We start from the raw sequence: 220053 nt of genomic DNA on the forward strand, positions 1-220053 counted from the left end.
CTTCAGGGCTCTAGGCTCCTTAGCCTGGGTGCTGGCAGCTCCCTCAGGAGAGGACCCAGGCTCCCTTCATTATGGCTGCTGAAGAATAGGGCCCAAGGCACCTGGCCCCCCACTTCAGTGGCTGGAACAGGCCTGCCAGGAGAGGAAGGGCTGAGCCCCTCCTCTGCCAGAGCAGCTTTTCCCTACGAGGGGAGCAGGGGGAAGGGGTGCAGACAGCTGTCTCCGCTCCCCCAGGGGCTGGATTTGGCAGAGAACGCTGAGGCTGGGGCTGAGGGGAGGAAGCAGGGGGTATAAATACTGCAAATGGGGCCCCCATCACTGTGGGCCCCGGCTCTGGCAGCGGGAACCGCGCACACTGGGGCTCCCCCGACCTGCAGGGCCCTCCTGGAGTGTTAGGCCAGGTGGGAGGGCTGCGCTGTGGTGGGGGGAACACAGGCCTCCCAGGGACCCAAGCCCCGCTGCTACCGCCCTGGCCACGGGGCGTGCTGGGAGGCCTGCTTGGCTCGCTGCCGCCGCAGCCGCACAAACACCTGGGCCTCGCGGTCCCCCTTCCGGCTCTCTAACAGCTGCAGGATCGGATCCCCTGCAAAGAGAGGCATTTGGGGGGTCAGACTCAGGGAGTGGCAGGGGCTGCAGCACTGCCCCATTCTCCAGAAATTAGCCATGGTCCCACACCAGCCAAGCTCGCAAGACAGCCTGACAGATGAGGCAGGAAACGCGTTTGCCACGCCTGGGCAGCGGGGCGCACCTGCGGCGCGAGAGGCTGACGTGCCTGTTACTTTTCATACAAGAACCTTGGGCCAGTCCACCCATTCGTGCCTCAGTTTACTCATTCGGAGTAGCGATAACACCTGACTCACCGAGCGGTTGTAAGGACTGAGGGTTAACATACGTCCAGTGCTTAGAAATGACCCGTCGTGAGCGCTCAAACACGAGACCTACCCCTCTTATCAAGCTTGGGGACTGCTCTGCAAGGACGTGCCCCCTGGGCACAGAAATGGCCCCTCTCCCCAGGCAAGCTTGTTGGTGACCTTATCCCACCAGAGAGAGTCGCACACACTTGGCCTAAATTAACCTTCACTGGTCCTTGACCAGGCGCGAGATCTCAGCAACACGAGCCACCAGGCTGGTTCCACAGGCTTCCGCCTCCAAGGATGCTTTCCTCTGACCCCAACTCGGCCTCTGGGGGCCCCTGAGCCTTTCACGGCTGCCCCTCCCCTGTATTCCCAGTGCTGGGCCAGGGCCCACACTCACAGGGCTCAGGCCTACCGTTGGGTGCAGGGTAGGTGAGGGGCAGGCGGGTCTGAGGCACGTCGCCGGGCTCCACAGTCCCCGTCAGGCCCGGCACCGAGCACAGCGGCAGGAAGGCCTCCCCTTCAAGGTCATCAGCCCCCAGCGTGTCGTGATCCAGCACCGTGAGCAGAAGGCACGCCCCATCCTTCTGGCACGGCTCAGCAGGCACCAGGCTGGGCGGGGGTCAGAGCCGGGCTCAGCTGCCTGCCCCACGTGCTGCCGCGGCCACACAGCCCCCGACGCGGGCTCGCCCGGACGCGTGGGATTAGGGTTGAGAGTTCGGCCTGGTGTACCTTGGGCCACACGCCATGATGCCTGCTCTGACTGTGGGCCGATGCTTTAAACCAGGGGCCCCTGTGTACCCAGGCCCGCCTGACTAGTGGAACAGAGGACCTCAGGGGCAGCACCCTTCCCTGAAAGCAAGCCTCTGAGTCCAACACTGGACTCAGACTGGGAGGAGTCTCCCCAGCAGCCTCACTCCACCTGCGGGAGAGCAGGTTTGAGGCCTGTGCCAGCAAACACTTGTCCCAAGTGCTCCCTCCCTGGGACTCAAACCCAGTCCTCTGAGGGGAGCCCCTCGGCCCGCCTCAGCTGGGAGGAGCAGGCCTGAGGCGGGTCCAGGGCTAGTGGGACCACTCACAATTCAAAGGTCTCATCGAACAGTGGGTGAAGGTCCTTCTTGTGCTTTTGGGTCTCTCGGGGGGCCAGCTCAGGGAACTCGTGCCTGGGCTCCAAGGTCAGCTGGACAAAGGGGTCGCTGGAGCCTGGCAAGTGGCCGGGGAGGGGACGTTGGCCGAGGATATCCCAGCCCCGCCTCCGGTGCCCACGCCCGCAGCTGTGCCCCGCTCAGCAGCACTGCCCCCTCCTGGTAATCCAGCAGAAATGCACCCAGTGCTCAGGCCGGACGAGCAGAGCCCCCGGGGACTCGGGGGACCAGAGTGGGGACACGGAGAGTGGCTGGGGCAGCCTCCACTCACCATTGGAGTCCAGGGGCAGCAGGCTGGAGGCGCTGAGCAGCTCCACGTGCAGCTTCTGCTCGGAGGCGCGGTAGGAGGCCTTGACTGTGACGGCCCCGAGCTCCTCGTCGGTGGTCTCTGCCTGGGGGCGGGGCGCAGGGGCAGCGTCAGCGGGGGCTGAGCGGGCGAGGCGGGGCTCCAGGCGCGCAGCGAGCGCGGCGGAGGAGGGGGACTCACCTGCTGCTGGATGCGGCTGCAAAAGTACTTCTGGATGAGTTCCCGGCTGGAGGCCGCCTGCAGCTCCAGGTCCCTCTGCAGAGCCTGGGGATGGGGCACAGCTGAGGAGTCACTTGAACTGTCACACAGTCGCAGCCCAGTGCTGCCCTTCAGAAGCTTGCAGCCAACGGGAGACGACAACGTGAAGTGGAAAGCACTGGGCGCTGGGGGACCACAGGCAGGGTGCCCTGGCAACAGCCAGAGGCACCGACAGGGTGGGCTCCACAGGTGTGTCTCAAAGCCGCCCCCGCCCCAACCGTGTTTAGAAGAGCTTCACACGTGGAGGGGTTTTTTGTTGGTTCGGTGGGGGGGCGTTTGTTTGTTTTTGGTTTTTGCTGTGCCACGAAGCATGTAGGATCTTAGTTAACGGACCAGGGATGGAACCTGCTCCCCCTGCATTGGAAGCGCGGAGTCTTAACCACTGGACCGCCAGGGAGGTGCCCTCAATTATGGTTTGTTTTTTTTTTTTCTTTTTACGGTACGCGGGCCTCTCCCGTTGCGGAGCACAGGCTCCGGACGCGCAGGCTCAGCAGCCATGGCTCACGGGCCCAGCCGCTCCGCGGCATGTGGGATCTTCCCAGACCGGGGCACAAACCCGTGTCCCCTGCATCAGCAGGCGGACGCCCAACCACTGCGCCACCAGGAAAGCCCCTCAATTATGGTTTTTTTTTTTTTTTTTTTTTTTTTTTTGCGGTACGCGGGCCTCTCACTGTTGTGGCCTCTCCCTTTGCGGAGCACAGGCTCCGGACGCGCAGGCTCAGCAGCCATGGCTCACGGGCCCAGCCGCTCCGCGGCATGTGGGATCTTCCCGGACCGGGGCACGAACCCGCGTCCCCTGCATCGGCAGGCGGACTCTCAACCACTGCGCCACCAGGGAAGCCCAATTATGGTTTTTTAAAGGGGCCCACATTTTCATTTTGTGCTGAGCCCTGTAAATCACGTAGCTGGTCCTGGACACAGGTGAGCACGGGAAGGCAGGCTCCCCACACCACCAGCTAACCAAAAGGCCCCTACCTGGAAGGTGGCCGTGCGCAGGGCCTCGGGCGGCAGGCCACAGCCCTCTGCGTAGAAGCAGATCTCCAGGTTCTAGGGGGCGAGACATCAGAGGTGACCCCCAGGCACTCTCCCACCAGGGATTTTATTGTCACTGGTGTTATTACCTGTAGTGCGATCTTCAGCCTGCTAGAAGCCAGAGGGCAGCTCCGCTGGGAAGCGGCCACCTCCGCCAGCACCGTGAGCGTGTGGGTCCACAGCAAGGTCAGAAGGCTGGGGTGCCGTGCAGAGGGATGCCGGACACAGGACAGAAGGACAGAGGAGGAGGAAGCGGAGATGCTCTTGAGAAAGAAGAGGCCTCGTGGGACCCAGGCCCACCCCCGTTCGCCAGTGCCTCCCCACCCCCACCCTCCACCTGCCTCACTGGTGGGACTGGGGCCCAGGCTGCAGGCAGGGGAGGGAGGGAGGGCTGGTCTGCTGAGGGAAGGAGGGCAGGGGGCGGGGCAGACAGGCCTAGTCCTATCCAACATGTCTCGGAAGCTAGTGAAGGATCCTTCTCACTAGGATTAACAAACCCCAACAAAAAAAGGAGCAGGAGGGTGGTCCCCCAATGACAGAATCCTGAGTCACGATGGGAGTGACCAAAATGAACAGGATCTCAACACACAGCATGGGTAAGCGCGTACTACCTGCGGCGAGAAAAAAACAGCAACCAAGCCGCAGTCCATCCTAATAACCTGAAATAACTGAAATTTCACTTGTCAAAGTAGAGTCAGGCAGATAAGCACAAAAAATGTGTAATTAAGAACGGGGGTGGGGCGCTTCCACGGTGGCACAGTGGTTAAGAATCCGCCTGCCAATGCAGGACACGGGTTCAAGCCCTGGTCCGGGAAGATACCACATGCCACGGAGCAACTAAGCCCGTGCGCCACAACTACTGAGCCTGTGCTCTAGAGCCCACGAGCCACAATTACTGAGCCCTTGTGCTGCAACTACTGAAGCCCGTGCACCTAGAGCCTGTGCTCTGCAACAAGAGAAGCCACCGCAATGAGAAGCCCTCGCACCACAACGAAGAGCAGCCCCCGCTCACCGCCACTAGAGAAAGCCCGCGTGCAGCAACGAATACCCAACACAACCATAAATAAATAAATTAAAAAAAAAAAAAAAAAGAATGGGGGTGCAGGAGACTTCCCTGGTGGTGCAGTGGTTAAGAATCCGCCTGCCAATGCAGGGGACACGTGTTCAATCCCTGGTCCGGGAAGATCCCACATGCCACGGAGCAACTAAGCCCGTGCATCACAACTACCAGGCCCACACGCCGCAACTACTGAAGCCCGCATGCCGAGAGCCCGTGCTCTGCAACAAAGAAACCACTGCAATGAAAAACCCGCACACTGCAATGAAGAGTAGCCCCCGCTCGCCGCAACTAGAGGAAGCCTGTGTGCAGCAACGGAGACCCAACTCAGCCAAAGATAAAAAAAGAAAAAAAATGAATGGGGGAGGTCTAAAAATTTTTTAAAGTTTAGAAAAAAATTGGGTGGTCCATACTAAAAGTAGTTAATTTGGAGACTTGCCCCCTGGTGACGCAGTGCTTAAGAATCTGCCTGCCAATGCAGGGGACATGGGTTCGAGCCCTGGTCTGGGAAGGTCCCACATGCCACAGAGCAACTAAGCCCTCGTGCCACAACGACTGAAGCCCGGCGCCTAGAGCCCGTGCTCCGCGACAAGAGGAGCCACCGCAGTGAGAAGCCCGCGCACCGCAACAAAGGGTAGCCCCCGCTCGCCGCAACTAGAGAAAGCCTACTCACAGCAACGAAGATCCAATGCAGCCAAAAATAAATAAAATAAATTAATAAAAAAAAATAAAAGTAGTTAATTTAGTCCCCATACTTAAGTGTTCATTACGCACAGACTCTGTTTTAAATGTTCTGAGGCAGTGAGTGGTACGTTAAGCTCCTGTCTTAGTAGAGATTAAACTCTATTTTGTGTGAAGATTAGAGCTGAACTAATGGCATTCTCTGGCCTAGGAAATAAAGAAGGTGGGTTCCTGAGGCCCCGCTGCCCCACCAGGAGCAGAACTATGGGGGCCAGCAGCCCCACGTGGAGGACCTGTCATCATCACCGTCACCGTCGTCACAGCAGCTCAGTCATCAACCACTTCCTTTGTTGCAGGCACTGCTCTCAGCACTTCACATGACTCATTTAGTCCTCAGTAGAGGCCAGAACTATGACCATCTGCACAGAAAACTTGAGTAATCTGCTCAAGGCCACCCACCAAGCAGCAGTGAAACTGCAGTATGAATCCAGGTCGTCCAGAGCCCATGCCCTTGACCTCTACCCACTGCTGCCCAGTGTGCTCGGCCCTGTTTTGAGAGAGACCCTAACGAGAAGTTCCCCTGGAACACCAGCTGCCTGTAACGTTAGGGAGGGCAGAGCTGCAGCCTCCCGCAGACGCAGCCCAGGGCTAAGGGAGAGAGGACAGACAGGTTTCAGCTCAGCCTAAGGTGAAATGGATAGCACTGTGCGGCCATGAGCGCCCTGACCCTTGGAGCAAGCATTTAAGAGAGTCTGGTTGCATCCTCCCCTGAGGATGGATGCTGAGGCCGGGAAGGAGGGGCGGGTGGGAGGAGAGGTGGAGGTGAGGGGGCGCCGCAGGGCAGGCGGCGGCTGCTGACCTGCTGAAGTTCTCCTGAACCAAGTTGGTGTTCATGTAGCAGAGCTTCACCTCCAGGAACTTCATCAGGGGCAGAACGGCCTGGGGAGGGGAGGCAGCACATCTGGTTCTGGCCCATTCTGGTCCCACCCCCATGCCTTTGCCCTGGCCCGGAGAGGAAACGGGGCTAGGAGCGTTCCTGCGCACCTGTGGAATGTGTGCAGAGCCAGCCCCGGACCACAGTCGGCTCCAGCCACACTGGAGACAGTAGAGCCTTTTCTATAGCCCTGAACCTGCCAGACCTGGTCCTGCCTCAGGGCCTTTGCCCATGCTGTTCTCTCCCATAGAAATCCTCATGGCTCCTTCTCTTCCTTCCTTTAGGTCTTCACTCAGCTGTCACCCTCCAAGTAAGGCCTCCTCTGGCCACTATCTTAAAATACAGTCCTCTGACCCTTTCCATTCCCTTGTGTGCTTTATTTTTCTCTTGAGGGGTTATCATTAACTAACATATGATATGTGTGTGTATACATATATATATGTTTACACACACACACACATATGTATAGTTCTAATAATAGCTATAGCTATAGTTATCCACTTAGCTCTTTTTTCACCTCCTCTACTAGAATGAAAACTCTAGGAAGGCAGGGATTTTTGTCACACTGTTTATTGATATATATCCCCAGTGCCTAAATCAATACCTGGGACAAAGTGGGTGCTTAAATAGTTGATGAATTAATGAGTAGCACTCTCCCAAGCCATCACACGTGTAATTATTATCCCCGCTGACAGATGGCGAGCCTGAGGTCAGCTGACCTATATAAATAGAACAGCTCCGCTAGTAGGCAGCTAAGGAGGAGTCATGCTCAGGGCTGTTTGGCTGCAAAGTCTAAAGCCTCCCCCACTGCAGCTCCCACATTGACTGTCAGTGCTGGGAGAGCCCGTGGAATGACCCAACCCCACCCTCTTAGCATCTAAGGGGGAAACCGAGGCCAGGAGGGAGCATTCCTTGCCCAAGTCTGGGGGACTTATCTCTGACACCCCATGGCCTTCAGCCCCTTGCCCACCCTAAGCCCCTTTGCAATCCCTGACCCACATTGCTGGCAAAGGTCAGCAAGCAGGGAGGGCCACTCACATCCTCAGGCAGGACGGATTCCTTGATGCCCACGAGTTTCCAGATGTGCTTGGCAATGCCCACCTCCAGCTGGAGACACAAAACGGTAGGAGGGAGGCCAGGGTGTGAGTCGGGGGTCAGGAGAGGTTGCTTGGGGCCCGAGTTTAGGTTCAGGAAGGGAAGGGGGCTGGACATTGGCCCAAGTCCTATTGGAGGGTACTTCAGGCTGAGGATGGGTGGGGTGGGGTCACTGCGGGTCAAACAAATTACCTGCTCGGCCAAGGTGCGGACGCCAGTGCGGATCTCATGGCCCAGCCCAGCCAGGGCGCCCTGCAGCTGGGCATGCAGCGTGTTCTGCAGCTGCCCCTGCTCCAGCACGGCCCCTACCCGCTGCTCCAGCGCCTCCCATGCCAGCTGGGTGGGCAGCTTGCCGATCACCAGCCGCAGCTGCTCCATGTCATTCACCACCACGCACAGCTGCAGGCAGGCGTGGGCACAGGGATGCCAAGCTTCCTGAATAGTGCCAGGACTGGCAGGCTCCACCCCCACCCCGGCCCAGCCTCAGCCTCAGCCTCCAGCTCTGGCCCTTACCATGTTGGCTGCCTGGCCCTGGTCCTTCTGGCCGGCAGAGAGCTCACGGGCCCGGGCCTTTATAAGGCTGCAGTACACGAGGGCCAGCCGACAGGTGTCCTGGGGTGAGGAGGGCGTGATCAATGGGGGTGGGGAGTGCCGAGGAGAGGCAGATGCGGGGGGAGGCAAAGGAATTTCAGTGACTTGGGGGATTTAGGACATAGGCTTTTGGAGGCTGCTAGGATGAGAACTTGGGAGAAATCGTGGGGTGGGAATGAGGCCGCACCTCCACAAACTTGACGGTGATCATGAAGGCCTCCTCTGGGTCAGGCCAGTCCAGCTGCTGGGCGGTGTGGCTGATCTGGGCAAAGCAGGTGGACAGGTCCACAGCCGATGTGCTGTGCTTGGTCAGTTCACCCAGGGGCACCAGCTAGGAGACGGGGGAGTGCGTAGAAAGGAGGGCTCAAGGCTGGCCAAATCCATGCTCTCCCTCCCCGCTTGCACTTGCAAGCATCCAGGGCTCACAGAGCCACAGCAAGCACAGAGCTGGGCCGGGGGCTGCAAGGTGAACAAGCAGGGCTCTGCCCAGACCCCCCAGGCTGCGGGGATCAGCATGTAAACCAAGTCCCCCCCACCCAATATAACAGGAGGCAGGATTTTGCACTCAGCTGGCCTCGAGAGCAACGCTCAAAGCTGGTTAACCGCTTCCGCACGCGCCACACGGTTGGCAGAGCTGCGAGCCACACCCCGAAATGTGGGACTCTGCCCCTAGTCCAGGCCCCCCAACCCCACCTCGTCCATCTGCACAGAGCGCTGCACCCGCTCCAGGGCCACGCTGTACGTCTTCTGCAGCCAGGAGGGGATGGCCGGCTGGAACCAGTGGTGGAAGCCGTCCAGCGCCAGGACGCCATCCCTGGGGAGAGCCAGGGTCAGCCTGGGGAAAGCCGGGGCCATTGCGGGCTTCGGGCCCTCCTCTCCCTGCAGCCAGTCTGCTGCCCACCTCTCCGAGAGGACCGGGCCCAGCTGGTAGAGCTCCTTGAGGCTGACGTAGAGCTGGAACAGATTTTCGCCCATCTCCGGGGTCATGGTACCGCTCACCACAGCAATGTGGTCCTGCACCCTCTTGGCCACCTGCGAAGGGAAGGCGTGGTGGGCGGAGCTCCAGAGCCAGGGCAGAGGGCTGTGGCCTTGGGACGCGGTGAGTGGATGGGGCGGGGGGTTGGTGGGGCTCACCAGCCATTGCAGCTCCAGGAAAGCCATGGAGAAGAGGTCGATCTTGAGGACACTGGAGGAAAGGCAGCAGGTGTGACCTGGTGGCACACAGCGGGGTCCCTCTGGTCCCCATTCTGAGCCCCTGCTGCACTGCCTCCTGGCCCGGCCGCCTGCTCACTTATGGAAGATCTTGCTCCAGGTGCGCTGGCACTGGTGCAGGTCGCCAATGATGTCTTGTACCAGGTTCAGTAAGGCCTTGCCCGCCTCCAGCATGCCCTGGCAGGGGCAGAGGTGAGCCAAGCAGGGCTCTGAGGGGCAAGCAGCCTGTCCCACCACCCACCTCCTCACCCGAGCCCCCTCACCTGCACCATGGGCTGATACTGCTGCTGCTTCAGGTGGAACCATTCAGTGGTGCCAGTCTGTGGGCAGAGAGACAGTGAGCAGGGAGGGCTGCTGGGCCCAGGCCCCGTACCTACAGGGTGGGCACCATACCTGCAGTGCCTCGGTCACCAGGAGGGGCAGGGGGCCTCTTTCGGGGCACAGTTCTCCAAAGGCTTTCATCTTGCACATCTGTACCAGGACCCTGTGGGGGGAGAGAGCCGTGTGCAAGATGCCCGTTGCCCCGTAGCCCCCACTCATTCCGCCGGCAGGCTTCCCCACCCCAGAGGTGCCCCAGCTGTTCCCCGTCCCCGACTCCACTGAAGCGGGGGGTAACCACTGACCTGAGGAGAGACTGCAGCCGGGCTGGGGAGTCGGAGACGGAGAGGGGGAAGACAGAGCGGAACCTTCGGATGAGGGAGAGGCCATAGGCCAGCAGGGAGCTGAATGAGGCGGCCAGCTCCTCCAGCTGCAGGGCCAGGACGGTGCTGTGAGGCGGGGGCTGCTTTATGGGGCCCGGGGAGCCGCTCCCTGAGCCCTGCCTGCCTAACACCCCTCGCCCCGCCCCAGCCCACCTGCTCTGCCTTGAGCCGGCCCTGGATCCACTGGTACTCGATGCTGGTGATGGGGTACAGGAGGCAGCTGCTGGGGAACTCCAGGCTCTGGTAGAGACGGCTGTAGGCCAGCCACTGCCTGTGGCAGACAGGAAGCCCTCAGCCTGGCCAAGTGGGGCATGTTCCTTCTCACAGCTCACCTGGCCTGGCCTGGAGGGGGTGGGGGTGGGGTAGGGGCTGGTGGTGCGGCGTTATCCCCACCCCAACCCCACCCCAAAGCCGCCTGGGGATCCCCATCGACCCGCAGAGGCTGAAAACCAGTGGCTGAAGGTAACCCACAGGATTGTTTTTGTTCCCATTAGTGCTTTTCAAACATGTAAATGAATTGTCCATCTCTTAAATTAGAATATTTGTGATTTTAAAATTCAGGACTTCTTGCTTCTTTTGAGAAATCAGATTTGGAGACTCGAGCCTTCAAGTACATGTAGAACTTCAGCTAGAGCATCCCTTCAGAGAGTCGAGGGGAGACTTCACAGAGGTGACCGAACTGAGACAAGAGGGAAGGCGAAGGAGGCTGGGGCAGAAGAGCGGCCCAGGGACAGGCCTCCGCCAGGCGGGGATACAGCGCCGCACTCCCTGCTGAGGCCCTGCAGGCAAGTGAGGCCCTCACCCTCGGTGCCTGCTCCAGTCTCCAGCCTCACCTGCATTCCCCACAGCCGTCCAGGAATACCCACCTGCCCCTGGTCCTAGAAGCTGCCCTTCTCCGCCAGCCTCCTTCTGATCCCCTACTGAATGCCAAGTGTCAGCTCCCACTCTCAGTCCTCCTCCTGGCAGCACCCGGGCTGTGCCCCTACTCCTCTCGTGCATGGAAAAATCTACAGACTCCTGTGTGTCCTTCCTGGCATTCCCGTAATCTAACAAGGCTCAGGGGAGGTGACAGGCCCTCAACACGGATCCAGGAGCATCAGCGCACAGATCTGTTCAATGGCCCTGGGGTCTGGGCCCAGGGTGGCAAACTCAACTGTCCAGAAGGACTCAGGTGGTGTCAGGGGACGAAGCGCCCAGATGGCAACTGTGATGGATGGGGGAGGACACGCTACTCTGCTCTGACCACATGCAGCCCAGCAAAGCGACAGCCCTGCGATTCCCGCACGAAGCTTTCACGGGAAACTGGTGATGTGAATCCGCACAGCAAATCTCCAGAGTTTTAAAAGTCGGCAACTGACTCAAAACTTAAAATACAATTTGGGCCCCAAACAGAAATCTCCTGAGGGTTAGACTTCGGGCCGTCAGCCTGCAGGAGGGCACGCAGGGAGGGAGAGGGTGGTGCGGCGCAGACGGCCCTCGGGCACTCGGGCTCGGAAGGGCACTCACGCCATGGACTGGTGGAAGTCGGACAGGTCCTTCTGCGTGGAGTGGAGGAAGAGGACGGTGGCAGCCTGGGGGCTCAGCAACCCGTTCCAGGAGGTGCTGCCCGCCTGAGGGGACAGGTGGAGGGCGTCAGGACCTGACAGGCAGACCCTGGCCCTGCCCAGCCCCGGGGGGGCAGTACCTGGTGCTGGGTGACCTCGTGGGACACGAGCTGCTGCAGCAGGCGGAGGTGCACTGTGTAGCTGGGCTGCGAGCGGCTGGCCGCGGTGGCTCTCTGCAGGGGGGCCGGCGCGGCCGTGAGCAGAGGACCCCACGCCCAGTGCAGCCCCTCCTCCCCACCCAGCCGGGCCACCTACCCGCTTGTGAATGAACTGGAACTGGAGGTGACACTGACCACGATCCGGGTAGGTCTCCGTGCAAGGCTCTAGCGGGTACCACTGATCCTCCCGGCAGTGCAGGTCCTGGCAGGCAGGGGATGCCCATACCTGTGAGCCGCAGGAGCCTCACCCGGTCGGGGGCAGGGGAGGCGACGGGAGGCCGACCCCAAGCTCCGCTTGGTGCAGGCCTGGAACCCCTCCCTTGAGCCCCTCGTCACCCCCTCTCTGCCTCTCTCCCGGGAACCTTTCCCCACTCCACTCACCTGTAGTCTCAGGACCACGTTCCCCAGAAAGTCATCCTGGCCTTTGTCCTTCCGGACCTCCTTAAAGATCCTGTTCCAGGCAGGGTGCCGTGAGGGAGAGGGGCCAGGAGCCTGACCGGGTCAGGCTGGAATCTGCTCCCTACCTGCAGCCACCTGGGCCCAGGTGAGAGCCTGCAGCCCAACAACCAGTATGCATGTGGAGGCAGGGCAGAAGGAGCCCCGACTCCTTCCCCGGGAAACCCACGGCCCTCACCTTCGCAGCCCGTGCAGATCTGTGAGCTCCCCGAGCTTCTGTCTGACGGACTCCACGGTGTCCATGTCCCTGGTGGGGTGAGGTTTGAGCGGGAGGCGGAGAGGGTGTCCTGGGAGCCCCCAACCCCTTTCTGCCACCCTCACCTCCAGGCCCCCTTCTCTTCCCAACCCCTACATGGGTGGGGGGGGGGGACATGCTCCTCACCACATGTCCAGACGAAAGCTGGCATTGCTTATGTCCTCAAACTCCCTGCAGTGAGAAAAGAGCATGGCTGAGGGTCTTGGAGGGATAGACCCCTGACCAGGCCACAGGCTACCTCAGCCCCGAGCCTGCCCCCCAAAACTGCCATCCAGTATCACCCACTGCCAAGTCTTAGTCCCTCCCTGCAAATTCTCCTCCCCTCCCAACTGCATCTCTCTCTCCTTTAAAGTAAGGCTTCAGGCTACCCCCCAGATCAATCCAGATGTGCCTGACCCTCCGCCGCCCACCGGCACGTGGCATTTAAGCCGTTGCTGTGTCCTGCTCGGCCTCCTGTCAGTCTTGCCTGCCTCGGGAGCAGGCTCCTCCTCCAGTCAAACCAAGCTCCCGCCCCCGAGCCAGGAAGTGCTGCTGGCCTAGAGCGGGTAGGAACTGGGGCAGGGCCACGTACAGGATGAAGGTCTCGTCCCAGACGGGGTTGAGTGTCTGGGTGATGACCTGGGTGCGGTGGATCTGCTCCTCTGGGATGGTGTGCTTCACCACGGCCTTCTGCCGCGGCTGGAGTCCAGGGCTGTCCCCCGGCACACCCACCCCCTGCTCGATGCCCAGCAGGCAATAGGGGTCACTGAACCCTGGGGAGGAAGGGGAGGGGTGTTGGCTAGGCTCCCAGGGAGAGTCCTTAACACCCCCTACCCCTCTCCATCCCAGGCTCCAAGGACCAGGGGCCAGCAACACCAAAGTGAGCCCCAGGGGATGTTTGGGAGATGGGAATTTGCACCACAAGCTCTGGGACAGGCTGTGACGGGGAGAGGAAGGAGCCAGAAAGAAGGTCCTCAGGGCCCCCCGTCGCCTACTCACCACTGACATCCTTGCCCAGAATGCCCTTGGCTTGTTTCACCGTGGCCTTCAGACAGAATATTGGTTTCTGGAGCGACAGGAGGTGGGGCCTGAGTCCCAGAGGGTGCTGGGCTTCCCAGCCCCTGTGTTTGCTCAGGACGGCCCTGGCAGCCTTACCTCGAGCTCCTGGACCTGCCGCAGCATCTGCTCGTGCTCCCTGGGCTCCATACGGAAGGCCTGGTGGTGCAGGAGTGTGGGAAGCTTGGGGCACGGGGTGGGAGTGGGGGGACACGGCCAGGCTGCAGGGAGGCAGGGGGAGTGGGGGCTGGCCTCACCTCCTGCAGGTATCGCAGCAGCTCAGAGGACTCCCCGACATGGGTGGGCTCGGGCTGACCCAGGCGGTACAGGACCGTGTAGAGAGCTTCCTCGTAGAGCAGGGCCCGCTGAGACACAGCAGGGTCACCTTGGGAACCCCCGTCCACCCACCCCAAGGTCTGAGCCCCACCGGCCACCCCTGGCACTCACGGCACATGCCCAAGGTGGGGACCAGGCGTCCACACGTGCAGCGGAAGGGAGGCGGGGGGTGTTTGGGAGGATGCAGGGCTGCTTCCCAGCACCCCTCTGCGCCCCGGAAACACTCCGATTCTTACCTCCTCAGGGGACAGGTGGTGGGATGTTGGCTCGATCTGGGGAGCGAGGTGGAAAGACAAGGTGTCCCAGAGGCCTGGACCAGGGCTCGGACGCGGGAATGGCTCCTCACAGAGCAGGCCCAGCCCCGAGAGCTGAGGGGGCCCCAGCACCTGGCCTCCAGCCCCACCAGTGCCGCGCACCTGTTCCCACAGCAGGGCTCCCGGGGGTCCGGCACCCGGGCCACCTTCCTCATCCCCTGGCCCGCCGTGGCTCGGGTCCATTGGCGCTCAGCTGTACCAGCTCAGCCGCGCCAGCAGGCGCCCGTGGCCTCAACCTCCCCCAACCTCCCTTCCTTCCCCAGAGGAAACAGCACTGCTTATCGGGCGGCTCCGCTCCGCACCCCGGCGGCGGAAGTGAGGCCCAGCGGCAGAGGTGGGAGACTGGGGGCTCATGCCAAGCAGGCCTGGGGGCTGCTCAGCTGGTCCCCGAAGGCCCAGCCCCCAGCGGACACTCCCTGCCTAGTGGAGTGGGTGTCTTTGGGACTGGAGGAGCAGAGGATGGCTGGGGTTGGGGCGCGAGAGGGAGGGGCCTCCGAAAGGCTCAGATCCCAGACCTGAGGCCCAGGCTGGCCCAGAGAACACATGGCAGACCCTCTTCTGCAGACCCCAAAGGCTCTGCCAGAGGCTAGGGTGGGCAGGAGAGGGGCACACATCCTCAGCCGCTGCCCACAAGAGGTGGGACCCCGCATCCAGAGAGGGCAGAGCCCCACCCAGGCCTGCTCTTCTCCCCACTGAGGTCCCTCCTACCTCCTGAGCCCTATGGGGCAGGGCCTCCTGCAGATCTCTGACTCTATGGCGTCTTATCTTGATGGCCTGGCGCAAAAGGGGAGGGCGCCGCTGGGTCTGGGAGAAGAGCGTCGCCATGGTGGCCAGCCCTGCCCTTCCCCTCCGCGGTGCCGCTGCCTTGGGTGAAGATAGGGAAGCCACAGGGTTATGCAAAGAGCCCAGGGCTGCCACCCGGTGCCAAGGGAAGGGGAAGGAAGGGCGGGTCACGAAAGGGTCAGGTCGGGGTTTCACCACCTTGGGGTTGGGGGGCCAGGGCTCCCAGGCCCCTGCACCTTCCTTCCTCCCTCCCGCTGTCTGGGATCCTGGGAGGAAGTCAGCTGGGCTGGAGGCAGAGGTAGACCAGGTGGGCGGGTCCGCCCCACCCCACCTTCCCACAGGGGCCCTGGCCCTGGGAAGGGTCCAGCGCCGTGGGCAGCGGGCATGAGGGCAGGGGGACAGCGGGCCTGCCGCATCCAGGTGACTGGGGGACGCTCCCCTGGCCGGTGGGGTTCTCAACCTCAGGTCTCCCTGAACCGGCCGCAGACCCGGAGTAGGGGTGGGCAGGGCACAGGGTGGAGGCTCCGGAGAGGCGTCTCCCCAGCCGTCAGCCAACCGCTCAACCTGCTCTGCTCCCCAGGTGACATTCCACCGAGGTGCCAGGGCCAGGCTGCGTGGGGCAGGGATGGCCCCACGGCCCCGGCCCCCATAAGGATGGTCGGATGGCTGCTCCCTTCAAACGCCCTTGTAGGGGGCTCAGCCAACCCGAGGAGCTGCTGGGCGGGGCTGCAGAAGGAACAGTCTGGGGAGGCTACCGCCTAGCCTCTCCTGACAGGGCGACTTGGCCCAGAAGGGACAGGAAAATGGACGCTTCGGTGCTGGGCTGAGCTCCACCACAGGGTTCCAGGGCCGCCCTTCAGGCCAGGGTCCAGGGAGTGCAGGCCTGGGCACGGACAGTGGCCGTTTCCCACCCGCCCCGGCCCCAGGGTTCACAAGGAGGGTGGCACCAGAGCCCGCACTGCAGGGGCCAGTCTTGAATGCCTGGCCTTCACTGACGTACCCTCTAACTCCCACGAGGCAAGGCGGTGAGCACAGCAGCCAGGGACGCAGGAACTCCGGTCCAGCCTGGGCCCTCCTGCCAACTCCTCCCACCCAGAGTAGCTGCTGGGCTGTGCCAGGCCCCAGGGGACTCAGCGGGTGGGCACAGTTGCTGAGCAACTGCCACAGAATGGACACAGGAGAGGCCTTAGCATCCTGGCCCCAAATAGGCCAAGAGAACAAGGGACTCTCACACGGGAGGGAACACTGCCTCCCCCGGCCCCGAGCAGCCAGATGGCTCTCCTTCCCAAGAGCCTCATCACCACACGCAGAGCCAGGCAGGGTCCAGTCACTCATTTTTACAAGTTCACATTTTCAGCAGACAAATCAAGGTGCAAACAGGGTTTATTTCACATTAATATATTAACTGAATTTTTCTGTCAAATAAATAGGGAATTCTCTTTAAATAACCATCTCCTCTCTTCACAGCCAGTCCAGGAGCAAATGGGAGCAAATTTTAGTGCATCCAGGGGGCATATCACCAACCAGGCAAGAAGCTTAAAGGGAAGAGGGCAGGCTAAGGGGCTGGCGAGAGGTCATGGTCGGCACCCAGGCCAGGCCCCAGGGGCTGGCGAGAGGTCATGGTCGGCACCCAGGCCAGGCCCCAGGGGCTGGCGAGAGGTCATGGTCAGCGCCCAGGCCAGGCCCCAGGGGTCTGTTCCCAGCCCTCTGGGCAGCCCCCAAGTGGACATGCATTCTGCAGTTCCAGTCCAAGAAGCCCCTCCTTCTAGAGGGAAAAGAGAGAAGGCAAAGGGAAACAAATTCCAGAAAAACTAGCAGGGAAGCAGAGGGGCTCCCTGCCCAGCTGCAGCAGCCTGGCCCTCACGCCACCCACCCCCTGGTGGCTCGTGGGAAAGCTCCAAAAGTCAAAAGCAGTGGCAACAGGATGACCAAGGACAGGGAAGGGAAGGCGTGCGTGACGGGGGCTGAGGCTGGCTGGGAATGGAACGTAGGCTGACAGTCCGGCAGACAGGTGGCCTTCCACAGCCAGGTACAGACCAGAGTGGATGGAATGTGAGTAGGGCCTGGCAGGGGTCCCTGGGGAGGGCAAAGCTCGTGAGGATAAAGTGGCAACAAAACGAGAGAGCTGGACTGCGGCGGAAGAGGTGGCCAGAGAGTCCCTCCGTGGGTAGAAGCTATGAGAGCAGGACAGGAACGAGGGGGATGCCCCCCAGGGATGCTGAGAGGGAAGCGCTGTGGGCTCTGGGCTCACGTGGGAAGCTGGGAGGCACCGCTCCCCGCACCCCTCAAGGCTACGTCCTGGCGCCTGCTTTATATTCAACCAAGTCAAGGGGCCCTCCCCCTGCCAGGCTAGTTTCTGGTGACTGTTTTATAATCAGACCTGGAGAAAGGACGAGGCCTGCCCCCCACCCCAGACTGAGCCCCAAGGGGAGGGGAGGAGAGAGCAAAGAGAGGCGGGAGGAGGGGGGTGTGAGCGGTCTACTGGGTCTTCTTATCTTCTGGGGGATAGTAAGGAGGCGGCGGAGGCTGGCTCTGAGGAAGAAAGGAAAGATCACGTTGGAAGGGTCGGAATAAGCCGAGGTCTCTCCTGCCCCTAAATTCCAGCAAACTGGGGCTGCGGGGGTCCCGCCAGTGCCACGGCGCCCCCGCTCACCAGCCCTGCTCACCGTGGGCATGTAGACATTGTGTGGGTTGCCTGGGTTGTAATAGGCGCTGGCGGCTGCTTCGGCGGCCTTGGCTTCAGCTGTGAGAACACACAAACTGGGGAAGAGCCCCGGGGACAAGCCCTCCCCGCCTCCTCCGCTGCCCCCACAGCCCCGGCCCCCTGGTGCTCGGGGTGGCTGGTGCTGAGGACGCAGTTCCATCACTAAAACAGTGGAGAACCCTTCCTGAGCACTTAGCGCGTGCCACACCGTCCCATCTGGTCCCTCTACACCTCCTGCCCCCCCATCTTCACCACAAGCCCCCCAGGTGGTGCCGTTGGCACGTTTTGTGGATGAGAAGACTGCGGTGCAGAGGGGGACCTTCCTGGGCCCAGGGCACGTGGCCAGCTAAAGGACAGAGTGGGGGCTGGACTCTACCCCTTCGCCACCAGGCCACCGCGCTGCCGGTCCCCTGGGATCGTCCCTAGGCCAGTGGTCATTCATTATCTGGGGCTTCCGTGCAACCACGGGGAGCAGCCAGGGCCCTCACCTGCAGGAGTGGAGGGGACATCGGGGCCGCTGACCGGAGGCTCCATGGGCCCAGGGTAGGGCGGCGGCGGGGGCTGCATGTACCCCATGGCCCCGTCCATCATGGGAGGTCCCGGATAGAACTCTGCTCGGCAAGAGAGTAACGGGGACCCAGTGAGCAGCCCAGCCCCAGCTCCTGTAGCCGGCACCCTCCCAGGCCCCTCCAGCTGCTCTGTCAGTCCTGAAGCAGGCCAAAGAACAAGTCTCCCCTCTACAATCCCCTGGCCTGGGTGAGGGTGGTCAGTGCGGGGGGAGGCGTGGGCAGCAAAGGACACACTCACCAGCTGGGGGCAGTGGACAGGGGTAGCCAGGAGGGCAGGGGTACATTCCATTGGCGACTGGTGGGGGGAAGACATAGGCGCCGCTGGGCATGTAAGAGTAACCATAGGCTCCGTTGGGGGCTTCACCTCGGGAGGCTATAGCACAAGGGGAGAGAGAAATGAGTGTCGCGGGCCTTGGGTACTGGGGAGAGGGCGCTCCCACCGCCTGCCGAGGGGAGCTGCAGGGTCCCAGGAATGTGCACAGCAGACACGCCTCACCCCTCCCCACTGGAGTCCGTCTCGGTCAGGAATGAGGCGAGGGGTCTGGATGGGGAGGGAGGTCAGAGCTGGGGTGGAGGAGGTCCAGGACAGGGGTGGAGGGATGGATGGAGGGAAGAAGGAGGCTAGAGGTGGGGTAGAGAATGGAGCTGGGTGAGGCTGGGGACGAGGTGAGGGGGTCGGCTGAACACAGCCCTTGGGGACTTAAAATGGTTGCCTGATGGTAGCTTAATGGTTGAGTTTTTGTCTGTTTCTATGAGGCCACAGTAAAATGTCCTTGAGTCCAAACAGCTTTGTTAAAATGTCCTATACCTGCTCCAGGCAGGGGAAACCCAGCCTTTGAGGTACAGAACGGTGATTTTATTACAGGCTTCCTTCCCAACTCCCAGCCCTGGGCAGCCTGGGGCCCAGAAACTCATCTCCTGACTGCTTAAAAAACAAAACAAAAAGTAAACAAACCCAAATGAGCAAATAGCACACACATTCAATGCATCCTTGGCCCCTGATTTTTAGAGCCTTGATACCTTGAGATGCCACCTGTAGCATCCGCTGTCCAAATTCGATGGCGCCCCCTGCCGCAAAGGTAAACTTGTACGACGCAGAGCCTTCCCAGCCACCTGAGAAGGGAACAGTGCATCAACAGCTCCGGAAAAGAACTTAAGTTACGTCTGAAGAGATGGCTCTTCGTCGTCTCCAGGCCCCATCCAATGGCCAGGAGGCTCACCACCCACATCGCATGCCAGCGCCGACCGGCCACCTCCTGCCCACTTACTGCGCAGCCCTGTAAGCACATCTGCACTCAGGCCTCCCACCCCCAGTAAAGCAGCTTCTCAGCAACAAGCACGCCCAGCAACAACTGACATTCAAGTTCAGAGCAGATCTCTCATCCCGAGGGGGCCTGAGGACGAACCCCAGGCCCCTCCAGCCTGGCTTCTGTCCAAAGGGGAACTGTGAGATCAACAGCAAGGCTCGGGCCAGGCTGAACGTGAGCGGGAAGGCGAGTTCGACGCAGGGGTCTCTGGGGTCTGCAAAGAGCCTGCCACCAAGCAGGGCCTCTCCGGGTGTTACAGAGGGGCAGCGGGTTCTGCCTGGCTCTAGAGGAAAGACCCTTCCCAAGAACCTGATACAGCTCCCTCCCACACCTAACATCTGAACACACTCCCCAGCTCACAATAAGCATTTTCACTTGGTTTACAGTCATTCTGCTGACTTCCCTCTCTGAAAAGGTGACCTGAGCTGTCATCTTTAACGTTAGCACTTTCCAGCTCTTGGCAACCTCCCCCAGCTGAACAGCTGGCAGCCCAAGTGTTGGTCTTGGAAGCTAATCCAGAGCCAGGAAGAAGACACAGCTAGGGTGATGGGGTCCAAAGAGGACATCTCCAGGGCAGCAGTCAGAGATGCCCCAGAGCACCTCTCTGGAAGCCCCGTCAGTGTCCCCAAGCTCCCTTGTCACCTACCTCCTGCTTCAGCGTTCACTGTTCCCTTGATGTAGTTTGCTCCAAACACAGGCTGCTTGATCTCACAGTCCTTCATCAGATAAAACGGCATCATGAAGGACTGCATGGCATCCTTCCCCTTGGACAGAAAGATGACCTGCAGGGAGAGAGGACAAGGGCCATCCCCACCCGAACCATGGCCTGCCCGGCCATCACCTCCTTTGTGTGGGAGGCCATCAACTCCCAGGGCCGGGGCGGGTGGCCCGAGCCAGCACCCGGCAGCCCCAGGGCGCTCTCTGCACCAGCCAGCCCCAGAGAGCGCTTTTTAGAGTAAAAGGCCTCAGATGCAGCCGGGCTGGAGAGGCCAGACATGTGAATTCACAAGAAAAATGTGTGGCTCAGACAGCACGTGTGAGCAGGACAAACTGCTCTGCCACTGAGACGTGGTGGTGAGGAGCCGGCGGATGTGGAGCCTAAGTGGAGCCTGCAAGGCCAGGGCAGAGAGGCAGGGCCGAAGCAGGGAAGGGCTCCTGAAGGGAGAGTTCAGCCTGAGCTTCACAGAACTGAGAAGAGGGAACGGCAGCGGGTGGCAGATCCCAGGAGAAGGGATGATCCTAACCTTTCTGCAGACTCTGCCCAACAGCCAGCGTCTCCCACCCTGCACGTGGAGAACATTCTGCTTTACCCCCATGACTTCAATCTGTGACTGAAGATGCCAGCTTGAACCCCCAGAGATAGGGTTTTGAGATGCCCCCCCACCCCGGTCTCCGCTAAAGCCTGTGCTCCTCTTCCTCTAACGATCCTTAAGTCTAACTCTGGGATAGCTGCAGGCAGCGATCCTTTCCCAAGAATATCCATCTGTGTTTCTCTGGAAGTCTCTGAGAGTCTGCCTGGGGAACTCTCGGGCAAGGCCCATTCTGCAGTCTGGCATTTCTCGCTTTGCAGGGTTTTGCTGGTCTCTCTGCCTACTCCCGAGGCTGTGGCCAGGCTACTGCATCCTGTTGACCACATTTATCACTCTGGATGTGCACAAAGGCCTCACGGGCTACTCCTACAGAAATCAAAGTAACAACAGCCTCTCCCCTCCAGGCCCAGGTCAGCCCAGCAGCTGCATCCAACTACAGAGAGATTTTGCAGCAGCAGCTCTGGAACTTACACGGATTCACTGCCCAGCCATCAGTTCTGCTGTGCGAAGAGGCTGGTGGTTCTAGAACCAGGAGCACGTGACAGAAACACGCTAACATTCACCAGGGTTCAGCGGCCACCAGACTCACGAGGCTGCGGCTGACCCAAGACTCACGAGGCTGAGGCTGACCGAAGACTCACATCAGCCTCCAGGAGGTGATGTGAGTTGGTCTCCAAACCAACCGTCTCGCTGTACAACGTACCCGGTACGGGGTAAGGTAGACGGTGCCTTTCTTGGTCCCTTTGAAGGCCTCCGGCACATTCCTCATGTCACTGAACGTAAGTTCTACATGGTCATAGGACATCAGGATGCTGTGATAAGAAAAGAGGAAATGCCCTGATGAGACAGTTGGAGTCACAATCTGTCACCCCCAGGGACTGGCCCCTCCTGGGTAGCAGTTGCCAGCAAGTCATCCGCTTCAACACTGACGTGAGAAAACTACTAACACAGTCATGGAAGAGATAAGCAAGCTGGGGGTCCATAGAATTTCCCCCAAACCCCACACACACAGCCCCTAAGTGACCAGTGCAGGGACTTCCCTGGCAGTCCAGTGGTTAGGACTCCGCGCTCTCACTGCCGAGGGCCAGAGTTCAATCCCTGGTCAGGGAACAAAAATCCCACAAGCCAAGAGGCACAGCCAAAAAAAAAAAAAAAAAAAAAAAAGTGACCAGTGCCATAGAAGAGCCACAGGGCTCTGGAGACACCATAATCCCTCAAATCAGGTTAGATTATCCGGGTTAACTCTTCTATTCTCTTCTAGGTCCTTATGACAGGTGTTCTGTTTTTGTTGGCTTACTTTTTTAAGTCTGATATACGAACATTTTAATACATGACTCTACACATTACCAAAGGGCTCACTTCAGGGTTCCTTTAAACCTGGGGTTCTGAAGCTGGGTCTGCAGGGGTATCAGTCCACTAGCCCTTGAGATGATCACGTATGTGCTTTTTCCTGGGAGAGACCACAGTTTTCATCATTCTCAAAGGGATTCATGACTTGAAGAGTAAGGTTCGCTATTTTACATATCAAGTTTTAAATGCTGAATGTGGACTTCAATTACTGTTTACACAATTTTTTCAGAAATGAGGCTGAAGCAGTTTCTGAAACAAGGCACATCATTATTTAGCAGCAATGAGTCCTAAACCGGGTAGGAGCCCCAGCAGGATAGATACATTCTTGGCCCAGAAAAGTCTCACTGAGAGAGAAAGAAATAGTCCCAGGAGATGTTACCAAATGGCATCAAAAGGGTTTGTCCGGGTCCAGGACTGGCTTGCACACAGAGCAGCTACACACTAAGGGCAATGTGAAGTTTCTCTGATTACAAGACAACAAGGTCCAAGCTCACATGGTTCCATTTGTCTCCTTTCGCCTCCCAGATATCACAACTTCCTTCACTGGGGAGGGGTAAGTGGGAAAGAGGACCAGTACCAGAAAAGAAAAATACAGCTCAGAGAAAAGAGGTCATTACCAGGAACAGGCTGGGACGGCCAGTCGCTGAGCAGGTAAGATGGAGGAAGAGTCAATATTCTGAGGTCTGGGCTCCCTGGGTGCTCTCCTCTGACTCATCAAGCATTCCCGGATGACAGCCCTGGGCTGGGTGCTGGCCTTAATCAGCTACCAGACTTTGATCCCACCAAGTCTCCTGTGGGGACTCAGATTCCTCCTATGCTCCTTCAAAAAATGCTTTCAGGTCAGCATAGCTCAACCAGGGCTGGCTGGTCTGATTCTCAGCGCCCAAGGAGCAAGAGAAGAGAAGTCATCCAAGAAGCCCAGAGGTGGAGGAGAGACAGAATTGACAGGGGGTGGGTAGGAAGAACCTTGAAGCTGGGAGACCTCTGCTCTGGGAAGTGATCCAAGCCAACAGGAATTCAAGGGAAAGAGGCAAAGACAGACCTTTACAGAAAACGTGTCAAACATGTGACAAACGTTAGCTATGTAATTTCACCTCTGGGCCTCAGTTTTTCATCTGGAAACAGCAGTTCTGGAATATACTGGAAGGCTACATACTGGGAATTAAGGCTACTGACTTTGGAATCCGGACTCCTTTCCTGTTACAGCTCTGTGATCTCATGCAAGTTACTTAAGCTCTGTGCCTCAGTTTCCCTACGTGTAAAATGTGGATAGTAATAGTATCTACCGCACAGGATTTACATATTGAAAAAAGCAAAAGAGGTGTAGTCCCTAACACATAGTAAACGCCCAATAAACGGCAATTATTTTTGTCTAAAGCTCTTCCCAATTCTTAAAAGTCACCTACTCTGGGACAGGGGCTCAAGAACTACCCACAGGTTCCGCCTGTCTCTCCAAACCCCCACCCGTCTCTCCAAACCCCTACCCTATCCAGCCGCCCCACCCCCATCCCACAGCTGCAACATCCCGGCCCTTCCCTCACGCCTCACCCACCTTCCTTCAGCCCCGCCCCCAGCCGTTACCCCACCCCCACCCCCCCATCAGTTTCCCCTCTTCACGGGTTTATTCTCCACCGCCCACTCACCCACCACCCACTATCCACACCCTCGACGCCCGCCCTTCAGTCCTCCAGGATCCTTCCGTAGTGTTTTCACCTCTCGGTATTGTTGACGATCACTCCGCCGGCCTCCGAGTGATTCTTGTTGAGCGCCATAGTCTCTCGGAAAAGGGTCCCGAGACTGGGAACGCAGTGCGCTTGCGCCCTTCCTCGGCCCACCCCTAGTGGCGTCGTTCGTATTAGAGTCAGCCAATCAGCTCTTGCGCGGAGGCTGGCCCTACCACCTGATCCCTGGCGTCACGTGCTAATAGTTTACTCCCTCTCCCCCTCCCCCCTAGTTTCGCTCGCAACACAAACAAACTCAAGACTGTAATTCCCAGAAGGCAATGCTCCCTCAACCTCGACCTCTCACTACGCTAACGGAAGGCTGCATTCTGGAACTTGTAGTCTCCAAGACCATAGGCCCGGATTGACTCCGCTTGTTGCATAACTAATCCCCACCTTCCTCCATCCGGTCCTCCGAGGGACCGGCGCAAATAGTTGGGCGCGTTACAGGGAAGTTTGTCGTAAAGGCCCTGGACACAAAAGTTCATACGCACGGAATGGGGACTATAACCTACACCTGCTGTGGGAGCGTTGTACACTTACTGGGGCATCTTCATTCAGTCCGCAAACGTATGGGGAGCACTTCCTATATGACTTTGCTCCCCCGCCACACACTTGGGTAGTCACTGAGCTAGAGAGATGAGTCCAAGAATCAGTCTCTGTTCTGGGAGAGAAGAGTCAAGAAAAACTGCCATCCCTCCCTTGAAATCAAACCCACACCCTCCGAAGTGGGCGGTGAGAATCTCCGTGCGGGGAGGAGAACCTTGGCCCACCGCCGGCACCTGACCGCCGCCTCCACCACAGCTGGCCTCACGGTGGCGCTGCTCGCTCTAGAACGCTCTGGCTCTGCAGTCCCGCCCTCCCAGCGTTTAACAGGCTGGAAGATTTAAACCGGACGTGGAGGAGCTGAATGGAACTGGGCACAATTGTGACACCCGGAGCTTGCAGAATGGGGATGACTCATTGAGACCCAGCACTTGGGCGGCCTCCACTCGGCCGCGGTAGTTTTGTAAACTCCCGCACCTCCGAGGTGGAGCTTTACCCGCAATTGTGGGGGTGCGGGGGACGGGTCTCACTCCCCACGGGGCGGCGCAGGTGCAACATTAATCTTAAGGGATCGGAGTTTGATTTTTAAGCAAACAGCTGATTTCCTGACACGTGGTGGCCAACTTTGGGATCCACCTGCTTGACTTGACTTTTGAGTGAGATTTCCTAGGTGAAGGATCAAAAACTAGAAAATATTATGAAACAGGTAACAGCCTTCTGTGAGGTCTTGCGCAAAACCACCTGGAAGTTGCAGGACAAGTGCAGTGAAGTAGTGCGTCATGGACGGGATGAAGTTGGCCCTAATGGGTTAGGGTAAATTCCACACATACAGTCTATGTAGCGGTTGAAAAGAATGGAGTCATATTCTCTGTGCTGATGTGGAAAGATTGCTAAGGTTTGTCTGTACAACTGGTGTATAAATATACTTCTCTTTGTATAAAAAATAGGATAGGATCTAGATCTAGATATTTTCTTGAATGATCCACCAGACACTGTTTTGGGCATTATCCCTTTGAAGCTCAGCTCTGGGAACTGGGGTTGGCAGGTGACTTACTGTGCATTGCATGCTCTTTTGTACTGTTTGTTTACTGTGTGCGTTTTAAATATTAATAATGCATTTCAAAAAGAAAGACAAAACCCACCCAGTAATGGGTGTGCAAGAATGGCTGCTACAAGGACCCTAAGAGGGAAGGTGGGACAACAGCGCAGTCCTGCCCTGACCCCTTTGCGACCCCGGTTGGTGGCAGAGGCAGAGGCGGGTTTTGTGGGGCCTGAAGCCTCTCCAACGTTGGAGGCCCTGTTTTAGAACTAAGATACACGATTATGAACACAGTGCTGTGGCCACACTGAGGCCTCCTAGCAGGAGGGGAAACGTGATGAAGAGGAAGTCTGAGTGAAGCGAGATAGCAGGCTTAACCGATTCTGGCTTAAGTGTCCAAATTTTGCAAATTTTATAAAACCATGTGATCATGTGAATGCCTTGTGAGGACTGCTCCCAGGCGGTGGAGAGGTCAGGTGCTTTCTAGGACCCACACTGAGGGGCTCAAGGGCAGTTCATTGCTGAACCAAGTCGGTGGCAAAAGGCCCTGTTTGGGCCCAGGTCTCAGAACTCAGATCACTCCTGCCTTCTAGTGCACACAGGCTCTGGCTGTTTCCAGAAATGATCGCTTTTTGCTGAGCTGTAATTGCTCCTGTTCTGCAGACTGGAGCTCCTTGAGTGCTTTGGGCTTGCCTGGGATATTGTGCCCATCACCACAGAACAGCCAGGCAGGGTCCAGGGTGACTCTGTTCCAGTCACCTCTTAAGCTCCAAGAAGCTTCATTTATTTGCCCCAGTGAATTGGACAAGTATCATTTGTGCTAAACAAATAATCATTTTCTATGTGTGTCCTGATGTTGAAAAGACTAGGGAGCAGTTTATCAGATGGTGGCTTTCCTTTTTTTTTTTTAATGTTGACCCACAGTAAGAAGTACATTTTATATCAAGACCCAATAAGGGAATTCCCTGGCAGTCCAGTGGTCAGGACCCTGCGCTTTCACTGCCGAGGGCACGGGTTCAATCCCTGGTTGGGGAACTAAGATCCTGAAAGCCACACGGTGACTCAAAAAAAAAAAAAAAAAAAGACCCAATAAGCCCAGAAATAAACCCACACACCTACAGTCACTTAATCTTTGACAAAGAAGGCAAGAATATACAATGGAAAAAATACAGTCTCTTCAGCAAGTGGTGTTGGGAAAGCTGTACAGCCATATATGTAAATCAATGAAGTTAGAACACACCCTCACACCATATACAAAAATAACATGGCTTAAAGACTTAACTATAAGACATGACACCATAAAACTCCTAGTAGAGAACATATACAAAACGTTCTCTGACATAAATCGTACCAATATTTTCTTAGGTCAGTCTCCCAAGGCAATAGAAATAAAAGCAAAAATAAACAAATGGTGGGACCTAGTCAACTTACAAGCTTCTGTACAGCAAAGGAAACCATAAACAAAACGAAAAGACAACCTACAGACTCGGAGAAAATATTTGCAAATAATGTGGCTGACAAGGGCTTAATTTTGGAAATATACAAACAGCTCATACAACATCAAAAAATCAAACAACCCAATTGAAAAATGGGCAGAAGACCTAAATAGACATTTCTCCAAAGAAGACATACAGATGGCCAACAGGCACATGAAAAGATGCTCAACATCACTAATTATTAGAGAAATGCAAATCAAAACTACAATGAGGTAGCACCTCACACAAGTCAGAATGGCCATGATTAAAAGGCTACAAATGACAAATGCTGGAAAGGGTGTGCAGAATAGGGAACCCTCCTATACTGTTGGTGGGAATGTAAGTTGGTGTAGCCACTATTGAAATCAGTATGGAGGTTCCTCAAAAAAGTAAAAATAGAGTTACCGTCTGATCCAGCAATCCCACTCCTGGGCATATATCTGGAGAAATCTGTTAATTCAAAAGGATACATGCACCTATATGTTTATAGCAGCACTATTCACAATAGCCGAGACGTGGAAACAACCTAAATGTCCATCGACAGCTGAATGGATAAAGAAGATGTGGTATATATATACAATGGAGTACTACACAGCCATAAAGAAGAATGAAATAATGCCATTTGCAGCAACATGGATGGACCTAGAGATTGACATACCTAAGCGAAGTAAGTCAGAAAGACAAAGACAAATACCATATGGTATCACTCATATGTGGAATCTAAAATACAACACAAATGAACTTACCTATAAAACAGAAACAGACTCACAGAGACACGGACAAAGCCTGCAGCAGAGCCAGCAGGAAACCTGATTTCTCCCAGAGTCAGCAGCAGTCATAAGAGGGAACGACACCCCTCTCTCTCAGCAACTGCTGCTTTCCTACCAGTGATACCCCTAGACAAGCTTTGCAATTCGCAACTATTGGCGGGGGTGCCTCAATACTAAACCATTCACCTCGTGATGGCCCCCAGTCCCTAGTTAATCCCCAGTGCTTCTAATCCCCACTCAGAAACAGCACCCACTCCAGAACTGGTCCTTGCTTCCCATAGACTCTCCTCAGAATCTTTTAGAAGATAAACCTGAGCTTTGTCTTCTAAAGAGCTTCCCTCTTCCCGCTCATGGATGGCTGGGCATCTTGGGGCAACCCTGGAGGCTGTGCCCCCTGGTGGCTGGCTGCAGAGGCTTTACCAAGACAACTTTCCTGAAACGATATCTACCCTACTACATGTTGCTGAAGAACACTATTAGTTATGAGTTAGTTATGAGTGCATAGAAAAACTCTTATTGCAACATTGCACGCAAAGGAAAAGCTCCCTTGAGGGTCAATTCAGAGGTGCCCTCTTAGAAGGGACAATTTATAGGAGTATGGTCAGAGAGCCACTGCTTGGCCAGAGGTCACTGGGTTTCTGATTGAAGACAACCAGGTAGGTGGGAGAGGTAACTAAGTTCCCAGAGCAAATTCTTTTTTTTTTTTTTTAATGATTTATTTATTATTTATTTATTTTATTTTTGGCTGCGTTGGGTCTTAGTTGTGGCATGTGGGATCTTCATTGTGGTGCACGGGCAGCTCTCTAGTTGTGGCATGCAGGCTCCAGGGCGCGTGGACTCTGTAGTTGTGGCGCGCGGGTTCCAGAGCACGTGGGCTCTGTAGTTTGCTGCATGTGGGCTCTAGTTGAGGCGCTCAAGCTCAGTAGTTGTGGCATGTGGGCTTAGTTGCCCCACGGCATGTGGGATCTTAGTTCCCTGACCAGAGATCGAGCCCGCGTCCCCTGCATTGCAAGGTGGATTCTTTACCACTGGACCACCAGGGAAGTCCCCCAGAATAAATCTTAATGCCATTAAAATTTATCTAAAAATTGCTTAATGGCGGGGAGGGAGATAAATTAGGAGTTTGGGATTAACATATACTATATATACTACTATATATAAAATAGGTAGACAACAAGGACCTACTGTATAGCACAGGGAACTATATGCAATATTTTGTAATAACCTATAATGGAAAAGAATCTGAAAAAGAAAAAAATATATATATATGTAGGTGTAACTGAATCACTTTGCTGTACACTTGAAACTAACACAACATTATAAATTAACTAGGGATTTCCCTGGTGGCACAGTGGTTAAGAATCGCCTGCCGGGCTTCCCTGGTGGCGCAGTGGTTGAGAGTCCGCCTGCCGACGCAGGGGACACGGGTTCGTGCCCCGGTCTGGGAAGATCCCACATGCTGCGGAGCGGCTGGGCCCGTGAGCCATGGCCGCTGAGTCTGCGCTCCGCAACGGGACGAGGCAAAAAAGAATTAACACAGGTATAAAGCTAGCCATGTGGCTTAGGTCGCTAGGTAACTGAAAAGGTGAAAAAAAATAATTCTAAGGTGCCGCAGAGGTGCCTGAACCTAGGACTGGGGCACCAAAAGGCAAAGTCGGAATAATTAAAACACAGACGCTTGAAGGGAAAGCCCCTGGGAACTAAAACCCAACTCTCCGAAGGGGGCACATTCTTGCTGGTGCTGGTGTCTCTGAAGGGGGCTCCAGGCAGCTGGTTCTGCAAGGGTCGGAAAAACTACAAAGTGCATTTAGTTGCCGCTAAGGAACTGCAGCTGCCCCAGTGAAGAAGCCTTCCAGTGATGATGGAACCGCCAGCAGCTGGGAAGCCGCCAGCCCCTTCTCGTTCAGCCCTGCAAGCCCTCTAGCGCCCCCTGATGGCAGAGCCCGGCAGGGAGAAGCAGGTAGTGGAGAAATGCAGAGTCCCAGCCCCTGTATCACGGAGCCCAGCTTAGAGGGTGGATATTATGGGTTGAATTTTGTCCCCCGTCTAAATTCGTGTGTCAAAATCCTAACCCCTAGTTCCTCAAATTGTGACCTTATTTGGAAGCAGGGCTGTGGCAGATATAATTAAAGATGAGGTCATTAGTGTGCGCCCTAATCCAATATGATTGGTGTCCTTTTAAAAAGGGGAAATTTGGATACAGATACACACACAGGGAGAACGCCACGTGAAGACAACAGCAGAGCGCTAGAAGGATTTTGCCAGATATTGTCAGCAAATCACCAGAAGCTAGGGGAGGGGCCTGGAACAGATGCTGCCTCGAAGTCGCAGAGGGACCAACCCTGCCAACGCCTTGATCTCTGACTCTGGCCTCCCTAGAGCTGGAAGACAATGCATTTTTGTTGTTTAGACCACCTAGTTTGTGATACTTTGTTAGGAGAGCCCTAGCAGACTAACACAAAGGGGCTGGAGCAGAAAGACAACAGCTGGTCACAATCTCTAAACCTTGCTTGGCTCAAGGGAGAGGAAGCTCACCATACAAGGACCACCTGGGCTCAGACACCGGGCAATCTCAGCAGCTGCCCCAGTGGACAGAAGACCCCAACCCCCCAAAACATGCCTGAGGTTGAATTCCTTTCCCTCTTGGCAAAGGACAGCTCATAATCAAATTTTATGATTTAGGAAAAATACCAAATTTGACGTTTTTTGTACCTGAGTGTGTGGACCCAGTTCATGCTTGATGCACCGTATTGTTTTTAATCACTCAGCCAGTCATCATCTTCCAATAAGCCAGCAAGAGAAAGAAAACCCTTGGTAACCCTCAACTTTGTGCCATTTGGTGTTGTTTGTTTGGGCTTCGAAGACAGAGTGGGAGATGCCACATGGGGCGCTGCGGATGGGAAAGTGAGCTATTTCAGGGTGTGTCGTTTTGGCCACGGGTATTTCGGTAACACAAGTTCCTTGCTCCTCCATCAGTAAGCCCAGCCAGGGCTTGTCTGGGGCTGTTTCTGGTTGCTATGGAGATGAGCCCCACCCAGTGGCTCCCAGTCCAGACCTCCCCGCTCTGTGGAGTTCAATATTCCCTGGCACAGCTGCAAGGCCTGTTCTGAGTGATTCCTGCTGTAGGAGTGTTTACACAACGCCCCTGCTGTCCATTTCCCCTCCGTGCCTCCAAAATCCCAGAAAGCCAGAAAGACACAGGCATCACCTTCGAAGCAGGGAGGAGCCACGCCTGGAGGGACCCTTCTGCAGGAGGGAGCTCAGGGAGGGGCTAGGAGGGGCTCTAATGGGTCTGGGCCCTTCCCTGCTATTTCTGGGTCCTCCTTCCAACAGTCTGGTGTGGGGGGGGTGGGGGGGGAACATCTCCATCTCCCTGGAAACATGCAAGGTCTCTCTCATCCTCTTTTATCCCTCCTTAAACCCATTTCTCACTTAAATTACAGATTTTTTTTTTTTTTTTTTTTTGCCGCACTGTGTGTGGCATGCGGGATCTTAGTTCCCCAACCAAGGATCGAACCCTCGCCCCCTGCAGTGGACACGTGGAGCCCTAACCACTGGACCACCAGAGAAGTCCCTATAGAGTGATTTTAAACTTTCAAATCTGATTGTATTGTTTACCCATGCGAAACCCTGCCTTGGCTTCCCATTCCTCCTAAGTAAAGTCCAGAATCCTTACGAGGCTCTGCACTGCCACCTCATGTCACTTGCCTTCCTTAAAACACTTTGGTCCCCTGGAGTGCTTGGCCCCTTCCGGAGCGCACACCCATCCTCTTTGTCTTGCTAACTCCTTGTCCTCCAGGCCTCAGCTGTCCCTTCAGGGAGGTCCTCCCTGGAAATGAGCCTCCCCCATGCCTAATAGGGCCCCTTCTCGTGACCACTGTCTTTTTCCTTCTTTCTTTTTTTTTTTTTTTAAATTTCTGTCCCTGGGAAATTTGTGTTTTGTTTTGTTTTGTAATATAGCAGAGGCAAAACTTTTCCTCCCCTCAGTAGTCAAATACACTGGATACATCACATAAAATTTACCACTGTAAGTGTACAGTTCCGTGGCACTAGGTACAATCACATCGTGAGACCATTACCACGATCCACCTCTAGAACTTTTTCATCATCTCAAACTGAAATTCTGACCCCATTAAACACGAGCTCCTCAATCCCCACTCCCCCAGCCGCTGGGAACCCCCCTCCTACTTTCTGTCTCTATGAATTTGTCTATTCTAGGTGCCTCATAGAAGTGGAAACATACACAATTTGTCCTTTTGCCTTTGGCTTATTTCACTTAGCATAATGTCTTCAAAGTTTATTCATGTGATAGCATGTGTCAGAATTTCATTCCTTTTTAAGGCCATTGTATATCCAGAGCACATTTTGTTTATCCGTCCGTCCACTGATGGACACTTGGGTTGCTTCCACCCTTTGGCTGTTGTGAATAGTTGCTGGGAACGTGGGTGTACAAGCATGTTTGAGTGCCTGCTTTCAGTTCTTTGGGGTGTATCCGCAGGGGTGGAGTTGCTGCCCTTTTCTTGTACGGTACTTACTTACAGCTGCAATTATCACACGGCCGGTTGTGTGGCACAGGCATCTCTGTTTGGGTCACACACCACTGTATCCGCAGCCCCGGAGAACAGTACACCACACTGAATAAACATTGTTGAATGAGCGAGTGAAAGTGTCCAGTCTTAGTGGGTGGGGCAAAATGTAAGTATCCTGACGAATTGAGGTCTGGGTTAATCTTAGCCCCCAAAGAACAAATCCATGGATCCCCCAAGGATTGACAAAACTTCCAAGAATATCAATTTTACTCATCGTTCAAGAGAACGAAGAATACCAATAACACTTGTTGAAAGCTCACTCTGTGCCAGACTTGTGACAAGCACTTTGCCTAAATTACCTCATTTAATCCTCAAAATAACACAGACTTCCCTGGTGGCGCAATGGTTAAGAATCCACCTGCCAATGCAGGGGCCACGGTTTCGAGCCCTGGTCCGGGAATATCCCACATGCTGCGGAGCAACTAAGCCCGTGCGCCACAACTACTGAGCCCGCAGGCCTAGAGCCTGTGCTCCGCAACAAGAGAAGCCACCGCAATGAGAAGCCCACGCACTGCAACGAAGAGTAGCCCCCGCTCACCACAATGAGAGAAAGCCCACGTGCAGCAACAAAGACCCAACGCAGCCAAAAATAAATAAATAAAATAAAAAACCTATATTCCATAATTTTATTTCATTAAAAAAAATAAAAAATAACGCTAGGCGGTTTACTCTGTATCTCCCTCACGCGTTTCTTGCCTCCCCCAACCCACTCCCCTCCGGCAGCCACCTGTTTGTTCTCTGTCTCTGTGTTTGCAGTTCTATTATTATTCCCATTTTACAAGTGAGGGAACCGAGGCATGGAGGGGGCTAAGCACCCTGCCCAAAGGCATGCAGCTGGGAAATGGCCAAAGTGGAACTTTTAGCCGAGACTTTCTGATTCCAGAACTCACACACAAAAACCATTCTCCACTGTTGAACAGAGAAGTGTTGCTCTTCACATTAAAGCAAAATCAGAGATATTACCGAGTAAAATTCAAAAACTGAATGTCATTTAAAGACAAAGTACACAAGGCATCAAAGAATGTGTCCTACCTGCCTCAGTGCTCGGGGCGTGAACTCCCTCCCTGGCCCCTTCTCTGAGGACGCTGGGAAGGAGGAGGTCGAGGCTTCTATCCAGGTGGAGACCCATGAGGACCACCCACGGCCTCCTGCAGTTCTCAGGCATCTTCTGGAGGATGTGATGGTGCAGAAAGGGAGTGACCTCATGTTCCACATTTTGAACGTTGGCATCAAATGGGAATGTGTGTGTCGGGTGTGGGGCTGACTGGGTCACAGACCCTGCAGCTAAATGCTATTTTCTTCCCAGGGGAGAAAACCCAGCACCAGTAGAGCCGTCTGCCAACCTCTGCCCCTCCCAGTTCAGCCCCATCTTCCTGGCCAGGCCCTCCTTTTTAGCCACAGTCTCAGTCCAGCCTCACCCTGTGCCTGGGAGGAGGGGAGGTGAAGAAAGGCACTTCTGTGAGTTCCCTGAGTGGGTCGGAGGAGGAGAGGAAAGGGAAAGGATGCGTCCGTCCCTTTCCTCCCGGAGTTAGGGGTTGGGGGTGGGGGATGGTGGGAGGGGTGAGGGGTACGGGACCCAGCTGTCCTTAGTTGCCAAGAGGGGAGAGATGCTCAAGTCCGTTGGTCAGTCTGTCGTTTGGAATTCCGGAGCTCATTTTCCCACAGAAACAAAGCTCAAGTGGCGGTTGGCTCCCCGCCTGGCCCAAAGGAGCCAGACTCAGCTAATAGCAACACAGCCTCAGAAGACCCTTCACCTTCTTCACACACTGCCACTGTCTGTGACTGGTGGGGCTCACAGATCCTCAGGCAGCTCTGGAGGAAGGGCTCTGGTGGCCGTGGAAACTGGGCCGAGGGCAGCTCCTACACAGGCTTAGCTTTGGGAAGCAGCGCGGGCGCATGTGTGCATGTGTGTTTGGACATTTTTAAGCACACGCCTCGATTTCTTCATCTGGAAACGGTAGTGGTAAAAGAAGATTTGGACTAGATCGATGGTTTTCTAAACTTTTGTCTTTTTAACAGCTTCTCCTTTCGCAAGTCATCTTGGGTAAAATCTGCTCTGATTAAAGTGTTGTTAGGGGCAGTGAGGGGCTCGACCCCTGGTTTCCCCTCCCACCCCTCCAGCCTCATTATACCTCTTCAGAACTCCAGGTGTCCTCAGAGCATGTTTGAAAAGTCACTGGGCTGGATCCACACACACAAATACACAGACATACACTCAGGCAGACATGAAGACCTATACACGAATGCACACACAACATACAAGCACAGACACACACAGAGGCAGAGACACATAACAGATACACACAGACACACAAACACACACATAGGCAAAGAGATACACCCGAAAACACATAGACTCTCACATACACCCCATCTCTCCGGCTCTAGTATTTTCCTAGAGTCACAGAGGAAGTGCAGGGTTGCAGCTAACACTCCATTCTGGGGATAACACTGAAACCTGGGGGCGGGCTCAGCCAGCTCCTTGGAGCTGTGCAGCCCTGGGTGAGCCAGTCCCCTGCTCTGAGCTGTAAATCTGTTAACACTGGGAAGTGAGACTAGGATGCACAAGGTTCGGGACTTCCCTGGTGGCGCAGTGGTTAAGGATCTGCCCGCCAATGCAGGGGACACAGGTTCGAGCCCTGGTCCGGGAAGATCCCACATGCCTCGGAGCAACTAAGCCCGTGTACCATTACTGAGCCTGAGTTCTAGAGCCTGTGAGCCACAACTACTGCAGCCCACGTGCCTAGAGCCCGTGCTCCGCAACAAGAGAAGCCACCACAATGAGAAGCCCGCACACTGCAAGGAAGAGTAGCCCCCGCTCGCCGCAACTAGAGAAAGCCCGTGTGATGCAACGAAGGCCCAACGCAGCCAAAAAAAAAAAAAAGATGCACAAGGTTCCATGAGTCTTTGGAAGCTGGCAGTCACTCTGCAAGTGGCAGGGCCTTTGTGGCTGCAGACTTGACTAGTCAGGCCCGAATTCCAACCAGGAAGCGCCAGTCCTGTGCAGGGGCCATGTCCATCTAACTCATGTTCCGTGACATGCCAGGACCCTGCAGGATCAGGGACCCGAGGGTTCTCTGTAAGGGGAGTGTGTGGGGTGGGGCGTGCCAAGGTGGGGGGTGGGGGTGGGGGTGGGGGTGGGAGGGGCTCTGGGAAAGGTGGGAGGCTCCCATTGGTCCACGTTGTGACAGCGACAGGAGCAGCCTCCCCCATCCGCCCCAGGCCCGGGGAGTTGGGGCCCTTGGCTGTCAAGGAAACCGTGTTGAGAACACAGAGCCCCAGGAGCCAGCAGGCCCCGCCCGGAAAAACAACATCCTGGCTTCTGGGGCACCAGCAGGCTCTGTGGGAGGGGTTATTTTTAGCTGGTGAGGCAGCCAGGGCAGGACTTGTATGGCCTTGCCGTCTGGCTGCATAACTCACCCATTGTCCCACCCGACCTTGGGCTCTCTGCCTGCCTCTGCTCTCCAGGCATGGCCCTCCCTGGGGTGCACCTGAGTCACAGACAACCCCAGGAGGAGGGGGCTGGCCTGGGAACACACTCACCTCGTAGCCTCAGGGAGCAAGCCTTCGCCTTGAAAGCAGAACGCGGGCATCCCAAGCTAGGATGGGGGTTCTAGAGCAGCAGGGGCACTGGGCCTTCTTGGGAGAGAGATGGAGGTTCTGGGGGGCCCAGGGCCCAGGGTCTCCCCCGCATGGAGGCAAAGCACCGTTCCAGCCGCACAGCTGGTGTGATGGGAGGCAGCTTCCAAAGGAGGACACAGGTCATTTTAGCGTAGACGTTCTCCGCTCCAGCCGCACCCGGGGGTCAGTTCAACCACATCTCTCATGGGCTGAGAAGGTATGTGTATGAAAGAAGCTCTAGGTCTCAAACTTTCTTGCCCATGCCCAGGAGTTATGCCCTGCTCTTGGGGGATGTGATGTCTGTATTTAAGCCTGGGCACAAACACCATTAGGCAGGTCCAGAACTAGGCTGTGGCATCAAGGATGAAAATAGTGGATGGGAGGGCAGCCAGAATGACTGTGCGGCTGGACCCCTCCGGGAGAAGCCACCTCTACCTCTCCCTGTCCAGAACCAGGAAGCAGGTGTGCCCCAAAGGGTAGGCACCCCGTTTCAGCCTCCTCTTCCTGGGCCAGGGTTCTCCCTCCCAATAGGAATCTGGGACTAGGGGCTTGTTCCCTTGTCCTGCCTTTCAAGACCTGCTCTTGAAAGATGAGAAGTATTGGGAATCCTTGGTGGGTGGAGAGAAGGGTAGAAAAGGGAGTCATTCGTTCGACAAATGTTTATTGAGCACCTACTATGTGCCAGGCACTGTCCCAAGAACCTGGGAGAGGAGGGGTCGGGGTAACCCTTCTCCCAGAAACAAGGCCTGCAGGGGGACAGGGTCTGGGGAGCCTCCTCCCTGAGAGGTGGAAGGCCTTGTATGTGGAAGGTGGAGGCCTCTAGAAATAAGAAGCCTGGGGAATGTTTGGGACTCCAAGGCTGGTGTCTTCCCTGGGGCAAAGCAGGGGTGCAGAGAAGCAAGCTTCCCAGGAGCTGGGACAGCAGCGGGAGGAGGCCCCGTGCCCCCTGCATCACCTCCTCTTCAGCACGGATATGCAGGACTTCTTGAGGGGCCCGATCTGCAGATGGGCATCCACGCTCTCCAGGAAGAAGGCGGGCTTGAGCCTGTGTGTGAAGAGCCCCGCAAAGTGGCTGTCCAGGCGGCTCTGGAAGGGGTCAACCGGGGAGGCTGGGGTGCCACTCCGGCGGGCCCGGGAGGTCTTCAGTCTCCGCAGAAGGCTCATCTTGCCATCCCGCACGGCATAGAAGGCCAGGGTTCGGTCAGCATATTCCAGGCAGATCCCGATGGTGGGCGAGAAGGGGTGGGGCAGGAGCAACTCCAGCCCGTGGAACCAGACGGAGAAGCTGCGTCCGTTCCACTGCAGGCAGCAGGAGTGAGCATTGCGTCCAAGCCGGCCCCGGTCGTAGGGCTCTTGCGGGGAGAAGTCTTCAGCCATGACTCCCACGCTGACCCAGCCCTCAATGATCTCCACCTCCCAGTAGTAGGTGCCCCGGTCCAGGGCGCCCTCGCCCAACACCTGCTCGCAGTGGGTGAAGCGGGTGGGCGACTCTGGGTAGTTGATGGGACACAGCACCCTCTTCACACCCTTGGTTCCAAACAGCTGCAGGAACTTGTCTGCCGTGTCGCTGTCCAGGTCCACGATGTACGCAACTGCTCCCACAGAACAGAGAGAGATGCAGGGCTCAGGTCCAAGGTCAGGTGGGACAGTCCCTCCCCTAGGGGCCCACCTCCCCAAACACAGCCTCTCCCCTCCTCTGCAACTGGCCCTCTGCAAGCAGGCCACCCTGGGGAGCACCCCACGAGCTAACCTAGTTCACTGCATGAATGAGGGACAGGAATCGAAGACCTCATGCGCCAGGGCCCAGCCCAGAAGCCTTGGGAGGGCCCCTTATGAGCAGTGGGGAGAGCCCAGGTGTCGACTTACACTTGAGGAAGTAATCCCTGGGAGCCTCACTCTCCAGGCTGTTGGTGCTTTCAGGGTCTTGGGACTCAGCATCCGCTGCAGAAGAAGAGACAGTGCAGAGGGGGTCTCCCCAGCTGCCCGTGGCTGGGCCGCTGTGCAAGGTGACCGCCCCCCACCGAACCTATGACTGAACTTCTCCTCCTCCCCCTTCCTCCCAGCACCTCAGGCCACCTGGGGACAGGCACACCCCCAAATATGGTACACTGTGTTCACACACATGCCTGGTCCTCAGGCTCTGCCCCCGCTCCACTTCCTCCCTGGGCCTCAGCCCTTCTGAAGCTAGAGGGTGGTCTAGGAGAGGCCTGATCTGCCCCCTGGGCTGTGGCCAAAGGGGCTGACTTGTGCTTACAGGGTGGTGGCTCCAGCCATTGGCAGGATTTTGGGTCCCACCCTGAGCCTGGCAGTTTCCATCCTCCACTCCTGAATGGGCACCAGGCCTGGGGGCCCGTGCGGGGAGTCTGGGGAAGGATGAGTCACTTGCGGGGGGCACCCACCTTCCGTGCCTGGCTTCTGCAGCTCATCCTCGTCGCTGCCCAGCCCCTGCAGCTGCTCCCACTGGCTGGTGCAGGCTGAAGCCAGGCCATCTCGTACCACCTGCACGGCCTGGGATGACTTGGTGAAGCTGAGCTCCCTTGGGGGCCCAGGCCCAGGGCCGCACCCCTCCTCCAGGGCCAGCCTGAGCTCCAGGAGCTCCTGTACCAGACAAACGCCCATTAAGGCCCTGCTGGCCACAGCTCCTCCTGGCTGGGGTGACACGGCGCCGCCAGGGGGCTGGCACAGCCCTGAAGCCCAGGCACCCGCTGCCTTCTCCCTCCGCCTCCCACCTACCCCCTTCCATATCCTCTCTGGCCTGCAGAGCTGCCCTCACCTGCAGGAAGCTGACCGAGTCGGCTTCAGGGACCTGACCGAGGTTGCGGCGGGCCCGGCTGAGCCGGCTGCGCTGTCCCTCCTGCCGCTGCAGGTCGCCCTGGGAGCGGCCCAGCATTGTCGCCTCCCCCTCGTCGATGAAGGACAGCACCTCTGCCTGAAACCCCTGCAGGACGGCTGCAGCCTCGGCAAACAGCCGGCTCACCCTTTCCCGCTCTGCCACGGCTGCACTCTGCACAGGAGGACAGAGGTGGCGGTGATGAAGGCAAAGAACATCACTTCCCATACCCCACTTTCCCCCCTGTCCTCTTGGGGGGACAGAAGCACCAGCCCCAGCCCTGGATCTATGTCAGGTCAGGGGAGACACTTGTGCTCACTGGAGCCGGGCAATGCCTTGAGCGTGGGCTTCTTTAGAGTGGACGGTACCATGCTGAAAGCTCACACTGCCAGGAGGATACAGCAGGAGTGAACGGGGGCGGGGGTTAGGATGGGATCGGACCTTGATGAGGGCCACCGTGCGCCGGGACTGTGCGATGCCCGCGCCCAGCTCATCCATGCGGTCCTCCACAGCGCTCAGGACTTTGGGCTGCTCGGCCTGTGAATAACACCCTTGAGTATGGGGTCTGGCAGAGGTCACAACCCTGCACTGGGGTCCCAGGTCTCACCAAGCGGGGAGGAGAGGGGTGACCTGGGCGGGAGTGGTATCTGGGTATAGGTGGGACTGGGAGTGGCCATGATATGCCAGAGGTGCCTCAAGCCCAGGCTGGTGCCATTCCCGAATGCCCAGGGAGAGGGCAGGCTGGCCAGCTGTGGGTTGTCTGCCTCCCCCCTTTGACTGGTGTGCAAGTAGAGGGCCATCTATGGTCCTCAGTGTTGCTCACATTCATTTGAGAACTTCCTTCAGTGGGGAAGAGGCAGAGAAAGAGAGTGAGGAGGGGGCCCTGCACAAGATGGCATTCAGCTGTCCCGGGCATCATTGTCCCCAAAGAGTCTGTGCCCCCAGCCCAGGCCTGAAAAATAGGGATTCCGGGCAAATCCCCTGGGTCTTATGAGTCACCACTCCAGACAGGAGAGACGGAAAATCCCAAAGCAGAGGCGCCAAGACCGGGCTGGGGGCCAAAGGAAACTGGGGGCGGAGGTAACCGGCCAGGCAGCGTGCACATGCTCCCGCCACGGCCCCCGGAACAGCTGGACAGAGCGGTCTGTGTGCTCGGACCACCCTCTGCAGCGCTCCTTTCGCCTGCCACACCCATCCAAACCCTCAGCCCAGGCAAACGGGGATCTACAGGAGCTCGGCCCGCGCAGCAGCTGCGCGGCGTAAATCAGCCGCCTGGGACCACGTGGGCCTAACCCGGCTCCCGGCTGTTTAAACCCCCAAGGGCCCCGCTCTAGCCTCAGGCCCCCAGCCCGCCCATCTTTTTCGAGTTCTCACTGGGTCCCTCCAACCCCCATTCTCGTCCCGAGCGCAATGTCCCAGAGCGAGAGGAGACCGTCAGGACTGGAAGGGACCGCAAAAATCCTCAGGTTAGAGGAGGGAATTAAGGATGGGGGTGAGGGGTCCCCGGCCCTCGGCCGCCACGCGAGGCCCGTCGCCCGCCCGCCCTCCGCGCCCGCGCCCCACCTCCTGGAGCGCGCGCTCCTGCTCCAGCGACACGAGTTCGTGGCCCCGGTGCTCCTGGGCGGCACAGGCCTCACACAGGCACACTCGCTCCGCGCGGCAGTAGCGCTCGAGCGGCCGCAGGTGGCGCGGGCACAGGCTCTCCTCCAGCCGGCGCAGCGGCGGCACCAGGCGGTGTCCGCGCAGCGCGGGGCTGCGCTCGTGCGGGCCTAGGTGCGCGGGGCAGAAGGAGGCGAAGCAGGAGAGGCAGGAGAGCGCGGCGGGTAGGGCGGCGCCCTCGGGGCACGCGTCGCAGCGCACCGGCTCTTCGCCCGCCGGCCACGGCTCCGGCGCGCAGGGAGCCGACGGCTCCGGGGCGCTGGGCGGCGCGCTGGGCGGCGCACTGGGCGCCACCGGCTCGGGGGCCCGGGCCGGGCCGGGGCCGGGCCCCGGGCCGGAGCCCTGGCGGAGCTGCAGCAGCTCAGACAGCGTGTGGTTCTTGCGGAGCTGCAGGCCGTCGGGGAAGGGCTCCTGGCACAGCGGGCAGCGGGCCGTGCCTCCCGGCCCGCCGGCGCCACCCGCGCCGCGGTGCGGCCAAAGCGCGCCCAGGCAGGCGAGGCAGAAGTTGTGGCCGCAGGGCAGCGTCACTGGCTCCCGGAGCGACTCCAGGCAGATGGGGCAGCTGAAGGGGCCGCTGCCGTCCATGGTTCCTCGGTCGCGGGGCACCGCCTGCGCTGCTCCCGTCTGGGAGGGACCCGGACTGTTCGCGATGCGGCGCCGCCCCTGGGACCGAGACCAAGGATCCGGCCCCCGCCCGCCGCCCGGCTCGGACCGCCCCCCAGCGCCACAGGCCCGCCCGCCGGCCCTGACACCCAGCCCCAGCCCGGACAGCGCGGAGTGGCCTCTGGGCCCCGTCTGACCCCTAGGGGCTCCTGGACGAAAGGGCTGTGAGAGAGAGAGGGCAGAGAGCTGGGAAGGCAGCGGGGGACACGCTGAAAGCAGGGAAGGAGTTCACTCCTCCATGACCCCCCATAAACTCCCCCACCCCGTGGCCAGCCAGGGGCTCCGGAGGGGCTGGGTGACCCCACTGTGTTCCGCAGGCACCTTTGCACTCCAGACCCCTCCGCAGCACCTTTAAGCAAAGTTGCTGAGCTGCTGAAGGCGGGGGTGGGGGTGGGGGGGTGGGGTGGGGGGAAAGTGCTGATATGCGCATGTTTTTGCCCCTATTTAACCCGGGTCGGAAACTTGGGCTTCTCTAAACTTGAAATGGGAAGTTGATATCCTCCAGGTCCATCGTCCTGGGAATTCAGTTACGGTCCACGGTCCACCGACACTCAGGTGGTGTGCCTGGGGCTAGGGATGTGGGTTCCCCAAGTGGAGGCGTTTGCTGAGACTCCTTCAACTATGCACTCAAAATGGTGCATTTTATTATACGTAAACTATACCTCGACAATGTTAAATTTAAAAAATAGAATGGCAACAAAATAACAAAAGTAGCATTGGGTTGTAACCCAAAGTATAAAATAAACATCCATGAGTTCATGCTGGTGTAAATAAATGACTGGATAAATAAATAAATGAGGGAGAATAGACAAATTACCCATTCAGAGGAATTCCAAACAGTTTTGGTAAATACTCCAAGGTGGAGAATGGCTTCCCACTCCTTAAGTATAGACGGTGCATAGTGACTTTCTTCCAAAGGGAGCAGAAGAGTAACTTTACAATGGAGAAACCTGATGAAAACCACATCAGGGTCAACGTCAACAGTGATAAGTCATGTCGGCAGTAAGTACCCTTGATATGATGTGGTCTTCCTACCCAGAAGTCCATAATCCCACTCTAATTATGATTAAAACTTTAGACAAATCCCAATAAGACACAGACTACACAGCACCTGACCAGAACCCCTTGAAACTGTCAAGGTCATCAAACAAAAGCAGGGAAAGTCTGAAAAATTGTCACAGCCAAGAGAAGCCCAAGGAGACATGATAACTAAATGTAATGTGTATTCTGGACGTGTTCCTCAGAGAGAAAAAGGATGTTAGGGGGAAACTAAGGCAATTTGAATAAATTATGGAATATAGCTAATTGGGGCAATGCTTCCTACCCCCAGGCCTGCAGACTTCCTGCTGATGAGAGGCCAAAGTGGAAGGAATAAAGTGGTGGAGAGGATTGATCCACCTAGAGGTGGGGATTAGCCTTTCTTGCTCTGCCGGGGGGCCCTCTTGAAGCCTGGTGTAGTCTCAGAAGCCTTTCCAGAATAATGCTTTTAAATGCACAAAATAAAATGCAGCAGATTCCATGGCAACCAATTACATTGAAATACAGGTTCAAAATATAACGAAATAAATTTGTGATAAAGTAATATATGTGTTTCTTTAACACAAGAACAAATAACAAGATCTGATGGAGGCCTAAGAATTACTGTATTTTTGAAATAGTGATGAATGTAAACATATTTCAGGTTCTCTGTCACCTCTGTAATGTGCAATGAAAAATCTGTAACTTCTTTTTTTTTCTCTCACTGTTGTGGCCTCTCCCGTTGCGGAGCACAGGCTCCGGACACGCAGGCCCAGCGGCCATGGCTCACAGGTCCAGCCGCTCCGCGGCATGTGGGATCTTCCCGGACCGGGGCACGAACCTGCGTCCCCTGCATCGGCAGGCGGACTCTCAACCACTGCGCCACCAGGGAAGCCCAACTTCTTTTTTTTAATTTTATTTTATTTAGTTTTTATGCAGAAGGTTCTTAGTAGTTATCTATTTTACACATATTAGTGTATACACGTCAATCCAATCTCCCAATTCATCCCCACCCCTGCCACTTCTCCCCTTGGTGTCCATACGTTTGTTCTCTACATCTGTGTCTCAATTTCCGCCCCGAAAACCGGTTCATCTGTACCATCTTCCTAGGTTCCATACACGTGGCGTTAATATACGATATTTTTCTCTTTCTGACTTACTTCACTCTGTATGACAGTCTCTAGATCCATCCACGTCTCAACAAATGACTCAATTTCGTTCCTTTTTATGGCTGAGTAATATTCCATTGTACATATGTACCACATCTTCTTTATCCATTCTTCTGTCGATGGGCATTTAGGTTGCTTCCATGACCTGGCTATTGTAAATAGTGCTGCAATGAACATTGGGATGCATGTGTCTTTTTGAATTATGGTTTTCTCTGGGTATATATGCCCAGTAGTGGGATTGCTGGATTATATGGTAATTCTATTTTTAGTTTTATAAGGAACCTCCATAGTGGCTGTATCAATTTACATTCCCACCAACAGTGCAAGAGGGTTCCCTTTTCTCCACACCCTCTCCAGCATTTGTTGTTTGTAGATTTTCTGATGATGCCCATTCTAACTGGTGTGAGGTGATACCTCATTGTAGTTTTGATTTGCATTTCTCTAATAATTAGTGATGTTGAGCAGCTTTTCATGCGCTTCTTGGCCATCTGTATGTCTTCTTTGGAGAAATATCTATTTAGGTCTTCTGCCCATTTTTGGATTGGGTTGTTTGTTTCTTTAATATTGAGCTGCATGAGCTGTTTATATATTTTGGAGATTAATCCTTTGTTGATTCATTTGCAAATATTTTCTCCCATTCTGAGGGTTGTCTTTTCGTCTTGTTTATGGCTTCCTTCGCTGTGCAAAAGCTTTGAAGTTTTCATTAGGTCCCATTTGTTTATTTTTGTTTTTATTTCCATTACTCTAGGAGGTGGATCAAAAAAGATCTTGCTGTGATTTGTCAAAAAATGTTCTTCCTATGTTTCCCTCTAAGAGTTTTATAGTGTCTGGTCTTACATTTAGGTCTCGAATCCATTTTGAGTTTATTTTTGTGTATGGTGTTAGGGAGTGTTCTAATTTCATTCTTTTACATGTAGCTGTCCAGTTTTCCCAGCACCATGTATTGAAGAGACTGTCTTTTCTCCATTGTAAATCCTTGCCTCCTTTGTCATAGATTAGTTGACCGTAGGTGTGTGGGTTTATCTCTGGGCTTTCTATCCTGTTCCATTGATCTATATTTCTGTTTTTGTGCCAGTACCATATTGTCTTGATTACTGTAGCTTTGTAGTATAGTCTGAAGTCAGGGAGTCTGATTCCTCCACCTCCGTTTTTTTCCCTCAAGACTGCTTTGGCTATTCGGGGTCTTTTGTGTCTCCATACAAATTCTAAGATTTTGTGTTCTAGTTCCATAAAATATGCCATTTGTAATTTGATAAGGATTGCATTGAATCTGTAGATTGCTTTGGGTAGTATAGTCATTTTCACAATATTGGTTCTTCCAATCCAAGAGCATGGTATATCTCTCCATCTGTTGGTATCATCTTTAATTTCTTTCATCAGTGTCTTATAGTTTTCTGCATACAGGTCTTTTGTCTCCCTAGGTAGGTTTATTCCTAGGTATTTTATTCTTTTTGTTGCAGTGGTAAATGGGAGTGTTTCCTTAATTTCTCTTTCAGATTTTTCATCATTAGTGTATAGGAATGCAAGAGATTTCTGTACATTAATTTTGTATACTGCCACTTTACCAAATTCATTGATTAGCTCTAGTAGTTTTCTGGTAGCATCTTTAGGATTCTCTATGTATAGTATGTCATCTGCAAACAGTGACTGTTTTACTTCTTCTTTTCCAATTTGTATTCCTTTTATTTCTTTTTCTTCTCTGATTGCTGTGGCTAGGACTTCCAAAACTATATTGAATAATAGTGGTGAGAGTGGACATCCTTGTCTTGTTCCTGATCTGAGAGGAAATGCTTTCAGTTTTTCACCATTGAGAATGATGTTTGCTGTGGGTTTGTCGTATATGGCCTTTATTATGTTGAGGTAGTTTCCCTCTATGCCCACTTTCTGGAGAGTTTTTATCATAAATCAGTGTTGAATTTTGTCAAAAGCTTTTTCTGCATCTATTGAGATGATCATATAGTTTTTCTTCTTCAATTTGTTAATATGGTGTATCACATTGATTGATTTGCATATATTGAAGAATCTTTGCATCCCTGGGATAAATCCCACTTTATCATGGTGTATGATCCTTTTAATGTGTTGTTGGATTCCGTTTGCTAGTATTTTGTTGAGGATTTTTGCATCTATATTCATCAATGATATTGGTCTGTAATTTTCTTTTTTTTTTTTTTTTTTTGCGGTACGCAGGCCTCTCACTGTTGTGGCCTCTCCTGTTGCGGAGCACAGGCTCTGGACGCACAGGCTCAGCGGCCATGGCTCACGGACCTAGCCACTCCGCGGCATGTGGGATCTTCCCAGACCGGGGCACGAACCCATGTCCCCTGCATTGGCAGGCAGACTCTCAACCACTGCGCCACCAGGGAAGCCCATAATTTTCTTTTTTTGTAGTATCTTTGGTTTTGGTATCAGGGTGATGGTGGCCTCATAGAATGAGTTTGGGAGTGTTCCTTCCTCTGCAGTTTTTTGGAAGAGTTTGAGAAGGATAGCTGTTAACTCTTCTCTAAATGTTTGATAGAATTCACCTGTGAAGCCATCTGGTTCTGGACTTTTTGTTTGTTGGAAGATTTTTAATCACAGTTTCAATTTAATTACTTGTGATCGGTCTGTTCATATTTTCTATTTCTTCCTGTTCAGTCTTGGAAGGTTATACCTTTCTAAGAATTTGTCCATTTCTTCCAGGTTGTCCATTTTATTGGCATAGAGTTGCTTGTAGTAGTCTCTTATGATGCTTTGTATTTCTGCAGTGTCTGTTGTAACTTCTCCTTTTTCATTTCTAATTTTATTTATTTGAGTCCCCTCCCTCTTTTTCTTGATGAGTCGGCTAATGGTTTTTCAATTTTGTTTATCTTCTCAAAGAACGAGCTTTTAGGTTTATTGATCTCTGCTATTGTTTTCTTTGTTTCTATTTCATTTATTTCTGCTCTGATCTTTATGATTTCTTTCCTTCTGCTAATTTTGGGTTTTGTTTGTTCTTATTTCTCTAGTTCCTTTAGGTGTAAGTTTAGATTGTTTATTTGAGATTTTTCTTGTTACTTGAGGTAGGCTTGTATTGCTATAAAGTTCCCTCCTAGAACTGCTTTTGTTGCATCCCATAGGTTTTGGATCATCGTATTTTCATTGCAATTTGTCTCTAGGTATTTTTTTGAAAAAAAATCTGTAATTTCTGTTGGTGACAAGTCACAGCTGTTGCTAATATCACTGCAGTGTGTTTTCTCCATTTGTAATAGAAATGCTAAGTATCTGTTAGAGGACAGTGAAAATAAAGAGGATTTCCTCCCTAAGACCCCGGGTTAAAAATGTCTAATTTAGAAAGATGCTATGCAGAGCCTCCTGGAAAGAGAGAAGAAAACTAAGATCTATTACGTATTAAGAAAGGTGGGATCCACTCCTGGGGGATTTGTGGGAAGTGCGGGGAGGGCAGGAAACCATGAAGGCCTGCATGGAGGAAGCAGCATTTGAGTTGGGCTTTCACAGACTGCTAGGGCTCAGGCATGCAGAAACTAGGGTGGGAAAAGATCTTCTGGGCAGAGCAGCAGAGGGAACCAGGCTGGGTGTGCCTAGTTTGGCAGGAAGGCGGGTAATGAGTTCCGTAAGTTGGTTTCCACAAGGAGCACTTGATCTGGACGGTCCCTTGTTTGCCAAGACCCAGCAACGGTTCAGAGGCTCAGGCATCAGCGCCCCCCTGCTCGGCAGCTTGGCAGCGAGGATGCCTGGGCTTGCTGAGACCACAGACCCGCCTGGTTCTGGAGGGGAAAGAAGGGTGCCACTCAGGTCTGGGGGTGCTCAGGGATAAGCCCCAGCCAGCCCTCTGCTCCCCACCCCACAGCCTGTTCAGGAAGATGTGCTCCCTCAGGAAAGCTTGGAAATGTGATTTGCCAGGGTGGCTGCATTTTGACACTTCATTTCCATTACGGTAGCTTTAAGTTGCCCAATATATTCATTATTCTTGAAATGACTTGGCTCTTAAGGGGAAAGGGCAACTGACACTCTGCTCATGCCTGCTTCTCACTCTGCCCTTGCCAGGACTGTCACGAAGGAGGGGAAATAGAATTCCAATAGGTTACATATCTTGCCAGAGGTCACATAACTAGTCCTGCGGAGGAGGTGGAATTTAAACCCAGAAGGTGCAACCTGAAAGTAATCCTAAACCTCATATCATAAATGACCTTGTCTGGCTGCAGTACTGCTTACCAAAAAAAACGAACAAAAAAGTCAAACAGAAACAAAAACAAACAAGCAAAAGCAGTTGAGCAAATGATAGTACTTAGCAAGCCACGCCTAGCTTTGCTTGCATCTCTGAAAAAAAATGGAAATGCGATCCAAGCCATGTCCCACAGTAGCACTTCTTCTTTATGCTATTGACGTGCTTTGAAACACTTATTTCAAAGTACTATATTTAGGAGTATCTAAAAACTAAACAATTTAATGAGGCTTATAACAAAAACTGGCAGTCCCATGTCCTACCTCCGCCAGATTCTTGCTCCCGTGGACAACCAGGTTCAACTCTTAACTGTCTCTTCCAGCACTTACCTCCCCGTCTCTAAAGCACGTGCTTATAAGCCTTGAATATGTGAATGTCTGTGCTCGTATTTCTGGAAATTTTGATTCTTTATCGCTTCTCCTTTGTGTTGAGCTCCCCGTTGCTTGGATCCCAGGTCTCCCTTTCCCTTCATTGATTTCTTTCATTTTTGAAAAGTGGGTGCTCTGGGGGCTTCCTGGGAACGGATGCGGAAGTGTCTGCAAATGTCTTGGTTCAGGCTTTGCCCATGATTGACAGTTTGGCTGGGTGTGGAATTCTACTATTTATTTATTTATTTATGGCTGCGTCGGGTCTTTCTTGTGGCATGCGGGATCTCTGGTTGTGGCACGCGGGCTCCAGAGCATGTGGGCTCAGCAGTTGTGGTGCACGGGCTTAGTTGCCCCGTGGCATGTGGGATCTTAGTTCCCCGACGAGGGATTGAACCCGTGTCCCCTGCATTGGAAGGCAGATTCTCAACCACTGGACCACCAGGGAAGTCCCGTGTATGGAATTCTAAATGGAAATCTTTCCCCCTCAGAGTCTCAATGGCCTGGTTCCATTGTCTTCTAGCTTCCAGCCCCTTGTTACTTGAAGCCACATTTCCTACTGTCACCACGCTGCTCCCTTCCATCCCTTACTGCCTGGGCAACAGCAGCCTCTTATTCTCTTTACCACTCCCCTCTCTGGCCTCCAGTCCAACTCCCTCCAACTCCACTGGCCCAGAGGCCCCTGTCTTTTAAAATCTCTCCTGCCCTTCCCTGCTCTTTTTCTGTCCCTGTGCCCACCCTGCTGATTCTGCCTCACAGACACCCAGAAACCGTGAGGAGTGGGGCAGAGATGCTGGAAACACCCCTAGGCTCATCAAATGTGTCCTCTTTATAAAAGTTACACCCCAAAGCCCATGCTTCTTTCTCCCTCTACACCAAGGCATCTTTCCTGGAGAGGAGGCAGAGTCCTGTTAGAATCAGGAGGACCCAGCGAATTTAATCTGAAGTAGCTGTCCAGGAGATTTGTCAATGCTTGCCTCCAGACCTACTTGGGAAGCATTTCTCCATAGCACTCTATAAAAATAGGGACTTCCCTGATGGTCCAGTGGTTAGGACTCAGCGCTTGCACTGCGGGGGCCCAGGTTCGATCCCCAGTTGGGGAACTAAGATCCCACAAGCATCACAGCAAAAAAAAAAAAAAAAAAGAAAAAAGAAAAATGGCAGTAGTGTTATATGTAAACAAAGGTTAATGATCACAATATAGAACCTTCCTACAGGACAACATGGAAAGGACTAACAACCCAATAAAAAAGTAAATCCACAGAATAAATGACCCAAGGCACTTCCCACCATGGAAGCAGAAAGGGGGCTGTTCTTCCTTTCTCTGCCCCTTTCAGAACATGGGCTCGGCTGGCTGGACACTTGTGTCGGGTGCTGGGGCTCTGGGATCAAGAGGGACAGTTAGAATCTGTGCGCCGGGACAGCCAGTGATGATGGCTACCTGGCCAGCTCAGTCCTGCATCCTGCCCTGCCCGGCCTTGCAGCTCCTGCTATTAACCCAGCTGTCACACTGTTGGGCTGCCCAGTGTCACAACCTCCTTCCCGTGTTTGGGGACCTCCCCACCTTAGGAATCTTACTGGAAGCTCCTTGCCCAGGCTGCACCAATCAGAGGCCTGGCCCTGCCCCTGAACAGAGAGCCACACGGCGGAGGAGTGAGGCCACAAGATGGAGTCTGCGACTGTGGCAGCGGCCGAGGCCAGGTTACCATGTGGGGAGGGAGGTACACTTTGTATAAAAATATTTTGTAACTTTTGGAGTATGTGTTGTCCTTTAATAAAACTTTTATTGTCAGATACTTACACGTGAGTATATAAAACGTGTGTGTGCAGTGGGAAAAGTTATAAAGCAAACACCCTTGGAACCACCACCCAGATCAAGAAGTGGAACATTTCAAGTACAAAACTACTGCTCCCCTATGACCCAGCACCCTCACTTCCAGAAACACAAGCAAAAACATGTACAAGGATCTTCGCGGAAACATGTTCCGAAGAGCAAAAACCAAAATAAAAGGAGTTGGCAGTGTGCTGGCACCTACACGAATGACTGTGCTTAATCCCCACACCCCCGCTGGGGATAAGGTGGGGAAGATGGCAGCTGAGCTTCTGCCACAACAACTTGCCTGGTGGGGTGGAGGGGGCAGCGGCACTAGCTGGCCTGACTCAAGGTTTCTTTATTTTGGTCCTTTGTATAAAAATAAAAAATCTTCAAGTGTTCATTGTTTCTCTGTTGAGCAATCCTCTTTAGGAAATGTAGCCTACGTACGTAACAATAAATATGGCCAAAGTTTCCTGTTCAAAAACAGTCATCATGGGCTTCCCTGGTGGTGCAGTGGTTGAAAATCCGCCTGCCTATGCAAGGGACACGGGTTCGTGCCCCGGTCCAGGAAGATCCCACATGCTGCGGAGCCGCTGGGCCCGTGAGCCATGGCCTGTGAGCCTGCACATCCGGAGCCTGTGCTCCGCAACGGGAGAGGCCACAACAGTGAGAGGCCTGTGTACCGCAAAAAAAAAAAAAAAAACAGTCATCACGGCCATATTTTTAGAGCCCTCAAATAAAACGTTTTGAATGTCCCGTAACGGGTAAACAAATTCTGATTAGAATTTGTTTTTGTCATTAGAATGACTGTCTATACTGTAGTCATTCAGAGAAAAGTTTGTAACAATGTGAAAAATGCTTGTTAAGTAAAACACGCAGAAAACACAATTGTTTACAGAATACGATCACAAGGATGTACAAAGTGAAAGAAAAAAAGACCAAACTATACAAAATGTTAAGGAAAATAACGAAAAGAAAAGAGATAAAGATGAGGAGGGAAAAGGTAAATATCAATTTCCCCAAGATTTCCTCTAGGAATTGTTTGTTCCTCTGGGGCTGTTGCATATATGATTTTGTCTGTCCCACCCTGTGGTGTGTCCCACACCACACTCGCTCTCCTGAAGGACCAGGAGCCCTGGGCACTGCACTAGCCTCTGAGGTCCAGGCAGTGCCTAGAACTGGGCTCCCATTTTACTTCCTTTAGCCCCTGTCCCCTTCAGAGAGGCTGGAAAAGTAAACTCCGGTTTGGAGGCTCCACCCACCTCTCTCTCCAAGTGGCCCAGCCTGGTCCTGACTTGGTCTTCTGGCCACCAACTGATCCCGTTAGAGCTGTGGCCTCAGGCCCCTAGGCCAGGGGCTGGGGCAGTTCTTGGGCCCACAGGCCTGGTGGCACCTGGTCCTGACCCCGAGCTCCATCCCGTGCCTTCCTCAGCTGAGCCCTGAGGCCTCTTCCTGGAGCCCTGGAGGGAGCTTGGCCTCGGGCCGATGGCACAGGGTCAGGGTCCTACCCTCGAGGAGCCAGAAAACGGGGTAGAGGGGCCGGGAGAAAATGGCATGGAAGGTATACAAGTGTTGGGTCTCGGGCTCCAGGCTGTAGAAGGTGAGGCAGCCAGAGGTCAGGTCCAAATCCATGCCCAGGAGCCGCCCTGATACCCCCGGGAGGCGCTGGGCCTCCCCGTTGTGCCAGGCCTGCGTGCTGTCCTCCTGAATGCAGAGCCCCCAGGAGCTGGGCCCACGGCCGATGTTGTCTGTGTGGGGCCCCAGCTTGCGCCTCGTTAGTTCTGAGTAGGCAACGCCCAGTGTCACCGAGTGGTTGGACACACGTACCTCCCAGTAGTGCTGCCCGGCCTGGAAGCTCTGGGCACACTGCACTTGCCAGAGCTCGAAGCTGCCCGGCCCATCTGGGCCCCGGGGCTTGCGACAGTGCTTTACCCGCCGGTCCTGCTGAGACAGGTAGAAGTGACGGTTGGCGCTGATGGGGTCGAAGGTCAGGTTGCGATAATCTGTTGGGCAGAGATGGACGGAAGGTGAGTGGGCAAGGGTGCCTGTGCCTGACCACCATTCTGTCCCCAGAGGGGAGAGACAGCAACTGAAGGTCCACGGGCGGATCGCCAGATATCTGCCGGGGCGACTGCAAGCTGAGCTAACGTGGACATCATCTCAGCATCCGACCCTCCATACAACCCCTGAGGTGGAACCTTCCATCAGCCTCGTTTCACAGATGAGAAAACGAAGGTTCAGAAAGGTCACGTAACTTCGTAGTAAGTTGAAGAACTGTGATCAATCCCAGATTTGTGTGCCCAGTATCTCCTTAAACACTACAATGGCTGCACGTGTAAGATGTGTGCATCCTGCAACAGGTGTGCAGAGGGGCGAGGCTAGCCCCAGAGAGGGGAGTGAAACAGACTTCCTGTACATAACAGTCACAGCACGTGCCCTGCACACACACGTGCGCACAGTGCACACGCACAGACCCACGTGTACACACAACGCACTCACACGCACACGCTCACACAGGTGCACATACACATTCGATGGGCCTTCTTACTCTGCCAGAGTTTCCTCCTCAGTGGACAAACGAGGCTCGCGACTGGTGCCAGGGGACCTGGGGCCTCTAGGGGGCAAAGCAGTGTTTTAGGGGAGTGATCTGGAGGGGAGGTCATGGGGGGCTGGGCCCTGACTCCATTACCACCCCAGTGGGAAGAACAGCTGGGCCTAGAGGGGTGGAGAGAGATCTGGGGTCAGCCTTACCCATGGAGCCAAAGTCAGCAGCCTCGGCTGGTGCTCTGGGGCGGCCCCCCTCTTCCAGGAGGAGGGCACACAGCTGGCTCAGGGACTCCTTCAGGCCGCCCAGCTGCTGATCTTCGTCCCAGTGTGGGAGAGTCAGTGGCCCAAGAGGGCCTGGGGGCGCCAGGAGCTGTGATTCCTGAGCCCCGGGGACAGCTGCAGTAAGCCGGAGCACGAGGGGCAGGCACGCCGGTCCCCCACCCTGCCGCCCCAAGGCCTGGTACCTGGAGGAAGGTCCGGTCGTCCAATTGCTCCAGGAGGTTGCGAATCCTGTGGTCACAGCAAGACAAGGCCTCCAGGTGGCCCTGCAGTCGCTGTTTCTCGTCCCGGGCCTGTTCCAGCGCCTGTGTCTTGGCCACCTCGATGTCCCTCAGGGCCAAGTTCCGCTGCATCTCCAGGGCCTGCAGCAGGCGGTTGAACTTGCCAGAGATCACGGAGGTCAGGGTGCAGGCTGAGCTCTGGGTGGGCACAGGAGAAGTCGAGGGCAGCCAAGTCCCTGGGCTGCCCGCTGGCCTGAGGGGTGGGAATGTGGGGAGCCATGGTCCCTGGAATCTCTCCCCCTGTTCAGCCCTTCCTTTCCTGCTGCCAGGAGGCATTTTCAAGGCAGCTTACACCTACTGCCCGGTGTCCCAGGGACAGGCCAGTGGCTGCTCGAAGGACACGGCATGAGGACGTGGGGGGCGTGGAGCAGACAGGCCTCATACCTGGATCTGGCTGCTTCGCTGCTGCAGCTCCTGTAGCTGGCTCTCAGCCTGGGTGGCCTGCTGCTGGGTGACCTCCAGTGTGGCTCTCAGCTGGGCCTGTGGTGCCCACCGGGGGACAAGTGACAAGAGGGGGCCAGGATCGGCTGTGAAGTTCCCCCCTCAGCCAGTCAAAACACCTGCAGATGCTGGGCATCCCCTCCTCACGCCACCCCAGGTGAGGCCAGCACGCAGAGCATCAGCCTTGGTGTGAGCCCCGGGAGAATTGGGTCAGAGTCCCAGGGAGGCCTGGACAAGGCCCCTTCCCCACCGGGAGCAGGGTGGTGCAGAGGCCTTGGGCTGAAGATGAACAACCTGGGGTGGAGCAGCCCCCCACTACCCCCAGTCAATAGATGGGAGCTTACGCGGCCTTGAGGGGAAGGGGTGACGACCCAAAGCACCAAAGTTTTTTGACAGGTGGGCAGTGCACCGCAGGTATAAGTTGGGTTCTTCCAAATACCTGGCCAGTCCTCAGGCCCAGTTTTGGACATGAGGGGGAAGGGGGCACCCTTATTTGGTTGTGACCTGTCTGGTCTCCTCGAGGATCAAAATGCTATATTCTCGTAGTTCAGGACTGCACATCTGCTAGGATTTGGTTCCCTGTACCAGGTCAAGAACCTGTCTTGATTCTTCTTGTCCCAGCAACACTTTGATGGAAGGACTGATATTACCCCCGATTCACAGGTCAGAGAAGTTGACAACTTGGCCAAAGTAATCAGGTCTTCCTAAGGGCAACACTTGTGCCTCTGTTCTGGCCTCACCGCCTCCGGCACGGTAAAACATACTGAACGTAGAGGGGGCAGGGCAGACTTTTCTGGTTCACCCTGACTCTCCCGCAAGGTCACACATCCAGCCCCTCACACCCCAGCGTCACTTCCCCTCTCCCTAGCCAAATTCTAGCTCCCGCAGTGCATCTGCCGCGGGCTGTACCACCTGTTCCTCCCTCTCTCCCTGTTGCCGCCCTCCACTGCAAACTTCGATGCTTAGTGCAAGGTCTTTGGCCCCACAAGCAGTAACACCCTGTCCTTACTCTGTGCCTTCAGCAGCCACAGGGATTATCCTCCACATTCTGGCTCTGGGCTCCTTGACCTCCTCATTCCATCTCAGCCACTCACCCCTGTAACTTCACCCTGGACCCGTCACCAGCTCTAACATCTCTATTCCAAGCATCTGTTTTCTGACCACCACCTCCTTTCAAACCGGAATAAAAACAGGGCCAAGCGAAGCTGCTGAAGCTGCCAGCCCCGCCCGGGCGCAGAGAGCAGGGCGGGGTCCCCCGAGGCTCACCTCGCGCTCTCGGCGCTCGGCGTCCAGCAGCGTCCGCTCGTGGAGGCGACACTCGCGCACGGTGCACACGCTGCACACGCAGAGGCCCTCGGTGCGGCAGAAAAGCTCGAGAGGCCTCCCGTGCCGGGGGCAGCACGCGCCGAGGCCGGGGTCGGACGCCGGCCGGACGCGCAGCTCCTCCAGCACGCCGCTCAGAGCCACGTTGCGGCGCAGCTCGGCGCTGTCGGGGAAGGGCTCCCGGCACTCGGGGCACACCTTCTCGCTGCGGCCCAACCAGTCCTGGATACAGGCCCTGCAGAAGTTGTGGCCGCAGAACAGCGTCACCGGGTCCTGGTAGAGCGCCAGGCAGATGGCACAGGTCAGCCTGTCCTCCAGCCACTGCGCGGCCATGTTGGCGGCGGGCGGCTCCAGACGCGCGGGCGGAAGGCCGGGGCCTCTTAAAGGGACCGCCGGCACCCGGGTGTGGGTGCGGCAGGCGGAGCCAGGACCCGCCTGGGAAAACGAACTTGACAGCCCTTCTTCCGCCCCGATCAGCCGCCACGCCCAGTGCGCTCGCTCCACCCTGCGCCGACGGCTGCGGGATTGGCTTCCCATTCCGGTGCTCGGCCCCTGTCAACTCCGAGCCACCCCTGCCTGCCTTTTACCACCCCAGACTGGGAGTTGGGGTCCAGCTCTCTCTGGGACCTCCATCCTGCTTCCCTAGATCCTCAGTCCAGCAGCTCCCGTGCAGGGAATCTGGACACAAGAGGCTTGGGAAACCCGTCGGGCCTCCTGGCTGAGGGCCACCACCAGAACCTCTTCTGAGCCCCTAATCTGAAATCTCATGCAAATACTACTACTAACAACAAGGGCTGTTGTTATCTACCTCCCAGGGGTTTTGGCGATTAAATGGAACAGGCCGCACATGGGAGTGCCTGGCAGTGAGCATGGGGCACACAGCAGTGCTCATTAAATGCTCTCTCCTGACCCGAGGGGCCCTGCTGCACTTTTTCCTTGAGCTGAATTTCAGGCACTTGCCGGATTAGGGTGTCTCCCTTCTCTAGGTTATGCCTAATTTCGGTTCTTTTGAAGCAAACAGCAAGGTGGAAATTTCTGGTTACCAAGAGACAGAGACCAAACAACAGTGGTTCCTTCCTACCCGCTTTAATGGAAACTAAAGCAAGCTTAACCTGCACTTGGAATCCCCTCTTGGTGTCAGCCCTCTGCTGGTGAAGAGTTCCTTGTTTGCAGGTCCCAACTGTTCTGGAACCTCCCTTTTTAGAGAGGTGGTTCCCCTGCAGCTGAGCACAGAAGGATCCTGACTGCTAACCCACCTGCCCTGGGGGCAGTGTGTGCTGGGCCAGCGTGAGTCGGAGGAGGGTTAACTCTTTCTTTCCAAAGGAGCTGGCCTAATTTTGAGGCGGGGCGTCCTCTCCCTTTGATGCAGCAAGCGTATTGTCTTCTGGGTGACAGTATGTGAAGTTTCTCTTGCTGGAAAAGGTGCATTGATCTCTTAACTGGCTACTAGGCAGTCTCTGCCTTTAGAGAGGAGAAATACCCTAACCATCCAGCAAGCACTCGGGAGCTTTCTGGGTCCTGAGCAGGGGGCGTGCCCAGAGATCTCTGAGACCTGCCTTTGCCCCACCTGACAAGGCTTCTTATTCAAAGCATCTGGAGGCCAGGAGCCTGTGAAGAGCCGGCAAGAGGCCAATGCCCAGGGCTGGCAAATTTCTTTCAAGAGGCCTGTGGGAGCAGCCAGGGCCCACTGCCTGCTTTTCTTCTGCACCCGTCTTCCGCCAGTGGATCGCAGGGCCTCTGACACCCTCAGGAAGCAGAGGTGAGGGGTCACCTCCTGGAGTGGGAGGCAGCCTTCTTCCCACCCATAAAGAATCCCAGCAGGGGGCATTCTGGCTGCTCCCAGAACACAGACCCAGACCAGCTACAGCAAAAATCAATATATTCATACCCCCAACTCCCCAGCCTTCTTCACTCCCAAGCCCTGGGCCTGCTGGGAGGGCAGTAGAGGGGCTGCCTCAGGCAGGCCGGAGAACCCCAATGCTTGCCCCCCTTGGCACTGTGTCTCTATTGCTCCTGCCTGCGGAGCCTGACAGGGTGGCCTGAGAGGCCCAGTCCACTCTCTGAGGGGGGTGGCACTCCAGCCACTCAGTAGATGCCATAGGTGGGTTCGTGACTGTCTCTGTACCGGTCCAGGTAGCGCAGGGGCTGCCGGTGGGGGAAGCGCTTCTGCTTAGGGTGATAAGGGGGCGGCCGCATAAACTCAAACACAGGCTCTCGCATGTCTGCAAGAAGAGTGAAGGGGCGTGTGTGTGGACTGCTGCTGGCCTGAGCCCCTCTCACGTCTGCCAGGTGGGACTGCCCAGGCTGGCACCACCCAGCCAGCCCACCCCAGAAGTGGCACGCCTGCTGGTGGCCCTCTCCTGACAGGCGCTCCTCCTGGCAAGTCAGGAGACGTCTGTGAGCTCAGGCCAGCCGCCCCCTCCTCCAGCCCACTCTGCCCTTACCCAGGAGCTGGTGGAAGATGTGGGTGACCGAGTCATCCCAGCGGCACTGGAAGAAGGCCAGGCCAGCTGGAGTCATGGCATCTTGGTGTTTCTTGTAGAAATCAAAAGTGTGGAAGGTCCGCTGGGCAAGCTGGTAGCTGGAGGAAGAGCGGAGCATCAGAGAGTGGGGAAGGGGGCACCAGAGCCCCACAGGCAATGCTGAGAAGCCCCTTAGGGTCTGCCTAGCACAGCTCAAGTTATGAGAGAGGAGAACTGAGAAAGACTGACCACTGCTGGGAAGCTGGCCTGAGGCTGGGGGTAGCTGTGTGTGGGAGAGGGGCACAGATTACCAGGGTGAGGGCCGGGTGTCCCCAGAGAAGTCGATTGGCTTGTCCTGCTTGAAGAGCAGAAAGGCAAAGCGGTGGAAGCCGGAGCCTCGGGCAGGGAAGGGGGGCAGGTAGGGACACGTCTCCTGTCCTTCAGCGACCCTGTTGCCCGGGATGTTGGTTCTGGTGGGAGAAAAAGCATCTGTTAATTACCGCTCGTGGGAGGTGGCAGCGGGAACATCCCCACCCGTGTGCTCCCTAGAGACTGATATACTTCCCCAGGAAGAGAGACCCTAAAATGATCTCTGTTGTACAATCAAGTAGGAAGTAGGGCTCTGTAAACCCCCGGATGGACTGCAAACTTGTGGAGGGAACAGTAGGGGCTCAGAGGCCAACAAGGGCCCCAGGAACTGTCAAGATGAGAGCTAGGTCAAGCAGCCCATTTACTGGCCCTGGGGAGCTGTGGGGATGCCACAGCCGTGCACGCGGGAGAGCCACGCGACCTTGGGCTGTTTCTCTCCCCGTTTCCCAAAGCCTCTAGGTTTGTCAGGGAGTGTTTGCCCAGCCTGGCACTGGGATGGCCGCTGTACCTGCCCCAAGTACAACTCCCCAGAGGGTCCTGTTACACAGGCTGGTAACTGCAGTTGAATAAAAATGCCTGACCTCCTCCCCTTGGCCTGGTGCTCAGAACCAAAGGCCACTGAGAAAACAAGAGGCAGCCCACAGGTACCAGAGGCCTCTCATGGACTCCTTTCCCATTTGATTGTCACAGAGCTCCTCAGGGTGGCTAAGGCATGTGGTGGCATCATCCTAGTTTTACAGGTAAGGAAATGAGTTCAGGGAGACCAGAAGACCTGTGGGAGAGGCCAAGGCCCACTGCTGCCTGCTTTCCTTCTGCACCTGTCTTCAGCCACTGGATCACAGGGCCCCTGACACCCTCAGGAAGCAGAGGTGACGAACCACCTCCAGGGATGGGAGATGGTGGTTAATCCATGGTGGAGCCACGACTGAAATTCAGGTGCAGCTCTTTCCAGGGTGCCAGGGCCTCCTGGAATGCTTCTGACCCATTCCCCTACCCCAGGTACTCACACCAGCCAGTGCAAATACTCAGCATCCGGTTCCAGCAGGTGTCCATCTGCACATAAACACACCCCACTGACTGTGGGAACTGCCGCCCCTTCCCAGCTCCTCCCTTGGAAGGAGCTGGGGCTGGAGCTTTCCATCTGGCCCCTCCCCCAGCTCCCCAGGGCCCTGGCTCACAGGAGGTGAAGGAGGCAGGAGTCCCAGTGAGCCCCAGACACCTACCCAAGTTGGTGAGCAGCAGTGTCCACATGGAGCCCTCGTCTGCCTTATAGGTCACCTCCGGGGCCTGGGCAGCCTGGTGGGGAAAGAACGATGGAGCTGTCACCCCCATCAGGGATGGACAAGCTGTTCTAAACAGACCTTCGTTGTGGAGGTCAGGAGCCTGAGAAACCTTGGAGAAAGAAGAGTCCATTCTGAACCAAATGCCCATGACAGCCCCTTGAGAGGCAGGTGGGCAAACAGAGGCTTATAGACTTATAGAACTCTACAGAGTTGACTGTCCCGAGATCTGAACCACAAGAAGGCCAAGGACCAGGGGCCAGGAGGGCACTCTGAAGACAGAGGGTCCGTCACAGCACTACGCCAAGATGGAGCTTCTTTTCCTTTCATTTACATTCTCTTCTTTGTAATTACTATATCATGGTGTTGTTTATCAGGAAATCAAAAAGCGGAGACAGAGAACAAGCAGACCTCAGATCAGCCTACACAGATGCCATGCTTGTGTCCTTAACCACCATAAAAACCGCCTCTATAAATGCTTTCAAAAAGGAGTTGTTGTCTGTGGCCCCATGGTGGGATATGTCTGTGTACACAGGGCGGGGAGGGGCACAGGCCAGCAGTTACCTCAGTTGGAGTGACCTCATTGCCGTAGTACACAGGCACCAAGTCGTCCTCGCCTACAGCGTAGGCCACATGCAGGGGGACTCGGGGCACGAAGGTGGCCCCGTGGAACAGGTCTCGATAGAGGCCGTAGTGTTCAGCCAGACGCTGCTTGTGGTAGGGGCCACAGGTCCTCTCCCACTCAGCCCTCACTGCCTCCAGTGGGATGCGTGCTGGGAAGGAATGATGCCAGCTGGGATGCAGGGTCAGGGCAGGGACACACCCAGGACCCTCTCCCCTGGGAAGGCTTACCTGTGCGGAGGCGAGCGGCCCGTTCCTCCTCCACATTGGCCCGCAGCGCCTGGAGGACCCGCTTCCGCTCCAACAGCTGTTGGGTCCGGCAGACCTTAGGTGCAGGCAACCCAATGTCAATCTTGTCTTTGGGATCTGGGGAGGGAAGGTGTGTTAGAGAAAGTGGGATCAGGTCTTGGTTAAGCTGCCTGTCCATACCTTTCCTTTCACTGGGCGAGCTCTGCTGCTAAAGCTTACCCTTTAATTCACAAAACTAAAATATACTGTGTAGTCAGCTTCACAGACATGAACAGGGTCCAGTTGCTAAGCAAATTGGATACAACTTGAGACTGATCCCTAAACCAGGTTACATCACCTGGCTCGGTCATGGGAAATCGAGGCGGATGGCCATCCCAATTATAGTTGGGATCACCTTCAAGCCTGTTCACAGCTGGCCATGGACTCGCACCTGTGTACCTGGCAGAATTCAGAGCTGAAGCTAGAAGGAAAGAAGCACTTCTCACACTTAATGCACAAAACCACACAAGTCACCTGGGAAACTTGTTTAAATTCAGATTCTGAATCAGCAAGTTAGCGTGGGGCCTGAGACTCTGCATTCCTAACAAGCTCCTAGGTAATGCCCATGCTGCTGTTCCCAGAACACACTCTGAGGAGCAAGACCCTAGAAAACTTTCAATCCAACACCCTCTCCCATTTACGTTAGACTATGACCATAAGAAACAGACACTGAGCCCACATCAAGAGTAACATTAGTCTAAGAATTCCGATTAACTGTAACCTTTAATCCTCACAACGATCTTGTGACACAGACACAATCTTTTTATTTTATAGTTGAGGAAACTGAACCTCAGGGAAGTCACTCCCAAGAGATTGACTTGGGTTTAAGTAAGATTCCACATGTGAGCCCTTAACCATCATTAAAATGCCTTCATAAACGCTTTCCAAAGAACAAACTGCTTGGGCTTCCCTGGTGGCGCAGTGGTTGAGAATCCGCCTGCCAATGCAGGGGACACGGGTTCGAGCCCTGGTCCGGGAAGATCCCACATACCACGGAGCAACTAGGCCCGTGAGCCACAACTACTGAGCCTGCGCGTCTGGAGCCTGTGCTCCGCAACAAGAGAGGCCGCGATAGTGAGAGGCCCGCGCGCCGCGATGAAGAGTGGCCCCCGCTCGCCGCAACTAGAGAAAGCCCTCGCACAGAAACGAAGACCCAACACAGCCATACATAAATTAATTAATTAATTTAAAAAAAAAAACAACTCCCTTTATAAAAAAAAAAAAAAAAGAACAAACTGCTTAAATGTAGTCAGTCTCTCAGGAGCAGGGTCCCTGAGTCACCTTGCCAGGGCTTTCAATTTAATTCAGCAAAGTATTGCATAGCTACGTGCCAAGCACTGTGCGGGTGCAAGGATCCAATGGAGGTCAAGACAGGCAAGATCCCCACCCTTAGGGAGCTCATAAACTGGGAGGGAGGCAGCGAAAAGAGTCAGGATACGGTGTGGCCAAGGCTACATGAACAGTATAGTAGGAGCAGAGAGGGGCCTTCTAACCCGGAACTGGGCCGTGGGGAGCTGGTCAGGAAAGGGCTTTAGGTGTAGAAATATCCAAGGTGGAACTCTAATGAGAGAAGGGAATGTCCCAGAGCAGGGGGACCGAAAGGTGTGAAAAATCCTGGTGGGACTAAATCGCCACCGGTGCGCACGGAAACGCTGGCAGGCCCCCTCCCCCAAGCTCGGGGAAGACGCCGGCGGGGCCCCCCCCCGAGTCCCAAGGCAGCGGGGTCACCGCCCAGCTCCGGTCGCCCCGCACCTGACCCCTCTCCGAAATGCTCCCGGTAGGTCCGCCACCAGTGCGGGTCCCGCGCCTCCTGCTCCGCCCGGCGCCGGTAGCGGTCGAAGCTGCGGTACTTCTTCAGCCGCTCCAGGTTGCTCACGTCGATGACCTCGTTGGGCATCGGCCCCAGAGGAGCGGTCCGGCGGCTCAGGGCGGCTGCGGGCAGAGAGCGGGACATCAGGCCGGCCCCGGCCCGGCCCACGGAGGTCGGGGGCGGGAGCTGGCTAGACCTCCAGGGTTCGGCTATACGGAGACCTCCAAGAGCCCTCACCTGAGGTGCTGAAGCCCCGCCACCTCCGACTCCCATACAGCGAGACTCGCCACCAGGTCGCCGCCATCTTCCCCCAGGCCGCCGTCGCCGCCGCGGCTCCTAAGACCCGAAAGAGGCGGCCGCAGCAGCGCCTGAGCGCACGGCGGAAACCCCGCCCTCAGGCCCCGCCCCAGCATCATAGGAGCCACGCCCCCTCCTTGGCCCAGGAGTCTTACTTCCTGGGATCCCCGAGCTCCTCCCTCCGGGAGGTGGCTGAGGACCTCGGGCGCCCCGGCTCCGGAAGTGACCGGTGAACGGCAAGGCGGAGCTGCGAGCGGTCCGGACCCCTTCCCGCGTCCAGACACCAGGGGGCAGCACAGACTGGGGACGGTCGGCCGGGCCCGCAGCCACCTCGGCTCAACGAGGTAGGCGCTTTGCGGGGCTCTGGGTGCTGCTCTCTCTCAAGGGTCACCCAGTCCCTGAAGGCGGCATGCTGAGCACCCCCGGCAGCACGGGCAGGGGAAGGGGTTGCGAGCAGGGATTCAGGAGTCCTTCTACTTGGGTTCAGATTCCATATTGTGACCTTACTGTCGCCCTTGCGGTTTCCTCATTTGGAAAAAAAAAAACCACGTAGTAATAGTGCTTACCTCATAGGATTGTTAGAAGGATTAAATGTGAATTAACATATATAAAGCGCTTAACTGTGGGATATGTGTTAGCTTTTGATCACCTCCAAGTGTTTGCCTTTGCCTAAACCTTTTCAGGGTTGTGTTGTTCTTGGGATTCAGTTCTAACAAGATGAAACTTGGTACCCCTGGTGATCTGGACCCGCTTCTGCTCTGGTCCCTCTGTCCTGGAATTCAAGCTTCCGTGACACCAACCTTTTGTAACCCAGCAAAGGGCTCTTGTGCCTGTGATGCAGAAAGCCAGACTCTTGACACTGGATCTGCAGAGTAGATTTATTGCAGGGCACCAAGCAAGGGAGTGGGAGACAAACCTCAGATCCACCCCAACTTGGTCTTTGAGTTTTGTTTTGTGGGGGTTTTTTCAGGGGAGGAAAAAGGAAGCTGGGGTTAATCATCATTTTTTGACATTTTTTTTTAATATGGACCACTTTTAAAGTCTTTATTGGAATTTGTTACAATATTGCTTCTGTTTTATGTTTTGGTTTTTGACTGCAAGGCATTTGGGATCTTAGCTCCCTGACCAGGGATGGAACCTGCACCTCCTGCATTGGAAGGCGAAGTCTTAACCACTGGACCACCAGGGAAGTCCGTACATTTCTTAATCAAAGTTTTGGGAATCAGGATGTTTCTGGTTTACGACTCTCTGGCCAGGTAGTCCATGGCTTGGGGGTCTGTGAGCTCATCTTGCCCTGGAGAAACGGCCTGAGTTTGCACATGAATGGAGATATCTATAATAATAGCAATTTTAGTACATTAACGATGTTATCAACAGCAGCAGTTTTAGTCATCTGACTCTGGTTGATTACTGTTCAGTTAGCACAGGATTGAGATCAGAGGGGATAAGAAAGGGAATAAAGTTTTAGATAGAGAGATTAATCATAAACTCGGTAAGGGAACATGGTTTTACAGGGACTCGGTTTCACATTTTTCACTTACTTAGCACTTTTCTCCCCCTGGCACCGGACCTTTGCACATGCTGTTACTTCTGCCTTGCACTCCTTACCTTTCCCCCTGTTGCTTGGCTACCTCCTAGACCCCGTGAAGTGGTCCCTCCAGGAAGCCTTCCCTGATGTCTCAACCACGGCTGCTGACCCATTCAGTTGCTCTGGTACTAGCAGAAGCTTGACCCTCACATTCACACTGAAATGGCATGAGTGGGGGGGGGGGCTCTCTTAATTCAGCAGGAAGTGGCCACACCTTGAATTTGGTTTTCATAAACAGCAGCCAAACAGCTAAATTCACTGTCACTGCCAATTCACCCATCAATGCACAGCTACTGTATGTTAAGGCCCGTAAGACCCAGTCATTGCTTATTTTTAATATTTTCATTTTTATTCAGATGTTACTTATTTTATTTTTTTGGCCGTGCCGCGTGGCATGTGGGATCTTAGTTCCCCAACCGACCGGGGATCTAACTCGTACCCCCTGCAGTGGAAGCGCGGAGTCTTAACCACTGGACCCCCAGGGAAGTTCCTGGAGGCACTGCTTATTAATTTGTGAAATTCTGCTGATGGAAGAACAGAGCTGAAGGTTGTGAGCAGACCAGGACTGTGCCTCAGGCCGGGAGGAGCACAGGGGTTCCTATATTCTTGATGTCCTGCGTGTGTTTGAATCTGGCCTCCTTTGCTATTTTATCTTCTCCTTTTGTTTCCGAATCCTCTTCTTCATGCCTCTAAACCCACCCCCACCCCAGCCTGCTCCTCTAGAGATGAAGACTCATGGGACCTCCGGGGCGGAGGCACAGGGCTTGCTAGTCAACCAGATGGCTGTTATTTGTCCATTATTCCTTACTTTTGAAAAACACTCCTGTTCTCTCTCTGTCCTAGAACCCTCTAAGAATGGGGCTTGCTGGGATTTTAACTGTTTGAAAGGCCTAGCAGGGATTCCCACTGGTATCAACTTGAGGCAAATAATAAACATGAATAACTCTTGAAACTGGAAGTATTAGCCCAGCCAGTGTCTTTGATCATCATTACTTTCCACCAATATTTCTCTTTCTACAGGGAACATCTGGGTTTATGCCCTCGAGGAGTTGTTGATAATTTTGAAGGGAAAAAGAAAGATCAGCAGATACGTTAACACTCACTCCTGTGTGCAGCCGTCTCCCACCTGTGGCGTGGGAGAACGTTAATGGAAAGGGGGTGTGTAAGCCACCTGCCACACCTAAACGCCAGTGACAGGGATCCAGAGCAGTTACAGGCACTGGGTAACGTGTCACTGTAACTAAGTGCCCGTGGAACGTGTCTACTTGGCTGTTCCATGGGCACCCAGTTGCCCAAGACAGCAACCTGTGGTCGTCCTCGACACATCTTCCTTCCTGACCCTGCCTGCATGTCAGGCACCAGGTCCCTCAGTGCCACGCCCGGTGCTGTGCTGTCCCGTCTCCCTATACCACGGCAGACAGCCTTCTGCCCGCTTCCCTGCCCCCACTCTTGCCCCACTCCTGTTGGTCTGTTCTCCACCCAAAAACACAGTACTTTTTCTAAAACACAAAGATGGTTCCACCCTGTTTAAAACCCTTCAATGGGGCTTTCTTGGTGGCGCAGTGGTTGAGAGTCCGCCTGCCGATGCAGGGGATGCGGGTTTGTGCCCCGGTCCGGGAGGATCCCACATGCCGCGGAGCGGCTGGGCCCGTGAGCCATGGCCGCTCAGCCTGCACGTCCGGAGCCTGTGCTCCGCAACGGGAGAGGCCACAGCAGTGAGAGGCCCACGTACTGCGAAAACAAACAAAAAAGACAACAAACCCTTCAATGAATACCCATTGCCCTGAAGATAAAAATTCAACCTTTAACAAGGTAAAGAGAGCCTCGTCGACCTGCCCCCTAATTCTAAACTCATTCCTGTTGGGTCCCCCTGCACCCTCCCCCAATACGTGCCTGTGATTGCCCACATATCTGTCAGGTGACTGCTTAAACGCCAGCTGCTCCCCGGCTGTGGCCAACCTTAGACCTACCTCTGGCCCTTCACACAGGTGGGAATTCGTTAAGTGTGTGTTGAGAGGATTGAATTCCAAGCTTCGACAAGGCTTCTAATGGGACACGAATGCTTCCCTCCTCTGTGTGGGCACCACCCCAAGCAGCGGCTTGGGGATCTTCTACTTCCCAGAAGCACCGTGTGCAGCGTGCTTTTCTAGAAGGAGCCGGCAGTGATGTGGCTGAGCGCCTGGGGCTTTGGAATCTGTCCAAGCAGAACTCAAATCCAGGTTCTGCTGTTTGCTGCGTCACCTTCGGCAGATTATTGAACCTCTGAGTCTCAGTCCCTTCATCTGCGAAGTAGGGGTGATAATCACACCCTTCTCCTGCTTGTGGTCCAGCCAGGGGAGTATGGGGCTGGAGAGTTATTACAGCAAATGACAGCCCTACAGAGCCAACATTTCCAAGAAATAGGTTCAAACTCTGATGAGCCATGGCAGATTCTAAGAATCCAATCATTAGGAATACTGCAATTTAGGGAATTCCCTGGCGGTCCAGTGGTTAGGACTCTGAGCTTTCACTGCTGAGGGCCCGGGTTCAATCCCTGGTTGGGGAACTAAGATCCCACAAGCCTCACGGCCAAAAAAAAAAAAAAAAGAAGAACATAGCAATTTAGTGGGTCCAAGAGGCTGTATATAAATGAGCTCCCTCTGCAAGCTGCTCTAAGAGAGCAGAGATGCACCTGTGCCCGCGCACACCCCACTCGGCACTACCCTCTCCTCCACCACCTTCCTGCTCCCCAGACGGTCCCCTCTGATGGGAGGTGAGAGAAGCCGCTACAGAGGTTAATTGTGATTTTATTAGTTGAGTCCTTGGGTCTGCAGGAGACAACTACCAATCCTCCCACCCCTCTCCTGGCACCCCTCTGGCCGGCCTTGGCCCTCTGCCCACACGTGGAGAAGGGCGGAGCCCCCCACCCGGGACAGCAGCTGGGGTGCGGCCCCTCATGGTCCTCGGCGCTCTGTATCCTCCAAGGCAGGGGCTCTTGCTCTGTCATCTTTGTTCCCACTGGCCGGGGTTTTGTGGCAAGTGAACAGCATGGAGAAAAGCCTTCTGTCCCTCCCCACACCCCACGGTCACCCGCAGCCCCCTCTTTGCCTCTGCGGAGCGCATTAGAAGAAGCCGATGAGGCCAGCGTCTGTGCTGGTGAGTCTGCTGCCCCGGCAGCTGGGAACGAGGCGGGGGCTTTGTGCGCCAGCTTGGGAGCAGGAAGGGCTGGCTGAGTCCCAAGGGCAGGTCAGTCTGTGAGGTAAAAGCCGCTGGGCACAGCGCCCTTCCTGCCCCTGCAGCACCTCCCACCCCCTCGGCCAGGAGGCTAGAAGGCTCTTGAAAATTTGCGGCCTGACTCTACGTCCCCATCAGGGAGGAGACCCGGCGCTCCCTCTGCTGGCCTCTCAGGCAGGGAGGGCAGCAGACTCCTTGTGGCAAGGGAGTCGAGAAGACCCCCCACCTCAGAAGAGGCCCAGGCGAAAAGATCCCCAGACCATCGATGGGCTGAGGGGCCGAGGGGCCCACAGAGCCCAGTCAGACGCTGGGCCCTGAGCCGGACGTCTGCGGGGCTGGAGCACCGACGCCGTCGCTGACGGTGTCGTGGGGCTGAGATGTCCTCAGCCTCGCGTGTCCCCAGAGGCTGCTGCCTCCTGAGGAGTCTGAGAGGCACGGGGGCGCCTGCCTGCTTCCGCACGGGCCGGAGTGTCGGAAAGAACGCGCTGGCACCCTGTCCACAGGAAGAGCTGTAATAAGGCCCTGGGCGTTGCAGGGCTCTCCCTGGCCCCCCTGCTCGGCACTGGAGGCCAGTGGGCAGTGGGACGGTTCTAGAGTCAGGCCTCTGCTGAGGAGGCAGTGGGGCCTTCAGGCTGAATGCGACGTCATGTTGTAGGAGGCTTTCTTCAGGGTCTCCAGGAAGAACTGTTCGTTCTCCAGGAAGTCACGGTCCTGAAAGGCAGGGCTGAGTGAGCAGCCACCCTCTGGTTCCCTCCTGCCCTGTTTCTGTGCACAGGGACGCTGGGTTGCTGGACTGAGAGTGAGCTGGACCCTGGGTGCCAGCCGAGCAGCCCTCCCTCGGGGCCCCTCTCACTCGCATCCTAGCTCAGCCTGGCTCTGGGAGTCAGTGGGGGTGGGGCAGGGAACGAGCACATGCACTGGAGTGAGACACCAGCGCTCACGCCCAGTGGGGCCACGTGTTCGCACGTGACTTCATCCCTCTAAGCCTGTCTGTAAACTGGAGACAATAACATGACCTGCCTGGTAGGGCTGTGGGAGGGTACAAGCTTACCAGGCACGGCACAGAGCCTGGCATGTAGGAAATGCTCCATCAGTGACGCGGTGAGCGTCTCTGAGATGTGTCCTTAAGCAGTCCGCGCTGCTGCTCTCCTCCAGGGGGTGGGCTCAGCCCTCCCCGGGGCCAGGCTGTGCTCCCTCCTGCCTCTGCCTGAGCTGCTTGTCCCCAGCGTGAACACGAGGAGCCCTAAGTCCAGGGGGAGTGGGTGGGCCTGGGCCGGGGTGGCATCTGCTCTGGGAAGCTCACCTGCTCAGCTGTGTGTTTCAGCAGCACCAGCTTGGCGTAGAGGTGCGAGGGGCCCAGGCCGGCTGGCAGCTGGCTGCACCGAGGAGCCGGGGGGACAGGAGCCACGATGGCTGTAAAGGCCAAGGAGGACGGAGTCAGGGACTGCAGCGCTCGAGAGCCCCTGAGCCACAACTACCGAAGCCCCCGCGCCTAGAGCCCGTGCTCCGCAACAAGAGAAGCCACCGCAATGAGAAGCCCGCGCACCGCGACGAAGAGTAGCCCCCGCTCGCCGCAACTAGAGAAAGCCCGAAGACCCAACGCAGCCAGAAATAAACAAACAAACAAAAAACCCAAGATGACTTTAAAACCCAGCTGCCCCCTAACCTGAGCACACAGGAGGCGGGGGCGGGGTGTTGCTGGCCCTGCCCTGCCCGGTGGGCTGGCCGAGCCGACGTCCCACCCTCCTGCAGCCACTTACCACTCAGGCCAGAGGCTGCCGAGCCCTGGGCCCTGGAGAGCAGCCCCACGGGCCCGGAGGGCAGGTCCTGTCGGATACGATCCAGCTGCAGCCGCTGCTGGGCCAGACTCAGATTCTCCTGTCCCCGTCCCCCCAGAGAGGACACAGCTGTGAGGGCAGAAGTCTGGGGGCAGGGGTGGGGGTAGGGATGCCCTGGGAGCGGGAGGCAGGAAGAGCCTTGCCTGGTGCACGTGCCGCTCCTGCTGCCGCAGCTGCTCCTGCTGCCGCTGCACCAGCTGCAGCCGGGCCTGCTGCTCCGCCTGCACCTGCCGGGCCTCGCGCAGGGCCCGCTCCCCCTCCTCGTACTTCTGCGAGGCCGCCTGTGGGGAGGCCGCCTGGGTCAGCTGGGCTGGCGGGGTGGGTGCACTGCCCACGCCCAGGGGCTGAGCCGCTGGGCACCTGGCTCATGCTCTCCACCTCCTCAGCGCGCAGCCTGATGCGCTGGGCGGCGGCGCCGACCCTCTCCTTCTCCAGCCGCAGCTCCCGGCGCTCCTGTTCCAGAGCCTCCCTCTCGGCCGCCAGCTGGTCCTCTTTGGCCCGGAGCTCACCTGCCCTGAGCTTCAGCTCTGCCTGTTCCTGGAGACAGCAAAGCCTCTCTGCAGCCTCCTCCCCGGAGCTGAACTGGGCTCTGCTCAGGGTTCCGAGGACCTGCTGGCCGCCCTGCCTCATGGCTGTGGCTTGGCTCCGCCCTGACTCTGGGAGGAGGTGGTGGGAGACCTGGGGCCAAGCCCCGCTGCAGCCCCTTGCCCCCGCGCTCAACTTCTCGGGAATCCGATTTCTAGAATATCTAAGTCACAGGAACGTGATGAGTTAATGAGCAAATGTGTAGAAAGTACCTGCGATGATACGATAAAAGGAAGTAGTTATTACGGTGACTGTTGTTTTAATTCCTATACTCCTGTTACCGCTGCGCTCTTTGCCAAGCTGACACGTCCTGACGGAGGGGCTGTGAGGCCCCGGGGTGGGGAGAGGGGCAGGGCTGCCTGGGCTTCCCGCTGTCTGGGGAGGCTCTGGGTCTTACCTTGGCCAGGCTGACGAGGGTGCCCTCCCGCTGGGTGTCCACCTGCAGCGCCCGCTCCACCGCACGCTCGGCCCGCTCCTTACTCAGCTTTTGCTGTGCACAGAACTCAGCCCACTCGGCCGCCAGGCGCCGCCGCTCCTCCCCACATTTGTGCATGACGGACTTCTGCTCCTCCAGCAGGGCACTCTGGGGCGAGGGCGTGAGGGCACAGGTGAGCGTCCCCGGGCGCAGGCACTCTGGGGCGAGGGCGTGAGGGCACAGGTGAGCGTCCCCGGGCGCAGGCACTCTGGGGCGAGGGCGTGAGGGCACAGGTGAGCGTCCCCGGGCGCAGGCACTCTGGGGCGAGGGCGTGAGGGCACAGGTGAGCGTCCCTGGGTGCAGTGGCAGGGACGGAGCTGAACGCGCTATGGCCGGGCTCACCCTGGCCCTCTCCATCTCCTCCCGCTCCACGGCCATCTGCTGGGCCACCACCTTCCTCTGCTCCTCCAGAGCGCGCTGCGCGGACTCGGCCTTGGACTGCTCGGCGTTCACCCGCCAGCGTTCCTGCGGGGCGGGCAGGGTCAGGGCTGAGGGCTCGCGCCCCCCTGGATGCTCCGCCTGCCCCCATTCAGGCCAGAACGTGCCCTGGGGAGCCGTGCAAACCGCCCTCCTCTGGCTTCTCCCACAAACACATCCTTTCCTGAGCGGTGAAAATGGGAAGGAGCCTGAGGCCTGCCAGGGCCCAGCTGCTGGGATTAACTGTGCTGAGGCTGATGGCTCGGGAACAGCTGCTGAGAGAGGCACCTTGTGGCTCCAAAGGGCCAAAGAACAGCAACATCCCTGCTCCCTGAATCGCCAACTACAGCACTGCCCGCCTGTCTCTTGTTATCCAACAGGGAAAGAGCACCAGGGTGGGCATGACACCATATGCCAGGGGACTCGGGGCACATACAAGCCTGGCCCGAGGCAGGCGCTGAATACAGCACCGAATGAAGGGCTGAATAAATGTGGTTCACGATGTAAAAACATCTGTGTCTACGTACTGATATGTCTACAGGATATATGTGATGTCGTCAATGGCTATCTCTGGCTAGTGGGTAATTTTTATTTTCTTTATTGTTGCCTGTTATTTTAATTTTTTCAATGAGATGTATCCCCTTATAACCTTGTACAGAAAAGGAAAAGGTATTATTATTATTTCTGAATTCATCAAATATTTATTGGATCAATTCCATCAGGGATTGCTTTTTTGTTTGGCATAAGGTAGGGGTCAATTTGAGTTTTTTCATAAGTACAGCCAATTGTTTTATTTTAATTTTTTTTTTTTTTGCTGTGCTGCCCAGCTTGTGGGATCTTAGTTTTCTGACCAGGGATTGAACCCGGGCCCCCTGCAGTGAAAGCATGGAGTCCTAACCCCTGGACCGCCAGGGAAGTCCCCATAAGTACAGCCAACTGTTTAAGCACGCTTATTAAAACATGGAACACCTCACGAATTTGCGTCATCCTTGCGCAGGGCCATGTTAATCTTCTCTGTGTTGTGCCAGTTTTAGTACATGTGCTGCTGAAGCGAGCACGAAAAGCCATGATTTTCTAAAGAACGAAGCTTGCTTTTATACCTGGAAGATACGTAGGGAGTTTAAATACGTTATCTGTTACAGCTCAGAAGGCAAGAGCACTTCTCCGAAAGTCCCAGGCATCCCTGATGAGCAGGTAGGAGCTGAATGGGGTAGGCCTGGGGCGCTTCTGGAGGTGGGGAGGTGGGAGCCCCTGCAGAGGCAGGAAAGGGCAGGAGAGACATTCCAGAGGAGAGTCCTGAGGCCCAGGAGGTGAGGTCAGAGTACAGCTGCCATCCCCTGGGTGCCCGGGGGAGACAGGCCCTGCGGCAGGAGGACGCGCCCCACCTGCTCCAGCAGCCGGCTCTGCTCGCCCAGGCGTGCCTCCATCTTCCCGATGACCTCCTGCAGCCGGCTCCGCTCCTCCTCCATGTCCCGCTGCTGCCGGCTCAGCCTCTCCTGCAGCGCTGGGGGCGGCCACAGGGCACTCACTGCCCGCCCACCTTCCCACCACGGGGGACAGGAGAGAGGCACGTGTGGCCTGCGGTACCTCGGAGCTGCTCGTCTCGCTGCCGGATCCCCAGCTCCCGCTCCTGGGCAGTGCTGAGGTGCGAGGCCTCCACGCGGGAGGACAGCTCGTGCAGGCTGCTGGAGAACTTCTCCATCTGCTCGATGATGCCATTCAGGGACCTGCGGGGGGCTCAGGTCACGGCGGCCTGTGGAGCCCAGCAGGGCCGCGCCAGGCGGGCAGGGCCTGGATGGCGCGCCTACCGCGTATGGGAGGTGGCGCTGGTGACGGCATCGATCTCCCGGTCCTTCAGCAGCTTCAGCCGCTGCAGCTGCTCCTCGTGGTCCTTGCGCATCTCCAGGATGGAGGCCCTGGGGGACAGCGGGGAGGGCGGCTCTGCATGGGAGGGGCCTGCCTCCGGGTGCTCCATGCTCCGTGGGCCTCTCCTCCCCATCTCCGGGCACTGCCTCACTTTCCCCGGCTCCTCTGCCTTATCTGTCTTGCTGCCTCCGTGCCACGTCCACTCTCTGGGGGCAGATTCCTTGTTATGCAGCAAAGGACACTCGACAGGTATGCCGACAACCCTTTCGTGTCTGGCCAGTCTGAGCCGTGTGAAAAGGCCGGCTCTGCCCCCGTCGGCCAACTCCCTCACATGCTTTTTCTTAGTTTTGCTCTCATCTAGAAAGGTAACCAGATCAACGCGCCAGGCACGACCTTTTCCAGGGCCAACTAGTTACTAGGTTCGAGAAGCGGGGCCGGTGAGTGGGTTCACCGGTGCTGAGTTAGCCCTTGGGCTGCTTGCTGCTGCCAGGCCCTGCCCAAACAGCTAGTGACCTTGGGCCCTGCCGGTATGCCCTCCCCGCTCTGTAGGAGTGATGGGTCCCCACTGGTGGGGTGATGCGGCAGTGAGCTCGGCTTAGGTCCTTTCCCAGAATGGAAGGGGTCGAGCCTCGGTCCAGAGGCCGCTGAGCCCATGGCTTGGGGTCTCACAGCAATTGGCTTCCCCTGGCCACCCTTGCAGGCAGCCCCCCGCCCCCGGGCCTCCCCCTCACCGCTGCAGCTCCCGGAGCCGCTCCATCTCCTGGTCCTTCTCCTGCACGGTGGCCGCCAAGCGCCGCTGGTGCTGGGCTGTGAGCTCGGCGCGGGCCTGCTCAGCCTCCTGGCAGCGCGACAGGTACTGGGCACACAGCTCCTCGTTCTCTCTCCGCAGCCGCTCTTCCCGTTGCTGGTACGATGTTTCTAGAACCTTGACTCGGCTCCTGCCCACAGCACACCCAATCGTGGGGCTCAGGAGGTGCCGGCGGCCACCCGAAGGGCCTCTCAGAGCACGGGAGCTGGGGCCGGCCATGAGCCACTGGAAGTCCGGGCCGGAGGAGCGGGGGGTACCTGTGGGCGCTGTCGATGAGCTCCAGGTCTGCCTGGTGCCTCTGCTGCAAACTTTCCAGCAGCAGCAGGTGCTGCGTCCGCTCCAGCTCGAGCTTCCGCACCTGGGAGACGGCGGGAGGGACGGGGTGTGTGTGTTGTGGGGGGCAGGGTCCCTCAGACCGCCTGGGGAAGCCGTCTAGCCGTCACGTGGCCCGTTCCCACTTCAGCCCTGCCCCCGGAGCCGGCTGCCCCTCTGCCCCGCACCTGGGCCTCGAGCTCCGCCAGCCGGGCCTGGCTTTGCAGGAGGTGGGCCTGGAGCTCGGCAGTGCCCCTCTGAAGCTGAGCCGGTGCCGCCAGGAGCTGCTGCTGGTACTCGGAGCCGGGCAGCAGGCTCCAGGCCAGGAACTCTGGGAGCAGGGACTGGAGGAGAAGGGGAGGGATGTTCCCTGTCAGGTAGGGGACAGGGACTCAGCTGAGCTCACCCACCTCTGGCCCTCACTCACTGGACCTCCCAGGCCCTGTGTCTGATCTGTGGCTGTAGACGGGGACAAGGTCATGACACCGAGAGGCCAAGGATGAGGCCCGGGAGAGTCAAGTGGTCACTGCCCCTCCCCTCGCAGGTCTCGTTGGGGAAGATGAGTCTCCCTTCCGCCCTCAGAACAGCATCCTCCCAGAAAGCATTCCAGATCCCTGGATAAACAGCTGAGTCCCAGCAGAGCCTTGGCTACAACAAAAGGTTATGACCCTGGCCCTTTCTGTCAGGCCTGAAGCCCCAACGCAGACAGCCGTTCTGGTTCCCGAAGGCTGCCCACCACCCACCATCTCAAAGGCACTTCCGGGTTACCCGGGAGGTGCCCCCGTGGGGCTAGGCCTCCTCAGGCCCGGGGGTCACCGGCGGCGCTGCACCTGGGAAACAGAGGCGGTGCAGTGGGAGGATGGCAAGGATGGAGGAGGCTTTCTAGACAGAGCATCAGGACACCTGCGGCTTTCTGATTAGAGCATTCCCAGCTGCCCCCACCTGGGTGCCACCTCACTTCCCTACTGATGCTGGCAAATCCGCACCCAAACCTGCCCGGGAGTGGCTCGGAAAGTGCTTGGCGGGGAGCGCCGGGGGAGCTAGCTGATAGCACGATGCATGACTCCCAGCGGCTTGTCAGGTTTGGCAGGTGTTGCCTCTGAGCACGTGAGAATTGTTCCATGGGCCCGAAACCTACACCTGTTGGTTCACCCTCCCTACCTGGACAGGCACAGAGAGCCCTGGGGCTTCCTGGGAGCTTGGGAAACCAATTGCAGGCTCTGAAAAATCAACAGCAGAGAAATGAGCAGGGGGCGCAGGGAGGCCCCGCGGGCTGGGTGTGTGCTCGGGAGAGCCCAGCTTCATTCTTCTGCCACGGCCCCCGAAGGAAGCTCTCAGTGTCTCTCCTCTACCCAGAGTTACACCCCTCGAACAAAGCAGAACACAAACCAGTGCCGGAGCAATCTCCAGGGGCTGTTCCCCTATTTGGGTCACCTGCATGGAGGGCCAAGGCAGCGGGGTTCCAAGTCACGGGGGACCTGAGGACACAGGAATGGGGGTGGCAAGCTGAAGAGCCTTCTGTGTAGGACGCCGGGAGCAGGGGAGGGTTGGCCCAGCAGGAAAGGAAAATGTCAGGTTCAAGTCACTGACTGCAAAGGCCTGGAGGCTGGTAGTTTACTAAGAGTGAGGTCTCAGCTGGGAAAAGGGGACGGGGACCCAGCTTCCGGCCCCTTACTCCGTGGGCCTGCTACGTGGTCTGGGATACCACACGCCACGCTGACCACGTGGAGCCCAGCACAGCTGTCTGCCGCTCTAGGGAAGGGGGCTCGGGCCACCCCACCGCACCTCCCCTACCCACAGCCCTGCCATGAATGTACCCTGAGGCGGCAGGCCGGGCAGGCGGCCTCTGCGCTGCCGTGCCTGGGGTCCCCCCGGCGGCTGCTGGCTCGAGCCCTTGGGTGCCGGCAGCAGGCTGGCTGAGGAAGTAAATGTTAAAGTGAAGGAGGCAGAAGGTCCGGGTTAGGCTGGACCAAGACGGGCTGGGACAAAGCCCACGAGTGAAGCTGTGTGGCCGCCCCTCTTCCCGCCTCCCCTCAGCCTTCCTCCTGTTCCTAACCATCCCATCTTGGTGATTCTCCTCCCAAGTCTGAGCGCCTGGCCTCGGTGCTCACTGGGACCACCTGATGGTGTCCCAGGAGCGACCACGTGATGGTGTCCCGTGATGGTGTCACGGGCAGCCAGGCCGTGTGCCGGTCCGCGCGGCTCGCTCAGCTTCGGCGGAGGGCCTGCTCGCTCACCCTCCCGCCGGCTCCAGCACCCTTTGGGCTCCTCGCTTCTCCTGTCTGGTGCTCCCCCTTGCTTCTCGGCTCTCGGGGTCACCTCGGTTTCAGGTCCAGGTCCAAACCGCCCTCCTCATTCAGCCCAACCCCAGGGCTGGGTGACATCCCTGGCCTGTCACGCAAGCGCCCCGCCTCGCCTCCCCTTCGCTCCAGCCGCAGAGCACCCTGCTGCTTCCTCTGGACAGTCCTGGCCTCGCCAGCCCCTCAGGGCCGTCCACATTCCACGGCCTCCCCTTCTCGAACACTCCCCAGGAGCGCGAGTGGGTCCAACCCGCGCACGCGTTGCCTGCCTTAGCTCGGTCAGCAGGGCAGTTGGACACCGGGTGTCCCGCCAGCCCGAGGGCGCTGTGGACAGAGCCCCTGCTCAGAGGCACCGGGATGGCTGTGTGTTTGCCATAAGGGCGCCCTCGGTCTCCTGCCCGATCAGGTCAGCACCTGTCCCCACAGCAGTCAGGGAGTGAGCGCCGGCAGCCCCTCAGCTCCCTTGTGCTTTCATCTGAGCAAAGGCAGGGAGCCAGGCACTCTCCCCATCACCTATAGAAGGGGAGAAGCACGGCCGAGAGGCGGTGCTCTGCTCTGAGGCACGCTACGGGCACTCCCAACTGAGGCACCGAGACAGCAGGGTCCTCCTTCCACTAGAGACAGCGGCCCTGGGACTTCGTCGGTGGCACAGTGGCTAAGACTCCGCGCTCCCAATGCAGCGGGGAGTGGGTTTGATTCCTGGTCAGAGAACTAGATCCGACTTGCCGCAACTAAGAGTCCGCGTGCTGCAACTAAAAAAGATCCCACACGCCTCAACGAAGATTCCGAACGTGGCAACAAAGATCCCACGTGCTGCAGCTAATACCCAGCACAGCCAAATAAATATTAAAAAAAAGAAAATTAAAGGGACAGCAGCCCAAGCCCCTACCTGTCGGAAGGCAGCGCCCCTACCGAGTGCTGGCCCTTACAGGCTGCGTCGTGCTCCTCTCCGGACAGACCTTGGGACTTCTTCCGAGACAGGGCATGGCTCAGCCAGTCCTCCTCCTTCTTCCCAGACGCTCCTGGCTGGGAAGGCTGGCTGCCTTTGGCAGGAGAACCGGTACCCTCGGTTGGTGGCTGTGCCCCCAAGGAGGGCGGCCCGGCCGGGGCAGAGTGGTGGCTGGGAGCAGAATGCTGGCTGGCAGGAGGGGGGCCCCTCCGAGCCCCCCTGGTCGGGGAGGAAGGGAGCAGGTCCAGGTCTTCGTCCTTGAGGCCCAGCCAGTCAGCACCTCCCCTCCTGGGCTGGGTAGGGCTGGATGCTGCTGGGGTGCTCTGTCTGGAGCCTGGTTCTCCCTTGGGGTCTGTGCCGCCTTCAAAGAACCTACTTCAAGACAGAGAAGTGGGGGGGTCTAAGGCAGGGCAAGCAGTCTGTCCCAAGAGCCCCCTGACGGGCCTTTCCCTCCACTGCTGGGGGTGACTATGGGGTCCATGCTAAGAAGTCGTGATGCCCGGGGCCCTGCACAGCCAGAGCCGCGGCAAGCTGAGTGATGTCCGTAGAACACCATGAACACCCACGAAAGACATCTTGGATTCCGCCCATTTTCCCAGCGGGCAACCTGCCTCCAAGGCCAAGCTCCTTGCAGGCCCCGCTTACCTGACGGACTGCCGGCGGGACTGCCGGCCCTCGGAGGAGCCCACGGTGGGCTGATAGGCCCCAAAGGTGAAGTCCTCGTCACCCCCGGGGTCTTCTTTGTCTGTGAACGAAGGAACCTGTGATCTAGAGCAGGGGGACTCAAACTCTTCTTCTGTAGCTGCAGAATTCTTTGTTTAAGAAAAGCTGAACTGGCAGCCTGATGGGTAAGACGAGTGATAGGGAAGCTGCTGTGGAGAAAGCAGGGTGAGGGGCTGGGCGTCTGTCAACACTCAGGCTCCAGCCTACAAAACATCACCCAGGAGCTGTTAAGAGTGTGCCAGTGGGCCCTGCCGCAGACCCCCTGCAGGTGAGGCGTGGTGAGCCGTGCGTGTCACGAGCATGATTCTCGACAGATGGCCCGTGGGCCGATATTCTGAACGGAGGAACACTGGTCCAGGGCAGTGTTTTTCAAACTGTGAGCTGCTGCCTATTAGCAGGTGGAAATACTAACTGAATGAGTCGCAACCAATGTATTTACTAGTCAAACAGCACATAAATAAGTATTGAATGTGGTGATTATTATTTCCAGACATTTTTTGTCTCAGTAATAAATGGGAATAATTAAATGTGTGTCATGATGTAAAGCTTATTTCTTATTATGGCTTGTGGTAAAATCCTGTTCTGGGGGTCCACTCCCCACCGCCCCTGCCCCACAAGCTCCTCACCCTGTGGCCGCTGATACTTCTTGTCCAGCTTGAATTCCCGGTGCTCCCTGGTGCCCGGACGGGCCAGGAGTTTGGCGGCAGTGCCCCGACCCAGCAGCTCATCCAGCTTGGAGCGGGCAGGGAGGGGCCCTTCCCTGCAGGATAGGACATAGGGCTGGTACATGAGAACACAAGGGGCTCCTGGGGGGCCCCCACTGTACCCTCCCTCTCGCTTTTCCCTGGCCAGGGAGGGACTCTCCGCTCACAGGGACACTTACTGGTCTCCCGTGTGCCTCCTCTCTGCTTTGGGGCTGTCTCCAAACCCCAGGGTGGCCATGATGTCGTCCCCATCGTCAAAGAGCAACTCTTCTTTCTTTCGGACTGGAGTGTTCCCAGGAGTTAGAGGGATAGAGGGCGCTAAGGGACAGAACACAGGGCACAATGCCCACAGCCTTCTGGACGCAACGTGGGGGGCGTTTCCCTGCAATCCTGGCCTTTGGGTGGAAGAGCAGCCATGGCAGTGTCTGGTCTGCCCACAGCACCCAGCTTCCCCAGCCCCACTCCCACAGCCCCACCCCCGGGCTCATGCATCCCCCCTCCCCGTTCCCAGAGACTGATAACCTCTTGGTCCAGGATCTGAGACCTGTGGTCCCTGCCTGGTGGGGTGTCTGGCTCTGCACCGGAAAGTTCAGTTAGCCAACTGCACCTGCCCCGGGAATGGGTAACACGCCCACCCCACCTTGATCTCTGGCCGGGGCTGGGCTCTTTACAGAAGCTGTTTTACTCTCCGTCCCCGGCAGCTTCTTGGCGATTCCTTCCTCATCATCAGAGAGAAGTCCTGCCAACGGGTCTTCCAAGTCTCACGGCCAGAAGGGGAAGCAAAGGGAAGACTGCACACTTCGTTCAGGAAAACAAGTGCTGTGCTGTGCCAGGGGAGTTATTGCTCTACTGGAGAATTCTAGCCGCTCTGATACCTATACAAGCCGCTCGGCATCTGGGGGCCTGGGTTAGCGGGGCTCGGACACAGACCAGGCTGGGCCAGGGGAGAGGAAGCAGGGAGAGTAGCCCGGGCTTCAGGGCCTACACTGAGGCATGAGAAGAGAAGTAAAACTTCCACGCATTCATGAAGGAAAAGGAACTTTTCCCCACACTTTATAAAGTCTTCAGTTTGACACCTGGCTTCAAAGTCCTTGCAAATAAGTGCCCCAGACATGCCAGCCAGTAGAACATAATTAGTCCCTCCCTGAATTCATAAGGAACAAAACCAGCGGCACGAGCTCTCTGCTCCTCTTCTGACATACACAGTGGCCCGGCCTCGGGCAAGCCAGTAAGCATCGCCCAGCCTACTGCACTCTCAAAACTGAAGCACCCCAGGTGTGACTGCAGGGCCTGTGGTACCTTCGAAGGAGAACTTCTTGTACTGATGCCCAAGGCTGGTGGGAGAGGGAGATGGCTTCTTGGTGGGAATGGCATCTCCTGCAGGGAACAAAGAGAAGGCAAGGTCACAGGCCTGGATCTCTCCTGGCCTACATTCTGCCAGACCAAGACTGGGACCACTGGGCTGGCGCACACTTCTACCTGGAGGCTGAGGGCTTGTGGCCGTGGACACAGCCATGGGATGGGTCTACACCTCTCCGGTTCTCAAACAGGCTTCTGGCCGGGAAATGTGGTCTGGAAGCTACCTCTGGCCCCCTATTCACAAGTTGCTCCAACAGGGACATAGGGACATAGGGACATAAATTCTCCAATTTAACTCAAATGGCTTCTCCAGGAGCTGCCATGTTGGACTTAGAGGGACTGGAAGAGCCGTAGGAAGGAGGAAAGCTCAACTTGTCTCCCTCCCCCACTATAAATACTCTAACACACACGCACACAATGAGCTCCTGGCCTCTCCATCCCAGGCAGAGAAAACCCACAGGGCTGAGAGCTACCCTCTAAGCACCTCCCACATCCCCAAAATGTCCCTTGATTCGCGGACCTACGTCTCACTCACGTTTCTCACTGGCTGTTAACACACCAGCAGGTTTAAGAGGACTAGGCTGCTCTTCTTTCCCAGAACCCTTTGCAGACCTTTTGCTTGAGGCTAGATTAGACTTCTTCAGACCCAAGAGATCAGCATCCATTTCATCCAGATCCTGGAAAAGCAGGGAGGAGGGAGGAATCCCCACAGGTGCTCAGCCAGCAGGTACTAAACACCCTCATGCTCTGAGCAGCCTGGTGAGGGTGTTGCCTCCAACTTCCATATGGAACAAATGAGGACTTGGGGTGGGGGACTGAACAAGGACAGAGGCAGGGCCAAAGCCCAAAGACTCAACATAGTCGATCTCAGATAAGCTGAAAGGTCTCAGGTTGGTACTCATATCAGCCCCACCGGCAGCTCCTGCCTTGATGCTAGAATGAGAGGGTGCCTAAAACCTGCTTTCGGCAGCTTCTCACAAAGGCTTAGCAAATGTCAAAGCTATTTGCAGTAGAAACGAAACAGCAGGATCCTGGGGTTTAAGGCTCCCCGAGGGACTACCACTGGGCAGTGACAAGGGACCTGAGGCAAGAAGATAACCCTCTGTCCAAAGTCAAGAAAAATTTGATCTCAGGAATTCCCTGGTGGTCCGGTGGTTAGGACTCCGCGCCTCCACTGCAGGGGGCCCGGGTTCAATCGCTCCCTGGTCAGAGAACCAAGATACCGCAAGCCGAGCAGCTCGGCCGGGGAAAAAAAAAAAAAAGAGGCATGAAGAAGCCTGCAAAATACAAAGCCTTTAAAAAAATGTCTTTTTGATCTGGATTCCTTAGGCTGCCTGGGTCAGGGGAAGCAAACTGACAACAGAGGCAGAGGTATGAGAAGGATGCTATTCTGGGTCAATGAATGGTCTACAGTAAGGGCATTAAAAACCACCATAAGCAAGCTGGGAGAGGAAGACGGTCGGGGACTCCCTGGTCGCCACAAGCCCTTGGTACAGACTGGGAGCATGACGATTTTGATAAGTGCGGTTGGCGCTCCAAGGGCGGTTGGCAGAAATGTGAGGAAATAAAAGAATGAGAAAACTATTCAGAAGAAAGGTGAGTTGGGAAAGATAACGGAACCAAAGGTAAGCAGAGTGGGTGGAGGGTTCAGCTCGTGGTTCCGGAATGAGAGACTCAGAGCCACCACTATCGACTAGTCAGAGGACTCGAGGGTCACGTCCAGGGGGCCCAGCTGCCTGGTCTTGGGGAGGAGCAAGTTCAAACTGAGGTTAAAGAAGCTGATTCTGGAGCCAAGAAGGAAACAGACTCCAACCCTTCAGGGCCCCACAGGGCTGAAAGCAAGCGCTCAGCCCTGGCCTGTGGCAGCATGGGTTAACCAGAAGGGACATGAAGCGGAGGTCAGGCGGGAGGATGCTGCTGGACAGAAGGGGAGGGAGAAAACAGGACCACTCAACGTTTTAGACCCCAGCCAGGCCACCCGAGCCCCATGAGATGGTGCTTATGAATTTATGTCTTAAAATTCCATTGCAAAGATCAGCTTGGGGCTTGATCTGACAAGAGGACAGCTGTACTAAAGGGGATTTGGCAGGGGATGTGAGGAGAAATCTGGAGAAAGATTAAGAACAAGATTTAGGAGGGAATTCCCTGGTGGCCCAGTGGTTAAGATTCTGGGCTTTCACTGCCATGGCCCGAGTTCAATCCCTGGTGAGGGCAGTGTGGCCAAAAAAAAAAAAGAACAAGATTTAGGGGAAACGGTCTCCCCCTTTCCTCACGGGGGGAGGCAGCCCCATTTCCCCAGAGGCCTGTGACGTGACTGTGTCTCTGGGTGGGTGAATTTCCATAAACCAGGAAAACTGATTTATACCCAGAGGGGCAGGGAGGGCAAGAGCTCATGAATGCCATTCTTGCATGAGGTGGGGCTCAGAAATACAAATTGTAAAAGAAGAAATGAGAGGGAGAATGAAGGCTTGGCACAAAATAGTATCCCACCCCGTGTCCCTGGCTCCCCGAATTGTGCAAGCTGGTTCCTTACCTTCATGGCCTGGAGCAGAGCCTGCGGGTCTGCATCAGAGATGTCTGAAACCTACAAGATGGGAGGTAACGAGGCGTGTTAGTCAAGGCCCAACAAAGCTCAGGGCCCTTGTTGCCTTGCTTCTGTTAGGGCAGGAGCAGAGCTGGGTCAGGGGGCATAAACTGGAGGGTCCTGCCCTCACTTGGGGCTCAGGTATTGTAGGAAGTCAAGCCTGCCCAGTTGTGGACACCCAGAAAGCACTGCCACTTTCCGGTCCTCCCAGCAGTAAGTGCACAGCCATCATAGGACTCAAATTAGGCTACTTTCTATCCACGTGATTGGACAGCGTGGAGTTTATTATGGGAAGCACAGTTAGAAGTGGCAACATCGAGCCTAAAGCAGTTGCTCGGAGCTCTACTTTCTAGCTCATCTCACTGGTAGGAAGGAAAACGATGCTGCCTTGGGTCCACTCAGCAGCCATTCATTCATTCATTCATTCACTCATTTATTTATGGCTGTGTTGGGTCTTCGTTGCTGTGCACAGGCTTTCTCTAGTTGCAGCAAGCGGGGGCTACTCTTCGTTGCAGTACGCAGTCTTCTCGTTGTGGTGGCTTCTCTTGCTGCAGAGCACGGGCTCTAGGCACGCGGGCTTCAGTAGTTGTGGCCCATGGGCTCAGTAGTTGTGGCACGAGGGCTCAGTAGTTGTGGCTCGCAGGCTCTAGGGCACAGGCTCAGTAGCTGTGGCTCGCGGGCTGAGTTGCTCCGCGGCATGTGGGATCTTCCCGGACCAGGGCCCGAACCCGTGTCCCCTGCATTGGCGGGCGGATTCTTAACCACTGCGCCACCAGGGAAGCCCCAGCAGCCCTTTGAAGAACAAACTGGCTTCGCAGGGACTTCTAAACCTCCGTGGGCAGCCCCTTGGCACAACACTCATCTCACCGTCTCTGGGGATAAGTAGGGTCAGTGAGGAGCGGGGAAGGCGCCAGGCTCACCTCAGCATCAGCTCCTGCCAGGCCTGCCCTGCTGCTGAAGGCATCATCTTCCACGAGGGACCTGCAAAGAGGCAGAGTCAGCACCCACCCACGAATGGTCCCTAGGGCACTAGATGATTCTAAGGAAGGAGAAGTGGCTTAAAGAGTCCAAGTGAACCTGAATAGACTCTTCTCTGGAAGAACAGAGTTGCTGAAAGGAATTTCACAGGTCACCTGATGCAGTGATTTTTAAACTTTTTTAAAGCAGTAGAGCCCTTTAAAAACAACAGGTAAGAGAGAAAAACAGAACTGCTTGGGCTAAAATGAAGGTGGAGGGCAGAGAGCTCACAAAGTGTCTCCCTATCTCGCAACTCTCAGGAGGACAGACACAATCTGGGAGGCACCTATCTAGGCCTATCCTCTTATTCTGACGGTAAGAAAATTGAGGCTCAGAGAGGTTCAGGAATTGCACAAGTTGACACAGTAAATAACCGATGTAGGACTAGAAGCCAGAACCTCCGACCCCCAGTTCAGTTCTCTTCGCACTCCTCCAGGCTCCTTCACTGCCCAGGAGCTGACGGGAGGACCGGGAGGTGGTGACACTACAAGCGGGGCCCACAGTGAGTGGAAAGTGGTGGGTGGGTGGGGGCGGGGAGGAGCATTGGGCCTGAAACGGGGCTTGGATGCCCAGCCCAGCCCCGTGCGCTCACTTTGCTCTAGCCCTTGAGGCAGGGAGCACCTGAGTTGCACCTGTGGCGTCTCTGGCACGTGAAGCTAGTTTAACAGGCTTCTCAGGCTGTGTCGCTGGGAAAAAAGAAAACAAAAGATGTGATTCGGTCACAGAGAACTGGAGTCAAGGGGAAAAGGATTGCAAGTTCCCCACCAAGCTGTCTCCCACACCTTCCTACTGAAAGAGGGGCCTTTTTGGAGGAAGGAAACTGGCCCTGTAGGCAGGTCCCTTAAAAACCAGAACGGGGGAGGGAGCGGTATGTTTCCAAGCAGGAAGTCAACCCAACTGGTGCCAAATGAAGAGGCTACTCCCATGCCACCGCAGCCCCATGGAAATGCAGGAACAAGGCACTGCCATCGTCCACGGGCTTGTGCTTTGTGGGTTCTTATGGGCCAGGTGCGGGGAACCTCGGCCTTGTTGTCCCTGGTGAGCTGTGCATGACCCCGAAGCCCTGCTTCTCCATGCAGCAGACATGGACACAGGGTAAGGGACTAAAGTCCAGAATATAGAAGGAACTCGTACAACTCAACAATAAAAAGATAAATAACCCAATTTAAAAACTGGGCAGGGCTTCCCTGGTAGCGCAGTGGTTAAGAATCCGCCTGCCAATGCAGGGGACGCGGGTTCGAGCCCTGGTCCAGGAAGATCCCACATGCTGTGGAGCAACTAAGCCCGCGTGCCGCAACTACTGAAGCCCCTGCGCCTAGAGCCCGTGCTCCACAACAAAGAGAAGCCACCGCAATGGGAAGCCCGCGCACCGCAATGAAGCGTAGCCCCCGCTCACTGCAATCAGAGAAAAGCCTGCGCCCAGCAACGAGGACCCAACGCAGCCAAAAATAAATAAAATAAATTTATAAAAATTAGAAAAAAAGAAAACTGGGCAAAGATCTGAATAGACCTTTCTCCAAAGATATAAATGGCCAGAAAACACATGAAAACATGTTCAGCAACATTAGTCATTAGGGAAATGCCCATGGAAATCACGAGATGCAACTTTTCACCCACTAAGACGGCTATAATCAAAATGAAAATAACAAGTATTGGCAAGGATGTGGAGAAACTGGAAACCTCTTACACTGCTGGTGGGAATGTAAAATGATACAGGCGCTGTGGAAAATAATTTGGCGGGTCCTCAAAAAGTTAAACATAGCGTTACCATATACCCCAGTAATTCAACTCCTGAATTCACACCCAAAAGAACTGAACACATACGCCCACACAAAAACTTGTACCTGGAGGTTCATAACAGCATTATTCATAATAGCCTAGCCAAAATGTGGAAGCCACCCAAATGTCTATCAACTGACGAATGACCAAACAGAACGAGGAGATATATCATACAATGGAATAGTACCGTCCAGCCGTGGAAAGGAATGAAGAGGGGAATGCTACAATGTGGACAGACCTCGAAAACATTATGGAAAGTGAAAGAAGCCAAATGCAAAAGCCTCACACTGTATGATTCCATTTCATGTAAAATGTCCAGACTAGGCAAATCCATAGAGAAAGAAAGTTGAATAAGTGGTTGCCTAGGGGTGGGGGAGGGGAGAATGAGGAGTGACACTAATGGGGTGGAGTTTCTTCATGGGGTGATGAAAAAGTTCTGGAATTCGACTGTGGTGATGGTTGCACAACTCTGTGAATATACTAAATGTCACTGAATTGTACGCTTTAAAAGAGTGAACTTTGGGCTTCCCTGGTGGCGCGGTGGTTAAGAATCCGCCTGCCAATGCAGGGGACTAGGGTTCGAGCCCTGCTCCGGGAAGACCCCACATGCCACGGAGCAACAAAGCCTGTGCGCTACAACTACTGAGCCTGTGCTCTAGAGCCTGCGAGCCACAACTACTGAGCCCATGTGCCACAACGACTGAAGCCCGCACACCTAGAGCCCGTGCTCTGTTAGCGAAGACAAGCCACGGCAATGAGAAGCACGTGCGCTGCAACGAAGACCAAACGCAGCCAAAAACAAATTAATTTAAAAAAAAAAGTGAACTTTATGTGGATTTTATCTCAATTCAAAAAAAAAAAGGGCAAGCCTAAATCAGGGGATTCCAGCAAAGGCGCACTTACTCTCATCTCCCAGGAGGTCACCAAGGACATCATCGATGGAACCTGGAACAGAAAAGGGGCCACTGTGACTTCAGGAGGAAAGAATGGTCCTTAGGGCCTCATGTCTTGAGACCTCATCCGGGACCTCAGAGCCCTCAGAGGTTGGGACTTAGGCTTGGCTCTCTCTTCACTGGCCATGAGATGTTTTCTAACTCCTGGCAACAAGTCACAATGCTTTGTTGAAAGACCCCAGGGTGGAATTTGAAAATAACTTTCTCAAAGGATGATGGTGAAGATTTTTCAGTAGAACCTACATGCTACGTGACACACTGGCCAACAAGCCAGTCTTCCAGACTCTGAACAAAGCCCAGATGCTTCTTTGGGAAAAGTGTTCAGGATTTCTAGGCACATATACAAGCTTCTTTCATACCAACAGTCTCCTTGTCCCCTTCCAGCTGAGCGCCCGCCCCTGCCAAGCTGGTTTGAAGACACACCACCTTGGCCACTTTCCGATGCAGCATATAGGGGAAACCCAGGTGTGAATACCGAATTAGTTCTCAGCTCAAGCTTAAGTGCCTTTACCACCCTTAACCCCAACGGTATACTTCTAGATACAAATACTTCAACAAGAAGGATTTTTTTCCCCCAAGTTCCATCTGTTGCTTATTTCTGAATTACTCCAAGGGCCAATGAGGCAGCACAAGGAATTCCCTAGGAAAACCAGAGCTGCCTATGGGATTATGGGGAAATCAGCAAGACTCACACTGAGAACATTCAGACAGACACGTCTAAGTTATGTGTGGACCCAAAGTGGGGGAATTATTTTTGGCGTAAGGGTGGTGTTCCAGCTCCACTCACCTTTCAATCCCTTCTTGGTTTTTGGTGCCTAAAATGGGAAAAACAAATCACATTAACAAGATGAGACAGTGAACGTGTACTGAAACCAACAATGCAGAATGAACTGTTTTGCCTTTTGCCAAGTCACCAGAGGAAAAGGTGCACCAATGGCATTTATAGACAGAGGCCCTTTATGGTTTTCTGAGTTTTGAGAATAGACTCATTCAGAGCATGAAAAGGGCCCCCACTAACCAGCAGTGGACACCACTGTGGGTGCCATCCGGTGGGCAGAAGTCTCTCCTTTTCCCTCAGATTTCCAGACGCCACACGCAAACCCTCCCAGCCAGCCAGGATGTAAAGTTTTCCTCTATTCCATGTCCCTGACTCTTCAGGATCAGTGACAGACATGTAAGGATGCTTTCAGATGAACATTCAGAGGCTCAAAAAAGATGCTCGCTTACTGTTTAATAAGAAGTTTTTTTTTTTTTTTCCGGCCGTGTCACATGACACGTAGGATCTTACTTCCCTGGACCAGGGATCAAACCCACGCCCCCTGCGTTGGAAGCGTGGAGTCTTAACCACCGGACCGCCAGGGAAGTCCCATTAATAAGTTTGATATCAATGCCCCTAACCATCACTCTTCTTTGGGGCCACCCAGCCCCCAAAGTACTTCATGCAGCTAAGATCTTAGAGGTGGGAGTAGGGGTGAGGGCAGGCTCCCATTTCCACACACCTACTCTGCATTCTGCCTACCATCTCAAGGCTCTGGGGGCTGCCTGCAGCTCCTTCACAGCGCTGTCCAGCTCATTTGAACTCTGCCCATCAGGCTCATCCTCCCTAATGAAGAAAATTAAAGTGGCTGCTTAAAAATTATTTGGATTTAACAGTGGTTGAGTCCAAGGTTGATCAAGCCTTCTCTCACTTTACCCATTCAAGAGATCAAAACATTTCCATCAATGAAAAATGCCTTGTAGGGCTTCCCTGGTGGCGCAGTGGTTAAGAATCCACCTGCCAATGCAGGGGACACGGGTTCGAGCCCTGGTCCGGGAAAAATCCCACATGCCGTGGGGCAACTAAGCCTGTGAGCCACAACTACTGAGCCTGCGCTCTGGAACCTCCGAGCCACAACTACTGAGCCCGCGTGCCACAACTACTGAAGCCCATGCACCTAGAGCCCGTGCTCCACAAGAAAAGCCACCGCAATGAGAAGCCCGCTCGCCGCAACTAGAGAAAGCCCGCATGCAGCAACGAAGACCCAAGGCAGCCAAAAATAAATTTAAAAATTCCTTGTAGGGTGAGCAATTCAGATGAGAAGCGAAGTGTTCTGGGTAACTCTTCTCTTTTCTTCTCTTCAATATTTATTTATTTATCTGGCTGCACCGGGTCTTAGTTGCAGCATGTGGGAACTCTTAGTTGCGGTATGTGGGATCTAGTTCCCTGACCAGGGATCGAACCCAGGCCCCCTGCATCGGAAGCGCAGAGCCTTAGCCTCTGGACCACCAGGGAAGTCCCCCTGGTAACTTTTCGAGGCCTGGAGATTATTCGAAAAAAGTGCAGTGGTCCTCATCCCTTACTCTGAAAGAGAATGCAGAAAATGGCAGGTACCCATCTCAGAAAGGAGGTGGGTGCCTAGCACTAAGGCCAATACACCTTCCTAGGCAACACCCTGACTACTTTCCTGGCAGCGTTCAGAGCAAAGAGCAGCTGCAAATGCTGGTTACTCTTTGATAGCATTTTCACTGTCGGTGGAAAAATTTCCCTTCACACTAACTGTAAATCCGACTCACTCCATTAATAGAGAACTGTTTTCCCCAGAATTATCATTCTCTCCCACCTCCTCCTCAACGTTGCCGAAACTGACCTTTGGCACAGCTTGGAAGAAAGGAGTGGGAGGTGGGCCTCTCTAGTTCTCTGGTGTCGGCCTGTCCTGTTATTAGAATGCAAAGTTTATGAGAGGTTACTGTATAGGGGCCACTCTGAATGGTTGTGTTTCTCTTTCTCTGTAATGCAATGTTCACGGCCTACAAGGCTCAACACGTTTTGTCTCTTATCACATCCAGGGGCGTCTGCCATCTCCTAGCGATCCTCTCCCAGCCTCCCAGACCGTGGGAATTTCTAAGGGAGCATTGCAAAGGCCTCGGGGCCACAAAGACCATCGCGTCATTGCATCTGCTCAGCCATCTTCGTGCCAGGCGTTTTAAGATCCCGAGGCCGCCCCTTAGTTAGCGCCCTCCCGGAATCACCCCCTCGGTCTCGAGACTCCCCGCCCCTCCATGCGCCACCCCCTCCGCGCGCCCAGCCCGTCTCGATCCCGAGCGCAACCTACGATCCTTCCAGCCCCTGAAATCCCCCCCGTTACGCGCCATTCCCCTTGGAGGCGCAGCCGCTTGGACGTGTCCCAGACATATCCGCTGCTCCAGGCTCCACTCGAGCCCAGCTCAATCAGGCCTCCCGCTTCGGAGCCTCTAGATCGCCAATCTCTCAGTCGCCCGGCCTCCGGAAGCAAGGCAAGGCGCGAAGCACTCTGGGGGTTGTAGTCCTAGGCCCGCTCACCTGCCGGAGCCAAGGGAACCTGGGGCACCGAGATGAACTACATTTCCCAGGGTGGCTCGCCGCGGCAGTTAGTTGGCGCCCGGCCTCTTGTTTGCGGCTTGACGCGTTGCTAGGAGCTGCCTGAACGCTCCTTTGCGAAGCGGTCGCAACCGGGATCCAAGGCCGGTGAGCTTCTTCCTCCCGGTTTCCCTGGGGAACTGCCGGGGGCCTGGGCTCCACGACCGAACACTTCCAGGGACTTCCCTGGGGGTCCAGTGGTTAGGACTCTGCGCTTCCACTGCAGGGCGCATGGGTTCGATCCCTGGTCGGGGAACTAGCATCCCCCTTGCGCACGGAAATCAATTTTTTCCAGCTCTCTTCTGAGCGCTGACTTGCGGAGAGGTGGAGGGCGTGAGAAATGTGTCAAGAGTGGAAGACGGACGTGGTGAAACTATAAATATGCATTTATTCCACACCCCAAAGCTTAGGAAAGTAGCTGTGACCTTCCTGTTCAATTGTGAAAATCAAAGCTGGGAAGCCAGAATGAAACCCAACACCATCACCTAATAAAGACACTTTTTGTGTTGATTACAGATTTTATTAAGGGTTTTTCAGTTTTACAAAAGAAGGAGAGGTTAGTGGTTTGCCTTATTCGCAGGCCCAGCAAAGCTGGTGGGTCACTGCTGTCCAACCATGATTCTCACGCTTTGGACCCCCCGCGCCTCCTTGGTACCCCCACCCTCACTGACACGTCCTGCCAGGGATGGGTAACAATACATGCTAAATGCATCTCGTCAGCTAGGAACCAAACTCAAACCACAACAGTTAAAGGGGAAAAAGGTAGCAAAGTAATTACACATTCCAAAAGATACAAGTCATTTCCTCGAATCCAAAGCAATTGGAAATAAAATGGTGTTTACAAAGTAGCAATCATCAGTTGGAATATTATGCGTAAGATCACATATTTGTTACCTAATCTGTGAAACAGTTGACAGTAATGTGGCAAAACTATTTATTTTGGTTCAGAATTCTTTTTATAAATTAAAAAATTTATTATTATTTTTCAGTTATTTTTGGCTGTATTGGGTCTTTGTTGCTGTGCGCCGTCGTTCTCTAGTTGCGGCAAGCGGGGGCTACTCTTCGTTGCGGTGCGTGGGCTTCTCATTGTGGTGGCTTCTGTTGTTGCGGAGCATGGGCTCTAGGTGTGCGGGCTCTAGAGCGCAGGCTCAGTAGTGGGGGTGCACGGGCTTAGTTGCTCCGCGGCAACTGTGCCACCAGGGAAGTCCCTGGTTTGGAATTCTTAAAATCCCTCCCAATTTTCCGTGATCTTCCAGAGATAATCAGTGGCTCACTTAAATTTAAGGCAAAATCAAAATCAAACAAAAATCCCTTCAAATCTAGGAATTTGCAGGTCTGCAACAGCTAACATCCAGTAACTCTAAAATTTCCTTATGTTTCTAAGCTTACTATCATGGACCACAAAAACAGGTACTGAAAGTTTTAGTTTGGACAACTATAAGCAAAACTCCACCAATATTTTAAAATGAAAATACATTTTCGTCATTTACAATGACTTGGTCTAATCCTCCAGGAATGGATCAGTAAATATTCAATTAGCTGAGATGATCTCTTTGTTATTCCATGAAAATGATCAAAACCTTTATCTGAGGAGACTCAAAAAAACTCTTCTCTCAAGCAGAATCATCATTCTCCTGGCACTGGTCCTCTCTCCAGCTGCAGCAGAGTTACTGCTTGAAGAAAAGCTATAATTCCTTCCACATGTACAAAAAGATTAGTGGGTGTTATAGGCCATCTGCATCTAATCCTCTCCCTTTCTACTAGGATGGATGGAAAAAACTCAGAAAGGGGTAGGAGGAACTTTGACCAACAGTCAATCATCTACGGAAGTTTTGTTCCCCAGAGGACTCGAGGATGGTGAATCTGCATATATTTCCCCGACCATGCCCTGCACTGACGAGAATCCAAGAATTAAGATCTAACATTGGTAACTTTAGGAACTGTTAAACACCCCTAGGTATATGGCATCTGAAATTACAAGCAGTGAGTTCTCAGAAAGTACCTGAATGTGGTTAATGTTGCAATTAAGTGAATGTTCTGAAGATAAGCTGCTACTTAGCAGTACTATGTTCTGAAGACAGGAACGTGAAGGCCCCCAGAGGCTTTGGGGCCAACTGTGCTTTGAGGTCACTAATATCCAAACACTTAAGTACACCTCGGTATCTACTGAGTAGAGCATGAAGTAGAACTCCAAATACGTGAGGAAGTATCAACCTTCATCCATTACAAATAGCAGAAACCTCTATGAAACTTCAAAGGCTTATATAAGTATCGTCTAACAGAAAAGTCTCATTAATTCTACTGAGATTTATCATCATTTTGGAGATCAGGTTGAAATTTATCTGTACTCTTTGTGAAAACGGCTCATAAAAGAACCCAACAGAACCAAACTTAGCTGTGGCAAAGTCTGGCTTCTAAGGGACAGCAGGCTGGGTCTGCTGCTTCCTTACGAGCAGCCAAGAAACCTGTATTTCTGCATGGACAGAGCACTCAGATACTGTGCAATGACAGCATCACGGCCCATTCAGCCTTATCTGCTTAGGCAGTTCTCACTCCTTCCTTTTTTTGTCTAGTGTTACCTACACCTGCATCTTAAAATTCTTCATAATTTAAACTTATGTTTAGTTATGTGGCACGTTCTTTCCATCTTGATAGTAACAAATTAGTGAGGTTTTACGATATCTTTGTTCTTTAATTACAGAGGACAAAGTTCAAGACAAAACATTCCAATGTTAATAAAAATAGTGTCAATCTCAGATTGTTTTTAAATGAAACTCAAGGTGCTGGACTGAAAAGGTGGCTCTGCAGAGTCCACCACCTGTTCCAACCTGCTTAGATCCCAGATCTATGCAGCTGGATTGGGTGGGTGTCATTTCAAACACCCTTAGATCCTGACTATGGATATCCCCCTGTGAATAAGATTTTTAACCCCTATTTGGAAACTATTCTACATTTAACAGGTCAATATTAAGGAATTTGAATTTACTCTCTGTTATTTCCCAGAATCTGATCTAGTCAAAGATCCACCCAAGTGAGATTGACACAATGCTCTTTCACTTCAGTCTTAACACAATGACCAATCAGTGCTCCTGGTGGAAAGATTACGGCTTGTGTCAACTGACAGTATTTCTTCTGCTGGACCTTATCTCCTATTACCCGTTCCATTGGGATAGATTTTATGGCAGGTCCCAAGATAGGAACTACATTTCCACTGAATTACATACTACATTCTCAAGACTGATGTTAGAACAACTGGTTTCATGAGGCAGATGTCACAAAGAGTTTAACAAAAACAAAAAATCAAGTGACTTGTTTTACACTGATTTTAAGAAAAAATTCATTAAGAGATACATGTTTAGCCTTTAAATATAGAATGATTGTATAAATTAGATTTCAGCTGAAAGGACAATTTAGCAAGTCAGAAAAAGCTCCCAGAAACATACTGAAAATAATGCCAGATATACAATAAGAAACGGATTTTCTACGGAACTTCCATTTATCCTTTAGCCACAGTTTCAATGATTATATTTTCTGATCCAAAAATCAGAACACGTGGTTTGTCAAAGGATCTTTCTGTGCGACTCCTGGGTGTAAGAGGCGGCGAGTGGTGCTTTTATTTTTGTGAGGCCAGACACTGTAACCACCGAGCATTTTAACAGCTTGCACCAAAGTGACAGAATAGAGGGAATCTGGATTGTTCCAGAAAAGTTAGTTAATATGGTCACCAAAGTTACAGTAACCATAACTGATAGCTCTTCCTGCCCTTATTCTACTAAGAAGGAAATGTGACTCTCTTTTTCTCCTTCTTTTTGCATCTCTCTCAGGAGAGGGAGAGAGAGGGAGAGAGAGAGAGGGAGATTTGGAGGTCCCATCAGTTGCCAAAAGTTATATGTAGAGATAACTTTGCTGTCTACCCCTTCCCAAGAAGTCGGGGCGAAGGGAGTTGTACTGCTACAAGAGCAACAGTTTAGGGAAACCCTCCAATGGAAGATCAGTTCCTAATCACATGGGGCAGTGACCCTGCAGTAGCCTGTGCTGAAGAAATCCTTGTGTTAGAAAAATGCTACTGTGAACAGGTAGACAGGAACTATACACCAGCAAAGGAGGGCAGGCAGGAAATATGTCAATGTATCAAGCACGCGCGCGCACACACACACACACACACACACACACCAAGTTTCCTGATTAGATTCTTTCCCCAATCCCTCTTCTTCAGTCCTGCTTTCTAGCCAGCGCCCACAGCAGGAGTGGTAGGACAATTAGCAGGAAAGCTTGGAAGGGTTCTACCCCCACTTAAAAAACACCTTTGCTTAAAAACACTTGCATATCCAGTGATTAGCAATTAAGATGTGAAAATAATTAACTACTTAGTAGTTAAATTCTACGAATTATCAAAAGTCCTGGCCTCCTGGGATCAGCAGCATTACAGATGGAAGTCACACGGCATTTCTTAAAGCTTTTTCTGAATGCTTAACAGGTCTCTTTCAGCGTTAATTGCACTTGTAAAACACATCTGTTTTTTTCCTTTAATCCCAAATCTGTTCTTTTTTTTTTCCATTTATAAAAAGAGAAAAGGGTCAATTTATCATTTGCTCTAGCTTTTCTAAATTTGATACAGATTCCACACGAATTTGTGTGACAGGTATAAGGGGAGTAGAGTACAGTTACTTTCGGGAGATAGAACTTGTCCTCAAGACACTTCAGAGCTTGGACTGCAGTGACTTTAGGTGCTTATAGTAAGATTCATGGACCTGCAGGGAAGGGAGAGAAAAAATTACTGATACGGAGTTTGCAATTTAAAATAGCATACCTGGACTTCCCTGGTGGCGCACTGGCTAAGAATCCGCCTGCCAATGCAGGGGACACGGGTTCAAGCCCTGGTCTGGGAAGATGCCACATGCCGCAGAGCAACCAAGCCCATGCACCACAACTACTGAGCCTGCGCTCTAGAGCCCGCGAGCCACAACTACTGAAGCCCGTGTGCCTAGAGCCCATGCTCCGCAAAAAGAGAAGCCACCGCAGCGAGAAGCCCACGTACTGCAACGAAGAGGAGACCCTACTCGCCGCAACTAGAGAAAGCCTGCGCGCAGCAGCGAAGACCCAACACAGCCAAAAATAAATTAATATATTAGTAAAATAAAATAAAATAGCATACTTTTAATCAAGAAATTATCTGAACCTTATTTGGATCCTGATTCAAAAAATCTGAAGTGGGGAGAAAAGAAGAATTGAGCTAACTGGGGAAATCTGGACACTGACTGGGTAGTAGTTCATGATATTAAAGAATTACTGTTAATTTGTTTAGGTGTGAGAATGGCATTGTGTTTATGTTTTTTAAGAAGAGTCCTTATCTTTTAGAGATATATACTGAAATATCTATGAATAAAATTATCTGATATCTCGGGTTTGCTTCAAAATAATTCTTAGCTGGGAGGTTCAGATGAAATGCAACTGGCCATGAGCAGACAGTTGCTGAAACATGACAAAGGGTACAGGGGAGATGCACTGGAGTATGCTATTTGTGTATACATTTGAAATTTTTCAATTGTTGCTAAATAGTTGGGGAAAACTAAAAACCTGCACACTGCAGGAAGACCTTGTTCCCTTCAGAACCTGCTGCTCAAATAAAGAAACTGTCCGAAGTGGCCATGAGAGCTTTCAAAGCTTTCACAGATGATCACTCAGAGGCCTTTCCTGCCTTAATATTTAAATGAACAATTTCAAAAGGTGAAAAGACACTTTTTTTTTTTTTTTTTACCTCTGTGTTGTTCAATGGGGATTTCTTGGCCCATTCAAACAAGTTTTCGTACACATTCCCATCATAGCGGCCAAGCACAGAGCCCAGTGTCACATCCTGAAAATCAAATGCATCAACCAGAGCAACAGCGTCAGGGCGAATCACAGTCAGTAACTCCTTTACGCGCTCGTTCACTTGGGTGATTTGAGACTCTGTCATGATGCTCCCCTAAAAGAAACAAGCAAGCAAACAGAGATATTACATAGGTACGTATAAACATATTCATATGTGTATTATACACATACAACCACGAAGTAAACCACAATTATGTCTCTATAAAAAATTAAGAAATACATTAATAAAAGGACTTAAACTTAGAAAATACCTGAAGAAAATCCCCTGCGTTCCGACTGATTCCATACAGACAATACAAGAGACACAAATTCCTTAAGACGGCTTGGATGGATTTCTCTTGAATTTGGAGGAGTTTTTCTGAAAAGAGCTTAACTGCCACATAGTGGCAATGTGCCTAGAAAAAAAGAAAACACCAGAGTGCAAGAACCTTTGAAAAAGACTCAACAGTGATACAGTTTCTGCACTAAGAAAATAAGGTGGGTGGTGAAGGACGGAGAAGGGGAGGGGGAGAGAGGACCATCGCTGACCTCACTTGCTTGAACGAGGTCAACGGAAGTTAGGTTCCATGCTACCTCCTTGCTTTTTCTGTGAATCACTTCAGTTTGAAGGTTTTTCGCAGCAATTTCTACTAATCTGTTAAAAAAAGAAAAGAACTAGAAAACTGGAGCTCAAGGAAGTGATCGCTAGGACTTGTGCCTCCCACCTCTCCCATCAAGCCCCTGGCCACAGAGGCCCCGTGGCCCTGTCCCAGCTCTTGAGGGTGTACTCACCTGGCCGCACGAAGCTTGTACGCTTCTGTCAGGCTGTCAGGGCTGTTGATATCCACCACGGTTGGCCAGACGGCCACCTGCTGTGGCTGGATGTGCTGGCTGGGCAGGTCATTCAAGTAGGACACCATGCCACACACCAACTTGCCTGAGTGCACCTGGTCATAACTCTTCATCAGGAACCTGAAAGTCACCAGGACACATGCTTTCAGCAACTATGCTTCTCGTGAAACAGAAATAAAACGAACTCCTGAAATGACTTTAAGCTGTGGGACAACTGTTTCATACTAGCCTGACCCCAAGAAAAAACCATGGGTCAGGATGGAAGGCAAAAATGACATCTTTCTGGAACAAATATAATGAGAAGAGAAAACACGGGAATAAGAACCAACGGAAAGGACTCGAACATTCTTGAGAACACATATGAGAAATCATGAATTAGATTCTCACCGGGCCGTCTGTAGCATCATGACAGTGTTTTCTCCCTCGAAGGTGCAGGTTGGGGTAAAATTGACATAAATATTTGGAAGTCCACTGCAGTGAGAATAGCCATGCCCGCCACAAGCCATCCGACATGCTTCAATACCAGTGTTAGTCGTCCAGGACGTGAAAGCCTTCAGCCCGGCAGTGAGGGCGTGAAGCTGAAGGGGGAAGCACAGGCCATCAGAACATCTGTGGTGCTGACAGCCCGCATTCCAATGAGACACACTTAGCCTCACTTAACAGCACTTGTCACTTTCAAAATCACTTGGCAGGGACGTCCCTGGCGGTCCAGTGGTTAGGACTCCACGCTTTCACTGCCAGGGACCTGGGTTCCTGGTCAGGGAACTAAGATCCCACAAGCCACGTGGCGTAGCCAAAAAAAAAAACAAAAACAAAACAACCAAAGAAAAACAAAACAAAATCACTTGCTATGCCATGTAAACTGAAAAGCATGCTCATCTGATTGGCCTGAACCAGTAACATTCCCACATTCCCTTCTGAACTGTTTTACTTGGCAAAAATGGCACCACTTAAGTTCCTCTGATTAATAAATGACCAACATGGTACAGTAATTCTGAAACTTAAAAACAAACCCATGCATCTTCACCTTTGATCCACTCTCAATTAGAAAATTTTCTCTGTATTTTGAGAATATATGGATTCTTTTCAAGATATCCCAATGTTTAATTTTCTCTGGACATGATCCAATAGGCAAATATGAACCAGAAGGGTGCCCACAAGGGAACAAGACATGACGCAGACCTCAGGCAGCTCACTCAGGTCCCCTTGGCTGATGTCTTCATTAATCCGATGATAGGTCTCTTTCATGTATGCGCCTACAAACTGGAAGGCATAGGCAGTGGCCAGGAGGGGAAAGAGTTTATACTGCTGGGTTTGATAATCCAAAATCTGTGGTTCTGGTTCACTAAAGCATATAAAAAAAGGGGAGAAAAAATTAAAGGCCTACACAGAGCTTACTATGTGCCAGGTTCTGGTCTAAGCACTTTGAAAGACTAATTTATCGAATCCTTACAAAGATCCTGTGAGGTTAACTTTTATTACCCCCATTTTACAGATGGAGAAAATGAGAGGTTAAGAACCTACCCAGGGTAGAGAGCTAATAAGTGGCAGATCCTTGATTTAAATCTAGGGTATCTGGCTACAGAAGACCACGTGCTTAACCACCTTGATGAGCTGCCTTAGTTGGACAGGATTTTCTAGCTGACTTTCATATTTTTCTTAGTCTTTCCATTCTAAGAAAATTGTATCTTATGGCAACTTCCGGAACCAAAGTTCACTAACTTCACAGGAGGAAGACAACGTTAAAGGGGTCTAGATGGCTGAATAAACTATATTCTGACCACAATTTGAGGAGACCCAATGCACCTGAGTTAAATATTTGAAGTCTAAGCAGGTCTGCTCTTATCAATTTCTTTATTCCTTCTTTAAGAGTAAAAAGTTTATCAAAGAGTCATGCCCAAGTAATAGGCAGTTGTAAGAATAAACCATGTCCACGAACACAACAGAGAATCAAGTTTAATGTCACTTTCACTATACTCGATTTGTAACTGTTAGTAGCAACTAGAATCTTCACACCACCTTCAGTGTTTTCAACATTTCATTTATAAAGCTCAAAAATATTACTGTTTTTCTTAGAAGGTTAAAAGTAATAATTAGGTGGTTATTCTCAACTTTCCACTTAAGGGAAGTCTAGGTTCTCAGACTCAGTACACTGCCATCCTAGCTAATTTTACAGCAAATGCACTTTCTCCACAACACATTTGGGAATTTTGATATTTGGATGGGGTCCAAGCCAGGTCTTCAGTACCAAGCTCATCTCAGACTCCACCCTTACCCTGGCTTGATTTCAGACTGATGCCTCACGGCACTGTAGCGGATGGCAATGGTGCATGCCTTAGACAGACACCGAGCGGATTCTCCCACAAGGAAGGACCTGATAAACACCATGGTCCCGTAGGTCAGCTTGTTACTCAGGGGTTTCACGTATGTGCCATCAGGCTTCACCTGGAAAAAGAACATGAGATGGATGCTTCCCTCTGTTAAAACCAAGTGGCAGTTTAGGCAAGTCGTTCTCAAAGTGTGGTCCCCAGAAAGGCAGCATCAGCATCACCTGATGCTCAGTCCCCACCCTGACCTCCTAAATCAGAAACTCTGGGGGCCAAGCACTCTAGGTTTTAGCCAGCCCTCCAGGTGATTCTAATGCATGCTAAAGTTTGAGCCCCACTGGTTTTGCAAAACAAAACATGCTCTTCATACCTGCCAACTGCTTTTGATTTCATGGTCATAATAAAAGCAGCTTCAGAAGTAAAAATCTGTTAGTACCTTCTAAAAGAACAGATCCTTCTAACCCCGTGATTATCAACAGCCACTGAAATCCCCGTTTGATACCTCTCCTCCTATTTCCTGTCTAAATATACCTGAGCGTGCTTCATCAGCATGTTTTCCCTGGGAATGCGATAATTGTCCATCTTCAGGTAGCCGTTATCCATCTCATCATAGCCAAATTTGGGGCCAATGTCTCCAACAGTAATACCTACCGCAGATGAAAGTCACAAGGTGTTTATGCTCTGGGATTCCTGGCTGCCCTCCTCTTCTTCAGTTATGTATTATACTTTTTGCAGAAGAAAGTGATTGATTGGTTTAATTTTCACCTCAACATCAGGTAAACAGTTCTAACCTGGTAAAGGCTTATGCGTCCCAAGTTCACGAATAGGTACAATGAAGGCATGTAATCCATAGCATTTCCCCTGAGTGATGAGTTGGGCGAGTACTATCGCATGATTTGAAGTCTTTCCAACTGCAACATCAAAGAGAACAAGAGAGGGAAGTGAGCAAACATTTTTACATTTTCATAGAAACAAAAGAGGGGGAAAAAAAGCATATGTTAAATATAACACTAGATTCCATCAATAAAGTGTGCCCAGAGAGCTTTTCTTATGCCAGTGTCATGCCTAGTTTTCAGAAGGAAATCCACTTAAGCTGAGTTATTAAAATTCACTGAATTTTGGCAAAGCAATCCTTCATTTTTTAAACATACATAAACACATTTTTGAGATACAATTGACATATAACATCTAAGTTTAAAGTGTACAGCATGTTAATTTGATAGCATTTTTAAAAAGTAGGCTTTTCTACTTATTTTTCATTCATTTACATAAATAAATTTTTAGGATAATTCTAGAACATTACTTTAAATTACATCCTTTTTCTCCCTTAAGGCAGGGCTTTCCAAAACAGTAGCCACTAGCCACACGTGGCTGTTTATATTTAAATTAATTATAATTAAATAAAATAAAAGATTCAGTCCCTCTGGTCAGCTAGCTACATTTCAGGTGCTCAAAAGCTGAAAGTGGCTAGTAGCTACCATACTGAACAGCAAAGACAGAGAATATTCCATCATTGCAGAAAGTACTATGGGATACAGCTGCTTTAAGAGATTTTTGGTTAGCGCATCCAGAAATATTTCTTTCTTTGCATGCCAGTTTTTTCCTATCAAAACGTAACATTCCATATTAAAATATACAACGTGAATAACAAAATCCTTCAACCACTAATCTCATCTGAAATATATATCCTAAAACAATAACTCAGAATGGAAGACAATATTAAATAAATTTCATGTCAAAGCTATTTATAATAAAAATTTGAAAACAACTCAAATGCTTTCCAGTATGGAAATGACTAACCAAACAGGGAAAACTAAATTACTTTAAATGACTATGGAAACTATGCTAACACACGAGAATATTTAAATGAAAAACCATGAAAAGCAGAGTAAGATGGCTGCCCTTTCTGCGCTTTGTAAAACATATAAATATCTGTAACATGCAACACAAGAGAATGTGAAATATCTTAGAATAGTTTAAGCTCTAAGAAGCTTTTTCTATATTTCAGAATTATATTCTCATATAAGCTCTACATTCTAAACACGTTATAATAAATCTTAAAACATCCAATAACCGTTAAAAAATTCACTTACGCCCACCAGGCCACCACTTGATGGAGGTCACAGTAGGACTGTTAAGAATGAACTCCTGGGTTTCAGGGTCATAAGTGGCTGTGGTTTCCAAGCCTCGAAGATGAGTTCCTAAGAAAATGAATTACACCTACTTCAGATAGAATATAGGAAAAAATAGGTACAGGGTAAAATCTCCCGCCCAGTCCTTTAAAGCTCTAGCATCTCAGAGAGTAACAAAATCTAACAACAATAAAATATCTGTAGATGAACTACAAATGGTTAATAACCAAGGTACGTAATTTCCTAAGCTTAATTAATTAATATGTAGTTTCCTGATTTGTTCCTATTAAGCTGAAAATATAAATGTCAAGCATATTCCATTTCTGTACTTGATTTAGTGCACTTCTGTGGCAGTGGATATGGAACATTTATTTAGAGCAACCAAAAGAAAATGTAAAATAAAGGCAGATTAGAATCATAGCTTCGTAAGGTCACAGGATACGAATTTAACAGGGAAGTTAACTGACCTTTTAAAGGCATATCTAAGTTGTTAGTGTGCCAACTTCAATTCATTTGTATTGTGTCTACCACACCAATGCAATGTTCTGGAATTCTGCATTATAACAAAGAATGAGAACACGTGACAGGAAGAGATTCGGCTAAAGTTCTTGTAAACTGAGAATTTATTTCAGAATGAATGCTAGAAAGGAAAACAAGAACTTAAAAAGTTATAACCAGGACTTCCCTGGCGGTCCAGTGGTTAAGACTCCGCGCTTCCAATGCAGGGGGCGCGGGTTCGATCCCTGGTTGGGGAACTGAGATCCCACATGCCTTGCAGTGCGGCAAAAAAAAAAAAAAAAAAAGTTATAATCATTATGCGGAAAAGACTTGGAACAGTCACTTTTTTTAATTTCTAAAAGTCCAATAATAAGGTCCAAGTTCACCCTGCAGACTCAACACTAAGCCTTAACTTATTCCTGGCTGGTTCACTAGTGTGACTAGGAAGAGTTTCCATTTCATGTATAATGGAGACAGACAGGGATTCGTGTTTTAAATCCTAATACAAACGTGCCAAAATTATTTGAAAAAAGTTACAGAAAAATGTTCTAAGTGACACCCTCCCTAGTAATACTATCCTGTAGCCAATGCTGAGAACCTTTTACCGAACTGCTTTGATAATGCCAGATCTCATTAAACACTTAAACTGTGAAACACTTAGAAACTCCCGAGTTAAATAACGGAAATGGACAGTTTATGTGTGATCCACAACGTTTCCCTGTGTGGGAATCAAGGAATCAGACACTAAGACTCCTTTCACCAAAGAAGAAACTTTTATAGAAAACGAGGTAGCATATTAAACAGAACAGGTAATGACAAAACGTTTTCAAATGCACAACTGAATCAAACGTATTCCACTTCGAGTTTTAGGAAAATCCTCTAAAATACTATTTACCACGGAAGCTGAAAGCCAAATTAGCAATCAAATGAAGATGAAGTTGTACAGGAATAAGGAGCAAGTGGAAAATATACACTAGACCAGCTGTTCTGAAATGTCTGAGTAGGAAAAGAGAAGCCAGAAGTAAACAAATGGTAAACACAGATACCAATGTGGAACGGATGCTACCAGGCACAGCCACCACCTCCAGCCCCATCCAGTTCACAGGAAAAGACAGGTGAGGGATGGAAAGAAAAAAAAAAGGTGGTACAGGGACTTCCCTGGTGGTGCACTGGTTAAGAATCCGCCTGCCAATGCAGGGGACACAGATTCCATCCCTGGTCCGGGAAGATCTCACATGCCGTGGAGCAACTAAGTCCGTGCACCACAACTACTGAGCCTGCGCTCTAGAGCCTGCGAGCCACAACTACTGAGCCCACGTGCTACAACTATTGAAGCCCGCACACCTAGAGCCCGTGCTCCACAATAAGAGAAGCCACGCAATGAGAAGCCCACGCACCACAATGAAGGGTAGCCCAACTTTCCACAGCTAGAGAAAGCCCACGCACAGCAACGAAGACCCAACGCAGCCAAAAATAAATAAATAAATAAATAAATATTTTAAAAAGCAGAAAGGCAGTACATACAGAGTGTGAAATCAACTGCCCGGAAGTACAACTTATCTTATTTTTTCTAAACTGTGGCCAAAGCCACTTTCAGAACTTTACTGAATTTACTGAATCAAGGCACAAATAATGTCAAGGTACAAAATGCTGCATGTTTTGGTTATATAAGCCACTCATTTCCCTTCAGCAAGTCAAAGAGCACACATTCTATTAATCTGTATTTCTTCTGCAATCTGTGCAAGTTCATTAAGGTATCAGTAGCAAAGATAACCAGATAGTAATGAAGAAAAAGAGATGGGTTCAGGCTCTATATACACACAAATTCCATACAACTTCAGTAAACTTGAAAAATCACTTATTAAGTAAGGCCTGACTTGTAATTCTTGACCTTCTGAAGAGGAACCATGAATAATCAATCAGCATGTCTGTGATAATATAAGCTTTTATTTCCACCGACCAAAGCACTGTCTATGCCAAGACTTATATGTGTGAAAACCCTGGCCGCTGCAGAAAGACTGCACTTAAACAGATCTTACACAGCACGTGGATATGCCACTGCTGACATGTGGTGGACACTCCATGCATGCTAAGCTCGAAGAGCCCCGCCCAACCCAGAAGGTAGACTGAATGCACCGTACCATGACCCATCTCTGTCTGGGCATAAGTGCCAATGATCTCCAAGTTCCAGGTGGGCACGAAGAAGCGTTCCTGCTGTTCCTCGGTTGCCTGGTGAAGCAAGGTGGGCAGGAACATGCCCAAGTGAAGATCCAGAGGCCCAGACTGCCCTCGGTGCACAAGGCTTCAAAGAAATACCAAGGATGGGCATTTGAGAGAAGAGTCATCAGGTGTGAGAGAATCAGCAATTTGAACAAACAGAGCAAGGGAAGGAGAAAAAAACCCTTCTGTTAAGTATGAATTAATGGGTGGACTTTATCATGGATGGGAGCACTGCCCTGCCTGTATTACTTTATAACTCTTAGCAATTTCCATTTTTCTTATGTTGGCAAGAAGTATTTTCTAAGGCTACTCATCTCTAAAATTAATTAATCTTGGAAGGGATTGGCTACCGATGCCAAAGCCTGTGTAGCACAAGACCATGTGCGCAAGGCAGAGGATTCGAGCCTTGCAATTAAAGTAAATAAAAAACCTGAAAAGGCTGGATGGAATGGAGAATTTAAGTTGTACAGTGACTTATTTATTCTAATGAAAAGTTGAGACAGGAGAACATACTGGTTCTCTTGGACAAAAGTTTCTCCAGGATCTAATTCCAATAATGCTTCTAGGCTAGAATCTTTTCTGTTTGTCCATAAAGCATCCAGCATTGATCCACATTCCTCACATAATTCTGGTCATTTCATTTGGATCCATCACAAATATCCAGCCACATGCTACTGAAACAATGTAATACAAAAACTGACAGTGCTCTTCATCCCAATAATTAATTTCAGAAATAAAAAGACATGTGATCTTCAGTGAAGACCGTAACATTTACAAATAACAGATTCATGCATAACAAGCTCTCCATTACAGTTATACGGGAATTATCAAAAATGATAATAAACATGTTAGTTGTCATTTTAAATCCACTTTCTAAAGTCATTCTTTTCCATTTAAAATTTGCAGGTGCCTTAGACTTTTATGTGAGTTTATTTCTAATAGGAAATAGTTCTATATGGCTTGGTATTGTTGCATGCTACCGGCATTTTATTTAACTTCCAGCTCAAAATTAATCAATTCTATGTTACTCTTAACTGTGCTCATTATCTTAGAAATGAGCCTAAACATTTCAGTTTCAAAATTTCTCCAACTGTTCCACTTGAGGAGGAGAATAATCAGGACAGGGTGCTCTAGGCAGGGGCTGACATGTGATGTCTTCCAAAGAGGGCGGGGGGTGGGCTGAGCTTTCAGCTAAGCAATTACATAAAGATTGAAGAATGCATGAATAACTTCCTCATTTTACAGAGAAATTAAAGCTGAGGTGAATTATGTGTCTTCAGGTCAAAAAGATAATGGCAAAACAAGGACAAGAATCTCATCTCCTAATCACATCTTCTAGTGCAACCTGGGCTGAGGACAACAGTGGGGACACTAGAAAGACTTGCCAAAATCAGAGCTAGACTCGGAAGCATCAAAGTGGAAATCCTGTAAGATGTCACCACTGGTGCAAACTGGGTGAAAGGTTCACGAGACGTCTCCGTGCTATTTTTGCAACTTCCTATGAATCTGTAATCATTTCAAAATAAAAAGTTAAAAAAAAGAAAAAAAGTGGAAATCCCTGGAAAAACACATTCCAGGGATGAGAGAGTACCTTTCATGCACAGACAGGAATGTTAACTGTGCTGTTTTTAAAGGAATGATGTGTAGGAAGAAGAATTAATGTGCGCCTAGGAGCTAAAAGAAGAATTAAAACTCTGAAGTAGGACTAAAAGCTGTGGCCTGGGGCCAGCCACTCACGGTGCTGAGAGGCTGCTTTCCATGACTAGAAACCAGAGCGATTCCTGGTGAAGGAGAGGCCATTCAGAGGCGCCCATCAGACTTGTCATTGGTGGGCGTGTATTCGGGAATAATGAGGGGCACCAAGGGTTACCACAGAGTACACTCAGGAGGGCAGGGGTAAAACTACTTATAATCAGAAACTGTCTTGAAGCAAAAAAAATGTTTTCAGGAGAAAAATGTCTCTTGTGACTAGGATAAGGATTATTCAGAAGTGGATGAAATGCAGAAATGTTACAAGGAGAAAGTGACCTGGATAGTTTTTGATTTAAATCAAGTATTTGCTATACCCTTTATGCATGATAAAGATCATATATTATTTTTAATTAATTTATTTCAAAATTGCAAAGCACCAACATTTTGCTTGGTAAAGAGCTGGAGTCGATTCTTTCAAAACTGGAACACCAGAAGGCCTTCCCAGGCTCTCCTACATGATACAGGGCTGGGAAGGCTAGCAGTCAATACTGAGGACAAAATGATTAGATTAATAATATATGAGAAAGGAAGAAATCAAAATAGCATCTCCACGGACAGTATGATTATAATCCTAGGAAATCAACAAAAACAAAAGACCATCAATAATAAATGAATTTAGAAAAACCAGGATTAAAAAAAAAAAAAAATCACTCATTCTTATCCATTAGAACCATTCAAATAGAAAACCCTGGTAAAGAGAAAGGTGATTTATAACAGCAACAAAATATTTTAAAAATCTATTAAGTAATTTAGCTCAGAATATTACAGATTTAATTAAGAGAAAATATAAATACCTAATAGGACGAATAAAAGATATGAAAATGGACAATAGGAAAGAAATTGCTAATTCATTCAAAATGAATACTTCCCAAGAAAATACAGGGATTTAAGGTAATGGGTTTTAAATTCCTACAGGATATGTTTTCGAACTTGGCAAACTGAGATCAGAATTCATCTAGGAGAATAAGTATGCAAGGACACCAAATACACATAAATTGAAATACAGCAATAGTAGGCTTATTCTATCAGATTTTTAAATATGTGGAAAAGCAACAATGAGCCAAAGCTTATGATGCTAGGAGAAAAATAAAGAAAAAAATTAATGTAATATATTTAAGGTTCCATAAATAAACTGAAACTATTACAAAACTCTAAGATGAACCAGAAAGAACATAACAAGGGGAAAGAGCTACTCGTTAATAAACATAAAAATAGTATGGGGTTCACTCATCTCTGTATCATACACAAGTCAAAGCATTAAACACAAATCAAACAAACAAAAAAGGGAATCAAATAGAAGATAATTATCCAAGATACGGGAAAAAGAAAACTTATACCTACTCAGAGAAGGATGCACTGAATACATAAGGCCAAAATGTTTAATCAAAAAGAGGCAACAGAAAGAAATATTGGAAGGATACAATAAAATCTTGTAAGATCAATATGCAGATCCTATGTATTCAATACTCAAAGGAGAAAAACCCAGTTTACAGTAAGCTAAACATGTAACATCCAGGCTCACTAGCACTGGAAGAATTAAAACGTTAACTCTTAGATATACATAAAAGTAGCAAAAAAACAAAGTAATCATGTTGATAGGACTATGGACACACAAGCACACTAAGTACATCAAAACTTGTTCCACGTCTTGAGCAACAGAAGCTATAAAGTGTTCATTCCCTTCAGATGTAGTAATTCATTTCTGAGAAAGATATTCCAAAGGCATAACCCAAAGAACACAGTTTCTGTAAAGAGACTGATATTGTTATTACTGACAATGGGGAAATTAGAATACCCAAGGAGCAAGTCTCATGGGAAGTCCAAAAGGTAAGAGAATCCCTCCTGGAAAAAGAAAACAGGAGACTCTCGGAGAGACAGAGCAGTGAGATACAGGGAGAGAAAGATTAGTGACTTACAAAATTGAGTTTACTATTTATTTTTCAAGTTTCAAAGGAAGAGTATTTTCACATTTGAGTATTAGTGATGGGAATTTGCAAAGAATCTGCACCACCATCTTCAAGGATGGTGAGTATGTACTACATAAGCTCTATTTTCCTTAATAATTAAAATAACAACAACAATAATAGAAAAGGCAAGAAGAATTCCTATTAAGTGGCCAGAACGTGAAATGATCAAATACCTGTGAAGACCAAACACACTACTTGCTTTGTGACCTGGAGAAACGTACAGTCAGGATAATACCCCTGGACCACGTCCCAGACTGTCCCTTTAACACCAGAATCCCAGGAAGAGGGTGCCCTCCTTGGCCCAGGCCTCTGCCTTTGATTAAGGCTCGAGCACTCACAGACCAAATGTGTGTTGGGGCTTGTGTGCCTATACAGACAGGTGTGTATTTAGAGGAAGGAAGACACAATTCTCGAGGGAAGAGAGAAAACTGGTGACATAGACTTTCTGCAAGTGGTTGAATTTTAAGATTCTTGAGGATTCTGGAATAAGCCTGAGAAATTTTGAGTCTCTCACTTCTCAGCGGCTACCTAGAGGTGAAAGAATCCCAAACTCGAAGTTATAGCCAATTCTGTGAGAACACTTAGATAATCACTGTTGACCAATGTTCCAAAGTCTCAGAATTTAAATGGTCAAATCTTCATCCTGTACAAGTTGCTCTATTTCCAATCCCGTTGATGTTGAAGTACTTTTTATATATTCTACATAAGACTGTACTGTCACAGGATGCAAATTAGCAAACAAACTGACTGGCTTCTCTGGAAAAGAACAGCAGTCAGTGAAGCACAACTAATACGAACTGACAAAGTTCCAGCAAGAAACAAGACCTAATCTTAAAACTCTGTTCTCTAAATAAACCATAGAGATTGAGACAGAGTTGGTTCGAATACAAAAAAGCATTCGAAAACTAGAAGGAATAAGGGAAAGAAAACTCTAACAAATACAAACTCGCCCAGAGCAAAAAAGGACCTCAGTCCAACATTCCGGGCTCCTCAAACCAGTGAAGTTCAAGTCTTCATTTCCTCCTCTCTTCCTTCAATATACATTTGAAATGTACCTTATAAATAGAGGCAGAAGGATTAGACCAACAAGAGATACACAGATCAGACTCACTTAGCCTCACAATAGTTTACATCTTATGCCCCCTATTTCAAAGCTATCTCAAGATAACAAAACACGAGTGCACACTCCAAGAGAGGAACATTGTAGGAATGTGATATTCCTTCCGTTAGGACACCTTCCTTCAGGTCTGTCATCTCAGTGTTGACCATCCTGAAGATGGCCATGGGTGTTTGGCAGGGTGTTCATAAAACTGTACCATGACCAGAATCTGCAGTTCCCACAGGCATTATGGGAAAGAACATTTCCTTAAACCAATTTGCAAACCAAAATGCACCAAATCAAACACAAAAATGAAGTCTTCCTGATATCTGCATCCTTTTCTCATTCTTTTTCTTTACTTTCCTTTATTTACATAAGGGAAGGATTATGAACCGGGCAGCTCAAATTCCAAGACACTCAAACCTGTCAGTGGCTTCATCTATGAAAACAAACCTGTTTCACAAGACTAAACACAAAACTTTTTGAAAGTAGCCAGGTTTTTAGGAACAATTTAACCAAGAATTACTGGTAATATAAAGTCCATGGACATGAATAGAAAAATGAATAAAAAGAAATGAAGAGCATCGTGGACTTTTTCCCAAACCATCTCACAACCTTCACCACTCTAAACCTCTGCCCCTTTAAAATCCGCATCTTTAACTTCATTAAAGCAGAGCATCTTCCAGATGTTGCTGAGGCATGAACCCTCTTAAGAATTTGCAACTAAGTCTTTAATCAGACACCAATACAATGGGGCGCTTTGCCGTATTTTCAACCCCATCTTTCCAAACTGCTCAACACCCATTTTAACGGATGTATGCAGCAATGGTAACGAGCCTTAAAAAATAACAATGACAGATGCTTCAGGCCAGAGTCTTGGACCAGTTTAAGGGGAAAGAAACTATCAGAAAATAAGAGGCTGAATTTTATTTAAGATTTAACAATTTAAAAATAAAATCCCAAATGTGTACCAGCAGAAAAAAGTCAAATGCCAGGAGTCACTTTTGTTTGTTTGTTTTGCCAGGAGTCATTTGTTAACTGAAGTCCTGAGGTGGGTTACCCGCTGAGCCTCAAACGTGGACTAACCGTGGCCCATTTCCGTCTGGGCGTAGGTGCCAATTATCTCGAGTCCTTTGGATGAAAGCAGCCATTTCTCTTGCTGAGCAGTGGTGCCCTGATTCAGCAAGGTAGGAATAAACATGGAGTAATTGAGGCCCACAGGTTCCACAAAATTGACCAAATGTAGTCTACGGGAGAGAAAAGAAAAGGATCTCAGCCTTACTCTGGAAACTGCATTCTACTACCAATCCTGCCAGATGGCTGTAGCCCTGAGGATGAAGGTTAGAAAAATTTAAACCTCTTTCTTAGGAAATTAAGACTAATATTTATCATTTACTACCTAAAAAGCCAACAGCAGAATCTAGTGGAATCTCTTCTCCCCCTAGTCATTTCAGGGCCAGAATTCTGAATTTCATACTTAATCCAGGAAGCAAATTCTACCATGTTTTAGCCTCAACCCCCTTTTGTTTATTATACTGTTGGTGTTATTTGTTGGTTTGATATTTTGGAGGGTCTGCCTATTTGTTTTTGGATTATTTTCAGGTTTTACTTGTTTTGAAAATCAAAAGACACTCCACAGAACACTTATTTGTTGACCTGTTAACAAAATGTCCCAAAGAAGAATAATTTATACTATCTTTCCCTAGTAACTGAAGCAAATGTCCAGGATAGTACATATACATTCTGGGGCCAAAGCACACATCTCTAAAGGTCTTCAGAGCTTAGAAACGGCTAAGTAGGTAATGTGAGTGTTAAAAATTTATCACAAACGGTCTTTGAAAATTATTCCAGATTAAGGGAACTCTAATCATAATGAAATTCAGTCTTCAACGATTTTCTCACAAAAGAGAATCCGTGAGATGGTCAAAATACGAGTTACGTACACTAGTCAGCCTCGGCTACGTTGTGCTGTAGATTTTTTAGGGGTCTATTCTGTCAGATCTATCTATATAGAGAGCTTCAGGGGCTTCCCAGGTGGCGCAGTGGTTAAGAATCCGCCTGCCAATGCAGGGGACATGGGTTCAAGCCCTGGTCCAGGAAGATCCCACATGCAGCGGAGCCACTAAGCCCGTGCGCCGCAACTACTGAGCCTGCACTCTAGAGCCCGTGAGCCACAACTACTGAGCCCACGTGCCACAACTACTGAAGCCCACGCGCCTAGAGCCCGTGCTCCGAAACAAGAGGAGCCACCGCAGTGAGAAGCCCGCGCACCGCAAGGAAGAGTAGCCCCCGCTCGCCGCAACAGAAAGCCCGCACACAGCAACAAAGACCCAACACGGCCAAAAATAAAAATAAATAAACTAAATAAATTTATTTAAAAAAAGAAAAAAAAAGAGCTTAGGGTACAAAGTAAGTACCACCTAACTGACCCGTATGACTTTTCAAGGGATGGATTGGAAGCAGTGTCACCGCCAGCCTATCCTGGCTTGTACAACAAGCAGAGCATGAATTAAGGGAAAGTGGGGGGTAGGCTGCCAATTCACATCTGGGGAGGCCCTGAAACCATCCCACCACCTTTCAGGGGTGCTGGGGACAGATTCAAACATCCAAGGAATGCCTGGACTAGTCAACATCAGAAATGCTTTTTAACCCTAAGGTTCTATGAGTTTCACACAAATATCAAATATTAATTTAAACTGAGGGTTTCCCTGGTGGCACAGTAGTTAAGAATACACCTCCCAATGCAGGGGACATGGGTTTGAGCCCTGATTCGGGAAGATCCCACATGCCGTGGAGCATCTAAGCCTGTGCGCCACAACTACTGAGCCTGTGCTCTAGAGCCCGTGAGCCACAACTACTGAGCCCACGTGCCACAACTACTGAAGCCTGCACGCCCTAGAGCCCGTGCTCTGCAACAAGAGACGCTACCGCAATGAGAAGCCCGTGCCCCGCAACAAAGAGTAGCCCCCCGCTCGCCGCAACTAGAGAAATCCTACGCACAGCAGCAAAGACCCAACGCAGCCAAAAATAAATAAATTAAATAAATTAAAAAAAAAAAACCTTAAAAAAAAAAAACAACCTGAAACTGAAAGGAGAGAAAGAGGGGAAAGGAGGTATAGGAATATCAACCAGCAGCAACTCCCTGCTGCTGTACTACAAAGAGAAGTAAGGCTCTTTGCAAAACATATTCATCACTAAAGTGGAGACAAGTAACGAGGAGATAAATGTAGAAACTGGCCTCTCAACGGCAAGGGCACCACAGCACTCCCTCACAACCATGCTTTACTAAAGGAGGAAATGAACCTGCGAGCATTTCTGAGAAATAAAACCAGTAATTTAGGTGCTAAAAATGGTGGCAATATAAGACACTCCCAATCCCTTGATGGAATTGAGGAGGCTCTGGGTTGGTAAAATGATGACACTGACACGAAATAATTAACTCTAGGAAACTGAGAGGGAAAAATATATGACACAAAATAAAGATTGTCAAATACTTATGTTTTCATAAACATACTGAGATTTTTTTTTTTGAGGCCACTTGAAAGTTAACTCGGGCTTCCCTGGTGGCACAGTGGTTGGGAGTCCGCCTGCCGATGCAGGGGACACGGGTCCAGGGGACACTTGGTCCGGGAAGATCCCACATGCTGTGGAGTGGCTGGGCCCCGTGAGCCATGGCTGCTGAGCCTGCGCGTCGGGAGCCTGTGCTCCGCAGCGAGAGAGGCCACAACAGTGAGAGGCCCGCGTACCGCAAAAAAAAAAAAAAAGTTAACTCAAGAACAAAATGTGAGTGCTTGTTTTTAAGTTATGTTTAATCCCTCCTGAAGATGCTTTTCAAGCAACTAGCTTTAAAAACCTAATAAGGATAACAGAAACCATGAATGATTCTCATCAGAATTTTAAAGTACTTTTAAGAATATTTTACAGTTTTTGCATAGCAAACAGTATAGTTAAAAGACAAAATTACAGGAAAGGGCATTAGGAAAGTAACTCTTATTCCCCAAACAGCAAAGTCTTATTTTCTCAAGGAATGGAGAGATGAATTCTTTCACTGCTCAAGTTGAGAAATCTCAAAGTACTTTACTAATACTTTAGTCAATTTCAACATACTCTCATGAGTTTTATTTTGTGATAGAGAAACTGGATGTAAAAGAGACCAGTAAATGCCCCAAATCCCCAGAGAAATATTACTATATTTGATTAATTATAGCATCCTTCTCCTCACAGCCAATTTTAGCATTTAAGAAATCTGATGCATCTCACAATTAATGGTACATCATAGTTAACTTTGTTAGTGATACATAAGACATGGGCGTGAGTGACAATCGATGGCGTTCAGTAATTGCCAAGACTAATTTTCAGTCCCCTTCTCTAACATACATGGATCTCCCTGTCACATCCCAGAAATACCGGAAAGATGTCAAAGTGTATGCCAAAGTTTGTACTTTGTATTTCGCAAATAGTGAGGTCTGTGTCATAAAAAATGATACGCAAAACAGTTGGCTGGTTTCCACTGATCTTTAACTCACATAAAGGACTTTATTTCATTGTGACTTCACCGGAGTCTGGTTACACGTTGTGCACCACCACAGATCATGAAATCTTCTAACCAACTCTGAAACACACGGCATCAGCCATTTTAAAGTAAAACAAAACAAACCTCCCCTTTTGTGTTGTTTTAAGGAAGAATAAAATCTTACTAATTTTTTAAAGTTCACAGACCGAACTCAGGAAAATTAGAAACATAATCTTCTAGGAGTTACTCCACCTCAATATCCTCACAGCCATGAGTTACAAACTTTAAAAATAAAAAAACAGCATTTGGAAGTTAGTAAGTACTCTGACTGGACTACCAAATTAACTGCATTTTTGTAACTAAAATGGAAAGGAGTTCTGAGTGTGGTCCTAAGGGCTGGAGTAAATCATTTCCTCTTGACAATAATAACCAGGTCAAATAGAAAATAATTATATACCATATGTATTTGCAGCAGTAGTATAGGGAGGAATGCCTATTGCTACATAAAGGCAGAACTTGTAACATATTTCATTTTTCTTGGCTCTTAAATATGTACCATTCACACCATTTATTTTTATTGATGAAAATATTGGAGTTCTTCTAAAATGTAGAGGCCTAAAACAGGAAATGCCCAGGAATAAGCGAGAAGTGTAAGAGATGCTGAAAGTCAAAGAAATCTTGTAAGATCTTGTAAGAAATCTTGTAAGATCATATAATTATAGTGTTTATTTACATAAAGGTAAAAAAAATGTGTTTTATTTCTAAAAACACAACAAAAAGCAGATGGTCTGAAAAAAGGATATACTCTTTCAGCAGTAGGACCAAGGCATGTTTTTATGAGGTCTTGTATGACAGGGGAGCCATTTAAATATCATCACCAGATTCAACAATGCTGGGTTCTTAGAATACTTTATACTCATTCTAAGGTATGACTAACGTTCTTCTTCATCCACCCATATCTTCCATTATTTTAAACTCAAGATCTACACACATATGAAAATACGACCTGTTACTGCTCTAAAATATTTAATGTTTGGTCCTTGCAACTGAAAACATCCTTCCAAACGCAGCTTCTAAATTTAGCAGGCCTCCTTCTTACAAAAAGCAAAGTCATTCTGCATTTAAATCACTCAAAATTGAGACATCTGGACCGAATTTGTATGATTCTTGAGATAGAAAATTATAGCATTTCCATGATCAACTTTTTACAAATGCCATCCCTTTAAAAGGCTTAAATACAAAAGTAAACATTATTTTTGACACAAATAACTTTAAAATGGCGTGAAAATATGCCAATTCGAGTCTTCAAACGTCAAGCACGATGAAAAAGGACACCGCAGATTGCGGATCTGAAGTTTTGGCTTAGACACTTGATCTAAGCTAAGGCATACCTACTTTTTAAACCACATGATTTCAGCAGGGTCTGCGATGTTAAACTTCCTCATCTTCTCCACCATGGTAGCACTCTTCCTAACAGCCACCTCGTAACGCTGGCTACGACTGAGGAAATTCAAGTCCTCATGCTGGAAGTCTGGGTCTTTCAGAATCAGGTTCTCTGGTAGGGAGTTAAAGGATATCAAGAGGAAGACAGAAATTCAGGGCTCTGTTAAAGCTCCCTGGGTCACAGCAGGGTTCAGACTCACGGGCACAGGTCCCCTCTCGTTATAGGGGATTCCCCCCGCCAGAGCCGCCCCAGGAAATGGGGGGTCCAGGCTCCCCTAAAGCTGGGCCAGAGGCTGCGGCCTACGCCCTACAGCGTCCCCCGATTCCTCCCGGAGGGAGTCTCAAGCTTTGCTCGGGGAAGGAAGGAGGCCTGGCCCGCCGCCCTCACCGATCTCTCGACGGCGCCGGGTGTTCTCGGGGCTGCCGTCCAGGACATGCGTGAGCAGCTCCGGGTTGAAGCTGGCGGCGGCCCGCTCCTTCTGCAGGTCCTGGTTCATGGTGACGGCCAGCAGAGGCAGCTGAGGCCGAGGCGGCGGCAGCAGCGACAGCGAGTCTCCGCACCTCCAGAGCGGGCCCAGCCCTAAGAGCCTCCCCAGGACACCGCGAGTCCCCGCCCCGTTCGCCTCGGCCCGCCCCGGCCCTCCCTTTCTCCTTCACCGCGGCCCCTCCGCGCGTGACAGACCGCGGCCGAGGCGGAGGCGGCGCCGGGGCGGGCGGGTCCCCTGTTTTCGGCCAGGGGAGCCTTTGAGCGGCGCCCAGCTAGGAGACCCTGGAAGAAGATCAAGAAATTGCCCCGGGGGGAAAGCGAAGCGTTCTCCGCAACCCGCCCCTCCGTCGTCACGTGGTCACGCTGGGGCGGAAAGAGGTACCCCGAGGCCAGGAGGCCCAGAAAGGTTCGCGGAGTGGTTGGGAAGGGGCGGGACTACGAGGCTGAGGAGGACTGCGCCTGAGCCTCGGGACGCGGCCGCCCCGCCGCTTCCGGGTCCGCGCGCCAAGGCATCCCCGGGAATGAGATGGGGGGAGGAGATCAAGGATACTCATGCATCGGGGGGCGGGGGGACGCCGCCCGCGCTTCCGCGGTCGCGCGACAAGGCATCCGGGAATGTGGAGAAAAAATGGACGGGAACAAGGGTCGCACCGGGGAGAGGCTCCAACTATCGTTTGTTAAGATAACGGCATCTTTGCTGCCAGAGGCGTGGGCCGCGGGGAGCTGAGTGTGGAATTAGGGGCGCTCTCCCCTGGTTATGGGGTGAGTTTGGACTTAAGAGTGGCAGTGTGCTTAGAGGTCTTTGAAAGGAGACTTTTTTGTTTTCACAATTATCGTCATCAAAGTAGTAAAAGCACACGTTGAAAAAAGCTAGTATAAGAGGATTTGTAATGAAAAGCAGAAGTTCCCCATCCTCAGAGGCAGCCACTTTAACCATAATAAATTGTTTCTAGTTTTGTTTCCTAAAGAACATCGAAGTAAAATTCTTCCAAGCTATTTCCTCATTTTTGTTTCCTTTTGACCTCATGCCATGGTAACGAAGGTGTGGCATGCTGCCCATCTCCTTTATCTCTCATTTACCTTTGTAACTTTAAACATACTAATCCCGTTTTTTAAAACTATACACTTTTAATAGTGTTAATAGTTTAAAAAAAAACTTGTTTGTAAAACTGACGCATCAATTTTTTTTTTTTGCGTGGCCCTCTCACTGTTGTGGCCTCTCCCGTTGCGGAGCACAGGCTCCGGACGCGCAGGCTCAGCGGCCATGGCTCACGAGCCCAGCCGCTCCGCGGCATGTGGGATCTTCCCGGACCGGGGCACGAACCCGCGTCTCCTGCATCGGCAGGCGGACTCTCAACCACTGCGCCACCAGGGAAGCCCCCCCTTCCCTTTTTGAATCCCAAGGAGCCTTCCTGCGCATGTGCAGACAGGGAAGTTTTCCTTGACCTCAGGAGTGGTCATCTTATTTCTTTACTTAAGCAGAGCTGAGCTTCTGCCACTAGCTTTGTTCTTGGAGTGTCTGGGTGAGAACAAAGATTCAGTTTTACCACTTGACAAACCCCAGCTGTCCGGCGCAGGGGCCCATCTATCTCCTACCTCTACAGATCAATCAGTATTCAGATTTCTCTGATGGCTTTGTAAAAAATTGTCTGCAGTTGGTTCGTTCAAATCAGGGTCCAAACAAGGTCTACACATTGCAGTTGGTTGATAAGAATCTTAAGCTTCTTTTAATGTATAGGTTTCCACTAGACATTGATTTTTTTCTCCGATTTATTTATTGAAAAAACTAGGTTGTTTTTCGTGTGACTTGCCCACAATTTCCCTCTCTGTGATATCTTTAACACGTTCCTCTATTTCTATATTTTCTATAGGCTGTTGCTTAGATCTAGAGGCTTTATAAGATTCAGGCTTGAGGCTTTAGCAAAAAATACTCCTGTGGCATGTTTTCTATTTTAAAATATCACTCTGGGGACTTCCCTGGTGGCACAGTGGTTAAGAATCCACCTGCCAATGCAGGGGACACAGGTTTGATCCCTGGTCCAGGAAGATCCCACATGCTTCGGAGCAACAAAGCCCATGCACCACAACTACTGAGTCTGTGAGCCACAACTACTGAGCCCAAGCGCCTAGAGCCCGTGCTCCACACAAGAGAAGCCATCGTAATGAGAAGCCCACACACCGCAACAAAGAGTAGCCCCTGCTTGCCACAACTAGAGACAGCCTGTGTGCAGCAACAAAGACCCAACGCAGCCAAAACTAAATAAATAAAAAATAAATTTATTTAAAAAATACAATAAAATATCACCCTGGTTGTTATGAAGAGAATGGACTGTAGAAGGAAAAGAGTGGAAACAGACCAGTTATAAAGGTGGTGAAGGCCTGGATGGAGTGGTGACCATGGAGATGGAGGAAAGTGGATAGATTCAATATGTATTTTGAGGTAGAACGGACAGAAATTTGTGATGGATTGGATGCAACCATGAGAGAAAGGGACACATCAAGAATGACTCCTGGAAAAAAAAAACAAAGAATGACTCCTGGGCTTGAGCAGATCAGGGATGGAGAAGGGTGGCTTGGAGGTGGTATTAAAGCCATGGGACTGGGTTCTGGTTAAAACATCGTCTTCCTGTGCCTATTTCCTCTCCCTCCCAAGGGCCCACCTAAATGGACAAAGAGAACAGCAGTTATCAAATTAAGGAAACTTAACGTTGATACAATACTATTACCTAATCTACAGACCTTTCTGTGGATTTACAGTTGTCCAATAAAGTCCTTTATCACAATTTTTTCTCCCAGCCAAGGTCCAATCCAGGATCATGAATTATATTTAGTTGTATTAGTTTGCTGGAACTACTTTAACAAAGTACCATAGACCAGGTGGCTTAAACAACAGAAATTTGTTGTCTCACAGTTCTGGAGGCCAGAAGTCCACAGTCAAGGCATCGGCAGAGTTGCTTCCTTTTGAGGCTGTGAGTGAGATGTGCTCTGTGCCTCTCTCTTAGCTTCTGATAGTTTGCTGGCAATCTTTGGCTTTCCTTGGCTTGTATACATATCACCCCAATCTCTGCCTTCACCTTCACCTGGCCTCCTCCCTTTGTGCATGTCTGTCTCTGTCCAAACTCTCCCCTTTTTATAAGGGCACTAGTTATATTGGATTAGGCCCTCTGTAGTGACGTTATTTTAACTTGGTTACCTCTGTAAGACCCTCTTTCTAAATAAGGTCACATTCTGAGGTCCTTGGGGGTTAGGACTTTAACATCTCTTTTTGTGGGGACACATTTCCACCCATAACAGTTGTCCTATCACTTTAGCCTCCTTTAACTGGAGCAATTTATCTTCTGTGATTTTGACACGTTTAGAGCATATAAACCAGTTGCTGTGTAGAATGTCTCTCAATTCAGATTTGTGTGATATTTCTTGGTGACTAGATTTAGATTATACTTTTTTTTTTTATAGGAATATCACAGAAACAATGTGTCCTTCTTAGTGCATCACATACAGAAGGCACATGAAGGCTGTATTTGCTAATTTTCTTCACTGTGAAGTGGACCATTTTTTCCTTTGTAATTAATAAGTAATCTGTGGGGGAGATACTGTTGAGACCATGTAAATATGCCGGTTCTTCATCAAACTTTTACCCAGTACTTTTTGCATCCAGTGGTGATTCTTCCCTGAATTCATTTTTACTCTGGTGATTGCAAAACTTTTAAAGGCATAGTAAAATAATCATTTTATTTGGTTACTGTAAAATTCATTTAGTTGAGATTACACTTAAAATTGGAAATAATCCCCAGGTGATAGAATCTTTTGAGGCCATAGGTCAAATCATGTGGCATAACTCGAGTTTTAATGTTGGAGATTCATTGTATAATATAGACTTAACAAAGACTTGTAACTTTAAACACATTGATGAATGGCTTCTGGGTTGGTGAACACAGGGAGGGGCTGGGAAAGTGGCAAAGCTCAGAGAGGGCATGGAAGCTCCACACCCCTCCCCACCTACCGTGTTCTATGCACCTCTTCTCTCTGGCTGTTCCTTTTATGATAAACCAGTAACCTATTCTAATTCTGGAGTGGTAAACATATGCCATCAAGTTTCTTGTCCCCAAGAAACAAACCCAAAGCCGATAAAAGCTATGATGAACTTAGTTATAAGTGTTACTTCTCTGACCTTCAATCCCACTACAGCAATCTTGACAGTTGCTTCAGAAAAGATGAAAGCAGCAGTCAGACTGGTTCACCATCCTTCCTGTACAGTATTTTCAAACTTCCCAGTTGTTAAAAAGAAGCCTATTTCTCATCTTCACACCATGGATTTTTTTTCTCCTGGAAGTGGATACTTTGACTTGGGGAGTGAAAAGGGCAAGGCTTGAAGTACAGGTTGTACCATTACTCAGACTTCTAGAGAGAGTATTTGAAATCCAGTTGACCCACAAGAGAAGCCTGTCCTGATATGTCTTCTCAGAAACTTTCTTGAATGTGTGATAATGTATGGATAATGATTTATGGAGCCAGCTGTGCTTATTTAACAGAAGTGTCTTAACAAACACATAGCAGCTTTTGTTTGAAGAAGAAATTGAGGTTAAAATTTACAAAAGAGTATCTCCCCCAACCCTAACGCCACAAAGAGTCAAATGCTACTCCATGGTAATTTTTAAAAAATCAATTTAATGATATAGTTACTTATAGTTTAGCTTATACGGGGTGAGAGTAGAAAAATTACTTTAAAAGCGATTCTAGGACTTCCCTGCTGGCGCAGTGGTTAAGAATCTGCCTGCCAATGCAGGGGACATGGGTTCGAGCCCTGGTCCAGGAAGATCCCACATGTCGCGGAGCAACTAAGCCCGTGGGCCACAACAACTAAGCCTGCGCTTTAAGAGCCCGAGAGCCACAACTACTGAGCCTGCGTGCTGCAAATACTGAAGCCTGTGCGCCTAGAGCCCGTGCTCTGTAACAAGAGAAGCCACTGCAATGAGAAGCCCGCGCACCGCAACCAAGAGTAGCCCCCGCTCGCCGCAACTAGAGAAAGCCCGCGCGCAGCAACGAAGACCCAACGCAGCCAAAAATAAGATAAACAAATAAAATTTATTTTAAAAAAAAGAAAATGTAATGTGGGATTCTGGAAGGGACTCTGGAACAGGAAAGGGACATTAGGGAAAAACCAGTGAAATCCAAATAAAGTATGGAGTTGAGTTAATAGTACCATATTGATACGGGCTGATTAATTATGACAAATGTGTCATACTAATGTAAGATGTTAATTATAGGGAAAACTGGGTGTGATGTTTATAGGAATTCTCTGTACCATCTTTACAGGTTTTTTAAAAAAAATAAATGGGGGCTTCCCTGGTGGCGCAGTGGTTGAGAGTCCGCCTGCCAATGCAGGGGACACGGGTTCGTGCCCCGGTCCGGGAAGATCCCACATGGCGCGGAGCGGCTGGGCCCGTGAGCCATGGCCGCTGAGCCTGCGCGTCCGGAGCCTGTGCTCCGCAACGAGAGAGGCCACAGCAGTGAGAGGCCCGCGTACCGAAAAAAAAAAAAAAAAAAAAAAAAGAAAAAAAAAAAAAAAAAATGAAAACCATTCTAAAATAAAAAGTTTATTTAAAAAATGTGAAGACTCCCTTTATATACAACTATGAAAGTGTCAAAATATATTAAGTGAAAGAAAATCAAGAACAGTATGTATACTATAGTACAGAAGGGAAATAAATATATATGCATGTTTGTCCTTATTTGCATAATGAAAAGCTAAATACAAATTGATGGAAATGGTCCCCTCAGGGCAGGGCTTGGCAAACAGCAGCAAAGGCCAAGACAACTCACGACATGTTTTTGTCAATAAAGTTTGAAGGAAATAAGGTACACGCATTCGTTATTTATCGTCTTTGCGAGTTTTCATACTGTAATGGCAGAGTTTGGTAGTTGTGACAGAGGCCATATGTCACTGTCTGCCTTTTTACCGATCCCAGGTTTAGGGGCTTGGGGAGGGAACGGGCTGCATGGGAGTTAGAGTGGGAATCATACACTTTCCACAGAGATCTTTTGTATATTGGTTTTTTTTTTTTAAATATGTGAATGCATAAACCTATCAAAAAATCTTTTTAAATTTTAAAACACCATCCCCTGGAGCTACCTTTTCAGTTGTTGCTGGTCTCGTGTCTGTTAATCTCCATCTTGTGGTTGGCTTGGTTTGTCAGGAATCTTCAAAAATCCATCTCAACTATTTGGTTACAGGAGCAATGATGCTGCCCAAACCTGGGATCTATTACTTCCCCTGGGAGGTCAGTGCCGGCCAAGTTTCTGATGGGGACACACTGAGAACGTTTGGCAGGTGAGAATGTTTTTTTCACATGGTGGGGGGGATGTTTAAAAAAATTAAAAGTCTTTTTTTAAAATTATAATATTTAAAAAATTATTTTTAAAGTATATATATATTTTTTATAAATTTATTTTATCTATTTATTTTTGGCTGCGTTGGGTCCTTGCCGCTGCACGCGGGCTCCCCCCAGCCGCGTCGAGCCAGGGCCACTCCTTGCTGCGGTGTGCTGGCCCCTCACTGCGGTGGCCTCTCTCGTTCGGAGCACGGGCTCCAGGCACACGGGCCCCAGCAGTTGTGGCGCGCAGGCTCAGCAGCTGTGGCCCGCGGGTGCCCAGGATCAGCCACCGTGGTGCACGGGCCCAGCCACTCTGCAGCATGTGGGATCCTCCCGGACCAGGGTTGGAACCCGTGTCCCCTGCACCGGCAGGCGGACTCCCAACCACTGCACCACCAGGGAAGTCCCCTAAAGTACATACTTTTAATTACTAAAAAAATCACTTATTTTTACATTTTAAATTATTTATTATTATATATTTTCAAAATTATTTTAAAAATTAAAATAGTCATAATTTTATCTAATTATTTTTGTTTTTTTAAATAAATTTATTTATTTTTATTTATTGCATCTTTGTTACTGCGTGCGGGCTTACTCTAGTTGCGGCGAGCCGGGGCTACTCTTCGTTGCAGTGTGCGGGCTACTCATTGCGGTGGCTTCTCTTGTTGTGGAGCACAGGCTCTAGGCGCGCGGGCTTCAGTAGTTGTGGCTCGCGGGCTCTAGAACGCAGGCTCAGTAGTTGTGGCGCACGGGCTTAGCTGCTCCGTGGGATGTGAGATCTTCCGGGACTGGGGATCGAACCCATGTCCCTTGCATTGGCATGCGGATTCTTAACCATTGCGCCACCAGGGAAGTCCCTAATAATTTTTAAATGCTAAAAAATTAATACATATTCATTGTAAAAAATGTAGACAATCCGTAAGGGTGTAAAGAAAGCAAGTAAAGGGATTCCCTGGTGGCGCAGTGGTTGAGAGTCCGCCTGCCGATGCAAGGGACACAGGTTCGTGCCCCGGTCTGGGAAGATCCCACATGCCGCGGAGCGGCTGGGCCTGTGAGCCATGGCCGCCAAGCCTGCGCATCTGGAGCCTGTGCTCCGCAACAGGAGAGGCCACAGCAGTGAGAGGCCCGTGTACAGCAAAAAAAAAAAAAAAAAAAAACAAGTAAAAATCACCTGTAATTCCACTGTGTGGACAACCACCCACCGCTAACCTTTTGGTGATTACATGCTTTTTCATGTGTGTTTGTGTGTACATGTGGGTGGGTGTGTATATACACAATATGTGTATATACATATATACTGTGTTAGTCACATATTGCTGTGTAACAAATCACCCCAAAATTAAGTGGCTTAAAATAACAATAAATGCTTATTTTTTCATACTTACTGAGTGTCAGGAATGTGGGAGTGGCTTAGCTGGGTGGTTCTGTCTCAGATTGACTTTGAAGATTGCAGTCGAGATGTTAGCCAGGGCTGCCAGCATCTGAAGGCTGGCGTGGACCTGGAGGGTCTGATTCTACGATGACTCATTCACATGTTTGGCAATTTTGTGCTGCTTGTTGTCAAGAAGGCTCACTTCCTCAATACGGATTTTTCTATACCGCTGCTTGAGAGTCTTGATAACATGGCAGCTGGCTTTCCCCAGAAGGAGTGACTCAACAGAGAGGGCAAAGAGAAAGCTACAATGTCAATGACCTAACCTCAGAAGTCACTCTAGGTCATCTCTGCAATGTTTTATTGGTTACAGAGGTCAGCGCTAGTCAGGGTGGTAGGGACTACACAGGGATGCGGATGCCAGGAGATAAGAATCATTGGGGACCATCTTGGAGACATATATATATACATGTATAAATATTTTAAATATTATTTAAATATTTAAATATTATAAATATTTTAAGCTAGATGAGATCCTATTATCTTACTATATTGTACCATACTTAACTGTGTATGGTAGACCTAGTTCCATGCCAAATATGTAAATCTATATCATCACTTTAAATAGATCCATTTTATTTCATTGCATAGACATACCATAATTTATTTAACCACATCTATTTATTTAACCAAAAGCAACTGATTTTCAACAAAGACATCAATTTAATTGAGTGGGGAAAGTATAGTCATTTCAACAAATGGTGCTGGAACTACTGGATATTTTTATGGGGGTAAAAAAACACCTTGATCCCTACCCCACAGCATACCAAAAAAAAAAAAAAAAATCATTCTGACTGGATCATAAATGAACAAGCTAAAACTATAAAATCTTTAGAAGAAAACAGGAGAAAACCTTCACATACACCTTGAGATAGGCAAAGATTTCTTAGACTCAGAAAACAAAAAACCATAGGGACTTCCCTGGTGGTTCAGTGGGTAAGACTCAGAGCTCCCAATGCAGGGGGCCCAGGTCCGACCCCTGGTCAGGGAACTAGATCCTGCAGGCCGCAACTAAGACCTGGTGCAGCCAAATAAATAAATAAATATTCAAAACAAACCAAAACAAAAACCATAAAAGAAAAATAATGAATAAATTGGACTTCAACAAAATTAAAAGCGTCTCATCAAAAGCTACCATTAAGAAGATTAAAAGGTAAGCCACGAACTGGTAAAAAATAAGCGAACGTGTGTGTGTATATTATCTATATTCAACAAATGATTTGTACCTAGAATAAACAAAGAACCCATATAACCCAATAAGAAGACAAAGAACTTAATTTTTAAATGGGTAAAAGATTTAAACAAGACACTGCCAAGGAAGATATACAGAGGGCAGATAAACACGTGAAAATGTGTTCAACATCATGGGTCATTAGGGAAGCGCAAGTTAAAACCACAATGGTGCGGTATTTCATGCCCACTAGAGTGGCTAAAATTAAAAAGACTGACCGTATCCTGTGCTGACAAGGATGTGGAATGACTAGAGCCCTCATATGTTGCTGGGGGGAAAGTAAAGTGGCACAACCATTTTGAAAAACAATTTGCCAGTTTCCTTTAAACAGACAGATCGACCATATGACCCAGAAATCCCACTTGGGTATTTCCCCACGAGAAATGAAAACGTATGTCAGCACAAGTCCGTAAGCAAACCAGATCAGCTGGTGAGGATCATAATAATTTATTGATTCATTCAACTGAGTGCTACGAAGCAATAAAAAGGAACAAACTGCTGATTTACCCAACAGCATAAATGGGTCTCCAGACCATCATGCTCAGTGAAAGGGGCTAGACACAGAAGAACTCATGCTGTCAGGACTCCATTTACATGAGGCGCTTGAGGAGGAAAACTCACCTGTGCAGACCAAGAGCAGATCAGTGGTTGCCTGGGGTGGAAGGTGGGGAGACTGAGTTCAGAGGGGCACAAGGGGACTTTTGGGGGTGATGGAAATGTACCAAAGCTTGATGGGGGTGCTGGTTACACAGCGTATACTTCTGTCAACAGTCAATGAACAGGTCCCTTTTAATGCATGTAATTTATACCTCAGTTATGTAGACCTAATGAACCTTTTCTGTTGCTGCCACTTTAATTTCTCTGATCCGAGTCAGGCTGAACATTTTCCCATGGATGTATTGGCCTCCCAGAACCTTTAGAACTTTGGGTTGGTTCTGTCTATGGATGGAAATGATCACACTTACCTGACCTCCAGGTTGTACAGCTACGACATGACAAAGTCCCGAGTGACCCTGATGGCTCAGCACAGATCTGACCAGCACCCGATCCTCGTCTGTACCAAGTTGGTGGAACCGTTCCAAGCCCAGGTGGGCTCCCTCTACATGGTCCTTGGGGAGCTGGAGCACCAGAAGGGTAAGCCTTGGCTTCACACACCCTTTTTCACTCTGGGTCCTGAGTGGGGCAGTCTTTTGGGTGCCTGGGCTTGGCTTCTGACCCAGCAGGGGTCCCTCACTGGGGTTAACATTCCTTCCAAATCAGCCCACGAGTTATAGGGACTCATAGGAAAGAGACGTGGTTGGGCTTGAGGTGGACCTGCCGTAGGGAAGCGAGAAAGCGGGGAGAGAAATCATTAATTTCTGCAGGCCTACAACATGCCAGGCCTGGTACTGGGAGGTTTGCTTAAATCTTTTTGAATCTGCTCACCAGCCCTTAATGAGTCATCTTATGGCTATCTCATAATGAGAAAACTAAGGCTCAGAGAGGATGGGGCTGGAGTAACAGGCCAGGAAGTCAGGGTAAGAGAAATAAAACGCAAGGGAAGGAACAGAAGCAACCTGGGAGAATCTCTATGGCATCAAGGGTTGAAGCTTGCCCTTTAAAACCTAGGTACTTGTATTCTTTGCCTCCCTCTCTGGCTGTCCCTGTGCCATTTTCCTTCACATGCTTTATGTAACTATAACATGTTGTATCTCGTTATTTTAATTTAACATTATATCATAAGCATTCCCCCATGTCTTGAAAATTTTTTCTAGATATAGTATTTAATGGCTATATAATATTTTACAGAGTAGATGTGTGCACTAATTCACACAAGCATTAGACATTTGTATTGTTTCCATTTTTTGCTTTTATAAGTACACTGTACATTAGTTGGTTAAAGAAACTATGAGATGTTCAGCCAGGAGAATATTATACAGCCATCAAAAATGGTGTTGTAAATTTATATCAGTTGACATGAAAAGATGTTCATAGTATTTTACTGAGAAAAAGCAGTTTACAAAACAGTATGTGTCATATGATCTCATTTTTGTTAAACAGACATTTTTTTTTTTTGCGGTACGTGGGCCTCTCACTGTTGTGGCCTCTCCCGTTGCGGAGCACAGGCTCCGGACGCGCAGGCTCAGCGGCCATGGCTCACGGGCCCAGCCGCTCCACGGCACGTGGGATCCTCCCGGACCGGGGCACGAACCCGCATCCCCTGCATCCTCAGGCGGACTCTCAACCACTGTGCCACCAGGGAAGCCCTAGACATTTTTTATACACATAAAAGTTTGAAATATTATTTACCAAAACGTTAATAATAATTATTTCTGGGTGGTGGGGCTGTGGGATTCCTTATACTTTTATTATTTGACAATGAAAATGTATTGCTTTATAGCCAGAGGGAAAAAACAGTTTAAACAATCTATCTAGATATATATTTAAAATGCCGTAGTTAATGGCCTTTAACTATTACCAAACTTTGTCCACTTTCTGATTATTTCTTTAGGGTAGTTTCCTGAAAGTGGAATTGCTACATTAAAGGATATGAACATTTATGTTTCTTGATTTACACTCCCAACTTACTTTCTAAAAGTTGCAGTGGTTTTTAACTCTGGATGAAATGCACTAGAAAAAAAGTAAACGGGGCTTACTTTAATTACGTTTGATTTAATAGAAGTTAATCTTTATTCAGGCTTAAGCCTTTGAGCTCAGAGTCCCTGCCTTCATCATTGATTTGAGAGAAGTATCAGGAGGAGGGGTGGAAATGGGTACAAAGGGCCTTGAATAAATCATTTCCACTTTGACTGCAGCCCACTTCACCTGAGACTCCCTCCTGCACTCCTGGCCCCTACAGGGAGTCCTGGGAGCTCTCAGGAGCCAACTGCCCAGTATCTGTAACTCAAAGGTCTGATTGCAGATACAGAGAGGGGTTGATACTAAGGTGGGACATCAGGCCAGGACCAGGGTGGGACCTGGAGAAGACATTTAGAATTATTTGTGGGAAGAAAAATGGAAAAAACTTTACAAATTCAACCCATATCACTTTTTCAATTTAATGGTTTCAAATCAAACAAGCACAAAAGTAGAATGAGCCTCCATGTACCCGTCACCCAAATTCAGCAGTGATCCACATTCCACTGTTGTGTCATCATCGCCCGCATTTACTTACTTATTTTGCTGGTGTATTTTAGAGCAAATCTGACATCATTTCATTTACCCATAAATACCTCAATGTCTATCTCTAACATCACAATCACGCCCAACAAAATGAATAGCTGTTCCTTAATATGCTCTAGTACATACCTTGTCTGTGTTCATTCCCCTCCTCGGCCCCAAAATGGCTTTTTACAAAAAGTTAGTTTAAAAGCAGGAGGCAAAGTCCGTGCATTGCCTTTGGGTTACGTATCCCAAGTCTCTATAATGGTTCTGTCTTCCTTTTTTCCTTTTTGTAATGCCATTTATTGGAGAACTTGGGTCTGGAATTAGCTAATTGCTTCCTCCTGGTTGCATTAAACCTGCTCTTCCTTCCCTTGAGTTGATCCTACCTTTTTCTGAACGGATTGTATTTCAGGGAAACCAAATGGTTGGAGGAGGGAACGTTCTTTAGAGAAGAATCACAGTGAATAAACGCAGGAGAAACAACTAAATTCTAAAGTCACCATGTTAAAAGCCCCGAGGAAATAATAAATCCAGGCAACGATCGTTACCACTGGCTGCTCAAATGATTAGGTGGAAGCTTGCCGGGAACACTGTAGCTCAGGTGATCAAACATTACAAAAATCGGACCGATCGGTCGTGTACCTCTGGTGTGATGCACCAGGAGAGCACAGACAGTACTGCTCTGATGTGTTCTTGCCAAAAAACAAAGAACATGGAACCTCAGTAGTCAAGCCTCAGAGCCAGCAGGATTCTTCCTAGGCTCTGGCAAGTTTACCACTCACCATTATTTTCATCACAATGTGTAGGGTTTTTTTTTCCTTAAAAAAAATGTTTCCCCTCAGTTTCTAATTTCTGAGACTACATGCTCGTCATTCGAGACTGACACAAGGAAAGAAAGACGACGGTGAGGAGGGAGGGCAGAGTGTGGGCTGAGCTTGGCAGCGGTCGCCGACCTCCAACCTGCAGTGGCCTGTCTGGCCCCCGGCCAGGTCTGAAGTCCTGTGGGGACACAAAGGTCAACCACACACGGATCCTGCCCCGTGGCAAGGTTGGCAGTTCTGAGGATGGACTAGAGGCCCCCTCAAGGCACCTTTCCGAAATGTTTGCACACGAAAGAGAAGAAATGCCAGCCATGTGCCAACACCAGCTGGCCAGGACACCCCGCAGGGCCGAGGGCTTCCAGTCCAGGGATTAAGATGTGAGGACACAGCCTCGGCCCCGCTCTGCTCCAGGGGCCCGCGTGGAATACCAGGCTGAAGGTTACTTGCCTACAGCAAGAAACTGCCCCAGAGCTCTCACCATAAATCCCACCTGTTCTGGTTTCCGTTCACCTGACTGCTTCCTGCCCTCACAGGCCTTCCTTGTGTCCTCTCGAACCTTCAAGCCCCCTTCTCTGGGACTTGCCTGAAACCTGGCTTCCCCCCCAGGCATCAGTTCCCCTCCTGCCCTCCCACGTGGAGCCTCCCAGGCCCCATTACAGAACCCAGAGGTGGGGCGGAAATCCTGCCAGCTCCTCCTGCAGCACCAGTTCTGCCACCTCCGCCCCACTGCTGCCTGAAACTAGGTTCCACCCTCAGTATCTTTCTGCCTCGTCACCCATCGGGACCACCTTCTCTCCTCTCCAGCTTGACCTCACTATCATTTCAACCACTTTCCTGGCAGAAGTTCCAACCCCTCGTCTTCCATCATTCCTCCCTGATTAAACCCCAATCCCCACCCTCTCAGGTCCCACCCAATTGTTGATGGAGAAAGTTCACAAAGCTCCAGGGATTCCTAGCACAACGGTTTCAAGGTCTCTTATCTCTTCCGGGCCCTTCACGCTGCCTAGAATTCCTTCCACATGTCCTGGCTGGTCCCCCCTCCCCCTGACCCGCAACAGCTATTTCAGGCATTCATGCAGGACCCCCTTCGTCATCACCTCCCCGTCCCTTCCAGCAAATTACCTCACCTCCTACATCCCAGGTAAAATTGAGGCCACAGCTGCAGCCTCTCCTAAAATTATATGCATCCACACCCATCAGTAGCCCCTTTCCTCCAGTCTGTCTGGGAGAGAGGAGGGTCCCTCCTGCCTGCGGTGCAGCCCCTGTGCTGTGATGCATGCCTGCCTTCCTGCAGGGGCTTTGCTTTCTCAGCTGAATCCTTACCCTGTTACCACTGGTTCTTCCCTCCCAGCATATAAAGCGCTCAAGCCTCTTCTGTATTAAAATAATAGCAACAATAATGTCAAGTTCAGCTCTATCCCTACCTAGCTGTGACCCTCCTCCCTCCACAGTCAAACTTCCTAAAAGAAGATCTGTTCTCCACATCACCCCTCCTTATCTCAGACTCACACCTCAACCCACTGCATTCTGGATTGAACCCACACCCTCGGCAGTGAAAGCGCAGAGTCCTAACCACTGGACCACCAGGGAATTCCCTCAGCCCTTCTCCTTTGCCGCAGGTTCTTTTTCTTTGCAAGAAGAGATTCCCCTAAATGACTATTTCTCTGGCTTCATAAACTCCTTTCTCCTCCCCTGCAGCACTCTTCAAATGCCGTTCTTTTATTCCATTTACACAGACGTTTTGCAGATGGACTAAGAGAATTGCCAGATTTGTCCCTGTGATAAACATACTTCTGAAGTTCACTTCCATTTTTAATAACTTTTCTTCATTCACGGGAAGAAACATGTTCCACTATCTGTATCTCGAAGAGAACGTTTCCCCAGGCTGAGGGGAGGAAAGAGCTGACAGGCATTATTATTGTAAGGAAAGTTCTGTGAAATTAAGTCCAATACTAAGAAAATCTTCATACAGGAAGTTTGGAAACATTTGACCTATGCTTCTATTTTGAGATTTTTAACTGCGAATTAGAGCACTCTGATTTTGTCCTTGCTTTCCCTGTGTCATCCTGAACACATGCAGCTGCTCTGTGAAAACTATTTAGGGCCACGTGTGTCACAAGAAAAGGTCTAGGCCTTTCAGTGCCAAATGAAGTTTAGGCAAATATCCTGTTTGACTGATTAGTATAGATGAGCCAGTTATTCCTGAAGAGGCCTGAGTGATGAGAATCAACAGTCTACATCCATCCACAGATCCACATACTGTCCCATGCCCTCCCCCCCACCCCACTCTAGGCCATGCAGCCCCTGCCGTCCAGCGCTGGGGCCGACAGAAGCTGACGACACACAGGCAACCTCATGTTTCAAATGAGTTCATCTCTCTGTGTTGAAGCCTGGAATCTACACAGTCCAGCTCTCTGAATTCTGCCCCCGGGCTCTGTTAAATCAGTAAAGTGGCCTAGACTAGAGGAAAGGTTAGGCATAGACTTTAACCAGAGAGAGCCTCTATCTCAAAACGGCATCAAAAGAGGACGGCATAATGTTCTAGAACACTGAATGTATTCATTGACGTGCCCAGAGAGCAGAGAGAACATAGTGCAAAAAAAAAAAAAAAAACCAACCACCTATAAGGGCAAACCCCAGATGTCCTTCCTATTTGGTGTCACCTGAACATCGACAAACAAACCCCAGATGTCCTTCCTATTTGGTGTCACCTGAACATCGACAAACCTTTCCATCAGCTCACCACAGCATCTGCTAGAAGCGCCCCCAGCCCCTTGTCCAGGGTGGGATGACTTGCCCCTGTAAGGCCAGACTCTCCCCTTGGATTGATTAAATATGGGGTTCTCTTTGCTCCAATTTCCAATGCCAGTGAGCCCTACGAAGCCAAGGGGCCCTTCCCCTGGTACAAATGGAGAACTAGGGTGGTGACTGAGACTGCTCCTCAACTCTGGGCACTTGGGAGCTACAGAGAAGCTGGTAGGAGTTAAGATGACAAAAGAGGGAAGTAGAGGCTACATCTCTCTGGGCCGGAGTGGAATTTTCAGGCTACCCCCTGAGTTTCAGCCATGTGCCTGTAGTGCATGGTGGGCCCGCAGTTCTGAGGCCCAAGTAGACAAATGGTCATCATCCTGTAAACCATCCTTCTCACCTGTGCCCTGTCAGACTCTTCTGTCAAAACCGAGGCCCGAGAACAAGTCGAGGGGAAACGGCCGGAATGCATCTGCAGGGTGTGTTGCTGACACTGCCTGTGCCTTGGTGTCTGTGTCTTTCAGATGGAGACTGCGTGGTGAAGGCCCGGGTGCTGACTTGTGTGGAAGGAATGAATCTCCCCTTGTTAGAACAAGCCATCCGGGAGCAGAGGCTGTACCAACGAGAGAGGGACAGTAGCCAGTAGAGAGCGAAGCAGCAGCTCCTGGCAAACCGCCCCACCCCCTCCCCGCCGCCGCCCCCGCTCTGGAGCTGCCGCCGAGAAGATGCAGGAGCTTCCTGGAGAGAAGAGGGGAGGGGTAGTTCACTGGGATTGGCCCAGAAATGGAAGCCTAGAGATCAGAGGCCGGGCTCTGGGGCCCTGGCGGCTGGGCCCCGTGTGGGTCCTGGAGGGTTGCAGAAGGTCCTCGTGAATAAAGCCATGTGGTGTGACGTAGCAGTGCGTGCACGTGGTGCAGCGCCGGCAGGGGCCAGCAGGGGGAGCCTCGGAGCAGGCAGCCGGCCCGGCAGTGAGGCTGCGGGAGCGCAGGGTTTCTGGTGAATTCTGGGCTGGGGGCCTGAGGGGAGGGCGCTGGGGACGCTCAGGACCCGGTTGGGGGCCCGGGACACAGTGGGTGCTGCTCCTGCCAAGGTTCTGCCCTCACAGGAGGCCAAGCGTCCCCAAACAGGCCAGGCCCAGCACCTCGCCCTGGCCATGCAGCCTAGGGCAGGACTGTGGCTTCAGAAGCCCTTCCTGACCCCTGACTTCTGTCCTGAGTTGACCCCGGCCCCCCCCTGGGCGGCCCCTCCGGGCAGCCTTCTGCCCCCGGGGTCCAGGCCTGGCTGGGCAGGGGCGGGGGCGGGGGCTGGGGCAGAAGAATTTTGGGCCCTCCTGTGCTCCGTAGCCCGGCTCAGGGCAGCTGCTTCCTGGGGCCTGGGGCTTTCTGTCTGGCCTGGGCTGGGCGAGGGGCATCCCTGCGCCACACCAGGTTCTCGGGCATGGGCTGGGGCTGGGGCTTTGGTGGGTGGTGGGAGCCGGGCCTGGGCCTGGGCGGCCTGGCAGGCAGAGCAGGGTGAGCCCTGGGGGCCCCAGGCCTCAGGAGCCGGGGCGGGGGGCGGGGCTGGGGGCCCTGGGCAGGGGCCGGGCAGGCTGTGCCGTGGAGGTTGGAGGGGCAGCGGGGGTGCTGGGCATGGGGGCGAACGCCCCAGGCGCCTTCTGTTTCCAGGGCGGCTCTGCGGGCATGGATGTGTTCCAGAAGGTTGAGAAGATTGGAGAGGGCACCTATGGGGTGGTGTACAAGGCCAAGAACAAGGAGACCGGGCAGTTCGTGGCCCTCAAGAAGATCAGGCTGGATTTGTGAGTTCTGGGACGGCCTCTGAGACCCCCTGGTCCAGGGGTGACCCACAGCCCACCCATCCGTCCCTCATCACAGGGTTTTGTGTTCCACTCCTTTTCCGAGTGCTCCCCAGTTACACGGGGGCCACAGAGGTGCAGCCCTCATGCGTCCTCACCCCGACGAGGCTTTGCCCCCGGCCGGTGGGGGTGACGGGTGTGTGCCGAGGAGCCCAGAGCCCCATCGCTGGGGAGGGGGGTGGGCATCCTTACGGAATAAGGAACACAGGTGACACCCCCCGCCCGCCCCCCAGCAGAAGGGCCTGCTCAGCTGCTGCCTCCACTGCTGTACCACTCTCTTCTCCAGGGAGACCGAGGGGGTCCCAAGCACTGCCATCAGGGAGATCTCCCTGCTCAAAGAGCTTAAGCATCCCAACATCGTCAGGTGAGGCCGGAAGGAGCGGGGAAGTGGGCCTCTCCCAGCCCGGCCGGGAGCTGCATGCTGACTGTTGTCGCCCGGCCAGGCTGCTGGATGTGGTGCACAGCGAGAAGAAGCTTTACCTGGTGTTTGAGTTCCTCAGCCAGGACCTGAAGAAGTACATGGACTCCACCCCAGCCTCCAAGCTCCCCCTGCATGTAGTCAAGGTACCGGGGGCGGGACGGGGGCAACCCGCGAACGCCTGCTCAGCCGGCCCTGCCTCCGCTTAGCCAGCTCCTTGTCATGCTCGCTGTTCCAGAGCTACCTCTTCCAGATGCTGCAGGGGGTGAACTTCTGCCACTCGCATCGGGTCATCCACCGAGACCTGAAGCCCCAGAATCTGCTCATCAATGAGTTGGGAGCCATCAAGCTGGCTGACTTTGGACTGGCTCGGGCCTTCGGGGTGCCCCTGCGCTCCTACACCCATGAGGTACCGCAGGACAGAGGGGAGAGAAGGGATGTCACCCGTGCACCCAGCTACCCTGAACAATGCTGTTTTCTTGTCCCCACAGGTGGTGACACTCTGGTATCGTGCCCCCGAGATCCTCTTGGGAAGCAGGTTCTACTCGACAGCTGTGGATGTCTGGAGCATTGGTTGCATCTTTGCAGAGATGGTAGAGAGAGGGCCAGACATGGCCACAGGGAGGCCACAGGCAGGGTCCTCTGGGGTGGGGGGTAGAAGGGGCTCTGATTCTCCTATTAGAAGTGGATTAAGGGGTGTTTGGGACTGGCTAAGGTCTTTTTCCAGAAAAGGCCAGGATTTTTAGCACAGCCTTGGGAAAGATATCTTGGAGGTGCCTCCCTGGTCTGGCCTCTTTTCTGGTATTGGATTCTGCATGACAAGGGAGTAGAACCCACACCTTCTCCCCGTCCCCGTTCCAGGTGACCCGCAAAGCCCTGTTTCCTGGAGACTCTGAGATTGACCAACTCTTTCGTATCTTTCGGACCCTGGGGACACCCAATGAAGCCATGTGGCCAGGAGTCACCCAGCTGCCTGACTATAAGGGCAGTTTCCCCAAGTGGACCAGGAAGGGGCTGGAGGAGATCGTGCCCCACCTGGAGCCAGAGGGCAAGGACCTGCTCATGGTAGGTACAGGTGGGCGGCAGGGAGGCTGAGAAAGACCTCCTCATGCCAGCTGCTGCTCTTGCTAGAAGTGTCCCCTTTGTCATCCAGCCTCTTATGCAGCCCTGGTTCCTTCTGAGTCCCAGCTCGTCTCTTTGCTGACCCCTGTACAGAGTTCGCTTGTCCCCATGTGTATTCATTGCTCCACCTGGAAGCCTCTCCCAGATAGGTCCAATGTTCATCCCTTTTAAAACTTCTCTTCTCCAGTTAGCTTTGTTTTTATGCTGTGCTGTGTGCCCTTTTTCTTAGTTGCCTTGTGTTTTGGTAATTTTTTTTCGTGGACATTATTACCCCATCTAAGCTGTAAGCTTTCCCAGAAGGGATCACACCGCCCACTGCCTCGGTGCTCCCGCAGTGCGTTCCACAGCGGTTACTCTTCACACGAGGCTGTTCAGAGCAGGCTGCTCGCCGCTGCCGCGGCCCCTGCCCCAGTCCTCATTCACCCCTCTGCTTGTACCCTCTTGACCCCTTGGGCTGGCCCAGGCCAGGCTGCCCAGAGGGCCTCAGGCAGAGCTATCCATTCTTGCCCACAAAGACTCAGAGCACGTTTCTCTCTTTCCTCTGGCGTTGGGTCAGAGGAAGGCAGGGCAGGAAGTTCATCTTCAGGCTCTGTGTCCAGCTTTCCAGAGGGCTGTGTGCATCTCCCAACCCAGTGCCAGGAGGGTGGAGTGGACTTCCCATGGAGCCTCCTAGCCCTCCATCCTGGCTACTCTAAGGCAGGGGGTCCTTCCGCAGCCTGGCCAGGTTTAGGGAATTTTGTGTTTCTGCCCCACCCTCAACATGCTCCCTGGACAGCTTTGGTTCCCTCATCCTGATACCTAGAGAAAAGTCTGTCTCAACTAGAACTAGGCTGGAGCCTGACTCGGCCTCAGTAACGTGAAGGAGACAGGGGGTGACTTAGGGCTGGACTAGAATGAAGTCTTTGTCCCCAGATTCCGGGAGCGTCCAGAATTGGTTCTCAAGCTGGGAGGTACTGGCCTTGTGCCGTCTGGGTGTGGCGGCAGCTCTGCTTTGGGGCTTGGGGCCCTGGCCACCCCCGGGCCCAGTCTCCCTCTTCCTCCGCAGCAACTCCTGCAGTATGACCCCAGCCGGCGCATCTCAGCCAAGGCCGCCCTTGTGCATCCGTACTTCTCGTCCACCGAGGCCTCCCTGGCCCCGCGCTAGTGTGTGCTGGAGGGTTTCTGTCGCTGAGAAGGTGTGAGGCCTCAAAGCCTCTCTCCAGCTGCTGCCCCCCTGCCTCCCTACTCACTTCCCAAGAAAGAGGACACATCTGGGGAGAGAGCAATTTGGCGTCAGCCGTCAGAGGGCTGAGTTTGGGTTTGTCCTGCCAGCAGGTTAGCGAGTTCCTGGGTTGTTTGTTGGGTTTGCCGGTGCCGTTTCAAGATGGGGGCACAGAAGCGCCATGCCCGAGGGGGTCCGTCAGAGGCTGGGTCCCCTGGCACCAGAATGGCAGGTGCTAAGGAGAGTAGGAAACCTGCCCGGGCCTCCAGCAAGCCCTCCTAAGTGCCCTTCCGCTGCTCGGCCCTCGGTTGCAGAGCCAGACCCCGGGGGAAAGAGTTTCTCCCGGCTGGTCTTCTGGATTTAAAATGTTTTGGGGAAGAGTTGAGTTCCAGTTAAGGGTCCCAAGTTAAACAGAAAGCGGGGTGAGGGAGAGAGGACATTTTCCTGATCCTGGGGCAGGCTGGGTGTTCTAAGTAGTTGTCTCGTCACCTGGGATGTGCTTAACGTTTGTTTGCTTCTGGCTTTAAGAAGAGAAAATAAAACTGATGCATTCCTGAGTTTTCCGGTGTTTCTCTGCTCAGGGGGGGACACCAGGGACTTGCTGACGAGGGGGAGGTTGACAGCGGGCTGAAGACAGTTCCTGGCCTGAACTGAGAGGCCCTGAGCCGGTGGGGAGTGGGGGGTTGGGGGAGGGGGGGAGGGGGGGAGGGCATCATCCTCTGTGGCCTGCCCCCGTCGGGTCCTTCCTAGAGTCAGAGGAGCCACAGGCCTCCGAAAGCACCCCGTCCCCGGCAGGGCCAGCTGGGCGTGTCCACTCCCCAGGACCCAAGCAGTGCTGTCCCTCGTGCTCATGCCCCAGACGAATCGACTCTTACGTTCCCAGATGTGAACAAGACGCCGGGAGAATTCGTTTATTGGAAGCAGTGGGTTGAGGGAGGAGGGAGGAAAACAGAACTGCTGATCTCCATCCAGGTCAGGGGATGGACTGGGCACCAAAGTCAGGGGAGGGAGCCCGACACCGAGAGTCGGTCAGACAGAGGGAAGACCCAGCCCCTCGGATCGGGCTGCTCTGGGGCAGGGGTGCATGCGTCCTGCCCTCCCCCCTCACACACGCTCCCGTGACTGCTTTGGCCCCCGTCAGCGCAGGGAGCGCAGGCCGGTGCGGGAGGCCGAGCGGTAGCAGTGGTACCCCTCCAGTGAGGCTGGGAGGAGCAGCAGGCCACTCAGGGGGTCCTTCCGGCAGCGCCCCATGGCCTCCTTGTAGCTCAGCCGTTCCTTGGAGATGGGGTCTGTCAAATCCTTCTCGTAGCTGGCCTCGTCCTGCAGGAGCTGGGCCAGCTCTTCACTGATCATGCCGGAGAGCATGGCCTGCGCGATGGGGATGCGGCCCGTCCTCTTGGGGTCGATGAGCCCTCCGGTCAGGTGCTGCACCCGCAGGTGCGGGAGCATGCTCTCCTGGGGCATCCAGCCCTTCTGAATGGCCTCGCTCACCGACAGCCTCTTCTTGGTGACGGGGTCCTCGATGCCGGTGAAGCCCTTCTGGGCATTGAGCAGCCTCTGCAAGGAGCTGTTCTCGATCAGCCCCCTCTCCACAGCCTTGTGCACGGAGTAGCGCTCCCGGCTGAGGAGGTCCACGATGCCCCCCGTGGCTGCCTGCGCCTCCAGCAGCTTCTGCCCGGTAATGGGGTCCAGCATGTTCTTGGCCACGGCTGTCTTGATGGTGACCTTGTTGTCCGTGGTTGTGTCGTAGACGCCGGCGATGGGGAAGTTGTCCTCGCTGAGCCCGAGAGAGAAGCCGGGAGAGAAGAATCTGGTGCTCTGGGGGGCCGGGGAGGCCAGTGGGGACTTGGAGATGATGGTGCCGATGGAGAGCGGGGAGCAGGGCTTGGTCTCCCCGGCCACGAGCAGGGCGAACTCGCTGACGGGCAGGTGGCCGTCCGTGTAGAGACGGTACTCCTCCTTGGAGATGCGCCGGGAGCGCAGGGCGGCCTCGATGGAGTACTGCTTCCCGCTCTTGCGGTCCAGGAGCACAGACTCCTCCCCACGGGGACCCAAGGTGGTGACCTCCTCCCAGTCACACTCGAGCTCCTGCAGCTGGAGGTACTGGCCTCGGTCGATGATGCCCCTCTTGTAGGCCTCGTACGGGGACATGTCCTTCCCCGTCTCGGGCTCCAAGATGGAGATCTTGGTGGCGAGGTTGGTCTCTCGCGTCTGGGTCTCCTGGCTGAGCTCCTCCCGGCTCACCTTGGTGTGGAGGTCCCGGAGGGTCCTCTCCTTCTCGTAGATCTGGTCCTTCTCGCGGAGGATGGCCGTCTCGAGCCGCGAGAGCTCGCGGCCCCGCTGGGCTGCCCTCTGCCGCTCGCTCTCTGCCTTCCGGCCGAACAGCGTCGACTCCTCCTGCAGGCTCAGCACCTGCTGCTGCTTCTGCGTCTCCAGCTCCCGCAGCTTCTCCTGCAGCTGCCTGCACTCCTGGCTCTTCCGGTCCCGGGCCTCCTGGAGCTCGGCTTCCTCCTGCGACCAGGTCCTCCTCAGCGCCTCCGCCCGCTCTATCTGCTCCCGCAGGCGCCTCGCCGCCTCCTCCCGGCTCTGCCGGGTTGCGCGCTCCCTGTTGAGCATCTCCCACACCCAGGAACGCTCTCCCTCCAGGACCGGGTCCTTCTCCACTCTGATCACTTCCTTGTAGATGGTCTTCTCCTGCGCTTTGGTTTTCTGGAGCACGTCGATCTGCACCTGCAGCTTCTCGCACTCCCGACGCAACTCGGTCACCTGGGTCTTCTCCTGGTCCAGGTCCCGCCGCTGGCCTTCCACAGACTTCTCCAGGTCCGGGTCCTTCTCCAGCTGGACCACCTCCTCCATGATGACCTTCTCCTGCACCGCGGGAGGCCGCTTCTGCAGCTCCTGGACCCTCAGGGTCAGCTGCCGCAGCTCCGTCTCCACGGCCAGCTTCTTGCCGCCGTCCTCCCGGGAGCTGAGCAGGCCCTCGTCCTCCTGCACGGCGGCCCGCAGCTGCTGCACCTCCCGCTCCAGCTGCCGCCGCCGGCCCACCTCCTCATCGAGGCTCCGGCTCAGCCGGCTGTGCTCCTCGCGGCGCTTCGGGTCCCTCCGGGTGACCACCACCTCCTGCACCACCACCTTCTCCTCGGGCCGCCTCCGCTCCAGCAGCAGGTACTTGTTCTGCAGCTCAGAGACCGTGTCCTCGGCCGTCCGTCGCTTCTGGGCCGCCTCCCGCAGCTCCTGGCGCAGCCGCTGGGCCTCCTGCTCCAGGACCGGGTCCTTCTCATGGCGCACCACCTCCTTGTTCACCGTCTTGGTCTCCACCTTGGAGCGCTCCCGTCTCCACTCGTCGCGCTCCCCCTGCAGCCGGATGAGCTGCTCCTGGGCCCGCCCGCTGCCGTTGACCAGCTCGTTGAGCTGGGCCTTCAGGTGGTCCATCTCCCGCAGCACCTCCGGACTCCTCTCGTGCCTCACCACCTCCTGCGTCACCTGCTTGTACTCCACCACGGGCTTCTGCGCCCGCAGGACCGCCAGCTCGGGCAGCAGCCGCCCCGCCGCCTCCTCCACGCTGCCCCTCCTGCGGGCAGTCTCCTGCAGCTGGGCCCTGAGCCGCGCCATCTCCTGCTCCGTCTCCGGATCCACCTGGAAGATCTCGTGGACACGCTCCTGCAGATCCACCCTGGGCTTCTGCTTCTCCTCCGCGCTGTGCTTGCCGCGCAGCTCCTGCAGCTCCCTGGCCAGCGCCTCGTTCTCCCGCCTCTCCGCCTCCAGGCAGCTCCTCAGCCTGGACGCCTCTTGGAGGCGGCCTGGGTCCGGCTCCACCCTCTTCACCTCCTTCACGATCACCTTCGGCTGCACGGCGCGGATCGCCTGCTCCAGCTCCGCGATGCGAGCCTGCAGCCCGGCCACGGCTGCCTCCGCCCCCTTCCTCTGCACCGCGTCCTCCTGCACCTGCAGCCTCAGGGCCTGGGCTGCCTTGACCATTTCCGGGTCCTTCTCCACCTTGACCACTTCCTTCAGCACGACCTTCTCCTTCACGCTCACCTCCTTCTGCTCAAGGGCCAGCAGCTCCGTCTTCAGCGCCTCCAGTTGGGCCAAGACGGCGGAGTTCTCCCCCCGCAGGAGCTGGATCTCGCTGCTGAGCTGGGCCGCCTGGCTGTCCAGGCCAGGGTCCCTCTCGATCTGGGTGACCTCCTTGGTCAGCAGGTGAGGCTGCGTGGCCTTCCTCTGGTTCTCTAGCTGCACGACCTTCTGGGCCGCCGCCTCCAGATCTGCCTGCAGGCCAGCCCGCTTCTTGCCCTCGTCCTCCACCTGGGACTTCACCCTGGACAGGTTGCTCTCCAGCTGGGGGTCCCGGAAGAACTCCACCACTTCCTTCTCCTCCAGTTTCTCCAAGGGCCGCTGGGTCTTCAGTTGCAGCAGCTGGTTCCTCTGCTCCTCTAGCTCGCGCTGCACCTGGGCCACCCGCTTCCTCTCCTCCTCCAGCTGGGACTTCAGGGCCTCTGACTCCCTCCGGGTTCGGGCTGGGCTCTCGGACCCCTGTCGTGCATCACGGGTCACCTGGATGTCTTCACTGAGCTCCTTCTGCAGGGTGAGAGGAAGAGGGGGGCGTCCTGGGGTGAGGGGAGGAAAGGGATAAGCCCACCACACCCTCCTGAGATCAGGACCCTCCCCTGCTTCCTGAGACTTCCTAGTAGGTCCTGGGAGGTGGAACTGAAGACCTGGGATGCTTGGAGGCAGGATTTTGAGAGGCTCCATCAATGCCCAGGATGTTAGGATTTAAGGCAGCGTTCAGGCCGCGTTTGCACTAGAACGTGCAAATAGGAAGGTCCTCCCTTCCTCAACTTTCCCCCTTCCACTTCCACCCAGGCTCCCAGAAATGGGCCTGCACTCCTCTGGGGGACCCTGGAGTACACCTCTGGGTGGGAAGAAGCTGGCCAGTCCTTTGGCCAGTCACCAAGAGTCATGGAGAGCACCTGGCTCCTGGTCTCTCAGGGATGGAGACCTAGGTGGCCTCTCGCCCACTGGGGCTGGATCCTAGGCTGAAGACTTCGTGGGGATTCTCTCCCGTCCCCACCGGAGCACTGCCCAGTGGCGAAGCTGCGACCGCACTGAATGACATCTTCTGGTACTAACTCTGACATGGTCACCAGCCTGTAAGAGCTGCTGGGGGAGGAAGGAAGCAGCACCTCCCTCAGGCTGCTGAGCTGTCCCGGGGCTGCAGGCTGCAGTGGGGGGAGGAAGGGGCGTCTGCCAGGTCAGCCACCGGGCCAGGCTGCCTAGTGCGGGAGCGGATGGGCCTCACCCCCATACCTTCTCCAGAATCTTTCCGGCAAACTCCAGCTGGTGCAGTTGCTGCTGGCACACGGCTGCGACCTCAGCGTAGGCCTTCATCAGATTCTTCTCCTGGAGAGGCCACAGGGAGGTGGGGGAGGGCGGTGTCAGCTCCCGCCTGAGAGGCCTCGGAGCCCGGCCGTGTTGAGGAATGAGGGATACAGAGCCCGGGCTCACCTGGGCCTGGATGCTCTCCTGCAGGGGAGCCACTCGGGGTCTCTTGGGGGCCGACCCCGCCTGGGTAGGCTCCAGGGAGCAGCGGTAGGTGTCTGCCTGCAGCTCATAGTCCTGAGCAGGGGGGAAAGGACAACAGGCTGGCCGTCAGTGGGGGAGGTGGGGGGAGGGGGAGGAGGGGACTGTCGGAGGGAGGGAGGGAGGGAGGGAGGGAGGCAGGGAGGCAGGGAGGCAGGGAGGGAGGCAGGGAGGGTGGGTGGGTGGGAGATAAAATGGACAAGCTGAAGTAACTGCTTACCTGGAGGGCCGCCTGCAGTTGCTGGGAGAGGCGGGATGCCATGGCCCTGTCCTGCTCTCGGCTCTGGATCTCCTGCAGCAGCCTCTGCCGAGGCAGAAGGGAAATTCAGGAAACACCACTCTCCTGGACTTTCCTCCAGCAGGGAGCCTCCAGGGCCTCAGGCAGCCAGCACCGCCCAGAGGCGGGAAGGGCTCTGCGGGAAACCGCCTTTTCCCGGTGTGCTCCACCGTGGCCTCTGCTCAGGACATTTCACCCCTCCACACACACACCTGGCCATGCTATTTATTCCTCAGGCCTCAGCCTGGGTGTCAGTTCCTTCCAGACTGCTTGCCCCGACCCCCATGCATGTCCCGCAATGGACTCCCACAGCGCTCTGGCTTCTCCACCAAAGCACTTAGCAGTGGGCCTGGATGCACCGGCCTGGGATGCACCGGCCTCCGCCTCAGACTGTGGGCTGCCCGAGGGCCGGGCTGTGCCCCCGCCCCTGGTTCATTACCAGCATGTAATAGGGGCTTGGCAAGTATGAGGAAGAGGATGCAGTAGGAGTTGGAACCCTCAGGAGCATAAGGCCTGCTGTCCACCTTGGACCAGACAGAGAAGGGCTGTCTGTTTCTGTGGGCAAATTGGAGCATTTGGGGTGGGGGTGTGACACAAGGCCTCTGAGGTCTGAGCTTTGAGGTCATTAAAACACTGGCCACTAGAGGGCCACATGCACACAGGCAGCTCTCCCTGCTGGGGAGGTGGCCCGGGAAAGGGATGTGGCTTGAGGGCCCAGCTCTGGGTACCGGCCGCCAGCTCGCCTGCAGCCCCAGATCCTCACCTTCTGCACTTGCAGCTTGTAGGCAATCTGGCTGGGCCCGTCTCTGGACCGCATCTCGTTGCGGGGCAGGTGCTCCAGCCAGGAGTTCAGGTTGTCCCTGCAGTTCTTGAACCGCTGGTAGGTGAGGCCAGCGTCCTGCACCATCTTCTCCCTGCAGGAGGACGAGGCCCAGAGCAGAGGTGAGAGCTGCCCTCAGGGGACAGGTGAGGGGTGCACGGAGGAGGCTGGTGGGTGCCTCCCTCCCTGGGACAGGTCAGGAGGGCTGAGTGACCCACCATGCTGATCCCCTCACTCTGGCCCTGTGCTGGAGCTGGACATTCAGAGATGGACCACACTCTCTGCCAGGTACCACCTGGGAGGTTGGTGCCATTATTATCCCTTTTTTCTTCCTTTTTTAATTTATATGGATGCGCCAGGTCTTAGTTGTGGCACATGGGATCTTTGTTGCTGTATGCGGGATCTTTAGTTTCGGCATGTGGGATCTAGTTCCCCGACCAGGGATCAAACCCAGGCCCCCTGCATCGGGAGCGCGGAGTTTTAACCACTGGACTGCCAGGGAAGTCCTCCATCCCATTTTAGAGGTCAGGAAACTGAACCTCAGAGAGGTGAAGTCACCAGTCCAAGGTCACACAGCTCACCAGCCATGGCCACCGTGCACCGTGGGGCTGTGCCGTGAGCTGCGATGGCCCAGCACTCACCGCAGGTCGAGCTGGTCACCCACGGAGTGGTAGCGGTCCGTGAGGGCCCGCACCTGGCGCTGCTGGCGCGGCAGGTCTTGGCAGAACTCATGGAAATTACTGTGCAGCGTGCCGCACGTGCGCTCGGCGGCCTTCAGCTGGCGGTGCAGCCCCAGCACGCAGGCCTGCTGCTCCAGCAGCTCCCTCCGCCGGCGCTGGGGCATGAGGGGACACAGCGCGATGCACCCTTATGGTTCGGTCGTATGCCACGTCCACCCTCCACCTACCCTCAAATGCTTGGTCAGGCTGTGGCCCCCTTCTGCCAGGGGGCCACCCAGCCCCTCACCTGCAGCTCGCTGACCCTCTCCTGCAGCGCGCCTGGGCCTGCAGGGATGGGGGCCTCCTGCACCAGGGTGGACTCGAAGCCTCGGATGACCCTGTCCGCATCCCGGATCTGCCGCTCCAGACCCAGGGCAGCCTTGGCTCTGCCACAGAGGAGGCCAAGGGTCAGACACCCCCTTGGCCACACCCACATGGCCTCGCCCAGCGGCCCCCATCCCCAGAGCACTCACTTCTCCCTGTAGAGTGTGCAGAGAACCTGCACGTCACTGTACTTGTTCTTGACGTTGCTGAGGACCACGGGTAGGTGCAGGGCGGCGGGGCCCGCAGGCTGCCCTGACAGAAACGCCTCACACTCCTGCTGGGCTGCCGCCTTCTCTGCTCCCAGGCTCTGCAGCCGCTGGGCCATGCCCTGGGGTGGGGCGGGGCTCAGGATCTCTGCTCTGGGCAGGTGGCTTCCACCCAGCCCTCCTGCCATGTCAACCTAACTCTGCCCACGAGGCCCGAGAGTGTGGTACGGACGTGCTCAGGCTCAGTTCCCAGGTAGATGACCGTGGGCGGTTAACCTCTCTGACCCTCAGTCTCCTCATCTACAGAATGCTCGATGGGAGGTTGAGACGAGACCCTGTGAGTCAGGGGCTCTTGCCCACCTTGGTCTTCATGTCACTGTCCTGTTCGCAAAACCTTCAGCTCCCTGCCCCCTTGCCCCGGGTCAGGCAGCAAAGCCCTAGCTCCATCCACTTGGGGTTATTGCGTTGATTCTGTTACCAGTTATTCACTCATCTAGCCCATAAGCCACTGGTGCCGACTCCATGCCGTGCACTGCCTCCTTTCCAGGTAAACTGGACCCCCGACACCCCTGACGCTGTGACTTCAAAACCTAAGGACCTATTTGGAGACTGCCAGGTCCCAGCGCAGTGGTAACCAGGGCCTGGCGTGGGCAGAGGCACCGTTGAGGCCGTGTTACCACACAGTGCCTCCTTCTGCCACTCCTGCTTCCTCCCCCTGCCGCCCCAGGACCCCATCTGCAGCACCTTTCCCACCTCTGGAGCCCTCCCGCCCCCAGCCAGCGCTCTGAACCAGCTGAAATGCTACGGAGCACTGCAGAGTGAAAATAACAAGTTACACGATAACGTGAACGTGCTTCAACTTTTTAAAAACATATCCAAACGATATATTTGAGTAGAAACCGGTTTGGAAGGATACAATCCAAACTGCTGCCCCCCAGGTGGGGGGGAGGGGCAGCTTTCACTGTTAGCACTTCTGAGTCCTTTTGTGATCACGTTTATACTCCTGCAACCTCTCCAGGGAGGCTCCCTGCCAGCCACCCGGGAGAAACCACCCCTAAGATGCTCCAGGCTTCCTGCTGCTCTCAGGACTCTCGCCAGAACACCCCTCCAGCGTGGGGTACAGGGCCTTTACTCTGAGCCCTGTCCCTCTAGAACCTTCCTGGGCCTTGCTATCCTTCATCCTCAGGACACCCAGACGAGCTGGGTATTATTGTGCCTTTTTTCAGGGATGAGGAAGCCAAGGCCCAGCGAGGCTGAGTGAATTGCCCAAAGTCACAGAGCCAGTCAGTGGAGGAGCCAGGATGGGAACCAGCTTGCGTGAGTTATGGACTGTCCACTCCCTTCTTCCACCTCGGGGCCCCATGGCTGCTCCCACACTTGCCTCATCTTTACTTTGTGCACCCCCCCAGGGCCGGACCACTTCTTATCCCAGCTGCCCTGGTTCACCCACCTTGTGGCTTTGGATGCGGCCCTCCAGGTCCTCCAGTGGTGTGGTGTGGCTCAACGGGGCCCGGATCCAGGTCAGCACCTGCTTCTCTATCTGCCCCAGGTCCTCCTCCAGCCGGATCATCTGTGTCAGGAGCTTCTGGGCCTGTGGGTCAGCTGGGGCTGAGCTGGTTGGAGCTGGGGGAAGAGAGTGCCTGTGAGGGTCCAGGGCCTACCTCACGTCTGCCTGTCTGCTTGGTGGGCCCCTCCCTGAGTGCCTGCAGAGGGTCCTGTGTGGGGTAGGGCAGGAGGGCCATGGGCAGGGCCTAACTGAGGGAGGGACATCCCCAGGGGCTTGCCAACCCAGGAGATGGAATCCCCAGAGCAGAAATCCTTAATTCAGGGTCACCCCCTGCCCATGGCAGCCCTCACAGTGACCAGAGTCGAGTCTACTCCCTCTGTCCCAATAGTGCCTCCCCCTGTTCCCTGGCCAGCCCTCGGTACCCTTCTGGCTAGGCTGTAAGGGCTCCGCAGCACTGGCCTTCAGGCGGCTCTGGACTGTGGTCAGTTTCTGCTTCAGGGCCTGCAGCTCCGAGGCCAGCCTGGAACAAGGAGGAGATCAGAGAAGGACGTCCCTCCACTCTCTCCCCTTGGCGCCAGCAGTCACTGGTCCAGGCGAAGGCCGGGCAATGGCCTCAAACCACAGGGCCCGTTCTGGGCCCACAGCCTGCCTCCTGCCCCTGTGGATCCCCAGGCAGACTCACCTGGAGGCCCTGGCCACGGCTTCAGGGTCCGGAGCTGGGATGCAGAAGCAGGCGGCTGGGGCACGTTTGGTCTCGCCTGCCGGGACCTGGACCAGCCAGGTGTACGGATCAGTGTTGTCCATCAGCGTATACCGTTCGCCCTGCAGCAGCTGCACCTAGGAGGCAGGTGGGGAGGGGCTTATGCAGGCTCAGGGGCCAGGATGGAGAAGGGATCAAGGCCAAGGTGGGTAGAGGCTGGGGATGGGGACAGGTAGAGGAACAGAAACTGGGGCAGGGGTGCTGGGGTAGGGACAGGGACAAGCTAGAGGCAGGACAGGGCTTGGAGAGGGGTAGTGCTCGGGCAGGGGTGGGGCGGGGGGCAGGGGCAGTGGCAGGAGTGGGTAGGATGGGGAGGGGAGGGACTGGAGGGGGCAGGGGTGGGGTGGGCGGGGCCGGAGGAGCTGGGCAGGCAGAGACTGTACTTCTCCCGTGTTCCAGTCACAGATGCTGTCCACGTGCAGGGACTGCTGGGGTGGTTTCCTGCGCTGTGACAGAGGGGCCACCTCCCGGCTCCGCAGCTGCAGGTCCCCAACAGTCTTTTCGGCCACAGCCAGCTGCTTCTCCTCTGCCTGCAGGGACCCAGACAATGGGGGCTCAGGCCAGCCCCATACGTGCCCCCCAGGAGGGCCGGGGAGGGGTCTGGCCCTCATGAAGACAGGGTCTCTTTTTTTTTTTTAATTTATTACTATTAGTTTTTGCGGTATGTGTGCCTCTCACTGTTGTGGCCTCTCCCGTTGCGGAGCACAGGCTCCGGACGCGCAGGCTCAGCGGCCGTGGCTCACGGGCCCAGCCGCTCCGCGGCATGTGGGATCTTCCCAGACCGGGGCACGAACCCGCGTCCCCTGCATTGGCAGGCGGACTCTCAACCACTGCGCCACCAGGGAAGCCCAAGACAGGGTCTCTTAGTCAGCAAAGTAAAAGAAGCCCCTCCCAGGGCACCCAGGATCCTAGGGCCTGCTGGTTGGGGTGGGGTGGGGTAGGGGGCTGCCCAGCATCACCCAGGCCTGCAGAGTGGGAGCTGGAGGGGCCTCAGAGCTCTTCTGGGCAGCCCCTGTCACATTACCGATGAGGAAACTGAGTCCAGAGGTGGTAACAGACCAGGCCCCTCCTGCTGCAGCAGACCTCCTTCTCCTGCTCCCAAGGCTGGGGCTCCGGGCAGGACTACATACCCGGGAGGCCTGAGGCCCAGACACACAGGCAGGCCCCGTTCCCAGGAGTGGGTGCAGGGGCGGGGTGGGGCCATCTCACCTCCAGCTGCAGCAGCTCTGTTGGGGCGCCAGGTGGGCCCCCCGGGGCAGGGCTGTACTGGGTGTCCAGGCTGGAGTTGAGCTTTGCCAGGGTCTGGCTGACAGAGTCGGCCTCTTCCTGGAACTGAGGTCAGTGGGTGGTCAGGGGCAGAGCTGGGGCACCCGCTGCCCTAGGGCACCCCGCAAAGCAGCTAAATGCAAACCGCTTAAACCCAAACTGCCACTTGCTGTCGGTCTTTCTACCCAGGCAGTACAGTCTTTTTAACTAAAGTGCTCTGCAAATCAGGCATTTTGAGGTCACTGAATTTAATGTCTTTCAGTGTCGTAAAACACTTTGGTTTTCGTCCTTCCTGCACAGATGAAGGGCAGTGCCCCTCCCGCCTCACTCTAGCACCTGGAGTCCTGGCTGGGACGCCGGCTGCCCAGGGTGCCTCAGAGTAGAAGCTGGGAGTGTGCTTTAAAGAAACATCCTACAGTTGGGTGATATTACGGAATTCTCATCAGTGGGTGTGATAATGGTATTGTGGATATATAGAAAAATGCCTTTTAAAAAAAAGAAAAGGGAAGAAAAAAACCCTTGGCTTTTGTCTTTCTCAAAGTATAATAAACCATTTTAGCTGGAAATTATTAAAAAAGAAGTCCCTGTTGTATATATACATTTTAAATTTTTTTCTTTTTCTACCTGTAAGTCTATTATATCAATGTTTGTCAACCCTTGTTTCATTATTGTCCCTTCTAAGGAGTTTTTTAGACATTTTTTTCCTTACTTTCCCCATTGTCGCCATGAAATTTTAGTATTATAGATATGTTGTATATCCTTTACGTATGTATATCTGTGATTTATGCATAAAAAAAGGTTTTTTTTTTTTCACCCACGAGAACCAACTTTCATCCCCCAGGAGTGATATCACCCTGTTAAGAATGTATGTGTGACATTATTTTCCCCCTGGGAACTAGTCACAACAACACAGCTCTGTCTTTTTTATTCGTCCCCCTGCCCAGCCCTGTCCGCAGGCTCACCCGGCAGTAATCCTCCACGTGCTGCAGTTGGCTCTCCTGGCAGATGCACAGGTTCAGGAAGTTCTGCCACTCCAACTTCAGGGCCTCCTGGTGGGCCTGGGGGCAGCAGCACGGAGTCCTCGGACCGTGCCCCAGCCTGGTCCATCCACCCGCCCACCCACTCTGCTGGCCCTGCCCACTGTCCCCGACCCGGCCGGTGTCTCCCTCTCCGTCTTCCCAGCCTCCCTGGGAAGCTCCCCGAGTGAGGGAGTTAGGGTCCCCGAGGCAGCAGGGAGTGTGTGGGCCTTCGCACCCGGATGGGCCCCACGGCCGGGTGCCCGAGCTCCACCAGGCGCTCCCCGTCTCGCTCCAGCTGGTTCACGCACTGCTCCTGGCTCAGCAGCTCGTGCTGCCTGAAGTTCTGGGAGAGAGTCGGGGAGCGGGCGGTGAGGACGAGGATGTCCTCGTCCCCCCACCTCGCCCCCACTCGCGCACACTGACCTCGTACTCCCTCCGCACGCCCACGGGGTCTGCCATGAGGTCGCTCCAGTCCTGCCGCAGGATGCACTGCTGCTGCTGGGCCAGGGCGCTCAGCTGGTGCGCGCAGCCCTGCAGGTGCGTGTACAGGCTGCCTAGGCTCTGCCCTCGCCACGAGGCTGCCTTCTGTGCTCGGGCGAGAGGCAGGGAGAGAGAAGGGGTAGCAAGAGGCACCGTCACGCTGCGCCCCACTCCCAGCCTGCCCAGCCCGCCCAGCCAGCCAGCCCGCCCCTCCCCCCTGCTCACCAGGAGACCCTGGTATTGCCTCTGGATGCTGGCCGCGTCCTGCCTCGACCAAGGGAGAGAGAACGCAAGCGCAGTGAGAGATGGGGTGCAGGGGAGAATGTCCCCACGTCCTGGGCCTCCCGTGCCCCCTCCTCCATCCCTGGCCCTAGAGGGCCAGCCAGGCCTCACTCAGGATCGGATGGGAGAAAGGGAACTGGGGCTGGGGCCAAGCAGGGATGTGCGTCCAACAGCTCACCCACCGGTCCCGTGGGGCTCCGCAGCTGCTGCCCATAGGCCTCGATCTCCTTCTGCAGGATGTTGTGCTCGGCGACCTGCTGCTCCAGCTCCGCCATGCCCGGCCCGTACAGGCCCTCACAGACCTGCTTCTGCAGAAGGGCTGGCCGCTCAGCTCTGCTGCAGGGCCTGGGGCGGGAGCCCTCATGCACCTACCCTCCCCCTGGCCCCTGGCATCCCCATCGGCAGAGGTGGAGCTGGTCACTGGGGCAGAGGGTGGACAGGTGGGCGCCTGGGTGAATGGCTGCAGCTCACCCTGGGGCACATGCTATTCTCCAGTGGCCCTGGCCGAGGCCTCAGCATCGCATGACTGAGGACCCTGAATCTCACTGGTCCCCAGGACTCAGGGCTCAGCTTCTGAAAAGTCTCCACGCTCTGCCCTGTCTCCTGCCGGGACACCTCCAGCCTGGCTCCAGGAGCCTGTGCACACCCTGCCCTGTCCATGCTCTCCCCTGTCCCCTCGTTATCACAGCACCCCTTCTGTCGTGACATCAAAGCACAGTTCCTCACGTGATGCTCAGGGTGCCCGTGACCTGGTTCTGCCTACCTGCCCAGAAAACCCCACTTCCCATCGCACCCCAGGCTTCCTCCAGGTCTCTTCCTTTTCTCTGGAATGTCCTCTCCTCACCAACTCACCCCAACCCAATCAAGCCCTCCCACCTGCAGGAAGCCTTCCCTGACTGCACCGTCGCCTCTGCCCACTCCCTTCCCAGGTGGCTAGCTGCCTCCAGGTCCAAGCACACATCAGCCCCTGACGAAAGGCGGCTCTGGGTTGCCCTGTGATTGCTGCTGGGTGTGACTTCCAGCTCCTTGAGGCGTCTCCGACTTTGGGGATGGCTCCTGACCTGCTTCTGCTCCAGCACCCGTGCCCAATCGACCCCGGGCCCCACGTCAGGCGGCAGCACCATCCTCTCATACAGGGCGCGGTACTCGGAACACTCCTGGGCCACCCGCTCATGCAGCTGCTTGATGCTGCCAAGGAAGTGGCCAACGGTCGGAGCTGGGCCCGGGGCTCCCCCCGGACCCCCGGCGCCGCCCCCACCCCACTCACTCCTTCTCGATCTCCTCGGCCTGCAGGTGCTTGAGCCGCCGGGCCTTGTCCACGTCCAGGAAGAGGCTCTTCAGCAGCTCCTCGGCCTCCTTCAGGCTACAGCCCACCTCCCCCTGGTGCTGCAGGGCCTGGCCCTGCTCGCTGTGCTGCCGGTCCTGCAGCAGCAGATGGCATCCTCACTGCCCGCCGCTGCTGCCTGAGCCCCGCCCTGAGGGACTCTGGCCACACTGGCAGAGGGCAGGGCATGGGCACCTGCGGGGCGGACTCAGGACACAGGGGAGGCCTGGGCCCCTCAAGCCCCTTTGGCCCCCCAGGTTAGGAGCCCGACAGAGAAGGAGGGATAAGCCCTCTCTCCCACTGTGTTTGGAGAGTGGCCAGGGAAGGGCTGGACTGTCTGTCCACCTTCACCACGACAAGTGGGCACAGGAGGGACCGCCAGGCATGGCAATGGGCCTCCCACGTGCCCACGCCCTGTCACCTGCCCCCAGGCCTCACCTGCTGCAGCTTCTTCTGGGTCTCCAGGATGTCCCTCTCCACCTGGTCAGCTTTGGCCTGTATGCGAGAGATGAGCAGGGCCAGCTCCTTGGTGGCAGCTCTGATGGGTGGTGGGGACAGAGGGCAGCATGGTTGGAAAAGGTCCCTCTGTTTCCCTTGGGCAGAGGTCTGCCCACCTGGGTGGTGTCCCTTCCTCCACCTGCCCCATCCTGCCCTATAGCCGGGCTCACTGCCCTGGAGGGAGGAGTCCAAGACCTGGGGAGCTCTGGCCTCTCTGTAGGAAGCTCTGTGACATACCCAGTTCTGGGCGGGGAAGCGCTGCCTCCACAGGAGGGCTCAGAAAACGGGGGTCCCAGGTGTGCGCGGCACCGCGGAGCCAGCCCACCTCCCTGTCCTGGAAGTGTGTCCCCAACCCCGCCTAGCTCCCTGCCGCTCCTTCTGGATGGAGGGCAGGCAGCCCTCAGGGGAGTGAGTGAATCACTGGCTCAGCTCCTAATACCTGAGATGGAATGGCTGGATCTTGGGGAGGGGCAGTTGGGCTGGCTGGGGACAGGGGAGCAGCAGCATGTCTCCCAGCCCAACTTCCATTCACGCCAACCCTGTCTCCCCACCGCTGCCCTGGGCTCTTCCTGTACCCAGGCTAACAAGCTTCCAGAGGAGACACACAGCATCGGGGCAGGGGGAAGCCACGAGATTGCCAGGGCACCCCAACCCTTTCCAGATTTAGGGGTTCAGAGCCCAAACTGGGACCTGACTTGCCCCAGGCCACACAGCCAGGAGCAGAGTATGAGCCTGAACCGGGTTACCAGGGTCCTTTCCCAGCCTCTGTAGGGCACCTGCTGTGGAACTGAGCTCACTCTGGAGCCCAGAGGCTCGAGCAGACCTAATAAAAGGCAGAGTGGTCTAAGCCTCAGGAGCACAGCACCCTGTGAGGTCACAGTCCTGGGGAAGGTAAACCTTCACGAGCTGGGCCTTAAACCAGGGGGCACAGGATAAGCCTCCTCCAGGCGGAGGGGCGGTGACGCAGAGACACAGTCTGAAAGAACTCTGACAGACAGCCTGGTTTTTATCCTTCTCCACTACAGCTGTGTGGTCTTGGGCAAGTTACTTAATCTCTCTGTGCCTGAGGTTCCTCACCTGTAGAGTAAGGCTCTAGTAATATCTACCTCACCGTGTCATTGTGTTAAGAGAACTGATTCATCTGAAGTGCCCTGTGCAGAGTCAGCACCCAGTAAGTGTTCATTTTTATTCCTCTAGAATGTAGGCGCTTTGAAGGCAGGGAGGGACCTGTCGGTTCTGTTTACGATGGCATCCCCAGGGCCTACAACAGTCTTGGCACACAGTAGGTGCTCAATAAATATGTGTTGAACAAGCAGATTGCACAAGGGGAATGATGAGCCCTCTTGGGGCGGCTGCAGCCAGAGGACAGGGCCCTAGGGACCGAGCTGCCTGGGGGCCTACCTGGGGACGGGAGCTCTGGGTCCTGAGCCCTGGGAGGAGCACACTCCACCCTGGGCAGGGTCCAGGAGCCCCAGGGAGGACAGCTCACTCCAGTGAGTCTTAACTGCCGTCTTTCCCGTCTGCTGAGAAGCCCAGCCTCGGAGTCGTCACCCTGATCCCTACTGGGGTGATGGGCCTTTCATCTCCGCTCCCGCCTCCACACCCAGGACCCCGCGAGCCGCCACCTCCACCCTGCAGAGGGGACTGATGGCCAGTGAGTGGGAGAAGGCCGGCCAAGTCTGCAGACTGTGCGGCTCTGGAAAGCTGGGCTGGACCCTTCCGGGAGCTGGGGGAACTGAGAGAGGTTCTGAGGATGTCCGGGGCCCACGGGCCCCTCCGCCTTCCCTCCAGCACCCCCTCCACACACCCACAGGGTGAAGGAATCATCTCAACTCTAATAAAACTCTCAAGGCCCGAGGCGCGAGCCGGGTGGGGAGAGCTGCAGCCTGGAGGTGGGGGCAGCACAGCCCTGCCTCCGGGCACCCCACCTGCCACCTCTCGGCTTCTCCGGCCTCAGTCCTTCTGCCCACCCTGTGCTGTGCCCAGGTCCCAAGGGTCATCACAATCCAATCGGAGCCTTGAGGGCAGAGCCACGGACAGGGAGACAGTCCCCCAGCCTCCCAGCAGAGGAAGGCAGCTGCTCAGGTCCCCATCCAGCACGTCTGCAGAGCAGCCTTAACCCGTGGCCCTCAGGCACCCTGGAGAATGTGGGGAGCCCCAGGCCATCTCTGGTCTCCTGCCGGGGCTGGAGCTTGGCCTGGGCCGGTGAGAGAGAGTCCAGCCCCAGGCTCTCGGCCTCAGGACACCTAATGCCAGCACTGGGCTGGCCCCAGCTCTGGCCTGCTTCCCCCAGGTGGCTGGAGCACCTGGGTCTGGCACCACCCGGGCCCCTGCCCCCTCCCCCGGCCCCACTCACCGGTTGTGCTTGTTGGGGGACCCCTTGGGGGAGCCTTTGGCCAGGGAGGCCTTGGGGGATCCCTTCTCCTGGGAGCCTTTGCTCAGCCCCTTGAACATGGTCGTGAAGGAAGGTGCGGGTTCGGGCTGGGCTTGGCCGGTGATGGCAGGCGGGTGGCAGGCAGCAGGTGTGAGTCCTCGCTGGCTGCTCAGCTGGGCTCTGGCGAGGTGGGGCGGCCGGGCACTGGGCAGGCGGTTTTTGTGCGGCCTCTCCCTGCAGGTGAGGCAGGCCAGTGGCCGGGGCTGTGCGCATGCACCCACGCTTGCCCACACCCCGCTCACGCCTGCTCCTGCACAACCAGTTTGGGAGGAAAGGGCACAGCCCAGAGGGTGGGGCGCCTGAGCCTCCCCGACTCTCAGAGGAGGTTTGGACTTGTTACACTCACAGGCCCAGGGCCAGAGGGAGTCGGCAGAGATCGCACCCAGATGCGGAAATCGCGGGGCCCAGGAGGGACAGGGCTCCAGACAGACGTGCGCGCATATACACGAGCAGGCTCAGGGACCCGGGCGACCTCAGAGCTTGGGCTCCAGGTGAATGAACACCTCCAGCCAACACAGTGCTGTCAGGCACGCCCCTGCCCACGGCTCGCAGCCTGCCGGGGTTCGGGGGGGCTGCTCCCTGCCAGCTCAGGGTGGGTGGAGGCCCCGGGCTCTACGCACCACCAGGGCGTCCAGGTCTCTGTTCCACGTCCTCCACCGACATGATGGGGCAGCTAGGGGGCATTCACCCCTGGCAACTGGCACGAAGTACATTTTCAAAGTGGACACCATCCAGCCGGCTCCCCAGAGCACCAGCCCACAGTCCTGCAGCCCGCTTTTCCTGGCGGGCTGGTTATCCCATCTGCCCATGGCTCCGGGTCCAGATACGGTCAGATGCGCATTGCTGGGATCCTCGGAAGTTTCAGAACAGCGCCAGAGGGGCCGGGACTCCTCCTGGGCCCCTCCCCGCAAGGGCCCCCAGCACTAGCCTTCAGGGGCTGCTGAGCCCAGGGTCTGGAGGAGCCTCCTGGGAACCCACTGTTACTTGGGTTTCCTACCTGCCTCTCCTCTCTCCCGAGAAGTGGCCCCTGGTGGCTTTTCTGGAGTCAGATGGAGTGTCTAACAGCAGTGCCAGTTTACTGGTCTTTTCCTCACATTGAGGGCCAGGGAGGTCATCTTGGTAGCTGCCTTCTCCTGTGGTGGCCCCCAGGATCTTCAAGACAGGTGTGGGTTCCTCCATTTCCAGGCACTCATTTCACTGCCCCAGCTCAAGTCCCTTCTATAGATCTAGAGTCATTCCCTGGAACCATTACAGTTTCGGTGGAAGGAGGGTTTGAGGGGGAACAAAGGGGGAGGGATGCAGACAGGCTGGGTTTGGAGCACTGGGACATCCTGGCAGGCCCAGCTGAGGACAGAAAACAACCGGAGAAGAGGTAAGGGTCCCAGCCCACTAGGGAGATCAGGGACAGAGGTCTGAGACTGGCCACATGCTCCCTAGGGCAGAAAAGGCCCGAGTCCCTTTTGGCTGCATCTCATGAACAACCCATTGAATTTGGCCCTGGAGAAGGGACACGGGAGTCACCATCTATCCTGGAGGGGGTGGGGCTAACAGTGGGAGTGGCGGTGGGGAGGGCGGCAGGAGGCCTCGACGCAACAAGTAGCAACAGGGAAGTAGTGGTTTCCAGCTGTTCTTCTCCCAGGTGAGTGTGATAGTGAGATGGAGCCAGATAAGGAAGCCTGGCCCAGAGGCCACTCACCCTCTGCTCCAGCCCCTCTCTCCCTGTTACTCCTGGGTGACAATTTTCTTCTAACCACTAGCTGCATGCCTGTTCTCAGAAAGGAGCCCGTTTGTTGAAATGACTACCGGATTCAGCCACCAGCCCTAACGGCTGGCCTCTCATATCAAACCCAAGAGTCAGCTCATGTTCTTATCTTTGAGATTGGGCAAGTGATAGCAATATCCCAGGAGAGCCAAGACAGGAGACAGCAGCCCTCAGTCCACTGTCCTGTCTCCCCGAGAACTCCAGGCCTTTCTTGGGAGGGGGTGGTCATTGGAGGCGGGGGTCCCAGGGGGGAAAATGTCCAGACTCCAGCTCCAGGAATGGGAGCAGCCAGGGGAGGCCCCACTGGGCTGTGGCCCCCAGGTGGAGGGCAGGCAGTGAGACTGAGATCTGGGACGTTTGAGCTTTGCCTTCTGTCTGCAGAAGCCCCCCTGGAAATAAGTGAGTACCATAGGGGGCCCTCACCCGCCCCAGAAACGAACTGATTCACTGCAAGAAAAACAAGGGCTGAATCCCTGCCCTGTCTAAAGCCAAATCGAATCAGACCCCAGCTCCCAGACAGGGCTGACGTGCCATAGGCATGAACACCCAGGTCTCTGAGCTGGCTGTCATTGCAGGATGCTCCTATTCAGATAGCAGTAACCCCGGCCCCCCAAGACAAAAGCACAGGAGAAAGGATAGGGACAAAGAAAGATGCAGAGTTTTAAGTATCTGAGGAAAGGGGCTTCCCTGGTGGTGCAGTGGTTGAGGGTCCGCCTGCTGATGCAGGGGACACGGGTTCGTGCCCCGGTCCGGGAAGATCCCACACGCCGCGGAGCGGCTGGGCCCGTGAGCCATGGCCGCTGAGCCTGCGCGTCCGGAGCCTGTGCTCCGCAACGGTAGAGGCCACAACAGCGCGAGGCCCGCGTACCGCAAAAAAAAAAAAAAAAAAACTGAGGAAAAAAAAGTCGTTCATTTAGAAGGCCGGGATGGAATCACCAGCCTCTGTGGCCACCCGCGCTGTCCCAGCCCCCTGTCACTCTTGAGCACTTGAAACGTGGCTGGTTTGAATTGATGTGCTCTAAGTATAAAATTCACACCGGACTTCAAAGACTTAGCATGGAAAAAGGATGTAAAATACCTCAAGAATGTTTTATACTGACTACACGTCAAAATGATCTTTTGCGATATATTGTGTTAAATGAGATATATTTTAGAAAACGAACTCCACCTGCTGCTTTCTAAGTTTTTTTGGCTTGAGAACAGCAGAAGTTATTGCTTAGAGTCCTGAAGGCGGGAAGTCCGAGGTCTGAGCGCCAGCATGGCTGGGCGAGGGCCCTCTTCAGGGTCACGGATTCTCACGCTTTCCTCACGTGGTGGAATGGGTGTTGCTATTTTTATTTAACGTGGCTACTAGAAAATTTAAAATTACAGATAAGGCTTGCATTTTTGGCTCACAGTGTAATTCTATCAGACAGCTCTGACCCAGAAGCCAGACTGGGTGACCCGTTTCAGCCTTCCCAGGCCTTCTCCTTTTGAACCAGAAAGGAGTCCCAGGACCTGGCTTCTTGTCCTGTCCATGAGGCCTTGCCCTCGCCTGGACTTGCTACCCGCCCTGTGGATTGCGAGGTTTGAGATCCATGGATCCCCAACCTCCTTCCAGCACTGTGGCAGCTCATTCACATGCCCCAGCCTGGCGCTTCCAGGCACGTGATGTGGGCCACTCACAACTCATGGGGACTGAGCCCGGAGCAGAAGGGCTGATCAGAGCTGAAAGCAGTGTAGCTCCCGGCTCTGAGGCTGCCATGCACGCATGCAGCTAGGCAACAGGGTGGCAGCTTGGATAGTGTGCCGGGGCTTAAGTTACCCACTCTCTCCTCCAGCTCATGGGGTCCTGCAGGGAGGGGCATTCTCCTCCCCGCTGAAGCAGACGGCGGCAACTGCCTAGTTTGCCCTGGGAACTGTAACCTGTCAGGCTTCCATATGCCCCCTGATCAGGACAAGCTTTGCCATCTCAGGGAACTGCCCTCTGTCTGTACAAAAGCTCTGCTACCAGGCCCTTGGAGCCGAGCCAGCTGGTAACCTCTCTTGCCTTACACTTCCCTGGCCGGCTGAGGAGCCAGGTGCCTTCACCGGCTGGGTGGAGTGGACAAGGGCTGGTGGAGTGGGGACTTCGGGGATGGGCCTCCTTCTGTCCACAGGTGCTGGGGGAGGAAGGGGCTGTGGCCACAGGAATCCACTGGGCAGTTTGGAGGAGGCTCTCTTGGCTGCCAAGTCTGCCCAGCAAGCCGGATAAAAAGAAATACTGAAGGTTGGCCTGGAGACCGTGGCTTGCCCATCTAAGAACAGAGCGGGCAGAAAATGGGGGTGGCTATTCCTTCTGGGCCTTTTATAGAGAGAGTCTAAAGGAAGCAGCTCAAGCAAACCAACCACCCAGTCCTGCCCATATTGTGAGAATAGGGTTCCCCATACTAGGTGGCAAGAGAGAGAACACAGAGGGGACCTCAGGAGAGCCCAGGTCCCGAGTTGGCTGGGAGGGCAAGGCCAAGGATGTCTTGGCTATCTGTCCCTCCCTAGGAGTGGTTCTCTTTCCCTACCCTTGGGCAACAGTGGTTGGCCCAGTTCACCTGTGGGACCAGTGCTGGTACAGCCCACACCTCTGGGCCATAGCAGCAGCCTGCTGGCACAAGCCATGCCTGCATTCCAGAAGCCTGCAGCCCGCCCACTCTCACTCAGGCACTGTGGAGCCTCCAGGTCTCCCCAGGTTGCCCAATGGCTCTGGGCCTGTCACCTTGAAGACAACGGCTAGCCTTTAATAGCCAGGTCCGGGGACCTGCAGGCCTATTGTGGAGAAGTTCAGGTTTAATGGAGGTGGCTTAGCCATGTCCCTCACAAGGTCAACAGCCCAGCACAGCAGCTGGGAGAGTTGCATTGTCTGTACTGAAGCAGCAGGGGCCCAGCTGCACCAAACCCCGTTCAATGGTCTGTGGAAGAGATTGATAAAACAAACAAAAAAAGGAAAGAACGAGTAAGTCTTTATAGCTGAGGGGTAGGCCTTCCTAATCAGTCTTTGTTGCCAGGAAATTGGAAAGCACACAAGAGCAGTTCATTACACTCAGCCTGTTGTCCTAATGACACTGCTTAGACCTAGCAGGACTCGGCTCTGGGGAGGGAAGAGGAAAAAGACAGTGGGGCCTGCCAGGAGCAGGGAGGAGGCCGGCTGTAAGCGGAAGGCTCTCCTCACCTCTCAGCTGTGCTGGTCCCACCAGCTTGGCACAGCAGCCTGGACCCTGGGCTCAGGCTGCGTGGCTACAGCTAGGAGAAGGGACTGTTCTACGAGTTCAGTCCTACCTAGGCAGGGGCTCCCTCTGCAAGGCGCCAGGACAGGGCTCAGGTGTGAAGGTAGCCTGTAGGCAGCAGTGGAGGGAGAAGCATGGTGTTCTAATGCCAGCTCCATCCGTGGGGGAGCAAAGGGAAGGAAATTCATTTGTCAAGGGCCTATTGGTACTAAGCAAGACCTCTGCATGGCAGAGAACCAGATGACCCCATCTTCCAGGGGATGACCCCTACCTTCCTTCCATTCCAAGATGAGCGAGAGCTCGCGAACGTCACCAGCTTTCAGGGACCAGTTACCTGCCCGTTGTAACTGCACTGCCTCCTGCCGGAAGGTCCCTGGGAAAAGTTCAGCCGAACAGAAAGAACGTGGTTCTTTTCCAAGGGGTCATTCAACCGCACACTGAGCGTGAGGGCACATGGTTGCAGCTAACGGAGGTGAACAAAACCATCTGCTGAAAAGAGGGACCAGAGGGTAGCAAGGCTCCCCTTTCCAACACAATTAAAATCACCACAGTGGGTGCGGCCGAGGGAGGAAAGCAGTGCCCCCTGCCTCAGAGCTCTGCAGGTCTCGGCCCCAGCATGACACAGACTCTGATAGAGCCACCAGGATCCTGCCCCCAAAACAAAAGCAACAAAACCAAACCTGAGCAGCTCAGAAAGGTTGATTAAAAGGTTCCCACAAGTGTTCCATCAGTGTTCACGACCTGAAGTTATATTTTAACTTGTACCAGCTAACAATACAGCTCACGAACACTTGGTGCCCACACGGACGGCAGATCCCGGGCAGCGAGGGGCCGTGTTGGTCATTCGTGCCCTCCCGCCTGTGCACAGTGTCTCCAGCATCTCACAGAACCACAGGCCACTCTTCCAGTTGGCGTTGTCAGGATGCAGGCAGTTTCCAATTTATCTCTTTGCTTGGAACATCAATAAACTTTACAGCTAAATCTGGTTTCCATCTCCTCTGTAGCAACAAGTGTCTTCCAAAACAAAAAAAATTAGAACCAACACATATTTTTGCTATCTTTGGACATTTTCCTAGACCTCTGAAGGTTCCAAGCTTCTCAAAGCTGCAGATGGCAACACGTTTAGAGATCCGCGGTCGATTAGCTTTTGTGTACACTGATGCCGAGCGTGTGAAGGATCAGCATTGCCACGGCGATGACAGTGAACAGGCAGAGCGAGGGAGGTGCCCACCTCGGAGCTCCTGAAGTCGCGTGTCCTCTCCTGGCTGGGGGAAGGGGGAGGCCATCACCTCAGCTGTGGGAGGAAAGACTGGCGAAGGGCCAGGGCCACTGTGGGTGGACAGGTGCACTGCCACCACAGGCTGTCACCTCCTGGCCACGGTGAAAGGCTCAGGTTGCCACCAGAGGAAAGGGATGGAACGAAGTCTGGCACTGTTTCATTTCAAACAGGGAATCCAAAAATTCTCATCTAGTCAAAGGGAAAACTGGGGACTTCCCTGGCGGTCCAGTGGTTAAGACTTCGCTTTCCAATGCAGGGGGTGCGGGTTCGATCCCTGGTCCAGGAGCTAAGATCCCACATGCCTCAGAGCCACAAAACCAAAACATAAAACAGAAGCAATATTGTAACAAATTCAATAAAGACTTTAAAAAAAAAGGAAAACCGGAGAGTACAGCGAAACAATGCATATGGAAAGGAAAAAACCATATGCATATCCATGAGCAGTGGAGAGCCTGTCCAGCTCCAACTGCCTTACGTTGCTTTTTCCGACAGAACCAGCAGAGTTAAGGATAACGAACTTGGCCAAATCATGTCTTTCCCATCCAAGGCTCAGCATTCATTCTCTAAGTCTGTACGCAGAGCTTTCACCTCGTGGAGCTTTGAACTCTAACGTTTCTGCAGATCAAGACCATCACCACGCAACAGGTAAGAAGATAAAAACCATTAACACAGCAGCCCTCATGCATGTTCTAAAAAACAGACTCAACTGAGCTTGCCCTCCTCCTCTCTGGATCTGGGGAGACAGAAGACTCTTCCAGGGTCAAATCCTGCTGACCACGCCACATCCCATCCTGTGGGAGGGACGAGAGCCAAAACAGCAGGACCCACCCAAAGCAAAGCGACTGACTGTTCACAACCCCTCCTCACGCCGGCAGACCTCCCCGCCCTCCGCTCCCCAGGAAGGAAGCGCCGGGTGGCCTCTGCGAACCCATCCAGCGAAAAGTGCTGCTCCCTGGGCCTGACTCTGAACCCGTTCCCATGAGCTGCAATAGCCGCTTCCCAGGCCTGAGGACAGGATGGGGTCCTGCTTCCGGCGTCCTGTCCCCCACAACATAGCCTGTTCAACGACTGGGGATTCCAGGTGAAGAGACGTGCGAGCTAAGTGAGACCTCGGCCCTGCCAGGTCTTTCTTCTTAGGTAAATATGCGTTTTGATACTAATCACGTCTTGTCACGGCCTCACTGGCTGACGACAGTCACTGCTACTCAGAGCAGCCAGCAGGGACACCAGGTGGAGGGGAACTTCTGGTGTGTTTCTTTTTCACGAGAAAGAGAAAGCTTAGAAAATCTTCAGTCAAAATGATCGACTCGGGATTCTGGCTCCCCCCGACCCCGTATGCCGGCACTCTAAAGAGAGTAGGAAGGGCTGGAAGGACTTACTGTGAGCAAGACAAAGGGACATCTTCCCAGATGAGGACAGACGGAGCTTCTCCAGCCCCGGCCACACCCCTACAGTGCCACAGACACTGGCACAAGCAGACTGGCTTCCTGACGCTGGAGGACGTCCCAGCTGTGGCTGCAGCCCAGGTCAGCGTGAGAATGAGGCGAGGGAGATGAAGAACCTTGGACCACAGCCCCGGTGCTGCCAAGCGCACTGGAGAGCGGGACGAGGGTGAGGAAGAGAACGAAGGGCCCCGGCGCTCCCCCAGCCCATTAGGAACACTGACTGGGCCTTCAGGACCAAAATCCAGGACCTCAACCTAAGATCATCTGTGCTGTACCCTCAGAAGGAGGTAGGGAGAGAGGAAAAGAAAGATACCCCTAAATTGTACGGCACAGATGATGAAATGATAAAACTTTCAATTAAAATAAAAAAAGATCAGCTTCCTGAGACTCTCTGACCCAAGTCAAATGCTGGGGGGAGAAGAGTTCTTATCTCTGAGCATCTTGAAAGCCCCTGCCAACGCTCAAGTCTAAGAGACACATCTGATCTGTCTTCCCACCACCCTCTCCTAACTTCCGGCGATTTCCTCTGCAGCTCACTGGGAAAACAGAGGCACCTCTGAGCCCACAGAGGGTTTCATGCATCTCACGTTTAAGTCACTTTTATTCCTTGCTTTCTGACATTACTTTTGTGACTCCTATTATTGATACTATAATAGAAATAAAAATGAGTGACGAAGAAAAAATAAAGGGTAAGGAAGGGAAGTGATGAAAATACAATGGCATCTAAAAATTGCAGGTTGAGAACTCCTTAGAAACAGTGCCTCTATCGCTCTTATCAGGCATCAGACACACCCACGCTGCCAGGAAGTCAGGATCCACATGACGACAGGATCTCGCAACAAGGTTCCCGAGGAGAGAGCTGGGCCCAGACGTGAATGAGGATGTGCAAAGAACGGGCACAGTATCCAGCATCTTCGCCTTTTAATATAAGATTTGTTTTCATTATTTCTGAGCGTAACATATTTCTTCTAAAAATAGAGCTCTTTGCTTGTTCTGAAACTTCTTAACTTTCACTGGGAGGTGAAGGGGAATAAGGTTGCCAATGCTTCCTAGTCACGGACAAACTCTTCAAGGGATTCTGGATGCTCACAGCAAGAATGAGTTCATTTCAAATCCATGGCACTGAAGAAACACGACAGAACATTCCCAGCCCCAATCTGTGCCTGGTGTGGACCCCCACGACCACATTACTGACCAAAGGCTCACATGAGACCAGATGGCAGGGGCCCCTCCTGCAGGGGACAGACACAGGACCCCACACATATTTATCAGAAGACAACAGAGTGCCCTTCTAGCACCCTGGTTAAGAATGGAAGTGTACAAACACACAAGACATAGGAATGCAGGGTTGAGGATGTTGAACTTCTGCCCTGGGCCAATGCAGACCTGGATTTAATATCATGGAAGCTACTGGGGTTTTCTCACAATACAGATTAAGAGTCAGAATCTCCCCCTGCCCCCAAGGAAAAGCCTGGTTAGCTCCTGAATCCAAAGATGCCCTTGATATATCCAGTGAAGCCACTCTTGGTCTTCTGCTCCAACTTGTCCTCAAGAGGTGGGAAAGCCACGTGGTTGAGGGCCAGGTCAAAGAACAAAGGCTTGCATGGGATGGGCTGGAATCCCGGTGGGAAGTGCACGAGGTTGGCTTGCTTGGTGACGAGGGAAGGGTCCAGGCAGAATGTCTCAAACCGTTCGACCAGGGGCTGGAAGTCAAACCAAAAGCAGGAACCCAGATGTTAATCACAGCCCACTGGTGGAACATTCACTATGGGCCGAGCACCCAGTTCAGAGCTCATATGTGCTATCTCACTCGATCCCCACAAACCTCCCATGAGGGGCTATCATGTCCTCGTTTTATAACTGAGAGTCACTGAAATCTAGAGAGGTTGGGAGAGGTGGGCTGGGACTGAGGTATAAGCCTGTCCGATGTCCGAGTTAGAGCTCGTAGCCAGGGCACACAGCAGGTTCCTAACTCCATTTGGGACCATCTAGATGACACCTGACAAATCTCACATAGGCAGCTTTCAGGTCCTGAGTAAAAGAAGGGAGGGAAGTAGGGTGCTCGCTTAGAGATTTAGGGTCCTCGTTCTACAAATGAGTACACATTCCTAATAAGTTATGAATCCTTTTTATTCCTCAAAAGCCACAGCCCAGACTCACCTTATTGTCCTTGACTTGAAAAGAGGTCTCTGTTTGGTGGGAATCATTTGTATCTGAAAGTTTCACAGGATTCAGTAAGAACAGGGACTTATAACACACTATAGTCACGAATGACACCTATCACACGTCTGGGTTCTAAATCCTAAGAGCAAAAGTAGCGGATCTGTGGGGAGTTAGCCCTCTCCCTCCTGAGTCCAAACTCAGAGAGAAGCAGCGCAGATAACAGACAACTAACCCCAGAACCAATGTGGTCGGCCCAGCGAAGCGAGCACCACTGAATGCAAGAGACACGGATAGGCAGGACGGACAGTACAACAGCGTTCCTCTAAATTCTTCCACATAACCTGACGCCTCAACGGGGCGGAAGGAATGGCAGGAAAAACTACTTACAGATTAACCCAAACAGCCCCTTTCAATCTTAAAACAGTGGCATAGGGGGTGGGAGAGAAGAGGAGCAGCAGTGAAGGGGAGTCTGAGAAGACAGGCCGCAGAGAACAGGCAGGTGGCTCACCCAGGATCGCGGCCGCCTGCAGAGAGCACTTTTCCGACCTCACTTGCGTGATGAGCTGTTGCACGTCAGGCAGGTCCTGTAACAATGTGGAAAACGGGGACTCGTGAGCTGGAGTCAGGCCAGAGAAGCGCACCACACTAACCTGAGCTAAGTGACCCCACTGGTATTTTCATGAATTTTAGACTTTTTAAAATGGTCTCCCTATTAAAAGAAACAACACACAAAAACTAGCCTGTTTCAAAGTATTACTTAAGCCATGGCTTAAGTAATACTGCCTGGAAATAATAATGACAACAAGGATAATATTAATAAATTAATCATATACTAAATGCACTATGTGCCAGGCATTGCTCTAAGTAGTTCACATAACTGTTCAGTTCATCTTCGCGATAATCCTGAGATCGTTTGTACTTGCATTTTACAGATGAGAAGACTAAAGCACAGAGGGGCCAAAGAACGTGTCCAGTCACATTCCCAGTGGCAGCAGGGCAGGGCTTCAGAACTAGGACGGCTGGTTCCAGGGCCTAAGCCCCTGCCCACTGACCCCTTCTACAAGGGCAATTCTCTTGCCTCAGCCTCTTACTCGGCAAATTGGGAAAGATCTGACTAGGTCTGGATACTGCTGAATCCCCTACGCCTCTGTTCCCTAACGCTTTCCCCTGAAACCAGCCGTCACATTAGGTCAGATGGGCTTTTGTAAAATGCCTCTTACTTCTCTCCGGAGATAAGCCGTCCGCACTGGTTTGTTTCCACATTCCAACGACACCCTACCAGATGACACTGCTACACTCACCAGCCCACCCTCTGCCCACAGCCGCCTCCCACGTACTCCTTCCAATTTCTCTGCCCTCGCCCTCTATCTTCTTCTGTATTCATAGGTGGGTACTATGCAAGTCCCATGGCTGCAGCAAAACCACAAGCTCTCCCAAGGCAGAAACCAGAGTTCTCCTCCACCCCCGAGCCCAGGGCTGTTCCAAGCAGAAACGAGTGCCCCACCAGCAGCCCCTCTCACACTGGCTGTGACAATGTTAGGAAGAGTGACCCTAGCCCGCTTTTCTAAACAGTCTCTACTTATAAAATATACATGGATTCCTTGGACCAGTGCTTTAAGAATCTATAACCTCACAGCAGTCCACAAGCTTAAAAAGCTAGCTGCCATTCAACAATCACTACATCAAACCACATCAGCATGTAAGCTTTGATGTACACCCAAGTCACCTGCGGGTCTTACCCAAGTCACCTGGGGGTCTTGCCAAAATGCGCTTTTGACTCAGCAGGCCTGGGGTGGGGACTGAGAACCTGCATTTCTAGCAAACTCCCAAATGCTGCTCCTGCTGGTCCAGGCACACATTGTGTGGAAAGGCTTCACCAGTGGTTTTCAACTTGGCTACACATTAGAACAACTGAGGGGCTTAAAAGACCCCAATGCTCATAACAGATCCCACACCCATTAGAACCAATATCTCTGAGGGTGGAATCTGGACATCCACCTTTTAAAAATCTTCCCAGGCAATTCCAACATGTAGCCGAGCCTGAGAATAGTACTTCAGGGTTGTTTTAACCAGAGGAAGGCTGTCCCTCTTAGTACCCGAGTCCTCTCCGGGCCTGGAATGCTGCCAGGAGCTGCACTCCGCAGCTCCTGGGCACTCAGGGATGTACCACATGCCATGGCTGACCAGGCAGGACCAGTCTGGGAAGGCGTGGCAGCCTCACAGCAGAAGTGCTCAGGGCTTGGAAAACAGGAGAGAACAACAGCTCACCTTTAGGCTGTTCTTGAAGGCTCCGGCATCAGAATTCACCTCATCTGCGTACTTCAGGACCCTGTCGTACAGGACAAGGGCTTCGCTCCACTTCTTCACCAGCACATAGGACTGAGCGATGAAGAAACACCTGATGGGGAAGGAAAGAGCCACAGGGTTCTTAAGCAAAAATCACCCAAGATCAAGGCTTTCCTTGCTGTTTAGGCTAAATAAATTGTAAAGTTTCTTAACCTCAGGCTCACTGCCTGGGATGGGAGATCCCACCGTTCTCACTGTTCCAGTTTGCCAGCCTAACCAGCAGACTTGTCCCCGAAATTGGAGCCGACAAGGGTAGGTCCAAAGCTGACCCACTGTCTTTTACTTACTGTTGACTCTGCAAAAAAGAGGTAATTCCCAAAAGGCACAGGGAGGAAGCTGGAGACAGGCAGGAAGGTGGGATGCTGCCCAGATATAAATCTCACCCACAACTGCCCACACATCTAGGTCGCAAGCATTCACCTCTGCTCATGTCTTTCAAAAACCAAATCCAAAGAAACAAACCTCTCCCTAACAGAAATTACTCTGCTGGGATCAACAGAGCCTGAGCGCTGCTGGCCTTTGACAGGAGCCAGAAAGCACAGGGGCATGCGGGCCAGAAAAGGAAGGGCAAAAGCACTCAGAGCTCTACTGAGCCATTCTGTCTAGACCCGATGTTGCTACACAGTCCACTCCCAAGTTACAAATAGCACGGTGCATGTAAGAAACTGAGACACTGAGCTTTCTCCCAACTCAGTTCAGTTACCCTGAATCAGCTGCTCTGGTTCTGCTAATTAACGCTTTTTCCAACACTTATCCCTTTTCCACTGGGAGGAGGGAGGAAAGGGAAGGGAGAAGACAGGTAATGTATGTGCTTTCCAGCTCCCCCAACCTTTCCAAAGAGCAAAACTGCACTGGAAACTCCCAGCCACAATCTGAAACTTCCCTTGAACACGCTGGGCTAACTGCTCTCTGATCACATACCCAACCTTCCAGGGACATACTCCCAAGGCTTCTAGAACCACGGGATGGTAGAGGAGAGCCCTGTCTGTCCCACAGGAACTTACCTGTAAGCCTTGTAGACCAGAGTTTTAAGGCCTATCTCTTTCTGGAAGGCTCTGTCCTCCTCTAAGCCAGGAAGCTGGAGCAATTCCACCAGATTCTGCACAACAGATGCAACAAGACAACTCATGAAGAGGAGACCTCGCACTGATCGTCTGACAGAAGACTTGTGAGAATAGACATGGGCAAAACGAAAGAGTCTAGGCTTCAAGTAACGGGAAAAAGTCTGTGACGCGTGACTCAGCAGCAGCCACATCTGGTGTCACCTCCACCCTCCTCTCTGACACTGAAAGCCCACGTGTCCTTTCTCTCCCAGTCACACTCCACCTCCTTCAGAGACTTCTTGGACCCTCTCAGCTAGAGGGGATTTCTCCGGCTCTGAACTCTCATTTCAGACAGCCCACTACTGTGGCATCTACACGAATAAGTGCAGATGTGCAGGGGTCTCACAACCTTACTCACTGCTGAGCTCCCAGTGGCCGAGGCAGAGTGGCCTCAGGTCCCAGGATGCTCCACAGCATGCGGGAGACCACCCTGCACAGGGGAAATGCTCAGTGAATACCTGTGGTTTACAAGTGTTTACACACAAACACGTCTGAATATTGGGCTCATGGATGGCTGAAATGGCATGAAAACAAGACCTCTCTTTTTTTTTTCTTTGCGGTACGCGGGCCTCTCACTGTCGTGGCCTCTCCCGTTGCGGAGCACAGGCTCCGGACGCGCAGGCTCAGCAGCTATGGCTCACGGGCCCAGCCGCTCTGTAGCATGTGGGATGTTCCCGGACCGGGGCACGAACCTGTGTCCCCTGCATCGGCAGGCGGACTCTCAACCACTGCGCCACCAGGGAAGCCCAAGACCTCTGTCTTTTATCGAGACACTAACAGTTCCTGGCTGTCACAGCCCTTTCGCCATGCAAAGCTCAGTCATTTGTGTCCAACACGAACACGGGACAGGCTCTTGCACTCCCAGCCCTCCAGGGTCACCTGAAGAATGATGTCATAGAGCCGGATCAGGTCCTGGGGCCGGGGGGAGCGCTTGCTGTCGTCCTCCGGCTGCTGCTGCAGCACCGCCTTCTGCAGGCCTTTAGCCATGTTCTCGTTCCGCTTGATTGCTGTGGACAGCTTGATGTAAGTCAGGTAGCTGGAATGGACCACATGTCAGCTCAGGTTATGACGAGGGAAGCTGATGTTCTGAGAAGAGCACTGGACCACAAGCTGGGACTGCCCTAGGGGATTATGGGGCTGAGGGGGTGTCATCTCGCGGGGCTGTCAGGCCTGGGCCTCAAATTCCAAGGGCCTTCAATTCTGGCTGCTGTTCAGTGGCTAACTGCAGGGGACCAGTAATGAAATCTTATGACAAAATCTGATTTTAGCTTGAATTATATCCTCCGTATCTTTATTTTTTTTTAATTTTTGTGGTACGCGGGCCTCGCACTGTTGCGGCCTCTCCCGTTGCGGAGCACAGGCTCTGGACGCGCAGGCTCAGCGGCCATGGCTCACGGGCCCAGCCGCTCTGCAGCATGTGGGATCTTCCCGGACCAGGGCACGAACCCGTGTCCCCTGCATCGGCAGGCGGACTCTCAACCACTGCGCCACCAGGGAAGCCCCTCTCTGTATCTTTATTAAAGAGCCAGAGAGCTACTAATTTCAGAGGACACTGCTGGTCCTTAAGATGACTAATGGATGGCAAGCTAGTTCCTGGAACAAGGAGCGGTTACCCGCCTGGCCCACACTACAAGGACAGCACACATGCACAGCAGCTGCTCCTGCTCCGCTGATGACCTCCTCTTCTCAGAAAATACTGAGGGACAGTCTCTTTGGAGGGCTATGCATATTAAATGTGTGTATATACCAGAGACTATGTGTGATGCCTGCTTATTTTAACTGTACCATCTGGAAAGTCCTTTAATATTTGGCGATTAAAAACATGGTAACTATTTAAGTCTACTTAAGAAGTGTTTAGGCCTCTAGATCCCCATCTTACTGTGGCAGAGGCTGGAGGCATCCTGGGAGAGGGAGGATATAAAAGAGGCCTGGGCACAGGTACAGGCACAGCTGAGGTCAGGGGCTCCACAATGAACCAGGGGGGTTAAGAGACTGTCAAGTTCTGAGGGCTGACCTCCTAGCTTTCTTCTCCTACTTGGCTTCCAGAATAAGAACAGCCTGATATATTCTGAGGATCTGACCAGCCCAAGAAAAAAAACCCTTCAAGATTCTGGAGTCAGGGTCCTCAGTGAAAGCGCAGACCCAGAGTGCCTACAGTGAAACCACAGCTGAGGAGCTCCATGCAAGAGCTCCCAACAGACAAGACACAGTCATTAATAGGAGTGGATGAACAAGGATCACCAGACACTTAAGGAAAATCTCTACTAAGATAGGAGGGGCCAAGACTGAGAAGGGAAAAAAAAGCAACTTGGAAGAACCAAACTTTGTAGGGAGAAGAAAACTTTAGACAACTATTATTAATAATTTCAGAAAGACAAGTGAAGACTTTGTGGTTGTGAAGTTAGAATGAGACACTGTTTTAAAATAATATTCAAAGAACACAAATGAGCTCTTAGAAATTAAAATCGGGACTTCCCTGATGGTCCAGTGGTTAGGACTCTGCACTTCCACTGCAGGGAGCACGGATTTGATCCCTGGTCGGGGAACTAGAATCCCACATGCTGTGCGGTGCGGCAAAATAATTAATTAATTAACCTAATGGCATTGGAAATGAGGAAGCCTGTGTAGGAGTCAGATGGGAGGTCAAGAGGGGTCAGGGTGAAGAGTGGGAGTAGAATCGGTGAGAGAGGGCTGTAGGGGAAAGTGGTAAGAAATGCTGAAAGCCAAAAATCAACAAGTAGCAACATAACGCATGTCATTTAGAGACATGGAGGTAAATAGCAAAAGAATTTGTTAAAAGAATTAAAAGTAGGGACTTCCTTGGTGGCACAGTGAGTAAGACTCTATGCTCCCCATGCAGGGGGGATGGGTTCAATTCCTGGTCAGGGAACTAGATCCCACAGGCTTGCTGCAACTAAGAGTCCGCATGCCACAACTAAGGAGCCCGCCTGCCGAAATCAGAACCCAGCGCAACCAAATAAATATTAGAAAAAAAAAAAAAAAAAGAATTAAAGTGGCTGCTGCTTTTTTTTTTTTTTTTTTGCCACATTGCATAGATTGTGGGATCTTAGTTCCCCGACCAAGGATCGAACCCACGTCCCCTGCAGTGGAAGCTCGGAGTCTTAACCACTGGACCATCAGGGAATTCCCAAAAGTGGATGCTTCTGAGAAATGGGAAGAAAGGTCATGAGATGTTTTTTTCTAAAGCTCTGTAGAAAAATCAAACTCTCAAAGTAACTATTATTCAGAGTAGTATAGGAGTCCAGATACATCTTTATTAAAATACAAGAGCTACCCGATTCTCGACTTCAATTTACCCCAAAGCTGGCTTCCGATCCTAACTGATTATGATCCTGATACTAGCCACATGTGCAGGTGGGAGAATGGATCCAAGGGCAAGGGGCTTCACAATTTGAAAGTTTCCTGAGCCCTGCTGAAGCTCTCTGGGTTTTTCAAGGTTAGGAAGTTGATCAACTGCCTCTGCCTTGTTATGGTTAACTACCAACATGTCCCCTAACCTCCTGGAGCCTCATCTTTCTCCTTAGGTTGTTGAAGCAGAAGACGGCTAAGGGCCGTTCTGGCTGATATTCTGTGCACCCGGGCCATCTAGCAGTCAATGTGGCATTCACATAACACCAAATCCCCTAAGAATGGAGATTAAGGCAGGCAGAGGAGTTTTTATGGTTTTGCTTTTTTTATAAAAGAGGGGCGGGGGGCACGCGAATGACTGAAAATACAGCCAGGTTCACTAAAAAGTTATAAGCAGTGACTAAGAAATTAAAATTTCCAGGTCACATGGAAAGAGAATCTGAGGAGAAGTGTAATTTTATTTCTCCCCAGGAAGTTCGAAAAATGTCACTCTTCCTCCTTTCTTCTGTGAAACAAAATGATCTACCTCTTAAAAAATTTAAACTTGACAAGGTGATTTAAAAATGCATATGAAAGAGAAAAGGGAGAAAAACAGTCAAGATATGCCTGAGGAGAAACCTAGTGGGGAAAACTTGCTCGACCAGATACCAAGACTTATGATAAAGTTACAGTAAATCACGGTGCTGGTGCTAGTACACACAAATAAATCAGCGGAGCAGAAGAGAGTCCAGAAAAAAAGAGCACGCAAGGAGAAAATGGAGTGTATTCCTGCAGATCAGTGGGGACAGGACAGAACAGCCAATAAATCATACACTGGAATAATCCATTATCCTCATGGAAAAAGGTGAAATAGATCCTTACCTCACTCAAAAATAAACTCCAGATGGAATTAAACTTGAGTTGAAATTGAACTCAAATATAAAAGGGACAATGTAAAACATTCAGAACACAGCGGAGAGTCACTCTAGGAGCTTGGCACGGGAAGGACAGTGGTTAGCTCCAGAAGAGCGGGAGGAATCAGCAAGGGTGGGGCCACAAGGAGCTTCAAAATAATTGGCTGTATTCTAGTTCTTACACTGTATAAAAATTTTAAATTATATGTATATTAGAATAATATACACATTCAAAACTCATATGATAAAATGTGAATAGATGCATTCAGATTTTAGTATGTATCAATACATTATAATGTACATAAACAATATATATACTCTTTTGTTCCAAAGATACATCATACAATGTTAAAAAGTAAAACCATCACAACCCTTACCTGTGCAGGTACTGAAGATTAGATACCTTCCCCGATTCCCCTTCAAGGATATAATCTCTCTGTTTCTGCAGAAAGTGAAAAGGTAAAGATAAAATAGCTGATCCATTTTTTTTTTCTTAACATCTTTATTGGAGTATTGGAGTATAACTGTTTTACAATGGTGTGTTAGTTTCTGCTGTATTACAAAGTGAATCAGCTGTACATACACATATATCCCCATATGTCCTCCCTCTTGCATCTCCCTCCCTCCCACCCTCTCTATCCCACCCCTCTAGGTTGACCACCTCATTTAATGGTGTGGTTCCCCCAAGTGCCCTGGAATATAGGCACAGACTCTAGTAAGTTAAGGGTCCTCAAATATCAGAGATCTACTGCATATATTCTAGAATGACAGGGTCACTCAGTTGCCACTGGCATCTAAAAACCAGACTTGAATAAGAGGATTCAGAGTAATGGCCAGTAAGGCTTCCTGTCCACTGCGTCCAGTGTTCAGACCCAAAGCATTAAGGCAGACAGTCCATGGTCCTCGGTTCCATTTTAAGACCTGTGTCTTAGACCCAAGTTCTATGCCTTGTGCTGTTAGCTCTTGCCTTTGTGGCTGCCTGAATAATGGCCTCTAAAGATGTTCACATCCTAAGAGGAACCTGTGAAGATGTTACCTTACATGGCAAGAGACCTTACAGATGTGATGAAGTTAAGAATCTCTTAATTAAAGATTAAGGGGGGGCCAACACAAACAGAGACTCCTTATAAGAGGGAGGCAGTAGGGTCAACAATATAGAGAAGATACTGGGACTGAAGCAAGGACAGACAGGAGAGAAGATGCTATGCTGCTGGCTTTGAAGATGGAGGAAGGGACAACAGGCAAGAAATGCAGGAAAATGCACTCTCTGGAATGCTGGAAATGGATGCTCTCCTAGAGCTTCCAAAAGGAATGCAGCCCTACAAACTCATTGTAGACTTCCATCCTCCAGGACTGTAAGATAATATACTTGTGTTGTTTTTAGCCACAAAGTCTGTGGTAATGTTACAGCAGCAACAGGAACACCTTGCTATCACCATATTCATTACATTCTGTGAGGTGTCTGCTGAATTCAGCTGCTGTGAATTCAAAGTGAATGATAGAGGCTGGGGCTCTGTATGTACCTGCTAAATCAATCAAGGGAAGTATAATATATAAAGCCTGCTTATTGGAGGAGGAAACACGCGACTACAGCCCAACATACATTTATTGAATATTTCATACAGAAGGTACTACGGCAGATGATTAAAGAAATATATAGTTACTTTTAATATGCTTATAATCTTAAGAAAAATATAACGAGAAGGTAAATATAAAACAATACACAAAATGTTAAAAGGCTGTGCTTGACTGGGACTTCCCTGGTGGCACAGTGGTTAAGAATCCGCCTGCCAATGGAGGGGACACAGGTTTGAGTCCTGGTCTGGGAAGATTGCACATGCCGTGGAGCAACTAAGCCCATGCACCACAACTTCTGAGCCCGTGCTCTAGAGCCCACGAGCCACAACTTCTGAGCCCATGTGCCACAACTACTGAAGCCCACATGCCTAGAGCCCGTGCTCCGCAACAAGAGAAGCCACTGCAATGAGAAGCTCGCGCACTGCAACAAAGAGTAGCCCCCGATCGCCGCAACTAGAGAAAGCCCGTGTGCAGCAACGAAGACCCAATGCGGCCAAAATTAAATTAATTAATTCATTTTAAAAAGGCAATGCTTGATTAACTATCAAACAAAAATTATAGCTGCAAGTATCAGAGATATTCGGAAAATGGAGAAATGTGGGCGAGGATGGTGTAGGCAGGCTTCTCAGAGACAGTGAGCTATGAGCCACACCTTGAAAGACAGCCAGCGTTTGGACAGGTGAAGAGGGTAGTGGAAGAAGCCAGGTGTGAGGAGGGGGGAAAGGACAACAGTGTAAGGAATGCACTGCAGTGGGACAGGCATAATAAGACAGTGAGTACAAGAGCCTAAGGCAGAAGACTCAGAGGGAAGTAGCCAAGTACAACACTGCAAACAGGCTAGAAACACCCAGCAGAGGCTCATATACCAGCTCAAGGAGTTTGAACTGTATTTGCTAGACACTGTGGTATCTAAAGTAGGGTGCACACAACCCTCAGGGTATGGGTATAAGAAGAAAACTAGAACTTCTATTTATATCTATCTCAATTCTAAAAACTTTATTTTAATACATTTTCTATATCACAAATCAGTTGAATAATAAGGTATGTAAGTTATAAATAAACGTTATCAGAGATAAATGCTCAATTTTACGTATGGGGTGCATGATCATAGAAGTTTGGCGACCACTGCTCTAGACCTCAGAGAACCACTGGGCTTTTTTCACAAGTAGGCAGTGAAACAGGATCTGGAGAGATTCAGTCTGTTCTTCTGGCAAAAAGGTCTGGAAAACCAAACTGAAACCAAGATAGGAAAAGCAATCAGGAGACTTTTGTGGTAGTCCAGGCATAATATAAAGGGCTTATTAGAAACAGGTGGAATGGACAAGAAGTGAGAGAAATTACAAAGGGAGAATAAACAGGGTTTTTAGTGACAGGGAATAAAGAGACAGAAATGGCTCTGAGGTTTTCAGCCTAGATGGCTGAATGAATCACAGTGATATTATTAGAGAAAGGGAGCACTGGAGAAATCCACCTGGAGATATGAATTTGAGATCAAAGCTTTAACAGGTAATACGTGAAACCATTAGGAGAAACAGGATAGACAAAAGAATTTCTCAACCTGATGGACCCCAGAAGAGGCTTCTGTTGTTCATTAGCCAATCACCACACCTAAATACAACAGTGGCTAAGAGTCAATGCACTGAGAATGCAACACACAGACTGAAGAGGACCTCAGCCCAGAACAAGAGCCCATGGCTCAGCCGAGAGTCCTACCTGATCTGGCTTGAGCTCTTCCCGAACGGCCTGGATGGCGTCCCGACACTCACTGAGCATGGATTCAAACAGACGCTCCTTGGTTTCTTCACTTTCAGCCTAAACAAAGGCAGAAGGCAGTAAAAAGATTTTCTTTTGAGTAAGACATAGCACGCTGATGGGAGGAGGGCATAACATCGCTTTGATTCCTCCCATTAAACACAAATACACACATCAACCAAAAAATGGCCTGAATCGGAGATCATTTCAACTGTTAATATTCTCTATTATATATGATTTTTCTTATGGCTTTAGTCTTTATTTGTATGGAAATGAGAAATATATATATATAAAAATATAAAGTGAACATACTGAAAAAGTATCTGTATAACTGATCTAAACTGTCAGGCAACAGATGCTTTAATGTTTCCTCTATCATAGAACTTTCTACTATTCTCCTCCAACTCTTCTACCTCTGCTCCCGACCTGCACCTGGCTTCCCTAGAGGGGCCTTATGGACTAGATTTGGGGCACTGCTACCTCATACTGAGGCTCAGCACAGCAGAAGCTTCTTTTCCTTGCAAATGTAACCCAATGGACTTGCACGTACTGGATTTCTTTTAAGTCCAAGCAGGTGAGTAGCATTACTAATCAATACCCAATCAGAAACATATTGCTCCTAAATGCCATATGAGGTTCTCCTCATCACAGAAATTCTGCCCTCAGATATTCCATACAGCTATGCTGAGAACATTTTTAGGGCAGATGAGGTTGACAAAGCATAGGGTGTCAACCCTCTGCCAGCCGGCTGGGATAAGGCAAAAAGTGATTCATTAACTGAATACCTGCCAAACCACATTATCATTCTAAAGAATCTGACTGAGCAGGTGGGAATGAACAAAAAGCAAATGAACTTGTGTTACTTGCAGACGCACTCTGACATTAGAACATCAACATTCTCATGATTATGTTTGACTTTCCACAGAAACTATCATCCAGTCTGATCTCTTGACACTCAACTGACCTCCAAGCAAGCCCCAAAGAAAACCTGGTACCACCCACTCCTTTACGAGATGGCTGGGAGTGGCTTAAAGAAAAACCTTTTCTTCTCTTAAGAACGCTTATGTTTTTCCTAGTTTCCAGCGTGGGAGAAAACTTCCTTGTAAATTACCCAACATAAATCGAACATACTTTTCTATTTATAAGTTACTTGACTTTCCTGTTGTTCAGTAACTTAGGAACAAATCAGGGGCACAGCTATTCTACACACTTAGAAAGGCAAACACGGCCACCATTAACTCACTGAAGCCTAGAGCAGTGCCGTCCTCTAGAACTTTCTGCGATAATGAGGTACCTGCACTGTCACTGTGGTCATCGTTAGCTGCACGCGGCTGCTGAGCAACCTGAAGTTTTCATTAATTTAAATAGCTGTATGTGTTCAAGTGGCCACATACTGGACGGTACAGCCCAGCTCTGGAGAAACACACTCGCACGAAACACTGTTAATTAAGCATCTCAAGTTAGCAAGATTCTTTATAATCATTTAATCAAACTGGCCAAATTTTTCAAAGTACAGATCCTGTGTAACGGAGCAGCCGTAGAATAAGATATGCGAACAGACCTGGCACTAACCACACACATACCAGAGCCACATCGTGAGCAGGCCGGATCAACTCCAGCATCAGTTTGATACCACGCAATCCAGCAAACAGGCCACCGACACCCTTTTAAGATGGGTGGGGTTCGGCAGTCAGGGCAATGGGTGTATAAGTAAGTAAAGAGTAAATTTGGTTTTACCAGCTACACAGGATCTGTCTCCTTTCCTACAGGGAGGGAATGGCTCAAATAAAAAAATTAAAATGATGTCTAAAATGCTAAACCTCTTTAATGCCATGCATTACCTTCGTTCCCTTTGAGTAAGGAAACCTCTGCATCCAGGTACTGAACATAAGCAAATTCTCCCTCTGCTTCCAGAAAATTCTAAGATCCATTGGGAATCTTACAAAAGTCTTAAACCGCAATGAAGGAAAAAGCCTATCTGAAGGGGAGCACTTCAGTCAATCGTGTTTTCCTAATGGCAGCTGCACTGCACAGTGACGTGGAGACCACTGATCTCCGGAGCAGAACTTCTCACGGTTCTCCCGGGCTGGACAGAACGTCTCCAAACAGGAAGCCTGAAACGTATCTTGCTACTTACCCGCTTATTCCATAAACCTATCTTGGAGGCTAAGATAATCCTGAAGGGGCAGTGGAACAAGAAACGCCTCTCTATGCCTATGCAGAGGGAGGGTCCCTCAGAATCCACATGCTTATGTCTCAAGTTTGCCACTGAACCAACAAGAATGTGCTCCTAAACACAGGGGCAAACCCCCTGCATGAGAATCTGCGGTCTGCCTGGACCTTTCCCAGGTGTGCCTATGACAGAGAGAAACCTGAAGCCCAGAAGTAATGTGTTACTCAGTCCTAATAAACAAACTCAAGATCAATTTTTATAAAACTTCAAACACCCTCGGATGTGCTTTTCCACAGCCTCAAACCACGTCTCAACGCTGACTAAAACCAGCTGCTTATGTCCTGAGGTAGAGACCCCCAGCTCTTTAAAACAGAGCTCCCAGATGGTTTTCGCTTGTCTACAAATATTGCCGGAAGGTGGTGGTGTGACTAAGAGACAACAAGGCAAGTCAGACCACATTCTCCACCAGACTCGCAGGAGAACCAAGGGGATGGGAACCAAGCCTCGCTCAGCCCAGTGAGGTCTAGTGAAAAACACATGGGACTTGAGTAGCAGAGGATACAAACCTCACTTAAAAATAGATTTTTTTTTTTTTTTTAGAGAAAAGGGGAAATGATCTCCCTTCCAGTCAAACATTAAAACATGAGCCATAGCCTGAGGATAAGAATCATGAAACCTGCAGAGACTTTAAAGCTGCCCACCCAAGAGCTGCCTTATGCCCTCAAATCACCACCAGTGACAATTCAGGTAGGACCAAGGACTAACAAAGCAGAACAGAAATAAATTATAAAGTAAGACAATATTAAAGACATGAGATCCTAAAGCTTGGCTAGAGAAAGGAAGGATCTTGCAGCTGGAGTTTGGCAGCTGACTAAGCCTCAGCTCCAGTTTTTGCAGTTTAATATGATCTCCCTGAATTATTTCTTCCTTGCACGCTTTTCAGTAAACTGCAGTTTTAGTGTTTAAACGTCATAAAAACCTCTACAAGCAAGCAAGAAGCTGGGGCTATCAAATTCCTGAATTCCAGTTCCCAGAGGGTGGCAAACACCAACATCAACCAGGTTAGAAAACACTGCAGTGAAAAGCCCTGTCTCTCTCAGGCAGAGTGCTTGGTTTCCAGGGCAGAGAACAACTCGATACAATAAGGAGAACAGGTAAATCATCTGACAGTGGCACCAAGGAGCAAGTAGCTCTTCTGGAGATTAGCCTCAAATGGCCAAAGGGCATTTCCCACATTTAATAACCCACGGTTCATTCAATTCAATACACATTTAATCAGCCACCGTGCTAGACCTGACATCTCAGGATCCAACTAAACTTTGACACTGCACTTAAATTACTTTATTTACTGGCTTGACCTGGTGGTATATGTGTGATATAGCACGCAACTGTTTCTAATGTTTTTTTTTTTTAATTTTTATTGGAGTATAGTTGCTTTATAATGTTGTGTTAGTTTCTACTGTACAGCAAAGTGAAACAGCTATACGTATACATATATCCCCTCTTTTTTGGATTTCCTTCCCATTTAGGTCACCACAGAGCACTGAATAGAGTTCCCTGTGCTATACAGTAGGTTCTCACTAGTTACCTATTTTATACATAGTATCAATAGTGTATATATGTCAATCTTAATCTCCCAATCCATTCCCCCGCACCCCGTTTTAATGTTAAAACCTTAATGGGATTCCTGGGATTAATACACATTTTCTTTGACCCACCAAACTATTTAAAGGTCCCTGATACTCAAGTGATCCTAACGTACTGTAAGATGCTTAAAAACCACAGATAACTGTGTTCACCACAACAGGCACATTAACCAGGCACTTAAAAGATTCTACAAACATTGAAATGATGACGGAATATTGTAAACTCTATGTCAGTAAAATCAACAATTTACATGAAATTAATAAATTCCTTTAAAAAAACAAAATCCAAACTGACACGAGATGAAACAGGAAATCCGAATAGCCCTACAACTTGTAAAGGAATAGTATTTGTTTAAAACAAGCAAAACCAAATTTTAAAAACCTTCCCACAAAGAAAACTCCAGGACCAATGGTATCACTGGTGAATTATAACAAACATTTAAGGAAAAAAAAATACCAGTGTTACATACTCTTTCATAAAAAGAGAAAAAGGGAACATCTCCAAATTTGTTTTATTAGGTATGTATAACCCTGACACCAACCCTAAAAAAGACATTACATACAAAACAAGAAAATCATAGACCACTCTTTCTCATGAAAACAGATGCAAAATTCTTAAAGTATTAACAAACCAAATCCAGCAACGTATAAATAAAAAGTACAACATATTACAACCAAGTGGGTTATCCCAGATACTCAAGGTTGGCTTAAACACTGAAAATTAATCAATGTAATTCACTACATTAACAGGCTTCAAATATTCTTCCCGCTTCAGCCTTTAAAGATTTGAAACTATCCCTATATGGTTCTTTCCAACCCTTTGATTTCATACACTCCTCAAACACACCACTGTATCTTGCAGGATAACAATTAAAAACTCATACAGAACTTCGCTGGTGGTGCAGTGGTCAAGAAACCGCCTGCTAATGCAGGGGACACGGGTTCGATCCCTGGTCCAGGAAGATCCCACATGCCACGGAGCAGCTAAGCCCATGTACCACAACTACTGAGCCTGCACTCTAGAGCCTGCATGACACAACTACTGAAGCCCGCACACTCTAGGGCCTGTGCTCTGCAAGAGAAGCCACCACTATGAGAAGCCGGTGCACTGCAACAAAGAGTAGACCCTGCTCGCTGCAACTAGAGAAAGCCATGGTCAGTTACCTCATCACAGGTTGTTTTCTTAAAGGTTGATTTCTTAAAAACATCTATATTTTGGGACTCCCATGGTGGTCCAGTGGGTAAGACTCCACGCTCCCAATGCAGGGGGCCCGGGTTCAATCCCTGGTTGGGGAACTAGATCCCACATGCCGCAACTAAGAAGTCCACATGATGCAACTAAAGATCCTGCATGCCACAACTAAGACACGGCACAGCCAAAATAAATAAAGAAAAATTTTTTAAAATTTATATTTTCTAAATGTTAAGCATGAACAACTTTTTAAAGTTACTTAATAAATGTTATCTTTTCTTCTCCTTTGTCTGATGTATGTCTGTGGCCCCATTCCTAAGGAGTCCCTATTTTATTTGCCCCTACTGACCTCCCTTGCCCCCTATTCTATCCAGAATTTCTGCCCCACTGTCACTGCCTGATACCTGGCACAGAACTGTAGCAGTTCTTTTCTTCCAGCATGTACCGCTTTAAAACAAGAGTTAACGCAGCTGCATAATCTAAATGGTTGCTATCAGCCCTGGTCCAGAAGAGAGACCTCTACACCCTAAATGCCAATGAAATGTTCTCCGAAAAAGTTTAGTCTTTTAGATTAATGAAAACTCAACTTCCTGGTATTGTTCTAGTCTTCTGTCTTTCAAGGAAATAAAGGGTAAATAAGGGGCAATATGTAATACAGACAAAAGGCACAAAGAAATCCTTCAGTCGTTGAAAGCTGTCCCCAACCCAGAGGAGCCATTTTGGAGCAAGTCACTGAAAGGTCTGGATGCTTAAGACAACTCATCAGCGCAACTAAGCAAGCACCTCATACAAATATCACTCCGGGCGCAGGAGCTTGCTGCGAAGTCTCACGAAATGCCACTGTCCCTGCTGAGGCTGGAGACACAGGGAGCAGCCTGGTTTTTTCTCAGACGTTCTTCACCTAATATGGAGAAGGAGCTCTAAAAAAATGCCTCAATCACTGCCTACTTCATACAAACCAAGATCACCAGGATGTCTCATCTTTTGGAACTCACTTGGCTGTGCACACCCACAAACAGGTAAGAATTATCTCAGCAGGGGCATCAGGTAGTATGGCTTTGCATGAATACTGCATATGTACCACACATAAAACAAGATGTTCTGGTTTAGCTGTCTTTAAAAGGCCCAGGAACAAGAGGTGGCCCTTTAGGGCTAGAAGGCTAGGACAAGAGGTCAGACAGACACAAGGGACATACATGCTGCTGCACCACCTGCTGGGCCGAATGTAACCCCTGACTTTAAGCAGACCCTTGTTGCTCCCATTTTTACTGAAGGCTGTCACTGTCAATTTCTTTGCCCTCCAAGCATAAGAACTCCTTGATAAACTCAGCTTTCAAAATAATTTTATTCAAGAGGGTACATCTTGAGACTGTTACCAAATCCCAAGCAGCAACAAAACACTACATGTTAAACACACGAGGAAAACCTCCAGACACACACAGAAGAGAACAGAATAGGTCCTTGCTCCTTACCTGGGCGATGGCTGACTCATTGTCGGCCAATCCCAGTAAAAAGATCCTCACTTTGTCGATCTTCACCGGGACCGTTCTGCCTCTCCATTCCACTTCACTCATGGTGGCTGCCTGCTTGGCTCGAGTCTGAGTGATCAGGGCCTGGAAGGTAGTTTTTAAAAGTTAAAGCTTTAACTGTGGATATGAGTGATCAAGGTGAAAATCAGCAGAAACTATCATTAGTCTCTTTCTAAAACTAACATATCACAGCTTACAGAGTATATACAAATTTGTACTTAAATTCCTCCCTGGCATATTTCTTAGCTTATAGAAACTCCAATATTAAAAAGACACAACAGAAGGCTAACGAGCAACACTAAGTTTTGGCAAGAGTGTAAGGAGAAAAGCATCACAAGCAGAAATGTAAATTAGTAGAAACTTACTAAAAGTATTTGTCAATATGTATCAAAAGCTTCCAAAGCATTCAATTGCACTTGTACAAATTGATCCTAAGGAAATAACTAAGAATGTATACAAAAACTGGGGACACAGATATTCATGGTAATACCAGTTACCACTTTAAACAATCAACAATAATGAGTGGTCAAATAAAACATGTACCACAATGGAATACCATGCGGTCATCAAAAGATGCATGGAAATGTATTTACTGAAGTGGAAAAAATGCACAAGACATTAAATTTACGAAGCACGTTACTAAACGGTGTATGCTGAGATTCTATTTTTAAAACATATGCCTTTTCCTCTACATATACAAGTTTGCAGGACTTCCCTGGTGGAGCAGTGGTTAAGAATCTGCCTGCCAATGCAGGGGACACGGGTTTGAGCCCTAGTCCGGGAAGATCCCACATGCTGCAGAGCAACTAAGCCCGTGCCCCACAACTACAGAGCCTGTGATCTAGAGCCCACTAGCCACAACTACTGAAGCCAGCACGACTAGAGCCCATGCTCCGCAACCAGAGAAGCCACTGCAGTGAGAAGCCTGCGCACTAGTGAAGAGTAGCCTCTGCTCACCGCAACTAGAGAAAGCCCGCATACAGTAGTGAAGACCCAAAGCAGCCATAAATAAATAAATAAATAAAATTTAAAAAAAAAGTTTGCAAGATATTCATCATATCATTAACAGTGGTTACCTCTGGGTGGTAACCCACATGATTCTTTTTTTTTTTAATTAATTTATTTTATTTTTTATTTTTGGCTGTGTTGGGTCTTTGTTGCTGTGGTGGTGAGCAGGGGCTACTGTTCATTGTGGTGCACAGGCTTCTCATTGCAATGGCTTCTCTTGTTGCGGAGCACGGGCTCTAGGCGCGTGGGCCTCAGCAGCTGCGGCACACGGGCTCCAGAGCACAGGCTCAGCAGTTATGGCGCACAGGCTTAGTTGCTCCGCAGCATGTGGGATCTTCCCAGACCAGGGCTCAAACCCATGTCCCCTGCACTGGCAGGCGGATTCTCAACCACTGCACCACAACGGAAGCCCCTAAATAGTCTATTTTTTTCCCCCCAATCGTTCCCAGTCTTTGATATTTCCTACTTTTTCTATGAGTACCAAATTAAGAAAGTTGAACACTTTAAAATATTCAGTGAAAATAGTTTTTGCTAAAAATAGATATAAATATGCATATATTGACAGCAATTATCCTCGGATGATGGGATTATGGATTACTTCTTTTACTGGACTTTTTTCAAACCAAAGACTTTTCACAAAAATGTGCATACTAGATTACCTCCAATTTTTCAGCCAGGAGACCCTCAGTGCCCCCAGACCTCAATCTCATCTGCATGAGTTCATTGATAGCTGACTGGTCCCCTGAGAAAAAGAGAGATAGTGAGTGGAAAATCCTCGAGGGAGTTGGGTGTTCCCTCAAGAACCACTAGATTCAACTCCAAGCTCTTCTCCCTCCATAAGCACGTTTCAAGGCCTCCCAAGTCCTTTCACAAAGCTCTTGGTGAGTAAAGAAGATGGCAGGGCCAAAACTGAAGCAATGGAATTCCCTTCCGGATTTCGAGCAGGGCTAACTCCGACAAGTCTACTTTTTTCATCAACCAAAACCCACACCAAATATGGAAGCAAGGGAAAGGGAAGAATGTTAAAGAAATTCTCCAGGCTCTCTGAGATGAACTACCACCAAGCCACCTGTCGATACCCCATGCAGCCCGCTCACCAATGTTATATGCACAGTAGCGGATGTTGGGCGAGATCTCCTCCACTCGCTGGTTGTACAGCACAGCCTGCTCTTCTGTGAAAGCGCTGGCCAGCTTCTCATAGATAGTCCTGCGAGGAAAGAAACATCACGGCTCACAGCAGCCTCACTTTAAGAAAATAAACTCACAAGGAACACAGACCAACTAACAGAACTTGCATGTTCTGAGGCTGAAAGAGAAGAATCAACATTTCTAAAGAGAAGAAAAAAAGAAAGAAATTGTAATAACTTTCGCAGAAACAAGCATTAGCTGATCTGCAGCTTGAATGTGACTATCATCAAAACTGGTCACAGCCTTTGGACCAGAGGACTTACTTGCATTTGTTAAAAGCCTCAATGGCAGCTTTCCATTCTTGATGTTCAAACCGCAGCATTCCTGAGAGGTAAGCTGTGTAAGCCTGTAAGGTGACGGGAAAGAGAAACTGCTTCAACACCCGACAACCAGACAGCCCAACCTCCTCTACTTGCTTCGAACTTTGATATCAAGAATACAGAGGGCTGCCCTGGTGGCGCAGTGGTTGAGAGTCCGCCTGCCGATGCAGGGGACGCCGGTTCGTGCCCCGGTCCGGGAAGATCCCACATGCCGCGAAGCGGCTGGGCCCGTGAGCCATGGCCGCTGAGCCTGCGCGTCCGGAGCCTGTGCTCCGCAATGGGAGAGGCCACAACAGTGAGAGGCCCGTGTGACCCCCCACCAAAAAAAAAAAAAATTAAAAAAAAAAAAAAAAAAAGAATACAGAGATATTCAGGTTGATTCTAAAAGAAAAAAATTTATTTCAGTAATAAAATGTGATACATAGGTAATTTTATGATTCATTTTACTTCCTAGGAAAGAACTTCAAAATAAAGAAAATTTGTTCCCTTCATTTTATTTAACAACCCGCTTCTGGGCTATAACATAAGCATTAAAAGTTGAAATATCTTTCATCTCTTTTCAAATATTCATTAAGAAAAAAGTTCTTATTTTGTGCACTTCCCAGATACAAGTTCTCCATGCACGTATCAAAAGAAGCATGGGCTTTCTTAAAAGTTAGAGCTAATTGTTAAAAACCAAGAGCTCAAAAACAAAAACAAGAGCCAACTTCACCTTTTAAAAGCAAGATTAAGTTTTTTCCTCTCCTGACTACAAACATATAATGTAAGAAACTCTGTTCTGTTTACATCTCTAATCTCCACAATAAAGCAAAACTGATGTTGAGACACTAACCTGAGCCTCCAACTTGGTCTTGGCGTCCACACGATTGCTCTCACACAAGCGTTCCAACTCCTCCGCATGCTTCACAGCTTTGCGTAGGCGAGATAACAAGTGGAACCGTTTTCGGGGTTCAGTGTTGGCTTCCTGTTTGAGCTGCATGGCATAGCTCCAGGCTCTCTCAGCATCCATCAGAACCAGAAGCAAATATCTAAACCAGAGACAGAATGGGCCAACTGAACAGCAAAGGCCAGGAGCACCAGACTCAGATATTCTCTGACGTGCAATCTTTGGCCTCTCAACTTTTCCCTATGCTCTGCCTTGCTTTCCTCCTCAGAGCTGCTCTTCAGTATCAACCATGGCTCCCAAATCAGCATCTCTGATAGGTTTCTAACCACCTATCAGACACATCTCATTGAAAAGCCTGCTATTGCCTCAAACTTGGCAAACCCAGACTTACCCCTCCCAAATTTAACAAATAGAGGCAGTCTAGGCACATAGTCTGGCCTCATCTTTGAATCATAGCTCCTTCATCTCAACTCAGTTAGAAACCAAGTCCTTGAGAAGCAGTGTATACATACATATATATGTGTGTGTGTGTATTTTTTTAAATTGAAGTATAGCTGACTTGAAATATCATATTAGTTTCAGGTGTACCACACAGAGATCCGATATTTCTATATATTACGAAACGATCACCACAGGAAGTCTAGTCACCATACAAAGGTGTTCCTATATTATTGACTATATTCCCTATGTTGTGCATTATATATCCCTGCGACTCTACTGTATAACTGGAAGTCTGTACTTCTTAATCCCCTTCCCCTATTTCACCCACCCCTTCCCACTTCTCTCTCCTCTGGCAGCCACCAGCTTGTTCTCTACAAGTCTTTTTGTTTGTTCATTTGTTTTTAGATTCCACATATAAGTGAGATCATACAGTATTTGTCTTCCTCTAACTTCAGTCAGCATAATACTCTCTATGTCCGTCCATGTTGTCGCAAATGGCAAGATTTCATTCTTTTTTATGGCTGAGTCACATATATGTAACCTGATCTTGCTTTTAAAAGATGAAGTTGGCATCCCTTGTTTTTGTTTCTGAGCTCTGGTTTAAATATACATATAAATATAGATATAGACATAGATTTAGATATAAAACCTTCTTTATCTATTACCTATCAGTGGACACTTAGGCTGCTTCCACATCTTAGCTATTGTAAACAATGCTACACAATAAACGCTGGCGTGCATATATCTTTTTTAATTCGTGTTTTTGGGAGTTTTTTTCAGATAAATACCCAGAAGTGGAATTGCTGACTCATACAGTTCTATTTTTAATTTTCGGAGGAACCTCTGTACTGTTTTCCATAGTGACCGCACCAATTTACACTCCCACCAACAGTGCACGAGGGCTCCCTTCTCTCCACATCCTCACCAACACTTGTTATTTCTTGTCTTTTCGATAACAGCTATTCCGACAGGTGCGAGGTGATATCTCATCGTGGTTCTGATTTGCATTTCCCTGACAACTAGTGATGTGGAGCATCTTTTCAGGTGCCTGATGGCCATCTATATAACTTCCTTGGAAAAATTTCTATTCAGATCCTCTGCCCATTTTTTAATCGAATTGTTTTTTTTGATATTGAGTTATATGAGTTCTTTATATATTTTGGATATTAACCCCTCATCGGATATGTCATTTGGAAGTATCTTCTCCCATTTAATAGGTTGCCTGTTCATTTTGTTGATGATTTCTTTCGCTGTGCAAAGAGAGGCAGTATACTGAAGTGGTTAAGAGCTTGGATTGGAATCTCAGTGCCACCACTCACTAGCTGTATGACTTTGGGCAAAATACTAACCCTTTCTGTGCTTCACTCTCCCATGCAGTGATACATATAACACACTTAGACCAGAGCCTGGCACTTACTAACTGCTATATAAGTTAGCTACTTTATTATTATTATGGTGAATCTTTCTTTAAACTACTGCCTTGATTCATCTTCCTTTAACTGTAGCTTAGCCTGGTCTCACTGTTATAAGACTCTTCCTAACTTGATCTCATCGGACTTAATCAATCCATCCTGCTTCATCCCATCACGCTCTAGTTTTCTGACCGTGTCTCATACACCAAGCTCCGAGCCTCCTCGCTGCCTGAGCAGTAGCTAACAACTGCCCAGAGCATTACAGTTCCTACACTGCATGCAGACACCATGGCATGCTGTTTCCCTGAACACAGAATGTCTTTTCCTCTCACAAACCCTTAAAGGTCCAGCCTCCTCCATGCAGGCTTCCTGGCTTCCCCATCAAGAACCCCCAAACTAACTTCTCCCTTCCAAGACTTCAGAATTCTTATGAGTAAATTTCACACAATATAGCAGTTTTGCTATCTTGTAGTGTTCCCTGTTCTGTACTCAACCAATATCTCTCAACAATATCAGAGTTAATGAGGTTCAATAACTATGCCTCCCCAACTCTTCTACATCCAATACGGTGTCTAACTCAGTTCTGGCCACATACCGGACCAGGGGGCAGCAAACTTTTTTCATAAAGGGCCCAACAGTAAGTATTTTAGGCTTTATAGGCCCTACGGTCTCTGTCACAACTACTCTGCTACTGTAGCACAAAAGCAGCTGTAAGCATATCTAAATAAATGGTGTGGCTGTGTTCCAACTTTATTTACAATAAACAGGTGGCAGGAAGACCATTTTGGCTCACAGGTCAAAGTCTGAGGAACTGACCCATAGACTTTTAATACATACTGCTTTCATAGAGTAATCCTGCCATGTTAAGCATGAATGCATTGAGCATTGAAATACAAAACTCTTCTGTAATAATTCACACATGGCCAGATTTCGCTTAAGACATAATGATTTAAGTAAGTACTCAGACATTGAGATTTGCGTTCTAGAAACCTTACCTAATAACCAGTTAGAGTCTAATCGCTGACTTCAACATTTGCCATTCTACCACAGCTCCTGAACAAGTTAGAGAGTCTCTCTGAGGCTCAGTCTCCTCATTTTATAACACAGGAGTAGTAAAGATGTCTATCCCACAGGATCACGTGAAATAACTAAGAGTCTCACACAACACCTGTCACGCTGTAATTGTTCAATAAATGTATTAGCAAGATGCATTCAGCACTTAGCACTGAGCAGTCAATACCTGTTATCAGTCAGAAGATCTTCAGTTACTTTTTTCCCTGTGAATTTGTGTCTGTTCCCCATCTTGAAGTTGAGTGTTTTCCGAAGACGTCTTTGTCTACGGGAACAGTAGCCTCTGTAGGAAACCACAAGCAAAAATCATTCGGCCAAGCTGATAATACTTTCAATAGTAAATTCTACAATAAGGTAAGGTCAAAAGTTCGGGGTATTCTACTTATGGTTGCTACAGATACCACCATCCTCTTGTAAACATTTACTGAATGGAAACTTGCAAGCAATATGACTGGTATCACAGAAAACATGAAGAGACAAGGACACAGTACCCATTCTCAAAGAACCCATACTCTAGTTGGAGAGAATCATGCAGATAGAATGGCAACCATAAAAAACAAGGCCAATGTCAAATTGAATGTATAGGACACAAGTAATCATTCTCTTCTTGTTAACCCACTTTGCTGGGGTGGACTTATGGTGGGTTTCCAAAGAATGAGTAGGATTCTGATGGATGTAAAAGGGAAGAAGGGGCATCCTGAGGGAGACTGTGATGACAATGAAGACGTGGAGAAAGAAACTGCAAGCATATTTGAAGAAAAATGAGGAGGTTAATTAGGATATCAATAAGAAAACTATAAACATCACCTCTATGCCAAGCCTCTCTCTTCTGTACTCATGCAACTTTTTATTCTTACTTCTACTACGATATGAGGGCATTATACTATGTTCTTAATATGTCTATCTCACTAACATAAACTCCTTTAGTGCAAAGATGATTTTATTTTCAAGTTTCCCCCAATGTCATAGCACAGTGCCTAACATATAGACGTGCAATAAATGTATTTTGACTAAATTGTGTAAAAGTACATGTAAAATTTTACCACCCTTAATCAAATAATATAGCATAAAATTTACAATGCAAAATGATATTAAATGGTACTTCAAAATCTCAGTCTTAAAGCTACCAGAGCGGACTTCCCTGGTGGCGCAGTGGTTAAGAATCCGCCTCCCAATTCAGGGCACACGGGTTCGAGCCCTGGTCCGGGAAGATCCCACATGCCGCGGGGCAACGAAGCCCGTGCACCACAACCACTGAGCCTGCACGCTAGAGCCCTGAGCCCACATGCTGCAACTACTGAAGCCTGCGTGACTAGAGCCCGTGCTCCGCAACAAGAGAAGCCACCGCAATGAGAAGCCCATGCACCACAATGCAGAGTAGCCCCCGCTCTCTGCAACCAGAGAAAGCCCGAGTGCAGCAACGAAGACCCAACACAGCCAAAAATAAATAAATAAATTTATTAAAATAAAAAAGCTACCAGAGCACAGGTTATTAAAAAGAAAAAATAATAGTCTGACCGAATCTATGAACTAGATCTTTTCCCTCGATTCATAATTATGCTTTAATTATCACTTACCCTTTCACATAAAAATCAAATGGGACACTCACACATTATGAGTAGAAATATAAATCGGTAAAAATTTTCCGGCAATATGGATACATTTATCAAGATCCTTAAAAATGTTCATACTCCCTGAACTGACCGTCTATTTCTATACTACTCTATGCTAAAGAAATGATCAGAAATACAAAAGGGTATGAACAGAGATTCACGGGAACGATATTTTTAAACCTACAAAACTGGCTACGATATAAATAACCAACTTGGGGGAATAGGTAAATAAATTATGGTAGGCCTATATATTGAGTTATAATGCAACTAATAAAAATCACGTGTATGGAACATTTTTATAGGCATGGAGAAATACATACCATATAACGTTAGGCAAAAAAGCGGAAAACAAAGTTGTATATACGATATGAGCAAACTTATGAAAAAAATGCAAAGAAAGAGACTAGAAGAACAAAAATACTACTTGGTAGGCACATACATACAAGTATATTTATGTACTAAAAGACATAAAAACGTACTAAAAGGTACACATCGAAGTCATTTTTATGTTATGAATATTTTACCACCAAAAAATCTAATTAAAAATGTAACATTGAAAACAATTAATAATAACTAGAAAAAGCAAAAACAAAAATCGGAGTCAACCAGTAGCCATTCAATTGGGGAACAAAAGCAGACTGCGATTCATCCCTGCAATGGAATACTACTGAGCAGTATCTATTAGGTGAGAGAATCTAGACACAAAAGGCTATGTTCTGAAAAAAGCAAAACTATAACAATGGAAATCAGAACAGTGATTGCCAACAGCTGGAATGTAACCCAGATCCTACAATACAGTTAAGTTTAAAAAGATTACCATAACTATTATTTTCAGCAGAAGCCTCCAATGTTATCTGCAATACTGTGAGACAAAATGGATAAAAAGATTGGCTCCTTTTAAATTTGAAAGTTAAGTATCTTCCTGAGAATTCAACACAAGTTAAGAACTAGACTTCCTAGGTATACTTTCTGTTACAGCAGAATGAGTAGGATAGTAAAAGAGCAAACCAAATTTGAAAATTCCAGAGATTTGTACATATCTTGCACATGATACTAACCTGTACCTCTGAAAATCTCCATGCCGTAAACCATGCTGCTGCTGGGATTCCTTAATAATCTGAAGAACTAGAGCCAAGATTAAGGAAAAGCTTACAGTGCCAAGAATCCAAATAACTCAAAACATTCATCTATATTAGTACTATTGGTCTACATCTGTATCAAATCACAGCACATTAAACATTTCTGAAATACTTAGTACATTAGTGAAATCTCTGGTAAGCATTTTCAATAGCTCTCTTATAGTAGGACAGGACCAGGGCTAAGCATGTAGAAAAGTTGACTGCCTGAACTGTTACTACTTTCAAACTAAAAAAGGAGGGCATCATTAGCCATTGAGGATTAATGAGACCCAACACCTGAAGCTGCTGGATTCTAAATACTGACTACATCTGGGGTGGTTCCCAGTGATTTACACCTGGACCCAATGTTTTACTCATTTTAGCAGATTCAGGTTATAAATGACGTGTACTACTCCTCTATTTGCATAACCTCCTACATCTGCCAAATCTGACTTTCCTTAACAGCTGTGATGCTGCATGTGCCTATGGTGAGCACATGCCAACCAAACCAGACCACAGTTTGCATTAAAATACTAGTTTTCTTTTTAAGAACCTTAAAATATTTTAAGATTATGTCCCAAGCTTCAGGAAGTCCAACGACCTTTGTCTACAATTTTAGTTTTCTTTTAAAGTTTCCTCAATGCTTCTTTACAGATGTATTTTAAAACACTGAACAATAAAAGGGCTATTTCAGTAACTAAAAAGAGACAAACATATATAAGCTGTGCAGTAAAATCAAGGCATTCTAACATCCATTTGAAAGGATACCACCAGTTCAAAAAGTAAAACTTCAATCTCCTGAAAACGTCACTATATTAAGATGTCAAGCTAAATGTATTATTTCAGAAATTCACCTACATCTTCTCCACTACTTATTCATTTCAAAAAGCCACAAACTAATGTCATCAACACTCCATTGTGGTACACTCTGATGAAAACTAGAAACCGATTCACCTGAATGACTCTCAACAAGATAAAAGGTCTACAGACCTATTAAGAAAGCTATACAAGTAATGTTAACCTACAATGATTTATATTCAAAATGGGCAATAAGCTTTCCCTTACAACACGTAACTTTTGCCTCCATTTCCAAAGCATCAAACTGTAATTTTTATTATCCATTCCCCGACAGTTGTCAGACAGAAGTATTAGGCCAAAAGGTCAAGACTGCAGTTTCCACTCCCCAGTTCAGTGGCCCCAGTTGCCAAGGCAGTAGTTCACCAGAGTGGCCAGTGTCAGCCCCATCACCAGCCCTCCAACTGGGCAACCGCGGGGAAACTGAAGAAAACTGCCCAATATTCCGGTGCCGCTTGAAAGAAGAGGACGTTCCCCAGACTGGAAGACAAAGAAGACGCGAGGAAAGGCCAGTCGAAAACCAGACCCTGAAACTCTTAAGTGCCAAAAAGTAGAAGCGAGAGAAACTGCAACCTTCGGCCTCTCCTGCCCACGTCGTGCCGCAACCCGCCGCCTCTCCCGCCCCCGGCCCGCCAGCTCGACACGTAGTCATTGCGAGTTAGGCCCGATTACTGTAGGATACTCTCCAAACTCAGGCTATCTCCGAATTCTTTGTTTGCCTTCGATCCAGCTGAAGGCCGTTCGTTTTCCTTATTTTCCTCTCCTCCGGCACCGCGTCCACCACCGCTACCGCCGCTGCTGCTACCACCGCCGCCTGCAGGAACCTGTTTCTCAGCAGCCATCTTGCCCCTGCGCCGCAGAGCAGGACGGGATAGAGAAGGCGGGACGACCGGGGAGAGAGAGAGAGAGAGCGGAGCCGGCTCGGACGGGCTGACGGGATACCGGCAGACTCCGCCGCCGACGTGCCTGCCCGCAGGCAGCGGCCACTTGTTGGAGTGTGCCTGCGCGTGGACTAGGCTTCCGGGTCTCAAACGGTGGTGGCCTATGCTGAGGGCCTGGAAGCTCGCGGACGCCGTAACTGCGGAGGTCTGCTGGGGGCAATCCTACTTCCCATCCACCAAGGGTGGAGGATCCGGAGATGTCCCCCTCCCACACCTCCTGCATCCCTGCACAGGGGATCCGGCTCACGTCCCGCGCACAGAGAGCGGGTGCAGTTGGCTAAGACCTTTGGATTTCGGAGTGTCTACCTCCCCGGGGGCTCCGGAGATGGGGTTCCCACCCTACGCAACGAAACACCACGCCTGGGAGGAACCGCCTCTGTCTGCGCTTTCCTTTGGAGCCGACCATAGTGCAGGGACTTTCCCTAATGGATGGGGATCGGTGCCTTTCCCTGGACTTCCGGTCGAGCAGTCCGCGGAGTGAGAAGTGCTGAAGCGAGGGATACCATCAATCTTTCCTCTGCAATATGGCACTGCGAGCTCTGGAGTCTGATCTCTGCAGCTCCAATTCTGCCTCTGCCATTACTGGTTGGGAGATGTTGGGCAAATAATCTCCCTCTAAACCTTTTCCCTCATCTGTGAATGGGGATAACCAATTAGGGTGGTTATGAAGACTAAATTAAATGGTGCATTTTTAAAGTAAGTCTGCACTAATCATTAGGGAAATGCAAATCAAAACCACAATGAGTGGGCCTCCCTGGTGGCGCAGTGGTTGAGAGTCCGCCTGCCGATGCAGGGGACACGGGTTCCCGTCCCGGTCCGGGAAGATCCCACATGCCGCGGAGTGGCTGGGCCCGTGAGCCATGGCCGCTGAGCCTGTGCGTCTGGAGCCTGTGCTCGGCAGCAGGAGAGGCCACAGCAGTGAGAGGCCCGTGTACCGCAAAAAAAAAAAAAAAAACCACAATGAGTGATCACCTCACACCCATTAAGGTGGCTACTATTAAAAGGATAATAATAACAGAAAATAACATGTATCGGCGAGGATGTGGAGAAGTTGTAACCTTGGTGCACTTTTGGTGCAAATATAAAATGGTACATCCACAGTGGAAGACAAAAGAATTGCCATATGATCCAGCAATTTCATTCTGGGTATATATCCAAAGGATTGAAAGCAGGGTCTTGAAGAGTTATTTGTACACCCATGTTTATAGTAGCATTATTCACAATAGCCAAGAGATGGAAGCAACCCAGCGGCCCTCAGGGATGAGCAAAATATGGTCTGTCCATACAATGGAATATTATTCAGCCTTAAAAGGGAAGGAAATTCTGACACATGCTACAACATGATTGAAGCTTGGAAATATTGTGCTAAGTAAGCCAGTTATGAAAAGATATGGTATGATTCCACTAATATAAGGTATCTAGTGTAGTCAAATTCATAGAAAGTAGAATGATTGGTTGCTGGGGGCTAAAGGCAGGGGAAATGGAGAGTTATTGTTTAATGGGTATAGGCTGTCAGTTTTGCAAGATCAAAAAGTTCTCAAGATTGGTTGCACACCCATGTGAATATACTTAACACTACTGAACTATACACTTAAAATGTTTAAGGTGGCAAACTGTGTTTTGTATATTTTACCAAAAATTAAAAATAATTTTTAAAAAAGTAAGTCTCCGGGCTTCCCTGGTGGCGCAGTGGTTGAGAGTCCGTCTGCCGATGCAGGGGACATGGGTTCGTGCCTCGGTCCGGGAAGATCCCACATGCCGCGGAGCGGCTGGGCCCATGAGCCATGGCCGCTGAGCCTGTGCGTCCGGAGCCTGTGCTCCACAGCGGGAGAGGTCACAACAGTGAGAGGCCCGCGTACCGCAAAAAAAAAAAAAAAAAAAAAAAAGTAAGTCTCCCAAATGTCTATCAACAAATGAATTTGATAAACAAAATGTGATTATCAAAAAAAAATGTGATTATCATACAATGGCATATTATTTGGCCATAAAAAGGAATGAAGTGCTGATACATGCTACATTGTCGATGAATTCCATAAAAAGGAATGAAGTACTGATACATGCTACATTGTCGATGAATCTTGAAATCATTAGGCTAAGTGAAAGAAGGTATACACAGAAGGCCACATATTGTATGATTCCATTTATATAAAATGTCCAGAATAGGCAAATCTACAGAGACAAAGAGTGGTTGTGTAGGGCTAGGGGTGGGAGGCAGGAACAAAAACATCCTAAAATTGATTGTGGTGATGGTTGCATAACTCTGTGAATATACTAAGAAACAAATGAACATTTTATGTGGGTAAATTGTATGGTATGTGCATTATATTTCAATAAAGCTTTTTTTAAAAAAGCAAGTCAGATGATGTTAGTCCTCTAGTCAAAAGTCTGCAATGGCTCCTCTTTTTAGTCAGACTAGAAGACTTCCTTGCAATGGAAAAAAGTCCTACATGCTATGTCTCTCACCTTCTCTCGTGCCAATCTCCTTCTTGTTCATTCAGCTCAAGCCATACCACCCTCCTTGCTTAGGGACACGGGCACACTCCTGCTTTAGGGCCTTTGCACTGGCTGTTCTATCTGGAATGCACTTCCCTTGTCTATCTGATAGGCTAGCTCCTTCAACTCTTTGCTCAAATGTCACCTTCCTAATGAGGTCTGCTTGACCACCCCATTTAAAATTGCACCATCACCACCACTCCAGTACTCCCAAATCCCTCACCGTGATTTACTTTTCCTGCAAGTACTTACCTTGTAATGGATTAATAACTTGAGTGTTATATTTGTCTCTTCCCTGCTAGAAAGGAAGCTCATGAAGGGCCTTGATCTTTGTAGAGCTCACTGGTAAATCCCAAGGACCTAGAACAGTGCCTGGAAAGGAGTAGGTGCTTTATAAATGTGTGTTCAATAAATGAATGGCAAGCATCTCAGAAACATGAATGGTTATTATCTTCCTATTCAGTGAATAAGCAGGCAGGGCAGAGCTGTGAATAAGGTTTCCTTACCAAGAGGAGCAGGTAGCTGGGCTCCTGAGGCTGAGATCCTGGAGGGGAAAGTGGAAAAAGAATGTTTTTGACTAGGACTCAAGGGAACAGGGCAAGGAAAGGAGAAGCAGAGGTCAAGCTACAGAAGGTAGTGATGTTCAAACCCAGTTTTAAAATTATATAGAAACAGTGACGATTCTGGGTCACAGAAGTTTGATGCCTAGTATGTCAAAATCAGAAACAAATATTTAAGTGGTTTTTTTGCAACCTAAACACCCTCCTGGCTATCTAGGAAAATGCTCCTGATGCATGGTCCTCTGCTGTTTTGTATTTCCTTTAAGTTTCCCCTTGTTGGATATCTGAATAGGGTAAGGAGAAAAAGAAGAAGAGTTGGATTCTTCCAGATTCTACCAGCTGGCCTCAGGTCTCTCACACACATCTCATTCCATTCTCACCAGAGCCCTCTGAGAAGGCGTTATTAGCCCATATTGTAATATTGAGGAAACCGAGCCACGGCGCCAGGAACAGAGCCTGACACACAGCAGATGCTCAATAAATTTTTACCGGACTGAATTGGAGGGGGAGACGCTCAGTGAGGGAGAGAAGGGAATGAAATCCTTCCACCATCCCCACCGCTGTTCCTGGGAATTAGAAGTGGGAAGAGGCGTGGGGCACACGGCAGGGCCGTCCCACTCTGCAGTTCTGGAAAACGGCAGCACTCCCATCCGCCTCCGCCCTTCATCACTCCCACCCCACGCTTTACGGGCCACCTGGAACTCTCTCGAGGACGCCCCCCAGCCTGCCCCAGGAGGTCTGGCGCGCCCGCCAGGCTGCAGGGAAGTGCCGAGGCGCACGGGGTAGCGGGCGAGCGCTCCCGGCAGGCGGTCCCTCCACCGCTCCGGCGTCTGCCCCGGAGGTCGGTTCGCTGCTCAGCCCGGCACAGCCCGGAGTCGGAGGCTGGAGCGCGCCGACGACGCCGGAGGGCCGGGGAACAGACACTGGCACGGCCCTCCGCCCCAAGGGCGCGCCGAGGCCACTGGACAGCCCTTCCCCCAGCGCGGCCGGCCGCCAGGGGGAACACCCCACCCTTCGGCTGCTCGCTCCTTCCCCTGTCCCCAGCGCACCCGCTTCTCCTGCCCCAGCCTCAGCGAGACTCACTCCGCCCGCAGCTCCGCCGAGTCGCTCCGGGCGCTGCAGCGGCTGAAGCCGCCGGAGCTGAGCGCTCGCCAGGACGCAGACGGCTGCAGAAGTCGGGGCAGCCCCGGTGCGGCGGCACTATGAATGGCTCGGGTGGCCTGGACACCGAGGACACGAACGAGGCGGGCGGCCGGGGTAGCTGGCAGCCTGAGGCGGTCATCGTGCCCATGCTCTTTGCGCTCATCTTCCACGTGGGCACCATAGGCAACTCACTGGTGCTGGCCGTGCTGCTTCATGGTGGCCAGGCGGTCAGCACCACTAACCTGTTCATCCTCAACCTGGGCGTGGCCGACTTGTGTTTCATCTTGTGCTGCGTGCCCTTCCAGGCCACCATCTACACCCTGGACGACTGGGTGTTCGGCTCGCTGCTCTGCAAGGCGGTGCACTTCCTCATCTTCCTCACCATGCATGCCAGCAGCTTCACACTGGCTGCCGTCTCCCTGGACAGGTGAGCTGGCAGGCAGGCTGTGGCTGGAGAAGGGGGCTGGACTTGAGGGTCAAGGAGGGATGTGTAGAAAGTAGGAAAGAACGCTAGGAAGGCAAGGGAAGCAGGAAGGAGTGAAAGACAAGCAGGCGTGTAAGAGGAAAAAGAAGAATAAGAATGGGAGACCTCCGTGTCTCTCTGTTAGGTGCATCCTCAGGGGCTTCAGGCTGGAGACCTCAGCTCTCCAGTGCCACTGGCATCTGACAAAGCACAACGTTTCTGGGTGCAAAGCGTTTTTCCCCGGGATGGGTCTCCTCTGAAGCTCAACGCCCCTGGGAGGCTGGGATGGGAGGGATTACTGTGCCCAATTTACAGACCAAACCGAGTTTGTAAGTGATTTGCTCAGAGTTGCCCATCCAGTAATCCTGTGCGTGAAGCCATTGGCCTGTCTCCTGGCGTCAAACTCGGGCGCCTCCACCTCGCTGGCCTCCAAGCCACAGTTTGTTCTGCACAGCCGACTCTGGTGCGGACTGCAGAATTTGGGTCCTTCGTGAGGGCCCATGCCAAACTCCGAGCAAGCATGCCCGAAGCTCCCTAGCTCGGTCCCACAACCTGATCAACAGGCCCGGGGGGAAGGGCAGGAGAGGAGCGGGCCCAAGGGTCCCCCTGGAAGCTGAAGCTTGAAAGGACACCTGGGGGATTCCTAGGGAGGGAATCCTGGTATCTCCCTGGCCCCCTCCGTCCCCACGTCCTCCCAACCTTCCCTGGACAGGCAGCGAGGTGAGGCCACATTCCCCATATACCTCCCAGTTCCACTGAATGCCAAGTGTGTTGGTTCCAAGAAGAGAGCACTGATGGGACCCATAGAGCTTCGGCTTCCCTAAAGAATTCCCTCGCGGTACCTTGCCTGACAGTGTCTCCAGGCTGTCTCCTAGGGCTTCAAGGCGCCTGGGTCCTACCTCTCCGGTCACCGTCACTGGTGAGTAATCACAGCCTGCCGGAGCCCCAAAGTCGGTTTAATCTTCGGGGTGCCCTCCCGGGTGGAATCCGATTGTAGTCGTAGTCTCAGGAAGAGCAGATGAGTGGCCTTTCCTGCTGCCGGGTCCCGCCCCACATGTAGGCACAGCTGAGGGTGTCCGGGATGCTCTGTGTCGCCCTCCGGGCTTGTGCGGTATTACCGTGCGCTAGAGACATTCCTCGACAGTGAGCGTGGGGCTCGAGGTGGAGGGGTCCGGCCCTGCCTCCGCGAATCCGCCGGCACACCAGACGTCTCCCTTTCTGGCCTGACCCGCAGGTATCTGGCCATCCGCTACCCGCTGCACCCCCGCGAGCTGCACACGCCTCGCAACGCCCTGGCGGCCATCGGGCTCATCTGGGGGCTGTCGCTGCTCTTTTCCGGGCCGTACCTGAGTTACTACCGCCAGTCACGGTTAGCCAACCTGACCGTGTGCCACCCGGCGTGCAGCGCGCCTCGCCGCCGCGCCATGGACCTCTGCACCTTTGTCTTCAGCTACCTGCTGCCCGTGCTGGTGCTCGGCCTGACCTACGCGCGCACCCTGCGCTACCTCTGGCGCGCCGTCGACCCGGTGGCCGCCGGCTCGGGCGCCCGGCGCGCCAAGCGCAAGTTGACGCGTATGAGCATCATCGTGGCCGCGCTCTTCTGCCTCTGTTGGACGCCTCACCACGCGCTTATCCTCTGCGTGTGGTTCGGCCGCTTCCCCCTTACGAGCGCTACCTACGCGCTGCGTATCCTCTCGCACCTTGTCTCCTACTCCAACTCCTGCGTCAATCCTATCGTCTACGCTCTCGTCTCCAAGCACTTCCGCAAGGGCTTCCGCAAGATCTGCGCGGGCCTGTTGCGCCGCGCCCCGCGCAGAGCCTCCGGCCGCGTGTGCGTCGCGGCCCAGGGCACCCACAACGGCAGCATGCTGGAGCGCAAGTCCACCGACGTAACGCACGTGAGCGAGGCAGCCGGGCCCTCTGCTCCTGCGCCGGCGCCTCTTAGCTGCCAGTCCTCGAGCTCGGTTCCCAGCCTGTCCTGGCGGGACCAAAAGGCTCCCAAAGCCATCTTGACAGTTAATGTGACCCGAAGGCACTTAAGGAGTACACTTGGGTGTTGAAAGATTGGAGTCAGAGGTCGGGGGATCGTGGAGGGAGTTTCATCTGTTAATAAAACACGCAATCCATTCCACGTGCATTGGCGCGCCGTGTCTCCGCATATCTCGCGAGGCTCTACGACTTCACAGGGGAGATCCGGATAAACGAGGGCAGGGTGCCCTGCTTAGTTACAAGGAAAGAGGGCGGCCCGCACCGAAGGCGGCAGAGTTAAAGTCCGCGTAGAAATCCCTAACTGAGGCTGGGGAGCGCGGGACGACCGAAGGCTCTTTGCACGTGGCCATGCGGAAGCGCCAGGTGTATATAGATCGGGGAACCAGCAGCCGCCGGTGAGCGCGACAAAGGCGGGCTGAGTGTTTAAGCGCGCTCGATAAACCGGTCGATGACAGACTTGGACACTATGTGTGTTCCTAGTAGCGTTCGTGCGCCTGCGGGTGGCGAGTCCTTGCCTGTTCCCAGCTCCCTGGGGTCCCTTGGAGTCATGCCAGCCAGAGCAGTGCCTACCCACCTTCAGCCTTTGGGTTTCCTTCCTTCACTGCAGCTATCTGGGATCTGGTCTCCAAGGGCTTGGTTTATCCTCAGGCCAGGAAAGTCACCCGCACACCCGTCAGTCCTGCTCTGGGGCGCACAGCAGCGATTCTAAGGCACTGCTGGACCGGGGCAGGCTGAGAATCCCGCCCCGAACAAAAATGCCCCCGAGCTTTGGTCAGGAGCTAGCCTCTACCTGTCCCCAGGTTTGCCCCACTCCCGCAGTTCTTGAGCCAAGCTTTTTACATGAAATTAGTTCAGTGTTTGAGGAGAGGCAGGATAACCCAAGGGTGTGCCCACTTCAGGTCTTTGAGCACAGAGCACTTTGGTAAAGGTCTGGGTATTTAGCCTGCTGTGGAAACAGAGGCTGCACCTGGCCAGATTGGAAGGACAGTGTCAGAGAGAAGTCTGTGTGTGTTTGGGCAGGGGTCCCACGCTTCCCTGGTCTGCTTGATGGGTCTTGAGTGTGATGATTGGTTCCAGGTGGTGGAAATGGAGCAGGACCGGGAAGCATATAGGCAGGTGCTAGGTGGGCGGGGCTCGGTCCTGAGCTTTGTCTTCGGGTGTTTGCTGAACCTGGGGTGGGGGTGTGCCAAGTCCAAGGCTCCAGGGTTGGTGCGCAGAACAGCTGCCTCCAACCAACTGCCCAGTCGCGCAGAGAAGTGACTGAAGTGGAGGTCGTAGCTTGGCGCTGCTGCTCATGGCCCTGCGGCTCCTGATCCATCTCACCTTCCTCAGGCTCAGAACCCCACTGTGGCTCCAGCGTGTCAGCGGTTGGCAGGTAGAAAGCGTAGGGTCTTGAGCTTTGGGATTTGGGCCCCAGGGCACTGGGTGACCTCGATCTCCATCCCTCAGACTGGCCATCCTTCTTCAACCTCAACTCAACCCCAGGAGGTTCAGGAAACCATCCAGATTCCGAACGGAAGCGCGCCCCTGCTCGTGGACGTGCAGGTGTTTGTGTCAAACGTGTTTAACGTGGTAAGTGTCCTCAGGCTGTGGAGGACTCGGGGGCCCAAGCGCTGAGCTAGGAATGGGACAGGACTCAGCCTAGTGAGTGCTGGGGCCTCCTTCCTTCTTGTCACATAGTACCCACCCCCGAGGTGACCTGCTGCCCCCCTCCCCCAGGACATCCTGCGGTACAGTGTCCTCCACGATGCTGCTTCGGCTGGTGAGCACCCACCACCAGTGTGGGGGCAGGGGTTGAGGAAGGGAGACCTCTGTAAGCCCAGCACAGAAGTACTGGCCTTCATCAACCTGCCGAGCCCAGGGGCACATGTATACGGAGAGTGGCAGCCTTAGTAGCATCCTTGTGTCCCTAGTCCTGGCTGGACACTCGCCTGGCCACCGGCAGGGCAGAGTCACGCTGCCCCGGGACTCTCTCTGGACACCAGGACTCACTATCCGGGAAGTGTAAGTGAGGCGGGGGTTCTCGTCTCAGGAACTAGGCGGGCATAGCCCTTGCTATTCCCCATCTGGGGCCCGGAGGTCCTCTTAGTGAATATCCCCCTCCTGGTGGCCCTGCCAGACCACTGGCACAACTCCCATGCCTTATGGTGCCCCTTCCGGAACCCCGAGAGCAGTGGATGGCAGCTGGGCATATGCTGGGGTCTCCCCCTCCTCCCCCTTCGGAGGAGGAGCTGGGCCACTGGCTGTGGTACCTTTCCCTCTGCAGGCTCTGGGTGAACTGGCAGGGCCAGAGCCCACAGGCCCGAGTGGACCGGGATGGCCACATCGAGCTCTACCTGGCCCTCACCACGGAGACCAACTGTGACTTTGAGCTTTTCCACTTCCCCAGGGACCAGAGCGACTGCAGCCTCAGCTTCTTCGCTTTTGGCAACACTGGTGCTGACAGGACAGGAGCTGGGAGGTGAGGGGAGAGGGGAGCCTCTGGCCTCCAGCGAACACCTGACACAGGGGTCCCGGGCCTGTGTTCACAGCAGTCCACGCCCAGGCTTAGGGGAGCTGATCCTTCTGCTTTCACCGGGCACCTCCCACTCAAACAGCAGCCCCACCTCCTAGTCCTCCCCTGCTCTAGGCCAAGCCCCCCTCCAGTCTTCTCTTCTCCCCCATCAGCTACCCCAGAGCAATGCCCCCAGCAGCCAGGGCGGAACTGCACACTTGTGTCAAGCCCAGAGGCTCAGGCTGCTGCAGGCTCATTCCTGGAAACATCCCGAAGGTGTAGCCACCCAGTGAATATCCCACAAGCTCGGCAGGTGACGTCCAGCTCGGCGGCGAAGTCCCATCCTTCCCTGCATCCCTCCCCTCTGGGAAATACCACAGCTGCCGCCCCATGAATCCTAATTATTTCAGGTGTGAGATGATATACTGGTGAATGAGTCTGTGACCATGTCCCCCTCCATGAAGTGGTGCATTTATTTTTACAATGAAAATTCACCTGTGAATCTGATAAGGCCCTTCTTCTAACTGGAGAAAACTTGGGGTCTTGCAAAATCCAGTCTGGAAAGCCCTTGTACAGACCAGTTTCCAAGTCTGCCCCCAGCAACCAACACAGGGCTCCAGCATCCCTGGGCTCCAGCTTGTCCCTGCCCCTACTCCCAAGAGAGATGCGGGGGCAGGGGTATTTCTAGTTCTCTGTTCTCACCCCCACCCCTTCAGTGATGGAGCTGGAGTTCCAGGCCCGTGTGGTGAATGAGATGGTGAGTGTCAAGAGGGAATACGTAGTTCAGGATTTGAAAACCCAAGTCCCATCCCAGCAGCTGGTGCCCTGCTTCCAGGTGACGGTGAGTTGGGAGGTGGCTGCCGAGGGCTGATGGGGGCATCGAGGATGCACAGCCAGAGGCCGTGACACCACCCTTCTACCGCCCACCCCTGCGCAACCCCCACTGGAAAGTCCCGACCTTCTTCCTTCCAGTTGCGCCTGCAGAACACAGCGCTAAAGGCCATCATAGCGCTCTTGGTACCCGGGGAGGCACTGCTGTTGGCTGACCTGTGCGGGGTGCTGCTGCCTCTCCGGACGGCGCGCGTTGCCTACAAGGTGACCCTGCTGCTGGGCTACCTCGTCTTCCACTCCTCCCTGGTTCAGGCCCTGCCCAGCTTCTCCTCCTGCAACCCGCTGCTCAGTAAGGCCCACACCCTCGCCTGGCCGGGGGCAGGACCACCTTGTGCTGGGCCCACCTCATTCTGCCCGCACCTGCTGTCGCCCCCTCCCTGCCCACCTCCCCGGTTCACTACATCACTGCCCTGCTGCCGCTGCTCTTCAGCACCACGGAGGCCGTGCTGCTGTCCGTGCTGCTGGCCCGCAGCAACCTCAGGGCTGAGAGCAGCCCCGGCCCAGTCCTGAGCGGGGAGCGGCACGACTGTGGGAACCCAGGGCCCGATCCTGAAGGTGGGCAGGGCCTGGGGCCCGTTCCTTGGGGGCTGCTGAGGAAAGAGGCCTAGGGGCAGAGCTGGTGGGCTGGGGTTGCGGGTTACCAGGCTGTTTAGAGGTTCCTGCATCCACTCTGCTGGCTCCACTGTCCCTGGGTTCCACCACGGCTGCCCTTGGAAGCAGCAGGTCTGGAGCAGGGAGCAGGGTTAGCCTCCCTAAAGGCCCGGGTGACTTCAGACTCCCTGGGATAACCCTCTGCCTTGCAGAGCCTCTCTTGTGGGATGTTTTTTCAACTCAAGATGACCTAGAATGGGCCAGACCCAAACATTCATTAGCTGTGACTCTAACAAAGGGAGAAATACAGACTGGCACCTCCTGGGATTCACCCTTCTGCTCCTGGAGAGCGTGCATGTCAGGTGAGCCCTGAAGTACACCTCCTTTTCCTGCCTCTCCCCACACAGAGGCCTCCAGAGGAGTAAAGGGGTCCAGGAGGAGCTGCACTGAAGCTGCTGACCACATCTTCTTCCTGGTGTACGTGGCAGGGGTGCTGTGTAGCCAGTTCATCTTCGCTGTGCTCTGGACGTGGGCGACATGCAAGTCGGACCCAGCCCCTGGTGAGGCTGCACCCCACGGCGGGTGGCCCAGGCTGTAAGGGGCAGGCAGGGCCTGGGGCTACAGACCTGAGGAGTTGGGCTGTGACAGGGTCTCAGGAAAGAGGGGGGAGGGAGATCGGTTCTCTTCCCTAAGCCTGGAGGACCCCAGGCCACCCTGAGCTCTCCCTTCTGTTAGCATGCAGGCAAGGGGTGTGGAATAAACCCATCATCCCAGTGCAAGGGCGCCTCAGGGGTCTGCCTTCGCTGAGCTCAGCTGTTCACTCTTGTCAAAGTAGGCGGGGCCCATCTCATGCCCCCGACCCCCACTCTGCCCCAGATCGTCTCAGGACTGTTCCCTGGTCACCCAGTCCCCACATGCAGCCTAACTGCTCCTCTGCAGCCACTGCTGCTTGGCTCCAGGCACGGGGTTGTCAGAACTCCTTCTGTGAAGTCCTACGGAGCGCTGGCCCCCAGAGGGCAGGGCACAGAGCACTCCCGCTCCAGCCACCGGGGGGATGCCTCGGGGCAGAACCCCCCAGACTGCAGGACTGCGGGGATGGGGAACGCGGTCTCTGCACTGAATCCGAGAGCGGGTCAACCCTGCTTGCCTTTCTCCAGGCCCTGTGGCTGCAGTGTGGCCTGCTCCTCCGAGCCCAACCCTCACGCCGGGGCTGAAGGGGGTTCTCCATCCCCAAGTCGGAGCTGGTCCGGGGGTGGGCCTGCTCTGCTCTCCTGCTCCTGTCCACACAAGGCAGCTGAGGGCACAGACCTCTGTCTTCCTTCTCTGTCCTTCCTGCCTTGAAGCTGTCACGTGGCCCCTGCGGGCCGCAGTCAGGGTCATGAAACCCAAGGTGCGGAGGAACCCCAGAGTTCCGGGAGAGCGCTGCTTGTGTGGGGAATGGGGGCCGCGAGAGGAAGGGCAAACCAGGACCCGAGGGCTCAGGGACAGGGCTCCTGGTCGGGGTGGTGGAGAAAGACCCCAGGGCCCAGAGGCAAGTTAACACTGGTTTATCTGTCCGATAACATGGCTGGTCTGGCAGAGCCAGGCAGGGGCGGTGGCGGCTCAGGCGGAGGTGTCAAACAGGCGATCGATCATGTCGCCCACCTGCTCCACACGGTACTTGATGTACTTCTCAGGATTCTTGGTGAAGGGCACGCTGCCATACCTGACCAGGCGCTGAGGTCAGTGGGGATGCCTAGCCCCTCCCCAGCTCTGCCTCAGCCTAAGGCCCTCCCGATGGGGTGCCCCTGGGTGATGTCCGGGTCTGGCCCCACACCAAAGCCCTGGGCGCTGGATCTGCCACCCAAACCCACCACCCTCTCCAGGTTTCCTTGAAGAAGAGAAGGGCCCAGTGGTCCAGCCGGGGCAACGGGGAGCCTGGGGCTGTGAGGGCTAACCTGTGCAGAAAGGCCCCGTAGGTCTCCTTAACAATGTTTTTCTGGGCTTGGCGGATCTTGTCCCTCTGCTCCGTGTCGGGAATAGCCCAGGCCTTCTGTATCTTGCACAATTCTTCCAGGCCATCGTTGAAGCCCTGGTCACCAAAACGGTGGAAACAGAAGTGACCCAGAGACAAAGGTTTGAGTCTGTGCTGCTACAGTAGCCACAGCGATCAGTGGAGCGGGGAGGAGCCTGACTTACCTTAAAACGTTCCTTGATCACCTGCCGCTCCTTGTCCCGAAGCTGGGGGGCCAGGGGAGACGGCAGAGAAAGCGTCCCTCAGAGCAGGGTCGTCCTGCCCCTGCTCCTTCCCCAAACCCCAAGCCCAGCCCTCTCCCCTGCTGCCCGGATGGCCACAGGCATCCTTTGCTTTCTCATCCCAGTTGTCTGTTTTTTCCCAGAGACACAACAGAAAGCACCACATCTGCTAGACATCCCTTCCCAGCCCAGACCTTCAGCCCACCTTGACTCCGGGTTGGAACACAGGTAGGTTCTTCTCAGCGATGTAGTCAGTCACCTTTAACCAACTGCCAGGCAGGGAGGGAAGCAGAGGGCAGAGGAGGGACAGCCTCAGGCAGCTGCTCCCTCCCTGGGGCTGGACTGCTTTGTTTTTTAAAAATCTCTTGATCTACTGGGGGAGAGGGTGAGGGCAGGGATCAGTGTGGGTCATAACTAAGCAAGACACAGCTGAGATCTTTTTCCTTGGGAATAAAAATGTTCAAGCTGCTCGCTTTTAAAATTAAGAACAGGAAACAGAACATTCAATAAATTGAACAAACACTACCAACTGCACTTCACGTTGATATCATGGCCAATTAAGATGGAGAAGCAGATGAGAAAAGAGGGGATGGAGGACAGATAAATGGGAAAGCAGAGGGTGATACGGTCACGGCGAAGAAACACACAACGGGAGAGAGAGACGCACAAACTAAGAAACAGGAGGAGAGAGGCAGAGACAGCCCTGTAGAGTGGGGCTCAGCCAAGTTCAAGGGACCTTGTGAGCTTGCTCTTCACCTGGTCTAAACGTTACCCACATCTCTGACGGGCAGGCCTTCAACCATCTTAGTCGTCACCCTTGGCAACTACCCTTCTCCACCCCACGGGTGTGATTAAAAAACAAGTAGAGGACTGGGGTCCACGGGGTGGCGGTTCCCCGTCACTGAGCCCACTCTGACTGGGCCCGGCAACCCGAGGCTCTGAGAAGCAAGCGTCGCTGGTGGGTACACAGGGCGGGGAGCGGGGGGGTGGGCGGAGGCCCACCTGCGCTGGTAAGTCTGGATCTGCTGCTCGATGTGCTCACGGTAGGAGCGCTCGGCAGTCTTCTGGGTCACGGCCACCAGCTGGATCAGCTCAGACCTGGGGTGGGAGCAGGCGAGAGAGGAGAGGACGATAGGAAGGCTGCCGGCCTCTGCAGCGACACCGGTGGGGCCTGCCTCCCACCTCCCTGGGTCCTGGGACTGTGAAGGGTAAAGCGGCGTCCCCCCGCCCTGGACACGAGGGGCACAGCCAGCCCCGGCAGGCCAGGCGGCGGCAGGTGCGAGCTGCAGACCAGCGCCCGCAGCTACTTACTTCTCCAGGGCCTTGAGGATGTAGTTGTAGTTGTTGTGCAAGAAGATGGCGCTCAGAGCCGGGTCCTCATACACCTTGGACTTGCTCAGCAAGTTCAGCTGCAGGTTGCCCAGGACTTTACCTGCACAGGGCAGGATGTGGTCACGCCTCCCGTGGCAGTCTGACCCAAGTGACCCAATCCTGGGGCCCACGGACCAACTCCCACCCGTCGCTCCTTGCTCCTCCCGGACTCCAGACCCCACCAGCCTCGGGAGCCTTTTGCCGAGCCCCCGCGGCCCCCCAACCAGAGGTCAGGCTGCGATCCTAAAAGCCGGGGCGCTGGTGCTCAGGAGCGGGCCCGGGACTAGCAGGAGAGCACGGAGAGGAGACGGAAGGGAAGAGGCGGGAGGCGGGGAGGCTGCTGGCCGGCGCCGCACTCACAGATGTAGGTGCTCAGGAGGCGCTTGCTGAACTCCGAGCTGTAGCTGGTGGCTGAGGAACTGGTCTCTGTGAGAGGAGGGGTCCTGTTAGCTCAGCAGTGGCAGCAGCCGAGACCCTCTCTGGCCTCCCCTAGGCCCGCGGAGCGGCTGAGGAAAGCCCGGGAGGGGCCCGAGCCTCCCGGGGACGTGCTGAGCTACAGGGCTCCCTTCCCGCTGCGGGGGGCGCTCCCTGGGACTCTTCCTGGAACCCAGGGCTGGCGCCTCCATGGTCTCGGCTGGCGGGGGTAATGAGCTGGCCCAGGGCCGGCAGGAAGGCTGGCAGGACAGGACCGGGACAGCCTCTGCAACCCAGCCCCCGACCCATGCTGGGGGTACCGACAAGGCCCACTTCTCCCATTTGTCAGCAACAGAGTCTTAGAATAGGCCCCCCATGGCCTCTCCCCCTTCACCCCCACTGCCCACAACCTCCTCTACCAGGCCCTTCTGAACAGAGACTTGCTGGCTGCACAGAGCAGAAAGCCAAGGGGGAAAGGGAGCGGATCGGGGAGGAAGGGGCAGGGAGGTGCTGGACCAGCTTGAAGGGTGCACTCGGGGTGCTGGACACAGCGGGATGCTGCCTGGAGAAACCCAGAGACGGAAAGTGGCCGTCAGGGAGCTGAGAGGGTTGGGAGCATCCGGAAGGAACCGTGTGCCCTCTGACCCCACTCCTACTGGGGTCCCGAGTCTGTCCAGGTGCCTCTGTCCCCAGGGAACCTCACTCAGGGGGCTTCAGAGGGGAAGGATGGGGCTGCGGAGCCCTGCTGCTTACCTCGGGGGTCTAAAGGAATATTGTATGTGTCCCCAAGAACTACGCAGTGAGAGGCAGTGCGCACAGAGGGGAAGGGGGGAGAGACAAAGGAGGGAGAAAGATGCAAAGTGCAAAAACAGGTTAGAAACGGCTGCAACACCCGAGCCAAGCAGACCACTCCCCGCGACGCCAGAGACAGACAGCAGGACAGCCCAGGCTGGACCCCTGAAGGCCAGCGACACACTGGAAAGTGGACGTCTGGAGAACCACAGGCCAGAGGCTGCACCTTGGCTCCTTGCCCCTAGACTGGGGGGAAAAGGGAAGGCCTGGGGCCCAACAAGCTGGGCTGGGTCTCAGTGCTCGGAAGCGCGCTCTTCCCCACGTGCTAACCTCCTGAGCCCCAGTCCCAGGACAGCAGTCACAGTCACGGGAAGACACCAGGCTGGCCCTGAGATGCCGGCTGTAAGGGGTCAGCTGTACTGGACTAATTAGGAGGAAAGGCAACACAAGAGGAGGTGGGGAAATGCAGGAGGGGCGGGGCGGGAAGGGCACCTCCAAACAAGTGAGTTCTGCTCTCCAGAGTGAGGACAGTGGAGGGAGCCGAGAGGGGATGGAGGCCAGGAAAGGTAGTCAAACCCCGGCTGCTTTCCTGATGCTGGGCCCAGATGGCCCAAGCAGCTTGGGGGTCCCGCCACAGGCCACATCTCCTTCCCACTCCACAGGGCGGGGGAAATCTCCTCACCCAGAGGGGGCTAACCCCACGTCTCCAGGCCAGAGGGAGGAGTGGGGCACGGGGCCCCGCTGGGAGGTGCCAAGTACCTTGGGAAGCCAGCATGGCGCCCGCCGTCTCCTGGAAGTCCAGGAGCTGCTGCAAGAAAAGGATGGCCTGCGTGGGGAGAAAACAGGTCCAGGAAGAAGGTCAAGGGCAGGACCCAAAGGTCGGATCACCTCCTACAGTTCACCCCCTCTGACCATTCCAGGACAGGTACAGGGCCAGGGGCCTGCCCAGTGAAAAGGGTGGCAGCAAACTTCGTGCTTCACCCTGTGGGTTTGGCCTCCTGGGAAAGGCCGTGTCTGCTGGGGGCACTAAGCACCTTGCAGTCCATCCTGCCACCTGCGCCCCCTCCCCGCCCCAGGAGCCCCCGGGCAGCACCTACGTTGCTCGTGAGCTCGTGCACGGTGCCGTCCTTGGGCATGTTGTACTCCTTGTCCGGGTCGTTCTGTGGGAAGAACAGCCTGACTCCCTGAAGCAGCTCCCGGGGAGTCCCGCGCCCACCCCACACCCCAGTCTGCGGGCTCATGGCGCCACCTCCTGGCAGACAGGTGTCAGGATGCCGCTCGGGCACAAAGGTGAGCGGGACAGACATACAGACAAAACTACATGGGAAAAGCGGGGCAAGAGCTTGACGCCTGGGGTGGGGGCCTCTGGAGCCCCTGGGGAAGAAAGGGGGGCCTGTGGGCACTGACAGGAGACTAGCAGCACGGCCGGCTTCCCCACAGGGCAGGCCCGCCCCTCTTGGAGGCCTGCTTTCAGAAAGAGTTTCCAAGCCAGGTCACTGGCGGCCCTGCCCACAGCCCCACGGGCCGTCCTGCACGGTGGCAGCGGAGGGAGGGAGAGCACCTTGATGTTGTCAGCGAAGTCCTCCAGCGCTTTGGCTCCAACCGTCTCCATGGAGGTGATGAGGCTGGGCAGCTTGTTCTTGGTGCTGGCCGCCGTCCCCTGAGGAAGCACATGGCTGCACAGGGCGCAAGAACCCGGCTACAGGCTGTGCCTGGGGCCCTGCTCCTTCCCGGCCCCTCACCCCAGGGCACTGTCTCCGCTCTTCACTCACCCTGAGAGCACCTCCACATGCCCGGGGCCCCGAGGAAGCTGCTGCCATCCACCCTCGGAGCGGACCCGTGGGGGTAGAGAACACAGTTCTCCTGGGGGGGCCGTGCCGGGCAGCAGGATTCCTCCTTCCGGGGTCCCCGAGGGCATCCTCACCCACATACCTGGAGCACCTGGTCAAACTCGGGCTTGGTCTGCTTGAGGTGCCGCAGGATGGGGAAGACGGTGAGCACAGCCGAGAAGTCGTGTCGGATGATGGCCTTCCGGGCAGCAGCCACGATGTTCTCCCCTTCAAGCATCAGCCCGTCCAGGGCATCCTGAGAGAGCGGGGCAGGGAGAGGGCTCAGGGGAGGGGGCAGACAGCCGGTTCCCAGGGACGGTGAGGGCACCTGGAGGGGCGTGGGGGAAGTATGCCCCCAATGGGGAGGTCCCGACCGGGACAGGCCACTCAGGACAGATCCCCAGGTTGGGAGGTGGAGGTGGTGGCTGGAGCTGAGGGCTGTGGCCCGCATGCCCGGACGAACTCAAGCTTCTGCGGTGACAGCTCGTGCTGGGGCATCTGGGCAGGGCCCAGGGGCAGGACCTGTATCAAAGAGTCAAAGGTCTTTTTCTGATGATGCTCAGGGATGACGTCCGTCAGCAGCTGGTACTCGCTCTGGGCCAGCTTGACAAAGGCACTGACGCAGTGAATGTAGGCGTCGGTCTCCACGTCCAGCATGTCATCTCTCCCTGGGGGGAAAGCAGTGCCCCTGAGCTACTGGTTTGGGGCAGACCCTCTCCCTGCTGGGGGGTGGGGCACGAGTCTCCCCAGTTCCTGGCCTGTAGCCAGACTAGCAGCAGATGGGGAAGACGACTGTGCTGGCAGAAAGCTGGGAGAACTCCAGCAGGCCCGGCAGGGTTCGCGAGGAAAAACGGGCTGAGTCCAGCCTTTGTTCCAGAATGTCAGGTACGAGAGGTGTTGGGGAGATGGATAAAAAGGGTAAGATCCCCCAATCGACTTCCTGGATAAGACACGTCTGACCCCAAGACTGAGGATTCTGAATTGTACTGGGAAGAGGACACCCAGGGACGGGCAAGTGGCCGCGTCCACCTCAGGGAGGCAGGCCCAGTGGTCGTCCGTGTCCGAAAATGCTGGGCCTCTGGAGCCAGATACCAGCCCCGCCAGGCCTTCTGGAATGTATAAAGAGGCAGTGGGCTCTGGTCCATAAGGCTAGCTGGCATGGCGTCAAAGCTGGAGATGAGGCAATGTGAGCCTCAGAGGGGGAGGGCTCCTTGGTTGTCAGCTGCCCCAGCAGGAGACAGGATCCCGCTACTGCATTGCAGGCTGGGGCCGGGGTGCCCGCAGGCAACCTGGTCCTATGTGCCGAGGGACGGGCTCCGAGGAGTCAGAGCTTTGGAGCCATCGCTGCAGTCAGGTGTTGATGCTCCCTGCCCTCCAGGGGCCCGCCTGCCCTCTCTGCCCGCCTTCCGAGTGGCGGCAACTTCTGCCCTTGGCCCAGGCCCTGAGAGCCAGGCGTGCACTCCCACCTGGAGAGAGGCAAGGGGACCTAGTGCCCAAAAGAGAGACAGACCGGAGAGAGAGAGAGGCGAGTAGGCCGGGCTCATCCTTGGAGCGGAGCGGCCGGCTAGGCCAGGCCGGAGCAGGCCCTCTGGGGACGGCCGTGAACGCAGCGGCGGCTGCCCTCGGCTGGGCTGCAGTACTCACCGGCCAGTGGCCCGTGCTTGTCGTTCAGGGCCTCGGACAGGTGCTTAACTCGGAAATCATGCTCGTGACCTAGCGAGACGTCGGCCGCAAACACAAGCAGCGTTTATCCAGGGGCGGGGTGGCTGCCTCTCGGGGGACTGGGAAGAAGCCCTCGACCTCCGGGGGGGGATGTGAGATGGGGTGTAGGGGAAGGGGCATTGGAGAGGGCTCTGAGCCCCTCCTCTGCCTCAGACCACCTTGGGAACAGCCATTTCAAGCGTGACTTGCAGTGCCCCAGACCATCCTCGGGAGCTGGTTTCCCCACGCCTGGAGGCTGAGAGAAAACCGGGTTTCTGAAGCGTTTCCAGCAGCTGCGGAAGGTCTGATGCTCAGCCCCAGGGGGTTTATCTCACCATATTTGGGGAGAGATCCAGTTAGAGAAATGTCACTGCCCGGTGAATGGGGACAGGCTTCTTTTCGCCCCCAGGGTCATTCTTTTGAAGGTGGATCTGGTCCACTAGGGCAGGGCTGTCCTTCCTCTGATGGGAGGGAGGCAGGGACATGGCGTACGGGCTGCCTGTCCCCTGTGGTACATGCTCGCCTTTCAGGTGGAGGGGGGCGGCCAGGAGGCCTCGGCCGCCCTGGTCCTGCCACTGCTGGTCTGAGCGTGAAAGGGCTGCCCGTGACAAAGAACTTTCTCTGAGTTCAAACAGGAGACAAGGACAGAGACAGGGAGGGGAGGGAGCGGGAAGCCTCCGGGAGGGCAGAGCCGCCGTCAGCCAGACAGGACCAGGCTGAGGGCCATGAAAGCTGCCCCCGAGCCAGCTGGGGTCAGAGGCCCAGGACCTCAGTTCCCACCCCTGGTCCCCTCTCAGGGTTGCGCCCGAGGCCCTCTGGGGGGTTGGAGGCTCTGCCCTACCACGTGAGTGGACACACGGTGGAAGAGGAGGGAAGAGGAGAGGAACACAGCATGATTACCTTCCAGAGGAATGAGGTTAGAGCCCCCCTTTTTCCCATCTAGACCATGCTGGGAATACTGTTTCAGAAGGTTCTGAGCCTTACGGATCGTCCCTGTCACCAGAGCCACACAGAGAGGAGATAAGAAGACCTAGGAAACGAGTGAGAGAAAACAGCAGCAGCCCTCCACCTACCCCCCAGGCCCCCGCCCACCCCCAGCAGAGAGCACGCCCGGGTACCATCTCTCCCAGCAGGCCTCTCCCGGGCCCGCCGGAGGCCCCGCAGAAGGAGATGGAGGAACGGACACATTTCGTTCCCCCAGTGGAGCTCCTGATCCTGCCAGTGACCCTCGTTGTTCCAGATCTGAGTTCATTTTAGGAAGTGCAGAGGGTGAAGGAGATGAGATGGGCAAAGATCCACCAGGAGACGCCAAATATAAAAAACAGTACCGAGTGGCACTTAACTCAGAAATAGACAAGGGCCTGGGATGGAGGAGCTAGCGATGGAGCCCTCACACCCAGAAGGCGAGACCAAGTGGCAGAGCCTGGGGGCACCTTGAAGCAGGCAGGCCCATGGCTCCTCCCCCAAAGGGCAGGCAGAGTTCTCCGGGCATGCTCAGTGCCAGGACGCGGCCAAACAGTAGCCAGAGGAAAGCAGCACCCAGGAGTTGGTGAAATGGGACTGAGCTTCCTGGGCTAGCAGCACCCAAGACGGAAGGCTTGGAGACCCAGAGGCAGACTGGCCCCATACACCAGGGGAGGGACCCAAACCACCAAAGCAATTGGGAAAAACTCAAAAGCCAAAAAGAAGTTAATAGGAGCCATCACACAGAGAGCAGGAGGGAGGGCAGCAGGAAAGGGCACATGCTCTTGGCATGGGGGGAGAAAACCAACAGTTAGTATCACAAGTGAGAACAATGGAAACAAAACTGCAGCGCCCACAGCCTCCAGGGTCAGCTGCCTCTGTGGGAACGAGACATCTCAGGGCAGAAAACGTGGGGAAATAAAACAGCATCTAAAACAGATGTGTACAGCTGCCCTGTTAATAAAATGTACCGGGGCAGGGGAGGCACCCATGAGCGTAGCTCCGTCCCTCTTCCCTGGGGACTCCCAGGTGCCCCCTCGCATCTCTGAGCGCAGCGAGGCTCCTTGGGGCCTGGCAGCTCCCCAGAAGGCTAGTGGAGAAGGGGCAGCGTCTGAGCGGCTCACCTCTTTCTGTTTGCACCAGCCGCAGTTAGTTACTAATAACCAAGTTTGGGGCTTGGGCTCAGCATCTGTCTGGCTGGGTTCTGCCCCTTCAGTGAGCAGCCCCGCTAATGAGCGAATCAGTGCCCTGCCCCACAACCGACCAGGAGCAGGTGGGCCCGCCGGGCCTCCAGGAGCCTCGCCGGTATGCTCGCGTGGACGTAGGCTGGGGGCACTGATCCGGCAGCCGCCAAACCCACCAGGAGCACAATTACCACGAACGACGCTGAGGTCGGTGTTTCATTACCCACTGAGGCCTCCCTGCTCCTCTCCTCAAGAGCTGGGAACTGATGTCCCAGCGGCCTGATTCCCTAGTTCCTGGCGTCAGTCCTGAGCCCCCCAGCTCCTGACAACTCTTGAAACCCCACAGAAACCAGAGGGACGCTCAGAGCCCGAGTTTTCCTCTTGAGGCTCTAAGCCAAGCTAGATTAGGTAAACTGGGGGCCCCGAGATCAGATCCCTGCTCCCTGCACGGCCAGCAGCACTCCTGGATGCAGTCTGGGTCCTGGGGCCTCCACTGGGCCCATCAGAGAAGAGACAGAGGGCAAGAGAGCACAGACTCGCCAAGGCCCAGGCAGCCTTGCAGCCTCCCGGAACCAAGGCACAGAGACGGACAGGCCCAGGTGCAGGCAGCTGCGGCCGCGCAGGCTGGCTTAGTAGAGTCACCGTTTGTGGCAGGTTCCCCAGGGGGTCAGCCAGGATATCCACACTGGAGGGGGGAGGACAGTGCTCTTCCTGCTGGGGCCACCCAGATTCCCTTATGTTCTACTCCCTTGCGCCCCTGCGGGCACCCTCGGCTCCGCCATATCTCCAAAGCCTGAACAAAGGCCTGAGGAAGAGCAGGTGCTCGCGGCGAGTGTCAACACGCCCCTCGTTCTCTGAGGGGCAGGCAAGGAAAACGCTGTCGTGAGGGGCGGGTCCCACCAGTGCGTGTGCCCACAGCAGCAGCTGGACAGGGAAGGCTAGGGTGGGAGCAGCCCCCAGCCTCACTGGCTCTCTCTCCCTGGGGCCTGCAGCAGCCCCTCACCCTGGAATACCCCAGCCTCTCGAGGGCCACACCTCTCAGCAGCCAGACACAGCCAGGCTTGCCAAGCGGAAGCTGACACACAGGAACACTGTTTACCTGGAGCATAGACTACAGGGGACATGATGACGGGAAGAAGGACAGACAGTGAGCTGTTCGCCCAGGACACCGATGTCCATGGCCCAGGCGTCTCCCACCTCAACACCCCTCCCTTGACTCTCCCACCGCAAGGCACTAACTTCGAGTGGAGCCCAAAAGCCGGATTAAGTTCTTTGGAGAGGAAGGCGAGGCATTATTTTCCTTTCTGGGTGACTGTGAAGGTGTAAACTCTCCCCTACCCACTTCTTCAAGCCACCCTGGCCTTCTGCAATGTGACGGCTGCAGTGCCTGCCCCTGTCCTGTCCACGGTTTTGGCGGCAGCAGCAGGCCTGGCCTCCTGATAGGACGACGCAGGGAGAAGGGGGTCCAGCAAGGGGCTCTGCCCCGGCACCCCTGTCAGCCCACCTCTCCGTGCCTGTGACCCTCCACTCCAAGGACACTTATGTAGCCCCCAGACTCGGCTGGGTAGAGAGGAGCTCACCGGGTGGGGCCTTGCTAGGTGGGCAGACACCTGCTTTCTGTCCTGCGTACCTATAGTTGGGGGTCGCTGTGAGGTCAAGCTGTAGCGGCTGCAACCCCCAGGGTGGGCAAAGGCAACCCGGGTCCCACAGAGCTTCTGTCTGGTTCTGAGGTGGGCCAGGGTGGGGTCTCACCTGGCCGCTTGACCGGCTTCTTGGTAGGTGTGTCCTTCCTCTTGTTGGGGACAGCAGGGGAGTATGGGACCCCAGATGAAGAACTGCTCTTCCGGAAATGCTCCTTCAGGCCTTTGATGGAGCGGTCCAGCTGGCTGGAGCGGATCTGGTAGTAGACGTTCATGAAGTCTGAGGAGAGATGGGCGACAGCTGGGGTCCCTGCCTCTGCCTGGCCCCAGGGCCTCCCTCTCACTTCCAGACGCAGCCCCGCAGGGCAGCAGCAGTGCCCACCACTGTTCGTGCTAACCCTTCCCAGCGGCCTCCCACATGGCCTCGTCCGTCCCAAGTCAAAGGCTTAAAAGGGAAAGTATCCCCCAACAGAACCAACAATTAGTCGTTATTTTTTATTTTATTTATTTATTTTTGGCCACGCCATGTGGCTTGTGGGATCTTAGGTCTCCAGCCAGGGATTGAACCCGGGCCCCTGGCAGTGAAAGTGCCAAGTCCTAACTACTGAACTGCCAGGGAATTCCCTGTAAGGTTTTTCTTTTCTTTTCTTTTTTGGCCATGCCACGCGGCATCTTCCCTGACCAGGGATTGAACCCATGTCCCCTGTGCGGGAAGTGCAGAGTCTTGACCACTGGACTGCCAAGGAAGTCCACAGTAAGGTTTTTTTAGATAAAAAAAATGTAAAGTTTACATCCAGCTTCAACTTGCTAAGGGGTCAAAGAATGTGAGCAATTTATATGCGGTAAAGAGACAACAAATGTCACTGAATAAAAAAACACACCATTTCTTTAGCCATGAATGAAATGCAAATTTAAAAAAATTCGAGGACTGTGAAAGCCCTGTCAAAAAGCTAAGGTAAATGAAGCTAGTGCAGAACAAACAGCTGTGGGATTTTCGATGCGTCAGTCGCCTGGCCCCGCCTACCCGGAGAGGAACTCAAGATGGCAAGAGGGTTACAGATCCGTTCCGACAGCTCTGCCCGGTAACTGTACCTTTGAGAAAACATCTCAGAGAACTTCCTACATAAGAAAAGCAAGCCATACAGCTGTGCTCACTGCAGCACTAATTGTCAACACTGGAAAACTGGAAAATCCAAAAATGCAAACGAGCAAGGAAAAAGATACGAATGCCACGGTACACTTTAGCAGCTCCCAACAAGTGTGTCACCAATGTGAAAAATGGAACAGAGCACTGAGGCTCTGACTGAAGGGGACTGAGGGGTCTGGAGGCATCCACTGGCCTCCCGCTTATCCCAAGGGAGCCCCTGAAAAGCTCCTGCCGAGCCCTCGGCTCCCACAGTGCAGCTCATGAGCCGCAGACGTGCCGTGCGGTCAGTACAGGCGGCCCTGAGACCTGGCACCACAGAGTCCTCGAGGGATGGCAGGGACAGTGATAACGCACACTGACAGCTTGGTATGTGTACAAACTAACAAAGAGACGAAGAGTGTGGAGGGCTAAAAAGCTTAAAATTGAATACTCATTACAGGTGGTTTTTTTTTTAAATTTTTTGCTTAACTTGGGATTTAAAAAAAAATCCTGGGACTGGATTTAAAGAAATGATGGTACCAACATACCATGGAATATTATGCAGCTGCCAAAAAGAATGAAGCAAATATACATGTACTGATACGGAACACTCTCAAGACGTATTACTAAGTTGAAAGCAAAAAAAAAAACCAAAACAATCACAGGGGAGCGTTTAGTATGCTCCCTTCCACTTGGGAACGAGGAGCAGATACACACATATTTATTCTCTCTCTCTCTCACACACACGCAGTGGCATAAAGAAGTTTTTGGAAGGGTATAAATAACCTTAACAGTACTCATGTTTGGGTTATGATACTGTAAGCATTAGGGAAGTGGGGAGATGGACTTTTGCTTTTCACCTAAGCCTTTCTGTGCTACTTGAAGTTTTTATAATTAGTCAAAAAAAGGAAAGAAACAGGAAGGTAAGGTATATAAAAAAAGCTTGAATTTAGCTAGATTCATAATTTGATACATAAGCTGTAGACTTATTCCTCATATTGTTTCCTACTAAACTCCTTTGTTTTAAAAGAAATGCAGGTGGATTAAAGAAACAAAGGGCAAAGTCCACTCCCTCTGGCCCTGCCGCCTGGGCCCCCGCCTCCCCAGGACACCTCACCTTGGTTGCGGCCATATTCCACCAGCCAGCGGGAGATGCGGATCACGTCCTGCAGCACACTCTCAGGCAGATGCTCTAGGGGCACCTCCTCCTGTACCTCCAGGTCGTCCTCACCGCTGATCAGATCCAGGATGAGCACAGGGGACACGACCTTGCTATGCCGGGTCATCAGGCTGCGGAACTCGGACTCCAGCGACTCCTTCCCCCGCTCAAACAGCAGCTTCTACAGGGAAGAAGGAAGGAAGGGGGGAGGGGAAGAAGAAAGAGGGCCCACGGCTGTTCCAGCATTCAGCGGGCCCTCGCCTCCCCATCCCCTTCCTTTGCCTTCCTGATTCTGGGCCTCGGCCCTCCTCTGCCTTCACTTCCTTTTTCCCAGAGAATAAACGGTGAGAAGCTTTGCTTATTTCTTTCCCTTGTGTTCTCTCAAAATGTATGTTCATAGTGAAACCCAGAGTTTTACAAGAAGTAGGTGCTTCACAGATATCAGCTGATTATTTTCTCCTTGTACCATTAATTTGTGTTCTTGTTAGAAAAGGGGTTGCAAAAGAAAAAAAAAATAGATAAATTGGACTACATCAAATTAAACACTTTTGTGCTGTAAACGATACCATCAAAAAAGTGAAAAGACAATTCACAGAATGAGAGGAAATACTTGCAAATCATGTATCTGATGAGCGAAAGGTATCCGGAGCAGACAAGAGAATTGAAAGCATGTCCACACAGAAGTTCGTACACAAGGGTTCATAGCAACACTGTTCATAACAGCCAAAAAGTGGAGTCTCCATCAAGTGACGGATGGATAAACAAAATGCGGCAGATCCATACAATGCAATATTATTCAACCATACGATGGAAGGAAACACTTCCACACGCTACCACATAGATGAACCTTGAAAACATTATGCTAAGTGAAGGAAGCCAGGCACAAAAGGTCACATATTGTGTGATTCCATTTTCAGGAGAAGTCCAGAATAGGTAAATTTACAGAGACAGAAAATAGATGAGTGATTACCAGAGGCTGGGTGAATGGGCGAGGGAAGGGAAGAAGAGTGGCTGCCAATGGATTTCTTTTTTACAGGCGATGAAAATGTTATAAAATTTATTCCGGTGTTGTTGTACAACTCTGTAATTATACTAAAACTACTGTGTTTTATACTTTAAATGGGTAAATTTTATGGTATGTGAATTATATCTCAGTAAAGATGTTTTAAAAATAGAGAGGAGTTGGAGCATTTCTGCTTAAATGAAAAGTACGTCCTCTAGGGTAAACCTATAGCATATTCTTTGTATTCTCCTTCTCCAATCCACTCCCACACCCAAGTTCTAGCACAGAGCTCTTCACTCTGTGATCCAAACTTGGTAGAGACCCTCAAGAATCAAGTTCTCCAGCCCCTGGCATCCCAATCTGAGTCCACGCTGCCCACCCAAGGGCTGCAGTATTATGGTTTTACTGGTGTGTGCCCACTGCGTTACTGGTGTGCCAAGGTATTGATCTTGTCAGTCCTCCGGGTGGCCAGGTGGCGCTGTGCGCAGCCAGAGACCACTGGCTAGTTACCACTTTACCCCAGTGTGCCACACAAACATTCTCATCGCCGATGGGGCCACGACGGGAGAAAAGCTGGGAGGCACTGTTCTAAGCAACAGCTTTCTGGGTGGGAGAAAAGCCAGTTTCCCATCTTTGTTCCTCAGCCCACCCCCTCTACTGGGTAAGACACACGCCTCAGGGCAAGAACTGTGGTGCCACCAGGAAGGTGTGCCAGGTGACTGGGGGTCCAAGCTGGCCTGCCCTCTGATGTTCCTCAGTGGCTGGGACGTCTGGGCCTCTGCTCCCACCTTTTCTCCTGTCTGCATCCTCTCCTTTCCTCAATGCACTGAGTAAACCTCACTTCCCAGCCCTTCTCCATCTCCCTCTGGTGATCTAATAAAGACCCCAAAACTTAAACACAAAGATACGACACCAAAAAATTGAATATGAAAACATGAATGCAGGTCCCCTCACTAGTCAAATTCATTGAGTCAGAAAGTAGAGTGATGATGGCCAAGGGTTGGTGGGGAGGAGAAAGGGGAGTTAGTGTTTAATGGGTACAGGGTTTCAGTCCGAGGTGATGAAAAGAATTCTGGAGATGGTTATACGACAGTGTGAACGTACTTAACGTCACTGAACTGTTCCCTTAAAGATGGTTAAAACGGCAAATTTTATAGTATGTATTTTTTGCTACAATAAAAAAATACCCATGCATTTATAAAAATCAAATGTTAAACTTATACTTCATATTTAACTTATAATTTAGTTAAATTATTAAGATGCAATAAAAATGTATACCTGTGATTTCTGAGACAGAGATCTTAATGCCTACAGTATGTGTATGGTATTATGTACTTCTGTTTATTCTACTGCATTCTCTTTTAAGCTGGTTCAGTGTCTCTCATGAGACCAGGGCCATGACTGGTGTCCCCAGACCTCTCACATCATTCTGCTGGCCCCTTACCACTTTGTTGAGCTCTGGGCTGTCTGGGCTGTTGTCCTGGAAATACTCCACAGCCTTCTGAATCTTGGCCATGCTTCCCAGGTACTCTTCCAGCCTACCTGTGGGGCTGGAAAGGAGAAAAGTCCTATTAGCCTGGGCAGAAGGAAGGACCAAGAGAATGGTATTTGGAAAGGGGAGAAGAGAATTAACACAGGGGACTCTAGGCTCAAATATATTCTACTCCTCCCTTCCAAGGCCTACAGCCACTGGTCGGAGAGGCGTTAGGAATGTGACCTTCTGGCCCTCGCTCACCCCTCCCTGATGATCTTCTCAGTGTCACTGGCCACATGGTAGTAGCTGATAACATGGTCCAGACAGGACAGAGTCTTCTCAACATTCTCCTGCAGCCGCTGCAGGTTCTCCGTCTGTTTGTGCACAGGGATGATGGAGTTCTCCAGCTTCATAAGGCGACTCTCAAAGGACGACAGGATAGACACCTGCGGGGGGAAGCTCCGTGCTCTCAGGCCTCGGGGCTGTCCCAGCACTGCTTCTGCCACCCACCAGGTCTTTGGCAATTGCTGTCTCTTCTCTGGTTTTCTAGACAATAAGCTCCATGAGGGAAGGGACAGGGTACACCTGTTCACCGCTGTATCCCCAGAACCTACCATCTGCCTGGCACATAGGAGGTGGCCCAAATAAACCGGCTGAAGTTTGATCTGAAGGCAAGTCAAGCATTAAATTAACTCCTCCTCAGATAATCACCTCAGGATGGCTTCCCTTCCACCCTTTGAAGCCAAATCTCAATCTCTATTCTCTCTGATGCTTTCCTGGACTGAACAGGAAGTAGTTTCATACAGGGTAGCCTCAAATGCATTGCTGGTACCTTCAAAACCCTTTCTCTCCAAGAGTGAATCTCATTACTTAAGAACTAGCGCCTGATGACCGTGTCACTAAATACATACTCAAGTTCGTATCTGCTCGGTTTGTGCTTTCCCAGTCTTCTCTAGGAAAAAGGAAGGAAACTCTTATTTACCGAGGACCTACTGTATACCAGGTGCTATGCAAAATGCATCTCCACGCATTAGCTTCTATGACCTTCACAGTTACACTGGAGGTTGGCATCGTCTGTTTTAGCAGAGGAGGTAACTGAGGCTCAGAGCTACCTGTCAGGGGCCACACACAAATAAGTGGAGGGGCGAGAACTAGACCCCAGATCTCTCTGACTTCAGAGCTCATTTTACACCTCAAGCCCTCTGGGGTGAAGGCTGAGTCTTTTTCTGCCCTCAGTAATCCCAGAAGTGGTAACCCGGCCGTCCAACCCTCACTTGAATTGACGATGATGCATGGCCAGTACCCAGCCCACCTAAGTCAGTCTCACTAATTGTCTGCAGAAGGAGAGAAGGAAGAATGGAGAACTTAGGCAGAGAGCAGAAAGCCCAGGCCAGTGGGGGCTGCAGCATCCTCAGCGAAGGGGCGGACAAGGGGAAGGGAGTGTTAAGAGACGCGTCACACTGTTGCTAGAGAAACCCACAGCTTACCACCACCACTACCCAGACCAGCGCCCCCAGGCCTTAGGTACCGGTACTACCGGGTCGCAGGGTTCTCTCCTCCTGCTTCTGGAAGCCCTCCCAGCTGAGGGGTTACTCACCATGTTCTTGGTGAGCTGGTCGCTCTTCTCCAGGCTGTCTCGGATGAAGGACAGCGTCTCCTCCTCCTGGGGGGAGCGCAGGCAAGGACATCACCAGAAGCCGAAGGCTAAAGGAGACCACCGCGTCCTAGATCCACGGCCTCGCCCCTGACTAGGTCTCCTCGCAGGGAGGGCCCCCTCCCACTCCCGCCGCCTCCCCCAGTAGAGGCCCGGCCCGGATCTCGACCCCTTCCCTCACCTCCTCCCCCGCCGCCCCAGCTCCAGCCCCACCTGCTTCAGCTTGTCCTCGATCTCCCGCCGCCGGGCGGACGCCTCCTGCGGGGGTATCATGACTGCGACCCTCCCAGCGGCCCTCACTGCCCAGTACCTCGCCTCCGAGTGCCCTCTCGGGTCCCGTCCCTGTCACACCCACTTCCGCCCGCGGCCCCGCCCCGGGGCGCGCTGATGTGCCATGTTAGGAGTGGCGAGCTGAGTGCGCCTGCGTGCAACTCAGTACAGGGGGACCGGGCAGGTGGCCATCTTGGGTGTGGCAGAGAACGGTGTTCGGGTTTGTCCTTGATGCGGGTTTCCACCCTCAACAGAGAAGGTGCTCTTGAGCGGCGTTTTGTCACAACAGTTACAACTCACTTGCCGTCTTCGTGGGAAGGCTGACTCTTCTCACAAAGATCAATGACGAATTCGTTTCTCCAGATCGAAGTCTGGATCCAGGCATCGATGGCGCATTCCCCACAAAGCACAGCACAGCACACAGCAGGCGCCTAATATGTGTCCGTTTAATGAACAAGGGGCCTGTGTAATCTTGTCCCCCTTCGGCCCTAAAGCTCATGTAACGAGCCCTGTGTGCAAGCCCTCGGCTGGGGACAGAGTGGTCGCCCATGGTCCCAGCGGCACCCATAACTACAATTCTGCCTTGTGGAGGGGCTCAGCCAAATTCCTGTGGCAGAAGTCCTCGGAGCGTCCATCCCAGGGATTTGGATGGGACGGGAGAGCAAGCCCCAAGCGCCACCGGAAGGTGTCTGTTTTGTAGAGATCTGTGTGGTTTTATTTGCTGGGGGTGAGGACCCCGCTGCGGGGAGGGCACGGGTGGGAGTGCTGAGGACCTGGGCGGGTAGAGAGAAGTGGCTTCAGCGGGGAGTTTTCCTACATTTGGAAACAGTGCAAGGGGAAGGGTGAAAGAGCCCAGACCTGTCTGAGGGGTTGGGGCCCAGGTGGTGGGGTCAGTTAAGGAGAGGTTGAGGCCTGCCTGCAGGTATTCAGACACGGGGAGCA

General features: G+C 52.4%; 14 protein-coding genes and 1 non-coding gene across 25 annotated transcripts; 4 read left to right on the forward strand and 11 right to left on the reverse strand.

Moving 5' to 3' along the window:
* Positions 1 to 461: 461 nt before the first annotated feature.
* UNC13D (unc-13 homolog D) lies at positions 462 to 14851 on the reverse strand. The gene is made up of 32 exons (XM_065897029.1): positions 14735 to 14851; positions 13949 to 13984; positions 13634 to 13741; positions 13476 to 13535; positions 13320 to 13386; positions 12913 to 13093; positions 12468 to 12512; positions 12264 to 12332; positions 12011 to 12080; positions 11727 to 11831; positions 11552 to 11644; positions 11374 to 11477; positions 10021 to 10138; positions 9790 to 9914; positions 9560 to 9650; positions 9430 to 9486; positions 9246 to 9343; positions 9089 to 9140; positions 8856 to 8986; positions 8648 to 8768; positions 8142 to 8285; positions 7877 to 7975; positions 7556 to 7762; positions 7307 to 7375; positions 6194 to 6273; positions 3686 to 3791; positions 3540 to 3611; positions 2487 to 2570; positions 2271 to 2391; positions 1934 to 2057; positions 1270 to 1466; positions 462 to 583 (listed from the first exon to the last, which is right to left on the reverse strand). The coding sequence occupies exons 1-32, from the start codon at positions 14849 to 14851 to the stop codon at positions 462 to 464; spliced, it is 3273 nt and encodes a 1090-aa protein (XP_065753101.1).
* Positions 14852 to 17287: 2436 nt separating this feature from the next.
* WBP2 (WW domain binding protein 2) lies at positions 17288 to 23821 on the reverse strand. Of its 2 annotated transcripts, XM_065897341.1 has the most exons (8): positions 23763 to 23821; positions 21403 to 21511; positions 20036 to 20171; positions 19103 to 19195; positions 18321 to 18455; positions 18002 to 18124; positions 17476 to 17552; positions 17288 to 17341 (listed from the first exon to the last, which is right to left on the reverse strand). In XM_065897341.1, exons 1-8 carry the CDS (start codon positions 23819 to 23821, stop codon positions 17288 to 17290), a joined length of 786 nt encoding a protein of 261 aa, XP_065753413.1. The 2 variants fall into 2 exon arrangements, with proteins under 2 accessions (XP_065753413.1, XP_065753414.1); XM_065897342.1 differs by lacking the exon at positions 18321 to 18455.
* A 12940-nt stretch (positions 23822 to 36761) lies between these two features.
* On the reverse strand, positions 36762 to 40884 carry TRIM47 (tripartite motif containing 47). Its single transcript, XM_065897726.1, has 6 exons — positions 40204 to 40884; positions 39082 to 39177; positions 38584 to 38814; positions 38210 to 38408; positions 37677 to 37751; positions 36762 to 37402 (listed from the first exon to the last, which is right to left on the reverse strand). Exons 1-6 carry the CDS (start codon positions 40882 to 40884, stop codon positions 36762 to 36764), a joined length of 1923 nt encoding a protein of 640 aa, XP_065753798.1.
* A 10074-nt stretch (positions 40885 to 50958) lies between these two features.
* Positions 50959 to 54734, reverse strand: TRIM65 (tripartite motif containing 65). The gene is made up of 6 exons (XM_065897061.1): positions 54345 to 54734; positions 53022 to 53117; positions 52542 to 52775; positions 52282 to 52456; positions 52079 to 52144; positions 50959 to 51533 (listed from the first exon to the last, which is right to left on the reverse strand). Exons 1-6 carry the CDS (start codon positions 54732 to 54734, stop codon positions 50959 to 50961), a joined length of 1536 nt encoding a protein of 511 aa, XP_065753133.1.
* A 1529-nt stretch (positions 54735 to 56263) lies between these two features.
* On the reverse strand, positions 56264 to 61558 carry MRPL38 (mitochondrial ribosomal protein L38). The gene is made up of 9 exons (XM_065897377.1): positions 61469 to 61558; positions 61174 to 61353; positions 59365 to 59499; positions 59077 to 59285; positions 58456 to 58528; positions 58240 to 58285; positions 57175 to 57333; positions 56846 to 56982; positions 56264 to 56623 (listed from the first exon to the last, which is right to left on the reverse strand). The coding sequence occupies exons 1-9, from the start codon at positions 61533 to 61535 to the stop codon at positions 56487 to 56489; spliced, it is 1143 nt and encodes a 380-aa protein (XP_065753449.1). The 5' UTR covers positions 61536 to 61558; the 3' UTR covers positions 56264 to 56486.
* A 5398-nt stretch (positions 61559 to 66956) lies between these two features.
* Positions 66957 to 87920, reverse strand: FBF1 (Fas binding factor 1). Its single transcript, XM_065897065.1, has 29 exons — positions 87819 to 87920; positions 85786 to 85813; positions 84949 to 84990; positions 82859 to 82952; positions 82170 to 82230; positions 81199 to 81249; positions 79225 to 79342; positions 78606 to 78683; positions 77947 to 78066; positions 77486 to 77624; positions 77229 to 77362; positions 76525 to 76624; positions 75820 to 76254; positions 74448 to 74546; positions 74020 to 74108; positions 73792 to 73850; positions 72819 to 72974; positions 72576 to 72676; positions 72242 to 72448; positions 71453 to 71560; positions 71232 to 71371; positions 71030 to 71148; positions 69570 to 69692; positions 69150 to 69335; positions 68528 to 68704; positions 68311 to 68448; positions 68090 to 68207; positions 67633 to 67742; positions 66957 to 67040 (listed from the first exon to the last, which is right to left on the reverse strand). Exons 1-29 carry the CDS (start codon positions 87918 to 87920, stop codon positions 66957 to 66959), a joined length of 3516 nt encoding a protein of 1171 aa, XP_065753137.1.
* LOC136139554 (U6 spliceosomal RNA) lies at positions 70599 to 70702 on the reverse strand. The gene has a single exon (XR_010657077.1). It is a non-coding gene; the product is annotated as a U6 spliceosomal RNA (small nuclear RNA).
* Positions 87921 to 92930: 5010 nt separating the features above from the next.
* ACOX1 (acyl-CoA oxidase 1) lies at positions 92931 to 113869 on the reverse strand. 3 transcript variants are annotated; one of them, XM_065896849.1, is made up of 15 exons: positions 113228 to 113263; positions 112980 to 113139; positions 108158 to 108318; positions 102175 to 102335; positions 99497 to 99604; positions 98195 to 98314; positions 97935 to 98050; positions 97352 to 97521; positions 96259 to 96421; positions 95464 to 95654; positions 95017 to 95196; positions 94774 to 94879; positions 94497 to 94640; positions 94133 to 94339; positions 92931 to 93125 (listed from the first exon to the last, which is right to left on the reverse strand). In XM_065896849.1, exons 3-15 carry the CDS (start codon positions 108220 to 108222, stop codon positions 93075 to 93077), a joined length of 1782 nt encoding a protein of 593 aa, XP_065752921.1. In that variant the 5' UTR covers positions 108223 to 108318; positions 112980 to 113139; positions 113228 to 113263; the 3' UTR covers positions 92931 to 93074. The 3 variants fall into 3 exon arrangements, with proteins under 3 accessions (XP_065752921.1, XP_065752920.1, XP_065752918.1); XM_065896848.1 differs by lacking the exons at positions 102175 to 102335; positions 113228 to 113263 and adding an exon at positions 113416 to 113869; XM_065896846.1 differs by lacking the exons at positions 108158 to 108318; positions 113228 to 113263 and adding an exon at positions 113416 to 113603.
* A 5884-nt stretch (positions 113870 to 119753) lies between these two features.
* Positions 119754 to 130003, forward strand: TEN1 (TEN1 subunit of CST complex). The gene is made up of 3 exons (XM_065897857.1): positions 119754 to 119845; positions 123528 to 123685; positions 129789 to 130003. Exons 1-3 carry the CDS (start codon positions 119754 to 119756, stop codon positions 129908 to 129910), a joined length of 372 nt encoding a protein of 123 aa, XP_065753929.1. The 3' UTR covers positions 129911 to 130003.
* A 940-nt stretch (positions 130004 to 130943) lies between these two features.
* On the forward strand, positions 130944 to 133800 carry CDK3 (cyclin dependent kinase 3). Its single transcript, XM_065896510.1, has 7 exons — positions 130944 to 131059; positions 131403 to 131480; positions 131560 to 131680; positions 131773 to 131943; positions 132026 to 132127; positions 132396 to 132599; positions 133702 to 133800. The coding sequence occupies exons 1-7, from the start codon at positions 130944 to 130946 to the stop codon at positions 133798 to 133800; spliced, it is 891 nt and encodes a 296-aa protein (XP_065752582.1).
* A 1194-nt stretch (positions 133801 to 134994) lies between these two features.
* Positions 134995 to 151373, reverse strand: EVPL (envoplakin). Of its 2 annotated transcripts, none has more exons than XM_065896694.1 (22): positions 151276 to 151373; positions 148860 to 148959; positions 148365 to 148519; positions 148159 to 148285; positions 147280 to 147405; positions 147041 to 147079; positions 146759 to 146920; positions 146571 to 146678; positions 146279 to 146374; positions 145260 to 145382; positions 144434 to 144580; positions 143973 to 144127; positions 143713 to 143810; positions 143234 to 143406; positions 141727 to 141905; positions 141501 to 141639; positions 141176 to 141369; positions 140478 to 140628; positions 139658 to 139741; positions 139363 to 139473; positions 139165 to 139257; positions 134995 to 138435 (listed from the first exon to the last, which is right to left on the reverse strand). In XM_065896694.1, exons 1-22 carry the CDS (start codon positions 151371 to 151373, stop codon positions 134995 to 134997), a joined length of 6099 nt encoding a protein of 2032 aa, XP_065752766.1. The 2 variants fall into 2 exon arrangements, with proteins under 2 accessions (XP_065752766.1, XP_065752765.1); XM_065896693.1 differs by having other exon boundaries at positions 143234 to 143423; positions 143682 to 143810.
* Positions 151374 to 160550: 9177 nt separating this feature from the next.
* On the reverse strand, positions 160551 to 189573 carry SRP68 (signal recognition particle 68). Its single transcript, XM_065896500.1, has 16 exons — positions 189414 to 189573; positions 187817 to 187883; positions 185315 to 185428; positions 182168 to 182363; positions 181279 to 181361; positions 180925 to 181034; positions 180487 to 180569; positions 178763 to 178903; positions 172241 to 172339; positions 169327 to 169391; positions 165567 to 165723; positions 164589 to 164683; positions 163507 to 163636; positions 161747 to 161822; positions 161236 to 161288; positions 160551 to 160778 (listed from the first exon to the last, which is right to left on the reverse strand). The coding sequence occupies exons 1-16, from the start codon at positions 189571 to 189573 to the stop codon at positions 160551 to 160553; spliced, it is 1857 nt and encodes a 618-aa protein (XP_065752572.1).
* A 4354-nt stretch (positions 189574 to 193927) lies between these two features.
* On the forward strand, positions 193928 to 196391 carry GALR2 (galanin receptor 2). The gene is made up of 2 exons (XM_065897067.1): positions 193928 to 194295; positions 195566 to 196391. Exons 1-2 carry the CDS (start codon positions 193928 to 193930, stop codon positions 196389 to 196391), a joined length of 1194 nt encoding a protein of 397 aa, XP_065753139.1.
* Positions 196392 to 197614: 1223 nt separating this feature from the next.
* ZACN (zinc activated ion channel) lies at positions 197615 to 200894 on the forward strand. Its single transcript, XM_065897784.1, is given in 11 exon segments — positions 197615 to 197704; positions 197770 to 197892; positions 198040 to 198053; positions 198055 to 198082; positions 198234 to 198249; positions 198252 to 198324; positions 198587 to 198756; positions 199531 to 199655; positions 199787 to 199992; positions 200097 to 200260; positions 200704 to 200894. Coding segments are annotated over 11 exon segments (1200 nt in total).
* Positions 200895 to 201821: 927 nt separating this feature from the next.
* On the reverse strand, positions 201822 to 219166 carry EXOC7 (exocyst complex component 7). Of its 7 annotated transcripts, XM_065897886.1 has the most exons (21): positions 219055 to 219114; positions 218785 to 218850; positions 217449 to 217633; positions 217158 to 217263; positions 214669 to 214891; positions 212538 to 212705; positions 209539 to 209631; positions 208582 to 208650; positions 207460 to 207605; positions 207041 to 207193; positions 206670 to 206768; positions 206206 to 206268; positions 205868 to 205934; positions 205070 to 205108; positions 204263 to 204328; positions 203843 to 203963; positions 203534 to 203629; positions 202737 to 202800; positions 202475 to 202516; positions 202234 to 202367; positions 201822 to 202001 (listed from the first exon to the last, which is right to left on the reverse strand). In XM_065897886.1, the coding sequence occupies exons 1-21, from the start codon at positions 219112 to 219114 to the stop codon at positions 201899 to 201901; spliced, it is 2163 nt and encodes a 720-aa protein (XP_065753958.1). In that variant the 3' UTR covers positions 201822 to 201898. The 7 variants fall into 7 exon arrangements, with proteins under 7 accessions (XP_065753958.1, XP_065753960.1, XP_065753959.1 ...); XM_065897888.1 differs by lacking the exon at positions 208582 to 208650; XM_065897887.1 differs by lacking the exon at positions 205070 to 205108.
* Positions 219167 to 220053: the final 887 nt, after the last annotated feature.

The sequence above is a fragment of the Phocoena phocoena genome, chromosome 19 (assembly GCF_963924675.1).
Source record: "Phocoena phocoena chromosome 19, mPhoPho1.1, whole genome shotgun sequence".
Classification (NCBI taxonomy): Eukaryota; Metazoa; Chordata; class Mammalia; order Artiodactyla; family Phocoenidae; genus Phocoena; species Phocoena phocoena.

What these genes read in the sequence shown, in the direction of transcription:
- CDK3 (XM_065896510.1), top strand. Translation starts at nt 130,944, where the DNA reads ATGGATGTGTTCCAGAAGGTTGAGAAGATTGGAGAGGGCACCTATGGG. An exon ending in GTTGCATCTTTGCAGAGATG is followed by an intron (nt 132,128 to 132,395) that starts GTAGAGAGAGGG and finishes TCCCCGTTCCAG; the next exon opens with GTGACCCGCAAAGCCCTGTT. An exon ending in AGGGCAAGGACCTGCTCATG is followed by an intron (nt 132,600 to 133,701) that starts GTAGGTACAGGT and finishes CTTCCTCCGCAG; the next exon opens with CAACTCCTGCAGTATGACCC.
- ACOX1 (XM_065896848.1), bottom strand. Translation starts at nt 113,524, where the DNA reads ATGAACCAGGACCTGCAGAAGGAGCGGGCCGCCGCCAGCTTCAACCCG. An exon ending in GACGCATAAGCCTTTACCAG is followed by an intron (nt 98,051 to 98,194) that starts GTTAGAACTGTT and finishes CATCTGCGGTAG; the next exon opens with GTATTACTGTTGGAGACATT. An exon ending in ATGATGCTACAGACGGCCCG is followed by an intron (nt 95,197 to 95,463) that starts GTGAGAATCTAA and finishes GGTGACTTTCAG; the next exon opens with GTTCCTGATGAAGAGTTATG.
- WBP2 (XM_065897341.1), bottom strand. Translation starts at nt 23,821, where the DNA reads ATGGCGCTCAACAAGAATCACTCGGAGGCCGGCGGAGTGATCGTCAAC. An exon ending in AGTGAACGCTGAAGCAGGAG is followed by an intron (nt 19,196 to 20,035) that starts GTAGGTGACAAG and finishes TTCCCTTCTCAG; the next exon opens with GTGGCTGGGAAGGCTCTGCG. An exon ending in GCTACAGGTGGCATCTCAAG is followed by an intron (nt 18,456 to 19,102) that starts GTATCAAGGCTC and finishes CTTGTGCTATAG; the next exon opens with CCTCCCGAGGTGAAGCCCCC.
- EXOC7 (XM_065897886.1), bottom strand. Translation starts at nt 219,114, where the DNA reads ATGATACCCCCGCAGGAGGCGTCCGCCCGGCGGCGGGAGATCGAGGAC. An exon ending in GAGAAGATCATCAGGGAGGG is followed by an intron (nt 217,264 to 217,448) that starts GTGAGCGAGGGC and finishes TCTCCTTTCCAG; the next exon opens with CCCCACAGGTAGGCTGGAAG. An exon ending in GGAATATGGCCGCAACCAAG is followed by an intron (nt 212,706 to 214,668) that starts GTGAGGTGTCCT and finishes ATCTCTCCTCAG; the next exon opens with ACTTCATGAACGTCTACTAC.
- EVPL (XM_065896693.1), bottom strand. Translation starts at nt 151,373, where the DNA reads ATGTTCAAGGGGCTGAGCAAAGGCTCCCAGGAGAAGGGATCCCCCAAG. An exon ending in TCCCCCAACAAGCACAACCG is followed by an intron (nt 148,960 to 151,275) that starts GTGAGTGGGGCC and finishes ACCACCCATCAG; the next exon opens with AGCTGCCACCAAGGAGCTGG. An exon ending in TGGCCAGGGAACAGGGGGAG is followed by an intron (nt 143,424 to 143,681) that starts GCACTATTGGGA and finishes GGACCCTCACAG; the next exon opens with GCACTCTCTTCCCCCAGCTC.
- TRIM65 (XM_065897061.1), bottom strand. Translation starts at nt 54,734, where the DNA reads ATGGCCGCGCAGTGGCTGGAGGACAGGCTGACCTGTGCCATCTGCCTG. An exon ending in CCGAGCGCCGAGAGCGCGAG is followed by an intron (nt 53,118 to 54,344) that starts GTGAGCCTCGGG and finishes TGGGCACCACAG; the next exon opens with GCCCAGCTGAGAGCCACACT. An exon ending in GAGGAGGAAACTCTGGCAGA is followed by an intron (nt 51,534 to 52,078) that starts GTAAGAAGGCCC and finishes TCTGCCCAACAG; the next exon opens with ATTATCGCAACCTGACCTTC.
- TRIM47 (XM_065897726.1), bottom strand. Translation starts at nt 40,884, where the DNA reads ATGGACGGCAGCGGCCCCTTCAGCTGCCCCATCTGCCTGGAGTCGCTC. An exon ending in GCACGGTGGCCCTCATCAAG is followed by an intron (nt 38,815 to 39,081) that starts GTCCGATCCCAT and finishes CCTCCTGTGCAG; the next exon opens with AGTGCAGCCGTGGCAGAGCG. An exon ending in GCAGAAGCCAGGCACGGAAG is followed by an intron (nt 37,752 to 38,209) that starts GTGGGTGCCCCC and finishes CTTCTTCTGCAG; the next exon opens with CGGATGCTGAGTCCCAAGAC.
- TEN1 (XM_065897857.1), top strand. Translation starts at nt 119,754, where the DNA reads ATGATGCTGCCCAAACCTGGGATCTATTACTTCCCCTGGGAGGTCAGT. An exon ending in ACACTGAGAACGTTTGGCAG is followed by an intron (nt 119,846 to 123,527) that starts GTGAGAATGTTT and finishes CCTGACCTCCAG; the next exon opens with GTTGTACAGCTACGACATGA. An exon ending in GGAGCTGGAGCACCAGAAGG is followed by an intron (nt 123,686 to 129,788) that starts GTAAGCCTTGGC and finishes TGTGTCTTTCAG; the next exon opens with ATGGAGACTGCGTGGTGAAG.
- GALR2 (XM_065897067.1), top strand. Translation starts at nt 193,928, where the DNA reads ATGAATGGCTCGGGTGGCCTGGACACCGAGGACACGAACGAGGCGGGC. An exon ending in GCTGCCGTCTCCCTGGACAG is followed by an intron (nt 194,296 to 195,565) that starts GTGAGCTGGCAG and finishes CCTGACCCGCAG; the next exon opens with GTATCTGGCCATCCGCTACC.
- UNC13D (XM_065897029.1), bottom strand. Translation starts at nt 14,851, where the DNA reads ATGGCGACGCTCTTCTCCCAGACCCAGCGGCGCCCTCCCCTTTTGCGC. An exon ending in TGGGACGAGACCTTCATCCT is followed by an intron (nt 12,513 to 12,912) that starts GTACGTGGCCCT and finishes TTCTCACTGCAG; the next exon opens with GGAGTTTGAGGACATAAGCA. An exon ending in GCTCTGTGCAGATGGACGAG is followed by an intron (nt 8,286 to 8,647) that starts GTGGGGTTGGGG and finishes CCCGTCTCCTAG; the next exon opens with CTGGTGCCCCTGGGTGAACT.
- SRP68 (XM_065896500.1), bottom strand. Translation starts at nt 189,573, where the DNA reads ATGGCTGCTGAGAAACAGGTTCCTGCAGGCGGCGGTGGTAGCAGCAGC. An exon ending in CTACTGTGCATATAACATTG is followed by an intron (nt 180,570 to 180,924) that starts GTGAGCGGGCTG and finishes TCTTTTTCTCAG; the next exon opens with GGGACCAGTCAGCTATCAAT. An exon ending in AAGAGCTCAAGCCAGATCAG is followed by an intron (nt 169,392 to 172,240) that starts GTAGGACTCTCG and finishes CACTTTCTGCAG; the next exon opens with AAACAGAGAGATTATATCCT.
- MRPL38 (XM_065897377.1), bottom strand. Translation starts at nt 61,535, where the DNA reads ATGGCGGCGACCTGGTGGCGAGTCTCGCTGTATGGGAGTCGGAGGTGG. An exon ending in GGCCGCTCGCCTCCGCACAG is followed by an intron (nt 59,286 to 59,364) that starts GTAAGCCTTCCC and finishes ATTCCTTCCCAG; the next exon opens with CACGCATCCCACTGGAGGCA. An exon ending in GACACCCGGCCCTCACCCTG is followed by an intron (nt 56,983 to 57,174) that starts GTAATCTGTGCC and finishes CTCTTCCTCCAG; the next exon opens with CTACCAGCTTGCCCAGCGGA.
- FBF1 (XM_065897065.1), bottom strand. Translation starts at nt 87,920, where the DNA reads ATGGTCTTTGTGGCCCCGAGGCCTTTGCAATGCTCCCTTAGAAATTCC. An exon ending in GCCCGGCCTGCCGCCTCAGG is followed by an intron (nt 74,109 to 74,447) that starts GTACATTCATGG and finishes CTGTGTCCTCAG; the next exon opens with GTCCCCCGTGACTTGGAACC. An exon ending in AGCGCCACCTCCCATACGCG is followed by an intron (nt 71,372 to 71,452) that starts GTAGGCGCGCCA and finishes AGCCCCCCGCAG; the next exon opens with GTCCCTGAATGGCATCATCG.